Genomic DNA, 235751 nt, shown 5'->3' on the forward strand with positions numbered 1-235751 from the left:
AATCTTTATTGTGCACCTGGACAGTGGCATTTAAAGGTTTGGAACAGCTGCAATAAAGGACTTGCACAACAGAAAATGGCTGCATGGATCACATCTTACTTAAGTCATGTAATTTAGCCAGCAATGACTGATGTCAAACACGTGACGTACACTTCTTCTTTTTTGATCATGCAGCTTTGGCCTCCCCGTATGGTTCTAACAAATTTATGTCGGTGGCCTTATTATAGTAGCTACAATGTGCTGAATTCTAAATGAATTTCTTGGGGACCACACAGTGATATAAACATGTTAAGAAGGCATTTAAAAGACTTTAAATGACTCGAGTGCTTTGGTTGAAAATTGTACTTAAGTTAGCTTTTACTTTAGGTTCAAATGTTTTTGAAAGGCTAACTGACTCCACTTTTACTCCAATCGTTTTTTTCACTCATACATTTTCTATTCCTGCTTTCATAAAAACAGCAATATCAGAAACTATAAGAAGGAAACATTACTGTACTTTCTTCTCTTCCAGCTTTTTTAGTAAAAGACAGTCACATACGTATATTTAAACAGGTGCAAATTTGATGAGGCGCCTTAAAACCCGCTCATTGTTGCATGCACAGTCCCTCACATGTTTCCCATTTTCTCTCACTATCAATGGACATCAATCCAAGACGCTGACTTTTTGGATGAGGCCCCGTGTCACACCCAGTCCACGCAAATGCAGCATGCTCAAACTCATCTTTGAACTAAAATGTTTTTTACTTTGCAGCTTCTGGGGAAACATACAAAACCTATCTTGGGATATAAAAGCATATGCGGTTGACATGACAAACAAGTAGCAATGAAAGGAGACTGGATTGTTTTAAATTCATGTTGGAATCATGGCCATGCAGCAGTGGAATGCCAAATGAAGGCTTTTAAATAAAAGCCTGGATGAAAAGTACACTTAAGTGTTTATTACTGCACAGTTTACACGCAACCTTGTACAGTGTACATTAACTGTTCAGAGTCCTTGAAACACCTCTGGTTCATTTGTCACACCCATGATTTTTTTTTGGGGTGGAAGTGACTACGTCTCTGCTGCAGCACAACAGGGAGTGGCACAACGACACGCACATTCATGTGCACTTGCCTTAATATTTTGTTGCACCACCAGCAATCACAAGACTGTAGATGTTGTTCTAAATCCAGTGTGACGGACAGAAGCTACTGTGCGCGAATTGGTGTGAATGCTGAGCTAAAAGCTGCAGAGTGAGTTTAGATAAGCCACACTTCTAGTTTCTTTACTCCTTGGACTGCAGCTGTGTTGTAAATAAACATTGCAAATCTGCAGGACTTTGACCAACAGGAGGTTCTGTGAGTGAGTGAGTCAGTGAGAACATTGAATTAAGTGTGGAATCATACACCAACACAACTGGCAACTCTACAAAGCTGCTAACACCAAAACACATTTTTACAGCATGTTCAGAAAACAACATATGGTATGAAGGACATGCTTCGCTCTATTTTGACATACAAATATTTTCCCATTATTTCTATGTGGTTACTGTTTCTGGTTTTAATATCTGAATGTATGAAGTGTATCAGAAAAGTTCCATAGTATGTCTCACCAAATATTCAAACTACAAACAAGTTTTCCCCTTTGAAGTAGGCCCCCTGGAGTCACACTCCCAGAATTCTCTGCCTCGACTTTGTGCATTCATGGAGGGGATCCCTTCGCAGCTCCATCATCATCATCAGACTCAACTACTTCACATTACATAAAGGTCATTTTTCCATATGACAATTCCATGTTGCATTTGTGTTGCAGCACACGAAAAGTATGGTTTGTTGTCATGTGCCTCTCTCGTGTGTTCTACTAATGCACTTGTTTGCTCAGCTCCGCGCATGTTTTTCACTGCTGAGGCGTGGCCTTTTGAAAAATTATTTCAGCTCAGAGCTATTGTGGCTTCCAGATGGACAACTTTTGTGAAACGTGTTTTCGTTTGTGTAACATGATTTGCGACATTTAAGATTTCCGTGCTCACAGAACTAGTCATGAGTAACCACCGTCTTACATCTTTGCTGCAAAGGGTGACGGGGTGTTTACTGTTTCAAAAGAATTTGTGTTTAAAATGATGAGTCAAATCTAAGCGAGTCTTTATTGAGCCCCACCCATTGAAATCATTCAACAGTGGGACTTAGATGATCTTATCAGCAGATAAACACCGTCAAATAAATCCAATTTATTGTGCAATCAGGGATTTTGTGTATTATAATTGAGGACGATTTCTTAACATTTTTCACACCGGCGACACATTTTAATCAACCAAATCCCTGCCTACCATTATTTCAAGGCAGGTCACTTGAGCTCAATACTAGGATATGTGCAAATGAGTGTTTTTCCTGCATGGTTGTAGGTGTGCCGGCCATCCTGATGGAGAGTAAATAACTTGGCTCAGACATGCTGTGAGTCACTCACGCTCATGGCCACAATGAAAACAGGATAGCTCAGACAGCAAAGGAGAGAACATTTAGATCTCAGATCGGGGCGCGACTGTTTGCGCGCACACACCGGCTTGAGCATTTATCTGACAGAACCATAAAGATGAAGAGAAGTCCAAGCATACCATTGCAGAATGTGGACAGTGCACATCAAGCTGATAATTCAATTGATAGCTGTTGTTAAACTGTTCAATCGAGCATGAAAGCCAGCAGTCATGTAGATTGCCAAGTTTAGACTCATATTGAACTCCAAATTGTGACCTTGAGAACAACCTTCTCTTTGTGCACTCAACTATTAAAGCATAATATCTGATGAACAATTTGTCACTGGTTTTGTTCTCGCCTCAAAGATTCAGCCGAGTTCTGAAAGTATCAGTGATAATGTCTTTCTTGTCTTTTAAGGCTCGAGGTAAGTGGGTTTGCATCGCAGTTTGCGAGTCAAATTTGCTTTTTGCACCTCATCAAAACACAAGCGACAAGCTTCAGCATGCTAGCTAGTGTGACTAATCTTTGCAGTTTTGCTTCTAAGGCAGTAATCACGGCCTCCATGGTGCCTGGCATTAATCTGCCAAAAAATGCTCCTCAAAATTACTAATATGCTACTTAAATGAAGTAATCGATTAACAAAACTACTCCTCAAAGAAAAAAAACCTGGATTGAATTGAATTGTACTGGGAGCATAAAACAAACATCAAATTGTCAACATTACAACTATACTAACACTGTATACCAAAAAGAAAAGATGTGAACTAGTATAGAAGAAGAAAAAATAAGATTCAGTGTAAACATCTGACTTGGATGAACGAGAGGATAACCCTTTAATGAAGAACAATGAGTCATGTGAACACTTATGGAGAGTTACCAATGCTGTGAAATCACAGCGAACAGCTGAGGTGCACGAGGCAAAAAGCCTGGAGCATGAGCTTCAAGAGAGGGAGAAAAAGTATGTAAATATGTAAATACTTAACCATTTATTGGCCCACCCAGTGTTTATGGGTTATGACCTAGCTACCCTAAATGAAAGAAGTTGGTAATTAATAAAATAATATTTTGTGTTTCTGCAATCATCAACATAGCCAGAGGCGTAGCCAAGCCGGGGCGAGCCGGGGCGGCGCCCCGGTTAGGACTCCCTGCGCCCCGGTTGAAAAAAATCGAGCTTTTTCGATTCTTCATTTTCATGCCTTTGTTTTCTTTGGGTCTTGCGCGAATGTGCTTGCGCTATTCTATGTGCGCGATGTTATCCATTCACCGTTTGCCTCCCGGACCCGGATGTTATTTTAGCGATCAGCGAACGGCGTGGGTGATGTTCGATTTTTTTTCCTGTGGGCGCACATGCTACAAATTCCTGGCTACACCTCTGAACATAGCAGTATGTGGTAGATTTTGAAAGGAAAATCTTTTTTGGAAATATAATCATCAAAGATAGCTGTGAATTTTCCAATTTTCTATTTTCCCCAGAAAATGGATCACATTTTATTCCTGAGATGCTAAATTGTAGTAATTTACATGCATTCCTGAACATGTTTTTTGAAATGCTTGAATGTATTATAGAATCCAGTTTAAACTTAACTTACATTCCTGAATATTTTTTTAAGTGTTTGAATGTACTGTTTAAAAAAAAAAGATATATTCCGTAACTCCTGTTCAAAGTAATAAAAGATCAAGAGCTCAATGAAACTGGAACGTTAAAGCCCTTATGCTAAAGAAATAAGGGTGGGTGGTCTAACATGCAATCAAATTCATTTGCTATCGTATTTGTCCTAATTTGCCCCCTGGATGAATGAGAATCTTCACAAGCATTTGTCTTCATGATGTTTGCGGGAGAGCTGGTTAGTTGCCAGCCAAACACAGGGCTGGTCTAAAAACAATAATGATTGACTTGTAATTTCGACTGGTAACATATAGTCTGCATTTGTCACAACATAAATGTTTACCTGATCAAATTATTGCACTTCAACAAGGCAAGCTTGTGATTAACACAAACAACATTTGCATTGCAAACTCTCCTTAGCTGCGTTGAAATGCAATTAAGTCTTGAAAGAATCGCTTTTGCACCCTAGAATACTTCGCAAAAGTGGTCATTCACTCTGCAAATTTAATCGAGTGCAACAACAACAGCGCTTTAAGATGTTCATGAACAATACAACATTGTCGGTGTGATGACAAAAGGACACCAACATAACCAATGGTGCGACTGTGGCCTGAGTGAATCAACATCATGTATGTGCAATAAATGAGATGTCGCAAAATGATTTTTTTTACAGTACGACACTACTATTACATAGCTTTTTTACAATTAAAACTTTACAGCCTTATATGCATTATATTCTCAAAAGGCCCGTAACAGTCCAGCTCACATAAATTGACCATAATATACGCTACCGTTCAAATGTTTGGGATCACTTTGAAATGTCCTTATTTTTAAAATAAAATAGCTATTTTAGTTCAATATTAATGTGGTAAATGACCATTCTAGTTGCAAACCTCTGTTTTTTAATGCAATAGGTATTTAAAAGCCCATTTCTAGCAAATTGTGTTCTAATGGTCCATTGTATTTGCTAATTGTGTTAGAAGGTTAATGGATGATTAAAAAAGCCTTGTGCAATTATGTTAGTTTTCATGGAAAACACTAAATTATCTGGGTGATCTCAAACTTTTCAACAGCAGTGTACTTAATAATTGTAGCCCAAATATGAAAACCGACCCACATTGTGTGTGTTTATAGCATTAATTGAACAAATTCATTCGGCACCAATAATTAATTTCTCCTGATTTTTGCAAAATAGTAAAATAAAAGTGAAACAAAGGCATTGTATTCTCATGGCCATTCACCAGAACAGAAAACATTAATTACATTTCTCAAAACAATCTTTGTTTTGTGGTATGTATTGTAAGATGTTTACACACTTGTGATTTTGTGCTACTTTGCCCCAAAGCGCAATGACTCAGCCGACGGAGCAAACACATTGGGTCTCCTGAAAACCTACAAAAAGCTAAGATCACAACCTACATGATTACAACTCGGCCCAAATTAGTTGTAGTTGATGGCAACAACGTGCAAAACTTGAATTGTAAATTGTTATAACTCCTTTTTCGGACTGGGACCGGTTATGTCAGGTACATCTCCATAGTAACGTATCACTGTTATGTATCTGTCATGTATCTTCCTGGAAATCCCCGCACACAAACACACACGCACAGAGATGATTCACAAAGTTGGTCCTTGGGCATTGAAAAGAATGCGAGGAAAAGGAGAAACACTGAATTGTGGTTTCAACAGCCAGTTATGACTCATAAACACGAGGGAAGAACAGGGAGGGGGTGAAAAGATTATTCTGGGATGGCTGCTATAGCAACAAAATAAGCAAGGGGGCAGGTACTAGTCGGGCTGTTACCATAGCAATGGCCTTTGTGTGTATGGATAAATATCACATGCTACAAAGCAGTTTGTAATAAGGAACTTTGGTTCCGCCTTGTACTTTTCTTTCTTTGAAATGACACACCGACACACTCCTCCCTTTGCAAGTTGAGCCTTGCTTCTGCCACCACATCGATTGCACAGTAATGAAGTTACTGAGGAACCTCCTTCACTATTCAGCGTTGAGACAGTAATGTATCTCCACAGATACACACAGTTATGAAGCGTTCACAACTAATTAACCCACACTGTCTTGATTCCTGGCCGAATGATTGGGACGTTTGTGAGAGTTTGCTTCACCCTGAAGAACACCTCCCATCTGTTGCAGACTCCTTCCCGAGCTGTGCATTCCACTCATAACTGTAAATGTTTCAACACCCCAATTCTTTTTCCTCTGGGTGGAATGAAACCACCAGCAAGTCCAAACATGTGAAGTGAAGCGTTTACAGTACATGTGAGGGTCGTAGTATGTACTGTACTATTTCCTCAAAAGCATACGTCTAGGCCTCAACGTGCCACTACAAAAGAAGCGAACACACTGCGGCCCATTCAATTTATTGTAAGTGGTATGCTTTATACTTGTGTTGAATGACAATTGACAACCATACTTCTCTCTACTTGTCCTCATGAGGGTAACGGGTAGCCTATTCCAGCTGACTTTGGGAGAAAAGGCGTGGTCCATACACAGGACTGATCATGAGTCAATCTCATGCCAGAACTTATAACCAGCGGCCAAGTTGAAGACTGAACTTTCAGTACACGCCCAAGCCACAAAGTGTCTGGGAAGATATTGTTTACCGAGGCATATGTTCTCAGTGTTGTTCTACTACACTCTTAGTAGCAAAACTTTATGATCATTGCCTGCATCGATACTTGGCAATATTGTGGTCATCAGAGAGTGCCTTCATTTGACTTTTCTGTGACAGTGGAAGTCATCATGCTCCACCTTCAGATTCGAGTAATATGAGCTGGAGGCGACTCTGGGGTTTCACATCCAGGAAAGCAGGGGCTGCCAGTTTTCCCTCCGCCGTACCTCTGCCTTTCTTCCTTCCCATCATGCACTCTCACATTGCAAGGCAACACAAACTGCCCGAGAAATAAACGCCTCGTTTTGTTACGTAACGCCGTCTGCTTTGGTAACGATACTGTGTCATTTTGTATTTCGCTGCTCTCGCGGGGCTTTGTTTTTTTCGCCCCTTGGCAGAATTCTCTCTGACCTCCCTCATTGCATTCCGGTATTGAATGGCTACACTGCATTTAAGTGCCACGAAGAAATGTGTAACTGTGAGCACACAAAGGAGGAGAAAGGCCCCGCTAAACAATCTGGCGCTCACTTTTCTGCCTAGGATACTGTTACACAACCCTAGATATGCATTCCTATCCAGTTTTTTTCTAGTTGCCTTTGCTTTACCATTAAAATATCTGCGGGTCCACGTCAAGGAGTAAAGCCCTCAAATGTTGAGTAAGGATCCATTTTCCTGCCTTAATTGCCCCTGAAGTTGAGTGTGTTTGTGTGCTTAGCGGGATCTTTAAGCCCAACCCCAAACTCGAGTGTGAGGAAGCCTCTATAAAAACTCAGAGGGTGGCTCTGTGCATGTGTGGCAGTCAAGAGCTGTTTTTGTCCACTTGGAGACATTCCTACGCCAACTGACTTCTCTGGGCCATAAAGGCTACGGCAGAGCCCTTTTAAACATGTCAGAAGGGGAAGGCCTTGTCTATTTAAGGGCAACAGCCATAGCTTCGTTTTTTTTTTTTAAAGAAGAAAATGTTGTGCATTCCTTGTCTAATTATATGTCTCTCATCTCTGAACAAAATAGGATGAAGCAAAAAAAAAAAAACAGCTTCAATGCAGGCAGCATCTGCAATGTATTGACATTCTGAGGCTGGGGTAGATTGTATCCACAGTAGGAGAAGACATTCGAGTACCAAACCCTAGAACTGTGAAGAAGTAGGCCATCTTACTGGCACTGTTTTTGTTGTTGTTTGTTTTTCACCTTTTATTTTTTTGTACTTTCAAGGTGTTAATCAAAACAGATTGGAAATGATGTGGCAATGAGCCAGCAAATGACCATTAGAGACAAGGGAACAACTGAGGAAGCTACAGAGTACAGGCGTCAAACTTCAAGACCCATAGATCGGCCCTTTCAGTGCAAGTGGTCCGTGACTATGAAAGCCTGCCACAATTTTTTGTTGCCTTCCATTCAAAACTAGTAATATACCATAAAAGCCATACTAAGAATCAGGGGCAATCCTTGCAGTAATTAGGGTTCTCTCGAAAAACCTATTAGGAGAACAAGCGGTATAATATCCTTGCACTCTTGCCACATGCGTAGTCTGCAGTGCAGCTCAACTTCTCACTTTATGATGTCATGGCTACGTATGTTAGAAAAACAACACTCAATTTTAGCAGCATTTAAACCGACTCTCCCTGGCCATTCAGATACATAGAGCCAAAGCAAAGAAAAATTAAGGTGGGTTCATCACAGTGGTGTTACAAGTATGGCACATGGGCAAAAATTATGGCCTGCTAACTCCTGCAGAAGCTTCGCTTTGCAGATGTTATCATTCACATATTGTTTTAGATGTGCTTAGTAAATGGTTTAGTGAGATGCACTAGCTAATTCAATGCTAATAATTGGGGAAATAGGTTTCTAATTGCTTATGCTATTGCTTACTTAACTCATATAGAGTGTGTTTTAGTTTAAATTAGGTGCACTTTTAATGCCAAGTTACTGGGTGATAATAGGCAGATAATTTACACTAACTTTAAATTTTGCATTTAAGGTGTCATTGACAGCTAATATATTGTAATTCTTGGTTTGTAAGATTTCTAGATGGATGTGGAAATTCCTATGAACGATTTCTTCGGCTGATGCTACAGGAGTCTAGCAATCAGAATGACTAGACTAAAAAACAGCTTTTACCCACACACTATTAGACACATGAACAAATTAGATCACAATCTACAGATGTGAACCACATGCTAATAATTTTTGTAATTTATGTTGTTAAATTTTCATTTCAAAAGTATTTTCCTATTAACACTAAGGATAAGCCATTAGTTCTGCTTTTTCCTCTCTTACTGTACTGAATGTGAATCAAACCATGACTTTACAAACAAGTACATGGAGATTTCTTGTGTACAGTTACACTCTTAGCAAATATACATTTGTGGTTTCACCGATTTAACTGGCCCCCCTGAGGGCAACCAGAATGTAACTGTGATTTGAACTGCAATGAAATTACTATGTTTGACATCCCTGATAGAGGACGAAGAGACGATGGATTCAACTGCTTTGATAGTTTGCAAGTGCTACTATACAGTACATGTTGTTCCTTCTTTTCCCAGTGTTTTATAATTTTACATCCCAACGGGCCTCAGAGGTTAGAGGTCAGAATTGGTGACACGGTGACGCACTGGTTAGCACATCCGCCTCACAGTTCAGAGTTTGCATATTCTCCCCGTGCCTGCGTGGGGTTTTTTCCGGGCACTCCGGTTTCCTCCCACATCCCAAAAACATGCTTAATAGGCCGATTGAGCACCCCAAATTGTTCCTAGTTTGGAGTGCGACTGGTTATTTGTCTCTGTGTGCCCTGCGATTGGCTGGCAACTGGTCCAGGGTGTCCCCCGCCTACTGCCCGATGACTGCTGGGATAGGCTGCAGCACGCCCGCGACCCCCTTGGGGACAAGCAGTATAGAAAATGGATGGATGGATGGGCCTCAGAGTTCCTCTGCTGCAGTGGCACTCTGACCTGAATTGGTCTATAAAGTCGAAACATGCCATAGTTTAAAATGTTACTAGCATGCAAACACAGCAGTCAAGTTCGACTGTTATAAATAGAAATCATAAATCAAATGAAAATCAGTAGATACAGTGTTAAGTGTTCGACTCTTTACGAGAATCGATATCATTATCAACACTGATTAATCATTTGAGAAAAAAAAGTTTTCGATTGTGCATCAAACTGTTAGCCGTACAGATTAATTTGTATCTAATAATCAAGTAGCTCCCTTTTACAGTGAGCTGCTTAATTTGTAAGTAGTAAAAGTCTTCAATTTTTGAATCAATCACAAAATGAGAAACAAAAAGAGCTGTGAATAGTTTCTGGATGCACTATAAATTGTTTTTTAGGATTGTGAAAACTTCATCTTCATTCAACTATAATCCATCCATCCATTATCTGAACCACTTATCCTCACAAGGGTCGCTGCCCCACCAGTCTTTGAGCGGCAGGCGGGGGACACGCCTAACTGGTTGCCAGCAATCACAGGGCACACATAGACGAACAACCATTTGCACTCACACCTTCGGACAGTTTGGAGTGGTCAATCGGCCTACCATGCATGCCTTTGGAATGTGAGAGGAAACCGGAGTAGTACCCAGAGGAGACCCACGCAGGCACGGGGAGAAGTATGCACACACCACACATGAAGGCCGGAGCCGGAATCGAACCCAACCCACACTGTAAGGCGGACGTACTAATCAGTCAACCCATAAGTTGAACCTTGGACAGGTCATTTCTCATTAGGTGCTCTGGTGCGATCAGAGCATTAGACCTGGGGGGTGCTCCTGTAAAAGCAGATGTACAGAACATGACCATGTTCCCACGGGGGAGGAGGGCGACAGCCATCTCAGACCCTGAAGTTCTGAGACAACCCAGCCAGTGTTTGTGCGCCTCCTTCCCCGAGAGCCCCACACTGCAACTGAATTCAGGGAGGAAAACACAGTCGCTCATACAGACAAAATGGGCATAGAGGAAGGAGGAAAAGACAATGGCTATAAAGAGTAAGGGGGAAAGGCTCGCAAAGATAGAAGGGAAAATGTTGCTATTGGCCCAAGACAAGTTTGTTCGTAGCTCACTTTCATTAAGTTTGAAGTGACTAAACATGAGAACCAGGATATTGTGTGGAGCTATTTTCTGTCATTGTGCAGAAAATCTGCCAAAACCCATAAAGACTGTTTACTTGTGTTGATTTCATATTTCCTTGCACGACGGAAAGGCGCTTGTAACAACACCCATTTGCCACCAGTATTGTTGTAGCCACTACAATGCTGTGGGCGAAGTTATTTGCTCAAGTTACAGCGGCCCTCCTCTCTCATCCAATGTGATCCACAGGATGAGTGAGTCATGTGTTCACTGCTGTGGGAACATTTCCATTTTCTCTATTTCCATGACCGTGCAGAGCAAACTAAAATGGCCTCCCTGGTGCATCACTGGAGTGGATTTGCACTTGGTTGGTTGGAAAAAATTACACATCTGAGTCATGTGTAACTCTTCACGTGTCTGCCTCGGTGTTTAGGCTGGGGACTCAATCTGACGGATTTTATTAGTTATATAAAAAACAAATCCTAAATTTGCTTTAATCGCTAGTTAGTCGTTTGTATAGGCAAAGTATTTTAGTGCTCTGTTTCCAAGTTGTATGCAGTCTCACAAGACTACTGATGTTGGGTGTGGTTCAAATTTGAGCTCAACTTTGTTCCTGTCAATAGATCAAGTTACTGTCTAACCATGAGTTCTTATAATTAGTGGTAAAACCTAACATGGAGACGTTAGTTTAAATTAATCCTTTTAACCCCCTTATTTTGTCCAGGGTTGCAGGGAGTATAGGTTCAAACCAGCTCTAAGGCAGCAAAGTATACCTTGGACAGATGACACTTAATTCTTTATTTAGTTCTTCTTAGTGTTCAAGTGTAAACCGACGAGAAACCCAAAGCAAATGGCTGTAGAACATTTCTGTGGTTTTATGCAAATTACAAAACTTGTTTTTGTCTTGATCACGAACAGCCAGTCACATGAGATTTTATAAGTGAGCATTCGTTGCCCCCTACAGGAGGTGCAGTAAATAGCAAGCCTTTTTCTGTAATGTCAATTCTAGAAAGTAACATCTGAAAAAAGATGTATTTCTCAGGACCGTAGCATTAATTGTAACAGGATTGTTCTGGTTACTGTTCTGGTTGTCTGGGAAGATGCTTCACTTCTCATCCGAACAGGCTTCATAACTTCAATCAAATGGGCTAAGGACAAATTCACTAGGTCAGGCTGTCTAGTTTAAAGTCAGACCGCAAATCAAAGTACAATAGCATTGTGGAAAACTTTATTTTGAAGATGACAACAAAACAAGGTTGGAACCACAGACAAATCCAAAACACCATCAGTTTCAGTTGTGTTAGAACCTGACGGCTCAAAGTCTGTATGGTGGGAAGCTTCGCAAGCACAAGCGCAAAGTGCTTTTGTTCAAACTGTGCCGCTGTCCACTCATTTAAAGATTTTGCCCTGGTTGACGACTTTGCCCACATGCTTGAATTCTCCCTCCCATGAGAAGTATTCCTTCACCATGGTCTTGCACTCCTCACTGTTAGGATCCAGCTTGCGCCAGTCATATGATTCATAGTCAATTTGCCAGTCTGGAGATAGCTGGGGGGGGGGGGGGGGGAAACAAAGCAATCTTTTGAATATCAGTAATCTCATATAACAGCATGATTTTGCACTTTCCACTGCAAATAATCCACTGGTTTAAGCTTGAATATTTTGTTCCATTTTCATCTTTTTGTGATCACAGCATGAACCAGCCTTTTTAACTCACTGAACCAGAGATGACTGGGATGAATGTGATCAGCTTACTTTACCCTTGACCGATTAAGACAACATGCCATGGCTGGGCACCGCCTTTACCCAATGACAAGGGATGACATTTGTGGAGTGCCAACAAAATTCACATACCGAGTCTTCTTTTTCTTTCGGCTTTCCCCCTCAGGGGTCGCCACAGCAAACCATCTGTTTCCATCTCACCCTATCCTGTGCATCTTTTTTTCTCACCCCAACTAACTTCATGTCCTCTTTCACTCCATCCATAAATCTCCTCTTTGGTCTTCCTCTTGACCTCCTGCCTGGTGGTTCCATCCTCAGCATCCTTCTACCAATATATTCACTATCCCACCTCTGTACATGTCTGAACCATCCCAGTCTGGCCTCTCTGGCGTCATAGGGAGTTAATCAATGAGGCAACTAAATGGGATTGACGATTGAATGTACCTTTGATAAATTGATTTCCCTAAAGTTAATTCACTTTTTAATGTAATTTTGCAGTTCTACAGGCACTCACAGTGAAAGCCAGGTTTTGGCCTCTGAAGACCCAGATTCCAGAGATGCAGCTGTTGTTGTTGGTACCAAACAAAAGAACACTAGCAAAAGCATTCTTTCTGAGTTTGTCAAGACGCTGGAACATCCCTGAGGAGGACAAAGGGAATAGCATTATTTGATTATGTGGTAGGAACAACTCAAATATGCAAATACATGAAAACGATTTACACAAGAATGATTGAGGTTGTCTTGTGGAAATCTGTTTTACACCATAACCACAGTGTGAGGTAGCCTTATACTCAGTCACTCAGAGATGGGATGATCATGGATAAAACCGTGTCTTCCCCTTTCAGATTAGGGCATTGTGTCATGAAAGAAGACAACCTGCCAAATGTTAGTAGACAACCCAAACGGAGGGGCAAATCACAATCCATACATTTTGGATTACAATAAAAGTACATTTTAAATTAATTACATCAAATATGCATTAGGTCATTGACAAAAACAATACATTTCACTGATTGATGACCTGAACTAATTTTAAGTGTTTCTAAGTTAATGTTATTTTGTTGATATAGTAAAGTGCAACAAATCCAAAAGAATTTTCTAGCTCCCCCTCCTCCCCCAAAAACAATCTGAACTATTCATTCAGAAAATGTACAATCGAGCAGAAAAAGAATACCTTTAAAGATATTTCACTGATGCTCACCTGAGATAAGGTTGCAGCTTTTGAAGACCTCTGCAAGCTCTTCTGAATATTTGTACTCTGCATACCAGATTGAGTACCCCTCTGGATCAAAGTTTTCCCAGAAATGAGGAATGGCTACTGTTAAGGTGTCCTCATTGGAGTACTTTCTTTTGAACTCATCCATGACAAACGCGCTGGAACAAACAAATTATCTTAGTTTAGTTACGTTTAAATATATAGATTATTAAAAACATTTTCCCGTTGAAGTTATGATTTAAAATATGACCACAGCATGAACCAGCCTTTAACTCACTGAACCAGAGATGACTGGGATGAATATGGACTAATGTTTTTTCTTCCCCCATCAGATTAAGATTACGTGTCACAACCAGACACCACCTTGCCCAATGACAGGGGACAACAACTTTTCCAACTATTAACACAGTTTACTACCATTTCAATGTTAGGTAAAGATCAAAGTTGTACTTTAATCTACCTCTTGGGTAGCTCTGCAAAGGGATCCTTGGTTTTGGGCTCTGCAGCCAAAGCAGCATCACAGTCATCCATCTCTTCTGGTTCAGGCTTCTTCTCCTCCTTTTTCTTCTCTTTCTTCTCCTGAGGCTTGGCTGCCTCTTTTCCAGCCTTCTCTTTCTTGGGAGGTGCATCCTTTTTGGGCTGCATCTCAGCAAACCTTTTAGCTACGGGAAGAAAAAAGGAATAAAAAAAAAAAAAAGAGCTAAAATGTTCTGTTTCTAAGACAAAATCATTAGAAAGTGCCAATGCAACTCCTTGGCTTAATTGGGAAACCATGATGAAAGTAAACTAAAACAATAGAAAGGAAGTGTACAATCCCACCACATAGGTGTTATCTGACCTGCCTGAGTGAATATCAGTCATACTTACATTTAGCAACTAGAATAATTTGAACTTTGCACTTCCATGTAGGGGCCTTCATGGGTGAAGAAAACTGCAAAATTTAATGTGTACGCGTTTGATTGTGTTATGAGAATTCGAAGCGTAGTAATTAAAATTATTCCTGACAGGCGTTAAATTCACAGTGTCAACCAATCGCCTCTGAATGTCTGCATTTTAAAAAATGACATCTGGTCACATTTCATAATTTAGTGGTAAGCATCTTAGCATAATTGTTATCCATAAAGGATAATTAACACTAAACTAGTCTTACGTAGAAAAATCAAATATTTCTTTGCTAGTTTGACAAAATTTAGACACTTAAAAGATTTAAATGATTGAAAGCTGGAGAAATGCACAATCAAAATTAACATGTAGCTGAGGTACCGGTACCAGAAGGTGACGCACCATCAAACTGAGCCATTTTTTCACACAGCTTGACCTCTCCTAGGACAGTCTTGAACTGGGGCTGGTTAACACATGTGACAAACCAACGAGTCACATTGGGATAAGGCTGACGGAAAGATGGTTCAAGAACCTACATGGGGGAAAAAAAAAAAAGAGCATTAAATGAAAACTGAACATTCCATTCATGTAGATCAGGGGTGTCCAAACTTTTTGCTAATGGGACGTCGAACGCTTCGCTTGATTTCATTTGTGTGGCGGGCTCTATCTAGTGTTGAAGCTGAGAAGTGCAACAGAGTTGAGCTCAAGCTTCTTGTGCGGGCCATATTCAATTATGTTTTCAGAATTTGCTGCGGGCCAATAAAAACTGGACTGCAGTTGACCCGCGGGCCGTAGTTTGGACACCCCTGATGTAGATCTTTGTCATACAAAATGTGATTTGCTAAGTAATTCTGCTATTTTCTCGTGAGGATAAGCAGTTCAGATAATGGATGGATTGAATACTTAAGTGGCTAACCTGCTTGTAAAGCCACAGCATGGAGCAGGCCACAGTGATGTCAGCAAGGGTGACCCTCTCCCCAACTAGGAAGGTACGAGTATTCAGGTGTTGGTTGAGCACTCCAAGCACCTTCTTCACATCCTCTTTTGCCTGCTCTGTGGCCTGGTTAGAGCCAGAGGGAAAACAATTATGCATATATCCATTTACAATAATTACTAAAAACAGATGAATCAATGCAAATGATTGAGCAGAGATGAAGGTTGCCTTTAAGGAATCAATTGTGACCATAGCATGAACCAGCCTTTGACTCACTGAATCAAGAGACGACTGGGATGAATATGGATTAATTATCTTACCCTATCAGATTAAGACTTTGTGCCATAGAAAGGACACAGCCTTGCCCATTGATAGGGGACTGCCTAAAATGGGGAGGTCAAGAGAGACTCAACTTACATTGTTGTAAGTTTAAAATAGAATTTCACCACCCACCATAGAAAATATGCTGACATTGATTTATCTGGGTCTCTAATTTTGGCAACTGGGAAGAATGCAGGAAAAACGTTCCAATAGCCCAAACACAAAACACTACAAAAAAATCCAAACATGGTTATGTGGGCAGATAATTTAATAGTACTATTTGAACATGCTACACACCTGTTTGTTGAACTGCATAATTCCCAAGGTAGGGAACACCCATGTGCTGGCTGGAGGGACAACCTCTGAGTCAGCAAAGCTCACCCACTGGAGGACCTGAGCTGAAGTTTGGGGTGTGGCACCACGCAGGACATCATTGCCCACTGCATTTGAAGGGAACAATGTTACAGGGGGATGTTGAATAAGGCTACATCACATCAGTAATGCCTTCTTACAACCACTTATTTTTCCATTCTTTGTCCAATCTTAGTGTTCAAATGTGATCACAACATGAAACAGACTTTTTAACTCACTGAACCAGAGATGACTGGGATGAACGTATATGATCAACTCGCTTTACCCCTGAACAATTAAGACAACATGCCATGTCCAGGCACTGCCTTCAGCCAATAACAGGGGGATTACACTTGTAAAAAATAGATGTACAATGGTAGATAACCCACAGTACAGTCCTTACCTTGAAAATTGCGGAGTGGTTTATGGTACACTTTTGTGCGTACAAAAACTTTTTTTCTATCATAATAATAATATATGTTGTATTCTTTTATCTTTTTATTCTATTTATGTTTTTATTTCATGCACTGATCGGTTGGCACTTAAAATTTCGTTGTACATGTGTGACAATGACAATAAAGATCTATTCTATTCAACTCTGCTCGAATTTTGAATATAGTATGTTTTGCATTTTTATTTTATAAAATCATAACTGTGACTGGTCTCAGAAACCATGACTTCTCCATGCGTTGATGCAACTTTAACTCTCTCCCGATTCTGTAAATGTGAGAAGTACTCTCTGTGTTACCAGCTGTGTACAGTAAAATAAAAGGAAGACAAAGGAACAAGCGTCTGATGTCTCATGGGTTTGGGATCACAAAAAGTCCTAACTTGTGACAGCACTTATAGACTAAGCAAATTAAAACATTAACTAATGACTGCCAACATTCACAAGTGATTTTTCTAAACAAGGAGCCCAAAGTAAAAGATGATACATGGGATCATTGTTGCTTTCCCGACTCCTGAACAGCAGTGCTTTTTACCTACGTGCACGGCAGCAAACTGCGCACCCTGCACTTGTCCTCACCGAAGCACATTGCTCAGAGGCACGGGCCCCCGCACTATGAGCGCTCGTTGCCGCTGTGCCAACTCTGGCATGTATATCGACGCCATTTGCCGATCAGTCATTGCGGTTTTGTCTACTTTGACACATGCACGCCTGCTACCTGATCCGCTGTGTAGCGGTATGCTAGCACTGGAGCAGCCACTTAACATGACACCGTGCTAATGGGATTACATTTTTTTTTGTGTGTAATTGGTGCAGGTTTGGTGACATTCTCAAAAGACAATGATGGCACACCTATAAAGAGCTCATATGAAGTTGTTCTATGAATATGGCAATGTAAATAGGAATACTGACAGAATGGCATTTTAAGGTCTTACTTTAGTAATTGCAGCCAATTTAAAATTTAAATGTGGGCGGGTAGTTATGCAGTTTTTAAGATAAAACTCTCCAAAAAACCTCTACACTGTTGCAATGCTGCAGGAACATTTCTAAATAACTAAGCATGTGGGAATGGTGACAACATATAGGCTTCAGCTGCCAAGAGTAAAAGACAGGTCTATATCTCATTTCAAACCTTAAAATCACAAATTATTGAGGGCTTGTATAAACTAAGAGACTCCCGTGAGAACAATTGCTTTAATTGGAAGCTAGGAACACATCAAGATACTCACAGTAATGAGCAATGGCGTTACTCTCAAACAGACAGAAACCATCATCTCCCTGGTAGGCAGGTACCTACAAGCAATTGGTTAAAAGCAAGTTTTTAGACGATATGACTAATTTAGTTACATGTGAATGGCCCAAGTGAGACATCAAACCAGTTTTTGACCTGCACTACACCAATCTCAGAGATTCCAAGGATGATAACCAACCTTGCCCTGGGGGAAGTTGTTGAGGAAGGCAGGAGTGCGGTTCGTCTGCCCGAAGGTAAAGGCAGGGGCACTGCTGGCCACTTTGAGGGCAGCGCCGCTGTACTGGGCAGCAATCTGAGCCTTGAAGGCCCTCCAGTTCTCTGGGTAAGTGTACAGAGTCTGGGAAGATGGGGCACAAGAGAAAGGCATTTCTCATTTGACCTTTTGCAAGTATTCATATATGGTGAACTATAACTCAACTGTACCTTTATGTTTAAGTTAACCGATCACTGTACCTTTATGTTTAAGTTAACCGATCAACGGGGAACTAACCAATTTGTATTACTAAATACACACAATTTCCAATTGTACCATTACTTACACTAAGCCATTATCCGATCTAGTAGGTAAGCAAGGTGGTGTTTATAGATATAAAGTTACATGAAAACAATATTTTAAAAAAACACAAAAAAAACTCTAACGCATTCATTCTCGCGCATTCGGGTGAGATCGGTACTAGCTAGCAATCGCGCAAGAAATCGTATCCCCAAAACAACGCTACGCTCGAACATGGGTCGGCGTTTAAAATTTAATTGAGGAACCGGCAAAACTGTTTTCACGATAAATGCAGCAAACGTGGCACAAGCCTGGGCCAGGAGATAGGAGTCATTACCTGACTGCAACGTCATTATAGCGCATCTGTACAGCGGCCACGAAATTAATTCTCCGTGCCAAATACAGTTTGATATCATAGTGTAAATCATCGAGAACTTAGTCGGCACCCCATGGTGAATTGTAACTATAATGATTACTAAGATTTAAGACAGATTGCGAAGATGAAGTCCACATGAAAGAAAACTCCAGTCACTCGATCTTACTCACCCCTGCCGCCATCTTCAGGACGAGAGAAAGAAAGAACGTAGGCGCACCCCGATGACGTATTTACGCAGCAACAAGACGTACGTGTTAAAGAGACGCCCCACTTTCGAGCGCAAACGAGAAACACAATAAAATAAGAATGCAAATAATAATAATAATAATAAACAATTCATCTGGTATTTGAAAAGTTTTCACCATGCTGTACTAATTTTGGAGGGGAAAGTTTTGACAAATTTGTCTTCATTCACGTTTTGTTTGAAATATTTGTGTTTTATGACATTTTACATGCAGTTTTCTATAAACAGTAGGCCCATGCATACGGAAGATTGACTAACTCTTTACAATATACATAACACAATTCCTCATTTTAAAACATTTTGATTTACTATGCTGGAGAAAGGGAAGGGCCTTTTCTCTTCCATTATGCTGTGCCAGTCCCCAAACCATTGCCCATAGATGGATTGATGATGTTGGTATGGAAGAATTTACACAGGGCAAGCCTGTCAAGAACATTTTAGCAAACCATAACAGAGATTAAGAGCCACCGAACACACAAGTCCATCATCCATGTCCTCTGGCCTCACAAATGCTGCTCTACATAAACAAAAATTCTCAGACTTTTCAACGTCGAAGTGGAAGCGCTAACAGCTAAAGAAAAAAATAAATAGCAACAACTATATCACCTTCCTTTTCTAATATCTGCAAGTGCAATAACAAGGGAGGCTAAATATTTTTTTCAAATAGAGCCAGTTGCTGGAAAACTTAAAATGTTTCAGAATCATAATTTCTAACATGCAGTACTGCCCAGTCAAACTCGCCACAAAACTATATATATAAAAAAAAAAAGTATAACACACTCATTTATATGGTAGTGCATATCATTTCACTCAACAAATATACTCAAGATAATTTAATGAAAACAAGACTGACAGATATAACACAAAATGTTTATTATGTCCCGTGGTTCATTTTACAAACAATAAATCATATAAAAATAGTTGTTGAAAAAAGATATACCTGAAAAAAAAATAAAGTCACAATGATGATAGAAATAGTCATTTTTGTAATTCACTAACATGAGTAAACCTTTCCCGTTAAATGAATACAAAGTAAAAACAAAAAATATTTCAACAAGTGGCTCACATTGCCACTTAAATCGAGACCTAAAAATCAAGTGACTACTCACAACATTGATGGAAACATGAGTGTATCACCAATAACACTATTAAACTATATGAATTACACAAAAAAATATCTGGAAAAAAAATAGGCTTAATCGCCCGTTACAAAGGGAGACTACACTAATAACTAATTTAATCTCCTCCGATGCAGATCAGCTCACAAGACCTACAAAAAAGAACCAAAACACTTGGAATCATTATTTTTCAGGGATCCTTGTTGGTTTTAATGGATCCTATTTTTGAAAATATTTTGCTGCTGACAAACCTATGCTCCATATTTAAGTCCATATATCAGTAATGAAGTGAAAATGATAGTGAATAATATTAGGAGGGTCCTGATCAAAAATTACTCAGATACCAGCCAAAAAATTAAAGCGCATCAAATCGTATCACAAATCTCCCAATATTAGCACTTGTATACAAAATAGTGATGGGGAAAATGAAACTTCAATTTTGTTTCATGAACCAATTGTTGTATTTTTTGACTCCTCGAGATGGCATTCTCTGTTGAACATTCAGCTAAAAGCACAGTGACTTGCCATTGTTAAAGCCTTTTTTAAACCAACAGTGCCATGAAGTAAATTTGAAGCTTCCTTTCCCATTACTAGTATACAAGCAGTCGATTCTATATGGACTTTTTATGTAAAAAAATAAACATACGCTCCTGCTCTTCTATCCAACAATGTCTGTAGGTATCTAGCATGCAGAGCCTGTGAAGGAGCTAACGGAGTAGAATATTCAAGTGTAGCATATTATCATGTGTGAGTATGATTTCACGTAACCCAAATGTTTAGAATAAATGGGTCATACATATAGTTCCTGACTATTGTTCTTTATGTGAATAGTATCACTTGATCAAGTCTCTCCTAACAATTCATACATAAGAATAAAAGCATTCCTGCTAATATCACAGTCCAACCCAGCGGCGCCTGGAAAGCGGACTTTAAACCGATGATGATGATGCTGCTGATATCGCATTGGACAGTAGCCTAGGCTACAATATCGGAATTATCGAAAGTGAAAAACTTGTATTGGGACACCCCTATCGAGGATTTACTTTCAAAGTCAATTGACTGTGTTTGCCCCTAAATTTTGTGCGCCTAAAATTTCAGATTTGGAGCCATTGTGGTCAAGGGTAGTACAGAGCCCTGGTATGCACAATAGTAATTGTATAGCATACTTTATATATTCATTGCAATTCATGGTTTCTAATCAAATCTGACACTCCCCAGACAATGTGAAGTAAGACTCACCGAGATAGTCATCCATTAGCGATCCAATGGCAAACTGAAAAACACACAGTTTTCTCATCAGATTTGTACAAACAAATCAAATAAGGCATGGTGTACATTGCAATTTTTTGGAAAAGAATAAATACGTACAATGTCATTTTTGTCGACTCTTGTTCCTACAATCTTTAACCTGATCTCATCATCTTGCTGGATCACGATATCCTGGAAAACGAACAAAATTGAATATAACATTGAATAGACATGTTATATTGGTACCGCTTTTACAGAAGACACAAGTGGTTTTCTTTGACAACTGGATTTATAATTCCTTGACAAATAATTACTCTTGACCCTGTTCATCCTTGTCACTCAGTAAAAGAATCTTAGCACCTACAACCACCACCTCTGTCTCCTGTTTTATGCTCATTACAACCGTATCCAAAACATGCAACATGTAACACTTTTTTCTTAGATGTTTCAGCGTTTCAAAAAATAATTCCTGTTTTTAATTGGTCATTTTGATATAAATTTCATAAAGCAGCAAGCATTGTTTCTCTTTTTTAACCAAAGGCACAAACTGGAATTTACCTTTTGAAAAAATTGCATCATACTGTCTTACCAATCGCATAATAGTTTTGGTAAACAACATAAACACGCATGCATGCATGAGCCCAAAAAAACCCAAGATAAAAGAATTGTTAACTCAGCTCTGGAAGAAATGTTTTTCTATATAATTTGTATTTTCACTTGATCACAAAATACACCAAATATATTTTACCTCATCAACAGTCTTATAACACGGTGGATTAGAGTTGGGATCAAACTCCATTTCTGAGGGGATGGACTGCAAAAAGATAGATCTGTTAAGAGCGACTGGAACAATGCTTGGTTTGCAAAAGGCAGCAAATGAAATTGAAAGCTGGCTCACGTGTCGAGAGATGAAACATGACATGGGTCCAATTTCTGTGAACAAACCAAGCTGCAAAAGCAGAAAAAAACAGCACACATAACTAAGAAGCAAACTTGAGCATGTGAATGTGAACAAACACAGAACACCATTTCAACGTTTCTTTAACACTTCAGTAAATCGATTCATTAGGGAAAAAAACCCTAACCCTATAAACCCAGGTTCAGGTAGTGACTGAGGGCAATGTGGTGACAACACATCCATTTTCTGACATAAAGCTCATAAAGGGATTGAACACCACATATTAGGGGGTTCTGAACCTCACACCCCAAAACAACCACCGTCCTTGCCAAGGAACCCGGTTATTCAACTTCTCCAAGTTCATAAAACATATGTAGATTGGTTGGACGAACTCCCATACACCACTGAAGACCCTGCCGAGGGTGTAGGCCTGCTCCACGGACGGGACGATGGTGACTGCAAATGCTACAATTTAATGGGCAATGGCATTGAACATATGTACCTGTTGAATGTTCTAGCTTTCCCACTTCTTCTTGGCTGATGCTACAGGAGTCTAGCAATTAGAACGACTAGACTAGAAAACAGCTTTTACCCACACACAATTAGACTCATGAACAAATTAGATCGCAATCTAAAGACGTGTACCTCATGCCAATATTTTTTGTAATTTGGCTCACACTTGAATGTTTAAACCGTGCAATACCTGTAACCCTTGAATAACTGAATTTTGGCACATTACATATATAGGCTCAAGGTGTCCCCCGCCTACTGCCTTAAGTCAACTGGGATAGGCTCCAGCACACCAGCGACCCTCAAGAAGATGAAGCGTTTCAGAAAATCGATGGATCGATGGATTGCTCGGTGTTAAGGTTGCATTTTTACTCTGAACATGACCGACCAAAAAAAAAAACATCTTGAGTCTCACCTTGTTAACCTGTGTCACTACAGCATCCACAACTTCCCCTTTAAATGGCCGGAAGACAATTGCCTTGTATTTTACTGGATACAAAACAAACCCTCTGCCTGGCTGGATCACTCCTGCCCCGATGTTGTCAATGGTAGTGACTGCGATGACAAAACCATACCTGAAAGAGAAGCATACTTAAATAAAGGGTCTTTTGCTAGTGTAATGAGACTTTCGTGGAGGTGAGTTGATTTACACTCTATGTCCCATTTACAACGGTCCTTTTTGTTATTTTTGACTAGTCCAAAAATCAAACAAAAAAAACATCATCTCTGACTGGTAAAATACACTTTGGGCAAGATTTCAAACAAAAGGTGTTTGTGCGAACAAAATGCGCATGCTGTTGGTAGATTGTCATGTGTGACCTAGTGAAAAGTTGCATGTGCCAAAATGGGTGCAAACTAGATTGGGCATGAAAACCAGTATGGAGACTGATCCTGGTTACATATGTACTTCTATCAAAAGGTATCAAAAAGTGTTCTTCTTGCTAAGGGGGGGCGTAATAATTGAGAAGCACTGGCTTAAGCACAGGTTCTGGTACCCCCAAATTTACTATAGTGACTAATTGAAATACAGGGGAAATTTATAAAATACCCGTTCTTAGTCAAAATCTATCGTAATCTGACTGCTTTGAGTTCAGCTACAACAGACTTATTGAAATGCACCCTCTCAGAGATATTAACAATAGGTTTATTTATGTTGCCGTAGTATTCCGTAAAGTAGAACTATACTACTAGAAACTGAGAAATGTTCTTAATATTTAGACGACCTAATACTGACTTACATGCGGGTTGAAGTTTGGGGGTGGCAAAGATTATTGTACCGCACGCGCGCGTGACCCATATTAGACCCCAGCGGGTCAACGCGGTCCGACCCTTTTTACATGTTTCTCTACAGAATGCAGGATAAATACTCACTTCCCGGTGCAAGTGCCCTCCACTTCTGTAAAAAGCTTCTGCTTCACGGTATTTAAAAGATTGGGACCAAAATACCTGGGGTGGAGTAAGATTTCATGCTCCAAAGATATCTGTGAACATAAAAGGGTCTCACAAAATGAGGAAAATGTGACTTTGGCTTGCTGCAGAACATTTTGTCCCAAAGTTTGAAAATAATGCGGGTACATATGGTGTTTAGTATTCAGAGCTATGAAGTACAAAAGGGCACACGAGCCATTCGAAACTGCCGATATAGTATGAAGAGAACAAGACCCATACTTACATGGTAAAACATCTCTTCTTTTGTGTTCAATCTGTTCTCGATGAAAATGTGTTACATAGGTAACCTACTATGGATTTTGAATACCAGTCGGAAAATTGCACACTACTGCTCCCTGTCTTAACTGCGGCGTTAAAACGGTTAAAACGATTTCGCTAATTCCCTCCCCCCACTGCATTTTGCCTTTCAGGTTTGTTTTTTTGGTATGAAATGGTTCAGAACTAACTGGTTTTATGTAACAGCGGGGGACACCGATGAATTGTATGATCAACCATAACAAAAAAGAAGAGTCTTTTTTTTCAGGCGATAATGTTTATTTGCAAGAAAGTAAGAATTAATACGTTAAATGTTGACCACTATTGGTCGGAGGAGAATGCGACAACTGCATAAACCGGAAGAGCCTTCGTAAATGCTAACGTAATTTAGAATTATCTGTCGCAAAAGATCCGGGAAGCGCTATCGGGTACCGTAAAGCTGAGAAGAACGTAAAGCAAAGGAGAAAGATGTAAATCAGACGCACGACAGATGTATTTTTTTATTTATTTAATTTAAACCACAAATATACAAACATGATCAAAATCAACAAGAGAACACAATATGTAAGGCACATAGTAACTAACCAATATCACAACACCAACAGGTAATAAAAAATAAAGACAAAATAAATAATAACAATAATGAAAAAGAAAATTACTGTACAAGAGACGGACAAACACATCAAATAAAATTAAATAAAACGATAAATACAAAATAATATAACCCTAAATTTGATAGGTTAGAGGACACCAAAAATATCAGTGTATGCATTGAGTAAAGCTACTGCAAAAAAATATATATACTCGATCAGTCTTATATAGCAAAATGTCAATAGAAACGATTACTCTTTGTACGTCATGTGAAATTTTTGGATATATATATTTCTTACTGGTTTTTACAATAGAAAAAGCTCTGGTACCTTACGTAAATATCTGCTGACAAATAAAGTAAATGAAATTTCTTTTAATATTATTCACAGGTATCCACCCAAACATTAGATTCCAAAGTTTAGGAAATATATGCCAATGACTGTAGACCAACACATTTTAGAAAGATGTATCCCGATTTATTATTGATTACGTGACTCTGAGTTCACTCTTTACTGGAAAAATATCTGTTTGGTATCTTCAATAACGGTGATTAAAAAACATAACAAGTTTTTATTATAAATGCAATAATCAGTCTTGCAAAATTCCATATCCACAAATCCAAATTCAGTCACTCAAAACCACTTTTTGGAATTGTTGTCACAGAAAGCAAACAATACATAAAAAATATTTTATATTCTAAAAACGAGGACGCAGCTAAGACTTTTGCTTTATGGTCTTTATTTGGTATTTTAGTTTTGAATCCTCCTGACTATTCTTTTCTTTATTTCATGTGTATTAAAAACTTTGTTGTTTATATTTCTAAATGTAACTAGACTTGTTCAATAAAGATTGTTAAAAAAAAAAAGCGTACTATCAGTATCAACACAGTAGTAGAGCAATTGGATTGGTTGACTTTTGAAAAATGTTAGGGACTGAACGAGCTAATGCATCGATCGGCTCTTGCTAAAGTATACACATTTTCAGCGAGCGACAGACTGTAAGTTGCTCTTAAAACGTAGCTGCCTCTTGTATAAATCCAGGATCTAATGGCGAGTATCTTCGTCCGGAGGTTCTTTCTGGTGTCCACTCAACTTGTAAGTTATAGGTCAAACCATTGTTCAACGGTTATTTTCCCTGTGTCTCTTGTAACCTTGCTTTCTTGCGTCTAGAAATACCCGCTGTCGAGTTGTTTGCGTCTGGCCAAGCCAGCGAAGGAGACGGCCGCCGGGGCTAGACTTTTGTCCAGTGATCCTCCAGAGAGAATCGGCCGATATCCAGTTCCTAATAAGAAAGACTTGCCTTATGATATAGTGGAACTTATGGAGGAAGTGGAGTTCAAGGTAGGAAAAATAAAGCGACAAGATACTGGAAAACTGCTACGGGTAAACTTTGCTGTGTGATCGATTGGCGGGTGCTGCTTGCTGATGATGTGGACCGTCCCTTAGAAATTGCCACTCGAAATTGACGAACTATTAAAACTAATCAACTTCATTGCTGTATTCAAAACAAATTGGTACAACTGTCAGTCAAAGGTCTCTTCGCTATTGCTGTATACAAATCAAATATTATCCAGGTCAAACCTCTAGTTTATATACGTATTGTTGTTTTCAAATCATATGTTATACTGGTCCAGTCTCTGTTTTGCTTTGTTTTCAACTTTTTATTCAGACTTCCAATTTATTTGTTACTTTTGTATTCAAATCATGCTATACTGGTCAAATCAAAGTTTTTCTTTTGTTTCTCACTTTTCTCTTCATGGTATATGGTGGTAAATAGGTTGCACTACAGTATACTAATTTAGATTGTGTGTCTGGCAGTGAAACCTCGGTTGTAATCAGGACGGGACTAGATAAGCGAAGTTGCTTCCTCCCGCTTCCCATTTCGACAAGTCATGTCAAACAAATGTGAAATGAATCTGTAATAAGCATATTGTTTATGTGCTTGCCAAAATAAACAAATCAAGGGGGACTGTAACAAACTTGTTTGTTTACAGGGAGGATTCTTACCAAATGTCTTCAAAGTCCTCTCTCACAGACCTGCAGAATTTCGAGCCTTCTTCTCTTACTACAATGAACTCATGAGCAAGGAGACAGGTGTGTCTACCGCTCTTTCTGAAACAACATGGGCATGTATTGTTAAAAGTGGACATAAGAAAATGTACGTTGTCTTGTATACAAATAGTATAACAAATTGTTACAAATGGTCGCTTGCGTGGAACCAAAAAAGATTTACATTTTGTTTTGACCAATATTACACTGATATTCTTTTGGCTTCCAGGTGGACTTACCAAAGCAGATCGTGAGTTAATCGTGGTGGCCACAAGCATCCATAATAAGTGTCTTTACTGCGTGGTTTCCCACAGTGCACTTCATCGCATCTACTCAAAGAACCATACCCTCTCAGACCAGGTAGCACTTGTGACAAACCGACTCATTGCTATTTAAGTATTTAAGCTATTTGACGTTTTCAATTGTTAAGTCAGATTCATTTGTATATTAGAGTATACAAATCAACCTGGACAGATGGATATTGTACTATACTTTATTATGTACAATAAGCAGCAGAGTGAAAGGCAGTTCTAAACATAGTACATACAGTACTTCTCTTTAAATCTTTGTCCAAATTGTTTCTCTTCGGGTTTGTTTGATAAAATGTCTGTTTCATTGTTGAACCGATTTACCTGAAACTCCAATTTTGACATGTTTCACTGTAAAATAACTTTTCTGCTAATATGAGCTGTCAAGAATATCCTCATGAGCTCCCTCTGACTCCTACCTTAGGTTGTAGTCAACTATGAAAACGCAGAGCTGCAACCGCGCGAGCGCGCCATGTTGGACTTTGCGATGGCCGTGTGCCGCGCAGACACCATCACTGACGAGCACTTCAAGTCCTTAGAGAAAGTGGGCTTTGATAGAGAGGACGCCTGGGACATCGCTGCCATCGCGGCCTTCTTCGCCATGTCTAACCGGCTCGCCCACCTCACTGACATGCAGCCAAATAAAGAATTTTACAACATGGGCCGCATACCCCGAGACAAGAGCAAAGACAAGGAGGGCAAAGATACCAAGTGACTTGCCTGACAAGTTTAATTTAGGTGAAGATATATAAATAATATTAATATATAAATTGTTATAATTAGGTAAATTAATTAAGTGTACACTCCATACTTGGCATACAGTGGTGAAATTATCATTTTGGGCTGTCACTGTTTGGGATGAAGAGAAACATTAAACCTTAGATAATCTATTGTCTTAGTTTTTTGTTTCTTTTTTTCGCATTTTGAGGTACATTAAATCAAAGGATTTGGCCTTAGAAAACGCAATCGAAATGAATATGTAGATCTGCGTTGTTAGACAGAAAACTCCAATGAACTAACTGCTCATCATAAAATACAGACGCTTCCTTTTTTATTTACTTCTAGATTGGTGGTCAACACTAGGTGGCACTAGAGCATCATATTGTTGGAGCGATTTAAAGTTTTAGAGTCCCCACCTTTGTCAAAAACGATTTTTCTCCCTGCACTTTATGGAAAATAAATACTTTCAAATACGAGAAGTTGTTTATTTGTATAATGTAATTTGCCAATGTACAGTATACCAAGAAAAATATTACTTTGCTCTTTGCTAATGTATAAAATAATCTGGGAAAGTGTGAAGACATGAAGTCAAAAGTCATTTCCTCAACACTGCTTACACCTGATGGAGATTGATCACATGAAGACAAGATGAACAGCTTTCCGATGGAAGGATTCATTCGTTTCTTTCTGTAGCCTTGTACATCGACTGCTGAATCAATACAATTTGATCTTTGCTTTAAACTATTAGGGGATATTGCACATGCTTCTCCCGTGGCTCATTCGATCAAATATCAAAACAAGTTAAATTTGGGTCTTGATTAGTTCAGACTGGGTAAAAGGTGTGTGAACAAGTACGCATTATTCTCTCTCTACACCAACGATTGCTCCTCAGGCGACTCTTCTGTGAACTCTCACCGGACTGATTCCCCGGGATGGTGACGAGACTGTGTGCAGACAGGTGGTGGAGCGGCTGGTCCACTGGTGCAGCCAAAACCACCTGGAGCTGAACCCGCTCAAGACCGTGGAGATGACAGTGGACTTCAGGAGAGACCCTTCGCCACTTCCACCCCTCACCATCCACAGTAATGCTATTCCCACCACAGACACCTTCAGGTTCCTGGGATCCACAATCTCCCAGGACCTGAAATAGACTGGCCACATAGACTCTGTCCAGAAGAAGGCACAGCAGAGGCTGTACTTTCTGAGACAGCTCAGGAAGTTCAGCCTGCCACAGGAGCTGCTGAAGACCTTCTATACTGCCATCATCCAGTTTATACGCTGCACCTCCATCACTGTCTGGTTTGGATCGGCCACCAAACTCGACAAGCACAGACTGCAATGGACAATCAGGACTGCAGAAAAGATAATCAGGACCAACCTCCCATCTATCCAGGACTTGTACCTGTCCAGGACCAGGAAACGTGCAAGTGACCCTTCTCACCCAGGTCACAGTCTGTTCGGACTTCTCCCCTCCAGACGGCGTTACAGAGCGCTGTACGTCAAAACCAACAGACACAGCTTCTTCCCCCAGGCTGTCGCTCTGATGAACTCGCACCACTCATAGAGTCTCAGAGACATCACTGGGCAATAACATCCTGCCCTTCCACTTAAATGTAATTTGTCACCTGAATGTTGTTAGTCACTTAAAATACAGAGATTGAGATCAACCGGAGTCAAATTCCTTGTTTGGAATGGGCAAATTTGGCCGATTCTGATTCTGATTTAGTCCTTAATATAGTGTTGGTGTTTGGTCACAAGTCCATTCTTAAATTTCACTAAAAATACCATCACAAATATTTTTATTTGCAAGCTACGTATGTAACTGTCAGCAAGTATGTTCTCTATACTGTACTGATATTAAGGGCACCATTATTTTAACTGTTTTTCTCAAGACGTTTTCTAGAAAGAGCAAATGACGACTTTGTGTCATGTTGGGTTACATTCCAGATATCTTCGATTCAAATATTGGGAATACTACACTCTCCGTACTCATAATGTCTATGGAGTACTGCTGGATCTTTCCACAGAAATGCAGCAGCTCTTCCACAAACTCCTGTTTCAGATTAAAGGGTCCCAGATTGATAATCCAAATGCACATTCACTCAGATTACTACTTCCCTGTGGATTACAGGTCATGTGCCTTCTCATATTTGCTCATAGAGAATGGTTTAAGCCTTACTATTTTTGCTTTTGCATCCATGGATGTGTTCTATTTGTGTCTTGTTTTGCATGTTTGTTTTATCCTTCTATGGTAGACTCTGGCCTTATTTGCAGTGTCCCTAAGTACACTGGCATTGAATCTATTGATTTTAGACAAGCAAGGTTGTGTTAACACCCTGATATTGTTTAGGATTTGGCATCATTTCACACAATCGTGACACATTCACAGCCCATTAGTTTGATGTGAAGATTGAGTGAATGACTCAAAACAATCTCAGAAGTTTCCTTGCCCTTGAAGACTGGCAAGAACACATTTTGGCAGACTCAGATGTTTTGCTCGTTTTGCTTGAGCGTGCCATGCATATAAAAATCATTTCACTCTTTTGTGCTATACTTAATTGTGTCTCTGAAATGTACTTATTTAGGTCCAGCATACATCTGAGGCTGCAAACCGATGACAGATATTTGCACTACCTGGTACTTTTTTGTTACCCTTTTTTTCATTCCTCAGTCCCTGGATAAGGTTTATCTCCTTGTAAGTAAAACCTGATTCTTGTTGTCTTGGTTTGACTGAAGCATTCACTGTGTGCCACTGTAATCATTTGTGCAAAACTGATGCGTGCCGAGCTAAGCTGAGCTGAGCCAAAACAACACTGTGCAGAGAAAAAGCGGCATAAGTCCAGCCACCTTCACTAGTGTTCTCTCATTTGGTGATCCGTCACATTCGCATTCAAGATGTACGGCTATACTGGAAGAAGAACCGTATCTTATGATAGCAATAAATATGCCATGATGGAATTTATCAATTAACAGCTCAATGAATTATTGAGATATTCGACACGGCGAAATATTTCAATGAACTGTGCTTGCTAAAGCAGATCTGCAAGCTTCTTCTTAAACTGGTCAAGGGCAGTGTTGCGGAGTGAAGGCCCGCACGACTGATGGTGATTTAATTGACCCAGGACTGACATAACCTAAATGTAATATGTAAATGTAATAAATGTAATTAAAATTAGCTTCAATTTAAAGTATTGGGGGCCCAAAAATAAATTTGTTAATACGCTCTAAATCACCGGTGAAACTCCTAACTTTGGTTAAATCATGCAACCTGTGTTCACGCAACAGTGATCTTTTTTTTTTTTATACAGTAATATTGTAAATTAAAGTGCCAACAGCATAATGCAATCAGTAGAGTCCAATCATAAATTTAATATGGACTGAATTGGCCTCTAAAACAGCATACATGAAATGTGTCAAAATGTATACGTAGCATAAAGGGAATGAGTGGCACAAGTGCAAAAATGCGAGGACTCCTAATTCCAAAGCTATTATGTACTTATCTATAATTCAAGTTAATGGCTCTTCAAAGCACATACTGTTCTTTAGGAGGGGTGCATGATATATGATAGTGCTAAATTTAATGACTTTCCATTTGTGTATCCCAGTCAAGCATAGCAGTGAAAGCCAACATCATTGCAACAAAGTCTGGAAATCTTTAAAAAAAAGTATTGATAATGACAACAAATGCAACCAACTGAATTCAAAGTTTAGCACGTAAATCATCAGACTCGGCCTATAAAAAAAAAAAAACAATAACAACAAAAAAGTAGGGATAAATCAACACAAGATACATGGAAGAGTGGCAAACTATTTGACCTTGCTGACCTGACAGGTGTCTTGGGTGCAGGGCGACGAGAGGAGATCTGAGATCAGCTTGCAGCAGCATTGCTTCTTAACTACCCTCTTGAACCGAGAGGAATGAGTGAAATAGCCGTGGGATAGAGAAAACGTAATTTCGGTCTCTTTGTGTGTTGTGACATGTGGAGAGAATGACAATAAAGCTGACTTTGACTTTGAAAGAATGGGAGGGTGGTTGTAAGAGGAAAGTTGGAACAGTGGGAAACTTGCAATTTTTTGCATCTCATGGCTTGTGTAAGGAATTAAAACCTTTCACTTATATGATTTCACTATTCGTATAGGGACATCAGAGTGGGTTTGTATGGGGAGGTAGTTTTTTATTTCTTTGCCCATTAGATTAAAGATAGATTTTGCCATTGCTCTGTGGTCACTTGCAGTAGGCTTAACTGCAGTATTTTCTTGCATTTTCTTTGGCCAATTCAATAAAAGAATATAAAAGCATTTTTATATCAACCACCTTTTGCTGTTTATCATTCTTTCATAGAGCCCCTTAAGCTCCAGGAGAAAGGAAATCATGGTGTCGTACTGGTTTAAAAAAATCGGAGTAAAAAAGAAACACTTCTACTGTATGTTTCAAGAGCTTTATAGTATTTGAACTGATGACACACAAATCACATGAGCAGTCAATATGGAAATGGAGGGCGGCAGTGATTTAGATTTTTCCCCATTGTTTATCAAACCACGGCTGGGTTTCAATTGCAAATAAACCAAAAAATTAATCCTCTCTTTTTTTGTAGCCACTACATTAGGTACACAAAAGGAATAGCATGTGGTGACTCTAAAATTATAATGTAGTTTTGTTGTTCAATAATTATGATTGAAGCTCAATTGCTTCTTAAGTGTCTGCATTGTTTTGTTTTTACCCCACGAAGTTGACATCAGCTTCACACTGAGCTCAGCAGTCTGAGCATTTGACACAATGTGAACGCACAATCTGTTATCACGCACATCCCCACTGCGCGCAGTCTCCACGAGGGAGTCTGCAGCCTCCCTTACTGCCCTTCCATCCTACTTCGCCGTCGCCCCACACAACGCCTTGTTTCACGAGTGACACTCAAAACAAACAAGTACAAAAGTCAACAACATATGTTGTCACCATATACGTCAGTCGATCGAAGGTGTAAGATTGACAGTCAAAACACATCCTCACCGGGTGTTGGCAATGTTGAGGAAGACCCATCTGTTACGATCCTTCCCTTATGACCATCATCTTACTGTCAAATAATGAAAGGCTGCAGGAGGGAAAAGTTCATAGCAAAACTTCTAATAGATGTTTCCGAGCTGCATCTATGATTACTGTGGTCCTCCCCAATTTTCTCAGTGCTGATTTCTAATTATGTCACATGTACTGGGTCAGGAGGCTTCTATTTAATTCTCAGTTTTTGAGTAATTACAACGTGATGAGATCACATTTCTCATGACTAATGGGTTCAGCTTCACAGCAATAATTGATTAAACTGCAGATTATAAGAAGGTATTCAGTGTGTGTGATGGTTTGGCTTTGATTTCAGGTTCATTTTTTCATTTGCATATTTTTACAATTTCTGGTGTGATTTATTTTCCCAAAGAATACTGTTTCACTTTCTAGCATTTGTTTTGTTAAAATGGGACAAAGCTAATGGTGTATGAGGCCAATATCTAATGGCCCGATGACCGTCCAAATTGTCGTAAAGGGGAAATCAGCAATTTACATTAAAAAGAGAGATAATGATGCATTTGCACCATTTCAAAAGCATTACACACTAAATCTAATGAATATTTGATATGCTGCACAATGTGAACTGTACTAAGGTCCACAAATATATTCTTCATTCAATGGGATACAGAAATTGTTGGAACAATCAGAGCAAACATTTAGTACAAAGACTTTGAAAATTTCATCCTTAAGTCAAATTGCACATGCAACTGTAAAATGGTCTAAAACTATTCTTAATATATTATTATTTCATTTAGGTCACAATTGGGACTGATCAGTCTCTGACTGTGTTTGAAGTAAGCCATATACACTCAGCTTCTTTAAATAGAAAGCCGTACGGTACTGAAGATGGCAGATGAATGCATAACGCTGATACAGCACCGGGCCAAATTATTAAAAGCTTTATCTACAACAATAATTATTCTGGGAGAATGTCTGTTTTACCGACCCTACTAAATGAACCCAGATTGTTCTCAAAGAGAGGGCAGTCCGCCCCCAAGCCCAGCAGGCCAGAATTAAAGAAATGTTCATTCCCAGAAAATTAAATATATTCCAGAATTACAGTCTAGCCCCTGCAGTGTATCAGCAACTGTTGAAAAACTAATTAAAATGGGTAGGGCCTAAACTTTGTAAATTGGGAGCCCGGCTTCTTCTCTTCTGAGCAGACTTTCTGAAAGAGTTTGTTGTGTGCCGATGAGGTTTGCTCATTTATACAGAAGAACATGATTGAGGTCAGAGGTCACTCGTGTGAATGCCTAACAGTCTCTTTTCTAGCTCATCCCAGCGTTTTCCATACCAAAACCTTCCAATTCGTTTTTTCCCACACAGGACAAATACATAAAATGCTCCAGAATGTCATGAAAAGATGATGACTTATGGTTTACTTATTGAAAGGGTAAAAACCCGGTCGGTTATGTGTTACTTTTGTCAATATAGGCTACAGACCTGAACTCACGGAACACAGTGTTCCAGAGCAGGACTGCACAATGAGTACATTTATTCCCACTCTTATGTTCCACATCTGTGTATAAAACACACAGGGACATTAAATCAGGTGGAAACTCCATCCAGTCGGCATTTGCTTCCGAGCTATCAGTGGAAATGTACGCCTCAGTTCCAGTGTTCTATCTGTGTCGGGGGAGGGGGTTGACATGTTTATGGTCAATTAGGTGACCTCAGTGAAAAACATCTTATGGTGAGGTCGATGACAAAGTGCATTACAAAACACTGTAAACATTTATGCTGTGTTTTTGTGTGATGTGATTAGTTGGATCCACTCACATCTGCATTCATTTACTATGAGTAAAAGTGACACCCCAACCAAAACAGTCTCAGCAGAGGCGTAGCCAGGAATTTTTCCAGTAGGGGCGCGCGCCCACAGGAAAAAAAATCAAACATAACCCACGCCGTTCGCTGTTTGCTAAAACAACATCCGGGTCCGGGAGGCAAACGGTGAATGGATAACATCGCCCACATAGAATAGCGCAAGCACATTCGCGCTAGACCGAAAGAAAAAAACGGCATGAAAATGAAGAATCGAAAAAGCTCGATTTTTTCAACCAGGGCGCAGGAAGTCCTAACCGGGGCGCCGCCCTGGCTCGCCCCGGCTTGGCTACGCCTCTGAGTCTCAGACATATTTCTCTACTGTCTCCATGATGATTATTACTCTTAGACTCTAACAAAACTTAAAGGGAGTCTAATATTCCTGGCCTCATGGTTGATCCTTCAATTTAATCGCATTCTTTTTCATTTGAGAATTTAACATAGCAGGTATGCCATGTTGCAACCAATTAGTTGTATATTATCATTGCTTATGATAACTAATCTGTCATTTAACTTTGTTCTTTATTCATAGTTATTCATAGGTGCATTTATTGCACTTTTTGTTGAAAACCTTATACAATGCCTATGTTCAATTAAGATGAATCTGTTACCTTTTTTGATAGTGACACTTTAGAGAAGAAGAAAAATCAGTCATAAATAATCAATTGAATTTAATACACAGTGCCAGTATCCTTGTCTTGATAATACAAAAGATGAGATACATTTTGGCTGGCCATCAGAAAACTGATTTTTATTCCGGAGTCGGGATTAAAAAAAAAAAGCATGCGCCACATTCTTTGTCTATTCTTTATGGCCTTTTTTGTTTCATCGGCTATTTATATTTTGGTCTCACATAATCTGACACAATTTCCGGTTAAAGGTAGTTTTAATACCACCTAAAACAAGCTAACTGTGTGGAAATGACCAGACACAACACTTTTTTTTCATGTGTCATGTAAAATTTGTTGTGAGGTTCTTTTTCCAAACAATCTAAAATGGCCAGTACTGCATGTATTGAAATATGCACATTTGTTTTCTGGATCTAGGAAGAATGGTCTGCCATCGTTGTTTTAGGATAGTGAGCTTGGTATTTGGGTAACCGCTAGAAATGATCATATTTTGCTTTCAGGTCACTCGCAGAAATAAAGTCGGTTTAGGCAAATTTACACAAGAGGCCTATTGATATTTACTCGGTTCCACTTTCATTGATTCTCACCTCAAGGATTTAAAAAGAGACAGACAGAATTTGAAGATTTAATTTGGCTAAGGGTGACATTTTACACTTCAAAGGACATGTAAACGACAATCAGCACAACAAAGATGAAAACTAAATTCACCTGTCATGTACAGCAGGAGCCACTCGACTCTCTTCTATGAACATACACAGAACCTATATTGACATAGAGCTACGATGATGGTACACTATTTTGCAGTTATGTAACGTGATTTAGATTTTTTTTCTTAAATTCTCACTCCTTTACCAATAATCTTTATTTGAGGGAGAAACATCATGAGACTTGGGGCCTTTAGTAATTTTCCTTATTTGACGGAGACACGTCAGAAGACTTACGTTAGAATATTGTATGGAAGCCCAAATACTTTATTCAATTTGAACTTGACTAATTTGCAGAAAAGCAAGCATTGCAACTGCCTCTGTATCCATCTTTATTACAAAGCAACACACCCACACTCTTGCATGGCCAACATGCTATTTTAGTCCCTAATTTTTAAGCAGTTAGTGTTGTGAGGATAGGCTTAAGGTTTATTAAATCCCTCCAAATATTCTATATTCTAGTGCATTACATATCTTACAAATTGTACAAGATTATTGTGAGATAGTAACCGACCGTCCAAGGTCACTATAGCAACTTCGAACTTTATGTAGCTTACCGCTGGAGTTTCCAAGCAAATAGCTAAGGACAAAAACTTAAACTACAATAAAATACATTTGAATGACAAAATTGAATCTGTATTATTGGTCCATTCCAACCAGTTGATATAAAGCATTTTTTTTGCACTAAAGTAACCCCAAGAGAGTTTAATACAGTACAGATTCAGTTGTTTGAAAAAGCACCCCTCCCCTCCCCCCTTGGGCAAAATTATAGGTAATGTTAATGGTGGAAAAGGTGTTAAGATGATAATCAAGATCATAATTTGGCAAGTGAGCTCAAATGGACAACATGTGTGTGTTTGCACATAGAAGTTAGCGGTAGCTGAGACTTAAAACATCTATATTTACATAAGAAAAATACAATAAGAATTATGGCCCACAAAGTGATAAATACTTTTTTTCTCCTGCATCCAGCTATGTGAAGTCCTTGGAGACAGCCTCTATGAAATTGGGTGCTGACATGAGGATGGTGAAGGTACAAATGATGGAGAAGAGCGAGAAGGCCACCAGGCACAGACGGTCCACCACTGCTGCTGCAAACTTCCACTCACTGCTAATGGCCTCAGCCTCATCCTGATTACGGAAGCGCTGGGCTATGTAGGTCACCTCCTCCAAGATGCGCTGAATCTCTGGTGGTGGGATCCTGACTCCCATCCCCGCACCCATTCCCAGAACACTGGGGGGCTCAGCCTCTTCACCAGGGGAGCAGTGAGCATGGCCCCCCAGTGCTACACCAGAGTCGCTGGACGGTGGGCAGTGTGGAGTCTCATTTGGATGGTAGCTGCCAAAGTAGAGGCTCATTGAACCGTTGGAGGTGCCTGAGGTGCATGGTGGGCAGGACGTTTGGGAGAGAGGAATGGAGAGACTTGGAACGGCGCCCATTTCGAGAGAGTTGCTGCTGGAATGGTGCTGGGTAGTATGGCGGTGCTTGTAGCCAGGACGCCTGCGCTCATCGCCAGGTTGCTTCATCCGCAGAAACCAAGCACACCAGTTCAACAGGACCACCCGAACCTAAACATGTACATTGCACTCATGGAAAATTGTGTTTTTGAATTTATTCACTTTGTTTACACAACAACAATCAATTGCTCTCATCTCATCTTTAATGATCAAAGAATAGTAACAATTTGCAAACCTAACCGTAAAAGTAAATTTTCACCAAGCAGGATCCAGTTGGTGTGAGTAAAAATCATGCGGCTCAATAAAACTTAAATCAATTTGCCAAACAATTATTGAGACAGATTTTTATGTAAACTATCAATAGAACACTTTGACGAGGTCAGATTTATTCGGAAAACAAATTCTTGCTACGTAGCGTAACAAGCTGTCCAAAAATAAGGCCTAATACAAGTCCACTCGAACATTAAACAAAAAATGATATCTGCCTAATGAGGAGAGTTCACAGGGGGAAAAAAATCTAGCACTTACCCACTTGGGCATCTTGCCTCCCTGAGGGTCATGGTGATGGAATTGCAGGACGATCACAGTCACCACCACTGACATTCCAACTATCATCATGGTGCTGGCAAAGTATTGAGCTGGAAGACACAACAAACGTGAGCATACTTTCTGGGGATTCAAATCTCATGGTAAAAGACCTATCTTACATTTCAGGGTGCTGTTGAAAATAGTTAATAGCCACATTTAATCATTTTAATTAAGAGGGCAGTTAGACTTGTCCTTCAGCCATTTAAAGCAAATATTATGCTTGGTTGGGTAGGCATTTAGCTATTTAGACTGTATCGTTAACGTAATACCTCTCAGACAGTGTCACTTACATTGGAGAAAACAATATTTATAGCAGTAATATAATTAAATCTGTGGGTTGTGGATTAGTGAGGCCTACACTACTAAATGTCCAACATACCTGGTTGCTTTAACGGATATTCTGATTCAAATAGTGAAATGCATTTACCTTTCGTGTTATAGACTAACCTGTAATCAAATATTACCATTAAGTCCTGTCATTCCCAATGGAAGGCTTCCAACTTCTTAACCAAACATTCTGCTAATACTCCTGTATTGACTTTTATTTGATTGTGCAAGTCTTCCTAAAATTGAGGTTGACGAGTGCCCCCGAATTACTCAATCTGGGTAGGAATCACAGAGCGCACTTAGTCAGCTCAAGGTCTACTTTAATATGTCTGAGTTGTGTGTATGGATCAATTAATTTGTTTAACGCACACATCAACATCAAAGATGATTGTCTCTTCCCTCTTCTTTTTCATCCTCCATTTAGCCTTGATTTCTTCTTCCACCTTCTTGTTTTAAGTTTCTTGTCTTAGTGTTGCTAACAGTATATTCACTTGGGCCACACAATTTTACCAAAGAACTTCTCTGGAGAGCTGTGGGAATGATGTTTGGACAGCTTCAGTGTCTGCCAACTGAACAATTCTTCTCCAGGTGACCATATCTAGAGGTCAGTCAGCATTGAATAACACATTTATCGCAATGCATGTGTTAATACTGCTGGCAGAAACACTCCAAGGCTTGTGGTTAATAATGTCAAAGCTATGACTGACAGAATCAATAGTCACTTTGCTTTGATGGGCGGAGCCATATTGCAACAGCGTGTACGTGCATATAAATAGCTCAACAACATGATTCCACTGTGTCAGGTTGTTTTCCTGTGGGTGGTTCTGTGTATATAACACATAGAGTCACACATAAATAGAACCTACCGATGAGGGGAACTGAGTCAGAGGTGGCCGGCATGATCTCAGCTACCAGAAGCATGAAAACAGTTAGCGAAAGCAGCACGGTGATTCCTTGCAAAAAAAATACAGAGACAAGGCATAAGGAGCATACCATAAGGAAAATGATTAGTGTGAGGTAAACAACTGATGCGTGAAATTATTCTTGAAATTACGTATGGTCATAGTCGGTTATCTTCTCAAAACCACAGTAATTTGTCAGGTGGAATGCTCAAGGAAGCTTAACCCTCCAGAAATCTGTCAAATTCATGGTAACTGGTGACTTGCTCATCCACATGTGGCAATCCTTCAAAAACCACGGATGGAAGTCCCCTCAGAAATTCAATTATTCCAAGCGGTTTTACACGCATGTATTTATGACTCGATACATGATTTATGAGAATGTTTGCATACACATATGAACACACAGTATTGCATGCTTCGTGGTTAAATGTAGCTTGGAAATATTCAATGCGGTCAGCATTTCTTCTTGGAAAAAAAAGGGCATTTTGACCCAACTTGTTCAGTTAAATGAATAACCAAAATTTGGGTTGTCCCCCATATTATATTATTATTTTTACCCAACTATTTTTAGGTGAAGTCCTGATTGAGCATTTCCAAAAGATTTAGATGTTCAAGGATGGAGCGAGGTTCCTTCACAAGAAACTGACAAGGTTTCACACTCAACCCGCCATGGGTAGGCAACTCCGGTCCTTGAGGGCTGGTGTACTGCCTACCCATGCACTACTCCATCAGTAACCCTGAATTATTTGATTTTTTTTTCATCAACTACAATTATTAAATCTAGGTTTGACTCGAAATATTTTCGAGACAACCCACACGATGGAACATCAATGTCACTCTCACTTGACAAAATGTGGACAGAAATTCCAAAAGGCACAGTTCTAAATCGAGAGTCTTCCCAGAAACAACAAGGTTACATCTACAAAGCCATGGCCAACTCCCAAATTCTTAATTGTTCACATCTATGTACCATCTCACCTAGAGAGATCTTTTCTCCTGAGTCAGCAGGCAGCAGGAAGACCAAAAGAGCCAAGCCAGAAATGAGCACGCAGGGAATGAGCAAATTGAGGCCGTAATAAAGCGTTCTGCGGCGCATGGTGACTGTGAAGGTCACATCAGGGTAGGGCTCCTTGCAACAGTCGTAGTATAGTTCATTCCGCTTGACTGGGACACCTGAGGGACACAGGGAGAACCAAGTGCAAAAAACATTAACACAATCATCCCATCTGTCCGTCTAAACAGCCATATGGGTGAAAGAAGGATGAATGGAGAGATGGGTCACACAATTAAAGAAATGTATCACATTGCATGCAACAGCCTTGGTTTTGTCAATTATTAGCCATGGCACGAATAGTGAAACATTAGAATGAAGAGAAGCAAATTCTCATCATAGTAACCTATTAATCGGTAAGGGATGGTTCTATTTCCTCTCACGTACTACATGCCTGTCAAGCTAGCAAAATATAAAGCAACTTACCCACAAGATCCCACTCGCCATTGGGTATGTAGGTGGATGTGTCCACATCCAGCATCTGAAGATCCAGCAGCCAGCCATTGTGTGTCCAGGAGCCAAACTTCAAGTCACACTTCTGGACATCAAAGGGGAACCAGCGCACGTCAATGTAGCAAGTGCTCTTCAAGATGCCGGGTGGGATGTACTGGCAGTAACCCGAAGCATTCACTAGAACATTGGTGTGGAAAGTGGCATCGAAGCGGTCATCCGCACTGGGAGGAGAGTAACAAGTGAGAATTATCTGTACTATGGAGACTCCATGAATACATCAAAAGCTAAAATAGCTTAAAGTGTTGTGTTTGCAAGGTTTAAGTAAGAGGGTGAACGAGCTGGTAGCAGGTGTGGTAGTGATCAGCAGGAGCGGGCAACAACAGGACGGGAGGGGCAGGAGCAGAGAAAGAGAACTGTCCAAGGTTCTGATCAGTGCCAGGCGTGGCTGAGAACAATTGACGGAAGGAAAATCACTGGTTGGATGGCAGGTGGAATGGGCACGTGACAACATCTGCCTTGCCTTCCCTTTGAATGCCTCAATGCACAGCTGACAATTTTTTTCTCAGAACTATCAACACCGTTAAGGCTCAGACCCACTGTCAGCTCTACATGTGAATTAAAAGCACACGCAGTGCATCCACACTCAAATCCCAAACTTGAGAGATAATTTGTTGGATCCGACTTGAGCTTCATTCACAAGCCCAGACAAAGGAAAGCATGAACTGCATCTCGGCACAAAACCTGAAAGGACCCCCTTTTATTTGACCCCGCCTCTAGTCAAAATGAGTCATATAATTGTGTTGTGATTTACTCTTCTTCCGTGTGTGCCACTATCAGCTGGAGGTAGTAAACAGAGGCAAAACCACGTCATGAATTATTCAAGCTTTTATTATTGAAAGATTTATTTAAACCGAAAGTGTTCCCATCCTTGTAATCCAGGGAACGTGGTGTGTGTAGGAGAGCGCGCATACTTGTGGTTGACCGTATCTCCTTTTGACAACATGTAATTGAACTAAATACCTTGAATTGCTGTTAGGCGTGAAGGGGAGAGTGAATGCTGACTTATCTGGAGTTTAGTTAGTGCCTGGATACCACGTTGTACCTTTGTTGATACCAATGTTAGTTGTTTACTTCACTTTAGTGCTTGGCAGCGTTTTTTTTCTGAGGGGGGCATTTTTCAATGTTTTTGAAATGACTGAACTGAGATGAGTTTGCCCAAGTTCATGATTTCACAGTTGAGAAATAAAATCGTTAGTCAGGAAATCCTGACATCTGGGCTCAGTGGTTAATGAGATGCCAAGAAGCCCACAGGCAAATAGAAGGCTACAGTACAGTGATTCCCTACTTTCAAGTGTGACATATTTATTGTAACAAGAGCGCGTATACGGCAAATGAAGCGGGCTAAATAGATTATATCACATCATCATCTTCCTCAAGTCATCCACTGTAAGAAATGTGGAAACATACAGCCCGGGATCATTTTGCTGAAATAATGTTGCATTACACAACTGTTGCTGCACGTTGTTTATTTTGTATTAATATGCCAACCGATGTAATCTCACATGAGCTTTCGTGTGTTATTGTATTGTTAATTGTCAATATATAACCAATATATGCATGGGAAAAACAACAACAATAACAATGGACTGTACGTATTATTTCCGCATTTGGGGTACGGAGGCTAGACTAACATAGCGATAGCACCAAACTCTTTCAAATATACTCACAATCTGCTGAAATTGTGTCAAGTTACCATAAATGACATGGATTTCAACATTTACTGTATCTACCTAATTTGAGCTGGCCGTACTTTAAGTAACGGATTGATCGTGAGTCAAGTGAAACCACAAAGGAGGTCATATACAGTAGTTGATGTACTAAATTCCCACAAGGGCCATCTTGTGTGGCAAAAGCAAGAAACACAGATGAGGAATCCGTTTATGGCCAGTTAATTGCCATGTGGTAGGAGGGTCCAGTTATGTTGAGCAACATAATTGAGGGTAAACAGCAAAAAAAAAAAAGTGCAGAATGTTGAACAACTATGTCAAGCATAGCCATCAGTTTGCATCCAAAACCATCACAGAGTCAGATAAAAATACACTGTTCATTTGTTTATATCCTGATTTGGTTGAGAGTGAATAGCCGGCTCATTGATCTAAAAAAAGTATCATAATAGTAATATAATGGCTGGAATAATTTCAGATCAGATGTGTTACAGTTAACTGGCTGATTTTTTAGTACAGCTCTCTGGCTCATCACACTGCACACCTGAACTTGACTGAATGGCCATATCACCAGTTAGGATGTCAGTATTTGCATTCCATATTATAGCTGAAACTGTACTTGTTTATATCTCCTAAGGAGAAAACAAATCAAAGGCTAAAGCAAAACAAATATTTTCTCTCCACAGTCATGATGGTTAATTGCCCAAAACAAAATTGTATTGTCCTTGACAGAGATAATAAGTTCATTTGCAAATAAAATTGGCTCATTGAGCAAACCTACTGTAAGATGATTACAACTGTCTAAACTAAGGATAATAACTAAAAAAAAATCGTAAATATATAAGAGAGTAAAAAGTTGATAAATCTGCAAGAAAACAAAATGGGAGAAATTTGTGAATATAGTGACTGCTTGACAAAATCGAATTCTGTGGAGGGTATGATTTATAAACAACAGGTAGAAGAGTTCAGATGATAAAATAAAGAAGAAAATTGAATAGAGTGAATACCGGTAATGACAAAAAGATGAGTCATGAAAGAAAAATGCCAAATGCGAGGAGCAGTGGTGAAAAAAGATGGATGAATGAGAGAATGAGCCAGGAAAGGGAGGTTCCGGGTAAAGGGTTGAGATGGGGAAAGAGAGCAGCAGGATTAGGATGGTTAATCCGGCAGGTCTAAAAGCTGACCTTTAAATATTTGGGTTAATACACCCAAACCTTTGTTCTGTCCTTGTGCTCCCTTTGACATAAGTGAAATAGAACTGGTATTTAACTACACAGTAGCAACAGTTTTGTTAAACTAAAATGAAGTGATCTCATCCCTAAACTACATGTGTGTTATTTAATCAGCATTTCAGGGATATTAATGTTAAAGCAACACTTGTCCGGATGTTTAATATACACTCCCAGACATTTGAGTCGGCAATCATTTATTTTCTCTGCTGCGTAAGTAGTTTTTCTCACATAGTCTCACACTCTCATCCGAGACAATTGGATTTTTAATATATCAACCCATTGCTCTGCTTTTTCTCCAGAGAGAGAAAAATTCGGCACTTTATTTTTTATTACTACCCTTGTCCAGAATGAGACCAATAATAATCATGCTCTTAATAAGAGATTATTTGGCACCTATTTCTATTTCTATGTCGGGATTAAGAAGAGCACATAGTAAAATAGTGCCGGATGAGAAGGATTAGACTGTAATTGGAAAAAAAAATATTTTTAAAAGCCCATTTTTGTGACAGAAAAACTACACGATACTCACATTCGCATTAATGTGGGGGGAAAAAAACCCTCCCTCCGGATTAGAAAACACTTGGTAACGATAATAATTTGCATCATCTATTTGTTTTGCTTCAATCCCCTTGATTTAAAACAAGATAAAGCTGCAGTATGCGAGAACAAGGAAGAGCAATTGAAGACAATTTGAACAAGACATTAAGATAATTACAAAGTCAGCCTATTAGCGCGGAAAAGAATCTATTTAGGATTACAGGTCTTAATGAATGTCTCAGAGGGATTTGGACAAACATGTCCTTACATTAATCTTCAGTACTGTGGTTGTGTCTAAGCAAAGATTCACGTCAGTTCCAGTCATCCTTGCCCCCCCCCCCTTCAAAAAAGCCCATTTTATCACTTAGTTTTGTCAATATTTATCTCCTTCGTGCTTCTATTTATTGCCATATATTATAATGCTTTATAATCAGTGGTGTTTGCAATATGATTATGTAATGTCCATGAAAAAAATCAGCAATGATGTACAGTTCAAATAAACCTGCATTTGCCTTCCTGCATATGAACAAGTGCATACATGATGCTAGTGCATGTAAATGAGCCTGCTGGAAGAAGGAAGAAATCTGACCTGTTGTAAAGAAGGATGTCAGGAGTCCAGATCTGGTCTGAAGGGAATCGAAGGTTCTGGACACCAGGGTAGTTTTCTGGGTTCCAGCTCAGGTAGATATCAGTCCAGTACTGAGAGACAGAGAGATATTCTACATCTATATGACATTTATTTGCACGGTTGTCGTAATGCTTACATAGGCGAATGAAAACGGTCATAACTTTCTAGGGGTGTGTTTCCACAATCTTTCATTCAGGGAAAGATGCTGATGGTGCACAATCTTGTGAGGGCCAGTAAAAATTCAAAATAAAATTTTCATGCACGTATGCTTTTCTTTCAGAGGTGATTTTATGCTTGGCAGCTTTAATTTTATGGCCTGAAACTGTAACTTTTGCTATTGCAGGTTCTGACCAGCCAGTCGGCGTATATTAGGGTTGAGCACTGTATAACTCACGAAGGCTCATTTGTATTGGAAACAAGTGTTCACCATAGACAGCCAAGACCCTTGCAAATGTATGATGCTCCACCATACGGACACAAATTGAAGTATCAGTGATGTTATTCTGGATGAATGGACATAATAAATCCCATAGACATTTTGTACAAATCTTTGCAGTGACTCACCAGCTGCAGCCAGGCGTTGGTCATCAACACTTGGTTCTTTTCATCCTGACACCAGAGAGAGAACATCATGAAAATACATTTTTTACACAAATGTGATGCAACATCTTGAGGAATGTAATTCTTTCAAATTGTGTTTATTGTGCATTTATTTATTTATTTATTTATTTATTTATTTATTTATTTATTTATTTATTTATTTATTTATTTATTTATTTATTTATTTATTTATTTATTTATTTATTTATTTATTTATTTATTTATTTATCTATTTATTTGTTTGTTTGTTTGTTTGTTTGTTTGTGCAGTTTGTGCAGTTTGTGCAGTTTGCTTAACTTGCAAGTTTCAATTGAATGCATTATTGCTAACATCCTTTTCATTTGGCTAAGTTATCCACAGAGAAATACAACTGAATAACAATTCAATGTTATAGTACCAAATGAGTTTACAGTTTTATGTGTCTTGGTTTATAGATGCTTTTAGATTACACCGGTGGGACAAAACTTTTGCATTTTTACGACATTCTAGGTGAGACTGTTTTCATTTGTAAATATATTAATTATACATTTGTGAACATTTTAAAGTCTTCAGTTAGTCTATAATGTATATTTTTAGGACGGTGGAAGGAAGCGGTCAGAATTAGAAAAATAGAACAAAATTAGGAGAATATGTCAACTACGCTAAGGAGAGCTTGAGCCGAGATAGCTACTATATTACCATGCTGCCCAAGAAGCAATGCAGTTTTGTATATTTTATGTACTGCAGGGAGTGTAATTGTCAATGTCCCGAACACTGCATGCAGACATTTTCATGTTGCAATATTGAGAATCTGATCTGCATGCACTGTAAGGAAAACACAAAAGTTCACCACGGGTTTGAAAACAGAATTTCAGGAAGTGAAATATTTATTTTTCTTTTTATATTTTTTCGTGTTGCATCGGCTAATCCACCACATATATATTTTGACCTTTTCCTTCCAGGTTGTATCTGTATCTGCAATACGTCTTGGAAGTCAGCTTCTGAGGATGTGGATATTGCGACTTCAAATAATGATGTAATTTATATCTTCCTTCATGAGATGAGCACACAGACCTTTGAAGCCCTAAATGACTGCCCCTCAGAAATATTTCTCATCCAATTAAGCCCTCTTGAAGACGCTCCATCTTGGTTCTCCGGGTCTTGCTGTTTCATGAATTTTGGTCTAATTTTCCATCTCTCTTGTACTCATTGACTCTTTTCAGTTTAGTAGCACATGGGTGACATGAACTACCTCTGCTCATTGGTCGAACAAATGTGACATTTCTGTGTGACTCGAAGTTTTGAAGATACAGTTTATGGATAGAAACCACAAAAATAAACATGTTTATCTAACTATGCTGTTGCTATGCCTTAGTTCTGAACACTGCAGCATTGTCTTGCTGCCCTACTAAATCTTGTCTCAAAGCCACAGTTATTTCTCTACCTCCTTATTCTTGGCCATTGTTGTTGTTTCTTAGTGTGTCATGAACTGAATAATGTCTGGCTTTCACAATTCTTCTAGCTACTTTTTTGTATTAAAAGCTGAACACTCCAAGCAAAGGAAAATAGAGCAGACTCATGCACATCTGCAGTAGAAAATCAATTTAGCTGTCAATTTTGCTTTTTTTGAGGAACAAATGCAAAAAAAATAGTCTATCCACTTTGCTGAAGATAATGCCGAGCCACGTAACCAATGTAATTTCCTTAGAGTGAAAGAAAAGAGGCCCTGCAGGCATAAGCACAAGAACTGCCGTTTCTGTCCATTTTGACAAAGAAGAATAAACAGAACCTTTTTTCTTCTTCTGTAAGAAGATGGGAATTGCAAATCAAAACTTAACCTTGCAGAGTAATTCAATGCACCGTTGGTCAAGGTCACTGTTGTGGCTATCCAGGATCGTTTCTAGGCTGTCTCATTTAGACTAGCAACTACTTTTAAGAACTTTGAATTAGAGCAAAAAATTAATGGAGGTTAAGAGATTATTGCTATACGAACATATTTGTGTGTGTAGGGAGGGGGATTTCGGGAAAATGTCTTTCCCTGAGTCAAACCGTTCATGTAACATGAATTTATGATTATGTACATCGCTGGCGTCGGACGGAATTCTTGTATCTCCAGAATCAACACTTTTTAGAAGACCCCAAAAGTGGCATCTTTATCCAACCGTTAACACTGCATCGTGTACAAGAGCAAGCCATTTTCAACAATTTAGATTGACCGATACATTTTAGAAGTAACACATCTGAACTGACCAAAAGTATTGATTTTTGAAAGTATAGTATATGAAATTCATCAAAATGTGACATGAGGTTTTGGCCTGACACCAGCGACATTCAAGGTGTATGTATATGCTGTTGATGCTTTATGATCCACTCCATTTTTTTTTTCCACATCATACAAGAGAGCAAAGCTTGATATTCACACAATGCAATATTGCGTTTGATTTGATTGTTACAGACTTTCACTGTAAATGAGTAATTTAGAGGGAATTTATGAAGAGAAATTCAACATTCAATGCCACATCTTTCATGGCATATACCTGGCAAATAGGTTCTAACATGTACTGTTCATGCTCCTCACCACATCTATTATTTGCAGAAGAGTGAAGCCCAGCTCCACCAGGATGGCAGCTGAGTCATTGACCACTGGTCTCTCCAGTCGGTTGTAGTTAGCAAGCAACTCCTTGTAAAGTCTCCTCTGGTACTCTCCTTGCAGAGATCCTGGGGACCAACAGGAGCAAAGTTACACAAGGTAGCTAATTTCCGTAATACAGCAAAGCTTAACAGCGCCACTTAGACAGCTGCACAAAACAGTTCAGCTCGGCTTTCCATGCCGGCAACCATCCCAATTGCAATTGTAGTCAGCTGGATGGCAGAAAGAGCAAGTCAATCCTAGCTTTGTGAAGAGTAAAAGGAGCGCGCATGTCTTCAGCCTGGCATGGTGCTGATCGGGCCATTAATGCCCAAATGGGAAGCGTTGTGGCAAGTTAGTGTTCGAGGTCAGGCAAAATAGAGCAAGCTACCAGAGTCTAGTCAGCACATAATATAAATCGGGATTTAGGAAAATATCTTAAATTACAAATCAAGGTCAAATCTAGATTGCATGGGACCTTTTGTGTGGCACAAATTATTAAAAAGGATGCTGAAACTATTAATTGATGCAAAAAGACTTAAGTAAAGCCATAAATTTGCTTATTTTTGTACAATGTATTCAGAGACCAAATAATAAGCATGTGTTTTGTCACGGTGTGAACTGAAGTTTAAAGAAACATAAAAAAATAATAATAGTAAAGCAGTCATTAGTCGGGGGTATTAGTGATCTTGCTGCTGCCTGACTGAAATTGTGCTGGTGAGGAAGAAAGTATTCAGTATTCAATGCCCAAACAAGCCATGTGCGGCTCACGCCAGGCACAAAGAAAAGCACCCCAGTTTATTCATTTTTAATAAATATCTCAGTAATGAATTTTCTTTTTAGTTTGAATTTGATGCCTAAAACATGTTAAAAAATATATGTAACAGGAGCCACAAATGATGGGGACAATTGAGGAATGCTTAAAAACATTCCAGAGGTTAACAGGTTGGAAACAGGTGAGTGTCATGATTGGGTATAAAAGGAGCATCCCTGGAAAGGTTCACAGATGCACCAACTTCTCCAACTGCCTCGTCCTCATTGGCAAACTTCACGTCATTTGCAAGTGGAGATATTCTAGTTCCTTGAAAATGTACTTTGTGCGCACTAATCTCTTGCATCTTCATGCCATGTCGGTCTCACTCTGCACCGATTTTAAAGGGAACTAGTTGAGTTGCTGCATTGGATGGCAAACAGGTCGGCTGCATTCCTTCCCACATTGCACAACAGCACAAGTAACTTTTTGCCTAGCCTTCTAGGAGAAAAAAAATACATTTCCACTGATTCAAACAGTTTGACTGCACGAGATTTGCGCTGGGCATGAATATAGGGCACTAAATGTCCATGACCTCCGATCCCTCAGGCGGTGCTGTATCAAAAAACCTGTAACATTGAATAAAGGATTTTGCTGCATGTTGTCAGGAACACTTAAAAAAGAAAATTCCAGTGTGATGTAAATGACCCTGAATTGGACCCAGAAGCAGACAGGGCACAGAAGTGGCAAAGTAGAATGATTTATGTACACACTCGAAATTAGCCAATAGGCAGTGAAAGGCACAAAGTAACAACAAAGAACGCGTTACTGGCAGAGCGCACAACGAGTGGTATGGAAGTAGACTTGTTCTGGCAACGTGTGACTGAGCAACCAGAGTAAATATGAAAGGCAAAAGGCCAGGCCCAACCTATCAAAAAATAAATGACCCAAAGTTAACACAGTTTGTCACTTAATGCAAGTTAATACTCGACCGCTCTAAGCAAAGGTGATATGTATATGAACCTTCTCAGATGGACAAAGTGGAGAAGTAGGCTGCACCGTTGTTCGGCAAGTCCACGTCTCTAATTGCTTTTGAAATCAAAGATGTCATAACCTCCAGGTCAAAGAGGAAAAAGGACTATCCCGAATGTTTTCAAATTCAAAAGCCTCTTTGCATCTGTATGGGGATATGTTTGTGCCCATGACATGTGTACTTTGCACCATTCATGCTGAAAGCTACATGAAGGTTTTTGGAACAATGTATGCTGAGATCCAAGCAGTGTCTTTTTAAGGGACATTCCATCTTATTTCAGTAAGACAAGCCACATTCTGCATGTGTTTCAACAACGTGGGTTTGTAGTAAAAGGGTGCGGGTACTACATTAACTGGCCTGTCTGCAGTCTAGACCTAAAATGTAAAATGAAATGAAAATGTGTGGTGCATTATGAATCTCAAAGTATGACCTTAGAGACCAAGGACTGTTGAGGTACATTCAGAGAGAAAAGCAAAGAATTCCACTTTTAGATCTTCAACAATTAGTGTCCTCTGTTCTCAAGTCTTTAAAATGAAAAGTGATAAATGAACTTAGTTGGAACATATTGCAGACATCTAATTTAAAAACTAATGAATATTTGCCCCCCCCCCCCCCCCCCAATCTTGATGGAATCAGGGTTTTGTTTCTGTCAATCAGCAAAAAAGCTTCACTCATCCAGAATGCATGATAGCGATAGGCTGTAGGGAATATTGAATTATATAATATCTAAAAATACCAATTCTGTGAGAAACATACACTCACTAGCAGCCGCAACTTCAAGCCACCCAGCAAAGCTACACAACATTTCATTAGAAATTAACACCTGAGGTTGTACAACTTTAACGTTCTAAAAAATATATAGTCACTCAAAGCTCCAAATGATCTTTCAGCTCTTTGGTAAAAAATCGTTTTAAATCTACGCAAAGCATCCTCTCAAAATTAGGACTGGTGGTGTACCACTGCCATTTTAGATCAGCTTCCCTAAATTATATACTCAAAACATCTCTTGTTTAGTTTAAACAGAATGAGTATTCATTTAAACAAATGGTCATCTTGTCACATTTGAAAGGAAACAACAAAGTCTAAGATAGAGATGCATCAACTCGATCTTAATGGCAATGACACTGCACTCATTCATACGTAGAATATAGGCTGAATGTTTAGAACATAGAATCCTAAAACGGTCTTTAATGCTCCATACAGGTTGAGGAGTGTGTACTGGAATTGGATCAGAATACTGCGCGTAAAATTAGTTCTGATTTAATAAGCAGCGCAAGAGCACCTCTGGGCACTAAAGCAAGCCCAAGGGTATCAGCACCACGGCAGGGGCTGTGAGGCAGAGGCGCTTTTAACTTTGTAGCACCGTACAAAAATGCACATTTCTCATGCTCCTTCAGTACAATGGTTTCACTGACCTTGTTTGACTTTATGACAAAGGTGATATGGAACACATGAAATTGTGAGAATTTCAGGGAAACCTCAGTTCTACATACAGATCTATTACATAAGTGCCAAACATTCAGCCTAATCAACAGTTACGGTTGTTTTTATTTTTTTAGAATGGTGCAGAAATTTTCAGCGGCCAACAGTGTACTATAATGTAATTTTTTAAGCCCTTCTGTTTTGCTAAACATCTATGGGGACGGCATTCATCATTACGGTGGCATGCAGATTTATTTTTTATTTTTTTGCTACTTGGTGTAAAAAGTTTGAGAAGCTCTCGGCTGAATGATATGATTCCACATTTATTCAAAAAGAGTCCATATACACGACCATACTAGTAAATAGAATAACTAAATACATTCAAATACAGTCTTTAAGTGCACTATGACTTTAAATGGCATTTTATTGTGCTGCCCTGTTGTTTAAATGCAGCAGGTAACCACCCATAGTGCACAGCGTTGGAATCATAAGAGTTTTAAATGTCACATGAAAATTTAAAAAGGAAAAGTCAGAAGCTTGTTCTTATCTTCCCTAATCTGTACATCGGTTTTTGTCCCAACCTGATGCTTTATACATCACCAGTGTTGCTCATGAAGCTCTAATTTATGCAACCTCATTTTTAGTATATTTTGTTTGAGCATCCTCTCGTTTGATCTCATTCTCTCCTCTCACAGTCTTTCTGGCTGCCCTGAATCCACTTGCTTTTTTTGTGTGTAATAAATTAAGACATTCCGTAGCCAATTGAGTTTTGGATTGAAATGAACGACGAGCCAAGAAAAACACGATTGGCACCATTTCCAATTAGTTTGCGTCACCTAAAAATGAATGCAAGGAATTTAGTAGGATCTCTTTTTATGCAATGTCTGTTTCTCCTGCATGTTTGTTTGGGGGTAATCAGGCCATAATTCTCTACTGCTGTCAAACAGCTCGGCGATAACGTTTGACTTTGAGACATGCTCATTGGAGCTGGTCTACCCAAAAACAGACCGCCACAGGGACCCATTCTCCCTTTCTCAGGCTCACACACACTCATATCTCATGAACACACACTGAAAGACAAAGACACAGGAATGTCTGATGTTTTTGTGTCTGCGCTTAGTGGCGCTAAACCCTCTCAGGCTTTAGCGTCTTACACACATTTATTCGCTGACTGTAAATTAGTGTCTGTAAATTCCAAGCGTATTTTACAATAATGCAATGCAATATTGTGTGGAAAAATATATACTTGGAAATATGTTTTAAAAGCAACATTACTGGTCCAACACTGTTCTTGAATTGCTGTATCTTTTAGTAAAGACATAAGTGTAAAATTGAAATCTTTGCCTCTCTACCACTTACTTAGTCATTATCACACCTCTATTTAGTCCATTCAGGCTTTGCTGCATCTAAATTTGCCTATATCTGCATAAATAAACCAAAGCTTGGAATTCATAAGGGTCACATGAATCATGATGAATAAACACAGTGGTAAACAATCGGCACAAAAAAAGAGAAAAAGTCATCCAATTACATTAAATCAACTTTGATTAAAGACACTGACACTTGGTTGCATAGGAGACATACAAATACTAAACGGATTTGATCGGATCAACACAAAACATGCCGCATTTGAAAAACATAAAAGAACATCGATCCTTTAGTGTTTTGGGCCAGCTTTCAAGACCTGCAGGGGGGACGGGTTCTGCACAATGAAAGCGCTGTCAGCCCACCCCTCCTTCGGGGGCTGCTGGTGAGTCAACCAAATGACAACTCTGCACATCTCAAGCTACTTTGGTGCAAATATGTGTTGGCTTGTGTGCAAGTGTGCATAAAAAGTAACGCAAATATTTCAATCCTGTGTGAAAAGGGGCTGAAAAATAAATTCCCAAAGCAACCTTTGTTGTTTAATTCAAAATGGTGACACACTTTTGTTTGAGAAAGAAAAGAAACTGCACTTGAATACTTCGACCAAATAATGTAGAATACACTCACTGAGACCTTTATTAAGAACACTGATGCAAAAATAAAGTCAAGATAAGAAGATCGGAGGAGTTCTGCAATGAAGCTCTGCAGGTGTTCAGAATTTGCCATCTAAAACTCTAAAAGTCATCTTGTTTGTTATCCAAGAGGAGAGGTGATAGTTGGGCACAAGTTGAATGAAAAAACAGTGAACATTTTTTGGCAGGTTAGAGTACCTGAAAGCAGCATCCTGTGAAGCTGCCGCCAGATTAATACCTTCCAGAGTTGAAGTTGCCTACATTTAAATTTACAACTGCAACTGTGTATACAACGATTTCAAATGCAATGAATAAATTTGTCCTAGTTACAAAAACAAAAACAATCATTTAAGGACTTTAAAGAGAACTTTGTGCATTCAAACATGAAAAGAGCAAACTGTGACAAGCAGAACATATGGACAAGTGTCCTAATAGCAATCTCCAGATAGATTGAATCATATAGGGGAGTTTTATAATCTATGGTAAGGGATCACAGCCCTAAAACCACTCGATGTTTAATCCTAATCCGGAAGCAAAGACCTCCAATGTGTCTTCAACTTTCATGCTTTAACGCGCTCTGTTAAAACTGATGCTAGTGCTATCCTAACATGATACTGTAGGTGTCCAGCCTCGTCCAACAGTATTTCGGATCATTTATAAGGTGATTTAGTGACTCAATAAAAGCAGTAGAGCATTAACTTCACTTGTGAAATGTTTGACATTTCAGACTCTGGAAGATGAAGGTCACAAGAAGTTTCCATTGCTTTGAGGTTCAAGAACAAGATAATGTGTCAATTTAAGTATCATCATTGACTAAAGAGTGTCACATAAACCACTGTATGCCATGGGTATCAAACTGAACAGGGCATTCAATGTGCTAAGCTATATGTAGGCCATTATTAAATAGCAAAGAGGCTCGGGAAGAGTCACTTATTGCTGACTAGGGGAGCATATTAGTCTGCAGTACGGAATAAAAAACAGTAAAAGAGACACCAAGAGAGAGAAGAGACATTGAATGGAAATGATAATATTACGGCATCTGGGCATTTGGGTTTACGAGCATCTGAAGCTTCATGAGGGTCAAGAATAAAAGATCAATCCAAAAAGTTGTTGGATGCGAGTAAGCCCGATACCAAGCATAGGGCTGGTGGTCGTTTGAATCATATTCCCAAACTGAATACGAATGTTGTTTTGATGAGTCTGACTTTGAAAGTTACTTCAACATCTATGTACAACTTGTGTTCAAAGAGTAGCAAAACCTCACCGGTGAATAAGGATAAGAATTGAAAAACCTCTCTCTGAGGGTTGCCTTGTTTGCCTGATGATTCCTCTTGTCAATTGAGTGATGGTGTCATAAGAAAGAAGAGGATTCTGCTTTGGCACTTTTCCAACATGGTGTCAAGGCAGAAGCACTCCAAAGCTTGCCTATATTTCATGTATAAAAGATAACACTTGGACTATTTGGAGCACTTGCAAAACATTAGTTTCATCAAATGAGTGGGGATGTAATTGTATGATTATAATGTACAATGTACAGAAAAGATGAGTTTATATTGTTTGATTCATCGGTAGTCACATTGAATGCCGCTAAAAGAAAATGATTATGTCTGTGTATGTTCTTCTGTGGATTTTTAGCTTGATTTTTTAAATCTTTTTATTCTATTTATTTTTTATTCATGCACTGATCGGTTGGCACTTTTTAAATTTCGTTGTACATGCGTGACAATGACAATAAAGATCTATTCTATTCTATTCTATTCTATTCTATTCTATTCTATTCTATTCTATTCTATTCTATTCTATTCTATTCTATTCTATTCTATTCTATTCTATTCTATTCTATTCTATTCTATTCTATTCTATGAGTGCGTGTGGGTCACTTTTCTATTGCATCATCCTTGTGCCTGTCTCCACGAATGACCAATCAATTTCGGCTCAAATCAACTGCAACACTACTGTAACAGTTTGATTTAGCGTGCATTGATTACTCATGCCTGGTGCTGTAATGACATGCTAAAGAGGCAACCAGTTATCAGACAAGAGTGAATAGTCCACCATGCTTCCAGCATTCTGTCTGACTTTCTGTTTTAATTGTCAGCTTAATGAAACACCAACCAACCGCTTTCAGTCCAATAATAATCTTTCCTAAGGTAATGACATGTCCACTACCAACTGTCGTATCAGCCATGTACAAATACCGACAAGATTTACAAAAACAGTGGTTGATTATTGAGGTTTTTGCTGTAGAAGCTTCTGCACATGATATTGCTTTTAAAGCTCTATTTACTATTTACCACCTTTAGCATCAAGTGGAGATGGAGAAGAGCATTGAATACGTTCTTAAAGCTGCCTCGTCTAAAAATCTTTTATCTAAAGATAAATTCATTAGTTAATGCTTTTTGGATGGATGGATGGATGGATGCATGGATGGATGGATGGATGGATGGATGGATGGATGGATGGATGGATGGATGGATGGATGGATGGATGGATGGATGGATGGATGGATGGATGGATGGATGGATGGATGGATGGATGGATGGATGGATGGATGGATGGATGGATGGATGGATGGATGTGCAAGTGGGAAGTAGGCTATAGTGTCATTGGTAGCAATAGTTGTATCGAATAATTATTATGACTGACACTCTGATGAAGGAGGAAGTACAAGCCGAAACATGTCAGGTAATGCAACCTAAAATAATTTGTTTGAGATAAAAGAACCAGGAAGGTTATTATGCACCCTGTATGTGGAGTGTATGAAAGTTTTATTTAAGCCCAAATTGTAGACTGTAGATCAATTGTAGACTATACAGCATATTATGTTAATATCCATATTTTTAATTGTACATATATCTAGGTATAACTTAATAGCATTTGTCCAGAATTGTTCATCAAATATTTTCTTAAGCATTTCAATTTAAATGTATCTTGCACTTCAAGTGCAGGGATCATTATTGCTCAACTTTCAAAACTTGAAGAATACTCTTGGATTCCATGAATAACCATCACAAGTGTCGAATCGCCTTCATCTTCAATCCCCCCCCACACACACACACTTGTTCCAACCTGTGCCCTTACTGAACAGACCTTGTGTGCGTGCACTGTAAATAATTTGTTTGTGACATACATACCTTTGAAGAGGAGGGCTGTCCACATGTAAAATCCAACCGAACACGCAGCCCAAAACTTACAGCACCGCATCCTGGCAGGTTGGCACCGGCCCTTGCTACGGGCTCTCTGCTGCTGATGCTCTTTGTCGTTTGGAGGGTGGCGGGAACAAGATACAGGAGAGAGGCGGGGTAAAGGGAGAAGAGGAGAAGAGTGAGCAAGAGAGGAAGGGAGGGGGCACCGTGCTCGCTATTGACAATCCCGAACAAGTGAAGATTAGCGCATTCATGAGACTTTACGATATTGCACAATGGAGGGCGCTTGTGGTGGTCAAGGTGTGATTTAAACTTATTTTGCCAGAAAATTAACATTAGGACTCATCCAAATAACATGATACAGCTTTTAATCGTGTAGGTCAGAAATAAAGAAATAATAAAAGAAAACCTGGATAAACTGAAATAATTAGGATTTTGGTAAAAAATTAGCCAACCTGCAAATTTACTTGGTGAGAAATCTGGTCGTTTTTCAAGAGCAGATATATAAATAAGCAAATATACTGTAGTATATGGCTCCACAACTGTGCACACCTCATAAATGGAATGTGGGTGTATTCAAAATAAACCAATAACCTTTAAACTCGTGTTAAATGAAATTCAGCAGAAAATACGGATGTGGAGAAATGGGGGTATGGATGCCCTAACACATGCTCCTTTTCCCTTTAAAGTTTTTTAAATGCATTTTTTTGTTTTTTTGTTTACCATATGCTTAGTCTTTGGCCTTGTGACTGCAGGTCATATGACCTCCGCATATGTTTTTTCCACGTCTTCCCCCCGTTCTTCATATAGCAAATATTTATCAGCATTTCAAAGAATGTTTGAGCCTTGTAAAAAATAAATAAATAAATAAACAAATAAATAATCCCCAGTGAATTTGAGTGGGTGTAAATTTTACGAGGATTTTTGCTATTCGTAGGCCGGCCTGGTCCCTCCGTGTTGCAAAATAAAATATCCAATCTGGCCTGGCACCTAGGGAGTCCAAGCATATTTCAGGACAGTGCCCCCAAAAGCCCCCCTGTCCCACTCTTGCTACTCTACTAGTGCTAATACTGTACCATGAAAATGTTGATAGTTTTATTTAATTAGCCTGTGTTACATTCTTCAGGTGTACTCATTGATATCAGATAATTGTCACATAACATTTGCTCATGTTCACACTTCCAACATTTCTACCAAATATTGGTTGTTTTTATCATTATTGTAGGCCAGTGTGGCTCAGAAGCAGATGAGCTCTGGAGACAATTCCCAGCAGAACTAGAATCCAAGAAGCAATGAGGTGGAAAAATTCTTAAAATGTTATTATCGACTCACTCTCTTTCACGCGGTTTTACTGTAGTTCATTCAAAAAGTAGTGCTGCCATTGCATTCATGTCTCAAGACACTCTTTTGGAAGATTATCGTGTATTTAGATTATATTTGTTATAGAATTTAATCCATGCTTGAATGTGCTCGGACAGCCATAGAGGACACAGAGCTCATTACTGGACTAAAAGATAATTTTTTACATTTTCCAAGACCAAATATATATCACGTGGTATAAGTCAATTTTAAGGTGTTCTCCTGAAGGTAAAATTGATGTACAAACAGAGTGTACATTAAAATGTATTTTTAAAGACAAAAAACAGCTGGAAAATAAAAATGGTTTGCCCACTTGCCTTATCACAGTATGTATAAAAGTTCACTGTGATTGTATCTTTTTAATGCTAACAAATGCTTAAGTGACAGGTGATTAATGTGACGGATGTATGACATCATTGTTTGAATATCTGTAATGGGCGGAAATCAAAAGTCAATAGTGTGCAATAGCTGCATGTTGTACACTAGAGCTGGAGAGTAAGTGGTGAGCTGATGATCTGATTTCCTGTTTAGAAGGAAGCAGACTCAAAAAACTGGGTCAAACTTACATAGTGACAAACTAACAGGTCTTGGTGCTTGATCTAATCTAGATTGTGCTGTTAAAAAATTGCCAGATTGGTTTACTCCATGAAAGAGTTTGATTCCCAATTTCCATTGTCATCGCACATACCAATGCACAGGATTCACACTATAATTTTTTAATGGACATAAATTTTGTTCACGAATTGAATACAATGCAACGGTAGTTCCATTTTAGTGAGTAACAGGATTTGTATTTAAGAGAGTATTATGCTCCATATAAATTTGTCCTTCCCAAGTGTGAAAACAGTTTACTTGCACTAAATATATTCAGCGACCCCCCCCCCCCCCCCATCTTTTGGCCTGAGGGTTGAACATGCACACACAAGCCTGCATTATGGAATAAACTCTATCCCAAAAAGCTCCCCAGTTTGAGCTCCAACAGTTGAGCCAGCAAGACAATAAACAGCACCAGTAAAGTATTTAAAAATTCAAACATGCATGTCGATAGACAACAGAAAGATCATTAGTTCATCATGTTAATGTCAACCTGCATAATGGTGTGTTACTTTTACAATAGAACAATAGTCTTCCTGTGGGTGTGTGCCAGGAGAGAGACAGTAAAGAGGTAAGTGTAGAAAATAGTGCAAAGAGCGGAGGGAGATGTTAATTCTCTTATCTTTAATACATGAGCAGTGTTCCACTAATGGACTTAAATGTTGTGGCGTTGCTTTTTCACTCTTTTATCTTGGCTCTGCATCTCCTTGTGTGTGTGCAATTTTCTTTTATAGTTCTCTCTTTTGTTAGCTTCTTTTCTACTCTGTGGTCACAGCAAAGACCCTGGTGGAGAATTGGAATGTTTGGACACAAATGGAATTCTCACAAAAACTTGCATTTTTTTCCATGAGTAGAAGTGGATCAGCTAATGATGTTTGGGTGTCTTGTAGTTTGCTGTATTTAAGTGCATCCATCTGATGTCATGCGGTCGGACTCAATGACTAGCTGGATAATGTACTCCAAGTATTAATCTCACTATGGTACAGTGCAGCTCTACAGAAGTGGTTCATTAGTTAAAGGGCCATTCATGAATGTAGTCAGAACCCCACCCAGTGGAAGAACCGTTATTGTACTGACACGCACAGGCAAATGCACACACACTTCCAAAGAGATAGCAGAAGTAGAGAATATATTTTTTAAAATAAATCTTTATTTAACGACGCAGTTTACATTGACAATATATTTACAGATCACATCAATAAATGCCAGGGTTCCTAAATAAAAATTAAGAAACATTGACAATATTGAGATGGGACCATAACTTCAAAGTTTTAACAGCTTTGTTAGAAAACGGTAGTCAGAGAGAGTACACGGTACAAGATAATGGGGCATAACTTACACATTTATAAAGAAAATAAAGCTCAGAGATGTATTCTTGAAACTACCACTGAGTGTACTGCTTTTGCTGCATGGCTTCCTCTTAAATCTCAAATCTTGCTTGGAATTATTCATGTTTCATACATTTTAAGCTTAACCCCAAGAAAATGAGCTCAGTAAAATGTAGAATTGTTTGTAAGTCTGTGTATGCATGTATTTTTGGTATATTGTTTTTCTTTCAAAGCAAGACTTTGCTTTTCCTTAATTGGTATTGTACATAAATTGTACATTGATGACTGCTTAATACAGTCGTTGTCTTTATTATAAATCTCAGAGCTTAACTTGTTCCCAAAGTGAAGCAGCAGTGTGTGTGTGATTGTGTGTTTTGGACAGTTACCTTCTAAGTCTTGTTTGTTTGACTTAACGCATTCCTCTCAGCTTCTTGCTGAAAGAAACTCTTGTTCTCTTCCACATTCATTTGTGGGGTTCTCAGTTTGAAGCTGAGATCAGCACTCACTCTGCAGGTAAATTTGGAGCATTTTCTTCTCAGGATATATAATGTACTGTATTTTATTTTACTCTTTAAATAGTTTTGTGTTGAAACCTAAAATACTGTTTTCTTTTTCTTTTTATAGACATGAAGTTTGTATTGCTTTTTGCTCTTTTCACTGGTGGTAAGTACAATATTTAACATAATTATTATATCATCATCAAGTCATAGGTCACTCAAATATTCATATGTATTTATTATAACTCATTACAAATTACTGATTGTGCAGGTGAGCCTGATCTTGTGGTTAGTAATGTAAAAATGTAGTGAAGAAATTTACTCTGATTGGCTGTACAATATGCTTTTAGCATATTTAAACACTGAAGGGTAGTTTGTTTACTATATATTTTTTTCCAACTCCATTAATTCATCATTCTTCAGCCCAGAAAGCGTTTTTTGTCGAGAGTCCTTTGCACTGTTCAAGCTATCTTCTGTCATCATTTTGTATTTAGGGGTTCTGGCGGCCCCATTTCTGAGAGATGAGGAAGCAAAGCGCTTCATCCGACTGAAAAGACAGTCGGGATACTGGGACCCCCACAATTCTCAGAACCAGTGGGGTTACACCATCCAGGAGCAGGTGACGTGGTCGTCACTAGTTTTGGACAAACGGCACATATTTGCTGAAAAACACACTTGTTTCCTTCATAAATGAATGTGTTGCTTTGGCACCCTTTGTGACTTCTCATTGCTAAGGAACTATGCTGAAGTGACTTGTGGAGCTTCAAGTAGTGTGAAATGGTCAAAAAATATCTTTGATTTTGCATGAATTTCCTTGACATTGGTTTTGTCTCTCAGGCTAACGAGTACTGGACAGCCCTTCGAACAGATGCCCAGTTCTACATGGATATGGGTCACCTGATGTTTGACCAGTCTGTGGCGGAGTAAGTGACAAAGTATTCTAATGTCGAGCCCATGACCATGGCAGAATAATGACAGTTAGGAAGAGAGTGATGACATTTACGGAACGCAAGCTTGGGATCCTGACTGAGGAGGTGCGAACGAGACTGTCAGAAAGCTCTTGTCAATCGTCACCAAAATTCACATGCACATGTCTAAGCATGCCCACATGAATCTCTGACATTGTCAGAATGATTTCTGCACTATTTTGGAGTTTATGGACATGACTGTTTCCCTCCTTAAGGGCCTACGGCGAGGAAGGCCTTATAATGCCAATAAAATCCAAAATACAAAGGCAATGTTTTGATATTTTCTGAAGTTAAAGTAGGCATAAGTGGAGATGTGCATGTTGAATTTTTACAATGATTGCCATTGTTTTCTGACATTTACCAACATTGAGTATTTTTTTGTTGTCCGGGCAAGAAAAAAGCAACTTCTCCTAAATATTCGCTCACGATCACGCCTGGCAGGACGATTTCCTTTCCGTGTACAATCGCTACTGTCATGATCAGGTTTCAGCTGAGGAGCGCCAAGTTTATGCCAGCAGCATTGTATTCAAACTGCAATTAGCATTGTTGTTTTGTGAATTGGACATTTTTGGACATTATTACACAGCCCACACATTCTGCCTATCAACAAGCAACTATACAAATGTGCAATGTTGATACGGACATGGTATGGTAAGGACTACTGACGTTAGTTCTTCTGCTTGCTTTCCTAGCTACTAAGTGGACGGTGTAGCACAGTTTTTTAACATATAAAAATACCACTCAATGCATCATTTGTACTTGTTTTTTATTTACATCACGTGGGGCTGAGCTGACTTTATAATCAATAATGTCATGATAATAGTAATGTCATAAATAACACGTTTCCATTGATGTTGCAGTGAGAACCACAGACTGTACATGGAGATGTTGCGCAATACGAGAGCTCACTTGGACAGCCAGACCGGAGGACGCAAATAGAGAAGACGAAGACAAATGATATGAGGGTTGACATGATAGACATGATTATAATGTGGCTAATGCAAAGGGAATGTTCCATGTTTGTACTGTAAAACTGCTCTGTACCTATGTTTTTAATGCAAATAAAAGATTAAAAAGTAGCAATTTAACGCATTTTGTTTATGGTAATAATTTGACCGTTCTGTCTACCCAACAATATCACAAGAAACAAATCATATGAGCCAGAGATGATAGAACATCATATAGAACTTTGTTGGTTGAGACACACTTTGATATTGCATTTCAAACAGAAAAACTGAAATACAAACAGTTCTTATTGTGTAGAAGAGGTAGAATTCTGTAAATTTTGTGAAATGGATGACTGAAGAGTATTACAGTTGCAACAAATATTAGTAACAAAAAGAACAATACATTTCAAGTCACATTCTTCTTTTTATTACGATGAGGATGATGATGATGATGATTATCAACTATAGAAATAGTGGCAATTTAGGATATTCAGGACTATCAGAATCAAAAGTTGTTTCATATTTCTGACCACTAGGAGGTACTGTCATCTACTGACAACCTTGCATTTCCGTTCTTGCATGTGCTCCAATTTCATGCACGCATCAGCATCACGTTGAGGTTTTGCTGGATTGATTAAAACACAATGTATTGGAAGACCTATAGATGAATACAACTAAGTCATTTTCCTACCACTTAGTCAACCCTCAACCCTCAACACTTTACTATAGTCAGTGGTAGCTAGAATATACTTGTGATCACTGAGTGCAAATTAACATTTCAAGCCAAGGTGAACATTTGTCTATACAGTACTTATTTTGACCTAGGTTTGCTACTTTTTGTCGCATATATTGGAAGAAGAAAAGGGGTTTGAGTAAGTTGATATATGACAAAACAATTCAAATCTGTCAAAACAACATATTGAAGAAACAGATGTTTTAGACACGGAGAGCTATGTGGAAGAGATTTGCGTGATAAGTGTAAGAATTATCACAAGTATAACAGATCCCCTGTAATAAAATGATTACTGAGTTATTGGCTCAAAAATCAAGTGATCTATGCTACAGCTGTGAGCTCGAAGTTGGATCCTCACTTGGAATTGGTGGTGGGATTTTGAAGAACATGTACAGAGCTGGAGTGAAGATGCAGACGGTGCCAAGTATGGAAACAGTCAGGAATGCCCACAGGAAGATCCTGTCTAGCACCTGGGCCACAAACTTCCAGTCTTGAACCACCTGGAAGAAAAGGGGATGTGAGTATAACAATTAAAATTCCCCACATACTGATAGCGTATTTAAAAGGACACCCATTCACACAGACCTGTAATGAGGGAGGGGGACTCAAAATGACCAGTCGCAATTTACCTTTGTGCGGAAACATTAAGTGATTGTGCACCAACTGCTTGGATAAGACTCTTTTGATTACCTTCTGTATAAATGAGTCTTGAACATTTTACGGGTGTATAGTTGTGCTGTTGTTATACTCCACTGGTAGCAGTACATTGCAGTAAATGCACACTTAGCTAGAAACCTATAAAACTCATCAAAGCCTTCTCTGGCAGTTAGTGAGAATTGAACCCAGCCTCCCATAGCAAAAGTCTGTGCCCCCCCCCCAGTTTTAAATTGACTGGCAATAAAGCACTTGCAGCACACTTTGGTGTGCCACGGAACTCTGGTTGAGAATCACTGCTTTGGACTAGCGGTGAAAAACTGCCACAGGACTTCTGGTAAGGCAGCTTGAGAGAGAAAAACAAAAAAAATCTATTTTTAGAAACCTGATGAAGGCCAAATGGATAGATTTTGAGTTCCTATGTTGAGAGTAATTAGTAGAAATGAGTTATGTTCTGGAGAGTGGCATGTTCACTTTTCAACACAAACCCTTTCAACCATTAGGAGGTCATCTTACCTCTCGAATGAAGTGTTCCTTGCGAATATGTCTGCTGATGTAGCGCACTGAGTAGATGGCCTTCTCTAGCATGGTGGCCCAAGCCTCATCTTCCTTTCCGTCTGAAGCACTCTGTCCTCCGCTCGCCCTTTGGCCTGCTCTCCGAGCGCCAGATCGTGGCTTCACCTCGGGACTTTCAGGAGCCAGCTCCGGGTAATGGTACCGGTCGATGTGACCTCGCATGCACAGCAACCTGGGCAGCTTTTGAAGAAAGAGGTTGCGAACCCACGGCGACATGGGGTGGTAGGTGGCCGACGAGCGGTGGTGTACGTTGATGACGAACACGGTGACTATGATGGAGAGCGTCACAAAGATCATGATAAAGAGCAAATACTCGCCGATAAGCGGGATGACTTTGGAAGACGAAGGGATGATCTCCTCGATGACGAGGAGGAAGACAGTGAGCGACACAAGAACAGAGGTAGAGAGCGACAGCTTCTCCCCTTCGTCGGACGGAAGGTAGAAGACCAGCACAGTCAAGAAAGACAACCCCAGACAAGGGATGATGAGGAAGAGAGTGTAGAATAACGGCAACCTCTTCAGGATGAAGGAGTAGGTGAGGAAGGGGTAGGAATACAGGCCATCCTTCCTGTTTCCTTTTGCACCCGTGGCGTTGAGGATCTCCCATTCGCCGTTATCAAAAAAGTCCTTCCGGTCCACGTGGTTGTCAATCAAAACGAGGTCGACCATGTTGCCGTCGTAGGTCCAAGAGCCGAACTTCATGGTGCAGTTCTGGCGGTCAAAAGGGAAAAAGGTGACGTCCATGGTGCAGGCCGACTTGTAACTGGCAGGCGGTGTCCAAGTGATGACCCCGTTGTACTTGACAATGGCTTTGGTCATCAGCGAGCCCTCAAACCGTCCGTCAGCACTAAGGAAAAAGCACAGTCGCAGAATGTCTATCTTTTGGGGATTGTTTAAATAAATAAATATATAAGTAATTCCTATAAAACATGGTCATGTAGGATAGTCAATGAACTCTAGAATGTTGCTGTTACACAGTCTAAAGGTTTTTGGGACAATATGTCATGGCTGCACAGCCATAATGGTCCCAATTTCTTTTTATTGTTAGTGTTGGTTTTCTAGTTTTCCTTTTCAATATTAATTGATCGTCTCTGATCATGCAGTGGTTCTCAAACCTCTTTACTGTTAGAGAGGTTCCTAATGCAATTAGTGGTACACTTTTAAAATCAATGCTTTAAGACCTAGGTTTTTCTTCTTTTTTAGCACATTTTTTATTTGCCTTCTTGCAACCTTGATGAAAAATGATGAAAATGTCGGTTCTTACTTTTCGTACAGGACAATGTCAGGGAGCCAAATGTTTTCAGATGGAACTCGAATGGAAGTAATGCCTCCATATTTATCTGGATTCCAACGCAGCTTGTAATCAAGCCACTGCTGCTCAACAAAAAAACAACACACACACACCAATTGATTCATTAACTGTAAGCATCAAAATGAAGGTTAGGTCGTTATTACCAGGAGTTACACCCAGTGGCTTTATGCAGAATTTTATTGTCATAGAGAAACTTTGATTGTTGTGTCTTTTTATGGAATATGTAATGGAAGATAAGTCTATCCATTTTCAAAAGCGAATTTCCTTATTAGGATTAAGCTATGAAACTTTTTCCACATATGCAGTGAAATGTGTGTATATTATCGTCTTTTTCAACAAAAATAAACAGTGCAGTAATACAAACGTTGACTGCTACTTACCTGCCAAAGCCAAACGTTAGTCGTCATCAGCTGGTTCTTCTCATCCTAATCATAATAGCACAAATAAAAGAGTAACATGAAAAATGTATCACATGCTCAAAAATAACCAATGGTTAATATAATTACAACAGTTAATTGAGTTGATGGTATTTGTGTGATGTATTCGTTTCATCCACTATAAGCTGAATGACAGTGACAAACATTTGGAGTCATGGTGTGTGTCATAGTCATTTAGACAATTATACTAATCATTCACCTCATTGGTTATACTTGCATAGATGTACGTATTAGATACAACAGATAAGATGTAAAAATATCTGCCATTGCAAAGATTACGCTATGTTCAGTTTGTATTAACACTGTCAGGAAGATGTACAGATATGTAACAAATATCAACTATATTGTGTCACGTCCGTGCCAGAGCACGCTCGGCCGGCAACTTCCCTCAGCCACACCCCTTCATCACCGTAATGTCTGTCACCTGCTTTCTCTTGTTACCTTATGTATTTAAGCCCTGCCCGGGTGTTTCTCGCTGTTGGTGTCTACTGTTGTCTTCCATGCATGTCCCCGCCCAGTGTTCCTGGCGTCTGGTTTCCCTCTGGTCTGGCTCACGGTCAGAATTATATCCTTGTCCAAGTGGACTTCTGTCGGTCGCCCTGTCTGTCTGTTGGCTGGCCGTGAGTCTTTGTCCCGTATGTGTCTTCGGTTTCCCACCTGACTCCCTTCCCCTTCAATAAACCCTGCTCCAAGCTGCATTTGGCCGCCCTGGCTCAACTTATTTCCTGACATATTGTTGTGTTTTTTAAGTCTAAGTGGTGCAGAATAAACTGCATCATATTGAGAGGTGGAGATTATTTCCCTTTTAGGGACAGAATTTGGAATTAGCTTTCATTAGATTGTGCAGATGCACCTGATGAAATTGAAATTAAATGTACAGTCATATGTTGAGGCCTCTAATGTTGTGATGTCTTGGCATATCATTTTAACGAATCTCCTTTTTTTCCCCAGACATTTGAAAAGGACATAAAAACCTGAGGACCTAAATGAAGGAGGACAAGAACATTGATCATAGGCCTCTTTACAATGAGATGGAGGGACGAGACTAGAAAAAGATGTGAAGAAAATAGATGACTTAAAAGATGTAGAGGTCTGCAGGTGAGAGTATTTCCTATGAGCCCTGACCCCAGCTGTCACCCTTAGTTGGATGCTGTGGCCATCACACTGAGCAGAGGTGAAGCAAGATCTAATAATGAGCTTTGCAGCAGACAAATAGGCAGCGCACAACACATTGTCGCAGCACTCTCCCCTCTTTAGTTGAAAATTCAAAAGGACCACCTGGCTGTAGCGACTGAAACAGTTTTTTCTCTCACCCAAGAAGGGACTGAATTCAGCTCATGTGGCAGGTGGAAGCTAAAACGGTAGCGATGAATATTTCACGCTGGGGAGCGTGGTTCATCCATTAGCATTCTCAGTCTTCCTCCCTTTGAACAAACCAAAGCATCTCATCCTATCAGCAGCAGCACTGAAATATTGAACAAGCACTCCAGTCAGAAATGGAATGCTTGTGGATATACAAAGTGTTGAGGAATAATAATAATAATAATAATAATAATAATAATAATAATAATAATAATAATAATAATAATAATAATAATAATAATAATAATAATAATAATAATAACTTATTATTATTATAAGTATTATTATTTATTATTAATATTAATGTCATGTGCCACCTGCCAGCCAACCAGTGATTTTCCTTCAATTGTTCTCAGCCACGTCTGGCACTGATCAGAACCTTGGACAGTTCCCTTTCTCTGCTCCTGCCCCTCCCGTCCTGTTATGCAGTGACCAGCATTGCTTGCCCTCACCTGCTGCTCATTACCACACCTGCTCCCAGGTACGTGTGGTTTGCTACCTGTCTGTTTGATACCTGTATGCTACCTGTCAGTTGCCTGGGGTATATCAACAACATAGTTTTTTTTCCTGTGGCTTTGTTTTGTGCTAACTCCCAAAAAGAGAGCAGCCGAAACAAGGGGTGTTGGGAGAGAAAGTGCGTGACAAAAAAGACCAGAAATTACACATTTGGCTCACACTGAGAGCACACGACTCAAGTGTCACCATACGCATCTTCATTTGTGAAGTTAAGGTTGAATGTTTTATTGCTTTTACAATATTATTGTGGCTGCGGCAGAGCCCAGTGAGCTAATATTTAATTATTACTTTGGGGCCAACGTGTGCCATATTGTTGAGAATGAACTATGGTGAAGCATATCCTGTACATGCATCTATTTACAGCCTGGATTGTCACCAATCATGGCTATCAGGGCTATTCCTTGTTCAACATAAGTGACAGCATAAACAATAAACCAGAATATAAATATCCATAAATGCTAAACCAGAATATAAATATCCAGTAAAAAAGATGACTGCAGTCCATTAGTGTGTGAGTGAGTCTTGCCCTGTACTCTCCCTGTCACAAAATTCAGACTTTATAAAGATGACAACTCTCAATATGATGAAGTGACGTTTTACACCACAAAATGATGTAATACAAAAAAGGCAAACCTTTTCAAGCAGCTCTTGGATTTCATGGCATTGTGCATGCGTACCGAATGAAGTGTAATTGGTAAGCAAATTTATGTTAGCAATTGTTAAGTGTAAGTTATGAAGCAGAAGCACTGTTGTATTCGCTCTCACCACATCGACCAGCTGGGAGATCTTGAGTCCGAAGCGGACTCTGATGGTATCGTTGGCGTGTTGAATGGGTCTCACCCAACGCTGGTAACCTTGGAAGAGATTCTTCAGCAGGGTGTCCTCCATCTCCGCCAAGGATACAAACTCATTTGATGCTCAAATGAAAAGAAGAGGGTGAGAGTGAAACATAACATCCAACAACCCTAAGTCTGGTACTGCATTTGATGCTGTATGTTGTTTCTTTCAGAATTCAAAGGTATAATTCTGTTGTTTACAAGTTGAGCTGTCATCACTATAATGTAGTACATAAAAACAAGATAGTACAGTCATTCATACAAGACGAAATGTATCATTTGCCTCTTTTTGTCTCACCTCTCTGATGTTTTCTTACCAAGTCCTACAGCTTAAAATTTACTTTAAGTTTAAAAAGGTATTAAAAGGATACCTCATCAGCAATTAGATATGAAATTACCCTGAAAAACAATCCAGTTTATTAGGTACACATGCACAATCTAACAAATGTACATAAAGTATACATATACTTACTGACACTAAGTATTTATTTACGAACAAATATGTATATTATTGTGGTTGTATTTTGCAGTGTATCAAAGTGCACTGCCTCAATCTATTTTATATATATTCAGTATTTTTACAAAAGGTGCAGGATACCGTTCCGACCACAATGAGAAACATATTGGTAAATTAGCCTTTTGAAAACTGGAAAATTTACATTAGGTATTTTATTATTATTAGCAGTAGTAGTAGTGTTATATTTGAAATTTTGCCAAAATCTAGTCTCGTTCTTGTGGATTCGATCTCGTGAGACTTCTCGTCTCGTGGGATTTGTGTCTTGCCTCATCCCTACGAACTAATCAGGAGCAATTGTGATTGGCTTGGTTTATTGGTTTATTGAACATACAAACATTACATTATGGGAAATCTTTCAAATGTATGGGAAAGAAAAAAAATAAATTATTGTAGATCTAAGTTAACATGTTCAAGAGAGTGGGTGGAATAGTGATCGTGAGTAGTCTGTAATTTCTTGCATATCAAATTAGAAGTACAATTTGGGGCCAAAGTTCTTTTTTTGCAGAAATTAGATTCATCATGTTCTAGTGACAAGTCATAATAATTGTTGTAACAAATATGAAAAAATAACTGAAATTGCTTGCATAATATGAAAGTAATTGGGGCACCTCGAAAAAGGTTTGTATTTGCTGATACTTACAAGTCATAATAATTACGTAACAAATATGACAAATAACTGAATTTGCTTGCATAATATGCAAATAATTGAGGCACCACGAAAAAGGTTTATATTTGCAGATAGTTGCAAACAAAAACAAATGTCTCAACTCACTTCAACACCAAGATGACACCATGTGTGGGGCAAAGCAAGAGTGTATTTTTCTTTGGCATGAAACAGCTGATAAAGTAAAAGTAATATAAATTTTGACATACTAGTTAAAGTCTGGCACTTCATTTGAAGTACTATTCTACTAGTGAAGCACAGGATGTTGGATGTGCACACATCTGCACCCAACTGTAGTACGTAGTGTGCACATGTCAGATTGTGTAGTATTGCGTGACTAGTAACCTTTGCGATGCCAAACTTGACATTTGTGCAGAAATGTCCTAATGGTGGAAAGCACCAGTGGTATAATAAATACATTAAAAAAAAAAAAAAAAACGTTATGAGTAAGACACATTCGTTCTACTAGTGCGCTCAGCCTAATCGTTATATTGCGTTGAATTGTCTGACTGGTAAGACAAAGAGCGTACCGAACCAGCATTTAATATGCTGGATATCAGGGATATCAAGTCCACGAAAGAATGCTCAAACGACTTTGCATGCATGCGTGCATACGCATCAGTTCATTCTTACCACTGATGGTGGCGAGGGCGAGCGGGCAAGATGCAGCCGAGAGGACAAAGAGGAGCACCAACTTCATCATGTCCTGTGCGCTTCTGCAGATTCTTTTTGCTAACGTCTGACAGTCCGGGGACACGCCGAGGCTTCCATCAAGACGAGGCGTGCAAGCTCCGGTGCTCTCAGCGATACGGCGTGCACGCGCAGACTCAGGGATGGAGCGTCAAAGGGTGAAGAAGGAGGTGGGATGGAGGAAGAGGACGAGGGGTGGAGTCACAGGGAAAAAAAACGTGGAGCATTTGTTTCGATTATTTTCACAACAAACATAAATACAACACACCGTGGTGTAATAGTTCACGTATAAACCTTTTTTATGGAATCACCCTTTTTTTAAATGAGTCATCTATTTTTAGAGCGTGTCCAAATAGTTCTGCTGTACTTACATTTAGGATTTTAGGATATAAAACGCTCAAGTGCAAAAGCTTTCAGTTTTGAAATTTATATCCTAACATTTCAATTGACTGAGATGTAATGTAACACCTCATGTTAAAGATGAGGGAAACTCCAACGCTCCTGAAATTACGAGTGACTGATGCTTCATTTTAGGATGGACTTCCATGTACACCCACTGGAGGGCAATAATATAGGAAAAAGATTCAAGCATGTTGTCAAAGAGCATCCATTGAACATGCATAACGCATCATACTGATATTCCCAGGTGGAGAAGTGAGAATGCAGCTACCTAGAGATTTGAAATGCATTACATAGGGGGAAAACATTTAGGAATTGGAGTCATTCAATTAGTTCCTTTCACAGGATAGGTGTGGGTGTTCCATTGAAGTGTGAAAATACTCATGGGAACATCACCAGAACAAGTACCTATGAGCACTGTGCAGCCAAATGTTGACTAGGTCCAAATGACAGCTTTACTGTATCAAACTGCCCATTAGAAATGACTGATTAGAAAAATGAGAGATTAACTTATTTTCAAACAATTTGTGATGCCTTCATAATCCAACATGGTTTATATCACAAGACAGTAATTGTCCAGAAATTATACTATCCGCTATTTGTATGCATTTTTGTTACAAAGACACCCATGTGACTTGTGACTGATGGCCATGGGTTCTCCCAGATGATACTACTTTTGATAGTGTTGCATGTGCTGAGAATCTTGTAGGAAGAGTGTGAAAACGTCAAGCTGAAGTGTTAAATAAACAGTCGATGGTTCAGAAATTGGCTTAATGAATTACGTATAACACATTTTCATTTTCTATGTTGCTTATCCTGTTCAGACTCAATGGGGGCTGTAAAAGATAAGAGACCAATGCAAGATTTACAAATAAAGCTTAAAGAAAATAAGATCATTTCAAAACCAAGGGTTGTTTTGGACTAGATTTTCTTGCTGTGCTTGGGTCACACTCATATAGACAGTAGATCATGGGCACTCAAATCCTAGTCTCAAAGGGCCGCCAAAACCTTTTTCAATCAGTTAAAATCTATTTTTTAAGGTGAAACAGGTCACACGCAATCGTGCTGTAGTAGGCAAAATAAAATGTTCTTCTCATTCAGAACAACAATGTCATTTCCATTTGATGGGCCGAACAAACACGGGAGCGACTGAGTAGAAGAATTCAAGACAAAAGAAACATATACTATTATAGTTTCTGCTAAATGATCAAATCATTTATTTAAAGAAAAAAGTGCATCTTTCTTTCCTACTAAACATCTCTTTAACTTTCGAGTGAGTTCAAAAGTTCAAAAGCCACGCTTGTTTTTGAAAAGACAAACTGCTGTTTTGTTCAATTATATCGCAAAGCAGCATCAGATACGATAAAAAGATACAAATCTGCAACCCCTGCAGGTGAAATGACCGAAACCATTTTGGTGCACAACATACAAAGTACAATGCATCAAGCACAAAGAACATGTTTGCTATTTTGGATCTTCATCTCCTCCTTCTGTCCTCATCGTGGGCTACAGTGATGAGAGGCTGGTTATCACAATGAAATTATCCTGATTTTCTGCTCCACTTGGAGCCAGGGGGACGAGCAGCTGCTGCCTCCCAGATCGTCCCGTCCGCCTCCCCTCTAATCATTTGGAAACAAAATTTCTTGTGGGCTGGAAACCTGCCGGTTCCTTCCATGACAACTCAGGACAGCTGGGTTTGGAGAAGCATGTGTGATTGTACTGCGGTGGGGTTTTGTTACATGCACGACCCCAGAAACCAAAAGGAACTACTTTTGTTATGTGTGTATTGCTGTGGACTGGATAATTGTGTCCTCTGTTGTTGCATAAATTCATTGTGCATAATTTGGCTGGGTGCAACAATATTTGTTAAAGCAGAGGAAGCAGCTGTGTCTCGCCTGCGCCTGTGGGTTTTATCTTATAATATGTTTGTTATTGTAAGCCTTAAAAAACTGGTGATAAAAGCAGCACAAGAACACAAGTATAAGTATAAAGTCACTGGTCCCACACATGCTCATCTGTTAGTCAACAGAGGTTGCCACCAGCACTTTAAATGATGAGTTGATAAACTTTAAAGCTTTCATTTAAATGAGTGGCACCTTGACTATTGTCAAGCGCTGAGTGAAGAATGTATCACTGAATTCATTAAATGAATCCGCTTTTCTCACAATTACTAAATTGAAAGACAATCGAATGGATGAATATGCAATACTAGTGAACCTCATATATCAATTCAATTTTGTTCTCATGTATTAATTTATTAGGAATGATTCAAGTGGGAGGCAAAAAAAGACGTTTGCAAAGTGTTTTCAATATGTGTTTGTAAGTGTGTGCATGGATTATGAGTGTGTGTGTATATGTGTGCGCATGTGTGCATGCTGCAAATCAGGTGGCAGAATGAACTCTGGCACATCAAACATGTTGTCATCAGATGTGACTCAACTGTGCTTCTTGTGTCTCATCTGTACTCGTGCATCATGCATGAATGTCTGTTGACGGTATGTGCGTGCGTGTAGTATAGGTTCATAAAAGTGCAGGGCCAAGAAGCAGGGGCCAAGAATTGCAATAAGTACTGCCTTGAGAGATACAAGTGACATAACTTGATTTGTTTTTATATACAAAGTCGTTGTTGAAGCAAATCATTACATTGATTTACGAGTAAAAGTTTGAGATACGAGCGCTGAACTCAAATCAACTCATTTCAGAAAAAGATACACTTAGAACAGTTCTGCAAAAAAGGCAACAGACGTTATAATTTTATCTCTATGTCTCTCTCTCTCTCTCTCTGTCTCTCTCTTTATTTGTATATACATATATATATATATACACACACAAACACAGAGCCATCCATCCATTATTTGCTATGCTTGTCCCCATACATATGTACGGTATATTTTATACATGAACACACGTACACATACTGACCTGTGTGTTTGATGTCGCCATTGTATCAAACATACATGTGATGTCATTTACAGTGTAGTCAACACTACAGGGCACGCTGGGATGTGTGAGGTGTGGGTAGTGTATCTCAGTGCAACTTGACAGTGAAATTTGTCTCTCTTTCCCATTTAGAGTCAAAGAGTTGTTGTATAACCAACCGCCCAGCGCCTCTGGACAAGAGCGACAGATAATGAGGCGCCTTCTGTCACGTCACATATGCAACACATCACGTGCGCATCGAGCTGCAGTGACAGCATCAAGAGGACCTCGACTTTTGGCTGACAATATCTCATTGTGTCTTCAGCTTTTAGCGGACATAATGTACTGCAGGGTTAGGGTAGGCAGCCTATAATGCACCTTTCAACATTCATTATTCATCATGCACTGAAAGAAGTTTAGATTTATTGATGCTTTAAAAAAAATGACAATCAGCACAATACGAGAGGAAACCACTAAAACAAGCACTCAGTGGATGCTGTGTTAAAGTGTATGTAATGATATAAAATGATCAGTCCTTTTGGCTACTATACCGCGTATCCTATTTAGGATTGTGGGTAGCTGGATATTATCCCATCTGGTTTTGGTAAAATGGTAGGTTACACCATGAACCCGTCACCAATCACACAAAAAGTAATGAAATTGGGAATATATTGCTTAATTACAAAAACTGTTCTGCCAAAAGAACAGGAATTTTGATCTGGTAAACATATTCAACCTACAGCTACATCCATTCATGAAAGTCTCATTACCAAGATGAAACCTTCCATGAAAATCAGGCATCATCTCCCACAAAACCATCTCAAGAAGTAATGTTCAGAGATTATTGGGAGATTAGGAGAGCAAGTACTAATGCTTTCACAGGTCAAAGTGCATCTGCATGTCGAATAACAATAATAATATTTTATTAAATAGGCTTTTTTTCATCAATTTCCATTACATATTGATGAATGGGTGGACCACTATATTGCACAAAACATTTTTAGTAACCAAAAATGTGTCAATTTCTTTCATGTTACCAAGGTGATACTGAATGGAACCCAACCTATGAAACTGAGGAGAATGACACTAGCTACATCCGCCGTCTTGTTTCCACAATTTGCACTCAAGAAGCTGATTATTTCTGCGTAACCTGTGTCTTGTCCATGTTTTGAGCTAACTGTTGATGATTCCTTTGTTATTTAAGTCAAAGGCCCGTATAGCTCTTAACAGTAAAGGTTTCTCACAAAGCTTCTAGCCTTAGAGGATCAATTTCCCACACAAGAATGCAATATGGCTCAACTGCTCTGAGCCTGGCAGTGCGGGATATGCCATTGGACACATTTGCCCACATGCATTTTTGGGAGCTTTTGTCATGGGCCAATGAAACCAAGGTTGAAGTTGCATGGGACCGTAATTCCAGAAGGTATGTTTGGCAGAATAACAACACCAAAAGAGCCTCACAGCAAAAGTGAAGCACGGTGGGGGCAGCATCATGGTCATTGGCTGTTCTTCCTCAGCTGGAACTGGGCCCTTCCTCAAGGTGGAAGGAAATATTAACAGTTTCAAATAAGAGCCAACACTTGCACAATACTTTAAGCCTTCTGCGAGAAAGCAAAATAAACTTTACTTCAATTCTCACACTCCAATAATAATCAAATCAAATTAATGGTGAAAATAAGTTTTGAAATTACTATGTGTTTAGAATTAAGCTGTTAGCGGTATCAGGGGATGGAAGTTTGTATTTGGATGAACTACAAAATATTAATCGTTATCATAATCACATCTTTTGCAGCTGAACAAGAACTATCTGATATTAGTGTTACCTGCATGAAAAGATTTAATTTGGGTAACGCAGTATTATTACTTGAAGCAAAATAATGTCCTACTAATAAAACAAAACAGCTACACAGATGACTCGCTCCATTTGTAAAGATCATAATCTGAATTGTGCGTGACCTTTCAGTCTGAAACCCAAGAAAGCGCCAGAAGCATTTTGTGTTGTTAAACCAAAATACTCTTAATTTCTTCGACAATGTTCGTGTATCCGTCTATAAATATGCATCCGGTATCTCTGCACTTGTGTGTTTGCCTGTGTGTGTGTGCATTCACCCCCCCCCCCCCCCCCTCTAAGAATGAATTATTTAGAGAAGAGTCTCCTCAACTTATCCACGGTCGAGCGGCCTCTGGCACGTACGGTTCTGCTCACAGCGGCACAAGAGACCCTAATTCGGCATCGTCTGCCGCTGTCCTACCCGACAGCGCCACACAATCTTTCCTGCATGCTCAAATCCACAGCTGATGTCCCCTTGCTGTGCCCTCACCTTTGCGCAACTTTTCCACCGGAAAGATCTGGTCTTTTGGCATATAATGTATCTTCAGTTAAAATAAAATAACACACACAATTTCATGTTCTCAAAAACATTGGATTTAAAACATTGTGGATAGCTGCTATCTCGGAGCCGCATAGAAGAACCATGTAAAATATTCATCCATATGGCTGGCTTAATAATGTATTATCCCTCAATTTAGCACCCAGAGCTTTGCTGGGCTCAGCTTTGCTGCAACTGCCACCAAGCACAAGAAGTCCAGTTTCCCAAGCTTTGAAAATATCGCAATTTCACACTTACAAATTCCGATTAATGCGGTGGAGCAGCTTGTAGAAGGCCGCCTTCTCCAACCTGCAGCTTGTCTGTGTCCTTCACATCATACAGGGAAGGTGAAAAATCATTGCGGATTTGTTCAGGTGATTAGAATGTTCAGTCGCTCTGTCATGATTACGATTTTAGGTTAGGTGTTTTTTACAGGTTGTTTATTTCCAGGATTATGCAAAAGCTTTTTTTGTGGCAGAGTGCAGGAGCCATGAGGCATTTTGGTATAAATATGACAAGTGTGGATCCAGGAATATTTTACTGATTATGGGGCATTTTTGTTAAAAGAAAAAAAAAAAACTGACAAAAACACATGAAAGCTTACCCTATAGTGCTGATCCAAATTATGATTGTCTCACTATATCAGAAGGCTGTCATCTATGAGTTCCTATCTATCTCCCCATGTTTCTGAAGGGCATCTCAGAAGCATACACAATGTCCCAATATAGTCAGGATCACCTCACACAGTGGCAGCTGATACCGATGCGGCCACCTCCTCTATGAGCCAGACTAAGACTGATGTGATAGTGCTTCATCTCTGTATTTTTAACTTGACTCTGTCCTCTCTCTACAAGTAATCCCCAAGCACCCAAGTTCTGCCTCACGTCCACACAAACATATGGGGAAGCTCACACTTTCCATTTCTCACTTTGCAGGTGTCGTGCAGTCTTCCCCCACCTCTGTTGAGCACACACATTCTGGGCGCACACACATAGAGAAACATGCCGCACGCAAGGGGGGATTAAATGTGACTGGTCGAATTGCTGAGAGCCACCGGCTGGGCCCATTTGAAACCAGGCTGGGATCAGACGAGGGGAAATTTGCGACCACCAAGAACCTGCCATTTGTGTGCTTGTCAGTGCTGACAGGCACATTCAGGCTGAGCTGTGACCGCCGATAGATGGAGGGAAAGAAGGAAAAGAAAACAGAATGTGCTGTGCTGTACTTTTGCCATGGAGAGAACAGAAGTTCACTTCTCTAAAAACACATCAACTTTTCTGAAGTGGGCAAACGCAACATCATTATGCAGAATTTGTAGCAACAGCTATGCATAGTGAGTACGGTAAATACGTACAGCAATTGGGTTTAAATACTTAGGTAGAAAATAAACCTAAAGAACCTTACCCAAACAGGTGACAGAAATCTTCATCCAATTTGGTGCCAACATGTATCACTGACACATCATTATTGTCACATATTACTCCATGGTGTTAAATGTGTTTAAATCCACAGTGGTGTGATTTAGATACATATAAAATTATTATATATTGGCAAAGAGATGCAAATGCAAGTGTGGACTCACAAAGAATAAGAGTGGCCCAACTTTATGTGAAACACAGAGCAAATACTACATCACGTAAAAATATTAGGAATTTGTTAAACAAAATCATGATTCGAATTTTCAAAATGCAACTTTTTCACTTGTTTTACAGTAAATACATCACATCAAACTATTAGGAATTTCTTAAAGAAATTCATGATTAGAATTTTCAATAAGCAATAGTCGTACTTAATTCAGGCGACGTAAGTTCTACCACTCGGGTATTATATTCATGACAAATTAAAATGTGGAAAAGACTGTGAATAATCAAAAAGTGTAATAAATTAAATATAAAACAGTTTTAACACTGACTTAGCAGCGAAACAAGACTTATTCCATACGCTTTCACTTGAGTGCAGTTTAGTATAATTTTCTCTCGTTACTTAGTTCCCCGAGTTTATGCTATGTGATGCTTGAAAAACTAAATGGGGTCGATACAGTGTTTTCAAGGAGAGATTCCTGATATTACTGTGTATTTTCCTTTACTCCCTTCTTTAATCTCTTTTTACATAGAGCTCCAAAAAACTGACAGAAAATTACCACCAGGTTTCATTTCCATTGTTTCTACACACAAGCTGTATAGTCTGTAGTAAATGTCTCTCTGGGAATATTTCTACTCATTGTGACAAAGAGGCAAACAATTATCGTCATTTTCATGTCTCCTGTTCAGTCCATGCATTTCCCACCTCATCCGAGAAACATTTCTACAAGAATACATTTTGAAAAAGAAAGAAACAACAGGCGGTGTTTCACATGATCCAGATGTCAGAAAGAAGTACAGTAGCTAGTAAATATGAATGATCATGCTGTCAATTACTGAAAAGTAGATTGTCTCTCTATATTGCTAACTATAAATAGGACATCACTCTGTCTTCTATTCTGGTGCTCTGAGGAAAATTTGTGCTCTACTCAATTTTTATTTGATGTGCACTGTTTTGGGGAAAAAAACATTTTGACCTTATACATGTGTAAATATACACCTAAATCGAACTGTGTTTGATCGAGGTGGAGGTTTTCGCAGTGGCCATCTTAAATATCATAAAAAACACATTACAAATACTAGTTGGTTTTTTTTGAAGGAGAGGCTGAAATGGCATTCCCATTCATTTCAATGGTAAAAGATGAGTTACGAAATGAATGTTATGACATACGAGTATAATTAATTGAACTTGAATGTCAAAGTATCACGGTAGATGAGATTAAATATCTTAAAAGGTCTTGGAGCTCTGGAATAGATGAATAACAACTTTTAAGATGGAAATGTCATATTGGCGGTCAAATCCCACACAACAATTATGACCACAATGATTAAACACTACTGTCTCATAATAGCTGAGAGAACATTTTGAAATAAAATAAATGGAAAAAGAGGATACAAGGTGGCAGTAGTGGCATTTAAGGACAAAATAGTAGCGCAGGAGAGCAGATGTTATTTTCTCACCAACACTTATAGGGTAGTACACAAGATGGCTTGCGTGCACGTCAGTGGGGTGAGGCACAGGGTGATTTCTGGGTAGGTCAAGTGTAGGGATGTGCAGTTGATGGCGAAAAGTGATGACTGACGATTGCCGGGGAGGAACAAGAGAAGGGAAAGACGACAGTCCAACGTGTGACTTGAAAGACCTGCAGGAAAGATTTTTCCCACAGTGGTGACCGGTGAGTGACTTTCATTTAAAAAAGCTGATGAGCGGCTGGAGAAAGAGCCCCAGTGTTCCCAGAACACACACCATCACAAATACCCACAGGAAGATCCTGTCAATGACCATGGCAACGTACTTCCAATCGTCTTCCACCTAGTGAAGACAGACACAGGAGATGCAGTTTATTATGTTGCATACATACTCATACAGCAATAGAAATCATATTAAATCAATCAAATCAATTATATATGATAATAATATACCCGATTAAAATAAGCCCTGCATATTCACGCTTCACCATTCACCTGTTTGACACACCTATTCACAATGTGCTGAGGCCCAAGCCATATTTTATATAAATGTACTACTTTGGTGCAGTCCTGTGGCAACTTGTCGTACGGGAAGTACGGTGAAGAAGTTTCATATAGTCTGGCCATAGCCTTGTCTAATAGAAAAAAGAGCTTTGCGGCAACTGCAGGCAACTAAGAACTTTTTTGGAGCAGGTGTGAATGACTCTCAGTGCTCCTCCCGTGACCAGTGATTGGCAAATTAATTTCCGGTTAACATCATGCTCCATTCACAACTGCACCAAAATGAATGGATAGAAAATCTCTGGCACTTAACTGCCAGAAAAACAATAAATATTAATGAATCTGAAGCTTTCAGAAATGTCTCCTAAATATCTTCTTGTGCTGAGTAACAATAACAATCCTACAATCCAAACAATATTCTGTGTATCCACTGCACTCCAACTGCATTACGAAGAAAGTTGTAGGAGATGATTTCGCAAATAGAGTGGCTCAATCCTGTGAAAAAGCTACTGAGTAATGTTAATTTGAGACATCCACCATCTTATCTTTAAAGCAGGCCTCACATGATATTGACTCATTTTTCTAGCAGTTAAAACACTTTCTATCAGTTCATTTTTCTATGCAGCAGGAAGTTAACTGATTGTCTGATCAATGGTGAGATTGGAAGGACGTCACTGACTTGGAACACCTAGTCCATAGGTCGGCAACCCATGGCTCCGGAGCCACATGTGGCTCTTTCATCCTTCTGTTGTGGCTCCCTGTGACTTTGGAAAATAATGAGTATTTTATAAAAATTAAATTTTATTTTAGTTTGTTCATTTTAAAATATAATTCTGAATTAGAAGATTATGGTAAACTTGTAACATTAAAATTAAACGTTTTTAATATTTTTACCGTCCAAATTATGCGTCACATCCGTCGATATGCAACATTCGAATTGCTGGCGTCCCTCACGTCTGGCAGCTGGCGTTTTTCCAGCACACTACCAGCGTGATAACTATATATTAAGTGAAGTAGTCGTTTTTTTTAATTCAGGAGGACAAGTGGCTGCACACTCCAGTACACGCAATGGGACAGAAGCAGACTGCGCATTTGTTTGGTTTGCATTGTTCGTTCAGTGCTGGTGGATAATATTTGGATAAATTTGGATTTTTATCTCATAAATAAGAGGACAGGTGACTGCAATGCAATAGTTTTTTGTACATAGCATAATATATACATGCATAATATATATAATGATGTCTAAATGGATTGTGGCTCCGGGTGCTCTGTTTTCATTGGGGGGGCGGTCCCTAATGGCTCTTTGAGTAAAAAAGGTTGCCGACCCCTGACCTAGTCAATCAAACAAAGACACGTTTGATGGATACGAACACCATGATAAAAATATGTGTAACATGTAAATTGTATACCCTGGACCAGAATAATTAGAACCAAATGTGGCTCGCCTTCGAGTATTTGGATTTCTTATTTTAAAAAGGTCAACTTCTTCATGACAGTAAAGAATGTTGAAATATCACCTAACACATCAAATCATTTTGATGGCAATAGTTTGACCATGCCAGGCATTATTTCCACCTCTACCACAGTGCTGTAAAAAAATTGCCTTGCACCAGCTATAATAGCAGAGGTAGATATGCTTTTCCCCCTCCTATGAAACTGGGACAACACATGTGGACCAAATAAAGGTCAAGCTATTGAGGTGGCTGCACGTGTAAGCGTACAGTTTGGTTTAGCACTCGAGCTATAGTGTGTGTGTTTGCTTCTGGTCTACTCTTCTGCTTTTGGTTTACTCTTTGATCATTCAGGTGTGTACAATCGGATCAAGGCTGATGTGGCCATAATGCTATTGTGCCCAGAGAGGCGCCTGCGTGGCTATTCTACACAGCCAGATTGCAACGTTACAAAGAAAAGATGGCACAACAAACATATCAGGCCCATCCAGAGTGTGAGGATGAGATAGGAGAAGCCATTCCAACAGGAAGCTTTATTCTCCTTTTATAGCCCCATGCTAACACTCTCAGGATAGAGACACATCCAATTTTGTTCTTTGACTTAGAAGCAACATTTCAGGAGCTGAATCATTGGGGGTTTGATTCAGTGTGATTCTTTCTGGTTCTCTTATGCTGTATGTATGAAATACAGACAAGGTCTCATGCAATGGAATGGACTAGGGGTGCAACATCAAAATGTTCTTGCTGATCACTGATCTTAAAAATGCCTCACTTGTCAATTCATTTTTAACAACAGCTAACATCCTCAATGGTCCAAATAAAATCAGGACTCACAATTTCATGATTTGATTGCCAATATAAAAACTGTAAGAATAAATAACACAGATTGAGCACTGTACCTCTTTGGCTTTGTTGCGAATCCTCATGTTCTCGGCGATGTACTTCACGCTCTCAATGGCCTGCTTGACCTCAGGCGAAATGACTGAGAACGCTACAACAGCATTCACTTGAGAGGGGGAGTTCAAGGCCCTTGGCAGTTTGGGCAGCTCTGACTCTGGGGGTCTTTGGGTCTGAGGGCCCTGAGATGAGGGGGCCACCTTAGGAGGAGGGACAGGTGTCGGAACCTCCTTGCCTCTGTAGGGGCATCTTCTGTTCATATCCCGCTTATTGTCGCGGTTCATCTCACCATACTCGATACAGTTCATGGAACCGCCTACTGAGGAAGCCCCTCCTCCACTTGCCGCACCATCCAGCGGTGGGCACGCCACGCCCCCTGTGATGCCTCCAATGCTCACACTTCCTGATCCGCTTCCGACGCTGTTCTTTCTCTTTTTGTTCCCTCCGCCGCTCCCTCCTCCGCCCGTCCCCGCTGTGATGCTGGCAGTAGACGAGCCGCCTTGGTCAATTGGTCGCCTCATCAACATGACCCTCGGCAGCACCCCGAGGAACACTGACCTTACCCACTCGGGCATTGTGTGAGTCATGGGAGTGCGGTAGTGAACGTTCAGCACAAATACGGTGATCACGATGCTGAGCGTGACAAAAATCATGGTGAAGAGGAGGTATTCGCCGATCAGAGGGATGACGAGTGACGTGGAGGGGATGGTCTCCGTAATGACCAGCAGGAACACGGTGAGAGAGAGCAGGACAGAAATGCACAGGGTAACCTTCTCGCCGCAGTCGGAAGGGAGGTAGAAAACCAGCACGGTGAGGAACGAGATGAGAAGGCAGGGGATGATAAGGTTGATGGTGTAAAAGAGCGGCAGGCGGCGGATGTAGAAAGAGTAGGTGATGTCTGGGTAGATCTCCTCGCAGCAGTTATACTTGATGTCGTGTTTATAACCAGGTGCGTCAATGATCTCCCATTCTCCGCTTTCCCAGAAGTCTTTGAGGTTTACCTAAGTCATTGCAAATTTGAATTAAACACAAGTCACGAGTTTGTCTTGCAGTGGATAATACGTTACACAAGATGACCAATTTGACATAGGTAATACCATTTTGGGATCTTCATACCTTTGAGCCAATAAGCACCAAGTCAATCTTGGCCTTGTCATACGTCCATGAGCCAAATTTCATGGAGCAGTTCTGGTAGTCAAAAGGGAAGTAGGTGATGTCCATGGGGCAAGAGGATTTAAAAATAGCCGGAGGAACCCAAGTAATGGTGCCATCAAACTTCAACAGAGCCTTGGTTTTATCCTCCACCAGAAAATCCCCCACAGCACTACAAGAGAGAATACCCAAGAAACTCAAATGTTATTTCACGTAAAGGTCTTCACAACATTCAACCGAAAAGCCATGTGTTTATCAAAGTGCTTTGGTAAAATAATCCACATCATCAGACAGAATAAACAGCAATAACTAAGGGTGTCATGTGATCTAATCTGTTCCGCGGTCCAAAAATGGAAAATGAAATACACAAATCCCGAGTCTCATTTTGGAGCCTAAATTGAGATATCATTCAACCATAAGTAAGCCTTTAAAATCATTTCAGTATGATGCCATTCCCATTCGTGCATAAGTCAACAATGTACGTGTAAATAAATGCAGTGAACTTTCTGTCGTCAATTTGTTCTCCCTTCAGGCAAATAGCGTACTAAATAGGCATATTGTCATGACAAAAGATGATCAAAACATTGAGCGAGTGTTCAATCAATCTTACTTGTTGTATAAAACAATGTCAGGCCTCCATATCTTATTGGATGGAACTCGAATGAACTCAATTCCATCATACTCAACCGGTACCCATCTTAGTTTGTAGTCATTCCAAACCTAGGCAGCGGAAAACATAACAATAAACCAGAGAAAACTTTTGTCACATGATAAGTTCAACAATCGGAAAAAACATTAGGGGTGACCCATGAACGCAACTCACATGTCTGAGCCACAGGTTTGTTTCCATTATTTGATTCACCTCATCCTGCCAAGAACACATTTGTTACATAGCCTCAATAAAACATACTTTTGCTTTTTATTCTGAGAATATTTTTTAAGGTTATCTTACCACTTTGACCAGTTGAGACATAGACACCTCGAACTCCACAGTGACCGGATCAGACACATTCTCCACTGGACGGATGAACTGGTTGTACCTTCGGAATAACCTCCGAAATAAACGGTCCTCTGCTTTGGACGCAAAACAGCCTGATGGAAGAAATTTATAGACAAACAACTTTGGTAAAATGGGAATACAGGATGTGGTTTGATGAACATTCGTTAAATACAATCACATTGTTTTCCAATAAACGTGACAGTCTGTCTCTGTAAATGCACTTCACCTTTAGAAAGAGAGCTGAGCAGATGATGATGGAAATTGCATGTGAGTCTGTTTGTGTGCATGCACACATTAAATTACTGGTCTGACATCCGAATTTGCAAGAGTCGACGGAAAAGGACTACAGTGTCGAAAGTTGTCTTGGCAATGGGGGATTGCAAATACCCTTGAAGCTAACCCCTGCAGAATCTTCATGACTTCATGCCATAAGGAATTGTCCAATACAATTTGTTGGTAAGTTTTACGCACAAGAAGCATAGACAAAACAACTGTTGGACTTTTTAGTCAAATACAAACTCGACCATTGTCAGATTGAAGTGAAGGTCACATTGTGGAAAAGTGCCAGGAGTAACACTGCTGCATGGGATGGCATACAGAGCCGCTCACGCCTGTCCGAGCAGAAAATGTTGCCTCGCTTGGGACAGTGAACACTCACACCACCAGCACTCTGCGCCAGAGTCCTAACAAAGCTCTGAAGCCTCCACATAGTATATCCAAACATGAGTCATCAAAATTGCAGTTATCAGCATCCATATGCATCCATATTAACCCCAACGTGATTCATGATGGAGACTATGGAAGATTTCTGAGGTCAGCATTGCAATCATTTCTTCCACACAAAACTCAACCAAGCTCGCTTTGCCTGACCTTGCATTGTGCAATGGGAGACAGCCATGCCGCAACAGAAAATGACCTTGCTTCAGTTAAAAACTACACAAACATACGGTAGGCAACTAAAAAATTATCGAGTACACGTTAGTTCAAGGTCGATGCTTCCGCCAAGGCTTTTAAGCTGAGAAATGATGCACACACAATTCAACGCCACTACACCAACCTGTACTTCCTTTTCTGCACTAACCACGAGATATATGGAGGTCAATGTGCTTCACTTAAAGGACAACTGGAGCACAACACCCATGTACACGCAAAAAGCTACACTGCTATTCACAGAAGAATTAATAAAACATGCTGCTTTCAAATGATATTTTCTTGCAGGGCTTCAAAAGCACTATGTGAGATGTTTTTAAACCCTTATTCATATCTGTATTTGTATCATCTTTAAACCCCTTATGGATTTTCCCTGTTAACCAACAATGCTATAAATAGCTATTGATAAAAAAAGCACATGCACATGAAGATTAGTCTACTGAGGCCTGCACTGTCTAAACTTTAGACAACTTCTTTATGACATTAAACTCTGAAAGTCATAAGGAAGTTGTGTACCTTTATTGCCCTGGGGAATACACGTGATGACAGAATGTAGACATCCTACATCAAAGGCTGCATTGTTGTGTGCGCATCTGGCTTTTGGCTTGTGTTTCTCCACTCTTCTGACCTGTCCAGGGAAATAACGGCGCTGACTTATTTGAAAGGTTACCTTACTGACGCGTCAATCTGGAGTGCAGCACAAAAAATGAAGGTGTAAGACAGAGGGGAAGCTGAGAAAACAAGTATTTCAAATCAACATTGTACAAGAATGTCACAGCCTTGTGGGGGGGTATGGGGAGGGCGTAAACCTCCTTCACCAGGGACATGTGATCAGGGGAGGGAGGGGAGGCAAAGCCTTACCTGCATCATACCCAATTAGAAAAAAAATGAACACAATGATAAATGAAATGATGTATTTCAATTTTGGTTTTCTGGTCTGCACTTTGTACTGATTGTCCTTTTTACTCGAATGATGTCCATGATTTCCAAATTGCTGTTGAACTGTTGAAATGCGCACAGTATATATGTGAGACGTGTGAAATGTAGCAGCAAGCAACCTCACCTCGGCTCTGATTGCACAATCCCACAACAATTGAGAAGGAGAGGAGACTTGTTTTGTCAAGTGCCCGTTTCTGTCTTTTCCATCCCCAATACAGTGGAACCCAGACGGTCAACCGCCTCGGAACTCTTACTTTGCCACACATAGGCAGACTTTACACACCAGAATCTATCATGATTGTTTTGACTGCCCACCCAACCCTAACCCCAAAGTCAATAACACACAAGACCAGGATGAAGAACAGTTTTCCATTGTTTTACTCAATAAATGTCGCTATTTTTTTTTATGGTGTGTTATTAATTAACATTTGATTTGACCTAAAAGACATGGGAGATTTTTTTTTCTATTTCTGAATTGGCACATAGTAAAATGGCTTTGCAAAAGTTTCCTGAGGTCACTCCACAGGCGAGCTGAGGCTTCCGGAGTAATGAAACAGTCACCCTCCTGAGACGTGCAATCTCAATGCCTGGTACCCGCTTTTAAGCATTCGGTGCACCCACAACCTTGCCTAAGCCTCTAATTGGGTGTGGGCAAAGCAGAGCAATTATAATCAGTCAATTAATTGGACCTTGTGTTCACTGTTGAAAAATAAGTTAAGCTATATTTTTTTTTTTACGCTGGAACTTTAATTCTCATTACTCCCTCTGCCACAAAGTATATGAGTAGTGATAAAACAATGTAAAAGAAGTTAATTATAACCTTGGCCTCTGTTAAGTGGGTGTCCAAATGTGACATCAAAGAACACAGCGGCATAGGCTTTTAGAAGGAGAGGTTGGCTTTGTGCAAAGCCAAGAGTGCATTCACGAAGGCACATGTGACAGCAACACAGTTGGTGGTAAAACATTCATGACTTTAGATGTTTTATGAAGATTTCATAACAGCTCAATGTGATGCACCGTGACTGAGCTCCAGATAAGATCAAGAACATTTTAAATGACCTAGAGGAGGATTTAAGGGGGGGGTGGCTTATATGACGGAAATACTGTGATTCCCACTTGGTCTAAAGACTGACGTATATTGAATTTTGTGCCATTGCAAACCCTCATTTAGTGTGTTTGGGAAATTGGCAGACCACATTGCGACAGACTGGACAGAGCGAGGGTGTTTTATTTACCTGCTCCGGGAGCAGCTGACAATTTGGTACACTAGACCTAACACCAGCTCAAAGCAGGCGTAAGCAGTGGCGCAGGTGGTCTAGTGCGATTTCGATGAGTTCGATCAAGATGCAGGCAGACAGATTCTGCGCTCCGCTGCAGACTGGTGGATGTCATCGTATTTCATTCATAAATATGTCAAAAGCACCCAGCAAACCCTCTGAATCATTATAAAGATCAATTCAATGAATGCATTGTTATTATCATCCTTATTATACTATAAAACAAGCCCGCTGGGCAGCGGCACAGCGTTGCAGGGGTTGGCGTCCACACATGGGCAGGAACGATCAGAGTGGAAGGTTGTCTGCAGGAGGGAATTTCTGTGGTTCAAATCACTTGATAGGTTTTTTTCTCCATCCCTCTAAAATTGCCCATCTGTGTGAAAGTGAACGGTTGTTAGTCTATACGTTTTCTTTGACTGGCTAGCAACAAGTCTCCTGCTTAACTCGCCCAAAGCCAATATAGTCCAGATAGGCTTCAACTCATTCCTAATTTGTAATTTGTGCTATAGAAAATATTTACGTGGATGAGAGCTCTTAAATGTGTACGGTTTCTTCTCATCCCCTTGAGAAACCTGCTTATATTGCTCAAGCTTAGACTGAACAATTGCAGACATTTTTGGTCATCAAAATGTGATCACGTGACGAAAATGTTACGGTCTTTGTTCTTGGACGAATGAAAATGAGTTGAGCAGTCACACGTGTTCGGCCTCAAATAGCCACAATGATTGACAATTAGCCGGTGTGACTCCATATCTCACGGCTCCAGGAACACAAGGAGCCAAAGCCAATGGGAGGTTCTTTGATCAGGCATGTGCTTAACAGGATGAGGATGGAAAAGAGTGCTGGACACTCTGAAGAAACTAATTACCTTCCAATAATACATGGTTAACGGTGTGTGTGTGTGTGTGCGCGCGCGTGTGCGTGTGTGTGTGTGTGTGTAACCGTGCATGCGTGAACTATGAATAGGTTTTGAGGCTTTTTGATGTCCTGCTTGTGATACGTTAGACAACAAAAATAAAGTAAAAGAGCTTCAAGCCACTCATCTCAACACATGGTCCAAAGCCCTTTGCATGGGGTCTCCTATGTGTTCCCGTGTGTGCGTTTTATCTGTATTTATTTTTTGTGAAACACACATTCTCTCACCTTTGCCTCAAACAGCATGTGATATTTTTGTTTCAGTGATGAATGAAATCCAGTGTTCTCTTGATCGCGCACTTTAATTTCTGGAGATGTGGCAGTCAATGTCTGATTCACTGCGAATGTTAATTTATCATACAATGACATGTCTCCAAACCAAAACATGTTTGGGACTAGGAAAGAAATGTATCTTTGTTTGTTTGTCTCTGTTAAGTCTGAACCAGACATTACAGTAATTGGCAGGAAAATCATCGATTCATCGATCCATCCATCCATCCGTCCATCCATTATCTGTACCGCTTTAGGATTTATATTTTATTGCTCTTTCTGAAGTAAAATAAATTCCAGAAAACTAATTTCTATACACCAGTGATGACCAGACGCAGTCCTTGCGGTGAGCTGTATTGCATATTTTAGATGTTTCTCTTCTCCAACATACCTAATTCAAGTAATCATCTCATCATCGGGTTTCTTCAGAGCTGATCATTTGAATCGATTATGTTCGAGGAGGAAAACATCTGAAACAAGCAGCCATCGACGACCAGAGTTGGACATTGAGTAAGACTTTATATTTTGTATCATATATACAGTACATATGGTATATTTACAAACGAAAAGAAGCAAAGTACTTGTTAGCTCTCTATCTGGCATACATCAACATGGCAACCAAGGCACTTAAGTGATGTGAAGTCATACAATTAATAAGGTCATATCAGTTAAGAGACCAATACATGGCACAGAAAAACTCATTATGTCAATTTTTATGTACATTTCTTGTGTTTCATCTGCAGTGAACACAAAGTGAATGATGCGTTGGATGAGCTGAGCAGAGGGAGAGCTAAGAAGCCTCCCAGGTAAAATATGAGGCAAGTAGAGTGGGGGAAGGAGATGGAGACAGTTGGATCAGTACAGAAACACATCAAATATGAGGGTCAAAACATCCAAGGCCATCAACCGTGCATGATTAATACCCTTGCCATCAGAAACAAACAATTATGAACATTTTCGTCTGGAAAATGGATGCAGCTTTTGCGGACATCCGCAATTACCAATCATCAATCTATTGTGACCTTTTGGCCCTTTTGCATTTGTACAAGACACAGCAGGGCAGGCTATCATTTTTTAATTGGTCGTCTACTGTTATTAAAAGCCCACAGGGAAGAATTTAATGGGTTGAGACCTTGTATTTTTCAGTGAACCCAAAGAACACGTTTTTTGGCATGTGGGAGTAAGTACTTAGAGAACATTCACACAAGCAGGATATGCCAATTTAGCAAGGGAAAGCTTGGATTCTCCTCCCCCAACCCTTAGAGCTGTGATGCAAATGTGCTAACCACTTACAAGTCAATTTTCAATATGTCCCCTTCAATCACAGTCTGTGGCAAGACCCCACCAGTTAAGCACTTGTTGTATTATTGTGCTAGTTACGACGAACAATGGAACCAAAACGAAAATTGGTACGTTATCTCGCATCAGCGATCACGGTATGAGAATCGAATTATCTGCTGTCTTGGGACGAGAATGCGTTGCACTTGCAGCTGCAGCTAATGTAGTAAGCACTGCTAATGTCTTCTCGTCTCTGCAGTGTGGCCAAAACAGAGGAGGCGATTACACACAACATTAGCGAATCAGCAGTGTTCACATGGGCGTTACCTGACACTATAAGTGGCTGCTAAATGTAATCAGTTTAGCAGATGTACACTACAAAATAGAAAATAAAATCAAGCGAATGTTGTCTAATCCTTCATTTCAGAAACGAGGACAAAAATACCTAAGACAAGGAACGGTGCAGTAGAAGTTGAAAGAAACTTATATTTGCTCTTGTGCTAAGTCTAAAGTATTGCTTTGCCTTCATGTTGGGGCATCTCGGTGCCAAGGAACTATGTTGAAATTAATTGAGGAGCTTCATTTAGACAAAGTAGTGCTTTGCTGCTAACTAGTGGCATCTTAGAGCCAACAAACTATATGATGAACCGAGATGAGTGTGTGTGTGTGCGTGTGTGTGCGTGTGTGCGTGTGTGCGTGTGCGTGTGTGTGTGTGTGTGTGTGTGTGCGTGTGTGCGTGCGTGCGTGCGTGCGCGTGCGTGCGTGTGTTCGTTGTGTGAGGTATAATGTATTTACCTCAATTCATAGGCGGTAGGGTGAGGCTTCTGCTTAGGCCTGCTGTTGTAATTCTGAATGTGTGTATGGGAGTGGGTGGGGAAGGGAATGTGGGGTCTCAGTGGCAATAACGATATAGCAATCGGGCTAAGCAGATCCTGCTGCCCCCGCATTGGCCTTAGGCAACGTGCAACCACACGCATTCTCACTGAATGCCTGTTAGACTTCTATGCAACTTTATTACATCTGGGAGGGAAACCAGAGAGATGCTTGCTAGCATCAAACTCACAAGAGCATTTAAGTCTGCCGCAAGAGCAAACACACTTGGAGACGCTGTGATTCAAGAGGACATCCCTTTGCAAACACATCCAAGCAACACTGGCTTTGTGTCAACAAAGTTACTCAAAGGGAGAAAGCAAAAGTGATTTTACATTTAGGGAACATAACACTCTAATGGCGTCTTTTCTGTTTCCGGTCCTTCCCTCTGGAATGACCTCCCCTTAAATGTTGGGGCAAGCCCCCTCTTTGTTCCATTTTTAAAACTTGTCTGAAGTCATGGCAAACTCTTGTGTTTTAATCAATGAATGTGTAGATATGACTGCATGTTGGTGTACTTTATTAACTGAAATATAAGAAAATTGATTTTCTAGCTAACAGGGACTTTTGGACCTGTTTACCACAACACTGTTAATTGCAGGGTCATCGTAAACATTTAAAAACAAGTGCCAAACCTCAGAAACGCACCTCCCTGCCGAAAAATTAATTCTAATGAAGGCATAGGATAACAGCATGTGCCATAGAGAGAAGCAATTAGTATGGGGTTGGGACTTATTGGATTAGTTGACTTATTTATCAATTATGTGGCGCTGACTTTATGTGTTATTAAGCAATTTATGTTTACCCAATTCCTCATTTTGGATTCATAGTCATTTCACAACACAAACTGGCTCCACAGCAGACGAAGCATCTGTAAAGATGAAATGCACCGACTTTAATATTGTCAGTCTTTTGTTTGCCGTGTGCTATCTAATATTGCCGAGTACAGTGTACATTTTACCGCGGCACCATTGAGAGCGTCCTCTCCAGCTGTATTGCTGTTTGGGGTGGCGGCTGCACTGACTACAACTTGAAGGCCCTGCAGCGCATAGTGAACACGGCTGGTAAGATTATTGGTGCTTCGCTCCCCTCCTTGAAGGACATTTACACCTCCCATCTCACCCGCAAGGCGACCACGATTGTGAGTGATGTGAGTCACCCCGCTCACTCTTTGTTCGAGCTTCTGCCCTCTGGGAAGAGGTACAGAAGCCTGCGCTCCCGCACCACCAGACTCTCAAACAGCTTCATACTCCAGGCTGTCAGGATCCTGAACCCGCTTCCCCGTTCTGCGTAGCGTCCTGTACTTTTACTGTCTGTATGCACACTGGCTTTTATTCGTTGTGTTATCTATTTATTTATTATTTATTGTTACTCTTATTATTTATTGTTTGTGCCTTCTTGTTTTTTATATTGCGTTGTTTACTTGTATGTCTATCGTGTAATATGTTTTGTCACCGTGGGATAGGGAAAACGTAATTTCGATCTCTTTGTGTGTCTCGGCATGTGAAGATGTTGACAATAAAGCAGACTTTGACTTTGACAGTGTGACTAATTTTCTCCTTTTTTTCCAAATGAAAAAAAAGGTAATCACACCTTTCTGTTGTGTTATTTTTATTTTAATATTAATAGTCAGCTGAACATATCTTTTTTTATGTATACCCAAGGTAAATAGCGATAAAGGGTCAGGCCCATAACCTATCACAGATCTGTTTCATGCCAGCTTGGCTGGACATCCCTCTAAACTGCTGCATCAGGCAAACTGCCTTGGGCCGCTAAAACATATTATGCAATTCAGCTGATTTCAATCACTAAATCCCAAACCTTAAGACACTGTCTCATTTTCAAAATTTACTGATGTGCACCACAACCCATCCACAGGCCGACTCTTTTTTGAATGTCATAAGGGCGTCATATTAGCTCTTTGTCTATGCCGCACACCTGCAAGCCACTAGTCAGATTATTCTTCGGAAATAGCTTGATGCGACTGACTGCAGCTTCAGCGCTTCATCTCTTGTGTTGACATATTGGCCGATCATGGATGGCAGGAGACAATATCCTCTGCAGCACACAATTCAGACCCCCCAGTGCGAGTTCCTGCATGGGTGTTTTCAGGCTGTGATCTGTACACACAATCCAGTTCAGAACGATCCAAGCCCATAAAGGATTGAGCAAAGAAGAAGGAAGACTCCTGTTGTTGTTTTTTGTGTTGTTGTTTTATTCAGGTTTAAACCCAAATAACCAACTAACTGTGTCTATTACAAGTACTCATTGTCCAGTTTCCTGACATTTTTCCAATTTTGGTTAGCTGGTTGTGTCAAAACTCTCTGGATGAAGCAGAGCTAAGAGAGAAGTCGATCTATGTGCATGCGTCAAGTTAAAGGCTGTGTGACTCAACGGCGTGCACACAATGACTACGCTGTGACAATGTGAAGCACTCAGCACTGCTTCTGGGGGATGGGGCATATTTATTTCTGCACTTAGGGCTTTGAAAGTGAAAAGTTTAAAAATATTTGAACAGAACAAAACGTTTTTAAGAATCAAAGCACTTCTTATCCCTGCGCTCCACTTTTCTCTTGGGAAAGACTTCAGATCTTTTGGGAGCAATGTTTAAACGCAGAGGTACATATTTAGCATGAGCAGCGATTACTAACACATGCGGTAGCTGTTGTCACACCCTGCAGTTTGAGTGACAGGCTGAAAAAGTGTTGTTGAAGCAGTCCAAATACCAAGATTAATATTATTTCAATTTAAGGACAATATTATATGTCATCTGGAAAGATGCTCATTATGCTCACTAGAGAAGACCATCTCCTGGAAAATTTGTTTCACTTTATACTGTGAAATAAATTCCGGGAATTCAAATAACACTGCCGAAATGCTAGAATGGCCCTCTGGAGAGCCACTTAAGGACCCCATGATAAAACTACCGGTAGCTATTTACATTTAAAACACAGAACACAGAAAACTAATGAAACCACAAATAATGGAAATCATTAGGTGCTGGACCACCCAAGTCGGTGTTTTAAACCCACACAAAATAAAGCACATGTCATTTAATTAATGATGTGAATGTAATAAATCTAAATAAATTCTTATTTCCCATACAACATAAAAAATATTTGTTTTGAAAAAAAATCTTCTCCTGCACGTACTGTTTAAAATTATTAGCCAAGATAGCAAATGAAACAAGCTGAACGGAGTATAAAGACAACAAATAGAAGATGGCCTTGCAAAGGCGATATTGCAAACAATATGTCAACTTTGAAATATCAAGTATTTATTACATTTATAATCTGAGTAGCAGAGAGAGAGAGAGAGAGAGAGAGAGAGAGAGAGAGAGAGAGAGAGAGAGAGAGAGAGAGAGAGAGAGAGAGAGAGAGAGAGAGAGAGAGAGAGAGAGAGAGAGAGAGAGAGAGAGAGAGAGAGAGAGAGAGAGAGGAGAGAGAGAGAGAGAGAGAGAGAGAGAGAGAGAGAGAGAGAGAGAGAGAGATACTCATCCCGGTACTGGTGGCAGTTGGAGACCCTGATTTCCTTGCAGCACTTTCTGAACATTCCAATTTTTGATTTGTCTGTCATCATTGACGCTGCTCACATAGCTGCAGGGTATTTGGAGAGTGCTAGGATGGATTGTGATGCAGCCATCTATCTTTCACTCTTCTTTAACAGGATGCATGCATTCTGGTTGGTAAATGAAAACTATGAACATATTTGAGCAATACAAAGCAAATCCCACTACTCTTTTTGAGAATTAGCCATTAAACGCCAGCCTCTATAAAATAAACCAAAACATAAGAAGCCAGTTTAACGCAATGAATGCTGTCAAGTGACACAACAATGCTTTCAGGTTGAAGGCTGTGTCCAGCAATGACCTCTGGCCTGTGCGTTTGCAAGAGACCCACAACCCTGCAGATTGCATCAACCTCAACTGTGTTTGTATTAACTGCATTAGCTCCAAGGGTTGACATATGGCTATGATTATGTATCCATATTTTTTCACTGGCCACAACATTAGGGATAGTTGCATCCGGATGAGAGCACACACAAACCCTGTACAACTGCCAGAGAGATAGGAAATACAGTGAGTGTTGTGTTTTCCAGTAAATTGTAACAAAGGTTGCAAGGGGGTGGAACATTTCTGGCAACTTTCCAGTAAATTTCTTTGGGGATTCAAGATTTTTTTTTATTTTGTAAAAATTCCAAATTGAGAAAAATATGTGTGAATTTAAATGATTACCGACTAAATATTGAGCATAATTAAATGGAAAGGTACCATTATCAAAGGATAAATATAAACATTTTGTTGTGTAGCAGACAACCATGCAAAATGAAGTGCTCTCCTTGCCCACATGCGAGGGCATTACAGTACCTCAGTTACTAAAAGTTTTTCGCTTCACTCAAGCGTTGGCGTAGTAACAAAAAAGCGACGGTTCGGGGCAATCACAAATCAATATATTTGGCCATACTTGTGTGAAATGTGGCTGTTTTTCTCAGTACCGTATATACGATAGCAACAGCAGACTTTCAATGTTCTGCATTCCTGGTTTACGATCAAAATAGATTGTTAATTCCAATGGAAAGTTTCCTACTTGGAACTCTCCTGGATTTTGTAACCCTGATTACAATTGCACTACATCACAGTGAGGTGTTTCTCATACTTTTTGCAGCCAGCTCTCACCACACTGATACCACATTATAAAAATGTTAAAGAATATATTTATCCTCAAGTTCTAAAAGGTATTTCCTCATCTCCGTAATTATGAGTAGCATCCTGTTCCCAACACCACTACATCTTAATCTTGACTCCAGAAACATGCGTATTTGGTTGGACTCGTGCACACTGATGCGCTTTTAATGAACCCAAATAAAAATTATTCCATCCACGATTGTTTACGGATGAAGTAGTGTCGTGCGTGTAATTTGCTACTTCCTGGGTTTGTTTTAGCTTTGTGAGTGCTGCGCTATTCAGTGCGCTTACCTTGCGCCGTAAGGAGGACCAGCAGGAGAACGACGCTTGTTTTCCCGGGAAGAATCATGGATGCATCGGGCAATCTGGGATGTTTTTCGAGATTTAAAATAAAAACGTGATGGCGGTGAGACGAGGCGTCCTGTCAGTGATGTGTTTCAGTCAGTCACGCTTCAGATTAATTAAATAAGCATTTTTCTTTTACGCGCGTGAAGGAGAGGTTTGGATAAGCGGTGCGCTTCGCCGGACAACTTCGGCGCCTCCCCTTCACCCTCACTCTCTCCCTCCTTGGATCTCTCTCTCTCTCTCTTTCTCTCTCTCAGACAAATCAAAAATTGGAATGTTCAGAAAGTGCTGCAAGGAAATCAGGGTCTCCAACTGCCACCAGTACCGGGATGAGTCTCTCTCTCTCTCTCTCTCTCTCTCTCTCTCTCTCTCTCTCTCTCTCTCTCTCTCTCTCTCTCTCTCTCTCTCTCTCTCTCTCTCTCACCCATCGTGACTCAGAGGTGATAAGTTTGCAACCATGGTATCCAAGTAACGCCCGAGGACGCGCACGGGTTTGTGAAAATGCTCAAGGCATTACGCAGTTTGGATGGCGTGCGTCTGTTTTGGGGGGTTCTGCGCGAAATATTTTGCGTTTGCGTGCGCGAAAAACTATAGTGTGCACTTGATTTCCATCAAACTTTGTGAGACGTCGAGAAAGATAAGCAACCCACAGCTCACACTTTAGTGACAGAATCCAATTAAAGTGTTCGTGGGGACATTTCGGGACTGTTTTAGTTCACGTTGTTAAGCCTTTCCTCATTGTTTTGGTTGATGGTTTGCAACCAATTTGCAAAGCGAATCACCACCATCTACAGGACTGGAGCGAAACCATCTTAATTATTTTTCATTCATCAAATTTTCAGACTCCTTAGTTTGACCTGAAGTGGCTGATGGTGTAGGTACACTCGTCCGACTTGTGTGTGGGCATCGTGGGATCGATGCCCGCTCAATGGTGCGTAATGGGTGTGACAACCAGTCGGTTGTTTGGATGTATATTTGCCTTGCAACCAGCTGGTGAAAAGGTCAGTGTGTATTCTGTCTCTCACCCAATGTTAGATGGGATAGGCTCCAACGCACCCCGTGATCCTGAACAGGATAAGTCATTTTGAAAATGAATGGAGTTTCACATGCCATAAAGTGGTCAAGCTCTAACTAATGCACCGAATTGCCTTATATGTAAGGATAATGAGCATACATTAAGATGGACTTGAAGCCAGATATTCAAGACTATTTGAATCAGTGCTCAAAGGTCTGCCATAATTGTCCTCATTTGGGTTGTACGAGCTTATTCCAGTATGATTTGGGGTATAGCTCATACAGTAACATGACAAAAAAAAATCAAAAGTTTAATAAAATACATCCTAGTTGCCAGAGATGATTATTATTAAATTTAAAATGTGTGCATATGTTTTGGGAGCCAGTATGATTTGGGGTATATTTCTCATACAGTAACATGATGAAAACATTTCAAAAGTTTAATACAATATATCCTAGTTGCCAGAGATGCTGATGATTATTATATTTAAAATGTGTGCATATGTTTTGTGAGTCAAAGTTGGATTACTGACCAACCAGAGGACAGAAAAATGCTTATAAAATAGTAGTAGTAGTAGTAGGAGTAGGAATAGGAGTAGTAGTAGTAGTAGTAGTAGTAGTAGTAGTAATAGTAGTAGTAGTAGTAGTAGTAATTATTACTTGTAATATTAACAATAACTATTATCTATTACTATTATCATTATTATCATTATTATTATTATTATCAGTATTATTATTATTACGGTGTGATATGAGAAGTAATAAAATTCAGGTTTTAAATGTAGGCCTTTGCGTCAGCCTTGCAAGCCTGTACTATACATATGCATTCAAATGGTTGGGGTCTATGAGTACGAAAATTATTATACCATTATAACTTTCTGGTTTTCTTGTGCATAACTTTTGTTAGTATTTCCCTCAAACATAAAGCTATATTTTACGGAACTGCACTATTAGAGAGAGTGCTCCGACCTCCACACACCAACAGCTAAACTGGAAATGACCCATTTAGCCACTTAATTGATTTTATGCAAACAGCAATGCTTGGGTAGCTTAAAGCATTAGCAGCGCTGTAATAGTAGAGCGGTGTGGGCAGTCCATCCCAATCAAATAATGGGAAGCTATAATTGCATAGGGGCACTATGCAGACTTGCAATGAATGCATGGCTAAATTATTGTGTCTCCTGACTCAAGAAGTACGTATTTGCTTTGTTAATGGCTGACATAGAAATCGCTTAGAAAGTCGCCTTTCTCTACACATACATATATTGAGCAGAATCTAGAATTGTATATTTTATGCTCACAATGTATGAATAAAAATATTATAGGCTGACCATGGACATAATGCATAGCGGTTCCATGTAATACATCCCATGTGCGGCAATGTGTGGTTGTACTGCTGTATCTGGGTGATAACAGTGATTTTGTGTTCAGGCCACTTTATTAGTACACCTGCATTATAGAGCTGCAGCAAAGACTCACAGTTAAAAAAAATACATAAAATAAATCACTGTTTTTATTGATAGTGGAATGAGCATTGTACTCCTCCCTGAAAATTAACGATAACATTTGTTGCTGAAAACTGAGTTTTTATTGATAGTGGAATGAGCATTGGACTCCTCCTGGAAAATTAACGATAACATTTGGCGCTGAAAGCTGAATCCTTATCAGAATGTTTGTTAACAACATGGCTGTCATTTCAACGCATGAAAAGTCTCCCCGCATTATACTGTAACATATATTTTGCAAAACTACTCAGCGTGCACAATATTAAACATACTGTTAAATGAATGCAGTACATCCATGAAAATATGTGACAACCCCGCCATGCTTGCACAGTAGACTGGAAGACAAAACAGCAAGTGACAAGGATTTATTTTTCATAACATTCACTGGCAGTTATTATGTACTACTCTGGGTAACCCTGAGGTGAAAGCCCACATGTTGTATTCACTAACAATGTACGAATATACACACAAGGTGCACTTCTATTAAGTTTGACACAGCTTTTCCTGCTCCATCATGTCACACAAACGTAAGCATCACACTAGTACCATATGACAACTGAATCAGTGGTTCTAATGCAATGTAAGCTGCTGGTCCGCTGCAGCTATGTGGCAGCAGGAAGGAGCCTCGCACGTTTGCAGCTAGAAGGTCAGCAGACAAGAATCGGACGAGCAGTGGAACTGCTCAGTCCTCAATTTTAAGCTCAATTAGTTTTGTCGTAGGAAAGGCAAAGCCAGTCAAGGTTGTTGTCTCGGATCCGGGGATTGGAGGCTGCGCTGATTACAGCTAGAGGCCTCCCGGCTGAACCAAAAGAGGGTAAAAGCAGGAAGGTACAAGAGTGAACATGATGGATGTCATCTCGTGCAATTGCAGGCAAACAGTCGAGCCTTTTAAGGCATTTTGCACGTTATCCTCAGTGTAAAGCTGTCGCTTGTCATTTAATCCACACTGCCTTCAAATGTGATGGGATGGGAAACATTTTATGCCTGACAATACCAACCATTAAGTCAAAAATCACTTTAGAAGAATATAATGATGCAGATAAAGGCCGGTTGGGATTAGGCAGATAAATGATGATGATGATGATGATGATGATGATGATGATGATGATGATGATGATGATGATGATGATAATGATGATGATGATAATGATGATGATGATTAAAATGACTGTTATTTACAATACAAAATAAAAATGAACGACGATGAAGTCTTCGGGCGTCAGTCTTTTCATGCTGTTGAACGTGGACAATTTTGCACGTCCAAAGAAATATTGTCAATTTTTAGCAAAGTTCTAAAGTCTTGATCCTCCCCCTACGCCCACCCTTTTACAGTAACAATCAATGACTAGCCAATAATGCTGAGTCTGATATAAGTGGGGTGTGAAAGTAAGCTGCTGCACATGTTAACACATCCTGATCTTCAAATGTGACGAGCTGAAAGGAGCAAAGCCTCAACAATGCAGAAAATAGTCTGTGTTTTTGGTCCTTGTCTTTGTCATTGAGTGGTCACCACAAGACAGGAGAGATAAAGAGCAACACGCAAATAATGGAACATCTCAGAGGAAGCAGAAAGACCTTGAGGCCCCAATGGAGGCAACAGAAAGGGCAAGTGGTTATATGTATCACTGAAGAGTCAGATAGGAGTATGTCCTCACCATTTGCTTCAACATGATACTCACTGTGCCTACAATTATATTTTTAATTTTCTCATTCATGCTGACCCTCCCCAGGACTCCACTATTATTTTTGTTGACATACCTGTATGAATATTACCTGTTTTTTAGGAATCATGTCATGCAGTACCTGTTATTTGACCATCTCAATTCGCAAAACGGAATACTATAGCTGGTGTAGCTAATCTTGGGAGTGCCCCAGTTAATGTGTTTTTCCAGTTACAAACTTGGACTTTTTTTTTTTGCTTGGCAAGCTTGAGTGATGTATGTGTGTATGTAGAGGTAGAGGGGGGGGGGGGTGAGAGTTGTACTTTCAGTAAATCAACTTAGTTAATGGACAAATGCAAACATTCACAGGGACCATGCACCTTTCACTGAACTGACTACGTGGTGAATGGTCAACCAGTGCTGGATTCAGTTTACTAGGCTATGCCTCAAAGGCATAGCACAGCCATCTTATTTCTTGTTATTCTATTGTTTTATGTTTTACAATACGTAATAAAACATGTACTACAGTATTATCATCAAGAGCTGAGTAGGTAAATTGGAACATGTATGCCTCTTTCATTCCGTGTGAGGGACTTGACTTATATATATATATATATATATAAAACATACTCATAATATGTATCAAACATAATCATGTTTAACATGATTAATGTTTGTTGTTTGTATATTTATTTATTCATATATATATATATATATATATATAATATTTATATGTAAATAAATAAATAAATAAACAAACAACAAACATTAATCATGTTAAACATGTCAAACATAATTAAACCTAAGATCATGCCCGTGAACCCTGCCCCCGTGTCAAGTAAAAAAGTCTCACGGCATCGGGGACTACTACGGCTACTCCTCCGCCCAGTGACAGTGCTGTACAGTGGGTGGACGGGGTTGTCCTTGATGGACAGCGGCCTGGCCAACACCCGCTACTCTGCCACAGACGTCAGACAAGGCAGCTCTGTGCCCATAACAGACCCCGGCTTCCTCACCGGTTTGTCCAGGCGGGAGGCATCCCTCTTCTTGATGCTGCAAAGAAGAGGGTACTTGCCACAACAGATTGATAAAACATCCGAAGCATCACATTGCAGACATTGAAGGTGCCAACCGCCTGTACAGCCAACATTGTCCTTTTCTGCACAGGCATTGTCCTTTTCTGCACAACATTTTTTAAGAAAGCCTCAGCATTTTCTTGTCTTGTCCTGTCAGTCACCCTGTGGCCCTCAACCTCATCCAGCCTCCAGGGAAGCCCTCTTTCTTTCCCTCTGCTTGCTGCTTCCTCTTCTTCCTTCTCCCATCACATCCCAGGGTTCAGTAACACCACTGCCTCATTTAATCCATCTATCCAGTGCTGACTAACTGCTGTCTGTGCAGCCATTCGGTGGCCTCCTGCAGCCACTAGTGGTGGACACTTATTCCTGCTTGAATGGCTCGGCTCTTAATTAAGTCATGTTTGCTCCCACGGGCTTTCAGAAGGACATCTTTAGTCATATTTCCCTTGTGATGACATGTCGGAATTTGACACTTTTCAATAAAAAATAAAGATTCGTAAAATATAGATCCATATTGTTTATATTCAGACCAACACTTACTGTATAACAAATACTTTATTAAACTGCCAAATTTGTCATTTTAACTAATATACAAATTGCAACATTAGCTCTATATAATAAATGGATGGAAACACGTATAAAGTCTTTACATACTGTAAATGCAAATACTATACTGGAGTGAGTAGACAGACAGGCAGATGGGCAGATACTAACAGTGTTCTGTTCTTGTACTACTTGCACCAATTAAGCACAGAGTGATCATTTTGCCACCTCTGCTTTTTGGTTTGTCTGGCGTTCTGATATACAAGCGAAAGCTGCATTGACTCCAACAACCACTAGCAAGCAGCATTGAGAACTTAAGCCCCCAAGGGAAAACAACTTGAGGGAAAATGCATTGCTTCATCCGATACATTATAGAGTTACCTCTGAGGCCATATTTGAACCCCACCACCTTTGTCTGCTATGTGAACTCAACAGCCGAGCCTGCAGTGTGGATGAGCCCCTGACGTAATTGCGTGCCAGCCACACATTCGCTAATGCAGTTACGTAGCGCATGAATATCGGCCAGAGTGCCACAATGGCAGGGATAAATCATAACGGTCCTGTGGCAGATGATAGACAAGATGGACGGCATCGGGGGACTACAGGAAACACATCAAACTGCAGACACTCGCCAGGTTGCATCACAGTGGCAGAATATACCCATGCATGAATGTACTGTATGTACGCATGTCATATTTATATTTAACTGCTGACACTCACCAGACAGCTCGGGAGATGCACACATGTGAACGAACGTATGCGTGCATATACTCCGTGTATTTGCTGAGTGGGGTCCTAAGATGAAAGATGAGATGTGTTGACAAATTGTATAGGATGTATACACATACAGTACATGTACTGTAAGCATTGCGGTACTTATTGATTAATTCAAGACATGAAGAGGTCCTTAATGTTGACTGCAAGGAGTACAGGCATCCATATTTATGACTAGGCTTCAATATCTCTCCCTTTCTCAACTAGAACTAAACCAATGCCCTCTTTTCTGTCATTTTATTATTATTATTATTATTATTATTATTATCTTTACAAGGATTAGAGTGTGTTTGACACTAATTCACATCAAAGACCCCCAAGTGTGCTTACAGTATAGCTCTTGTAAAGGAAAAGACAAAAATTCCTCATTGATACACATGCTCACCAAAATATATTTTGAACACCATGAGGCAGTTGTCACTCCCAATCTTCATTCAGAAGCTGCTTTAATGAAAATGCAGGCAAACGTCAAGAGTCTTATTTATGTGTCATGCACAGAGAAATGTGCAAGTACAACTTTGCGCTATAATTGCTGAATTCGACTCCAGTTCCACGGCTGTCACTACATTTGTGGGATTATGTCGCTGTTTGCCACACATTTGTATGTGTATTTGTGTGTGTGCCTTCACATTACTGCTCTTGTGGGGCCATCACTGACACGGATTAGCATCAGCACAAGGAATTGTGTAAACGTGACGTGATCAGTGGTGGAGTGACGCCAATAAATATCCAGATTTGTATGTTGCCTTCAGGCCCCATTTTGGGCTTGCCGTCACAGTTTTAGAAATCATTTTCTATCTGATAAAAAGAGCGAAAGAACACAAGATTTTCCAGTCTTATAATTGCGTGCATGTGTGTGTTGTCAGCATTGCACTGACTTGAGTTAACAGAAAGTGAAGTTATGCAGCCTACTGTTACAAAATTGTCAAAGGAGCACATGATGCAAATACTGAAAGAGGTTGTAAAATGTCAGCATGTTAAGAGAATTTACCACTGAACAACACTGTTCAACTCACAAAACAACCGTTGAGGCACTGGGCACACGAGTAGGGATGGAACATCTTAGAGAAGTAAGGCAGCATAAGTATTGTGATCTGTGGAGAACACCCAACGACAAGAGTCAGTGAGTGACATCTCTGCCATCCTCCACAGCACAGAGGTGAAAGTATAACAATCCACTGTTCAAAGACGAGTTCAAGAGAAGAAATACATGGGCCATATTACAAAATGCAAATCACTCATTCGCATAAAGAATCAGAAGGCCAGATTGGATTTTGCAATGAACTACAGAGATGAGACTGATGAGATCAAGATTAATCTCTAGCAAAGTGATGGAAAGGCCAAATTATGGAGAATGAAAAGTTCTGCTTGTGATGCAAAACACACAAGGTCATCTGTGAAGTATGGTGGAGGTAATCTCTTGGTTTGGCTTGGCTTTGCATGGCTGCTTCTGGAGCAGGTCTTTATTGATGATGTAACTCATGATGGCAGCAGCAGAAGGAATTCTGAAGTCTACAAAACAATTTTATCTGCCAATTTACAGAAAAAATATATCCAAACTAATCGGGAAAAGCTTCATCTTGCCGCAGAACAATGAATGACCCAAACACATTGCCAATACAACAAAGGGTAAATCAGGGTAAAAATGGAATGTCTTGAACTGGCCAAGTGAATCAATGGACCTTCACCCAAGAGCATGCATTTCATCTACTGAAGAGGAGACTGAAGGGAGAAACCCCCAGAAACAAACACAAACTCAAAGAGGCTACAGTAAAGGCCTGGAAATGAATTTCAAATAAAACATGCGACAGTCTGATCAAGTCGATGGGCTGCAGGCTTAATGCAGTTATTGTAAGAAAGGATTATGCCATCCAATATTGAACATCATTCACTTGTAGCGAATTTAATAATGTCTGCAGTTTTGCACTCTTCAAACAAAATGGACTGCTGTTCCAAGGCTGTATGTTGTTCCTCATTGCCTACATGTTCCAGATAAAAAGCAAACTGTAGCATTTTTAACTTCCTGGAGCTACTATGTGGAGGATTAATATTATCATTCTTTCAACGTCAGAAGTTTTCTTTCATAATATACCAGACAATATTCTTTTGGTACATCGGACCTATCTCTTGTGTCAGAAGCCATTCAAAATCAACCAAATTAATTCTGAGATACCTGATAATACTGCGATTGGCTGGATATGGTCTTTCCCAAAGTCAGCTGGAATGGGCTCCAGTTCATCTGTGACCCTGATAAAAACATGTAGTATTTAAAATGGATGGATGGCTAGCAGATAAACGTACAAGGCAGTTTGATGAAGATCGATAGAGAATTGCGATCAGTGGACAAGAAACCTTTGTGCAACTACAATAAGCCATTAGCAGAGTTAAATGGTGTGATGCCTCTTTTTATATTGCTGAGTCAAGTCATGCAGAAGCAAATGAACAATTAATGTTTCAGCACATCAGCGCGTTGCTTCCACTCTGCTTTATTGATCTAGTTACTGACATCAACTCAGTTTCCTTACATCCATCCACAAGACAGACAAAATGACTTCAAATGAAACCAGCACAAGATGCAGCACACGTTTGTTTTTTTACTCACATTAGCCTCAGCAACAGATGTAATGACAGTAACTTACACTTCTTTGTAGAAATAACTTGAATGCATCTCAGAGAACAGACAAGAATTCTAGACAGGAAAAGCAAACGAGGGAGGTGAAGCTGTTTGGCTTCTTTGTTTCTGTCAGTATAGAATGTTATTGCTGTAATTTCCTCGGTGATGGTCGTAAAAAAATATTATTTTTTAGAACCATTTAGAAGAAAAAATGAGAAGCTTAAGATCATCAGTTTTGCAAGCAGTCCCTCGGCTTGGTGTGCACCAGTCTGGTTCCACAAACTAGCTTGTGTGTATCTGAGAGTGAAACAAATTGCTCTTCCAATGGTTGTGCGACTCAGTAATATTACAGCATGTGTGCTACTGGGAGAGAACGCATGGAGGTGATCTTCTTCTGTGAGGCTCATTGGTAGTTCCCTTACTGGCACGATGTGTGTGTTTTTAATGTCTTTATCTGTTTTTTGTCTTTGGGCTCTTGGGAAAGGAAACTAGGGTTTTGTTTCATGCATGTGGAGCAAGGAGAGTAGAAAATAATTCACAAAAGAGTCAGAACAAGATCTTGAGCCACTCATGGTTAGGTTTGATCCGATTCACAGTAAGAGTTATTAACATGCTATCTGGGTATACGAGGTGATATCCAGTGCACAGGTTGAGGCAAAACTTGTGATGCACTTATGATGAAACTTTAGTTACTGCTGGAATATTTTGTCTGCTTTTTTGCTCATAACTGATCTTACTGGTGCCATGCTGGAAACAGATTGTTGGGAGTAGAAATATATATATATTTTTTTGCAAGTGAAGAACATTGTGAACACCATTTAACACAACTTTTGATTTGTATAGATCATCAACCTTCGCCATAATTTGTATTCATCTCCACTAATGGATTGGCAAAGTCAAAATAGTTGCTAACATCTTGGGACACAACAAGAAAATGTACAATACACTGTAATAGTACATGGACTATAGGCTTTGGACATGCTTTTTCTCCTTTGAATCCCTCTTTAGCTTGAATTATTAATCTTGACAGGATATTCCAGACTGTGAGTTTAGGGAAGCTACTTTTAAATTTCAGCATGATTGCGTCCCACTGCATAAAGCAAGGTCCCTTAATGGAAGCTTGAATAAGTTTAATGCTCAAGAGCCTGACCTAAATGCGATTAAACAACGTTAGGGTGAACAAGGACAAAGAGCGTCAATTTAAATTATCATGAGAATCAATGGGTTAACCAAGGAAGATCAATTGGACCCAACATTGTTAACATATAATAACCCGTCAGGGAGCTTCACTATTAGTGACCTTGCTCAAACAAAGGAAAGCAACAAAAGCAGCAATTTCTTCTTCAGAATGAATCTCAGTTCTCCTGCTTGTTCAGAAGATGGCAGGACAAGCACAAGTCAAAAAGACTAGGGAGTGAGTTCAGAAGCAGAACAGGTGCTCGAGGAAGAGGGGGTGCATCAGAACGTCAGGTGATGAAAACATTGATCTGGCGCTTTGAAGAGAAGCGTAGTAGGAATTAAGGTTGTTTTTTGTTTCTTTTTGTTAGTTTTGTTTCCCAGAGTTTGGGTGTCATTGCTCAGTTCTGGTCCATGTCTTCAATAATAGGTGTGTTGTAACTTTGGAACAGAGGCTGCATGAAGAGGCCCACGGTTCCTACCACACATACACACACAAAAATCCAAAGGAAAAGTCGGTCGATCACCATCGCAACATACTTCCAATCCTCAATGATCTGTAAGAAGACAGAAGTGAGTGTTAAAAAAATATATCATTGATGCATTTACAGTATGCCAAGTATCTAACTTGATTTAATGTAAGTCTATTTTTAGAAGCAAATGGAGACCGCCTTACAGCCGATCGTGCATATGTGTGCCCGACAGGGTCCTCCCTGCAATTATGACCTGTCAGGATAGTGCTTTTAAACATTTTTAAGATGATAATGATGCTAATTTGTGAATTGAATTGATTTCCACCAAGGATTATGCGCACATCACACACTCATTGAGGCATTCCTTCAAAAGCCTACCCCTTCATCATCATCCTCACTCTTCATCTTGTCCGCAATGTAGCGCACACCATCCACGGCATCCTCCACATCGATGTTGCTTTTCAGTGTCGTCCTCTTCCTGAATTCTGTGTTGTCGGCAAAGTCGCTGAACGTCCAGCCGTAGCGCTTGGCCGACTCCTCGTTGACGTAGAAGGATGACGAGCAGTCAGCCAGTCCCAGAGAACCTGTCCCCGCGTCCGCCCCTGCTTTCTTCTCCGAGTACGACCGCTGTTGGTGTTTTTTCCGGAACGTCTCGCGTATGTTGGATCTGCCAGGTCTCCGCATAAAAAGGTAGGAGGGAAGTTGGTACATGAAGACGCGTTTGACCCAAGGAGGCATGGTGTGCGTACTAGGGGAGCGATGGTGCACGTTGAGCACACAAACACTGGTGACGATGGAAAAGGTGACCAGCACCATGGCAAACATCAGGTACTTCCCAATCAGAGGCACCGCTAAAGATGTGGGTGGCACAATCTTTGAGATAAGGAGTAAAAACACAGTGAGGGCCAGGAGCACTGAGATGCACAGCGTCATCTTCTCACCACAGTCTGACGGCAGGTAGAAGACCAGGATGGCCAAAGATGTGATCAGGATACAAGGGATGATCAGGTTGATGGTGTAGAAGAGAGGTTTTCTCTTAATGATGAAGTCGTAAGTGATGTCCAGGTACCTGACGTCATCGGGGTCTTCGTTCTTGCGTCCCGGCAACGACACAATATCCCATTCGCCGCTGGGTTTAAAATCGTCGCGGCTGGCAAAGTCACTCAGGAGGATGAGGTCGATCTCAGTGTGGTCGTACGTCCACGAGCGAAACTTGAGGGTGCAGTTCTGCTGGTCGAACGGAAAGTCGCGGACCTCAATCTTGCAGGCCGACTTGTAGATGGCGGGAGGGAGCCAAGCCACCTCACCGTTGTTGGAGACCACCGCGTTGGAGTAGAAGGAGACTTCGTAGGTGCCGTCAGCACTGAGGGACGGACAGGGAAACATTAAGAGGAAGAACACAAAAAAATCTATGAAAAAAACGTCCCTACAATCCAGCCTGAATGGATTATGACATCACCTCCTACATTATTTTTGATAGTGTCTCTACTGAAACTAGTGAAGGTCTTGTTCTACAATGCATGAGGGTTGGAAGGTGATCAACTTGCATTGACGAGCGGTGCACCTGAGATCTGATTTTAAGGTTTGATTAATCACTCGTAAAATATTTCACAGCTCAGCGCCTTCCTATCTTGCTGACTTAGTGGTGCTATCCAGAGCCTTACACACACACACACACACAACATGGTGCTCTTTTGACTCTGGGAGCGAAACAGAAGTCATAAAGCAAAAAAAGCAAAAGTAGGTTCTGGTTCCTTTTGGACCTCCAGTACTTTGGACTGCAAATTAGAGCGGATATCTCTAGAAACGTTTAAATTGAGGACTTCATTCTACACTCTTGCATTTGGTTCTAACCACCACACCTAGTATACAGTAGTCTCTCACCCCATTACACTACCAGACATTTTGATTTTTGCCTGTCTAACAGTTTCCATGAGTGTTTTTGTGAATATTCGACAGTTGCTCATTTTAAAACAGGTCCAAGTTCAGCGTTTCAGAATATTGTTATCATCCTTAGGGGAAAAGTTCTCTATCAGCAGCATTTCAACAATCTCCCCTACACCTGCCTCTAATGCGCTGAGAAGTTCCTTTCGAATTGGTCTGACCAAAGCTACAGGTATTGCATTATACATACATAGACCATCAATTATGAAGTAGGTCAGGAATCCAGTGTCACATTCACTTCCCATTGGTAGAAGACAAGGGCAGTTCAGCCAAGGAGAGCACTGAAAATGAGGACCTTCTCCTTCATTCTGTGACCTCTACCCCCATCATCTTCTATCATTTGGACCAATTTTGCCTGTTGTGCAGTCTTAACGTTGACCAGCAATCTGTCTTCATGAAAGTTTCATGGCTACCAGGAGAGCATAGACAGTGGTGCGCCACTGCTGACCACAACACACGAGGCATATCCATCCACACAACCAGATAACCTCCACCCATCTCATATTTACATATCCATGCACACAACCAGGTAACTTGCACCCATCTCATATTTACAGTTGATTGATTTATCATCATTTTTATCAACATTTCCAGGAGGCATCATGGTACGGTTTTTAGCACCGCTGATACTAATGTGTGGCGGTGTTGATTCACAAGCTTGTCCACCTAGACACGGCAATTGGATTTCGTCACTTGGTGTGGGGTCACCCTAATTGCTTTACAAAGCCCTTGATTGATGTTTATGTTGTCTCCCCTGGGCTCCTCTCATTTGTGATCCGATTCTTTACAGGATGTTTGGTACTGCAGAGCTCCTCCCACCACATATTGGTACAACTGCCTCTCACTCACTCACCCTGTCCTGCTCTTTGCTACTCATTGCATCACCTTACCACAGGGTTTAGCGCTACCTTCCCAGTCCTCATACACAGTATTGGATCAATGTCAGGATAATGTGATTTTGTTATTGTCGTCAATTTCACAATCAGTCATTACAATGCAGCAGAAAAATAACATTTTGAGATCAAGTAGCCAACCTTTTGCACACATAGCAGCACATAAGTCTCAAAGTGTTTCCCATCATTTTGTAGCACATTTTTTTATCAACTGTACGTGATATCGGCATGACCCACACACTGTTCTGCTAACTACAGTGTGTGCAATAAGTGACACTAAAATGACACCAAATAAATTCCTTTGTACATTTCTACAACAAAGTTATTTCAGAAAGAGTCATTTTGATCATTTATATTCTATCATCATGATCATTTTGAATTTATTTTGGACAAATTGTTACCACAGAAAATGTGAAGGTGTTCTAAATAAAATTGTTATTTTTCTTTGCATCAGAAATATCCCAACTATACCCTCATTAAAATCCGTTATGATATTACAAACAAGTATTGATTACAACAACCAGTATATAGAATGACTGTAGTCCGTATACCACAATGGCATGCAGGTCTGTCAGAAAAAAAACTGTACTTAACAAAAGTTTAAAAAAAAAAAAAATGAAAAAGTGTTTAATGTTGAAACAAAGACATTTATCTTGTGTGTCTAGCTCTGTGTCTGTTGGGGTTTTTTTGCAAATAGTTGTAACCCTACTTGTTGTAGAGGACAATGTCTGGCAGCCAAATGTGTTGTGTCGGGAGGCGGATTTTCTTGATGCCATCGTACTCATTGGGGTCCCACATTAATCTGTAGTCGTTCCACACCTGGTGATTGTTTGGGGGAGAAAAAACACACTAAGAAAACAAACATCTCAGGTATTTTCATTATCAGTAAAATATTTATCCCACTGGGTCATTCATGGATGCTTATTCTGATGCATGATGATTCTGTCCACATCCTTTTTTTTTATATTGTATTCTCTATATGTGCATGTACAGAGCCTAACTTTAGAAAAGAGACCAAGACAAACCTGGGTTAGCCAACAATTGGTAGTCATGATCTGTTCCCGCTCATTCTGAAACACACATTATTGTCATCATCATCATGATTATCACATATAGGACTGGCACGGCTGATCTTCCTCACCACATTGATGAGCTGGGCAAGAGACACTTGGATGTAAATGGTGACTTGCTGGCTGTTGTTGACGGCTGGTCTGATCAGTTTGTTGTAGCGGTCTGCCGACAACAGGTGACCCACAAGACGTTCCTCCACCTCTGCACACAAAGCAACTGGCAAGCACACACACATACACACAAGTCTGGGTTACCGTATTTTCCGGACTATAAGGCGCACCTAAAAACCTAAAATTTTCTCAAAGGCCGACAGTGCGCCTTATAGTCCGGTGCGCCTTATTTATGGACCAAATTCCTAAATTTAAACTGGCCCGAAGCATTGTGGCGTAAAATCAATCATAAGTGGCCCGCTGAAGACTATGAATCATGAATCAAAGACTATGGGTTATTATTTTGTGATTATAAAGTAATTTGTTGCATCTGAAGGTGAAATAGAAAAGATACAATGGAGAATGATTTGATTTGGATTCAAAATCTGACATGATGCATTAATGGTGCGCCTTATAGCCCGGTGCGCCTTATATAAGGACAAAGTTTTAAAATGGGCCATTCATTGAAGGTGCGCCTTATAGTCCGGTGCACCTTATAGTCCGGAAAATACGGTATTTGGGACTGCTTTACATTCAACATACTGTACGTTCACAGGCAGTTGGATTCATACTGACGCTAGCGTCGCCATTGAAGACATATCGAGTGTGATTCCAATACAAGAGCTTGAGTACCTAAAACGAACGACTTGGAATAACCTGGAAATCACTACGTTTGTGACTGAGGAGTTTTGATTACCACATCAACTTTGTTTATCCGGAGGATATGCAATACCAGCATGAAGGTAGCTGGTCCCATCACATAGTCAGGATTTCAGTAAAGTTTCGTTAGATAAAACAAACTAACTTGATTCTTATCCAAAACAGAAAGAAGTCGTTTTGTTCATATTAGAAATAAAGACTCAGAAATGTGTAGACTTGCTGTAAATCTCAGTCTTTCATATCAACAAGATCAACAAATATGTCCAGAAACTAAATAAAACTGAAAACAAAACTCAATAAACTCATATTTACCACAAATACAAAATAGAAGGGATGATTACTGTATATTATTTGTGTTCATTGCAAAAATGTAACTGTTTGCAACAACAAATTGCTGCTCCATGCAAAGGCACGGGTGGGATGTAAAACATCTGTCACAAACCTAAAAAGCCATGAATAAACATACTATACGCTACATTATTACAAAGAATGGAATGACACAATACATGTCTCTAAGTGCTAGTTTTGTGTTGCACACCACTTACCCAGATATGACAGCATGTTTGAAATGGTTTACAACCATTTAGGAGAGCAATGCTTCAATGTGGCTCAATGGTTTCATTCAGACAAGATAATTTGATCTGATACAACTGACACACTAAACATGTCTGCATCCAAACATCCTTATTTCAATTAGTTGGTTTTTTTTCTACCTCAGCAGACAATACCTACTCTACATATACATTGTAAAGCCCAATGTTCTCATCGTAATATATTGGAAATCACAATAAACACTCCTCAATAGGAGAATCTCCCGATGTGCCAAATAAAATAAATATTCAAATGCATGCGGAGCTGCGCACTATTTTGCGCTGTGCAGATCCTCCCATCAACTAAAGTGTGTCCCTTACACACCTTCACTCTGGATGGAGCAACCCCTGGAATGAGATGTGAGTGCATTTGCAAATGGTCGTTTGTCTCTGTGTGCCTTGCGATTGGCCGAGAACCAGTTCAGGGTGTCCCCCGCCTACTGCCCGATGACTGCTGGTAGCAATATGTGAGGCGCAGATGCATTATGCCTAACACTCAAATTAGAAACATTTTGGTTTTATAATATCAATTAACTATTTTTTACATTTAAAAGTGTTATTTACCTACATTACCTGCATAGGTAATATCAGTGATTGTGTCTTTTTATACTTGGAAGTAAATCCAACTACTAAATTCTTGGAAAAGCATGCTCAAGCATCCTAACTAATTTTATTCCATAAAGCCAAAATATCCTCCGGCTGTTACGCAATCCTATTCTATTGGACGCCATGCCAAAAATGTCAAACCACAGAGTGCAGCTGCCTCTAAATAAACATTCCACTTCTCTGGTTTTGACTTCCCTAATTTCATCATCTCAGCTGAGTGCTTATCGGGACGATGCATTCATATCAGGCTAACGTGGGTCGTCGAGGGGCCTGGCGTTGCATAATGTGTGTGTCTGAAGTGATTAGCTATGCTGACTAGTTACCCGGGGCCACATGTAAACACATGCGGTTTGATCCTGCCGCCACGCACAGGTAGATGTCTGTGCTCCCCTCTGATAGGAATGCGATATGTCACATCTGAGGTGTTACGCATGACATTTTTGGGCTGAAACAAAAACAGGTTGAAGTAACACAAACACAAACAGTTGTTGGAAAGGTGAAAATCCATCTAGGATGTCCCACACATGACATCGTGGGAAAAACATTTGAATGTGGCCGAAAGAACTTCATTTGTAGCCACCACAATGATATAATGTACACAAAATACTAAATTGAGGGTTTAATATCACTCTAATGAACAACTCGGATGTCTTTGTAAGCAAATGTGGTGCATTTTTCCCAAGAAATCAATTGTAAAATCAATATCCTGTGATGCCAATTTTTTCAGAATGCCTAAAATTAAATTGACTACATCTGATGGGGAAGGTGCATCCTATCGCTGATCTAACTGTCTGATATTGAGTTAAGGCTGTTTTGTGGACAGAAATTAGTAGTTTGTGGCCAAAAACTAGCATGTCTTTCTCACATTGGACCTCCTTCGGGGACACAAATTAGTATTTTGTGGCCATAAGTTAGTCTTTTTGTGTGCATATTAAATTTATAGCATGGACAAATTAGTACTTTATTATTTTGTGCGCATGTTACACCAAGTGGAAAAAAATTCATTTTTTGTGCAAATAATATTCAATTCATTGACACATATCAGTATTTTGTGGTCACAAATTATTATTTCATGCACACATTATACCTATTTTGACTATTTGTGGCTACAAATGGATTTTTTTGTAGTCACAAATTACTATTTTTTTGTGCCACCCTTGAAATGTTTTTTCCTGGGGTCATATTCTTGGCCTCTATATGATTCTGATGATGCAAGCAGGACATTCTGATCCTACTGAGTCTTCTCACAATGTTCAAATCCAAAAGGAAACCGATTTCAAGAGATTTCTTGACCGTGATTAAAAGACACAACTCAAAAGTATACTTGATATTCAAAGTATTCTTCCTGGTATGTGTTGACCTATTTAAGATTACCAGTGTAGATGGAAAGGATCACACAACAAGAAACGTACTAACACTTACACACGCCCAAGGCAACAGTTGGTGAAGCGATGTTTAAATGTCGTGCTGCAAGGTCTCACCAATTTGGTGCTCGGGCAAAATAGCATGCTGCTCGATTGAATGGCTAATAAAATAATTGTGTGTGCGTGTGTGATTTTAAAAATCAAGTACTGTCTATAGATATATCATATCTATGTTTGTTTATTAGACTTTGTACATACAATATGCTGATCAGCAGTGCTCCTAATGTGCAGCTCGAACGAGAAACATCCAGATTTAACACAAACACACACAAACGCACACAAACACACAAGCACACACAAGCACACACAAGCACACACAGGCACACACAAGCGCACACACAGGCACACACAAGCGCACACAAGCGGACACAGTCACCGCCGGGCTGTTTTCATCCATGTAATCAACACAGAACACAGTCTGACTGGGTCACAGAGCTTCCGTGACAGTTGCTTGTTTCAAACAAGCTGCCAGAGTTTTGTACATTACAAACTTCTGAGCCCCTTTCCTTTCCGTATGTATAAGTAGAGCAGTGGTTCTTAACCTGGGTTCGATCGAACCCGAGGGGTTCGGTGAGTCGGTCTCAGGGGTTCGACAGAGACTCCACCGAGGAGGTCCGAACAAACCTGATTTATTGTGTAAATTCCGATTTGCCAGTATGTAATTTGTTGTGAGTTCATGCATTGTGTTGGTTTTGTTCGTTGAACAAGGTGATATTCATGCACAGCTCATTTTGTACACTGGTCTATGTCTTGAATTTAAAAAATAATAATAGTTCACTAACGAGGGGTTCGGTGAATGTGCATATGAAACTGGCGGGGTTCGGTATCTCCAACAAGGTTAAGAACCACTGACGGAGAGTGCTTCGCCACAATTACAGTTGTTGTGAACATCATTCCCAGAATTTTCTAAAAGTGTAATGTTACATGTACATCTGTGTCATTTGCAAGACTAATGGCTACATGTACACAATCTAATGGGATTCAATATATTATTGCTGCAAAAAATGTCTGCCTTTGCAAAATTAATTAACTTTTTGATTGACTTTGACAAATATATTAATTTAACAATGATTCTTATTTATGTTTTCAACTGTGTATAGCTGACAACTGTGAAAAATATTACAAATGTCAAAACATTTGATGACTTCATACTATTTCAGTCTATTTTTCTTGTGGTTATTTTGTGTTATTAGGGCCTTTGTGACAGCCTGGTTTGCTATTCATAAATCATGTTTGCTTGACAGGACAGTAGAAACTGCGGGGGCAAAACAGCGCAAAGTAAATGTAGATGAGGCAAGAGGTCAATGGTTGTATTTACAGCCAAAAGGGACAAAAGCATTTGCCTAAAACAATAAAAATATGTTGCTTAATATAACTTGATGATCTTTCTTAAGTTGTAGCATGAATTACTAGCTATGCTTTCATTTGAAATGACAAAAACAATATGAATACTGATAACCTTAGCTGGCTCTAACATCTTGTATTTGTATTCCAAATAAAATCAATACATATGTTTTTCTCAAACAGCCGTGGCTTAGGCTTAGAGTGGGTCGTTCAGTAACTGGAGGGTTGGTGGTTCGAATCCTGCTCTGTCTAGGTCATATGTACCGTCCTGTCCTTGGGTAAGACACTTAATATCAGTGTTTCTCAATCATTTTCTGTGATGGCCCCCCTAGGGAGAAGCAAACATTTCGCATTTCAACCAGTTGGTGTCGGTAATGTGCATTGAAGCTGGTGCCACCTCGCCGTAAAACAAAACGAAGAAGAAAATGACGTGACTTCCCGTTCACCAACTAGTCCTGACTTTCCCGTTTGCGAACGAATTAATGGGTGAACTGCCTTCCCGTGCATCAACGGATCAGTCAGTGAACGTGTTGCGTCTCCCTCCTGGTGTGAACTATGTAAGCCAGAATGTAGATTTACGATTTGCCAAGGAAAGAAAGAAAGAATCGTTCACCGAATCGTTCGCTATACTTTATTTATTATTTTATTTTTTTACCTCGTGTAGTGTACCTATTGTAGTGTCCATGAGGTGTACCTAATCACAGGCCACTTCATTAGGGAAAAAGCTTAAGTGAAAGTGAAAAGTGCCACACCCGCCCTCACCCCCACCTCCTGATTGGCTGTTTGATCTGTGACGTCATTCGGACACTCCATTAGGTACACCGCCATTTTCAGGTGTACCTAATCACAGGCCACTTCATTAGGGAAATATCATGGTCAAAGGTCACAGGTGTCAACCTCTAGTCCTTGGGGCCGCACTCCAACATGTTTTCCATGATTCCCTCGTTAAGTGCACCTGCGTGAAAAGTATGTATCCACTGTAAAACGTGGAGTGTCCAGAAAAGCGCTATATACGTAAATCTGATTTAGTATTAATATTGTAATTATTATTCCAAATAAAATGAGTCATTCCAAACTGTGGTTTATCTGCCTCACACTTGAGAGAAAAACAAAGTATTCACTACAAATGTAAGTCAACTCAAGGATGACACTCTGCTGTTGATCCAAATAGCTTTTGAACTTTAGAATTGTAGATGTGCCTGTCGTGCTCTGTTAACATGCAAACGTCTAAGTAGTTTAGAAAGCCGTTCGCATATGGTTCATTTCATATTCATAAGCTCACTGTACTTAATTTAGCGTGTTTTGTCTGGCTACAGATGAATCAGCCAAGTCCCAATGACCATGCATAAAATGAAGTCTGTCAGTGTCTTATAAGTAGTTTCTGCGTCATTACTGTAGAGGGAGCACAGAAGAAACCATCCTTCCTGTTCAGTGATGTCAGAGAGTGAGTTGAAGCCTATCAAAGCTGACTTTGGGGCCAGAGACAGGCGAATGGTCGCCTGTAAATCACTGCATAATACAGACAGACAACTGTTCGTGCTCACATTCACACGGTCAGTGAACCTTTGAACTGAACCCATGCAACTAATTCAAAGCTTCATGCAATTTTAAAGCATAATTTTGCAAATATTTAGGTTCAATGATGTCATTCAACAATAGTTTGCCTACCCAATCAGAGACTCTCATGGCTTTGTCACACTGCATGATAGCGGCTATTATTTTAAAGGCATCAGAGTTACTGTGCAATTTGTCATATCTGTGGAAAAAATATATATTATCCACGCCTTCATCTCATCCCGGCTTGACTACTGCAATTCCCTTCTCACCGGAATCACTGCTCACTCACTCCATAGACTTCAACTAGTCCAAAACTCTGCTGCCCGCCTCCTTACCCACACCCGGTCCCGTGAACACATCACTCCTGTTCTCCACTCTCTTCACTGGCTCCCCATTAAGGAGCGTATCATTTTCAAGATACTCCTCCTCACCTTCAAAGCCCTTCACCACCTGGCTCCCACTATCCGAGCTCCTTGTCCCCTACTGCCCCAACCGTCCCCTCCGATCCTCCAATACTTCACGTCTGACAGTCCCAAAATCTAAACTAAAATCCTTCGGTGACAGAGTCTTCTCCTGCACATCACCCCGACTCTGGAACTCTCTCCCTCAGGACTCACCCACACTCCCCATATTTAAGTCCCGTCTAAAAACTTACCTCTTCTCCCAAGCTCATGACCTCCCCTACCCATAACTGGTTTCCTCTTCTTAATTTTATCCGATTGTTTCTTCCCCGTCCCCGTCCCCTCATGTATGTCTTTGCCTTGTTCCCTGTAAGCGTCTTTGGGTTTTTGAAAAGTGCTATACAAATTTAATGAATTATTATTATTATTATTATTATTATTATATTAAACATATGGTTGAATGAGAGCTGCCATTTGTCAAGAGGAAAAACACACTTCACATTTGATTTCACTGGTTTGCTTTCCCACTGGCCTCGGGTATCTTGGAGTTGTCGCGTTTGACAGGGCAGCAAACCCAAGTTTGACAGCTGCATGGCCGGATTCCCTGTCAACGTCATCCAGGCCAAATATCAGCAGAGGAATATGTGCGTGGTTAAGCATTCAGCCTGAACCAGTTGTGCAAACACTTGTGATCTGACATCAGCAAGATACACGTCTCCTGACCTCTCAAAGTGTGTGAGTTGGCAGCTTTGGATGACAGAATCACAAGGTTTTGTATTTGCGGCCACACTGAAGGCTGTCACAATTGTGACGCCTGCAACGGGATGTCTGGACAACTGCAAAGAAGAGGTGGTCTGCCAGAAAGCTGAGGTACATTGTACTAGACACATCATTCCACATTACACTATAACAGATATCTGAGTGAGGAGGACAAGTGCTGAGAGTTTGCGCATCATGATAGTCGATGACGTTTAAAATCTCCAACAGGGATTAGGGGCAGTAAATCTGGTCCCCAGGATGGCAGAAGTCTCATGGACTTAATTCCACTTAGAACACCATCTTTGCCAGCTCCTCCCTCTCGTAGGCACTTTTGAACAATGCATACCAGAACATCAGACATTCCAAGAGCGGCTATTAAGCTTCTTAAATTGTTGACATCTCATTTCATAGTGAGTGTTTGAAATGTCTGTTCTACTGTACCATATTACAGTAATTGTAGTTGTGTCACTCAGCCCCATTTGCACAGTTGATCCTTTTTATTCTACTTCTCATTTTTTATTCTTATGGAAAAATGTACAAAAGTAAAGACAGTCGCTGTGTCTCAAATGTACGTACCGTATTTTTCGGACTATAAGGCGCACCTAAAAACCAAATATTTTCTCAAAAGCCGACAGTGCGCGTTATATATGGACCAAATTCCTAAATTTAAACTGGCCCGAAGCATTGTGTCATGAAATCAATCATAAGTGGCCTGCTGAAGACTATGAATCATGAATCAAAAAGACTATGGATCATTATTTTGTGATTAGAAAGTAATTTGTTGCGTCTGAAATTGAAATAGAAAAGATAAATTGGAGAATGATTTGATTTGGATTCAAAATCTGACATGATGCATTCATGGTGCGCCTTATAGTCCGGTTCACCTTATATAAGGACAAAGCTTTAAAATGGGCCATTCATTGACGGTGCGCCTTATAGTCCGGTGCGCCTTATAGTCCGGAAAATACGGTATATATTGTTTCAATTTTTTTTTGTGTGAAAGTACTAGACTTGACTCCAAATGTTGCGCAAAAATTACTCGAGTGTTTTGACAGCCAATGAAGATGATTCTGATACAGCTACTGTCCACACATTGTGTGCTCCTTGACTGCATTAATTAGTGATTGGGACATGCACAGGGTCGGGGAAATTTTGGGGAGAATTCCAGCAGGTCTCAACACACATGTATGCAGAGAGATACACACACAAACACATACACGCACACACTCACGAGTGTCTGCCTTGCTGCACTCTCCAATCCTCAATAATTTATTTCCTCTAAAAATAAGAATGCCATCATCTCACATGCGCTATGACGGCAACGCAATCAAAGAATCTTCACCAAGACATTTGCAGCAAATTTGTGTTAAACTGAAGTTGATCAGGTTTTAAAAAAGACAAAGAGGGTGATGCCGTTCCACATTTTGCTTCCTATAGGGTTACTTTTAAGGTATAGTGTTGTAGTGATGTTAAATATTCAGTAAGTGGCCATCGGAGGTGGCCTATCTGAGGTCAAAATGTTGAGATCCGCCCCTCTTTGGTTGAGAGAGCTCTATTCTGAATTTTTTATATCCCTCCCAAACATGAGTTTCATTTTCGTTTTTTTCATTACGAAGAAGAAAATCTCATTCCACCCTTGTCCAACTGAGGACCATAGTCTTGGATTTGGAGGTGCTAGTTTTCACCCCAACCGCTTATTGTATATGCCGGTTTTATGATCTCTTCAAAATTTCAAAAACTTTTTTCCAACTTTTTGAAGTGATCCATAACCCACAAACTCAGATAGAAAAGACAATTATTTTTAAGAGGGGAATTCAAAATAACAACTTAAATAATATTGTTGCACAATTCTTTTAACTGAGATGTTGCTGTGTTCAAAATAAACCTTAAGCACATTCAAACAAAAATGGGAGCAACCAAACCTACCAACATTTCAAGCGTCTCTGATTAACCCCAAATAAATTTAAACATGATATTCTAATATGCTTTTCTTGACTTTTTTCCCTTGACTGACTGGGATTTGGAACTCTTCAGTATTCCCTCCACCGAAAGAATAACACCCCAATTTCATGATGCAGCCACCATCTTGCTTCTCTGATGGCATGGTGGTATTTTCCTGGTTTGGCATGCACAAACTTGGCTAATAAAGCTGATTCTCATTCTGATTTTGGTGATAAGCAGTCTTATTATTGCACTCTCTGGTACCTTTTAGAAGTATGGCTGAAAAGTTCAGATTTGGTTCTATTGAACTATAACAAACACAGGGGAAATTGTGCTTAAGTTGCTTATTTTTATTTACCCTCTCAGAAAGATTCAAACAGAACTGTGCAGGTTATAGGTCAGTTTAATGTTTTATTATGATCACATTTCCATCCAATCTCTGAACCACTTATCCTCTGTTCTGTTGGGTGAGAGTCAGGGTAGACCCCGAACAACATGATTCATCATGGTCTGATTTTTGTTTTTTAAATAAAATAAAATTACATTTGAACAATATGTATGTGGACTTTCTACATGCACTAGACGTCATTGTTTTTGTAAAGATTACAATTTATTCTTCTTTACGAAGTTTGACTATCCTTTTCAACATTTTCCTCTAAAAAATATGATCTTGTTATAATGGTTTTTTTTCTTGATGTTGGGAATTATTTTATTTATTTGGTATTTAAACGGTAATCATATTTAATTGGACCCTGGACCCCAAACATTTGAGAAGAAGTGGAGCTTTGCAGCCTCCTCCTGCCTCAACTTTTCAACACTTAGCGTGCATCAGCAAGAGGAGATGTGGCAACAACATACAAATAGGTGCCAACATAGTGAATCATCTTTGTCAGCTCTTGCCAGAGAGCTCATTTGTAACATGTCAAGCAACAGCTATTGGCCCGAGAACAACACTGGGATGAAACGAACATAGTTCTGTCCATCCACAAATGTGGTATCACCAAGGGGCCACACAGAGTGAGGGCTTCCATGCACTTAACTTGGAGTTTTATATGTAGTATATATACAATCCATGATTATACCTATTTGTCAAACTGTGAAATTTATCCACCATAATTGTACAACCTAATAAGATCAAATACAAGGGCGGTCCAAATTTCTCCCTAGATAATTTTCAGAATTTTCTGTCCATGTCTTTTGATCCAGCACTTTATTGGTATTTGATTTTAGTTATTTGATATGTTTTATTCTATTATTTTAATGCATTATATATTTGTTTTCTTTATGGTACTTTATTGCTCACGTGTACCTAATGTCCTAATGTAGTGGCCAACAAAATTCCTCTTATAGAAAGTAACACTTTAGGGAAAAAAATTGTGCAATGCCTCTCTTACAACCCTTGACCTTAGTTGCTTCGTTATTTCAATCTACAGAGATAAAGAAGATTAAGCTTCCCCGAAAGAGTCGACGCGGTGCCGCGCATGTGACGATTTGGCTCAGGAACAGCCAAAACATGTTTGATCCTCTTTGATTGACACCTCAAAGTACAAGCCCCTCGTTCCCGATTTGGAAGGATTTGGAAAAAGTAGATTAAACTACTCACTTTTTGACACGGTGACAACCAGGAGAAGCAGGGCAGCTTTCGCCAGCACCGCCATCGTCCAGAGGCTGAGAAAACACGCGTAAACTTGCAGATGACGCTATTTTTTGTGCTCCTCTTCCACTGTCGACTTGGAATGTAACAATAATGGATTATAAAGGGCGTCGGTGCGTTGGATCCCGCTGAGGGAAAGCGTCTATCTGATGCTCGGAGGCATGGAGAGCTCCACTGACCGTTGCCTGGGCGCAGTCAGATTGCAGGAGCGCACCGATTGTGCGCAGCGGCACCCGGCTAGAAAGAGGACCGTGTCCCCCTTGTTTTACGTCCTCTTGGTCGATGCAAGCGGGTAGACGAGTGGAGTCATGTGCGGCCATGCAGGAGCAAACAGCAGTGTCACAATCGTGCAATCTGTCATGCCTCCGATAAAAGATTCAGACTTCCCGGTGTTCACATGGCTCTGCAACCCGCCCGGGGAGCTCCGAAGCCGGGCTCCGCTTGCATGCCAACTCGGTCAAAATGGACAGATCTGTGAGAAGATATTAGATGTTCTCGTCGAGGTGAACATTTAAAAACCAACCCGCTCTAGTGAAAAGAAGAATCATGGGAATGATTCATTAAGTTAATTAAATGTTTCTTGATAGAGCGCTGGACCCTAAACAAATTTGTATTTGTTTGTGTTTCTGACCAAGTTAAATAAATTAAAAAATGACTTATGGGCCTTATCAGCAGTGAGAAGGTTGGTGTCAAGAAGACTGTGCCATCGTCAGGTACAAGAAGCAAACAATTCCTTATAGGTTTCACATGGCTCGGAAACAGAAACACGTGATAATAGAGCCTCCCCATGCCAATGAGGTCAGACACGATGGCCACTTTATAACATAACAAGCATGTGCTCAAGAAGTGATATGAAATCTGCAGAAGGTCGGAAATTAAGAAACATTAGCCATTGATAAGACAGAAAGGGTAAAAATAAAGAAATAAATACATAAAGACCTTGAAACCACTGTTGAAGACTGTAAGGTGATTTCAGAGATTTTTTTTCGAAATATATTACACCTATTTGCTGATCATTGCCAAAAACGTGCAGAAACTCTGAAGAACTACTGAGTTGTGGAGGTATAGTATAACAATAATCTGTTATTCATCATTTCTGCTTTCCAGATTTGGGGGGGGTGCAGCCAAAAGATTGCCCAAGTGATTCAATGAGGCGTTCAGCATGAGTCACTGCTCCCTCACTATATTTAGTAGTCACGTAGTTGGATGGTCAGGACGACTCGCACGTTCTCCACCACATAATTTTTACCAGTACATATGTGCAGGTAACAAGCCAACTACACCCCATCACTCCATCGTTAATGCAGAGTTGCTGGTGGGCGGACATAGTTTGGCCTAAAACAAAATAATCCTGTTTATGTACGTATATTGGCACAACACAAGTAGCTAATACATGCCAAGCTACAGCAGAAGCGAAGAGGAAGAAAAGTGTGAGTAGATGAATCAGCCATGATGGCCATCACTTTTTATTGCACATGATGATGCAGTCGCAGCTGGTGGGTCAGAGGTCTGATCGCTCATTTTGGAGGGGTGTGAGAATCTCTGCATGAGTAGAAAGGCTCAAGGCGTCCTCACTCTGCACATGTCTTAGCCTCCATTGAAAGGACCCTGTGGTGGAGAGGGAGGATATCTGGACTCTACATACGATGCATACATACATATGAATGTGCATCTCTCAAAGTGTAGACCCAGAAGAAAAATCTGGGGTCAAACTGTTTTAACTTGGGCCACTTTCGGCCTAATTATATTCTCATGTAATGTTTCAATTCATATGGGATTTATTTTAATAGCATTATTGATGGTGGACTTTTCTGACTACACTTGGCCACATCATTAGTTACACTTTCAACCTAAGGAGGGCAAATACAAGAGCGGCATGAAAATCAGAGTTGTCAAAAGTACTCGCTCTGAATGTGAGGTTACTCGTCAACAGACGGGCTCATGACAAACTGAAGTTTGTTTACATTCAACCGGTCCGACAATCATCTCTATATTATATATTATTATATTTATGTAAGTAGGGGCTGTAGTAGGGGCAAGGACTCCACATCCCTGCTGCTTCCAGCTGTACAGTCAGCCGGAAAAGGGGGAAAAAATGCTACTCTGCCCACCAATGCAGACATGCGTCTCTTGGAATGACTGTAAGACTGGTAGCCTGTCAAGATAAGTCATTGCTCTGATGCAGTGAACAGAATCTGAATGATGTGGCAATATTTGCATATTTTCCCTTGTTTTGCATACTCCATAGACTTACTCCTCATGTTTTCTTTCATTTTTATTTGGACTATGAGTGTGACCTTTGTATCCATTCATTCCACTCCTGTGGCCATGCCCTATTTTGTAAAATGATGTTCCAATGGAGAAATCTGCTTAACTAAAAAAAAAACATCATATACAAAAGTACATATAAGGGTTTTTTTTTTTTGTGAAGGCCTCACAGGATGCCACTGTCTCCATGGCAGCCCTCTATGGAGCTTCTCAGATAATCTTCACTTCAGGGAGAAAAGCACAAAGAACAGTGAAAACATAATCCAAAGCCAGCAGCAATCTGACAGGGTTGGAAAGCAAACACGTGTAATGGGGAGGAAATCTGACATTTGCACCATAAACTGTGTTTCCATGTCACATCCGACGTGTACCGTGGTGAAAAGGCTTGCTCAAACCCCAAAGCCAAATTCACATGCAGTGCATTGTTTAAACTGAGGATGGCGTCACACAAACGTTGACCAAGACAGTACACGTTTTAACAGTTTATCAAAAAAAGGTTGGTTTGGGAGTGAGAACCTCTTTGAATTCTAAGCTCCTGTAACAGGTCATGTTGACAGGTTTAACAAATATGACCCCAAAAAATATTTTTTACAGCAATGGCTGTTGATATAGTGATGCATAGCATGCTTGAATTGTGCTGGAGAAACATTGTGGGATTTCTTTTAATAACAATAACAAAATATCTGTTGCAGCAAAAGCTGTTGTTGCAAAAGTGCTTTATAAATAAAGTATTGTAATATAATTGATTTGTAATGCAATAATATGAAAAAAAATTCCCTTTTCTCAAAAACATTGATTTAAGATTAAACTTCTATTTACTGTGTTCAACAAATGTTTACTGTTTTTTAATCACGTGAACGCTTCTAGAGAAATTTCGTGCTGACCCGGAATCTCCTCGCTTTTTTATCTAGCACATCAAGTTTTCATAACAATAATAATGATGATGATTGTAATGCGAGTAATAACAATAATATGATTAGTAATATGGTCATATATTTAGTAAATTTTATGGACTAAGCCTAAACATGGAACCATTCTAGCAATGAATTGCAACGCAGGGTAGAAGATGTGATGTGCAAAGTGTTATAGGTCAAACTTCACTTAAAATCTGTGCTACAAGAAAGTAAAGGCATTTTAATCAGTATCAAAAATAATTTTCATTCATTAAAATTAAATTAGAATATACTGTGAGTTCATGGGGAATGGTATGTTCGATACTATATATACTACAAAAGCCCTTTTTTCCCTTGTTAGCTCCCTGGACTGTGAATGGATGTAGCAGACTATGGAAAAATCTGGAGGCTTGTGTTGTCCACATCATGCATGTCCCTGTATCGTTAGGATTGTATGTCTCAAAGTGTGTATTTCATAAACAAGTCAAGATCGCCTTCTCCTCTTTGGATTAAAGTCCTCACCTAATGTTACCTCCTTGCTTCGATACCTATCCCATCCTACTCCATTGCTCATTACTGTCTGTTGGTCTGTCTGTCTGTCTGTCTGTCTGTTTCAATCATGTATTTGGGTCCGTCCCAGTCGGTGTATGATGCCATGGTAGTGATGGATTATGACAGCCGTGACAAGGGAAATCCCCTTCAAATGTGTTTCTCTCTCACATTATTTATATATATATATATATATATATATATATATATATATATATATATATATATATATATATATATATATATATATATATATACATACATATACATATATATATATATATATATATACATACATATATATACACACATATATACATACATATATATATACATACATATATACATACATATATATACATACATATATATACATACATATATATATACATACATAGTTGTACTAGGTTCATCTTGTTTTTTTCTTTTTCAATTACTTCTCTGGTTCTTCTATATCAAATATATCACGTGTATATATATACATATATACACATATATATACATACATATATATACATACATATATACGTGTATATACATACATATATATACATACATACATATACATACATACATATACATACATACATATACATACATACATATACATATGCGGGATGTGTGGCGTGGCCTGAGGACTATGTCTGGTTCTGGACGGAGAGCGTGTGGCAGCATTAACGGGGATCAACGCTGGGCGGATGAGCTTAACCAGCACTTCAACCGTTTTGGCCTGTCCCCACTCCCTCTCACCCCCCTGCCCGCTGCCCCCCCCAGCCTCCCATTGCCTGGATACCTGGATCCACCCCCCCGCCTGCCTCATGGACAATCAACCCACTCCCCCCTGCTTCATGGCCACTTAACACCCTCCCGCCCACCACATGGACAATCACCCATCTCCCCCAATGACTCACCACGGCCTTCAACCTCATCTCAGCCCCCTCCCCTCTCCTTCACTCCTGCTCAGGTGAGGAGAGAGCTGGGGAGGCTGAAACAGAGGAAGGCCCCGGGTCCGGATGGCATCTCCCCCAGGCTGCTACGGACATGTGCTGATGATCTCTGCCATGTTCTATGCCACCTCCTCAACCTGAGCCTCAGCCTGGCGAAGGTGCCTAGCGTATGGAAGACATCCTCCATCGTCCCAGTTCCCAAAACACCGCACGCCAAGGAACCGGCCCACTTCAGACCCGTCGCCCTCACTTCCCACATCATGAAGGTGATGGAACGCCTGGTCCTCAGCCACCTCCGCTCCGTGGTGAGCCCCACTCTGGATCCGCTGCAGTTTGCCTACAAGATCGGCATTGGGGTGGAAGACGCCGTCATCTACCTGCTGCAGCGGACGCTCACCCACCTGGAGTCCGCCGGCAGCGCTGTGAGGGTCATGTTCTTTGACTTCTCCAGTGCCTTCAACACCATCTCGCCGGCCCTGCTACGAGTGAAGCTGCTAGACACTGGAGTGGACCATCACCTCACTGACTGGACCATTGACTACCTCACTAACCGGCCCCAGTACGTGCAACTGCGTGGCTGCCGATCAGAGGTGGTAGTCTGCAGCACTGGAGCACCTCAGGGCACAGTCCTGTCCCCATTTCTTTTCACACTCTACACCTCGGACTTCACGCATAACACTGACATCTGCCATCTCCAGAAGTTCTCCGATGACTCAACCATAGTTGGCTGTATGTCTAAGGGGGGCGAGCTGGAGTACCTGTCGGCCATCAGCGCCTTTGTGGACTGGTGTGAGCACAATCACCTGTGCTTGAACACCAGTAAGACGAAGGAGCTGGTGATTGACTTTAGGAGAGGAGCACCTCCCCACTCACCGGTGAACATCCAGGGTCAGGACATTGAGGTCGTGGACAGTTTCAGGTACCTGGGTGTTCACCTCAACAATAAACTGAACTGGACGGATCACATGAACGCCGTCTACAAGAAGGGACAGAGCCGCCTCCATCTCCTGAGGAGACTCAGCTCCTTTGGAGTGAGCAGGCCTCTGCTAAAAACCTTCTATGACTCAGTGGTAGCCTCTGCTATCCTCTACGCTGTGGTCTGTTGGGCTCCGAGCAGCACAGAGAGGGATAGGAAGAGGCTCAACAAACTGGTTAAGAGGGCCAGCTCTGTGGTGGGCTGCCCTCTAGACACTGTTGAGGAGGTGGGCGAGAGGAGGGTGCTAGCCAGGCTAGCATCCATCAGGAACAACCCCTCTCACCCACTGCATCTGACCTTGGAGAACTTGAGCAGCTCCTTCAGTCAGAGACTCAGACTCCCCCCGTGTAAGAAGGAACGCTACCGCAGCTCCTTCATCCCCACCGCAATCAGGCTGTACAATGACAACCTGTAAACACATCCTTCTGTGCAATACTTTCCCCATAACGTGCAATTCTTCCAATGTGCAATATCCTCTGCCACACAATGCCTAGATCTATTTCACTTCCATAACCTGTGCACTATTTATTTTATTTCTTTTATTAGCATTACTAAACTCATACACTTCATACACTTTACGACACTTTACCACTACATTTTTATCTTCTTCTTTTTGTAAATATTCATAGCTTATATTTTTAGTTTTACTACAATTGTTGTTATTTTTCCATATTTTTCTTTTTATATTTTTCTTTTTATATTGTATTCTATTTTTTTGTGCCGGAGGACTACGGTCCAGAAGTCTCTTTTTTGCACCTTTTCCCCCTACTTGTACCTTCCTGTAAATCGGGCTGTTGTTACATGCAGTTTCTCACACGTGAGATTAATAAAGTTCCTCTTATCTTATACATACATATACATACATACATATACATACATACATATACATACATACATATACATACATACATATACATACATACATATACATACATATACATACATATATATATACATATATATATACATATATATATACATATATATATACATATATATATACATATATATATACATATATATATACATACATACACATATACATACACACATACACACACATACACACACACACACATACATATATATACATATATATACATATACACATATACACACAGACGCACACACACACAAACACACACGCACACACACACACACACACACATATATACATATATATATACATATATACTCACACACACGCACACATATATATATATACATACATATACATACATAGATATACACATATATATATATATACATACATACATATATATTAAAAGGTGAGTTCTCTATAAAGTGTAAATAAGAACGCTCGAAATGCGGCAGATCTTGTCAGATGGTCGTACAGAGAAACGTCAACACCATCTTGTGGCAGCTTCACGGGAGCACACCACTAAGACAAACATATCACCTTTCTTTGGGAAGGGCGCCAATGAAGAGAAATATATAAAATTTAATTTAATTGAATGGACACATGATGAAGAAAGCAAGACTGCTCAAGTAAGTAAATTGTCAGTGTCAAAAATCTGCAAAACGGGGACAATGGCAGCCTCGGGCCCTAAATTTCCTTCATACAAAAGGTTCGATCCTTGATATAACAGTCCTAAATAAAACGGAAAGGGATGGGGGGTAAAAAAACAAACCAAAACAAAAGCCAAGTTTAAAAACTTCTTATCAAGCCTTTTATTTGGTATACAGATATTATACAGTATACATATTTATATAGTGAGATATATCTATATAACATGTGCCACTGCAAAGTCACAAACATTCAAACAAAGAAAAAAGGGGAAAAATGCATAATATGTGCTTACTTTTAGTGCTGTGAAGCTCTTGTAATAAGTGGAGACAAGAATGAGGTAAAATGCCAGGCAGAACAGTCACTCATTATGGTCAATATAACCACTAATTCATGAGGACCATCAAAAAAAACAAAAAAAAAACAATGATTAAATAGTGGCACCATGGACCCTTGAAGTCAAACTAAATAAAAAGGAATTTCTTCATACACATTGTTATATTATACATAAAGACCCACAGTGCAGGAACATACAAATGGAATATTACCAATCACTCATGAGAAGTTGTCCTGTCTTTACTCTGACACATACATTCGGCACACATGCAGACCTGCACGTTCATGCTCAAATGTCCACAAAAATCTCACACACAATCCTCTTTTAGAGGCTTGCTAAATAAAGCTGACCAAAATACACGTGAACTCTTATGGTGCACACATCAACACAGAGTAATTAAGTAGGAAGGTTGTGCCGTTCAAAAAGAAATAAGAACAAACATTGGGCACACACAACTTAAATAGAAATAATGAAGGAAACTGTGTCTGTCTGTGCATATACAATCATGTACATGTATGTAACAGATGAGAAAGAGGCAGAGCAGGCAGTGCTGAAAATGTCTCATTTGTATTGTAGCATGTGTCATGTGATCACTCAGAATCTCTCTGGACCTCGGAGGCGTCAGCCCTGCAAATGGGACACGTCCGGTTGGCCTGTAGAACAAGATGACCATATTCAAAATTATTGCCACCTAAAGGACTGCAAATTGATCTCCAGTGGTATTAGTTATTCCCACAGAGAGAATATATGCTTGCGAGTATTGTTGTAGGCTCTGTTTGTATATATCGCTGCTCCTTGTGCCAAAGTATCAGATGTTGTAAAATTGATAAATACTGTAACATCTATGTCAATTCCCTTCACGTAGTTCATGGGGTTTTGTTTCTTTTAGCGTTAATGTAGCGGACTTTGCTTAGATGAAAATATATGATTAGGTTGAATATTTTGATGTTGATGTTTAATTCCCTTTTCTTATGTGTCAGTTGTCCAGAAAAGAAACTTACCCTCAGCCATTTATCGACACACTTGCCGTGGAATTCGTGGCTGCAGGGCAGAACTCGGAGCAGTTGGCGGGACTCAAAATCACTCATACACACCACACACCTGTGTGATGACAACAAATTTGGTGCGCTAAATAGAGTTTGAAAGAGCTCCTAAAGGATTATATCTATGGAAATGTTTTGAATCTGTGGTGCCAAACCATAGAACAAAAATTATTTTTGTGATGATCATATACTAAAAGAAGTTACATTCAATGATTTATTAAAGAGGTGTGATGCATTGGCGGCTGCATTTACAGTGTTTGTTCAGATTGATGGTTATTTGGGTTGAAGCGATAGGAAGGAAGCTGCTCAATGTCTCCCTTGGTAAGTCCTCTGAGTTTGGCCTCCCCAAGACGCTCGGCAAGATTGAGGAGAGCCTGCAACAGAAAATTAGTCTTCGGGGTTCAATACGAAGTTTTTCTTTGGATTTCTTTTTTTAACCACCTTATCGACAAACCTCATAATTTTCCACTTCTCCATCATCGACATCCAACTCAAGACTGATTGCAGGGCCAGTTGGCTGGACAGGGAGCATTGATCTACAGAGAGAACATTTTGAACTGTTAACTACATTTATTATCATCTTTTTTAAAATGGCCCTCACAACACAATAATGTGTGTGCTTTCTCAGAAAGGGAAGCTGTTCTTTTAAGTGAAAAAGGAGATCAACTCACAGGAAGTAAGGCAGGAGGCTGGGGTGATAAGGCGAAGGCGGCAGCGGCTGTTGCGAGCGGTACCTTCGGCCCGCGAGGCGACGGGGGATTAAGTTTGGGTAGGACTGGGAGACAATTGGCATATGCCCGTCAGCTTAATGTTGTTCCATTCAACAGCAAACTTTAACTGGTCTTAGGACTCACCACTCCAAAGAACTCCTGGGGCATGGGCTCATGGGAGAGGAAATGGAGCTGTGTGGAGTGTGGGGTGAGGGCTGGATGGGTGCCAGGAGGGTAGTGAAGTCCTGCACCCAAAGACAGATGCTCTCCCAACAGCTCCACGTCATTTTCTATCCTCTGTAAAGGCTAGAGGAGGTAAATGGGGTGAAAAAAAAACAAAAAAAACAAGTGTTAATATTACACTGTATGGATTAATATCACATACAAGCTGAGACTGATGAGGCTTGCTCGTGTTAGTTTCCATTATTGGTACTTAGATTATCATCATTGGGACCAAAGAAGCTTGGAGTACCTGAAATACTAGATATTCGCTTCAAAATGCCATCTTCTAAAATGAATGTCAAATGCATGTGGTTTAAGTAAAAAAGCATTGTCACAAACTACCACCAGAATGTTCTCATGAGTTCCATCACACAGTCACATATAAGCATAAAAAAATGTATAACCAACTTTTCTTCCGGACTTTCTTCATGGGTTGCAAAGGTCAAACATGGAGAGATTATCAAAATTTTATAGCCCCAAACTGTTCTTTGCTACTTACTGAACGGGCCTGCTGTGTCGTGTAGGGTCCAAACTGTCCAGGCTGCGGCAGGTGAGGTGGATGGTGGGAAAGGTGCGTGGGAGGATGAGGGAGGTGAGGAGGTGGGGGGAGGAGAAAGGCTTGGTCACCGGATAGCAGGGGAGGGAACGGGTAGGGCATGGGTAGGTGCTGCACAGAGCAAGTCTGCAGGACCTGACAAGAATTATGAGATGTCAGAATATAAATGACAGTATGTGGGTAAAACTAGCCAAGCAAAGGCCTAGATGTAGACTGTACTGTGAAAGTATAGGTTATGTAGCTGCGATACAGGGGAAAAACTCACAGGAGGAGCGACACTGCAGACGGGATAGTGCTGTCCACTGAAGACGACCGAGCATGCTGGGATTTGCTGCGGGGCTGAACGAGGCGGTAGACCAGGCGGAGGCCCCGGGGGGGACACGGGATATGTTACCGGAGCTGAACCCTGAACATGGAGGAAAAAGGATTGCAACCATTGTTCAGTCTGACAGCCATTAAAGCAGTCATTTAGACTCACCTGTTCCTGAAGGTCCAACACCCCGCTACTCTGTGGCTGCGATGGGTGTGGGTGCGCCGCAGGGTGCAGCAGTCGAGGAGACAAGTTTGAGGACGGATGAAGGGGTCTCGGGGAGGGGTTTGGGGGGTGGTAAACTTGGCGCTCTTCCATGCCGGACCCGGGCCCTCTATGGGGCTGCTGGCCATAGGGCAGGTACCCCTGAGGGTGGGCTGAGTGACGGTAGTTCTCGTCTTGGTGGCCAGAGGACAGCCCATGGTGGGAGTGCAGGTGGTGATGATGGTGGTGGTGGTGGTGAGGGTGATTGTTGGGGTGGTGATGGCTGTTGTTGTTGTAATGGTGGTGGTGGTTGTGTGTGTGGTGATGACGTGTCAGGCGGTCTCTGCGGCCACGAGGGCGTCGCATTGGCGGGCTGAGAAGAAAGAAGAGTTTGCGGTATAAGCTTCTTTGTTGCCTTTGATAAATATGAAGCACTAAATCAACCAATAGATGTGGATTTTACTAGTGTATTGACTCTTTAATATAGGGTGCGCAAACTTTGATGACTTGGTTTTCCCTATGACATAATTTAAATCTATGCAGCCGCTAAGAAAAAAAAAAAGAAATGCCAGCGTGTGAGCGTACACTTACCTTCTTCGATTGCGGACAGGTGTGTGACATCTCTCTGGTGCATAGTGGGCATGCGGCCTGCGACTGGGGGTGAGCTCCCAGGGACGAATGGGGGAGGAAGGGGTAGAGGAAGGCGCGGAGCTTAGATCTAAAATGGACTGCTGAGAAAGACGCTGTCTTTTTGGGCTAGGGCAATCTTCCATCTGAAAACAGTGGACCAAAAAAGTGCAGTGGTTGTCCAGGAAAATGCCGAAATTATTCAAACAAGTCTAAATGTAAAACAATTTGTTAAAAAAAAAACAAAAAAACATTTCGTGGCTTACTTTGTCTCGATCCTCATTGAACACATTATCTGGATGAAAGTGTAGCACTCCTCCTGCAGGCAAAAGAGAAGCAAAGAATGGGGCAATATAATTAGATAAGATGATGCTGAGAAAAACATCACAAGACGCTTGTTGAGCCAGCGCGACAAACTGGCCGCCTCAATCTGATTTTCCTGTGCAGGATCACAAAGATTATAAAACAGTGAATCGGTCTGTTACCCCACGTATAAACGGGCGTCAGGCATGGACGTAAATCAATCAGTGTTGTGCTTCTTTGGTCTGACAGGCTTTTTCGATAGTGGCTTGAAACAAAGCAGAGGAAGCTCTGTGGAAAAAGCTGCTCTGGATCTTTCATTGCCTCTGTCGTAGTACCAAAAACATCTGCCACTGTATGGCGCTTCTCTCCCAATCTTTGGATGGCGACATGCTGCTATGGTTGTTATCTTTATTAATTGTCAAACCAATGCACAATGTGCCACAACAAAGAGACGCTAACTCTTAACCCACTCTGAAACAGCTGTGGGGTTTACTTGATAGACTGGAGTTAATTTACAAAGAAAAAGCTTGAAATATATCTTTAAATATAATTGCTGCTGGGAAGTACAGAGAGATCTAATTTGGATGGACACCAAATGGCGGCAAAAAAAAAAAAAGTCCATGGATAGCTGGCCTCCTGAATAAATCAAGTAATTAAGATTCATGAATTATTCACCGACAAATTATCCCGACGAGCCCAGAGGTCATAGGTTCAGCAGTTTGCTTGATTTATTTTGGGCACGTCTATAAGGACAACCACACGTTTGGCGGTGGGAAAGGAGAGCTTTTGAGCCGGCCTGCCACACAAGTGCAAAAACACTCAAATTCAATGTAAGTGTTCTAAAAAGCAAAAAATTTACAAAGTAATTGTGAATCCACTGGACAAACCTGTAATGCAGTAAATGCTGGAGAAGTGCCATTGTGGCCAAAACGACACTCTGCTCCTCCATCAACGATTGGTTCGTTGTAATTCCCAAACTGACCACATTAGCAAGCACATTTTCCACTTTCTCCATTCCTGTTTTCAGCAGTAGCTGAATATATTTGTTTTTGATAAATGTGTTTTTGTTGTTGTTTGAGAGTTCAAAAGCATGATTTTTCTTTTTAAAACAATGCATTACAATCAAATCAAAACTTTGCCAAATCCTGTTAACTAAACTTGCAGCAAAGAAACTTCTTGGGTTCGGCTAAATAACCAACAAACAGCGAAGAAATGTGATGAATATGTTCTGAATAAAAACAATATATGGCTAGCCGCTTATCTGACAGGCCACATGTGCAATCTGGAAGTAGCACATACACACATTTTTATGCAGCATGAAAAGACGTCCTTCAGATGACAAGACTTTGGCTTAAGCGGGGCTGGAAAAAAAATATTTCATCACCAAAAGGGGTAGGGGAGAAGAAATCTCCCCCTCCTCTCCATTCCATGTCTCCCTCAGAAACAACAGATCTGAAAGCACACCCAAAGTCTTTGTTGTCCTTTGCAGGGCCACTCAGGGGCCATGTGATGTCTGCGATAGTGATGGCTCAAAGACGCCCCGCTAGCGACTCTGAAGAACAGATGCAAAGACGGCTGACTGAGCAGCAACATGCCGTCGTCATAGCTTTCTCCATCGACTTCTAGACCTTGCTGGGTCCTTCTCCCGCATGCATTTTGGAGAGAACTAGATCTTTAAAGCCTTGGAGAGAAAACAAGCTTATTTCCTCATAATAATGGCGCTGTTGAAGCAGAACACAATTGATTCCAATTTATATGTATTATTTTATTACTAAACTTTTCCTTAAACCAGTGCACAGTATAGACCTTTTGCTGAAAGTAGTGCTGTGCTGGGCATAAAGGTAAGGCGATTTATAAATTGAATGTACAGATTTAGGCAACATTGTTAATGACAACCTACACAGATTAAGACTGAAAATATATGCTTGCAGAAACTGTGCAGAATTGACAACATTCTGCGATTAAATAATTTGGGACAACACAGTAATGTTCATAGGATATGTGTGCAGTGGACAAGCGTTAAAAAAATGAGACCCATGACCAAAGGGCCTTTTGTTTGATTGCCGCAGCCAGTATTACTATATTTTCATCGGTTTCAAGCTGCAATGAGACAACAAAGCGGTCCTAATTTGAAGTCTTAACTAACAACGGTTGCTTCTTAAACATTGTCTTGCAATGCATGTTAGTGAAGTGCAAACAAGCAGACAAAACAGGACTCTATGAAGCCTGCAGCAGCAAATGTGAAATAGGGACAGTCGGAATGGCGCACGCCGATGCTATTAAATGACATGTCACGCCTCTGACTGTGGAACATTGGCTCACCATCTAAGATTCCACGCTGAAGGGGAGCATGAGGACGGTTTTGTTTGGATCAGTGTAGCTGCCACTAAACAGTTTAATGAGGGTGGTTAGTTTTAGGAGGGATACATTCAAGGGGCCTACAGATTATTATGGGTGAACCGCTCACACACTCAATATCAATTCTTCATGTTAATTTTTGCAAAATTATGCTCATGCCTAATGCGGCAGGAAAACAAGGTTTGTAGATAGTTGTCAGGCTAAGGACTACATGCACCATAAAGGTCAAAGTTTAGCACCCGTTTTTACACAGATACACTCACTGGCCACATACATGAGAAACACAGGAACAAGTCATTTGAGACCGGCTTCATAACTCAAAAGACATATCTTAAATTATATTTCGAGCCCTACCCTCCAAACCCTAAAGAATTGTCATGTTTTTTTAGTATTTTATTCAGGAGCACGTCATAAAGTTTTATTTCTAAAGACAAAGTCAGGATATAGTTAAATAGAATGTAAAGAATGAAACAGTTTTGGCAAAATTTTTACCTGCAATTGACTTTACTTTGCTTATGGGCAAGAGCCTTGACAGACATACTGCCACACTTGGAGCCAGTCACTCTTTAGTAGTACATGGCTATTTGTTAATTTATCAATGCCAGCCACATATAGTAACAGGAAAAACAAAGAAATGCTCTTCCACTGACTAGGTGATTGATGATGAATAATTAACCTGTATATCCACTTTGTGAAAGGTTTTGCAAAGTTGGGCGCAATTATATATTTTTTCCAATGTGGAATTTGTGCCCTGGCTCAATAAAGCTTGAGAAACACTGGCTTAAAGGGCTATTGAGACTTGCACAAAATGTTTAACTTATCATCCGAGGAAACAAATGTATCATGTTAGATGTGGTGCAATCCTACAACATGCAAATTAGTGCTAAGATAATGAACAAACATGTCAAATAAAATCAATATGATTGTTGTAAGAGCATAGGTTGTAATGTAGAACCACCGCACGCACTGTATCTCACAGAGCTGTTGAGGTGAGTGCAAACAGTGGACAAACGTCCATTATAACACACAAAGGGTTTTTGTTCGAACCACATCTTGTCGATGAAGCCCAGAGGATGCTTGGTAATAGCCGTCCTCACCCCTATCAAAGACGAATGTAATGGTGTTTCAAACAGGCCCACGCCACTTACCGTTTCCAGGGTGCCGGTGAGCTCCGTGACGCTGCGCCCCTGCGGGCAGGTAAGTGCCCGGTTGCTGCTGCTGCTGCTGCTGGTGGTTCTCCGGATAGCCGCCGCGGCCGACGTGATGCGGTGCCCAACCGGCGTTGCTTTGCTGCGGGAAGCTCATTCCTCCTCCTCCTTCGGCGTTCATCATGCTCCCATTACCGAGCGCGTTACCGCCGCCGTTACCTCCAGCGGGGTTGCTCACGGCAAAATGATAGAAGCCAGACCGAGACCGTGAGCGTGTCCTCGGGGGGTCCATGGTTGGCTGGAGCGGACGAGGAGGGCGGCGACGGTGGTGATAGAAAAGTAGGCGAGAGACTCAAAAGAGGAATGGAACCTCCCTAGTCAGACAGCTTTTCCCAGTCTTGCTTGAAAGCTATTTAGCGCGGAAGATGGTCTTAATCGGAAAGTGCTACTAAAATGGGGGATTTTAACCGTAAATCTTGCACTTCAACATCCAAAACTAATGAATACAAACACAAAATGGACCAAACAAAAATACACTTTCTAATGTCTTCTTTTTTTCGTCCCAAAAGATTAGCACTGACGCCGACTGTGACTACTAAAAATTACACACAAAGTCAACTCATTTGGTTTGTTACCAACTAACTCGTGTCCGATATAAACTGGACTTCTAGTGCATATATCAGCGATCTTTACAGGTCGAGTTAAAGCCCTCACTGAATCAACATGGCTAAGCTGCAGCGGGTTAGCAACAAACATTAGAACCAACGAGAGCAAACTGTCGCACTATTGTCGCATTAACTTTTAGGTTTTGAATTAGACGATCCGATCAACCTACCCGATCGCGGTGCCGTTCCACCCCTTTGCGATGGCAAACTATACTGGCGCGTTCATTAGCATAATGTCGGTTCCCCTAAGCTAGCACAAGCTAACAGGAAGCGGGCTGCGATGGGGAAAACAAGTCCAACCGTGGCGACGTTAAGTGGACACAAAACGCCGTGTTATGTCGACGTAAGGCCGACAAACGGTGCTTCTGGGTGGGCCGCGCTCGTCCAAGGGCACCGAAATGGGGGAAATATGAACGTTTTGTCGGGCTAATTAATTCCCCTTCTTGGGTTCGCTATCAAATGTTTTCTCCGGTCAGCAGGGAGTGTAGAGGAGATCAATCAATGGGAGTTTTATACTATGTTCAGTTCCTCTCAATCGATCCCTGAAACATTACAGCACGTATACTTGCCTCGTTTTGGGATTAATTGACTGCACATTAAAGTTAGTTTATTAAAGTGTGCATGGAAATACAATAGATGCGCCAAAGTGGTACAATGGTTGAGTTCTAATATAACCTTGTTTGCAGCTTCGATTACTAATGCCTGGCACTCTTGCAGGCACTTGCCCAGCTCATTAATAATTCAGCAGTTTCAAGCCAGAAATACTACGGTAGTAACTGTACTGGTAAAACGTGATGGGTTCCGTGTTGCCATTTCGAGCATGAAAAATACAAATAAAAAAATTGTGGCACGCAAAACCCATTGCCAATAGACTACTGATGATTCCAGTGACAGCCTATTTTTATTGGGACCCCCCCCCCCCCTTCAAAACGTATGCTTCACTGGCATCACATTTCAGTAACAATGTAACATATCAATGTAACAAAGACATCTGCAAAAAATATTGATACAATAAAACAACCAGAATATTAGCCTACTGTAAAGGCCTATAATATTGGTGACCTTACTCATAAGCGTAGATATACAAATTGGAGCGTCAGATGCTTTCTTCCATACTAAAGTGAATACAATAACACTGTAGCAAGCACTCTATTTTCACTCTTTTACAAGTAACATTGTTTCCAGCAGCATGTTTCATTTTACATGGGTTTTATGGTACCCAGGGAAATGTTTATCATACTGTTTTTAGTCCTTTAGTTTTAGCCATTACTACCTGATAAGTAAATTATTTCAACACTTGTACTGTATTTGCTAAGCATATAATCAACATTTAGCAAAGTCCCCTACTAATTCACTACTAATTTCACTCTCAATTCAATTTTCTACTCTAGCACTGCTGTCAGTACTATTGGCTGTTGTCGAACATAATATTTGGTGTTGCTGTGAAAAAGGTTGGAAGTTTTGATTTAAAATAACGCTCATTTTCATCTCGGCTTTTCCTCTCCACTCCACCGGGACAACTACGCTTCATTTTCCTCACAGTTGCGCCAACATGTTTGCTTTTTTTCTGATTCAAGTCTGCACATGAGCAGTAAGAACATGGAAAACCCCAGAGCATGAGAAGAGGAGCAGCAACAACAATTATATTGGATTAACAATTATGACGTGTTTTATAAGGCTATAAGAAAAATAATTGCTTTAAATTCAAGAGAATATAACGTTTATCGATTTCATGATATGTTTTGGGAGCCCATGAAAATTATGGGGCCTTAGGTAATTGGCTGTGTTAGGTAAGTATGCCCGTTTATACCAATAATTTAAAATGCAGTTGATACTGGATTCGATTTTAATATGCATGCATTTTATAAGTCTGGGTGTGAAATCTCACAGGTACATATACCTGCCATGAAAAACAAACACTTGTTCAATAGTTAACCTGCCTTATATTTGAAGGCTTTGCATGGAATCTGATAATGTTGCATACGTGATAAGAGTTTTGATAGTATATTGGGGGTGTTAAACTGTATTGACAAATGACTACTTCCTCATTGGTAAATCACCACATGCTTCCTCATTCTCGCTAGTATGACCCCACGATAAATGAGAGAAAAGGAGAGTGACTAAGCTCGAGTCCATCATCATTATTGTCTGGAGCAGCACAAGGTAAACACAGAGACTAAGCTATACGGAGGCTTTAAAGACTTTCTGGACTCCAGTTAGGCCAATTTGGATTAAATCAGGAATTTGGAAACTCAGAGGACCCATAAGGCTCGAAATCATGTCTGTGTCCTCCAGAGAGGTCCACAAGCGGAGGGCCCACATCACAGCTCTGCCTCTCTACTACACAGGGCACCTGAGCAAGAAACACTCCTACGAGACGGTGAGGGCAAATGATAAGAACTGATTTGGGAAAAGGAATGTAGCGTGAAGCTCAGCCATCCTAATGTCATTATCATCTTCAGGATTTCAAGAAGAACTTCGCAGAGCTGCGTGGAGACACCTTGTTTCTGTACAAAGACGATAAGCAGGATACAGTGAGGCCACCTCTTGCATTTGCTTCATTTATGATTGGCTAAAATCATCATTCAACAAGCATAACTAGAGAGATTTAAATACGAATACACTGTGCTGAATAATAATGATAGCAACTAGAGTGGAAGGTAGGCTGGAATTACTCTCTATCCAGTATCCACTGTATCATAGCTGTAAAAAATTCTAATTAATTGTAGTGGCAAATAAATCTTTTTTTTTTAGGAGCTGTGGGAATTGGTGAAAACAAATGCTTTTAAAACCGATTAGGGGAAAAATGATACAGATTTTGGGTCCAGTGAAAGGAACAAATCCTGTTATTCATAAATATTAAGTAGACACCTATTTGTTTGCTTTACTGGGCCACGTAAAATTATGTGGCAATCTGTATCTGACACAAAGTGATTTGGTTGTCGTCATTCTGTAAAATACACATGTGAAAACGGCATAATAGTATTATAATGTATTATTTAGTCGGTATTTGTTAGAGAAGAGTCACCCGCTGACATATAACTGGTACGTTGTATTTGTGCGACAGCAATTAACTGTGCCCTCTAGTAGTCTTTCAACACCATGTTCATAACTACACAATCCATTGTATATAAAAATGAGACTTTAGTGATTATTGATTTGGCAATATGTAGAGAATCCCCAGTCATAATACAAGAATTGACCGGCATTACGTGTAATTATATATAATTAGACGTAACGCCGGTCAATTAACATTACTTCATGATGTCCTTCCTCTGTCAGTATACAGAGAAGCTGAATCTGCTGCAGCTGAGGTCCATGAAGTTAGCATCCCCATATCAGAGGAAGATACCCACCATCTTCATCATCATCATGCATACAGAGGAGGTCCACTTGAAGGTATTGGTATCCAGTCCAAAAACCAGGCCGTAATGCAATAACTACAATTTATTTGAGGGGAGTGATGGTCTCTTTTTTTTTGGTATGTGTGTGGGGGTGCAGATGGACAACCCTGACATAGGAGAAGAGTGGCGGGCTTATATCATGACTATGGTCAAAGTGAGTAAAACACACGCACGTACGCACGTACGCACGTACGCAAACACACTCTAATAACAGGTAAGCATTTGAATAACTCAGCAAGCCATACACAATTTATGAAAACAATTGGGCATTTTTGAAAAGCCCTAGAGAAACAAGTTGCTGTATTGTATATTATTAATGGACATGGTACAATATGTAATCAAACCACTGTTCATAATTTCACATTATGGGCACTTAGTTAGGATACAGTGGCTACGTAGTGTGGATGGACAGATGGACATCCGTCCATAAAAAGCCAAAAAGACACACAAAAAAAAGAGAAAGAAACAAAGAAATACACGGTGGGAATTTTGGAGTTCTTTTTTATTGACATATTCAGGGTCGGCATGCAAGGGACAAACCCACAGTATACCCAACCAGGAAGGATTCTTACATCAGGTCAACAATTAACTAACCCATTTAAACACAAACTTGCTTTGAGCGATGGACTTTCTTTCCGTGATACCTAAAAAAACCAAAAAAAAAAACAGCACAGACCAGCATGGTTTCATTGCATTTGTTTTTCAACAAGACCAACAGCAAAAGCAAAACATCACAGCCACGATTAGAACAGCTTAACCCTTCATTCACTGATAAACCCGCTTTAGGAACCAAGCCTCATCCACCCAGCTGGGTCAGCAACTCAGCATGTTGATGGGGCCCTCTCAGGAGCTGGTGATCGTTGATGACCCACTGGTTTTGCTGGTGTCACCAGGACAAATACATGTTGGCCCTGCTGGGTGGCTGTGGCTTAGTTGGTAGCATTGTAGAGTGACTAAACGTTCGTCCATCTATCCAGTTAGATGTAAAAGTAATTCTATGTTACGCTGTAGAAAGAGATTCCCAGCCAGCTGCAACTCCTGCCCGGCCAAAGGTTGCTGCTTGAAGATGCTCTGGCTCAGGAGAAGATAAGAATTTCCCAAGTGGAGAAACCCCCGCTTCCTCCTCGACCTGCTCACCTTCTTGGGGCCTCCGTGCCCCCACAGAAGGACACGCGTCCAGAGATGTTACCGTGAGTATGATTTGTTTATTTCTATTGTTTTTTATTTTTTTATCCAGCCATTAAATCTATTCTCCGATTTTTTTCAGGTGTTTCTTCAATGTAACCCGACAGGAAGCTGAGAATATGTTGAGGCAGAACCCGGAGTTTGGAGACATCATCCTCCGGCCATCCGCCATGGCCAACAACTATGCCCTCACCCTCAGACATGTCACAGCCAAGTACATCACTGAATATTATTAATAATTACTTTATTGTCTGAGACGATATCCGAAAATAGCTTAGTGTATTCTAAGGGTCCGCTAAGAGTATCATAATAGACGGAGAAAATGTTTTATTAAAGTATTTGAGGCACTATATTTGTAAGGGACAACATATATAAACATATATAAGTACCGTGTATAAAAATGCTCTGAAGTTTAGTTTCTTATCGTTTTAGTGAACAATTTTGAATGTGCATTGCAGTCATGATAACTTGTTTTGTTTTAGGGGGCCTGTCATGAAGAACTATAGGCTGATCTACACCAAGTCTGGATTTATCATCCAATTAGAAACAGCAGTATGTTTTTCCAGCTCTCATAGCATTATACTTCTTAACGCAACCACAGCTTGAGTGAGTTTAGCAAATATGAAAACTCATCAAGCACTTTATTAGGTACATTCACACAGACTTGCATCAAAGATTTCTGATCAATTCTACCTTTACACAGAGATAATCAAATTCAAATATGAAAGATCACATTTGTTTTGTGACTACACAGCAACCACCAAGAGCAGTAATATTTTTTTCCCCGTCATAGAAAAGGTCATCAAAATATCAGAAACAGCTCTGAGAATGCAATCACTGTAAACTTCACCCACAATAACCGGATTACAAGAACGTTGTTATATTCTGACATTGTCGACACAGCATTGTGGTCAATGATATTTTTGATGTGCATCACACAGTCAGTTTCCTTTCAGGTGACAGTCTCCTCCCTGCAGGAGGTATTGGAATATTTTCTAGAGAAGACAGAATACAAGCTTCATCCTTACACACCGGGGGGTATCTACGAAACTCGCATCGGTGAGTACTGCATGAGATTGGTGACCGTCTTGAGATATTGGAATGACTGAAATCCTTTGACATAAATGTGCTAATATAATATTCGCAAATGTGTTTCACTTGTATATATGAGTGTGCAAATTACATACAGGAGAAAAATGTCTATCACTAGTGAATGTGAACAATAAAGAAAAACAGGAGCAAAAAAAAAAACCAACGATTTGAGATATGTGAGAGCGTACGAAAATAAAAATTCTGCAGCATTTCAGTAACGTGTGAGAGGTCATCTTTAATTGTCACATACTTACAGCGGTAATGCATCCTGAGTGCGTCACTCCCTCAACACAGACAAATGTACACAAGGAACAAGTGGCGCCAGCGATGCTGATGTGTTCAGAGAACAAGCCTGGGGAAGGGGAATATGTGGTCCCAATTGAGCACAACTTGAATAAAGGTGCAATAAAAATGTGCCAAAGTGTTAACATAAATGTGTTGTGTTAAAATGAACTGAAAGTTTGCATTGCTTTCAAATAGTTCAGCTGGATGAAGATTGTGGCAGAACTACACGAAGAGCGAGAGCACCAAGTATACCCTCACTGGCACTCACTTGCCATTTATCATGCAAAGTGGATACGTTTGGTATTTGTGATATTTAGGGTATTGTTTCAGTTTTTGTGACTGTATTCTTTTCTTGAGAATATTTTGCATTGTTTAAGGACTACCGAAGGACACCGTCAATGAAATCTCCCTTTATTACCACAGCTATTTTGTGGGTTTATGAGATTGTAAACATAATAATTCACTGCCATGTTAACAAAAGGAGTTTTGTACAGTATGTCGCTTCATCCAGATGACACAGGCTAACTCTTTAACATTTAGCAGCCTACAGTTTGTGTATTTGGCATTGGTCAGAATACATATCAGTAATGGTGACAGATTCCTATGTGCAAATGAGTAAATAAACCATTCCCAAGATGATTTTTTATTTTTTAATATTTCATTTTTCCACACAAACATGAGCAAGTCAACAAATGTTTCAAAGGTTCTCTTTGTATATGCTGTTTTATTATGGTTTTTTTTCATCAGTACCATGGATCATTATACTGTAGGTTTAAAGAATTAAGACCATTCATCGTTCTTTAAAGACAGCAAGACTCAGCAAAATATAGAATTATAATTTAAAAAAAAAAAACTCCCTTTCTTTTCCTTTGACATTGTTGTCAATCAGAGTATTAATTTGCACATTGTGGGCCCTATTTAGCTAAACTGCGGCCCATGCGCTCGGTTCGGTGTAAAAATGGGCGTAACTTCATTTTCATGCCAATGAAAGTCTTGTCTAGCGTATTTGGGGCTGTGCTGCGCTCATCTGGGTGTGCTGACGGATAAAGCAGCTTCGCCGCTGACTCACCTGCTAATTTTGTGACAAAGTAGTCTGCGCTTAGCTTAAAAAGTAGATGCATCTTCATTTTTGTTCAAGGGTAATGGTTTAGTTCGGCGCATTTGTGAATTTGGTAGACGCACCATGCCTCTCTGGATGTTTCCGCCTCACCCACCAGCGCAGCTTCTAATTCGGTAAAAAAAGGTAGAGATAAATTCAATCTAAATTCGAGCCTAAAAAAGGCAGGTCTGCTTGTTACTGCAATGTCAGGCACGGCAGACTCGGATTTGCACTTCGACCGTGCTAATTTTGATGCAATAAGGGACATGGCAGGATTTGCAGTGAAAAGTCTACTTCCGTCCCACAACAGCACACAAAGGCACAAAAGGCCCTCGGTACACCCAATTCTACCAGCGTAAGGTCTAGCGAAATACCAAAAGAAAGAAAACTCCACCCATGTGCAGTTAGACTGCGCTCTGCGCTAGACTTGCGCCCGGAACGTAAACAGGGCCCTTTTGTGTCACTCACTCTTGTTCACACTTTTTAGGGACTGTGATCAGGTAAAGGAATAAATAATACATCTGTAATAACTTACTATCTCTGGGTTTAAAAATAAAACCAGAATAAATTAGGAGTTTGCGTCCCCAAATGAAGACCTGCCTCTGCATTAAAATGATACTACTTTTCGGTGAGTGATAGTTGCAGGATCCTCTCGAGCTCCTCTTCTTCTTCTTTACGCTTCCTGAGAAATGAAAACAAATCATCCTACTCAATAAAAGGATGTGGATTTGATAATGGTCTACCATGACATCTAAATGGGGACAGGTTAAGGTGTTGATCACAATTCTAGATTTAGATTACGGTAATTCCCAGTTGTTTGAGAGGGACAGGAACAGAACCCTGCTTCAAATAGCGAAAATAACAAAGGTTTTAGAACTGCAGAGAGTGGACATCTTAGTCCCTCAAGCAAGATCTGCACTCCAGCATACAATGAAAAATTGAGACCTGGGGGGGGAGTGAACTTAACTCAGTTCACCGCTGTTTAGCAGATAGTAAACAATTATTATAAAAGAATTCAAGCTTTCAGCTGAAGTTTCTACAAAAAGATAATTACGTGTTTTGTAGTTAAAAATACCACATAACTTTGTTTTAGCAATGTGTTGATATCTCTATCTAAAAGCTGATAAACGAAGACCCTCACCTGTCTATCTCCTCTTGCTCACGGCACGACAGCTCCATGGCAATGCGCAACTGCTCATCGAAGCTGCTCGCTCCACCAAAGGGTCCCGATAACGGCGGCTCGGTCGCTGTATTGTAAGAGAGAGGGTAATCGGGGGCGGGGTTCAATGGGGAGTCTGTCGGAGGCTGGCTGGGGTCCTCCGCATCATCTACTCCTTCTCTGCTAGCCAACGAGATGGACAAAGACTCTTGAATGGCCCTGTCCAAAAACATAGGAATAGTAAGGAAAGATAGAAAGGTATCACTGCTGGGCCTCAGTAGAGGATGACTGGGAGTAGTCGCTGCCCCCCGAGTGGGTTGAAAGGAAGCGCTAATCACAGACTTCTATTCACAGATGCCTAATTATCTTACTTAATTACACGTGAGAGCCTTTCTTCTACCAAATCAGGCCGATACCATCATGACTTTGAAGGATGGACTTCCACGTTGGATAGCCTGACAAAATGTCAGCTCACCTCTCCAGCTGAGTATCTTCCTCATAAAGGGGTGACTGAGGTCCTGGACGACTGTTGGTCAGAGCCTCCCAGATGGTTACCTTAAAAAAAAAAAAAAATCACATCAGTCTATATTGGTACCTCTACCTACGAACTTAATTGGTTCTGCAATCGGGTTTGTAAGTAGAAACGTTTGTAAGGAGAAGCAACGTACTCCCTGAATAGTGCTCACGTACTCGTCATTACTTTCTGGTGCAATTAATGAGTTTTCCAACTGTGTGAGTGGTCATTAAACGCACCTCGTGCAGAACGCAAGTGAGAAATACAAGAAAAGACAAGGAACCTAGCTTCGCTGGAGCGTCGGTTCGCAAGTCGAAAATCGGTTCGTAAGTAGATGCCAAATAATCACGAGGCTCCAGTTCGTACCTTGAAAAGTTTGTAAGTATAGGCGTTCGTAAGTAGAGCTACCACTGTATTCTAAGCTTTCCAGTTAACTATAGGCAACTATATTAAACTCATTAATTTTGAATACTATTAAAGCCATAACTGATTCCAATGATTGTTCACACTATCAAAATTGTTGTACTCGTTTACGTGATACGATGGCGCGATGAAAAGGAAAGAGCCGAGTGATTGAGGTTGTGTTCTAACCTGGTCGCGCTCCGTGCCAGCGTCCAAAAGGCTCTGCTGGATGGCGAATTGCAGCAGGTTGTCATCCTCGTCTCTCATTGGCTCGCTGCGCCCTGGTCCGAGGGTTGTGTAGTCTGCCGGGGGCTCAAACACCGAGGGGTCCACCTCGCAGTGGAAGGGAGCGGCCGACTGCCCTGTGATGACGGTTTACAACAAATTAGAGTTGACTACCACATGTGACTATCATTGCTAATAACTTGCTAAATATAGTTTCAATGTAATTTTGTAAAGATGGCAGGACTACATGACAAAAGATGTGATAGGCTGACAACCGGTTCAGGGTGTCCCGCGCCTACTGTCTGATGACTGCTGGGATAGGCTCCAGGCTTGTGTGTCTGCGTTACGCAGATCAAAATTGTGTGAATTCATAGTTACCTGCTTCTTCTGAGCTCTCCGGTTTGTGAACCGTCACTGAGCTCACAGGCTCGTCACAGCCGCACAAGTTACTGAACGTCACTCTGGCATTCAGCACGTGAAACAGCGGAATCTCTGAAGAGCAGAGGCAATTCAATCAGAAAAGCAAATGAGGTAAATGATGACCAGCTTTATAATGTGACTTTGCTCTCACCTATTTTGACTGGAAAACCTGGAGGCAAGCGTAAGGTGATGAAGTCACGCAGCTTAGCAAAGTGAGCATTGGAAATGGCCATGAGGTCAATGATGGGCGTCACCTGTTCGGCCAACGACAGCGGGTGGGTCTCACTCAACCACAGATTTGCCTTGAACCTGGAGACAACCAAGGCAGAACAAATGTTGAGGTCTATCATGCTTGCTCTTATCTTTTTTATAATGGTTCAGTCAGTACCTCTGCACTTTGCTGGTGAGCTCGATGGGACGTCCAATGTCCCTGCCATTGAGGTTGAACTCTGGATTGAAGTATTCTTCAGCCGTGATGGCTGTGGGATTATGTGGACTGGCGCACTGGGACACATTACTCTATATAAACACGAGAGAGACGCTGATATGTGAACTTAGTCGACAGACAAGTACTGTCTCATCACAGAAAGGTGCCACATTGTCGGCGTGCTTTTGTTAGTTCTATATAACAATACAAAATGATTCCATCTTAATACAAGACACTTGTCAAGAGGTGGTACAATTTTACATGTCCACTATAATAGAGAGAGCGAGAGAAAATAAGTTTCTTCATTCCCTCTCAGGGACTAATAAAGTGTTATTCTCGTCAAAGAGGCGGCATGGAGTGTAGGTGGGACCAATTGATTCAGTGGTGCTTACCCCATTGTGAGCGGTGTGCTGTTCAGCTATTCCCAGGAAGGACTGCAGAGGAGTTTTGGAGCCTGAATGGGACATATTGAAAAAAAGCATATTGCATAAAGTCAAAGGGGGCATATAATGCGTGTTCCATTTTAAGGTTCTGTGGATGGAGATTGTATTTTTGGTCTGTCATGAAATTGCTCTATGACCTCACCTTTGCTCCGGGATTTATCCTGGTCTGATAAATGCTCTGTTCTTGACTGAGTTACCAGCTCCACATTAGTTGCACTGTAAACCTGAGTATCATCACCATGTGTTATTTCTAAATAAAAATAATATCTTAAGTACACCAGAGAGTCTAACCTAACACAGTATATTGATTGTGTACAGTTGAACACAAACAACACAAAATGGGTTCATTAGGTCGTATTTTCAAAATTACATTACAGTGTACGGATTACAAAAAGAAATACTGCTCTGAGTTCTCTATCAAATAATGAAGTCCTAAGTCTCACCTTGGCGTCATATCCACTGACCATTTCACTCTTCTCAGAACGCCAGCCCCATATGCCAGACTTGTTCCTAAAAAGAAAATGCACATGTGGGTCAAAACCTTCCCATTTTATGTATGCCTCGGTTTAAAAACAATTCGAGTTGTGCGAAAAATATTCAGTTGAAAACTATTTATATATATATTCAATATATACATATATACAAACGGTTTCAGATGGATCTATGTGTGGTCTATCTATGCTTGCAGAACCTATTGGTAATGTTCATAATGCATTGCTGTACACTAAAAAGTAGTTGTATCCCTCCGTAGCTTAACACAAATATGAGTTGTATGTAGGTATCCAATCACAAATGATAGCTGTCTAATAGAAGATCAAAAATCATTTTATTTTGGTCAGACAGTACTATCGACTGTATGTCGTTTCATCATTTGACTTGAGGTAGGGTTTTATTTTTGACAGAGCAAGCACCTTACCGCTCAAAGGCAATGTTGCGCGTGTTGAGGTGCGTGGAGACGATGGGCGATGTGAGTCTCTGCGCGGTGTTCTCTTGCGATGGCTGCATGGCGGCCAGCAGGGACGGCGCATCGCGTGGAGACAAGACGAGCGGCTCCGTGTACACCACCTGCTTCTCATGGTCCACCTCCATGACTACCGCCCCATTGTCTACAGAAGAGGACGGATGGCAGTGAAGCACAAAAGGCTTAGTCGGACAAGATTTTGGTTGCGGTCAAACTTTTCCATACAAACCTCCACCCTTAAAAATGTAGCTCCGTCGTCCTTTCAGCCAGGTCATGTGTTCAAAACCCAGGAGGGTTGTGTCTACGCGGAGACACGAGCCTCTCTTCCACACCCGATACACGTCACTGGGGCAGACCTTGGACACCAAAGGCACTGAGGGGGAGAATTGGTAGAAGTTATATTTGAACAAAGACAGGAAGTGTGATATAAACAATGCCCCTGGAATTTATTATTTCTATCTCCATTATTTCCTAAGGGGAAACAATCCAACTGAATCAAAAGCTTCTCATGCTCAAACTTTGAGATTCCACAAATAGTGCGGGCCAGCGGGCTTCATTAGTACCGAAAAGAATGATGAATAAAAACAGTCACCCCAACTGGTAAACTCCCACTTCATCTCCACATAGAAGTCACGCGCCTGCAACAGATAAAGACAAAAACAGAAAGACTTGGTGATTACCACATTTTATTGAGCCACTGCGTGTATTTCATATCAGAAAAAAATCTCAAGGCATACAAAAATGTCACTTAAAAGTAGACATACAAGTAAAATGCAACTTAATGTTCAGGCATCAAAACAGAAATTGCAGCTCCAATGAGATGAAGCTCTTATTGGTTCTCTTTTTGTTACCTGTCTAAGTTTACTCAGAAGCTCCGGGATTCCGGCCAGCCGCTCAGTCGCCCGCTTGAAGTCTCTGTATTGAAGCACCAGTTGAACCAGCTCAGGATCTCCAGTGCTCACAGCCTCCTGCAAAACTGAACCCCAAACACATGACTCGTCATCTGCGATGCTTTGTTGCACTCTGCCAGCCCTCAAGAAGCAAACGGGCAGCCACAACAGAGCACCCACTTGTCCAGCCTTGTGCATTGCAGTGTGTTGGGTCTGCTGTGTATCTGAGCAGCACTTTGGTGGACTCCAAGTGGCCCAGGGACACAGCGAGCTCCAGTGGGGTGCGCCCCCTCGGATCCACTCGTTCCAAATCCTGCTGCGGTAGCGCACACACACGCAACAAGCAGCTTCAGCGCAATGCAGTGCGACACGGAAGGGAAAAAGAAAAACAAACCTACCTCTGCTTTTTGCATCGCCTGGTCGAGCTCCTGATACTGATTGTTCCACACCAGGAAATGCAATGGAAACTCTTCTTGGGCCATCTTTGTCCCTCGATCGACCGTCCAATTAACAATTGGGGGGGGGGGGGGGGGGGGGGTAAAGTTGCGATGGGACTTAACGACTTCTGGGGGCTAACTAGTCGGTTAGTTAACAAGCTAGCCCTAGCAAAACAGCAGCAAAATACAGTACATAACCCAAAGACAAAAGGGCCGGGGGGGTGGAGCTTCACTGGTAAAACCTGTCGCAAATCAAATATATCCGCGTTGGTGCCGCGAGGAAGTCAATGAAACTGTCGAGTGTGTTTTTTTAAATTAGTGGGCTGAGTTGTCAACTCAGCCCACTAATTGGATGAAACGGTGAGTAACTGAGGCTAGTGAGCTAGGCTAACGTGGATAACTGGCGCTCAGCATAACTGTGTCTTGCTCCACCTTTCCATCATGAAGGAAAACCACTTAAGGCACCTTACATCCATGTGCGTTCGGTATCTTCCCTTAAGTGAGTGGAATCCGGTCGACGTAAAAGCTTGCCACCCACATCTCTGATGTATTCGCAGTACTTTCTTCAAATATTCGGCCTTTCTTCGAGTTGGACATGCACAACTCCTCCGGTGTCGGTGACAGCCGCTGACGGCTACGCTTAGCACTTGTCCAATTGAAATCCAAGCGCATCACCTGTAAAGTCTGCGGAATGTGCGTGATGACATTTTTTTTCTTAAACAAAAAAGGACGCCTGATGCTAGTTTATTTATCCGTACCAGGCGGTCGTGGCTCTTCCTGGTTGAGGAGGGTGGAGCCGCCCATCAGCTGACAGGCTGCAGGTCACTCCGTTATCTTCAACTGTGGTTCCCAACCTTTTTGGCACACTATGAGTACCTGCTCACTCATACATGGTGATGATTCTACAAAAACAGAACGTAAAACGACTTCAAAAAACAACTCCATAATTTTAACATTAAATTCTTGGCCATTCACTCTCCTCTTGCAACAAATGAAACGATAAAATGAGAATCAAAGTTAAGAGCGCCCCTCCATAAAACTGGAGGTTTTTTTTTTTTTGGACTTCGTCCCGTTTAAAAAGGATTTTGAACCCTAAATGTCATGAACCAAACACTTAAGAATAATAATCAGATCTACAATAGCAGCTTTATTTTCATTTCATTTGAGACTTAATGCGTCACTTGTGCTGACTGTGGTTGAGCTGTTGTGGTTTTGTTGCTGCTGTGCCACAGGTTATTGATCTTGTAAATAAATTGTTAAATGTCTTGACATACCCCTGGTTGGGAAAGAGTGATTTACAATAATTTTGTCATTTTCACATATTACATGTGTGTGTGTGTGGGGTGGGGGGGAACTCAGTACTCACTGAGAATCATTGTTTTTATTTTTCTTGAAAAATACATAAACGAAGTAAAAAAAAATCTGAAAATAATTATAATGCTACAAGGATCCCCGTTTTGAACACCTAATAGAGGGAAAACATTTACACAAAAGTATATATATATATATATTCATTTGCAGACATGAGGCTACAAAAGCAGTCTCTGCCAGGAGTTTGTATCAGGTTAGTTACTTGTTGGGTGCAACGAAACAGACAATTCTGTCCCCATTTATGCCGCCCTCCCTCAAATGAACAAGTTATACATTTCTACAATGAACTGTGTCTTGATATTCTGTGAGAAAACTTAATTCCAGAAAAATATATCAGAGGTGGGAAGAAAAGGTATACATACCTACATTTCTCTAAACAATCTCTGTACAAAAAACAAAGTGTTTGGAAATAATAGCACCTGATGTCTAATGGTGGTCGAAAATCCACCACTGATGTGACACCTGCTCCTTGGCTTGTTATTGGAAACTGCCCCCCACCCCCTGACCGCTCACGGGGTAGGGTCTAGTTGCCGTATTGATTAGACTCATAATTCTCTTGTTCATGCATACTTGCCAAATAAACAAATTTACAACTTAGAGATTCTATTTCAGAGTTTGGCTTTAGTTTAAACGAATATCAAGCAACAGTTGCTGTGCATGAAGCAAAAAGGTGTCACCAAAATGGAAGCAAAAAGTGACAGACCCAACCAAAAGAAGCTGAAATGTAAAGGGGATATGTAGTCTAAAACCGCTAACCATGACCTATTTTCTCACCGCCGCTCAAGCGGTAAGACAAAACCAAAAATAAGGACTCCTGAGTCTCTTTAGGTACATTGTCCTTTTCCTCAACAGCAGACGAGGGAGTAAGCACTCTTGGTGAGGTCACTCCTGCATTGCTGTGGTACATGTGTACTTGAATGTCCTCGCTCTGCTGCGACACTTAAAACCGAGCTTTAGGATATCCTTTGGATCAGTTTTTCATCTGACAGGCAGTAGAGCGTATTGACTGATAGCTCTGAGATAAAGGACTCGCACGCTTTGCGGGAGACGCCTTTACAGCCTCGCAAGTCGAGTAGTGATATGCAAGACAGGCGGCGGAGATACGTCAAACACGTATCTGTGAGTTTACTGCTCCCTGAAACACAAACAGATGCACAAGTCATCAGTACAACTGGGGGAATAAGACCATGTATCGGTGTTCTGCATTCTAAAACATCCGTCCGTCTCTTACCTCCTAAGTTGAGCTCTGTTAGTGTGTTCCGGGTGGACGAACCCACCGCAGTCAGCAGGTTGATGGAGTGGTCTGTGAGGTTGTTGCAGTGAGAAAGGTCCAGTTTGGTCAAGTGGGGCATGTGGCGGATCACCAGGCGCAGGGTAGAGTCACTAATGTCCAAGCCGGCAAGTCGCAAACACTGCATGGTCCTCAACTGACTGCGGTTGTCACAACCTAGAACGTCACCAGAAAGCAAATTCACTGGTTGGAATGCTTCATAGTCACAAAACATCTTGCAAGCAAAGCAAATATAATGTCACTTATAGAGGCTGAATATGAATATGCTAACATCACTATGACATAGTACTCATTTGTCTTTCAGGGACATGCCCTTGTGAGCGCTCTCAGTCGCCGTGACTCCAGCCCCAGTGTTAGCATCATCTGCATGCTCCTTGCAAGTGGTTTCCTTTTTTTAGTTGGGTATTTGACTCCTATCCCGCTCAATAAATGGCTGAGAGTGTAGTGGCGACTGTCGCTCACATTTCTCAGCAGCATGTCTGAAACTTGTTCTAAATCCATTTTTTTACTCTCAACACAGTCAAAGCATTAAAAATGAGGGGAGGGTCGACAAACAAAAAAGAATATTAATAAGCTGGTCTACTCAAAGGTCAAGATACTATTCTATTAAAGACAAACAAAAAAAAAACACCTGGGGGAGTGACCAAGTCTCTGATCTGAGCATCTTTAACCGCATCTGCATACCGCACGTCCAGAGTGCGGAGGAGAGGACAAGCAGAGGAACAAAGTGCTGAAATGGACGTCCAGGAACAACCTGCCAACATCAGATCCTTCAGCCCTGAAAAACAAGACTGCCGATTTAATTTTCCTTTATCGTGCAACAAGAACACATGGAGATGATCATTAGACATTAAACACTCATTCTGATTGATTTTAGTATCAGAGCCATCAGAGAGGTCAGAAGTAGATATTAACGCACTGATGACACTGATTCCTTCCACTTTTTGGCTGCTGTCTGAATGCCATGTTGCTACATGAGCCTGTAACTGTTGAATGGTTTATATCAAAGAGATCACCTGGAAGGCGGCCAACAAGCCAACCGAGTTGTTTTTTCGAGATGTTGGTCCAGGAAAGATCTAGTGAAGCAGGCTGTCTCTTTATGATTCCCGTCAGGGCTTGAGGTGTGATGGTGCGTTTGATGCTCAGGTCAATCTGCGCCCAAAGTCGCTTGTCAAGGCACCTGCACATGAGCGGACATAATGGAGTATGACTACATTAGCAACAGGCATAAGTGAAATCAAATGTCAAACACTTACCATTTGTACCAGTTCCTGCAGACCGCCATACACACACAAAGATCTGCTCGACTTAAGTAGCGGAAGACGGAGACCCACACTTCCCTCTCGCAGTCTGGCCTACTACCACCACCTGCCCTGTCAGCTTCACTACCTCCATCTTGCAAGGCAGACAAAGGGATGCGATGGTGCAGAAGCTCAGAGGAGCAAGAGGAGGAGGCACCATTGCTCAGCTTAGCCGCACTGCTCTGCTTTTTTCGTTTGACGATTTCGTGTCCCTCTGTTTGGTGGGATGTACGTGCGTGGCCACCGCGATTGATTGCTGGCACTTGACTGCTGGGATGTTTATTAGGGTTTCTGATAGGTGGCCTGATGAGGGTTTTGTTGGGGTTGTGTTTTGCCACAGGGGCAAGTTGAGGTGTGATTGCCTCTAGTTTGGGAACAATTGCTGAAGGTTCCTGCTTGTCATTGGTGGGCCTTTGGAGTGTCACTTTAATAAACGAGCCATTGGCGCCCTGCTCCATCTCATCGCCATCATCCTCTCCACCGTTTTGGTTGGTGTCTCGCCGATCTTCCTCTTCTTGATCTTTGGCTGCTTGTCCTCCTGAACTTGACAGTGGCTGGTTCTCTTTATTGCCTGCTTGCTTGCCATTTTGCACTCGCTCCCCTTCTTCGTCATCGTCAGAGCTGCTGCTGTTAGTGCTGCTGCTGCTGCTACTGTCTTCACTCTCCACTTCCAGCCCCTGATGGTACCTACTGCCTGTCATTCCTCTTCCTGCTCCTCCTCCACGCAGCCTCACCCCTCTCCCCCGCCCTCTGCAAGCCTCTACCTTAGGTTCAATGGCCAGACTGGGAATAGACTGTAGCTGGAGGGACCCAGTCCCTCTGGACGAGCTTCCGTGAGGGTAGGAGGTGCCCCGACCTCTTCCCTGAGATAGTGCATTTGCTGGAGAGCGCAGGCGCGACTGTAACCTGGCACGCTCCATTACTTGTTTTTGCTACAAATGAGAGGGAATACTTTTTCAACACACATCATGGCTTTACAAAAACATTTCTTGCAGAAGTATGTGTTCAACTTACTGCAAGAATTTTGCTGCGCTCTAGTTTTATCTGCAATTTAAAAGAAAAAAGACAGCATTACTCTCACATTACATGGCACAATAATCAAATTTAAATGCAGCAATTGTTAAGCTATAACGATTGCTTACCCTTTTCTTGAGTCGCAGCTCCAGTAGACTTGCTCTTTTGCGGCTCCGTCGATGCTGCAGTAGCAATTTCTGAGAGGGTGGCGGGGCTGTGGGCCGAGCAGTGGGTCGTGATGTGGCTTTGCCCCGTCGGCCCCGTACGCCAATACCTTCCCGATAGGCAAGTTTTGATGGAGGCAAGGACGTTGAACTCTCTGATTCTTCACTTTCCCCCTCACTGGAAGACTGCTATTTCAAGAAAAGAAAAAAATCGTATCATTGTAAAAAAAAATATGTGGGTTATTGGTTAGAGAAGAGAAGAAGGAAAATAAAGTACATACATCCGACTCGGAGCCTTTGCTGTTATAACACCGAGGACATTCCCAAAGGCTTGGCAAATCTGTATTAATTTTACCCTCACCAGGATCCTAACAAAATAAAGACATTGAGAGATGTAAGCAGCAAAAAAAAAAAAAAAAAAAAAAAAAACAGTTTCTATGTGATTCACTTTTTTTTTTTTTTTTAAAACAAGCTCACCTTCATGCAACGCCGATGGGTTATCCGCGAACAAACAGAGCACTCCATGAGCGTGTGAGTGCTTGGGTGAGATTCCTCTGCTTCCCCTTCTTCACAAATTGCGCATCTGGCTGTATTTGGCAAAGCAGGCTAGAGAGACAAGAAATGTTTGGTTTCAGCGCATGCACATTTTGACTCCAGACAACAACAACAAATTAAAATTTTATTTTTATTTCAATTAAAAAAAAATCCCAGGCCCCTCATAGAGAAACTTACCATGAGACACTGTCTCATGACGCAGCCCTTCTTCATTCTTCCAGGTCCGCCAAACTTCCTCATGTCAAGACAGAACTGGCAGTCACCACACTCTTTCCTGCTGCACCCGGCGCAAGTCTTGCACCGCACTCGCCGGCGCCTCAAAGCAGAAATGCGCGATCGTTTATGGCCCAACGATTTGTGGAGCGGAGGAGCCAAGCGGGAACGGTAAAGCGGTGCTGGTGGAGGTTCTGGTGGTTGGTACCATGATGGCTATATAAAAGAAAGCCAAAGAACTGAGTAATTGAAATTGGTTAAAAAAAAAAGTTTAACATTGCAATGGCACATTATGCATTTAAGTTGCTTGTGCATCATATTGCCTGGACGGTATTGAGATTATTTTGTATAACTCAGTAATCAATACATTCTACTCACTCTTTTGGGCCACTTGACAATGGGTTCTCCAGTGTAGGACAGCTTGGGGATATCCATAGCATGCTCTTTCAGAACAGCCTACACATGAACAAGAGGGGACAAACAATAAATCTCCTCTGGTTGTGTATTATCGTTATCAAGGACCTTGGTTGAATACCAACCCTCATGTCTTCTAATAATGCTTCAGGATTCCCAATTCCAGAAGGGACACATTTTTTGCTCGCAGGCAATTCCTCCAGCTTCCCCACAAGGTTCCACAGCCCCTCAAGCTCAAAGGGTGTCATAATATGCCGCGGTCTGATGACTGGATTGTTTTCTTCCGTTAGGACTTCTTCGTCTTCGGATTCCTTCAACTTTATCTCGACATCACCGTCAATGCCATTGGAGGCACCGTTACCTGTGTTGTTATCAATCCCAAGGTCTGCTCGCGTCAGGCCTGTAAAGAGACAGTTCTGCCTTTAAGGAACAAATTGAGATGGTTGCAGAGCAGCAAGGTTAAATGTTTCTGTAAGGAGTCCTAACCTATGCCGAGCGAGTATTTTTGGAACTCAGGGGTGAGGTGGGAAATGTTTGTCAGGCAGTAGAGGTACCTCTCCAGGACATACCAGCACATCTCGTAGTAAAATGGATAGCGAAACTTGGCTGGGACCTAAAAGGAACACACCAAATTTATTAAGAAAAATATCTATCATGCAACAAGTGGAAAGCCCAACCAGGATTAAAAACCAAAAATAGACCTGCACTGATACCAAAAGAATGATGACCTAAGAGGTACAGATCACGTTGCTCACCCGAGTACGATCTTCAATGCTGTAGATGTTGAGCTGCATGGGAATATTGAAGCTGTGAAGGAAATTGCCCCCAAACACCAGGGTGTCCTCAGGTGTGTACACAGCATGGATCCACCCTGCAATGATGGTGATTAGCATTTTTACACTGCAATACGGAGTCAGTGCATTTATTGGTGACAGACCTGAGGGAATCATGAAGGTGTTGCCCTGCTTGAGCTCTATCCTCTGGCAGTCGTGACACTTGTCTCCCAAGAAGATATCTCCCTGCTTTCCTGACAAAACCCAGTTCTCATACATCTCCAGATTCTGGGGGCTGGGTGGAATCAACCAGAACACCTGCAAGAGACACAGGTGAGGGAGGGTGAGGGTTTCAGAACAAGCCAGTGTAAAGCACTGCCTTGGCATGGCAAAAAGACATGCAGTAATTTGGAAGGGATATCAAATATCTTTCAAATCCACCATTATACCATTTATCCCACTGATAAATCCAAAATATAATTCAGATAATAAAATAATAATAAGTTGTGGTCACAGCATCTTGTGTATGAATGTAGTTCTTTCTTTTGTTACACTTTATTCAATGGAGCAATTGAAAGAGCATTAGCAACAGCAGCTATTTTACAATCCTTGGGAGAATATTTCAAGACGTTCTGATTAGCGGTGACGGGCTGTTTTAAATTAGCCTTGTGTTGTGGATGTGTCATTGCAGTGGGCACATTGCACATCATCTTCTTCTCTTAAAAGTCTGCAATAACCGTAGTTTGTGTCAAAAATGATCCATGCCAAGCTTTGAGGCAGAGATTTTCTTTCGACTTTGTTTGTGATAGAGTTATTTGATTAACTGTTTCAGCTGTAGGCACTAACCTTTCCTCCTCGGAGTATGTGATACCAGACTGAAGTGCCGCCAAAGTCGATATGGAAATCTGTGAAGCAGCCCTGCACACTCATTAGACAGTACCTATGACAGGCGAGAAAGGGATAAAAATGCTTGTCAAAAAATAAATTAAAAAAAATAAAAATAAACAAGGTGCAAACTTTGCTAATGTTGTAAGACTAAATCCAAGCTACTGTGTGTTTTGTTCTGATGTCTTGGATCAACTTACTTCTGTACTTTGGGATAGTGCATGTCAACGATGGCGTTGGTAGAGTCCCTCTGTCTCTCCTTGAGATGGCGAGGCCACATGTTGTCCACCCAGTCAATCAGGTCCACCTGAAACAACCAAGCATTAGTATGAAACAACATTGTCTCTGTAAGTGTGCGTCCCGTATGCACTTTTAAAACCATGTGGCAGAAAAGCTGGTGTCTTCTTACTGAAGCCGGTCTTTGGACCAGATTCTCCAATCTGGTGTGGCTAAACTCCAAGCTGATAACATTATAAAGTTTCTCTCTTTCAGATGGCGGCGTCTCGTAGTAGCGCCGCCACTGTGCCATTGACATCTCGATTCCCTTCTGGGTGTTCACATCCATCACATCAACGATGCGCCGACTGCCTGTGATAAAATAAACGGGACTTCTGTTTAGTACAAAGACAAGTCAGATTGGGTGTATTGTATATTTTAAACTCTATATTCAGCGGAAAATATTTCGTGACGGCGAATGCTTACCAACAAACACCTTCACATCACTCACGCTAAAATCAGAGTCTGGCATTCTGCAAGCGTAAATGAAGCACTTTTTAATCCACATGGAAATGATTAACATTTGCTAAAATGTGACATCATGAGGAAACTAACTGTATTCCAAGGCCTTCATCTTTCTCAAAGATGATGGGATCCCTCAAACCTTCTCGTTGGATGTATTCAAACGTAAAATCTTTAGAACAATATAAGCAAACAACATCCCAGTTTGGCATGAAAATCATAATTGTATAAAATAATGGCATTTTACCTGCTAAATGTTTTAAATAGCGCTAATGCAAATAATCTTTTCGACTCAAATTTATCTAAAGATGTAAACATTATGAGCTCACCTTTCCCTTCCATATGTTTGACCAATTCAGAGCCAAACCTGCTACACTGTAATTTTTCATCCAGGTCGAACATACGTCTCCCTTCGATTTCATCGTCAGAGATTCCGTCATCCTGGTACCGCCGCCGTGTGCCAGTACGCTGGTGACAAAAAAGGTATGACTTAGCATCTAAATCGCATAAAACACACATGTTGAATAAATGCTTTTCCAATTTCAAAAACATAATTGTGTAGATGATCAATATTGGACAAAATAATTGGAACTATGATTTTTACCCAAAATCGAGCAGCATTATGATTTTTACCCAAAATTGAGCAGCCCTACGCTTTGCAAGTAGACATGGGAAGCTTCTTGATTAGTTTGTCCCCATGTTACAAGACCAAGACTGTGATGTAATGTTGTGTTTATTATTATGCCATAAAAGGTACTTAACGCTCTAGGTTACTATTTTTGGCTGGTCAATAAAATAAAAACTAGAGTGTTTAAATAAATAATAATAATGATAACTGACAGAAATTACATGCTACATTTAAAATACAAACTATGGTTAGAACAAATATGTTTTGGGGTTCATCTTTGTTAATTTAATACACAAGCTTTCAAAATCTGTGGAGTATTTAGATAGTTATTTTATTTGATCAGTTGATGGTTGTTCATCTGCTATGTGGAAGTTCAAACTCGATTTTAGGTAGATCTGATTGGCAGACATTGTGCAGTTCTTCCAAATTTGGTGATCGCCTGTGATGTCAATTTGCCAATCGATCATCCTCAAAATAAGACATTAAAGCAAACAATCTTGTTCACTCCAGGGAAGTTTTACACTGCCATGGTTAATCATTATTTTTGGTGTATTGAATGTTTGGCAGCGTTTTGGGGAGAATTTTTAGGGTTGAATCGTTTTTTTCCCCTACATTTCAATATTTACCTTAACGTTAATTTGGGGCATTTGTGGGCGAATGGCAGGGAATTGACAGTAAATAAGTTTTAACTAGATTGGATTTAACTGATCAGCTCCAAAAATCTGATCTTGCAGAGCCTAGTTATGCCATTTTTAAATAATTGTTTATTTTGAAAGTCATTTTTAATTACACAATGCATAGAATGACCTTTTATCAACCTTGTACCAAACAATTCTCAGAAAATAATGCTAGAAACGAAAGTTTAAATGTGGTGAAACAAAGCTAAGAACACACTAAAACTCATTTTGATAAATGAAATGAAAACTGACACTAATGAAAAAGGCCAAATTAGTGACCCCAGAATTCCTGCATTTATTATTGCTTGTTTAACCTTCATATTGACACTATGAAAATACTTTGTCGTTAGGACAAAGATCGGCATACAAGTTGGTAGCCTTAAACCTATTTCCTCATGAAGCATGAGTGCACCAGAACTGGTGTTGATATTTGGACAGAGAGAAAAATATAAAAATATGACTTTTTGTGATGTTGCCAGAAACAGAAGGATAAATTGCATTAGAACACCATTCTAGTTCATGAGGGTCCCAAACAATACAGCACGACAAAAGAGAAGGGGTTAATCTTCCACACATTGCCCCTCCTCAAATGCCCCCCTCCTTGCCATTCTCCACATGCAACACTGTTTGGCTAGACAGATGGATCAGGCTCCGAAAAAAACGCTATCAGATATCCCCACCCCCACTCAGTTCTTTATGTAAGTCAACTGTATTGCTATTAAATCAAATTGTGGGCTTCAAAGCTGTACACAAATAAAAGTGTGTTATAAATTCTAAAATGGCACAATAAAATGGTACATGTTTAATTGGTACATTATTTCAGTGTTTGCTATATTTAATCAGGTTACACTCCGACACGTTAAAAAAACATGTCGGAAATAAAGTGTTAATAGTGAAGAGCGATATCAATAACGCTGATGTAGATGCTTGGATTTAAAATCTCCCAAATGGGGTCCCTGCACCCAAATGACAATCTACTCCAATATAATCTGGAATCAGAAAAGAATCGGATAGTCCAGGGTGTGAAGCAGATCACAGCAACACCGTCAAGTCAAGACAATGAACTTGACCCTCTCTTGAACCTAGAGTCGTTTAGACACGTTCATTGCTCCAGTTTTACGACCCACGCCAAACTAAACAACAACAGACCACCGCCGCAGTGTCATGTGGCCCAACACACGAAACAAATGACATTAATCCCATTTTAAACGCAATCCTAAACTTGTTAATAACCATCACGAATTGCAATCAGCTGCTTTTGGCGACACAAGACAAGAGTCAGGAAGACGCACTTTACTTACCAGGCGTTTGCTGTATCGTGTATGGGTATCCTCCATAGTCTCTAAATGACAGGAAAGGTCTCATGAGAAGCGTGAAGGCAGAAAATAATTAACTACAAATCCCGTGTTCTGCAATGTTTTTGCGCTGTTTCGACACTTGGGTTCTTCTCGGTGGGGAAGCTAGCTACACATCAAAGCTAGCTTTAGGCAGCCCTGTTGTTTAAGCCAGGAAGCTAAGGCGAGCATCTCGTCTAAAAGAATTATTCAAAAATAAATCGCGTCCATTAATATAGGCCAGTGTCGACTAAAGGTGGGTATTTAAAGAAGGAAATTCCAGTGTTTAAGTGGTGGTAATTACACGGCGCTACTTCTGTCTTTGAGAGTGATCGCAAGCTACCTAGCCGACGTTAGCATCAGCAGTTGTGAGCGTTCCAAGGATTTTACCTCTACGTTGAAACACCGTTAAATCGCAGCAGCCTGGGTGACGCTTCACACGATGAGCAAGAAAGGCTTCTCCGATAAGTTTGCCCACATGTTGCGAGGCCGAAACACTGGTGTATTGTTGTGTTTATTAATATGCCATAAAGTTAGACGGATTCGACGATACGAGCCGCCATTTTCAGCTGGTCAAACAACACACATACGCACGAACCTAGCATGGAAAGGAAAAAAAAACAGCTTTACCACACCCCCTACTTACCACAGTGTTTCCATAAATTTGCGTAGAAGCCCTCTCATTGGACATAGCCTGTGCTATTTAAGTAAGATTAGAATACGTTAACATACAAGCGTGTTTGATTTGTTCATCGGTTTGCGCCGTTTAGCAGCGCGGCGTCAATAATTTTTTACTACGTATGTATTTTTATTAAATCAGAAGCAAGTAAATTTCACCAGAGTAATGTAGATTTTTTTTTTTTGCGCTGATTCCAAATCTGCCCTCTTTTATCCTCTATCACAGTAGCTTTCCATATAAAATAATAATGATAATAAAATAATAATATGCATCCATCATTTATCTGAACTGAGGGTCGCGGGCATTCCGGAGCCTGTCCCAGCTGACTTCGGGCAGTAGGTGGAGTACACCCTGAACTGCCCAGCCAGGTAGGTTTTCATAAAAATAAAAAAAATAATTAAAAAAGCAATTAAAGATAATAATTATAATAATTAATCATAACAACAATGGGTACACTTTGAACTGGTAGGCAGCCAGGTAGATTTTCATAAAAAAATCAATTTGGAGTAGTCAATAGGCCGATCATGAATGTCTTTGGAACGTGGGAGGAACCACGCAGGCACGGGGAGAACATGCAAACTCCTCACAAGAAAGTTGTAACCGGAATCAAACCTACAACCTCTGCACTGTGAGGCGGACATGATAACTAGTGCTTCACTGTGCCGCCCTCACTTGAGAATATACTATTTCATTACAGGGGTCATTTTAAATGCCCCAAATTACGTCATATATTTGTATAGTTTCAAAGTCACGAAGGCCAACAAAGGAAACAAAACAAAACAATAAAATAAAACATCCACGACGTGGCCGCAGAGGGATAGCACCCCGTTTAGATGGGTTCGTGTTGGCCCAAATCGAGCGCACCATTCACTAAGCTCCGCCCTTTTATCCTGACAGCCGGGCGATGTTCTCTTCTTGCATGTTGTTGGAACGTTGAGAAAGACAAGGAAGGCTAAGTATTTATGTAATACTGACAGAGTGATGCAACGCCACATCGATTTGGGCCAGGAAAACCAAGAGAATAACCTTTCAAAATTCTTGTGATATATTAAAAACAAAAAGTCCGCCGAAGCAAGGACACGTACACCAGCTGGTACAACGCACAGCTATCGTTTATTACGTAACACGCTTTTCTGGGTTGACAGGCAGCCAGGGAGTGACAACACACACACACAAAAAAACACGCATTTTGAGAGCCCACGTGCACGCACAACATAGTCACACACAAATCATTACAAACAAATCTTAAAATATTTCTACCTGAGTTGTCATTTGCACGCTTGTACTAATCTGCCTTTTAAACCCCACAAAGGACGATTTAAACTTCAACACAATTTTGGAATGCTCAACAGTTTTTTTATATTGCCACCAGAAGATGGTGTGGTGCAGCGTGCCAAAAACATGCTGGCAAAAACAGATTCATACATCAATAAAACAATTAAAAACCAAACAATATATTTAGAGGGAAGTACGGAAGATCACATGACTTAGTCACTTAATTCAATCGAGGTGAGTATACGTTTGTTTTTACCTGATGAAATCCTCTTTGAAGCAAACATCACACAAGGCAAAGACGTTTCATCATCAGACTACGTTTCTTAAATCATTAATGTTGATGAATGATACCTTTTACGAGAAGAAGCTGTAGAGATAGGAGAACACCACGATTCCAATGATGGCACAGCACAATGTTATCATCATCTTTTTCTGTAGACATGGGACATCAAATAATTATTCAAGCATTGTGAACTCGAAATGCATGGGGCACATAAAGTAGGGATGAGGGGGGAAAGCGAAAGGAAAGAAGTGTGTGCATGTGTGTGCATAGAAAAACTCAATTACCACAATGTGGAAACAAGAACTTACCTTTGTTGACATTTCCATAGCCTTTGAAAGGTCATTCAAACTGTATTTACTAAGCAAGGAATTACAAGGAAACACCAACTCAACCACACAAACAGAAAACATCTTTAATTTGCATTGAAATAATTGACTTGTGAACTTAAAACTGCATACAATTAAATAATGTTGTTCCCTTGTTACAGGTGGGTGGCTTCAAACAAACAAACAAACAAACAAACAAAAACAAACAGGCACCAGGCTGCAGTCCACATGGAAATATGCGTGTTTTTCAATGGCAGTGGCTCCTGCACACACTGTGCAACTCATGGATTGCAGTCACTGAACACAACAAACAGAAATTCTATCTGCGAGACTCAGAAATAAGAGCTCTTGAAATTGGATTATTTTTGCAAATGGGGAAAAAATGGTTGCAATCTGAAATCAAATGCTCACAATGAAATTTAAGACGACCGTTATTTCATTCAAGTGTATTGCCTCATAGCACCTTCACTGTAGAATATGGGATGAGCAAAATTTTGACTGTATTTCTGAAAACAATATCGTGACCTTTGGAGTAAGTATGTTGGAAGAAACAATTTGGGTTTTCTGTCATTATTTGACTCACTAATTTGAATTTTAAAAAAAAGCACGTTGGTAAAAGAAGCCACCAGCCAGGCTACAGCTTTGAATGGTGCCCTTAGTGTAGGTGCAACTTTATTAGCAACATATCAACAAGTATAAAATCAAACAGTTTGGGTACCATTGTTACTTGTGGTACTACCCGAGGCCTTTTTTTTTTTTTTTTTTTTTTTAGCCCTCGTTCATTAAAAATGTTGTATGGAATGCTTTGCTCATCGCCTGCAAAGAAGAGCGATAACTTCACACATGTTCAGGACTCGAGGTTGGCAACAAACAGCAGTAACTTGAAGATGCATAATAATGTAATATTTACAACCAAGCTCAATTATAGCAACAAGGTGAAAGTGCCAAAATGCCCATGAACCTTACAATTCCCAGTTCATTGTGAAATGTGTCAAAGGCTCAGGTGGGAGGGTCAGGTCCTTAACCTGTTGGGCATTATGGCACTACTTGAACGATGAAATGAAAAAAAAAAGACACTGGTGGAGCTGCATTGTGGCCCCACCAGTGCTTTGCCTAACATCAGGTTCAGTCTTGTGTCTGGCAGAACAAAGTGTCTTTGGCTTAAAAGATTTACAAAATCATCGTATATGACAGGCCGTCCCTCCAGATGTTCGACCAGATAAGGAATGAGAAGTACATGAGGTACAGCGCTAGAAAAGTATTTTCTTTGGTTTGCACGTGGGTGATGGATGGAGTGAAGATGATCATGGTGACCAAGATCCCCGCTATAGAGTCTGTGAGAGGATGATGGCGAGGAAGATGACAAGGAGCACCGCACAGATGACACCGATAATGATCATCTTCTACAAAGAGGGAGGACAAGAATTAGCATGGGGTCAAAGTCTCCACTGGCATAGGAGGAGAAAGACAGCCGCCACGAGCACCGCTTTTTGTTTGCTCCAACCAAGTGAGAGAAAACACCCGCACGCACTACGGCAAACTTTAAGTCACCTTACACACAAAGCCTTAGCAGGAGAACAAACTCATGCAAACCCTTTTCAAGACGGCCTCCACCCTTTGTGAGAGGTTATTTGTTCCCGAGTTACTCACCTTTAGCAATCGTCTTACTCAAACATCTTGTCAGCTGCGCGTCAGGCCCACTGACAATCCAATTATGAGAGCTAGCACGGCCACCAAGACCAGAACAATCAGCACTATGTACACCAATCTCTGTTGGGAAGTACAGATGGGACCCTTCAAGAGAACTTTCTACTATCCAGTCAGCCAGCACAACTTATTTTTCTGTCACTGTCCATGTGTGTATCCCTAAGAGTCGATGGGTGTGTTGCCCACTTGAAGAATTAAACAAAAACGTATTTTGGAGCGACTACTGGGAAGTTCGAATTCAGTCGCCGATAAATATCTGATCTTACTAAACAGAACAGAAAAGAGCAACTCATTTTCAAAGAAGAAAAAAAGGACTTTTACTGTTGCACTCCATTTTGATCTTATTCACCAGTTTTTCTCCCACACGTATTTAATTTACCTACGACGCATGTTGAATGAAAACTTTACCAAATAATTTATTTTGTTGTAATTGGAGGAAATACAGCATTAATGACTAGACACAAACGCAAAGCATCAACAATAATTGGTGTGCTCATAAAATAGAGTCAACAGAAGGAAGTGGGTCAGTTCCATAAGATTAACAGAGTTTGTCACTCTGCTTTCTTACAGAACTACACAGACCCATCAGAGCTTGCAAGAGACATCAAATACATTTCACTTGTCATCCAAGTCACCATTCAAATAACAAATTTTCACTGAAGCAATGAACTCATTTTCTCACCAATGCTGCCTTACCTTGACTGTTCAAAAGAAACTTTTGAAACACACAAGCTAACAAACAAAGAGTGGAAGAACCAAAAGTGTAGAAAACAGTATGTTTGTGTATGTATGTGTTGTTGATAAGTGTGGTTTGGTTTTGCTGTGGTTGTTGGGGGGGTTGCGGGATCACGGGATCACAAAGGAAGAGACATGATTATACTGAGGCTCTGGGGTTGGGTACCAATTTCCCAAAAGCATGCTTTACAGGAATTTATCTTATTTGCACTTTTCTTGTTGTGGATGTTTTCGTAGGTGACACTTATGAACAGGTATAAAATGGACTGACGTGTACTCGCAGTTCGTTTGACTGTGGGAATTTGGTGCGGGTTATTTGTTTAGTACAATTCCCCTGATGAATTTCAATGGTCATGAATTTTATGCATATCTTCACTATTGCCGGACCAGCCAGTTCTCTATCCCTCGCGAATAGCAGTCATGACTGCATTTAGTTTATACTACAAAGCAATGCATATAATTAAGGATCCATTACCACATTAAACTTTGATTGTTACTAGTAAATTGTACCAGTGCAATGTGTTGCTGGACATGCGGCTCGGAGTTGAGTGAGTCAATCTTTTTGTTTCGATTATCCTGACCACTACTACTTTCGCCCATCACAACTATAGTTAAAAGTATTGGAAACAGCTTGTAATGGAATTATACACCGCAACAAAAACTGAATGAGTCTCTCACAGAATCAATTAAAATCTAACATTATAATCATTGTTAAGGCAGGATTTTTTATATAGCTCTTGCATTCGATCTCACAGGGATGCACTGAGGTGAATGTTTTATCATCACAGTATTCATTTTGTCTCAATTCAAATAACACAGAGTACTTTCCTAAATGCTTGACCGCATTGGCAACTCAAGCCTTATTGTTACGCTGTACCACGTGGCCACTTTCATTTCCTCATCATTATCACTCGACTACAGAAAACGTTCGGGTATCGCCATGACACAGTTGGACAAAAGAAATTGACAAAAAATTATTTCCATGCTTTTGGGAAACAGAACCACTGATTTTCACGGTGGTAACTCACGCGCCGGGCCTCTTGCTGAAATTTTGCAGCTTTCTTAGTGTCCGCAACTGCTCGCTCCACAAAACCCACCGATTGGTCCATGTTGCTCTCAATCCTGTCAATCATCCCCCCCTTTCGTGGTGCCCAGAGCAATTATGGATTAATTCATGCATAATTAACACACAACGTAACAGGGGGCATGTTGAGATGAATGGATTGTAACCACGATGAGTGGCTTGGCCTGTGTGTATGTGTATGGGTCACAAAAAGCAAGCAGTCAGAGAAATGAGGAAAAACAAAAACCAGAAGGGGAAACTGATTATCAGTTGGCTGGACAACATTACCTTGCGTGCTTTACTCTGGTACCTTAGAGCCTTTTTGGTCTGCTCTTTAGCAACCATGATGTGGTCCACTGACTTGGAAACATTCTGCTCTATGTTGTCTACTATGTCACCCTGAAAAAACACAAGTGGGTTTACTTAGGTGACGTTCAAATTACAAGCGAAACAAATAGAATGGTGCCTTAAGATACAAGCTATAGTCAATGTTCCTAACCTAAAAACCCATCTCAAAAGAAATGAATGGAAAGGACATTACTCCCCTCCAGCCTGCACTTTCCACAATATTGCAGTTTATAAAAACATAATAATGCCAAAAGAATAAACGAGCTTTAGCCAAACTGTTGCTCCACCAGGGGCAGTCATATGACAATAAATGGAGGCTTTCAAATTTCAGCAGGTCACACTAATATTAGTCAATCCCTGCAGAAGATAAGGACTATACACATGTGAATATTGTTAGATTAGAGATACATGTTGTAATATCTGTGTAAATATCCTGCTCCACCATTTGCATTCATGCTTGTTATCAATACACAATTTAGGGTTAGTTTGATGATAAACCTCAACTGGAAGTGGAAATCCCGTCTAGGGTTTTATTGGGCTAATCAGTCTATTGTATTTTTTGTCAAATTGTGTAAAATAAGAATTAAATTCCCCACCACCAGACAGCGCTGATATTTCAAATTTATTAAATTGAGTCACTTATAGTATCTCTTGAGAGATTAAATAAATAAATATGCATTAAAAATCAAGTCAAATTTCTTTAATCACAAAAACGTTTCAAAGGGCTTCACATGGCCACAGTTGACCATTACTTTCAACATCCCCCGATCTTAACCTCCAGAAAGGCAAGGGAAAATATTATAGTACAGGTTTGTGTTTTTAACGATTAAATGTACATGTACCCGTGTTAACGTGAGAGAAATAAAATAGTTTGTAAAGAAACAGTGCAACTAGAAACATATACCTCTTGCCTCTTACCTCAATAGAGACTTTCCCTCAGAAAGCATGATGCAAGGAAATATAAGCAATTATACCATTTGTGTAATTTATATATAAAAGAAACATGGCTTCAAATAATTATGAGAGTTAGTCTGATGCTTTGAGTCATAAAATGCTTTTGTGTTGACCCATAATTGATGAGTGATGAGATGGAGGTGGCATAAGACAGTAACCGGAAAAGTGAAAATTTCATGGCGCTGGAAAAGACAGAGGGAAGACAGACAGTCAATGATCAACACTAGCAGGGAGCACATGAAGAGCAGAAATGCTCTGAATGCAGTCAGGATGCACACAGATTAGACGGAAAGAAATCAAGGAATGCAAAATGTCAAGTACTCAAAAAATGAAGGTGACAGAATTTTTTTATGAAAGGGAGACATGATGGATGGGCGTACCTGGCTCTCCACCAGCATGGCGATGTCTACAAACATGTCGTGCAGCTCCTTGATGCTACTTTCCAGACGAACAATGTCTTTGTGGCGGGCTTCTATCTCACTCAAAGCTTGTTTGGAAATCCCAGAGTCAACAATCTGCAGTCAGTGCAAACATTTTAAGCATATCATGTTTTCTACCCATATTGAGATCACTACTTGCATAAGGCCAGGGGGCAACGTTGAGCATTTATTAGCAACAAAGCGAAACATTAACCAGTTGTTTTGTATTTTATTGAGACACTGAGAGCTGGGATTGAGGACTTAACGAGTAAGGCAAAGTGCAACATAAGAACATCACACTCACCCCTGCAGTAAACACCGCAGCATTGCCGCTCTCCAACATCTCCTCAAGTTCTTCATCCGTTGTCGCCTTCCCGGCTGGACAAAACACCAAATGAAATCATATGACAGTCCCACTTTTGCTCGGACTCTTTATAGACAGGCGTCACTCACTGATCTCCAACTGTCTCTGAATACGTCCTTTACTCCTCTCCCTGAAGTCCACCTGAGCTTCATTATACTTAGTCATAACCTCCACAAACTTCCTAGACAACACTGCATGCTGGAAAAGAATAACATAAAATGAATGAGAGGAAAAAAAGCAATTTGATCGTCCAAGATCTAACAAATGATGATTCTAACCTGTGATTTACGTATCCGCACGTCTGCTGACACCCTCTCCTGTTCTTCTGACTCCAGATTCCTCTCAATGGCTGCAGAGAAATTCATATTCTAGTCGCATATTTTTTAAGTGTGACTTCAAAGCATCAAAAGGTAGCATCAATTAAAAATGAATGCAGTTAGGATGATGTATGGCAGGCACGTCAAATTAATTTTTGTCACAGGCCGCATTAGTCATAGTTTCCTTCGGAGGGTCATTATGACTGTCAAAGCCTTATATCGTATACAGTATAGGTTACACAACAAACTGATGAATAATTTGCTTTAAAATCAGAGAGTAAAAACTTAAAATATTTTAGTATTCACACATGAAGTCTATGCACGATTTGTCTTCGCGGGCCACATAAAAGCCCCTTGAGTTTGACACCTATGAACTAAGTCACAACCTCAGTCATATGAATGTGTGTGTACGAGTGTATTGAAGGGTTCAGGCTTACTCTTGAGTTTGTTTCGAGCGTTGTTTGCCATTTTCTTGATGTCGTTGGTGATAGCCTCCAAGTCATCTTGTGTTTCTGAAAAAAAAACATGTTTGTCCCAAATAAACATCGACTTAAGTAAAAAATGTTTTATATTTAAAACAAGCGGCTTTTTAATACAACCTACTTTTATTCTGCTAGTATTGAATAAACAAATGTGTACCTGCACCATCTAATAAAATCTGATACAAAAGCTGTATGAAAAAAGAATTAGACTTCATAAAGAGAAATAATCTCCTTTGTAATTGATGTGTTAAACTAACAATGTGTTTCATCGACAAAGTAGTTTGTACTGCAAATCTGGATACTGCTGAGAATTTTTTTAACCTAAATGAGCAGGGCATAAAAGCAAATATACAGACTGAACTGCAACAATGTTAATCTGAAAACTACAGCATTTAATTTTGAAGGAGCCGCTCTATCCGCTCTCAACTCCTATTATATCCTGGATGTGTAGAAAGACCATTGAGTGAATCTGTTTAAAGTGACAAGATCATTGAAAACCTACAACGTGCATAAGTAAGGAAGATAGGCAAATAAAATGCCATTAACACAAAACAGTGCGGTTGAGATGTCTTACTTTGATCTGATGTTGGAGCAGAGAGAATAACAGAGAACAGCTTTTTCACCTCAGCCACATTCTCGTCAATTTTGTCGATGCTGTTCCTGATGTCCTCAATCTGAAACATACAAGGCAAGTTAGCTGTATGCTAATGTCTGAATGCGCTAATTTGCAGGGACATTTTAATTGTCAAAAAGACACCTGGGTGAAGAAGTCATCCATAAAGGCCGCATTGTCCATTGCAATCTCCACTTCATCGTCATCCTGATTGCATGTCTGAATTGGCAAAAGCAGATAGAGCAAGTGTCAGCATTTCAAGCAGTTGTTCCATAAAATTAAATCAGCTCCCTTTCCATGTTTTTCTAATAAAAGGTGATAAAAACATTTGTTCTAATTTTATTCATGGGTATTGGACTTTAATCACCAAACCACCAAATTACACTGTGCGGTGTAATGAACACATGACTTGTCGCACATCGAATACCTCATGCCTGACACTCTCTTCCCCTTGTTGCCATAAAATAAAGTATGTGACATTTGTCAGACGCTAACGCGGAGCACAACATTCGTCTCCGTAGAAAGAAAGTGGATCCTTGCTTAGTTTCGCTGCCAAGTCAATAATAGCTTAGATTTAGCGTGTAGATCACTTTGGTGGAGAAACCCCGCGTGACAGTCAAGAAAAACATTTGAAGGACCCAAAATGCTTGCGATTGAAATTTCACACTTGTGGCTAAGCATTCCAAAGACCCAATTATTTGCATACAAGCAATTACAAACGGAATTATACAGAAGAAACCCATTTGATTTGTTTTTATGTGTGTACATTTTCAGAATTGCACATGGGAGTGTTCTTGTTTTCTTTGTTAAAGTCTCAAAGCAGTCACAGTCTTTCCTTTAGCAGATAACAATCCAGCCGCCTAAGTCAAACACCCAGCGCTCTTAGAGACATCCTGCTGAACAAACTAACTTGAGGCCAAAGTAGCCGCAAACAAATTCAGTGTACACAGAAAGGCTTGTAAAATAGTTTAGAAAATAGGAAGTTGGAAAATGTATTTCCTACTGGGGAGTGTGATGCATGAGAAACCAGAACAGCTGTTTTAAAACAATACAGTGCAATAATAGAAATGACAGAGCCTTACAAGAAGGTATTTTTCCTCATATTAACAACAATTAGTTTATCTTAACAAAGAGCGTAAGGCAGACACAAACAAACTATGACAAAAAATGTTGGTTTGTTTTGGGAGGTTGGGGAAATGTTTTACAAGGATAAGGATGTCCACATGTCAGGAAAACATCTGACAGTGATAAGGATGCCTCTCCAAATAACATGTCAGTTTGTCAAAGTTGATGCAAGACTACATCACTCACTCAAAAGTAAACAACATGGTCATATTATTTTCATACAAGCCAGGGTCTGGTGTCACGCTCCCGAGCTGCATAAGTGCCTTTTGCAGCCATTGATGGCTATGCCAAAGGCCCGCTGGCAGAGGAAGGGAGAAAAAGAAAGAAGAGAAAAAAAAAAAAAAAAGAAGAAAAAAAAATCCCACTGCAACTATCACGCTTGCCTGCTCTTTATTTTTCAAATACATTTCCCACAATATTGATGCCACTTTACACTCACAATTGCTCCTTGGTGATGTGTTGATAATTGTTCTGCATAAAAAGATTTTTTAAAATTGAGTGAACAAAGTAGCCAATGACAACTTTCAAGGGCAATTTCAGATGATGATAGAACTTTATTTATCCCACAGCGGGGAAATTTACTTAAGTGCCAAATTTCAAAAAAGGATAAATAACAGACAAAGACTGATATGGTTTTTTTTAGGGCGGATACCGATTATAAGGGGTTGAGGACATCAATAACCAATGTTTTAAGTGGATATTCATTCGCAGTAAAAAACATTTTTTGGCATAATTTATTTTTGTAATACACACCCAATGCTTGAACTCATTTAAATGCCAAAAGGGCACCTGTTTTTTGAAACATCAAATTTACAGCTTATTTCTGTCTTTCTTTTTTTAAACAAATGACACCTTTATTTTAAAATTGGACTAAAAAAGATGCAAAAATTCAAAAACAAAATAATAGAGTTCCAAGGGTCCGCAGCACTTTTTATCAAATTTAATGAAAATTTTAACAAATAAATAGCTCCCGGAAGTTTTATGAAGTAAATATAATTTAAATGTTAATTTTTTTACTCAACCTTGCTTAAAGTTAAAAAAATGAAGTGCAGGATCTCTTATAAAGTTACTGAAAGTGAAGTGAAAATATCTAAATTAAGACACAACATTACTTATGCTTAATGTACGTACATCTGAAAATAAAGTACAATAGCTACAGGAGGAACTATTAATATCTGACCCAGTTTTGAACTGATGACTTGATGTCTGTTGGATTAATAAAAAATCCTGATGGTGATAATGGGCAGAATGACAAATATTGGCCCAGACAATTTGGAAGGAGTTGCCTCCTCATTAGCAGCAGATACGCACCAGTCCGATCCTGATCACACCAAACATTTTGCACGCTTAAAAAAAGTCACAAGGTCAGTAAACACAGATGGCGCAGCACTCTGCACAAACAGCTCTCTGCATAGTGAAAGTGGCAGGGATGGGTTTCAATTCAAGTGCTGAAGACGCACACGGGCTTCGCCAAGAAGCTAAATTATGTACAGGGATGCATGTATATTAGAGATGCTGACGTTGCGGAGTAGATTATGCTTTACTAGATCACATAAATTAAATTCATGAATCATTCACCTGGAATCACACTGACGATGCTAAAAGATTGGAGGGAGACTTCAAGTGGAACATTTAACAGTTTCTGTCATGCCTTGATTATTTTTGTCTGGAAACACCTATCTATCAAAGTAGTTCTTTTTTATGGGGGGAGTATTTGAGACTTGTTTTATTAAGTAAAGGCTTGTAAACTGAAGCCCCCTGTCATCAGTTGTTTACAATTTTACACCTTTCACATTCAACACAAATTCTAAATTTGGATTTCAAATTTATTCTTTGGATATTCGACTTTGGCCCCGCTGTGGCGGCGGTGGACACATTAAGACAAGGTGACGCGTTTCTTTTCCTAATGCTTCAGCAAGTCAAGCCAGAGTATGAGGAGAACATTCTTTGGCTTGAACGAGCTTCATAAGAGCAAACACTAACTTCCTTCCATTACCATTTACTCAGCAAAATCAAGTCAGGAAGCACAGTACACAGCAAGAGACAAGTCAGTGGTAAATAGGACTCAATTTAGACAAGCATAAAAACTCCACCCACACATCAGTATTCCATAATTCCTTCTTTTTCTACTCTGCTTGTCTTTATTAGGGCCATAGCTGAGCTGATGCCGATCACTGACGGCCGGTATGAGCACACACTTCTATTACAATCCGATCCATTTCTTTATCTTGCCCAAAACTTGTTAAAGGTGCTAAACTGTTGGACTATGGCTCCATAAATCATGAAGAGCTCAAGAGTCACAGTGAGACAGGGAGGTCACAGCACACATCAGGGGCAACAATGCACAAAACACACAATGGCACGGTGACACAAGCAAACATATCACAGATTGGTAGGTGAGGTGTAAATGTTGCAAAAAAATATGATGACAAGATTTGAAATGTCTACATTACTGAAGGTACAACAGTGTTGGGTCAAACAGTTTGTCGACTCCGTTTCACTTTTATAAACTGTCCAGGCAATTTAAGTCACGTCTTGTATTAACTTTATTGACAAATGCAAAGGCGTAGTCTGTCATTGTTCCCCGTAGAGAGCTTTGACAACGAAACTGCTTTAATGCCGAGTCGTGGACAAGTAGAAAAAGAAGGAAGTTCAAAACAGGTAAATGTCAAGTGACCTCAGAAAGCAGATCTCTTGAGTGATATGCAGCCAGAAAGTAAACATATTAAGATAAGGGACATTGCAGGAACATTGCACAGGTAATAGAACCACGAGTTGACTTCATTAGATGGAAAAAGAGATACAGTAATTCAAATAGCTATTTGTGCTCCAATAAGGTCAAATCTATTAACTTCCCAGCTTGCTTCAGCTGCTATTTGTTCTTCATTTCCCTGAAAAACAGGCCAGCTGTGGGAGACACTGAAGCCTGGGGTGATACCACAGTTGAATAACTTCAAACACAACAAATATTTGGCCAGGACTTGGCTGTAGCTATGGTAACATATCCCGAATTGGTACATGATACGATAACATTTGGCCTCGATTCATCATCTGATTTTGTCACCAATATTTCCATTCATTCAATGCTATATAAAAAAAAAAGGCTGTAAGGAGTATCCACGTTTGGCATGTAACCATTAACCATATTCTCTCCTGGCAGGTGCTGTAACACTGATAGAAGTCTCTCTTTCCTGAATTGCCCGGCAAGCAGTACATCAGGACATAAGTGACCTATTTTCCAAATGGCTGTAAAAGCATTAACTGTGAGGCCAAATACACACAGCATTTTACGTATATTTAATTTGATTACTCACTAAATGTAATCAGATACGAACACGGAAGATGATTAAGGGATATACTATATAGATCACGTATCATACAAATTAATGACAAGCAAATTAGTCCTTCTTCACACATGACGCCGTTACTTTCAAGATGAACATGTTAAATCATTTTTTAAACTTAAAACACCCATTTGTGATAACAATAATCAAAGGTTTATGAGTAGGTTAGTAATAAAGGTTCACATAGAAAAAGAAACGTTGCAATCTCCAGACTCACCGCTTTCAGTTGTTCCAATCGGTCCTTCATATTTCAGAGTGTTCAATAAACGCCTCGAAAGAAAGTAATTGGACCTAAATAGTTTGAGAAAGCTCGCCTTGGTCTCACTTCGACTCAGACAGCTGACGAAGCTAGCTGTCCGACATGAAACCCACCGCCAGTGGCCTTGAAGGCGAAATGTAAACCCCTCAAAAGTCTTGTTAGGGTGGTTGGACCAGAGTACTTTTTTTCTGAGAATCGGAGTCCTCTCTTCGTTTTCCCATACAATATGGCTGCTGGATTCGGAGCCAGTGTTTTCTCCTGTCTAAATCTCCTCGCTCAGGGGATTAAAACAACAGTTGTGTGGCGCCGTATAATCTGTCTCTCCGCTTGCCTCCGCCGGTAATCATTCTAAAACGCACTTTTCAGACCCGGGCATGCGCACACAAATGCCCGAGCACAAGGATGAAGCCACGCCCACAGCCACCTGCGCTGCCGATGCATTCAGGTGTTGTGGGACGAGTCAATGTGCTCCCGAGACAACTTGCACTATTTCAGAAAACACGATGGATTTAACGATTTTTTTCATCATTGGGTATCCAGAGAATTAAGAAATATTTGGATGACCAGAACTGGCTTCAAATGGTTACAATTAGATCATTTGATCGGACTGACGTACAGTAAAAGATGTATCCAGATGATGCGTGATGGAAAATAAGTACCACAGCCCAATATAATTTGCGTGGACATGCAAACTGCATTTCTAAATCCAGATCAGTGTTGCGGGTATATTGGTGTCACAGTAAGCACAAGATTGTTACGTAAGAGAAACAAGGAATACTATGCAAACAGATGGACTATGTATGACTGACCCCTGGTGGTCTTATGAATGAAAATTTTATTGTAGTGATTTTTTTTTTTCCATTGCAGACAAGGGGCCAAATAGGCTAGACAACGTTTGTGAGCCAGGCTGACAATAACAAGGAGGAACCTCCGCACGTTCGGTCTTCTGTCTTTATTTACCATAATGTGTATTTCAATATAAAAACTGACAATCATGGGCTTCCTTCATACATCGAAATCCTAAGGCATGGGAAGGCAACTCTTTCCTCAAGCGCCAGTGTCCTGCATGTTTTCTGTCCCTCTGTTGCAACACACGCGATTCAAATGATCAGGATTGTTACCAGCTTCTGCAGACCTTAATTATCTGACCATTTGAATCAGTAACAGGGAGACATGAAAATCATGCAGGACACCAGCCCTCAGTGACTAGAGTTAACTACCCATGTCTTATGGTGCCTATAATGGCCCGACAATAATAATAATATATCTCAACATGTCTTGAGAACATCTTTATTCAAACTTTCCTCCCTTAGTGCTTACAACACACCGTTCAACAGCATTGCAAGCTGGCTAAGTGTAATGGATGGTGCTCAACAAAGAGAAGCATGTCATGCTAATTACACTAAGGAGGGTGTCTATACAATGAAACAATGACCATTTTACCACCAGATCCTTTCAAAACTGAGTTTTAAAACAAAATAAAACAGGAAACAAACACCCCCCCAAAAGAGGAGGGAAAACATCAGAGGGTTTTAACAGTTATGGGGGTAGATTTCCAACAAGTTGACCCACAGAGGGGAGGGAGAAGACGGGAGACAGCGGAACATGTTAGAGGTCGTCGTCTTCCTCTGGGAGTGCCGTTTGTGCGGCAACCTGGACAAACAACAATTAGATGAAGCTAATACTTTCTGAGGATTACAGTAGAAATCATCCATCCGCATTTTACTCACACTAAGCTCCTCCTCATACTTGGCAGCCATGGCTGGGTCCATTGCAACTTCAGGGGGAGCGAGAGCGGGCATTTCTACAAACTCCATGTTGGGATCCCCAGCTAATTTCTTTGCCAGCCACAGGAAAGGCTTCTCGAAATTATAGTTACTCTTGGCAGAAATGTCGTAGTACTGTAAAGACAGCAGTCAAAATGTCACATTCAGGATTGATGTGATTTACATACGCTAGCTTTGTTTGAGAGCATTACCTGCAGGTTCTTCTTGCGGTGAAAGACGATACTTTTGGCTTTGACTTTCCTGTCTTTGATGTCGACCTTGTTACCGCAGAGCACAATGGGAATGTTTTCACACACGCGCACCAGATCACGATGCCAGTTGGGCACATTCTTGTAGGTGACTCGTGAAGTGACATCAAACATGATGATGGCACACTGGGCTGTGAAAGAACAGTTTGTTTGCATGAAAAGTTTTTATTTAGATTCATTTTAATGCCACATGGAGTACGACAGTCACCTTGAATATAGTAGCCATCTCTCAGGCCTCCAAACTTCTCTTGCCCAGCTGTGTCCCACACATTAAACCTGATGGCGCCTCTATTTGTGTGAAAAGTCAGTGGGTGCACCTCCACTCCCAGAGTAGCTGCGCATACAAGAGAACAGTAAATACGTCATGACGATCAGCAAGTGGAAGTTTAGGGCTTGGTTGATTGCATTTTAAATGGGTAAATATGAAGTGTTGTTAAAAAAAAAATCCAAAATGGCAGTTTTTTCATTATTCAATTTTCAGCTAAGATCAAAGCAGGCCACAGGACAGTTTGATTTTAATATTCAATTTGCTGGGTTCTGTAATGGGCATTGGGGTAAAGGTATGTTGGCTTGTTTGCCAACACAATCAGTTTAGACCACGATCCTTATGAGACGGACAATTATGGTTCATTTTAGAGCATTTTTATTGAGGAGACACCACCAAACCTAAATTAGAAAATTTGTACATGGACTAATTACGTAGCTCCTGCCATCTAGTGGAAGAGAATTTAATTTTAGAGCATTTTTATTGAGGCAAGCCACACCACCAAACCTAAATTAGAAGATTTGTACATGGACTAATTATGTAGCTCCTGCCATCTAGTGGAAGAGCATTTAATTGTCAGTCACCCAACACCACTGGAACAGATCAATTATTTGTAATAAATATTCGGTGTGTACTGCAGCATGTTACTTGCTTCATGTAGAGGCAGTGTTTGTGTCAGTAAAAATTCTGCTTGTTTACTTTCAAACTTAGCTTGTTGCAAACACGCGTGACTTCAATCATATCTGTACCAGCGGTGATGGGAGATTTCAAACCTCTCCCCATGAAGGAATTGACAATAAAGCTGACTCTGACTCTGATCTATAGCCACTTCAAAAAAACAATGTAAATAAGAACGAAGAGTTTGTTGATTGTGACTGCATTTTTCTTGTTTCCTGTCATGATTCGGCAACTGTGCTACCTTGGGAATTAGTTACTTCAGCGGTAAAAAAACAACAACATTTTAATACCACCAATATTTCTATTTTTTCAAGCATGGTGTAATGATATGAGGAACTGTATGTTATTTGTCTCAGTTGAGTGTGATGGTCACCTAACTGCGATTAAATACTTTATTTTCTTAGGTTGCTTAATTAAAAACAAAGAAGTCACTCTTATTAACATTGCTGAACTGAAAAGAATGAATGATACACGGATTTAAATAGACTATATCCCCCTTAATACAGTCGATGGGTTTTTTCGCAATAGCACTCACCAACATATTTCTTTTCAAACTCTCCTGTAAGATGTCTCTTCACAAAAGTTGTTTTACCGGTGCCTCCATCACCCACCAGCACAAGCTATCAAAGAGATAAAAGCCATTAGTTAGAAGTGGATTTAAATCTCATATCCTCCCCCAAAAAATGTTTTGCAATACTGCAGAAATCCATCCATCCATTTCACCGACCTTAAAAGTAGCCGCTGCACTATCATCCAGGGACATGTCTGCGAAATCTGGAGACACAAAGCGGGATTACAACCTAGAACGTATGTGTACGTCATCCTCGACTTCATGCTGTATCACCAAGGAAGAGCGGTGTTGCGCCAACAATGGACTTGAGCCAAATACGATTTTTTTTAAACTGAACTAAAATGAAACAAAAAAATGTTTTCTTCTTTTTTTTTTAAAGTAGCTAGTTTTGTTTAACGCCGCCCGTTCACTACACAGCGCCCAGTTCTAGTATGTTCCATGGTAGCCTAGCTCAACGTGCAACATACGTACTCAAATGAGATGCTACACTACGATAACATGTTGGGAAAAATAAACACAACCGAGAGGCTTGTAGATGAACACGGACGTAGTTTTACCGTGAACCATTCAAATGAGCAAGGACACTTTTGCTTAACAATCCAAGAGGAGGAAACTAACACGTCTCAGGCCGTAGCAGATCTTAGACGAGAAACAGCTCACACCGCAAAATCTAGCGAGGATGACTAAATCGTAATGTGGATATTTTTGATATATTCAAGAAGTCGAAGCGAACAAACCAGCATTAAATCCGCAAAATCATTTTGCTAGCTAGCTAGCTAGCACGCAGGATGGGCGCCATTCTTTCTTTACGCCATGCTAACATGCTAACCCGGCTACCAGTTACACAAACGGCCAACTAAAAAAATTCCATTACCGACACTGAAGGCCGCGAGACAACCCCACAGACCTTAAAAGCACATATTTATACTTAACCGAGTGTTAATATATATAAATGGATTATTGTTAAGATTTTGAACGTGGAGAGGCCCACGAGGGATGAGAAAGCAGACTTACCAGTGGTATTTCGTACCAAGGAAAGAGCAAATGGCTGCGTGCGGCGGGAGATTCGGCGTGGTCTATGAGTCAGTTTCCGCCCTTATCACGTGACCAACACAGCGGCAAACTCTCCCTGCGAAGGCAGCAACCATAGTTGTTGTGACGTCACCCCGTTTTATCCCCCTCGTCTATGACTTCACAATTGAGAATACGTCGTTTCATGTGACGTGTGAACGTATCTGTTGTAATGATTGAGGAGAAAAACGGGGAAACGTTTGTGGGACCCTTCAGCTTATTCCAAAGCATACGCATCTTTTTTTTTTTTTTTTTATATTTCCGAAGAGCCGTCAAAGTGCGCTTAAAACCTGAAATAAAATGCTGGATCTTAGATTTATCTCATTTCTTGATATGTAGAATATGCAGGGATGGCGTTATACCAGGATTGGTGGTGCCAAAGCTTTGTCAGAAATCTGTTTAGCCAGAGTTAAGATCCCAGTATTTTGGGAATAAGAACAGTGCCCAAGATATCTTGAATAAAATAAATAAATAAATAAAGTAAATGTTGAAGTTGGAATAGATTGTAGAAGTCATGAAACGTGAAAGGAGGAAACATATCTCCGAAATATTTTGGTGTATAGTAATTTGTGTCAACTCTCCAGGATTCACAAATTTACAGCAGCCACCATAAAATAAAAAAAGAATAAAACGGAAGCATCATAAAATTGTGAACACCCGTTTATCTACTTTTTATTTACTAATAACTGATTCCACAGCCTACAGAGTGTACATATTATAAATACTTGGTCTTGATAACGTAATCACACTTTTTTAATATATATCATTTCGGCCCATAAATTGAAGAAAAACTCAATTGTGACATTTTCAGACTTCAGTTAAGCACTAATAAGAAAACAGAAAAATAAATACTGTAGTGAAATTTTGGAAAAACGACTTTATTTCAAGATTTTAATTGCATCAAGAAAAATACAAACAGAACGCTGCCTCAAAGTCTTGACTGTAAAACAAATATAATATTTTTTTAATCTATGTGGGTGGAAGCGTGTGGAGACACTATAGCTCGACTTAAGTCCTTGTTTGTGAGAAAAATTATGATGAAACTCTGAACTCTGATGCACTGGAGGATAAACGATATTTTCAAGGTGGACACATACGGACACTTTGGCCTGGCAACTCTCCCGAGCAGTCTATCTGTAGAGGTAGTCTGCTTGGATGTTAGCTGCAATCTCAGCCTCCCATTTGTCTCCATTGTTAAGCAGTTTCTCCTTGTTGTACAGAAGCTCCTCATGGGTTTCAGTTGAAAATTCAAAGTTCGGACCCTGGAGGAAGAACAGAACCGCCACAATTCTTAAATTGCTTGCCACCTCTGAACTTGAGGAATTAAAAAATAGCATGCTGATATTGCTCACTTGTTGCTCCAGTGCGTTTCACTCATACTCATGTAGTAAAATGTATTCATTGCATTACTTTCTTTAATGCACCACCGTCTACCGAAACTGAGCATTTTAGACTCAACTTTCAAATTAAAGCTAGCCAGATTGTGCAAGTGTACCTAATCATATTTCCAAAAAAGCCCTGAAGCTCCCACCTCAACAATGGCATCCACAGGGCAGGCTTCCTGGCAGAAGCCACAGTAGATGCACTTGGTCATATCAATGTCATAGCGCGTGGTCCTCCTGCTGCCGTCAGCTCGAGTCTCAGCCTCAATGGTGATGGCCTTGTTTGAAAAGAAACCATGAATGAATCACTGATGTCAGACTCAAAAGAAAGAGACGCAAAATGGTATTCTCGTGTTCACCTGAGCGGGGCAGATGGCCTCGCAGAGCTTGCAAGCAATGCAGCGCTCCTCCCCGCTGGGGTAGCGACGGAGGGCGTGCTCTCCACGGAAGCGAGGTGAGAGGGGACCCTTCTCAAAGGGATAGTTGATGGTTGCCGGTTCACGGAAGAGGTAACTCATGGTCATACCCAATCCTGAGGGAAGGAGGGGTGCCCAACAATGTCAGTGTATTTTACCATCACCTTTTGGCGGATTGTGATATAACAATGGGGTTATCTCACACAATACCCCCACATTGTTTTTTGGCCAGGACTTGGAAGTTAGGTAGGTAAAAGCAAGCCATAGCCATACTGCATGTTATCATGTCAAAGCGGCTGAGCAAAACTTCGGCGTTAGCAGTGTTCGTTCGTTCATTCATTCATTCATTCATTCATTCATTCATTCATTCATTCATTCATTCATTCATTCATTCATTCATTTGATTGGGGGCGTAATCACACTAGCACAAGACCTCTGAAGAGTTCGGTCCACAGGAGAGTCGTTGCAGCACGGTCAGTGATGGACTTGAGGTCTGTCTGCGGCTCCACAGCATTTACATACTCTGTAATTGGAGGGAGACATTTAAAGGCATGTATCGAATGCAGATGCAATATATGAATCAGTTGATTGAAGGACTCACTGAAGCCACTACGTTGCACACCAACGCTGAAGGGACGTACACTAGTGCACCCAAACGAGCCTGCAAACATACACATTTTTTTCGGAGTTCAATTAATTATGTCCTTGTTTTTTTTACATATTTGGAACAGGCAGTACCTGTCTTGGAGTAGCAGTAGAGAAGGCGCTGACCCAGTGAGGCAGACATCTGAAAGGCGGTTTTAAATAAGACTTAAGCAGCGTTTGGAATCATTCACTCACTCCCTACTCATTATATTGGGATTTTTATACAGTGGACTGTAAAGTTCACTCATTTGTCATTTAAAAAATATTTTTAGCACTACACTGGCACACCGTTAATTATGTCATTTCTGTGTTACACTTATAATTTACCAACTCAACATGAATAGAAAATCTTTTAGCTGTATTTGCACAGTACATCATGGGATACATTTCTTTTCTCATTACCATTGCCATCTACTATTCCTTAAGATGCATTGAGGGATACATTAAGGACATTATAAAGAGAATGTGGTAAACTCAATATATAAGACACAATGTAGTGGATAGGTAGTGCTTCCAAACACAGATTTAAATCCTTAATTGTAATCCAAACATAGGAAACTAACTCCCAGAATTGCTGTCACAAAGGATATCTTTCAAAGCCAAAATACGACTATTCCTATTCAATTTTAAGCAGACGATCAACCATCTTTAGATAATACGTGAGAAGCAAAAGTTGTGGCAGGACAATTTATAGCTGCTTTGCAATGAAAACCTGCCTGCTCACAATGCCCTGAATATCAGTTTTAAAATTGACATTTTGACATTGAGATTGCCAAAACAACCGCGCTGCAGAAGATCCCGGAGGAACTCTTTAAGGTGTGCATGAAAGCAGCAGTGTAGATTGGACAGTAGAAAGACTCCAGGGGAGATTAGGTTCACTAGGGAATACATTTGTGACGTCAATCCTGGAACATTTCTGACAGAACTCGTTGTAGCAGCGCCACTTGTAGGCAATCCCAGATTCTACGACAGAATTGTGCCACATTCAAGGGACATGGGAATAATAGGAAACTAAACGTGTGAGAAGCGTTCGCGTACAAGAGCTTTAGCTACGACAGTGGACTAGGAACTGTTGACGTTAAATACGTACCCGTTCATCAACGCACTTAATAATTTAGCGGACTGAGTAAATGTTTTTACCACACTAGGGCATCGAGGTATGTTGCAAAATGTCGCATTGGTGACATTACATATATGAACACACTTGCAAGTTAGCTAATCGTCCGCACACTGACCTCAACTTCGTAGACTACAAGATGATAACAGTTTCATAAATATGATACAGATTAATTGGCACGGCTTCAGTTTTGACATTTAATAGCATTAGAAGTATTCGGCGATTTGTAATTTTACAGGTTAAGCTCATTTAGCCAAATAGAGGACACGCTCAGAGCACTGGACCTCCCTATTTGTTCTTGTAACTCAAAAGGGTGGCCATCAGTCACTCTAGAGTTGATTATGTTGACGTCTGGATGAACAAGCGCTATGTCATATGTTATTAACGATGACCTTTGAAGAGTCTTACCTCTGCTGTGTGTCGATCGCCGACCGGAAAACGCCGCTAACTGTCATGCGCAGTGAATGCAAAAATGCGTTCATGGCCCTCGGTTATTTGTGTTTCATCTAGGATTTGCAATAAAAATAAATGTCAATAAATCATAATACTGCAAGGAAATCTGGTCTTTTCCAAGGTTGGATTATGTTAAAGAGGAAAATATATGCAAAAAAATCATTTTATAAAGTGTGTGTGGGGGGGTGCATTGTTACTCACACTGATGTCATGATGAATGTGTCATCTTCCAGCAAAAAATATGCCCCTGATGAGTTTATTTTCCATAAAAACCCACGTGGTTTAGTTACAGAGAAGTAGATTTGAGGCAAGACCCTGCCCTGCGTCAGCAACAGTGGGAGATGGCAGCAGAGAGAAGAGGAAGTTGTTAATTTTCCACCGCCACAGAATCTCAGTCATCTTCAGTTCAGTGACTTTCAGTGATGAAGCAGGGCGGACATGCCTGAAGGTAATTAATTCCTTTTAAATGTATGTTGAACGACTCTTATGTTTAGTTCCAAGGTGGGAAGTGTTCTAAGACTACATGCTTAAGGTTGAACCTTTTTTTTTTTAATGTATTTTTCAAAGCTTGAAATAAGTTTCATCATCTCTCATCTCGTCTTCCAATGAAATGCTGAGGACATCGAGTCGTGGAGGTCTGAATATGTCCAGTGATGAGGAAAGTTCTGGATCTGATGCGGGGTCAGAGTTCAGTCCTAAACTTCAGACAGACCGCTTTGGCTTCATAGTGTTGAATGGATCTGAAACCAGGTAAGCAGTTCCTCCTTTGCGATTGTTGGTAGCCTCACTTCTGATTGCCTGTTCATGTTCATTAAGCAGATATTGATTAGTTATGATTTTTTGTTTTCAAACAACGACATCAAAGGCATGCAATCTAGTAGTTAGCACGTCATCTCCCTCACAGTTCCCTCAAATCTCAGGCGGATGTTCTCCGTGTGTTTGGGTGGGTTCTCTTCAGGTACCCTGGTTTCCACCAAAATTCCAAAAACGTGATAGTTAGGTCAACAACTCAGTAAAAACTGTAATATTCTTGAGTTACTAGGTTTATTTTCCATGTCATTCCAAATCTGCCAAAAATGGTTAGGCCTACTCAAATTCTGGTACAAGACCGGTGCAAGTGTCATCAAGCTGTCTACCATCTAGTGTTGGATATTTCTACTTAAAACTATATAGTGGGAGATAGGGCCCAGGTTCAAATGTAATTCACGGCTATTCTAATTGCAGTGGGGGAAAAATATATTACTGTACAAGTTATTAAACCCTCAAACTTGTTGAATAAGTGGTACACTGCCAGTAAACATGACCATGGGTGTTAGTTCGCAAAATACTCCACAAAAAACATTGGTAAACCTCCAATATGCATTTTACATTAAAACACGATGATAAAAATGTTTATAATAACTATTGTTTTTTTGTTTTTTAAATCAAGGTGCCATTCAGTGTGGTCACCAGCTGCACATCCTTGCATGGTCTATAGGCTCTATGGACTTTGAAATTCACATTGTGCTCTTTAGTAAAAACATCATTATCAGCAAAGTGTATTTTTCCCCCTCGTTTTTTTGGGGCACATAACTAGCACAAGCTTTTAACAATAAATATGCGTTTCATGGAAGTAAGAAAGTTAAAAGTCACCCAAGCTGACGCACAACTGAAGTTGAACGCAGTCTAAGTGATATGTAGGTATTTGTTTTCATACTCAGAGTCGTGACTGACAACACCCTAACCTGTAACCATGGAGCCATCGCACTGCCGCCGTGTGGTTTTCCTGTTTCCTGTCCTACTTCTGGAGGGCTCAGCACTGAAATCAAGTCCTGCGAGCAGCAACACTGCACGACCGTTTTATTACAATACTTAGTTTGATGCTATGAGCAGAATGTCTTGGGACATTGGAACATATTTGAGAGCTTATACTGTACAGCTGGAAATTGTCCAATGTCACCGAAATGGGCCAGGAAGTTATTTATTTAGAAAGGTTTCACCTTTTTTCATCTATCTATGCCACTGACATATAGTGACAGTCCGCTCAATGCTCTTCTACCTGATGACAAATATCAGTTTTTCTTTCTTGTATGCCTTGGCTCAGTTTTTCTTTACTATTTTGTGATTATATGTTGACGTGAATAACATGATGGCATTTTATGATGTTTCAGAGGGAAGTGAAATGTCATTTGCTTGTTTGTCATCAGGATTGTGGGTCCACATCCTCAATTAGTCAGGCAGAGGGAAGCCAAGTGGATCAACATCATAGACCAATGGCGGAGCATCTTGATGAAGAAGACTAACATGGTGTGTAGTTTGATTCAATGCTCCAAATTAAGATGTAATGGCTGTCATACTGGTAGACACACATGACTTTTCCACAGATCAAAGTGCAGTGTCAAAAAGGCATCCCAACTTCTCTTCGAGCAAAGTGTTGGCCTTTGCTGTGCGGCGCCACCAATAGGATGAACCAAAACAAACAACTTTTCCAGGTATAAAACAAAACATGACCGTGTCAGTCAAACATACAACTAAAAGTTCAAGAGGCATGCAGCAATGAGCGATTCTCAATGTGAATCCTCAAAATGATTATGTATTACGTTTAAAAACCCAATCTAGTTTCAATTCAATGAACATCTCTCACTGACTTATCTTTTAGTTGATCACGCTATTCATTTACTTTGGCCTTTTTCTCTGTGTCAGTCTCTGGACTCACAAGTCGCTCTGCAGAAGTGGGTGGACATAATCAACAGGGATCTGGACCGACAGTTTCCGTTCCACGAGATGTTCCGCTCCAAGGACGGACATGGGTACGGGACCTTTCCTCTGACGCTGTTATACAGAGAAGGCCGTTAAAGGCAACTTTATCAGATTGTAATGGTGTTTCATGTGCATTTAGGCAGCAAGGTTTGTTCCAGGTGTTAAAAGCATACACTCAGTACCAACCAGGGGAAGGTTACTGCCAAGCACAAGGGCCAGTGGCCGCTGTTCTCCTGATGAACATGCCTGCAGAGGTAGTTGCAATTATAATTGTCTAATTAGCACATACGGTAAAATGTCAAATGCGATTTTGATGTCACCTTATGAAAGCTACTCTTGGCAGGAGGCCTTTTGGTGTCTGGTCCAGATTAGTGAGCACTACCTACCTGGGTACTACAGTCCTCTATTGGTGAGTAGGCCCTGTTTCTCAACCTGTAGTGACCCAAGGAACATATGCTCAATTAATGATGTGTGTTGACACTGGGAAATAATTCTCTATAAACATTGCTGGCTCAAACAGAGGAAGAAAGATACATTATTTAAAGTAACTAAATAATAATTGTTAGACCAGTTAGGACATAAATATGAACTTCACGTGTGGTGCAGGAGGGAGTCTTGTTCGATGCAACCGTGCTGACCTGGGTTTTGAAAAAGACGTGTCCATCGGCATACAAACATCTGCGGCGCCACGAGGTGGAGCCCCTCATGTTTGCCACAGATTGGTTGATGTGTTTGTTCACCCGCCATCTACCCTTCAACGCTCTCCTCCGAGTGTGGGACCTGTTTTTCTGCAATGGTAAACTCCTGATTCACACTGACAAAACATGAAAAAAGTGCTGTGCCTCAAAATTTACCTGCAAAATTTCACGCAATACAATAACGCACAAGTCCGGAAGACCTGAGAGGATAATGCTCAGTTTTGCTCAACACTCTTGGAGGAATGATCCTTTAAAGGAGACATGTGGACAATTGACTTATTAATGACTTTTATAAAAGTAACAGGGGTCTCTGGACCAATTTTTAATACAGTGAACCCCTGATGTTTGCTAAAAGGTTTATAATTGCCGATAATTGCCATAAGCCCACGACAAAATATTACAAAAAGTTCCTCAATTCACTTCAGCATATTCCATGGCACCAGGATGCCAGAAGATGGTGACAAAGCTCCACTTTTTTTGCTTTAGTAAATTGTGAAATAAACGGCAATTGCCTTATAACAGGATTTGGTTGTAAAATAAAAGCACTTGAGATGATTTTCTGTGTGTGTGTGTGTGTGTGTGTGTGTCCCGTCACACCCATTTTGTGCTGCCAGGCGTGAGAGTGCTGCTGCAGGTGGCGGTGGTGCTGGTGCGTCGTGTGCTGGGACGAGCCGAACAGAGAAAGCAGTGCCAGGACCAGATGGAGACTCTGCAGAGGCTGAGGGACGTCAGGTGTGAGGTCGAAAAAGAGGACGACGCATTCATAGCAGAGGTAAGGCATGAGACATTGACAGGATCTTTAGGCAGGATGGCAGAGAATCTTTTTTATATTGGGACATTTCCGTTTCAATTTTTGTGATGTTCTCCAAGGGACACCCTAAATTCATGAAAAAAAGAATAAGGGCCGGTCGATTAATCAATTTGATCAGTTAATTAAAATTGTTGCAGCTTCCATAATTCCTGGTTTACCTGCATGTCACACTAACAGCATAGCTACAAACAGAGAAATTAGTTTACAAAAGTACAGTCAATGTTACCAAGTTAACAACTTTATGAGCCCTTTAACAATTACTTATAACTAGTGACTGCATTTCTTGCAAACAGGCAATGTGAGCACAATTATTTTCATTTAACATACTATGTTTACATTATCGTTCAAACGTTTGGGGTCACTTAGAAGTGTCCTTATTTTTTTAAATAAAATTTCTATTTTTTCAATGAGATAACGTTAAACAAGTAAGAAATACACTCTATACATTGTTAATGTGGTAAATTATTATTCTAGCTCCAAACGTCTGTTTTTTTCATGCAATAGTTACATACTAGGTGTATAAATGCCCATTTCCAGCAACCATCCCTCCAGTGTTCTAATTGTCCATTGAGTTTGCTACTTGTGTTAGAAGGCTAATGGATGATTAGAAAACCCTTGTGCAATTATGTTAGTTTTCATGGAAAACACTAAATTGTCTGGATGACCCCAAACTTTTGAACGGTAGTGTATATAGGTTTAAACACACATAAACACGGTTATCTATGAATCATAAATAGTTTTACTCTCACAAATCAGATAAATATATGTTGATATTGCAGGTGTGTGCCGTGCCACTTTCCTCCAGTGATTTGGAGAAACACACAGAGAAGGAGCTGGCAAAGTGGAAAAAAGACAGACCCTCATCGACCTTTGACCCTCGAGGTCGCTGCCATGGATACCGTATGGCGTGGGAGAGGGCTCAACTGAACCAGGCGGAGGTGGACAGGAGGGCAAGAGAGACGGGAAACCTCTCTGTGCCTCTTGCCCGCTCGGCCTCCCACCTGTCGCTGTCCCCTTCGCTTCTTCACAAGAAGTGGAGCAGCGGGAGGAACGTCAGAGTACAGAGGGTCGGGGGAGGAGTTCCAAGGTATCACTCAATGGGAGCAAATGATTGGAGAAGTGACAATGAGTTGAATTTGGAGATGCGACTAGAGCATAAAGCAAAACAAAGACAAAACTCTGATGAAAAGAAGAAAGTGGCAAGTGCGATGACAGAAATGACCCAATGTACAAACGGACAAAATCGTCCTTTGCCCGTTGAACACACCTCTTGCAAGGACCCAAAGAAAGACCACATACACATGCGCGGAGACTGTGTAGATGAAAGAAGAAACCAGATTGCGACAAAACCTAGAGCGGAGGTAACTTTAAACATGAATGCCACAAAATCAGAGTCAGGCATGAACAATGTGGCTAAGACAGACACAGTTGATGAAATAGCAACGTCTGAGCTCCAAACATGTCCAGAATTGGATCAGGACAAGTTTATTCAAGCTGTCAACAGGCATGTTGTCATGGTGATTGAAAGGAGCTTGTCACAGGAAGAAAACCACCAAAGGACTGAATCGTTAACAGAAATCAACCTGGAAGCGCAGACAGAGAGACAAACTGACGTCCTGGCACAAACCCAAAGGGATGAGGTCGGGAAACACGCAACCATGCAGCAGCAATTAGATGACGTTCAAAATCGTGCCGAGTTTTGCCCCACAAATACTACCTGTGTGACCTCGCTTCAATGCAGCCATCAGATAGAAAGAACAAGTGAAGCATGTTCTCCTTGTTGTCAGACAGAAAGCAACAACACAAATGAACCAAAAGAATCACATAAGGAAATAATTCCCTGCCTGAAACAAGACTCTGTGAACGGGGCACCCCACTTTTCTGGTGACATTTGCATCCGTAAGTCCTCCGGCTCCCGTGGCTCAAAATTAACGCGACACCTGTCAAAAGATCTCTTCACTGACCCCGCTCAAAGCGTAGATGCCAAACCTCCGGAACACAGTGCTCATGAGAGCAAACCTCCTGAGCCGGCTAAACATTTCAGTCTTTTCCGCAGGCAGCCCAAAAAGTACGCAGAGGAGGGCAGAGCTAAAATCCAAATCCCCACCATCTTGATCCAGGATTTTAGTGATGGTATAGAAATACTGGTTGAGGAGGAGGACGAGGAGCAAGTGAACTCCAGGGAGAGGAGGAGGTGGTGGCAGCGTAAGCAAGCACAGAAGGAGAAAAAGGATGAAAAGTTGAGGAAAAACAAAGAGAAGAAAGAGGTAAAGAAAGCAAACCAAAAAGAGAGGAGAACACCACAAACGAGAGGAAAAGGTTTTCAGGTGCAAAGAGAGACAATGAAATGTTCCCCTTCTCATGCTGAAGCGTACTTTTAGTATATCCTCTGCTTCTTGTTCAAATTGGGTTAATGAGTTCAAATGCTTAGCTACTGTAAATGAACAGAATCCTGTTTTCTTTCTTTTGTTTGGTTTATTTTGAGGAAAATATTTTCATCTTTGCAAAAGAAACTCAAAAGTCCTTCATGTCTAGTTTCAACATGATTGCCAGTTCACAATGTAACCCTATAATAATAACAATAAAAAAATAAGTTTATATTTTACACGGGCAGGTGCTCTCCACAACGTTATCTCAGGCTATCACTTAAGAAATGGAAAACGAACAAAGAATTTTTTCAACCCAGAGTCAGCCTAGTTACGTGTCGTCCTCACTGTCACTGGCGAGCACTTCCTGGTTGCTCAGTCGCTGAGTGCTCAGTCGCTGAGTGCTCATCTGAGACGACAGCGGAAGCACCGATCCAAACAACAAGGAACAGAACTGTGACAGTACACAACAGGAAAAGAGAAACTGTCAGAAATTCATCAGACTTTTCTCAAGAGCATTTTATTTCTCTAGTCAATGTTATATTCTAACTAAAGTGGTGCCTTGGGATATAGTGAACAACTCTTAAAAAAAGAGGCCTTTAAAGGGAATTTTGCAAGACTTGTCTATACATTAAAATGTTCTCCGTGATCTCAATCGGCGATTCGATAATGCAATATGAGTTAAGCAGAAAAAGCCACATGTTAAGATCCGTCTCAGGCGGTGACCCCAGTGGCCAAGGCACGCAAACTTGATGGAAGCATGCAATTATTTCAATAGTATATGATTTTATAAAGTACAAAATTATAATGTTATTTTTCTAACTTGAAAAAAAAACACACGACTTGTTTTTTTGGTGGGGATTCTGGAATTGATTCAAGGTATTTCCAAATGAAAATGATTACGAATTTTGAGTTACGACTGTGGTCACGGAACAAATTAAAATCTCTAGGGACCCATTGTACGTGTTTATATGGAGAGTGGAGAAATGAACTTTTTACGTGGAGAAACGAACCTTCTTATTTGGTGGTTCATATATTTCTGCCGTTTCCTCTTCCTCCTCTTGTTCACTGTGCAGCCCTGTCCTGTGATGGGCTCCCATCTGCCGCTTTGAACTTGTGGAGTCCGCTGTGGATGGACCTGCCACCATACTGGTATCCATGGCGATGAGGTAGGAGTCCATGTCGTCGTTCATGCAGTCGTCAGGAGGAGGCACACTGGAGGAAAGATGATGAGAATGAAGAAATTAGACTTTTTTTAAGTTTGGTTGCTGTCTGTTACCTTTTTGTTTCGTTTCTGGTATTTTCTGAAAGCGTGGCCAGCACAAAGTTTCCTTCCAGGACGCTGTCTGATACCGAGAGCACAAGAGGGCTGAAACATACCCACACAAAGACACAGGCACGTATCAATAAACGACAGTGATGTCCATTCAGTTATCGTCGCTTCTTGAGTGAACATGCATGCATGCATACCTGCCCGGCTCATCGAAGTACATGGAAATAGGGAAACCTGTATTCTCAGCAAAAAATAGCAAACCCTGCCAGAGAGATGACGTCAATTAACTCTGCTCTCCTATTTTTTCCAAATGAGACTCAGTTAAAAAATCTCTTTAGTTCTCCTCTCACCCGTAGTTCTTTTAGGCAGAAGGTTATGCTGATGTGAGCTTGGGCAGCAAAATGTTCAAACTCGTCGGAGGCCAGACACAGTTCGGTAAGCATGGCCTTGGACTGTGCTGAGAGAGAGAAGGAAAAAAAACTCAACGTGAAAGCGAAGACAGACGAATCAATTTTGACATCATTTTAAGAACGATTGCGACAATCAATATAACGTGAGAAAACAAAACTCGGGAATCACCTAATTCCTCATCCACATGATTTCTGAGCCACATTCGCTCATCGCTGACAGAAAGAGTCACTTCTTCCAGTGATGGTGAGAAATGTGCAACTGTGTCCAGAAGCAACCTCAGAAAGACAAGGCAACACTTGATGAATTTCATTTTGTATAGTTTCTCTATTGCTTTCAGATGTTTATGTGCCAATTACAGTTTCTTCATGCTGATCAAAAATAAGAGTCGATTAATTTAATAATCTATTAGCTGTTGATTAATAGATTCATCTCTATTATCTAGTATTGGTAGCTGGTATCAGTCAGTACTCAAACGTAAAGTATTTTCAGTATGTAAAGTGGTATCGGTGCCTCGCTATGAAACAACAAACCTTGGAATGGCTCGAAGTACATTTCTGCAGCTGTCCTTATCAAATACTGCTTGTAGGCTCTCACTGTCCTGGAATGACAGGTTGTAAGTCTTCAAGAGGCCTGCCGATAGCAAAACAGTGATGGTATGCAAATTAACGGGGGCTGAAATCTCAGAATGAAATGATGAAATTAATTGTTTCACTCATGCAAGCGTAATGTCAGCCAACGGGGAGGAGGAGGTGACGTGACCGCACCGTATTTGCAATGCAGTGTAAAGATGAGGCGATCCTTTTGCTCATCCAGATGGATGTGACACTTTTCCACCGTTTTTTCCAGAGATGCCATCGATCTGAATACTGCCTGCACGCTCTGGATATTTGCATATGGCAAACACACAGAGACACGTGTGGGCACACATACACAACAGATGCACATATACACGAGAAGACATTCAGAACTATGGACTGCGACATTATCACGGAACTTTCATTTCCTAACACACCTTTATTAACATCCTGCAGCGGAAGGCATGGCCATTGGGGACAATGTACCTGCACAAAAACAAAAGGAGAGGGAGGGACACTTGGTGTCAAAATGTCCCACGCATGGACACACGCACACTGTCTACCCATGGTCTGCACCTGCTGAAGAAGAGAGGCGATAACAGGAAGCAACCATAAGCCGACCGAGAAGAGTTCACAGACCGCAGAGCGAGCTAGAACAGTAAGAGAAAGAGAACAGCAGCACTCATAATATGGAAAGTGTCTCGCTGCGAGAAGTTGAATCATTTGGCAAAATTTACCCCATTATCTTTCTGAGGCTCGACGTAGAGCTCCTCTCCAATTCTGGACAAGGAGTGGATGGCTTTGGCCAATACTGGACGGCATATGCACAGAGAATATAGTTAGAGCTTGCAAAAAATAATAACAGCAAGGCATGAAATGAATGTAAGCGTTTACCTTTCACGTTTCCACTCGTCACAACGCAGTCCATTTCTATAAGAACAGTCCTTTTACTAGCAACTAAACAAGCAATCTCCCTACTAGGGAGGAACAGCAGAGATTTGCGCAGCTGGAGAATATATTCCGTATGCCCTAGTCATAGTATGTTTTGAGAGATACTTAGTTTTGTTAATCTAGAAATAACCGGACTGGAACAATCACACTGTGCATCTGTTGTTTACGCCGCCACAAATCACTTCCGCCCTGTGGACCAATCCGAATAACAGACTATCAAATAGAGGCGTGTTTTTACCATACGCATGCGCATCAAACCTCATGAAATAAATAGCCATCTGTCAATTTGAACATAAACTATTTCGGATTTTTTTTTTCCAACTAAACATTGAATAATATCCAGTTAACATCATTTGTCATTTTCTAGTTTGATTTCTCGCCACATATACTTGTGTAATATACTAAAAACTTATGTGACACCTCCCCTCAAAAACAAGCAAAAATCCGCTTTACTTCTACAAAATTGAAACAAAGCATAACGTAACTGTATTAACAATTTTAAATAATGATGATATTTTCAAGATGCTTAGTGCAAACTTCTTTTTTTCTGTTATGAATGGCAAACTTAATGTCATTTTAAAGTCAATCATTCACTAAGGTTTCCACAAGTTCACTATAAACTCTACACGAATAATCAACTCCACCAGGAAGCTATTTATATTTTTTTGTTCCTCAAAGCAGCACACACCACTGTGTGACATTTTATTATTACTATTACTATTAATATATAAAACACCCAAGGCAAATAGGTGCTCTCGAGATGCTCTCTCCACCACACAGCTGAAAGCATGGATAAAACTATAAAAATAAAATAAAGTGAGAGAGCATGAGGGTTGTTGTCAAGAGCCAATCATCTCACCTCACCGGTCTTTCTTGTTAGTCAGCTTTGGCGTTCCACCAAGCACCAGGAACGTGCTGCGTCTCCTCCCATCACTGGGTGCGTGCGACTGCTTGAGTGGAGAGGAGCCCCTGGACCCTGTGCAGAAAGACAAACGTGACAAATCTTGGGACACCAGAGCTTGACTCAGCTGCTATATCGACAAAAATGACTAAGAATCAGGGGCAAAAAATATGCACAGGTTGAGATAGAGTATGATAAGAAGCTCTCACTTGTGGAACGGTGGATTTATTATGCTTGCTGAAGAAGTCTGAGAAAAAGGTAAAGAACTCATGGAAACCGACTGGAATGAGTCCAAAATGGATAACAACCATTCAGAAATTCTTTTAAACAACATTTACTCTGTTTTCAACCACTTTTCTGAATGAACTGTGTAATGGGTGTGTTTTGTTTCATGTCCTCTATGAACGCTTCGAGACTTAATGTCTTACAATTTTTTAATTAGATGTCTCAGTTGAGCAATCCACCAAACAGTCAGGCGTTACTGCAGTCCATGTTGGAGAGACTGAAACTCCAGCCTGGAAGAGAAAGGCATGCACAAGAACATCCGGGTGAACTGCTCGCCCCTGCCCCCACATGGGCGACAGATGGAGTGGGATCGATCCAAAACCGCAAGAAACAAAGTGATGCCCTTACAAATGGCTTTGTGTTTGGTGACCCTGAAAAAAGATTTGAGGTATCTTCTGTGGAAAGTACTCTTAGCCCCAAAGCTGAAGAGAGACTTCACGGCTTTGAACAATACAAAAGTCACCTTCTCTTCCCGCCCCAAAGAGACAAGAGCCACACGGGTGTCGATAAGGTGTCGAAGAACATCACGTTGTCTCAGATCTCCAATTTGTCAACAGGACAACACTTGTCGACAAACGCTCTACCTTCCTCGGAAAGAACGGACACCGGGGTGCAACAGGACAACATATTTAGAAATAAAGAGCCAGACCGTGGATTTCAACACATTGTCCATGACTGGTCATGGGGAAGCACTGATTTTACTGTGGACAATCAAGGGAATAAACCATTTCATGCTGTAAATGGAGGATTTGGCGATTTGTCTAAATGGAGAGACATGCATACGATTCCTCATAAAGGTAGCAGCATGACCAAGAGAAACCAACGATCATCAGAAAACAAAGCAAGGAGATGGACTCGGAAACTCAAGGAGAGATGGCTGGAAAGGCCTGGCAAAAAAGGGAAAGAGGAGTCCGAGGAGGATGAGATGAGCACGGTGAGTTATAGATAGTTAATTCATTTCCACTCACGAGTCTAAAATGCTCTTTATGATCCCCAGAGTTCAACACAAAGCCATCTTATCAGCACATTAAATCAAGACACAGAAAGGAACTTCCCATCGGCAGGAAGCGGTGAAAACCCCACCGCGCCATCAGAGGATGACGCGATTGATGCATTTGTCAGGTAATTAATCTGCAGTACTGTACTTGAATTGATTGCAGCAGTCTGTCAAACACTAGCTGAAAGTTCTTTCGGATCCTGAACCTCTAAAGCGAAATATGTACGCTGTTTGTGAAATGTTTTCATATTATCACTGTGATTATATCGTCGGGCTATTTTCTTCCGTCGTTGTGTTTGATGTGTATCACACTCTAGTCACTTACAAGCTCCTAAAACAACGGGAACAATCCAGTTGAGATTGATTCAATGCCAGGATGAATTACAACATTCACAGGCGTACCCAAGTAATTGCGCAACAATCAATTGATAATGAGTGAAATGAAAATGCTCGGTATGTGTTGTTTTTGCATTGTTTTGTAACACTTTCATTGACCAGACTTATCATTTACGTTTGTAGGAAAGCGCCCATTGTCTTGCATTTGCAACTTCAAGTTTGATTTTCTTTTCCTTCAGATCAAGCGACGACTTTCAGTTTGCCTTCAGCTCAGGCAGCTTGCTGGAGGAGATTGTCTCGGGCCAAGAGTGGGCCAAGTTCCTTAATGCTGACTTGTCGGTCTCCTCAACTGACCAGGGAACAGCGGAGAAGACGCTGAGTAGCCTGGATGTCACACCTAAACAAAATCATAATGGTCCGTCAGTTTTTGCTAGCCACCAGTCGGGAGGGTTGAACAGGCAGAGGAGGTTCAGCAGTAGTAACTTGCCAGTTCCCGTCAGAGCGAATTCCCCGGAGACACCTACGCAGAACAGCACAGTGGACAGTGAAACTGATCCATCAGAGCCAATGGAACAAGGTCAAACCCAAACGCAACAGAAGGGCCTCCCACGAGCAAGAACTTCCACTGTTGAGGTTAGATACCACTGAAGTGTTAATGGTGCAGTCCAACAAGAATGAATGATATAGCAACAAAGTGTTTGTCAAGCTTTATTGAGCCGCGGCACATTCTTTACATTGTACCCTCTACCATGTTGTGGGCCAGCATTTCATTGTTCTGCTTGTCACTACACAGATAGACAGATAAGCATAAAGGTATTCTGTAGTAAATCAGGTTCAGAAAAATGACATGTATCTGCATAATTTCTCAGGACACTCCTAATAAGTTCTCACATTGGTTGGGAATCACTGCATTGCCGAACAAATGTAAGAATAAATAATATTTTGCATCCTATACGCTTATCTTCCAGCGTGCAGACATTCTAGATGACTCGCCGCCGACCAACCGAGTCAACCGGAAGCGACAATATCAATCAGCGGAGATGAGCCCCAGACGAGAGGAACAACAAGGACTGGAAGGTCAGAACTGAAATCATATATAGGAGTAAGGATATGATGGATGTAAGTTATGGGTGGGAACTGTAGTCTTTCTTTTGTTGCAGAGAAGTTGCCAAACAGCCATGAGATGGGCGATGCAGAGGTGCATGACACCCCACCCTTCTTGAGCCCAAACAGATCTTCCGCATCTCCTGCTCCCTCCCATTTTCCTCCTTGTGGTCCCGTGCCCCGCGGAGTCCTCAGACACACCAATTCAGATTTCTCTTCGGAAAGAAAAAGGGTAAGGAATTCGGAGGTGGAGTACCCCACAGCGAATCTCGCTATTTGTCACTAAACAAAACAAAATTATTCAATTATTAAAACTCTATGCACATCCACAATAGCATTACGAAATGTATGGTGACACTATTAAAAGAAATTAAGGCTCATGGTAAATGTTGTGTGGAGGCATTTATTGTGTGCTCTAGCAGTAGGCCATATTCAGGTTCTGGTTTCATTTTGTTGCTCTTATGTACTATGTGACAGAATGCACTGACAAATAAGTGGTTTCAAACTTTTTTTTTTCAACTGGATACCTCTTCCTCTGCTTCAGAGACGAGTGGAGCCCAACCGGCGAGTTCATTTTGCAGAGACAGTTCAGGTGATTCCACCGCTTGATGTGAATGTGGATATCTGTGACTCAGAGGACGAATACGGAACAGAACTGGGATCAGAAGAAGTGGACGATGAGGAGCATGCAGCAGCAGAGGAAAAGAAGGAGGAGCCGACACGTCGACCTGCTCTTCCTGCATGGATACGGGCCCTGAAGAAAAGGAACAGTGGCAAGAAACACAGATAGCCATGCAGTGAAACCTGTCTTGTACTCGTTTATTTAAACTACACGTTGACACACCTATTTATGGGATCTAATAAAATACTATGCAGTGTGTATAGATTTGAACAGAAACAAAAAGGTATTATCTGAACAATGTTTATTATTATGGTTGTTTGCAGTGGCAGAGAATTGCATCCATCGATCTATTTGCATACCTCTACATCTTAGTTGTACTAAGTTCATTTTGTTTTTACTTGTTAATCACTTGTTTGAGATAAAAGAACCAGTGAAGTGATCTCTACATCTTTCTAGCTTCCTAAATGATCCCGTGCAATTCCACACCACTGCAATTCACACCGGCATTGATAAACATTATTCAATTAAATACCATTAAAAGTGCACTCCTAAATTGTTTTTGTAATACAATACAGTACATATATTTGAAAATAATTGCTGACAACATGCAAAGAGAACTACGTATGTAGTACTGAACTGTGGAGCTATTGCTACAGTTAGCCTACTTTTTATTACTCGGCCCAGTTGCCTATAACCCAAAATACATCTTCTCTTGATGACATAATTAACAGAAAATTTTATTGTCGTTATTTAAACCCACAAGTGCGAAGGTGATGCAGCGAACGAGCCTGCCACCCGTTTGATGGAAGTCCCTGAAGCTTGTTAACTCTTGAGCCTCTCATCGTGGCTTGAAAAGCCGGTAAGATCGATTCCAGTCATCCATTAAACAGAACATATAATTGCACTCTTCTATCTAAAGACATATTTCACATCACAGGGACCTCTCCGTCAGCGTCAATCAAAATTAGCTTTGTAAAGACAGAATTTTTTATACAGATCCTTGTCTCATGTCATTATATTGTGCAGATGGTCATAATGTCGTGATTGGTCGATGTATAAATCACACTCACCACTTCATTGTGTTTACTTCCACAATCTAACAATGTCATGGCCTTTCTGAAACTAATGCACAGTTTGGATTGATAGTGCCAGTATTAATGAGCAATATTTGTAGTTGCATACATACTAAGAGACATTTCTAATATTTAGTAACACAAAAGCGGGCAATATATAATTTAATTGTCCCTCAAGTGTCTTGCAGTGGGTCACAACAGGTACCAAGTGACTGGTTTGTGTAATTTTATTTGCCTACCAATACTGGAAGCACTATGACTTGCCTTAATGGTTCTCCAGGATGCCTCCACCAAAGTGGCGCTTATTTCAAAACTTACGTGACCTATATGCCGCAGCCATGCGGCTTTGTCCATATTACAAAGTTGTTCACCAAAATCTCAAAACTCAAGCATCTTTTATAATCTAAAAGGACTCGTTATTCCACCTGAACTTGTTGTTTGCCCGATATCAGTTTTTTTCTTTTGGATGAGGAGTCATTGTTATTTTAGTGGACAAGTTAAAGCTCCAATAAGCTTTGAGAGTGTTGCATCATTATGACAGTGGCAGCCCATGTTACAATATGTTGAAGGTAATTTCTAATGGAGATAATGAAAGTATTGTTTCTTGTAATTTTATTTCTTTATTAAAAGTATTTTTTGCTCAGCTTTTTTTTGGGTTAGTCTTCACTCTTACCATTCACAAGCTATGCACTCATTAGGTTACTTGGTAATTGAAAGATTGAAGTACTCTGACTTCTATCTATCTTTTTAAGTAAGGATGTAGCAGATTTTAGCTGAAGTGGCCAGCACGCTGAGGAAATGTTTAAGGCAAAAGAAAAAAATCTCGAAAAATCTCAAAGTTGTTATAAGCGAAGACAACTTTCTGGAAACGAAACATACACTTATGATTTACCTTCACAGGCCACGTAAAAGGATGTTGTGAGCCAGACCTGGCCCCCGGGCCTGGAGTTTGACACCTGCGATTTAAACCATTATTTTAAGTGGGTGTCATTTTGTGCCCTGTGATTACGTCACAACCAGTTCAGGGTGCACCCCTTTTCTTGCCCAAATGTCAGCTGCCATAGGCTTGACTCCAGCTTACCCGCTTGCAAGTTGTGCAACGCTAATGAGTAAAGGCGGGATACAAAAAAGTACAGACGGACGGACAAGGAGCAGCAAGTAGTCATTGTCTTGAGTGAAAGATGCTTCTTTCCCAAAGACAGCAAAGTACAACTATTGGGTACATTTGCATCGTTGGTTTTGATTGTTAATCATGATTTTTATTATCAATCTATAATCTTTTAAAAATGAGGCCCTACAAACTCAAGTTCTTTTACCTCACAATAAGATGTTTTATCCATTTTCATATGCTAATTGGATATTATATGCATATTAAAACGTAGCTCCTTGCCCTTTAAAAGACTACGACCAGCTACAATCCAAGCTCCACTACGGAAACCTAAGCTCGAAATAACCAAGATTGTTTACATTTGTATTCATGCCTTTCCGATTGGTTTCAGTGACAATGAGAAAGCATTCAGTGAGTTAGAGTACTTAATGGTACTGTCATTTCCTTTATATGCATGATATTGAATGCTGTGATCAGAAGAGTGCATCAAACCTTGTGGCTAACAGCTGTCAATTCTTCAGAGGCCTCCTCCCTTCACAGTCACTGTCTTGGCTCAATCCCAATCAGAGCCATAGAGAGCATCTTAGTTGATCTAATAGCCACGGTGAAAGGAGCCCGTCTCCATTTCAACATTTTCCGTGTGTTTATAACACACAATCATGTTAGTACTATCTGAAATGAAGTTGTGGATGTGACAAATAAACAGAAATTCCTTGTGATAATGCAATTTTCTACTCAGCAAAGTAGGGAAATTCACATGAGTCCATTAGGGCCCATGATTGACCAGAGAGCGACTAATAATGGTCCATTTGGAAATCTCAAGTCTCAAGTTGGCACGCTCATGCACGCACAGGCACACACACATACAAGCACAGTTCAAAGAAGTGGAGGGAGCTCATTCTTGTGTATATCTGTCACAATGTCCAAACAACGATGAGGACAAAGACACGCAATATTTATTTTGTGCCACGAAAAGAGGAATTACTGCAAGTATGTTTTATGCCTTGCTTCTTATAATGACTCATTTAAGCAAAGCAAACAAGAGATAGCTGTCATAGCATGGAGTTTGCTTGGGTTCATAACCAAAAGGGCGAAAAATCGGTTATGCTGATATACAGGTGCTACTGGAAAAGCACTTCATGTTACTGCAATACTTTACAATAAATTATGTGCGTGTGATTTTAGTTTTGTTACCTGTGCTGTACGGCTTGCATTTGTTTTGGGTTTGCTTGCGTGACGTTTACAAGTCGGAGGGCACTGACGTTAAGGTCAGTCGACAGCAGAGGGCGGTCAATTGTCAAATTGCCTGCTTGCCCTCTGAGATGGATGAAAAACGGGTGGATTCATCTGCTAAAGTTTTCTTCCACCAACACAATCAGAATACCGTGCTTAGAATAGTGGGGGCATATTATTGCAATGTTTTTTCAAATTTGAGTTCTCTTTTAACTTAGAATAACTCTGTAGCTTATCTTTGTTTTTCCAACACTGAATCTCAGCGCTTCAGTGAGTTGAAGTTTTGTCGTACAATTTTGGTTTGGTTCATCTAGTGTGTTAGAAAATTGGATGGCTCATTGACGTTGTGTATAAGTTTGTTCTTCTGCGTGAGTTAACAATTAAAAACATGATTTAACGATTAATTAATGTTTCCCCTCTGCGTTTCATTACTAGAAACACCTCCAACCAAAAGGGCAAAATCCTGCGGGCGTTGGTCTTGCATGTTTACTTCTTGATTTGCTTATCATAGATACTCCGTAAAGTGCAGTCCGTCTTTACACAATTCCTTAAGCTTATTGAACAAAATCTGCAGGATCCACAGTCACGAAAAGGCTTAATGATTGGTGGGAACAGCAAGAGGTTCGGTTGTGTCAAACGGGCTGATCAGCAGCGGCCAGAGAATGGGCTCCAGAGTCGCAGGAGCGTTTCATAACTTCTTTGATGGACATTTGGCTGCTGGGGCTCGGAGCGAGGGATGCTTCCATCTGAGCCTCTATCTGAGCCTCCGACACCTAAAGACGTAGGTGGAAAGAAAGTTACAAAACGCAGATGTCAGGCGATTGTGAGCTCAATGTCATGCTTGCTTTTACCTCTTCAAACTTCTTGGCCTTGTATTGCTTTGCTCCTTTGAGGAAGTTCAGCAGGATGAGGTCACAAAGAACTGTACCCTGCCAAAAACAGAAACTCAAGTGAAGATAATGGCAACACTGAATAAAAAACATGATCATTTTCATGATTTGGAAACTTACAAGTCCAATGGAAGTGAAGGCAGCGACCAAGTTGATTAATGTTGGGACCGTGTCAAACTTTCCCGCCTAAAACCAGAAAATAAGGAAATCAAAGTCTCGGCAAAATTGTGTCTATCGTTTCTAGGACTGCTGAGGGGCACACAAATAATCTCGGGGAGGATAATCAGGTAAGTAGTGCACTTTTCTTCTGTCAACGTTACTTCAACAAAGTACTTGCATACAGTTCCGGTGCACAGTGCTACTTCAAACCACGGTGATCAACTGACTCACTTTGCCGGTGACCATGACATCAAAGCGGATGGCGAAAGCTTTGTGCAATGTCCGATATTCAGTACCGTTCAGCGTCTTAAAATATTTGGCAAACCTACATAAAGAGAAACGTCAGAAAAGGGAATGAAACGGAGCGGGATGAGCGAATGAGCAACCTACCGGAAGTTGAAACCTTTGGAGATGGCGTTTTTGACAAAAGGAGCATCCAGTCGGGTAAAGGAATACTTGGGCACGCAATAATCAATGTCCAGATCGAGATTACACTTCCACTCAATATTTATTCCAATTTCACCACCCTGGAAAAGTTAATGAAATCATGAGAGGCAGAGAAGTTAGACGCAACACAAGATAAATCCTGCGGGTAATACACGACATATGGCATAAAACATCATAAAGCAGTTTCCTTAAACGTGGAGGAAAATAATTTTTAGAAAGCTATCCCAGGGAGAGCATGCAAACTCCACACAGGAAGGCCGGAGTCCAGATTCAAACCCCAAATGCAATGTGCATATGCTAACCACATTTTCACTGAGCTTAATTTGACCCCAGAAAAATCAAAGAATGAATCTGAGGAAGACCTCTGTCGCCAGGCTGGTCACATTCTGTCCAGTGTATTCCAGAATGTCCCCCACAACAAAGATGGGGCAGAAGGGGTTGGTGTCGGGGTTGTATTTACACCTCTTTATCTCACCAGACTTCATGTTGGATGGAAAATTTCCTCTGGGGGAGAAATGCTCCAGTCGGTTACGATGTAAAAAGTCATATACTGTGCGACAAACGAATGCAACCTACCTGGTGATGTTGAAGAGAGGGAAACGGATGCTGTTCTTGATGAAGATCGTGAAGTCTTTCACGTCCTCCATTGCTTCACTGCAGAACCATGAGGACACAAGGAGGATGAGAAGAGAGCAAAGCGCACAGTCTAGCTAGCACATTCGAGAGATATGTCTCACATTTTAATCTTGTCATTCTCCACGGGACACCATCCCTCCACCTCACACTGACCTTTGGACTTGTTATCGTTGTGAAGACAAAAACCAGTAATCTTCCCTGGCGCATCAGAGGGGGGAATTGAGGGATTCGTGAAGTGAGACGACAGAAGCCTATGTTCAAATCTTGCTAGTGCTTTTAAAACTACAACAAAAAACTTTAAAAGATCAAACCAAAACCGTTTTATTTGTGCAAGAATTTGAGGCTGGAACAATTTCATGTCCCAAAATTTCCCAAGGGAAATCTGTCTTGAAATTAGAACATCTTTGAAAGCCAACTGGGATCACAGAACCGGTTGGGCTTGATTTTGGAGGTTCTGCTGTCATCATTTCCACAAAAAGAAAATGTCTTTTACCGTTTGTAAGGACGGAATCGATATGCTGCTCACAGTCGTCGTCTGTGTCACAGCTGTAGCTATTCCCAATCTGAAACATGGAAAGAAGCATGATGACATTATGAAAACCTGAATGAGAAGAAGCTTTGGAACCAGCTCTAAAAATTAATCCAAGAAAATTTCACTTGCATCTCTGATGATAACATTTAGTACAGGTTTGCTGATCATGTTTTAGGCAGAACAAAGATGCTTTCATGACCGTTCAAATCTATGCTGCACAATCGTCTATTTCACTTCTCCACTAGAAAGTTCTCCTTTGCCAATGGTATGCTTCAGTGACGGTATTATTTTTGACTTGAGAGGTTCCCCTAAAAATTTGTTGACCAGTGTTTTTATATAAATCACACTCATGAGACATAACCTGGAGAACAATGCCGTGAGTAGACAGAATAAAAAAAAAGGGACTATTGTGTTACGTGATACACTCGATTCCCTGTTTGGGTTCATCGCACAACTTGTGGCTCCCAAAGAGTGCGAAATATAAAACACTCCAATGGTAAAACAAATTATTGCCTCACCTCTCCACATTTTCCTTGGAACTGATTCTCCGTGATGATAAGTTTAGTCATGATGCAGAACACAGCTGCACCCTGCACACACACGCACACACACACACCAATGAGAATACTTGATGAGGTAACAAACATTTTGCCTTTGCAAAAAAGTCAAACTCGTCATACCTGTTGGGGGAAGACGTAGTCGGCCACATCCATGGTGCGGTTTTGATGGTAGCCGAAGCCCTTCACTTTAGTCATGACGGATGACTCTATGCCGGTATCGGACACCTGGTAGGCTTTCTCGTGGATAAACACCCAGCTGCATGGAGTGTTTAAAATCAATGTTTCAACGCTACCACTACTATAACTACACCACTGATGTCACAAACTTTGACTGATTAAAATTTGTTGACTTAATCCAATCATCCGCCTATCTAGCGCATGTATACTCCTCATAAAATTTGCAGGTGAGCTAGATCCTATCCCAGCAAATTTTGGGAACTCCAGTTTCTTCCCACATTCCCAAAAAACAACCGAAAGAAAATTGGTACAAAATGTCAATTAATGAGAGCTGTCTTCTGTGCTTTCCAATGTGGCCAAAGAAATCTTGCATATATTTGCAGTCAAAGAAGTATTTAGAAATATGTAGTATGATAACACTTTGGTAATTGGCAAAAGTTGAATCAAGGTAACGAGACAATTCTTGTCTGATCATTTTTTCTTTGTTTCCAAAAACATTTTAAACTTAAGCAATTATGTCATAGTTGTCAAGTAAAAAGAAATGCTATTGTCACAGTTTGCACTACCGTCGCAATGCAAATATTATTTTTAAACATGAAAGGTCATATTTTCTGCGAACGTGCTGGTCCGAGTGACCTGCCCCCAATCACTCACCCAATGAAGTAAGCGATGATGAAGATCTGCACGACTCTGTTGATGATGCCCACAGACCAGCTCTTGACCACCACAGATTTGGTGGTCTCGTAGGTGAAAAAGTCCGTAACCCAGCCCCACACCATGATGGTCTTGCTGGAAACCAACCCTCACTTCTCAATGGAAAATTTCTGTGGAAAAGATCAGGGAACTGGCTCGCTACAAACGGACTTCTCGTTCAAGACTAACCTGGGCTCAGCTGAAGATGTGGCTGATGGTTGTCCCACTTCTTCTGCTACTCCATCGCTGGACCTCCCCTTCCTCTGTGCAAATGAGGGAATGAAAGTATCCCTCCCTCTTTGTCCTCATTCTCATTTTCCATTTACCACAAACCCCCAATGCCAGTGTATGCATTTGCACAACAGACAACAGACTTTGTTCAATAGGTTTCACATAATAATAATAATAGAGTGCCCTTTCTTGTGGGCAGCCTAGGGTGCACTTGTGCCACCATCATGTTGTCCGAGAAAGATTTTAAAATAAACCACATGGTTTACATGGTTGAATTATTTTGGCAAAGGAAAGGTTTTTCACAGAATTTTAAATTGTAAATAGGAACAAGCCTTTTGTGTACATCTTTTTAATACAAATCATATATAATAATAAAATATAAAAATATAAAATAATATTGGAGCAGTCAAAATGACTGCTATGGTCATTCTAGTAGTTGCAGAATTCTGGGAGACCGAGTGTTAAACATCACATAAAGTACAAATCAAATAAATTGGATTCCAAGCCCTCATTCTAAATGCATTGTAATACATTTCAAAGTGTAGCATAATTGCCAATAACAGCGACATACGATAGGACCACTTCTCAATACATTTGGCAGCATTAATGCTTGAGATAATGCGGTCACGCAATGACAGTGTGTGTGTGTTCAATTGGAGTGTCATTTCTTAAGTGGATCCATTATGTTTGTGGTCAGTTCATTGTAATGTGATCCATGACCAAATACATGTTCATACTTGGCCATTCGTGGGTGGCCGAGATCCCAAATGTAGACCATTAGACTTCCTGTTGTAGATCGAGTGGAACCTAATTCGTTCGTTTTTAGCCCGGATGAAAACGAAGGTGGTATGTCTTCTTTGGTAATGAGGAAAGCCATTGTGGTGGTGCAACTTCTGACTGCCTACGAGATGAGCATGCCTACACATTGATCGTACCCCTTGATGGAAAGAAATGCTGTGGTCTGAACATCAGAGTGAAACATTCAACGTAAGGGGAATTAGGGCCATAATTGCCAATTTTGAACTGAAATGATTTGTAATGGTACATGATTTATTATTTTATTTTACTGAATGTTATCAAAGTCCAAAGAATTTCATCCGTTCAAGCGAAAATATGTTCTGATTGCATTTGTCCTCCATGGAGCAGATTGGTATCTTGGTGTTGCATTTTTTAAAAATGCTTTAATTTTAGAAAACAATCACATTTTCTGCCTATTTTCTAACACTTCGGCCCAAACCAGAAAGTGAATCATAATTAGTGTTTTCTGCACTGTCAATCTGTAATGTCCTCTTTTTGAATTGAAGAAAAAACCCCAGCAATCAAAACATTATTTTTGAAAGACTGAACCAGCCACATGTGCTGCCCAGCCTTACAATCTCTCAAATATTTACTGACTTCTTTCTTCTGAAATGAGCCATAAAAGTGGAGGACAACGGAAGTGACAATGTGACAACATTCTGCTAAACGGATGATGACCAGGAGGAGGCCACTCAGGGATCAGCCAACAGGAAGTGCAGGGAGAACTCATCACGGAAATTGGAGTCAGAGTGGTGGGAGGCCAACCACACACGCAGGGAGTGTTTGCATCTTAAAAACCAAGCTCTTGAACCTCGGGGAAAAAAAGCTGCCTTTTAACAAACCTCCATATACTTAGGCATCATCAGCTTCCCGTTTGAAACCAAATGTCTCCACTACCACCGGTGTCACCGGCCGACTTCCCGCCGGTAGAGCACACTCGCAAACCGCCTGCCTGGTTAATTTGGCCTGATGCACAACGCCACAGTGCAATGAATCCCGCGGGAGTTCTTCAAAGGGGTGGACCTACAGTAAGAGCTCTTTGTAATGGGGGAGAGAGAGAGAGCATGTCAAGATGTCGATTACCCAGATGCATTGTTAGTGCGGTGTATGGAGGAAGGCGAGCGGGAATTCCAAATGTGGCAGAAAAGCCCGAACGGTGTTCACTTTGGAAAGAATGCAAAACAACTGCCATGCATCCATTGTACTTGTCCTTATCAGGGTCCCGGCTGGTTGGAGCCTATCTTGAGGAAGTACAGGAAAAAACATGCAAACTCCTCAAAAATGCCAAGGAGTGCCACCTGACCAAATGATATAGTGCATAAAGATTCTGAGCTCAAATGACGGCATTTTATTCTATCCAGAACCAGGACATTGCTTGCATTGTTTTTTCGTTGGTGTAGAAGCCATCATAATGAGAATTGGCTTGAATATTTTGTTCGTCGTATCTAGCCCTATTAGATTAAAAACTAAACACTCACTCTCTGGCAAATTGTATTTGAAAGGGAACGTGGGTTGACTTAATGCTTCAAGAGACAATGTTTACCTTTTAATGTTGTAACATCGATATCAAAGAGGACGTCAATTACGCAATACTGTATAGTGTTTATAGTACGAGCCCACACAATATTACCGAGATCAATTTAGGCTCACAGAACACGCGTGTTGGTGACTGATTGGTAAATGAAAGAGATTAGCTGTCATTCCCTGCCATGTGTTTCATTGATTTGAAGTGAATTACAAGCAAACATAAAACTACAATTAATCTGTAGAAATTTGATGCTGGAAGCAAATATGCACCTAAAGAACATGAGTTTTTGATTTTTTATTAAAAATTAGCTTTATTCAATCCTAGAAACATGACAATGGAATCTGAACTAATAACTGCACTATTAAGCGCTACAAAACTACAGTAAGTATACACATGGAACACCAAAAGGAGAAAAAAACCCCCATAATCAACAAAATATGTCAAGACTAAGCTTTGAGGAAAGATGTCAGTGATGGAGAGTTGGTGATATTGTGCTAAATTTAAAGCAAAACTTACAATTTTGGTGATTTGTTTTGTTTTCAGTCCGATTGAGAGAACTCAACATGAAGAGTGTAAATGCCTGGTCCTTGAGTGAGATATATTGTATGTCAGTGTATGTGTGTGTGTGTGTGTGTGTGTGTATGTGTTTAGTCGGACACTTCCTCCGAGCTTGCAGGTGTGGATGCAGCCTCCTCATCTTCCTCTTCTGATTCCTGGTTCAAAAACAAATGTTAAGTTAGAAAATTTGTTTTATATTAATGGCCAAGAAGTGTCCATGCATCCAAAGCGCTTTATCCTTACAAGGGTTGCGGGTGTTTTCATTGCTCAGACCATTTTTCGTGATCAAAATATTAGATGAGTTTGTAGTTTGGCACAAAAAAAAAATATTCTTCCAAAAAGCTGCTCATTGCCAGTCCCAGTTAAAGTTTGCCCTCAAACTAACAGAAAAGAATTACTACATATTTAAAACCATTACTTTACTGCTGTTTGCTAGCGTAATGTTAGCCCACATTGCAAAATTCAATAGACAACAGCAATATAAAAATATTCCCAGGCAATTATTCTTAATCCTGTGTGGGGGAAACCACCCCCACAATATTACTGTAATCTAAGAGAGTAACGTATTGGTAAACCTCTTTTGCTTTTGTCTGTGTGACTGTACTTTCCCATGCTGGCTAAGGTGTGCACACCAGAAGGGCTGGAATGCCTGACTGGCTTTGTGATTCATTGCAATAGGAAAAGATTTGACGTTTGGAGTTCCAAGGTTGGTCACCGTATGAATTGAACAGGTAAATCGAAGCACAAATGCACTTAATTGAGTGGCGGAACGAGTTAAGTTTGTGAAGCGAAGCGCCGCACAGTGTGACTGGGCAAGTTGACGTTTGCTTTACTGGATTTTGTTTAGGCTTCATGGACGGATTACTCAGAAGCGATTTGGAACTTGAGACGATGAAGATGTTGCGCAGTGATTTGTTTTTGACCACAGAGATTGGCTGAAGTGAAAAAGCCACAGATGAAGTGGATAACATAATGCATGTCGTCATCGCCGCTCATACGCACCTCCTTCTGCTTCTTCTTCTTCTTCTTCCTGGACTTGCTCTTATGGTCCGAGTCGGACGAGCTCTCGCTGGTCTCAATGAACTCTTTGCTCTTGAAGCTCTCGTTGCCGCCACTGCGCTCCCTCTCCTTGTCTCCTCCAGAGGACTTGGACTTCTTGTCCTCCCTTTTGCCTCCAGACTTCTTGGCCTCCCTGAAAGGAGAGGCGGGGGGTCAGATGAGGAAACATTAGAGAGGGTAGCCTGACCGTACGTATTAAGTTGTGAGGTTATGAGTCTTACCTCTTAGAAATGGAAGAGTCTCCTCCACCGCTTTCCTTGTACTCCTTCTTTGCGATGTCGTATTGCCTCCTGGCTTCTCCTGCCTTGGTTTCCCACTCCTGAAGAAAGGATAACATTGGCGCAGACCACGACAGAATGTGATGTTAAGCAGAATGAGGTGGCAGCTATTGAATATTTTTGAACAATTCTATGAGGGATAGGAATTGGTTTTGCATTGTTAAACACATTGCCAAACACATGAGGAGCACGCATCCTCACGTTCTACGATCATATCTGTGACTGAGCGCGAATGGCGTTAAAAAGTGCCTGAGGAGGTGAGTGACGTGCAAGAAAAATCGTGTCTATCAGGATTATACAGTACCCACAAGAGTGTTTTGCTTTATATTTCAAGGGGTTATTTTGTGAGTAAGACTTTTCAAGCCTGAGCGAGAAAATGATTTTGTTTTATGCTTTTAACAAACTAAACCAAATCACAGCGCAGTCAGCAGCGTATCCGTGGTCCTCCTCATCCCTCACCTCTTTCTCGTCTTTGCCCAGCTGCCTCCACAATTCACCAGCCTTCTTGGAGATCTCTGTGACAGAGATTCCGGGGTTGTCCGATTTGATTTTCTCACGGCTGGATTTGAGCCACAGCATGTAGGCACTCATTGGCCGCTTGGGGCCACCTTTGTCTTTCTGCTTCCTCTGTGGTGGTTTGAAAAAGAAAAAAAATCATGAAACTGCTGTTCAAAAGGGACAGCGCCATCACATTTTGCGGGATTCCAACTTCTTGCTTCTCACCTCTTTGCGTGGCTTTCTTTCCTTTTTCTCCCTCACCATTTTGGGCTTTTCAACTTTTTGCTTCTTCTTTGGACTGTTATCTTCACTACCGTCGCCTTCGTCACTGCTGTCGCTAGCCGACGCCTTGCTGTCGTACCTGACGGCAGAGGGGAGAAATGTTATGCCTTCACGGTGAAAAGAGCAAAAAGTGTTTCCAGGAGTCGTCGTTTTCCTTACTCCTCTGCAATGTCGTCATCCTCCTCACCAGGGTTGAAAGACTCATCTAAAGAAAGATAAGGGAAAGAAAAGTCTAACTTAATATTCGAAACACAGTGTCAATGTCCGTGTCATAAAGTGGCCGGCGGGAATATTTATTGACTTTTGCTCAAAACAATCGATAAAATGTTAGAATGCACACACAAATAAATCATTACAATCTAATTAATTAAATGACAGTGAGTGTGCCTCTTAAGGTAGCCAGAAATAACATATCAGGCAAGAGTTAACAAGTAGAACTGCCTCTCACCAAGCCTGTGAACAAATTTGCTGCTCCTGCTCTAAACATGTACTCGTCAACTCACCGCTGCCGCTGTCGGAATCATCGCTGTCATTGCCCTCCTCTCTGATTTTGCCCTCAGCCTTCATGCGCTCCAAGTAGGCGTCGTGTTTGTCCTCGTCCGAGTCGCTGTACTCGTCGATGTTACCCTTCATTCCCTGGAAATAAAGTACCTAGTTAGAAAACAAATGCTTTAAAAGAGCCTGCCTACACAAGCCGCCAACCCCATGGAAGCGCTGACAGTAGAAGTTCAAAAGAGATCAGAGTTTTCATTAAAAGAGTTCAATTCAGTCACGATAGCATTCTTCAGCAAAAAAAAGCCCTGATTGATTTTCCAGCCAGCATTGTTTGTGCATAAAAACTTTCAATGTGTGTGTTTTGGGGCTGTCTCCAACCACAGTTGTATTTGTGTTATTGCCACACCAACCCAACCAACCCCAGGCCACAAATCTGGACAATGCAAACCCCCACCCACACAGTTAGTTATATGCCACGCGCCCGCACCTGTCCAATGTTAGCCAAGAATCATTCGTTGGAATTCTCCCAATCCAAAAGAAATGTTTGCAACACACCCAACCACAATGTAAATTAACAACACGGGGCTGGCTTTCGGGCAGCACGCCATGCAAGCATTTATCACGCCAACCACGGGACGGACATACGCACCTTCTTCTACACGAGCACAAGTACAAGGAGAAGGGAGGGCGACAAGTGTCATTAAGTGGGATTATGATTGACATAAGGGTGTCTTGTATGAGATAGGGCGACTGTGTTACCTCTTTGAAACCTCTGTTCTTGATGTTGAGCTTCTTGGCGTTGACAAAGTCAAACAGCTTGCCGTACTCTTCCCTGGAGGGGGAGATGGAAGATGTTAGCCAATATGAGGACAGTGAATGAAAGAAAAACGTAAGGAATATCAGGAAATGAGGGTTCTCAATGACAGTGCTCTCACCATGTTGAGGATATTTGATTTTAAGGTGATTTTTTTTTAAAATGCACTCTTTACTTTCACAAGGGTGCTTGAATTGAACTTTTGGATGTACGTACATGTCTACACATTCAATGTCTGAGTATTATAATGGAGTGCATTTTGGGGTCATCCTGAAATTTCAACCAAAAGCCCAGTATCTCCGACTTCTGGTGAGTACGTTGTTTAATTCAAGATGTGGTCTACTCTTGACCGGTGAAATTACTCAGTATGAACAACACGATGGCGTCACCTCTCAATGTTGCTGAAGGTGTACTGGTTTCCCTGCTTGGTCTCAATCTCAAAATCAAAGGAACGAGTCGTGGTGGTGCCTCTGGCGAAGTTGACGCAGGAGATCTCCTCGAAGCGCAGGTGTACGGGGGGCTTGTGAACGTAGATGAAGCCCCTTTCCAAGGGATAGAGGAGACCCGAGGTTGCCTTGTAGGAGCAAGTGATGCACTGAGCACCAGAGTGGCTGGGCAGGTAGTGGCAGAGGTAAGATTATTTCCGTGGGGGTCATAAAAAACAAACAAAAAAACATTAAAAAGAAATGATTTGGCATTATGAGGCATTCGGAGCATACCCTTGAAAGTTCCCGGGCACTGTGATCTTTCTGTTGACCAGGGCCTTCATCACCCTGCTGACCAGCTCATATAGAGACCCTGACATGTTCTTGCTCAGTTTGCCCTCAAAGCGGCGCTCCACGTCATCCCTGATGAAAAGAAAAAAAATATACTGTCAACCAGTAGAACTTTGCTTCCCCTCAGTGGGGAAAAACTATTTAGAACGGCTGTGTGAACAGCAAGCCAAAAAGGGTATCATGAGGACACATTTTATTGACTTACTGGAAACACAACTGCACAATTGAATGACCTGCAGTGTTAATCGTGCATTATGGTAATTGCAGTTTCCGGAGATACAATGCAGTTCCTGTACATCAAGTGTCTCTCGAGTATACTTGCAGCACATAAACTCACTCGCTCATGGTAAGTGAGAGGCTGATGTTTTCCTCTTTGGAGAATAGCAGAATCAGGAAGTGGTATCGTGTCTGGCCCTGCTTGATGGGAGGATCCAGACTAATCTACACCAAAAGACAAGAGGTGGGAAGGGAAGATACATCATGTTCACACAAAAAAAAAGCTATGTAAAAATACAAAGTAGACAACATCTCACCTCTAAAAGAATTTGAAAGCAAAAAAGTCCACATACCACAAAGAACATCTGCCTCTGGTCCTTGTGTGGCAGCAGGAATAGACGAAGGACGGTGGTGTAGGGAATCTTGTAGTCAAACGTCTTACCATGGAGGTGAAGGAAGGTTGGGTAGATGCGAATGTCATATCTGGCCACATACACATACCGTGTTTAATAGAGCTGAGAAGCGCCAAGGGTGGAAAGTGTTGATTTTTGAAACTGACAGATGGAGGAATCATGTCATTTGTAGATTCAAGAACAGAGCTGGCTTTACTTTGCCCACCACTGATCTGAATGATGCTTTGGGCTTGTGGGTGATGTTACCTTCCTCTGGGTGTAAGACACTGCAGCTCTTTGAAAATACACACAGCATCTCCCGTGGCCTGGATCACATCCGCCTTTGTTAAGACATTCTGGGCAAAGGCCTGAAAAGAGGAAAACATTCGCTTTCAGCGCAGGGGCGAAATGGCTTCAACGAGGAAGCGGCAGGGGAAACGCCCTCTCACCTCCACAGGGTCCTGCCGCTCGTCCGCCTGACCGGGCGGGACGTAGAAGCGGACCTCCATGAGCGAGACCTCGGCGTCGTCGTTCTGGTGGAATTCCAAGGTGACTTCATTCTTGCCCGTGGCGCACTGTGACACGTTGGCTAGAGGGACCTCGAAGGCTGTCGTGTCATTCACATCAAACGATAACAACGGCCCTGCAGTGGAAGATTTGATGGAACTGATTTTCTTGAGAAAATAATTTTTCGGTGTGCACATACACGCAAATTGAACCCAATTCAATTCCGACTCTGACCCGTAATTGAATAATGATTGCTGATTGGGGTGTTGTGTTTTTACCAGAAAACTTGGCCGTTCCCCAGTTCCACCCCTTCACACTCATGTCCTTCTCTGTTAGCTCCATGTTGTAGTTTGCTTTGAAGAACTCTGAGATCTTCTCAAAGTCCTGATGCAGGGAGACAAACACAAAGAATTTGTAGTTAGGAAAACCCTGACGTGATGCATGGGTCAAAGCTTAGCAAAACATTTCCTCACCAATGAGAAAAAAAGTGCACAAGGGCTCGGGGGGCTAATTAAATTGACGATATTAAAACCACGCCTATTGTTCGGGCCTCCCAGGACCACAGGAGGTGAACATAATCCATCTAACTACTTTGTCCTCCTCCTCTCAACATTGCCGCTGACAGACAGAGTTTATTTAGATTGCGGGCTCGCTTACAACCACACAACACACACACATCCAGGCACTGTCCTCGTCACATGTGGAAGTGATTGTGGCACGCACGGAAGAACAGAATGAGACTCTGTGGGGAAGGGAGTTTACACACCTGGATATCTGCCTGTCTGCGTTCTTGATACTGCTAATTAGAGTACGCATAATCAGTGTGTGTATATATACACGTGTGTGTGTGCGTGTGTGTGTGTGTGTGTGTGAGGCTCCTCATCAGTCCTTTTGTGACGTTGTTTAAAAAAAAGGAGCACGTTTTGGTGGCGGGTGTTTCACGCTGAGCTCAATGTGGACCGTTTTCTTCCATTGTACGCCACCATGTCGTCACTGTAGTTGTTGTCTTAATAAACGCAAGTCTTACAACAAACACCACACAGCTCAGTCCAGAGTAGCCGTGGTGTCAACTGATTCTATTCTGCTCTCCAAACAAACAAACTACATTCACTCACTGGTGCAGGTTAGTTAGGTTAATTAATAATCGTAAAAAGATTAGATAGGACTCCCGTAATTTGGAACATCTACCAGAAGTGTACTCCTTACATTTACCGTAATTTTCGGACTATAAGTCGCTCCGGAGTATAAATCGCACCAGCCATAAAATGCCCAAAAAAGTGAAAAAAAACATAAAAGTCACAACGGAGTATAAGTCGCATTTTGGGGGGCAATTTATTCGACAAAATCCAACACCAAGAACAGTCATGAACGAGCAACAACAGGCTGAACAATAGCTATGCTAACGTGACATAAACACAAACTAAGAGCTGAGAACGGCCCTGACGTAAAATTCAGAGTTATTCAAAAAACTATTCCATAAATAACACGTTAATAAAACCATCTGTCTCACTCCAATTCATTAAATCCATCAATCGTCCTTTGTCAACAATGCGTGCGCGCCGCTTCCACGGAAGTCAGTTGAAATTCAAATTACAGTAATCCCTTGCTACATCGCGGTTTCACTTTTTTTGGGGGGGGGAAATTTTTTGAAAAAAAAACATAAATCGCTCATTATAAGTCGCTCCCCCACCCAAACTATGAAAAGAAACGTGACCTATAGTCAGAAAATTACGGTATATATGAATCCTTGGGTTTGTATATAAAGCACCATTCCGATGATGTTACAACACTGTGCAATATGTCAATACAGTAAGAGTGAAAGTAATTTCAGTGCCTTGGTTATGTTATGTTGGAAAAAAAATATTATTTAAAGGCGAGCTTGGTCCACAACAAAGCTGCTCGCAGGCACACGTTCAACATCTCGCCAAGGTTACCGTGTCTACACAGCCAGAGGGGCTAAACCTGCAGTCATTGACCAATTACCGACACTGTCTGAGGGATACTAAACAATGACATCACGCTCCGGTGCTTGGCGACGTGAGGATTTATCTCCGAAAAGTCGTCTGATTAACCCCAGGAGACGCTGCTCACACCACCTCGGCTTATACCAGAGCCTTCTTTCCACTCATTTCCTGGCATCCTGACAATCTCTGTGCACGCACGGCAGCGAGCGAGAGGGAAAAGAAAAACACACAGGAAGATTTAAAAAAAAAAAAAAAAAAAAACTTTTCCTCCACAGCAGTCTTAGCCAAATTGTTTCAGTGAACTGATATAAACACTGACTTACATGAGCCCATGATTACACTGTTTATGCAGCACATGTGCGAATGCTGCGCTCGCTCATTAATCCTATTAGGGCCTGACACACACACACACGCGCACTTTTCAACAACTCGTTCACATGGGGGCAGCACAGCGGCGCTTTGGTTAGCGCTGCTGCCTCGTAACTAGAATTCTAGGTCGGATTCTCATAGCTGAGGTTTCTTTTTTTATTATTATTATCATTATGAGCTGTTGATGGCTTTTTTTTTCTCTTTACATTGTCCTGCCAGTCAACATTTCTCTCCTGATTTCTGTCGTCATGATACCAAAATGACTGATGCTATGCCCCCCCCCAAAAAACTGTTGAAATTGTTAGTGTGTGGAGCTTCAGACTGAATAAAGTATGCCACAGTCTACCAAGGTGTTACATTTTCAACAAATACTGCCCGTATTTTCCAGGAGTGACTAATAAACAGCTTAAAAAGCAAGCAGCCTTGGCTTTCTGAGGAGAACTATTCACTAACTGCAGAAATGTGTAGAAGTAGCACTGGTACTAAGTTGGTACTTGGTAATAGGGCCGGAGGATTTCAGGAAAAGATTCAAAGGCAATTTTTCTGATTTGTCTGACAGATATTGCAATTTTGCTTCACATTTTTTAAATTAGATTTTTTCTTTTATCCAACTTCAGCTTCACACATTCATCAATCAAACTTCATTGCTATTAGTCTAATCATGAAAGAACACTGTGTGAGGGAGACAGTCAAGTTTTGTAAATGAGGCGAGGCTTTTGTATCGGTATATTATGCAACCCGTTACGAGCAACCCTCAGATATGCCGGCGCTTGAGGGAATGGGAAGGGGGGTGTAAGAAAAGTAGCAGCTGCCAATGCACTTATCTTTTTATCGAATGGGAGGAATAGCGAAACAAACAAACAAATACAAATTGAAAGCTTTCACACAGACCACAGAGAAGTCACTATCAGTGAACTAACCGTGTGGTAAACAGCCAACCTGGCTGCGGGCTCTTGACTTGGCCACACCTATTTAGACAAATGTATTACGATGCGAGCCTGACTTTCAGCGTAATTACACTGGTTAACCAGTTTATGGCTTAGAAAAAAGAGAAGAAGTCACAATAGTTTATTTTTCATTAAAATTCTAACAAAAAAAATGCGGGTGGTTTTCTGCAGGCAGGAACAGATTAATAAGATTACAACTCATTTCAATGAAAGAAACTAGTTTGCTATTCAAGTGACATCAGTTATGATGAATTCAACTCTTGAGTCAAGGTACCGCTGGACTCTATGTTGCACATAGGTGTAAATGTCTGCCTGCCTGTTTGTATGTGTCATAGACTGACTGACCTCCCCAGAACCCTCAAACCCTCAGGGAGCTATGAAATTAATAGATGGCCATTAACCCAAGATCTTTTCAGAGAATATATATCATACCCAAACGGCAATATAATTAGCTTTTAAGTAAGGGTGCTCCAAACGATTGGCCACCAATTGCGATTGGCCGATTTTTACAGAAGCGTGTGATCAGTGATCAATCATTTTAAATGACCTATGATGGCATATTGTATTTATAGAGAAATCTATACTATAATTGTGTTTCTTTTCAATAACATGAGTCAGTGAAGCAATTTGTAAAGGATTATTTTAATTTAACTTTCACCATCGATGCTCACCTGATTGAAATAAGATGTCACTATTTCACACTCAACCTTAAGTCACAGTTTGTTTAAAAAAATGAGAAAAAAAACAGTGATTGTTAAATATGACACATTTAACTGCTAGTAACACATTGGGATTGAAGTCCTTGAGTGGTTAGATATGACAGTCTTGACGAGTTGTATGTTAATCTGAGCAAAGTAAGGTAATGTTTATTCCAACATTTCACTATAGGCTTCCAGAGAGAGGAAACTACGTCAAGCATGAACACAAAACTGCCAGATCACTCCTCGAAATGTGGACGCAGAGCTCATGGAACTGATGTGCACGTGTAATACACTCACCGTGTCCCTGAAGCCGTCATATTTGTAGGCGTGTCCTGCGCTGGTGCTCAGCTTGATTCCGTGACCTAAACACACGCGTCGCCATTGCGCCAGGCTAAGTTCACTTGCCGGGATGCTGTCCACCCTTCCCGTCTTGCTGCTCTTGTACACCACATTTTGCTTGCTGAAGCGCAGCCGGCCGTCATTCTGCAGAGAAAGAAAAAAGCACAGGCTATTGTAAAAAACATAAGTATTAACTAGTGTTTACCTGGTTTTGGAAGACTTGTTCAAACTTAAGCGTGCAGAAAATGTACAGTTTGGACATGTTTGGATAAGAAATCACAATACAAGACATACATGTTAGTGAGGTAAACATTTAACAATATGCATTGCCAGCATGTCTCATACAAATCAGGTATCTTTTATGGTCACATAGAATATTGTCCATTCCCAAGAGAATTTTTGATAGGGCACATACCCAGGAGCCTTTGGCTTCCTGGTAGATGTCGTTGAACTCCAGCGTGTCTGCCATCTCGACTACAGGCTGATGCTCTGCAGATACACAAATGCAATATAAATGAACTTTCTTTTCATGTGCACGGTTAATTACGTTATGTATATAAGAGCAGGAAGTAGTAAGGAGGCAAATCGTGTTATGTGCACACACACAGAAGGAATGATTCTGTCAACTTGCAATGTTGCTCAAGTATCCAAATCTCAACCACTGCTTCATCCTACTTCATGAATAGTTTCACGTCAGCACTGTTTCCAAACATCACCTAGTGTTCCATTGGATAAAGTACGCGGAACACGTTGAAGTTATCGCTACGTTTTGTAATGTCGCTCGCTGTCTGAGCTAACTTGAATTGCACGAGGTGCGCTTCTTTTATGATAATGCATTGCGTTGCAGTCAGAAAGACTGCAGCCATTATGGAAGTTAAAGCACAAACGGGATCAAGCACCGCCCCGTTTAGATACCACACGCCTCAAAACGAGCGCTGCGAGCGAGCAATGCCAGTGTAAAGAAACAAAGTGATGGCATGCTGAATTAAATTGCGAATGGAAAGGGAAGAAAGGGACAGATAAAACAAGCCTCGTTACTTACAGATATCAGAGGCTTGCCTACAGTTAACCATTAACACAGTGGGAAAACTTTAAAGCCCTACTGTCAATATGAAGAGGTCCGCCTGTTTCCCGCGTGTAGCACGGGCGCTAACCCTACGTCACAGGAAGCACTTTACGATGTTCGCTACTACTTCCGGTATTGCGATGAAAGGCACTGTCTAAAATCTAAATATATCTATTAAATTATGATTCAAACGCCATTTTTTTACAGTGAATTTCCAAATTCGGCCAATTACTTTGTTAACGTAAATTATTATTATTATTTTTTTAGATGCTCTATGGCCCAGTGATGCAGTGATTCCTTTCTACCTTTAGATGTCGCTGAACCCATCTAATGTAAATAGACTGCCACGTTCAAGTGGAAGACGCCCAAATAAAATTGGAAGCACGTTTTATTTAAAGGAAATCATGAAATTATAATGATGATCAAGATTTGAAGTCGTTTGAGAGATATAACGATATGTGCAGATCCAAGCATCAATTACAACTTGGGGGATGAAATAAAATATATTTTAGTGAGTGATTCCCCTAAATATACTGCTAATATTTGTGCCATTCATAAATTAAATACAGGAAAGAAATTCAAACACCACATAAAAAATGCAAACGGACACCTAGAAAAACCAAGGCAGAGTTGACACGTTCAACAACTTCCATGCAGCTCCAATAGTGCTTATTATATAATTTAATTCTCGTTATGTCAAAGAACTGCATCTTCCCAAGTTGTTTCCTTCCCATATTTACATAAACTCTCTGACACATTTAGTATGTTGCTTTTTGGGAGGTCTGCATGGTGGCTGGCTTGTTTTCCAGCATGATTATAATCAGTGCACATAGTTTGTCCATCTACGTTCTGCAATACAAACCGACCGGCGCTTGAGCACTCTTTGGGAATATATATCCTTGAGTTAACTGCATGGGATGGGAGTATTTGAGGCCTCGTCGGGGACACAGTTTGCAGTTCATTGAGAATTCAAGACGAATCAGACCTATACGATCGAAATCACTCCTGTATGACAGTTGTTAAAATCATTATAACTGTTATATATATATATATATATATATATATATATATATATATATATAAATGAAGAAACAAGACAAAAAGAGGACATTTTGACTTTAAAAAAATAATCGAATCAATTTATTCCTGCATTGTGGTGTTGCAGCATTTAAAAAATAGATTTAATGTACTTATTTCAACAGTTTTTTGAGCTGCGAGCTGCTCATCAATTATCTAATTCCACTTAACTGGTGTGAAAGGTATTATTCATACAAATAATTTGGTCATCTGTCAATGTCTATTTTTTGTCACATTTTGTTTAGTGGTTTTCTTTGAGAAGATATATGTGCTTTGGATCGATGGGAAAACATTGTGGTAGAATAATTATGCATTGTCATTTATTTTCTCCTGCTGTTTGTGCATGTATTTCATAATGTCTTTTTTTTTTTAATGTGCCTTTTAATGATAGATTGATGTCATTTCGTTTTTTTGCCAGTTCAGAAGCTAAGGCTATATTATGGCCAATACAGACAGAAAAAGAAAATTGATAGATTGATAGAGGCAGACAAGAATGAACTTGAATTCGCAACTCGAACACTTTGCAACCATTTTATTGGATTAATACTACTAAATATTTGAAAACAGATTGGGGGGAAAAAAAGGATGCTGAAGCGCGGAGACATCAAACGTCCACAAGTCAGCGTGCGTGAAGGCTGATGACGCGTGCGTGCATGAAGACCGAGATGAGTTGAGACAAGTCCCGTGGTTCCGGGGCGAGCAGTGATGCGTCAAGCCGGTGAATCAGCCGTCGGGATAAAAAGAAGAAAGGGAAAAAAAATCGGGATTCAGTAATGAAAAGGGGGAGGAAAGGAGGAGAACAAGGAGGAGGGAAGAGAAGGAGGATACAAAAAGCCTTCGTCGCCCCGGAGAGTGTCACACGGATCACAGAAGTCCGAGCATATGCTCCATCCTGACGCGCCTCTACTTCGGAGCATTTTACGATCTGCTTTGGACCTCCACCGTTCGAAACCTTTGCTTCAGAGAAAAAAACAAAGCTAGAGAACATCTTCAAGGGCTCCTCAGCTGATTGATGAACTTCTGAGTACTGCATGGAAATAAAGGATTTGGAGAAAGGAAAATGACATATTGCACAGGTAAGTAGGCCTACGGAACTGAAACCATTCTGCTATTTATTTGGATTTTCTGCTTATTTTACACCTGTCTTCTCTACATTAAGAACTCCTATTTTATATTAAAAGGTATAAAGGTGTTCATTTTGCTGCATTCTAACATAATTGCCAAAGTCGTTTTTGAACACATTTCAAAAACAAGAAAAAATCAACAACAACTAAACCTACAACAAATTCAACACAGTTGCTTCCATAAAATTTTTGGGTTTAACATGAACTGGATGACTTAGAATATAACTGACATAACTGATATTTATTATTGTGAAAGTGACAAAAGAAATTATGATAGTTATGGACATCTGTGATTTATCCCCCCCCCCCCCCCATTTTTCTGACCATTATCCCAATTTAACTACTCACCAGAAATGACTCAAAATTCAAAAGACAGAAAATAAAAAAATAAAATTTAATTAACATATTCTCAACGTGTTGAAACAGTAAATTCTATATTGAAATGGATACATTTCAAGAAATGAAATAAAATACCAACACGCCTGATTCTTAGCCATAGTCTTTATTTTACGCAGAACAAGGAGAACGTGTGTTTCCAGTGCTTGTGAATAATCATTAAAATGATACATAGTTAAACAAACCCAAAGGTTTAGGGGTCACAGCAGGCTTTAAGCGCTTGTCTCGTTAGCTGTCACTGATATGTGAAAGTTCATGATTCATGTTAGTCACACACGCCACTCACACATACACACGCACACGCAAACACACGCACACGCACACACACGCACACGCACACACACATATTTTCAATCCCTTTTACAAAGAAGTCTGTCTTCTGGCGATTAAACAAACAATACAGGCATAAACACAAAATGTATTATTGTGATGGTTGAGTGGATGACTGTGAGTAAACACACACACAGTCACATACACACTCACACAGACTCTCAATCACACACACACACTCACCACAAACACACACACACAAACGCGATGCTATTTGATTGGCCTGCACGATATCAAGCAGTAACGGAAGGGTTAATTCCAAGCAGACTCCCCACTGAAACAAGTCCACAGCACCCACAGGGGAAGCGAGAGCAGCGGGAAGAAAGGGGGATCATATAAAATGAGTCGGTCACGCTTTGAACAGTTACACATGCTGTTTACATTTTTGCCAAATTAACATGGCCCCTCGGCGTAGAAACAAAACTTACCGCAGCCCCCCTTTCAGATCCTCTCCTCCTCCCTCTGTCTGTCCTGCAACACGACTGCAAGTCAACATACAGTATCCTACAAATGTTAAGTAGCTGTCACATGCACAAGTGGATCATTTGGATCTATTTAAGGAATTTATTGCAGAAGAATTTTAGCTGACAAGAGCTCAACTACATTCTCAATTTGATAGCCGTATGACACATTAAACTGCCTTTAACGCAATTGGTAATAAAAGCGTCAAAGGAAAACATTCTTGCAGATTATGTTCTCAGTTAATAGATTCATTGTTTCCTTTAGAATGCTTCAAAAGGGCACAAACAGGAAAAAAACTACTAACTTTTCCCAGTTGCGTGTCTTCCAAAACATTGTAGTTACATTATTAAAACAACATGAAAAGGAATTATCTTTGAATACCAAAGTTAAAACTTGAAGATTTAAAATGTCTTTAATTACTTACGAAGTCGTTTTTACATATTTTTACAAACAAAGGGGTGGGGTGGGGGTTGAACTATTATTGTACTATTGTAAATATGAATTAACCTCGGAGGGGCTATGACAAGTCCAAAAACATGTATTCCACAAATCCGCTTGATAAAATATACTTGGCGGCTACATCATTTCCCCCACTAAAATATAAAGCTTTATATAATATGGTATAAAAAAGTTTCCCCACCCGTGATCTAAAGTAGGGGGGGAGTTGATGGGGGGCTCTGAAAAAGAGGAAGCAAGCAATGAAAGATGAGGATGGAAGCAACAAGTGGAGCCAATTAGTGAAAGGAAAACAGAGTGAAGGCAATTAGGCCGAAGCCTTAGCCAAGTTTCACTTTTCACTGAGATTTGGGAAGAAAATCCGGAGCGGGGAAAGGCAGAAATTGACAGGCTGTGTGAATAAAAGTGACTATCAAAGTAGATTAGGGGCGATGTAGTCAAAAGTGGAAAACAACACAGATGCTCATGTTTGACAGGCTGGTAGTGAATCCGGTGTGGGAGAGTGGACCTGTGAAATGTATGTGACAACACACTGGTTTGGTTATACGGATTCTTCAGCCTGCGTGTGCGCTGCCTTGGATGCATATGTGTGTGTCTACGCTTGCTCGTTTGTGTGTGTTGAGTTAGTGAAGGAATGCGCGTTTGATTGGCTACAGGCTGTTCATAAATCTGGTCTCTAACTGTACACACACTCACACACATGCACATACACACACACCGCACTGACCCCGACTCCCAACTGACACCCGCACTAACCCTTCCAATGGCTTCACATGTGATGTTAAATTAGCCTTTAAAACAACAACAACAACCACCACAACAACAACAACAACAACAACGGCTTGTGTCAACAACAAGTGTCACGGCTTGCCCTCAGACAAGCTCAGGTATTATTGCAACCATGGCAACTAACCTATGCCATATCAAATTTGACCGCAAGTCCTCATGGGATTGGTCGGAATCAACTTTGTATTTTGACGTTATAGATACAAATATAGTGCAAAGTCTGACAAAGCAGTGAGGTTGTTTTCTCACAGGTATGCTTTTATGTTACGGTTTCAGATGAAGTGTGACTGCCAAGGTTAAACACAGAGCAAACTCACATGTGTCGTGAACTTGAGATATCGTTCTCCTGTCTGCGTTTGAATCAAACCGCAATACGTTTAAAAAAATATCTTTTTGCATCTGGTTTTATCTGCTGGAAAAAAAGATCACATGCCACTTTATCAATAAAAATGTTATGTAGATACTTTTTTCTTATGCATTTTAATTATATCAATTTAAATACGTATATTTTTTGGGACAATTGACTGTGTGCTATCGGAGCGCCTGAATTAGCTCTCTTGGGATCATTGAAGTATTTTGTTTGATTGTTCATTGCTTTACAGGATAGTCCCTTGAGATGCATCATCCCATTTTCACGGCCGTCCTTTAAACACATACAAATAATAACAATATACAAAGTAACAATTAAAACAGAAAACAATAAAAATATACAAAATAAATATTTAAGATGAATCCACAACTTGATGCAAAACTTAAAAACAAACACGTTAAATTTTCCCACTTCTTTATTTTTAATACTCGCTATGCTAATAGTCATTACCAGGAGGCTTCCGTCTCAGTTTAATTATTTTATGTATGCCAGAAAGATCAAAGTCAAAGTCAAAGTCAGCTTTATTGTCAATCTCTCCACGTCACAACACACAAAGAGACCGAAATTACGTTTTTCTCTATCCCACGGTGACGAGACACATAACACGATAGACATACAAGTACGCGACACAATATAAAAACAAGAAGGCAAAAATTCAAACAATCAATAGTAAGAGTGATGAATAAATAATAAATAAACAGATAACACAATAAATAAGAGGAGCAAAACGGAGCCAGCAAGCATAGCGCAAAAGTAAAAAACATCATAAACAAAAAGGCACAAACAATAAATAATAAGAGTAATAATAAATAATAAATAAACAGATAACACAACAAATAAGAGCCAGTGTGCATACAGACAGTACAGACAGTAAAAGTACAAGACGCTACGCAGAACGGGGGAGCGAGTTCAGGATCCTAACAGCCTGGAGTACGAAGCTGTTTGAGAGTCTGGTGGTGCGGGAGCGCAGGCTTCTGTACCTCTTCCCAGAGGGCAGAAGCTCGAACAAAGAGTGAGCGGGGTTAGGGTTAGGGTTAGGGTTAGGGTTAGCTGTGGAGCCTTCTCTGTGAGATTACGGAAGAAGGTCTAACCCTGACTTCCAGGTATTCAAAGATAATTCCTTTTCATGTTGTTTTAATAATGTAACTACAATGTTTTGGACTTCCAGGTTTCCTTCTCTTATCCTCTTGGCCGTCCACCTGCAAGGGGGCGACTCTGCCTTGCCTGTGTGATAATGTGACCTTACAGTCTTAAATGAAGTGCATGTGCAAATAGTGTCATAGAGAAGGGAAGGCCAGTGAAAGCAAGAGAAGGGTCACAGCAAGTTATCGGTATTGCTCAAGCATTCTAATCACGTGTGCCAAATTCTAATACGCACTCGCAGATTCAATAATGCTCCCTTAAGGTTTTATATTATTTTATGTGACTTTTGTCCCCAAAAAATCCGATACAAGATATATGCCTTGGCTCAATAAAATTTGAGAACTTAAAATAAATATTAAAATACCCCCAGAAGATATGTACATGTAAATGTAAAAATAAAGAAATGAACTGAGGAATTATAATAGTACTTAACAGCAATATCAACGCTATTTACTGTATTACCTTTCGGTGGAGGCTTGACATAATCTGGTCCTATTGTGGAAAAGAAAAAGTCTTTTTTCAGAAAAGATGAGAGAAAATCACAGCTTTCAATAAGGAGCAACACATTTCAGTTTGAAATGGATCTGAACATGTGTGCTTCAATGGGGGTGGTTCAAATGAGAGCAAAGATGATAAAAGTCAAAAGATAATCCATGATGATGCGCGCTCGCATTAGTCGGTTTGATTGTTTGTCTCAGCATTTGCACGATCGCGACTTCAAACGCGGCATCTCTTTCACTAATGGTTTCTTTCACTTGGATAATAGAACACAAAAAAATCTGGAAAAAATGATTTAATGTCTGCCATCAGTGAGGGAATCAATGTTTACTCACGCTGGGTCAAAAACTAGCGGGTTACCATGTTGTCCTTTTACACAGAACTCAGTGAAATAAGATCATCTTGAAAAATCTGAAAGACTTTATTGCCCATTATGTTTCTGTTTGTGTGTTTTTGCACATTTTGTCCAGCAACAAAGTCGGTTTAACTCATACCATGCCAGTTTACTTGTGCTTTATATTTAATACAGAGTGGTGATTCAATACGGATGAGCTGCCTCGTAATCCTTAGAGGGCTTTTAGTATTTTTCCTTGTCTCCCTGACTTTAGGTTCCTGCCAACTCCCATCCTGCATTCCGTAAAATGGGGAAAGTCTCGAGTTTTTAATCTTTAACTCGAAAAAATGTGTGAAAATGCCACTCAGCAACAAGGCGGACGTGCAAACCCGCAGCCGTTTGGGCGTTTTGCATTCTTTGATAACATTCCTCTCAGTTAAACTGTAATTCTTTTTGTTTTTATGTTTAGATTGACATGCAGTAAATTTCAACTGAGAGTGGGAATAAACTGCTTGTGGCCTCATGAAGAATTATTTACTATCCGCTAAACTGCCGTTTGTTGTTGAGCGACTTTAAGATGAGCGCTTGTATATCAAATTCAAAGACAAAATCTACTGAACGATCGACAGCCTTTGTTTCGGAAAAAACAGTGAGACGGGTCACTAGTACCTCAAGGCACCATTGTACATTTTGCAAAAGTACTTGTTTTACAAAATAAAACATTTATTTACGGACAATTTTTATGAAATTTTATCATGCAATACATTTTAATTGGATCATGATCATTTTTAATTTTCCGATATTTAAGCACATTCTTAAGGTTCAGAATGTGCAAGTCCAATATTGCAGTGGGATGAAATCTCACTATTAGGCTTATCACTTGAGACGAACGTAGTGTTGACTACTTTTTTTTTTTTTATATGATGAAAGACCACCACGATAGGCAGGTAATGTTCGGACAATGCGGGGACGCGCTTGTGTTGCCCCACAGAGAATGTTCAGGTTCCAACCACACGCTGAAAAGAAGGTGCTTCTACTCCGCACCAGGTACATGCATGCAGCTTCAAGCCTGCGGCACTCACCTTGAAGTCTGGCCTAGTGCCAGCTCTAATGAAGTCACTCATTATAACATTACATAACAACAACATGGAGGTGGGTTTCACGATATGCTAGTCACGCTGCTCCTACAAAAAACGTTTAGGCACGATGGAGGAGGATGCCTCCGAAAATAAAAAAATATCAGAATGTCAATTCACCAAGACCATCATGGAACGTTTTTGGCATTTTGTGTATTTTTCTCTGTGTGGGAACAGTTTTTCCACTGTGAAAATAATTTTTGTTCAATTTTGTTCCCTCGTGATGGGATGCCATTTTTGTTCAATTTTGTTCCCTCGTGATGGGGTGCCATTAGATGTTCCACAGGAGGAAGCGCTGCATGACCTGATTGTCTTCTAATGTTCACATGTGGCACAAAGATGCTTATTGGTCCTGGCAGGTAATAGGCTTCTTTGGGATGAACGGGTTCTTTTGGCTGATGGGGTTTGTTCTCAGTGTCTTATTTGAAGGTGTGTGTGTTTGTGTGTGCGCGTGTGTGTGTGTGCAAGCATGCATTTGTGCATGTGTGCGTGTGCATGTGTGTGGGAGCGGCCCAGGACTACGGAAGAGTTTTTCAAAATACTTCAAAAATACTTCATGGAAACGCTTTGATGTGGGCGACCGGAGGTTCGACGAGTCGTGTTACAAGTCATCAGCCCTAATTAGAAATGTTCCCACGTGCAGTTGTTCGTCAGACAAATTACAAGACATCCATTGCTCAGTTTGTTTAAAGCAGACCAGACCTGCTGCTAATGACCAGAATTAAAATATAAATTAAATTTGGTTTATATAAAATTGTATATACTGTATGTAGTATAAAGTTTTGTACAGAATCACATACGGGGGACTATTTGTTGAATGTTGCATTGAATAGGATTCTCATCAGTAAGATGTCTCAAAAGAGTAAAAGTAAAAAAAAAAAGAATTTTTTGAGCCAATTATTTAGATATCAATTTTGCTCACTCGCAAATGAAGTTAGACACACTATACGTTAGTGTCTCTTGTATATATTGGATTGGATGTTTGAAACATCACTCCAAAAAATTAGACATTAACTTTCAGTCATATATTCTTGCCAGATTGTTCCCCACAATTACTTTGTCAGCTAACCATAAATATATCATAGATCAAATTAATGACAAAACAATTATGTGGTGGAAACTGTTTGACATTAAAATGGGCTCCCCATACTGTATAATTAAGTGACACGGTGAATATTGTTAAATGAATACCCCTCTGTCAATGAAATCTGAACAATAGAATAGAATCGAATCGAATAGAATAGAATAGAAAACTGCAATAAAAAAAGCCTGAACTTGGCTGTTGTATAATTTTCATGTGAGTTTCTATGGTTTTTGTTGTCGGGCACAAGAGAACATTTTTGTTGATAGAATCGTAACTGGCATAATTGTATTTTTGTCAATACAATCTTTCATAAATAGGATTTTAGAAAACTCACTTTACTTTACTTGAGTCTTCTTTTCCCACCTAATGCACAAAGAAACAAACTTTTTTGCCTTTTTAGCATTCGCATTCGGTCTGAATGTATGGATTACACACGCAAGACAAAGCGGGAACAGAATCCCCTATCTTTGACAGACTTCCATGTTATTGTGCCAAAACGGTCCGAGAATTTAGTCGTCACTGATCCAGGGTAGCGACAATTACAAGAAAAAATTAAAACCCACTTCCTCAGTCCGTCCTTTTTTTTTAACTTTCTTCATCCTTCACCCGCAAAATGGGAATTTGGTCAGAACAGACAAATGGATTTTTCCATCCCTGGGACGGAATTTTTCAGGGCACTTCAAGTTGCTCTTTAATCTTGCATTGTTCATTGTTGACTTGTTCCATGACAGGGGCATGAAGGCTTGGAGGGTAAAAAGAAAAGGGCCAACATGGGGACTATAGGTGGCTAATCAGATAAAATTGTCTACTGACGACATAAGCAAGGAACCGTAACTGGGCGAAACAAAAAAGGACGAGTAGGGTGACGCAAATGAGAGGCCCGAGGTGTGTCAGTCATACAAAAACTGGCAGTCGCTAAAATCGTTGTGCAATCCATAATTCACACCTGTTAAACAGCGGCATGTTTCGACCATAATTACACACATGAATCACCGCCTGCTGTCTGGATGTCATGCGGTGTGAGACAGGCAGTTTGCAAAAGAGAATATGTTCGTGTGTGCGTGTGTGCGTGAGTGAAACCAGAAAATGAGAGGCCGTCGAACATGCAGTCCCTTCTTGCTGAAAACCACCTTTCAGCTCCAATCTTCTTTGTTTGAAACTCGAGTTGAAAGCACTGAACACACACACACACACGAATTACATTACACAGCAGTACCTTGACTGACACGTTTAATTTGTTCTTGAGACCAAGCTCATCACTCAATTTACTCATCCATTACTGATGTAATCAAAGATAGTTTTCCCATTAAAATTAATTATTAAATGCCTTTCATCCATCGTGCCCCACCCAAAAAGAAAATTAGCACTGGAGTATATAAAAAGGCTCCAAAACATAATCAAATCAATGGGTGTCATAATTACTGTAGATAGTATTCAGTCAGTTTTTAATTGTCGTCCCATAAAAAAACAAAAAACAAAAAAAAAACAGTGGCTCTCCTTTCCAACATGCCCTCGCATATCTTAACTATATGTTAACCTCCCCAAATGTGCTGCAAACTACAAATGACCTCCAAAAATATGACTAATGCAAAAACATTTGGTTGAAACCCTTTTTTTAAACATACAAGTGTGCGTGCGTTTGTATGAGAACATGGACGTCACTCATCTGACCATCCCTCCCTATTAAGTGAGGTTTTATTTGAAGCCAGTGTAAACCTCTGATAGCCAGAGAGCCCAAAATAAGAGTGGAAGCGGAAAAAGCTTTATTGGCAGTGTTAGATGAGTGTGCTGGCAGTGTGTAAACAGACAAGGCCATCGCCATAGAGACAAAGAAGTACACTGGAATATTGTAAGAGAAAAAAAATAAAAAATATGACGGAGCAGCAACTTAAGTTTGGAACTCATCGCCGGGTGTCATTTCTCGGGCTATGTTGTGATTATGAAAACCTCTTAAAGCGATTAAAAGTATTACAGCTGGAACACTTTGACTAATATTTGTGTGTGTTGCCTTTGCAGTTCATCAAATCCACCTTGTGTTCTTATTGGCTGCTGCCACAGTCGCCACCGTGAGTTCTTCCCACAGCCTGGCCAGTGAGAGAAGTTCAATAGAGAGCACGTACGAGCTCACCAAATTTCTGGAATATCAACTCAAGGAAATCAAAGATGTCTACGTGAGTTTTTCTTTTTCTTTTTTTTATTTCATCGTGTTTGTTTGTTATGTGCTGCCTGCAGTCACTCATAATGATCCAACCCTCTTTGTAAATCTATTCTTTTAATTTATCAATTTTTAGCATTATGGAGGTAAAACTACAAAAGCATAATAATTTAAATAGCTCAACACAATTCAGATTCCCATTTTGTAACTGTTATTTATATATTGCTCATTTTCAGTGTGTGTCAATATTCCTTCATATATGCTCAAATGTAAAATCCCCCTCCTCAATTTCTATGCTAATGTTGTCGATGTTGAAATAGCATAGTGCCTCTCTTTCAACTGTAATTTCGACAAAGTTTGTAATATAGTATAGGCATGTAGAAGCCTAACATCAAATGAGGTTTTATTTTGATGTAATCCAGGATACACAGTTATATTTAAGAAGAAAAGTCTCAGTCAACATGTACACACGCAGTCAAATATGATCAAATGAAGTTGTAATTTACCCCCTGAATCCATAGGAAATTCTGGATTGAGCTGATCCTGGTCAGGGTCTATTTTGGGAACACGCATAGGAAGAACTGCAACACAGATAATCACATTTCATCTTTTTACCACATGAGTACTGCAGAGCAATGTTACTTCTGGAGAATTACTCGTGGGAATTATTTGAGTTGAAAAGAGTTTTATTGATCTAGAATACCATTGTGCCATTTCTGTGTCAGTTTATATTATTTCTAATAGTTAACTTTAGGCAGATATGTCAAGGTTGGGTTAGTGTTGTTTCAAACATTTACTCTGCACATATGTGTTTCTCAGACAATGGAAGCATTTTGTTTTTGCCGACCCTCCCGTGGGTCTTCATCAGAACATGCCTGCACATCTGTTTGGTTCTGCTTAATGTGCTTGACAAGGTCCGAAATTCTTAAAATTCAACTTGTTTGTGTGTCGCCCCATAGTTGACATACCTCGGCCCCCCGTTCAATGATAAAGACTTTTCGCCGCCGAGGCCCAATAGCACGGCTCTTTCCTTGCCCAGCGCCGCCACCCGCCTGGAGTTGTGGCAAGGCCTGGAGAACCAAGCCCGTCTGGCTCAGAACCAGAGGGCCTACTCAGTCCTGTTGGCGGCTGTGAGGGAGCTGGCCCGCTCCACCCTCTGCCCCTCCCTCAAGACTTCCCTGCTGCACTTCTGCACAGGCCTGGACGGCCTGTTGGGCTCCATATCGGCGCTGATGAACACTCTGGGCTATGCCCTTCCTGAAAAGAAGTTTGGTGAGCTTCAGAGGAGGACAGGGGGAGACCGCCCGGCACCTCTGACCAGCAGCAGCTCATACAGGTCCAGAACCAGGATGAGGATAGGGAGACGGGGCCGAGGGGAGAGAGAGGGCGGCCTCAGTGTGGATGTGAAGCAAGGGAAAGCGAGGAGGCGGCAGGAGGCGGCCGACGGAGGAAGGAGCGGTGAATCGAGGCAGAAGGCAAGAGGAGAGAAGAGGAGAGGGAGGAGGGAAGAACCGACCGTCTGGAAGTGGGACTGGGAAGAAGAGCATCCAGTGGTAGACACAAGAAGATGGGGGAGGAGCTTGTTGAGCGTTGGCGAGGAGGCAGAGAGGCAGTCCGGTTCCGCCGTCGTCAAGCCGGCCGGCGAGGGATACAGCTACAACTTGGATTTCCTTCACACGGACACGCTCAGGAAGGAGGACGGCGCCACTGTGGATGGAGAGAAGAGCTTCATCGTGGACTTCTCCTCATCGCATCATCGACGCCGTCCTCGCTCCCTCCTCCCTCCCACGCTGCATCCCCCTCCATCCACCTTCTCCCTTCTCTACCAGCTGGGGCCAGGCGAGGAGCACGCGCTCGTCCCCACGCCCTCAACGCTGTCTTTACACGGAGGCCCCTCGCTCCTCTCTGCCTCCTCGTCATCGTCGGCTGTGCTCCTCTCTGTGCGGCCGTCCATGAGCGACTTTGCCAGGAAGGTGGAAGGCTTTTGGATACTGCGCGAGCTGCAGAGCTGGTTGTGGCGTTCAGCGAAGGACTTTAACCGCCTTAAGAGGAGACTGAGAGGCTGAGAAGATGCAGCAAGACACATCCAACTCACACAATGTGCAGTGTTAACCTTGACAGTATTTGCACTAGGGGCTGGGCATCGACCCCATTTTCGACTATCGGTGAAATTAGCAATCAATGAATAGATTCTTTATTTTATTTTGTTAATTTTGTTTTATTATTCTTATTAATGTGGGCTGCGCAATGCTCAAGTTGTTAGCACATTGGCCTCGGTTCTGAGATTGAGCGGCTCCGGTCTGCCTTTGCCTCTTCTCACATTGCAATATGTTTATTGAAGCCTCCTATTTAGGTATGAATGGCTGTCTTGTCCCTGTGCCTTGCAATTGACTGGCAAAAAGTCCAGGGTGTGACACACACACACACACACGGACTCACGCGTGTACGCACACACACACATACACTTAAGAGTCAGCTGAGTGACAGTGCAGCCATTGAGCAAAAACAGATTCAGTGACACAACTGGTGTGAATCAGCAAACATTCATCAGAAATGTTATGAATGGAGAGTAGACAAAAGGAGTTTGGCGGAAGAGGAGGAGGAGGAGGAGGAAACCGCCGGAGGGGTGAACAAGTCGCAGACGAAGGGGCACGAGAGGAGAGCAAAATGAGATGAGTCAGTGGACAAGCGCTGGAAAGAATAGCCAGAGGGGGAATGTAATGCTGAGTAAGCACAAGTCAGCTGGTCAGTTACAGTAACCTTACAAGAGCGCTTTACACTTCAGTCAGACAGTGGTGGTTGCACACATGCACACATGCACACACACATAGCAATATTCAGAGAACAGGTTCTACCTAGGACCGAACACAGTGAAAAACATACCACCAAGTTATTTCTTGGATCATTTTACACTTATCAAATGAGAAGTTTTTATTGGCTGTTAACATTTAGGGCTTAGCAAACACAAGTGATCCAGAAAACTGAAACACTAAAACATGATGCAGCCTGATGGAGGTTATACCTAATATGTGAGCAGGAGAAACTCGATGCTCCACCATAAATCTTTACCGCAGGTATCTTTGATGCGGTTCTTGATAACCTCTTCTCAGCCATAAATCTTCTCTGACTGTATCTGCACAAGAGAGTGTTGTGCATGTGAATTGCTTTGGACCTCCTCAGTGCTTGCATAGAGGACAGTTTACAAGAGGAGCAGGATGCACTCTCATCTACTGGAAATAAAAAGGACAGAAGTTGGGTTTTGAAGACAGAAGGCAGAAGGCATGGCTTGATCCAAAACGGACATCCATAGACTTTGCCCTCAAGAGCTGGCATGGAAACACTCTCTTAGTATGTGTATGTTTGCAACTCACATGTGAAAGTGATTATTTATGGCTTTTTAAAAAACTTATGTTTCTTCATTTTTTGCCCCCCTCCAAAGAATTTATGAATTTTACAATGGGCCTTTAAAATGTGGTTGAAGGTTGAGATAAAAGTCTTGGGCCATCGCTAGATTTACTAATGCTATCATAATCAGAACAATTATTTTTCAGTCTTATTATTAGGTTACAATCAGAAATGACTGAAAAAAAAAGTAAAGTGTACGCCACTAATGTAATGGACAACGAGAACTTTTCTTTCATGAAATAAGCATGAATAAGAAAATTCATTTCAAAAAAGCAATGTAAATGACTATAAACTTAATTGGGTTGACTCTAAGTTCCATTTCCCACTATTGTGTTGTATGTCAAAATCACTGCTGCATATTATAACACTAGTGGTGGCCTAAGACATTTTAACAGTACATTATTGTATTTATTAAAAAAAAAAAAGATGTTTATTTATTTTGATCCTGTGTGGAAAATACTGTATCGAAAACTCGAAAGAAAGAATAAATACTAGCTTTTGTATACAATGGGCTGCTATTGGTCATTGGGGAACCAATTGTACATTTGTTTTCAGGTGATGGGGAGTTGAGCTGTTGTGTAGAAATAAAAATCTTCAGGTTCTCCCACCCCGCCCCTGCCCAAAAAAAGGCAGAGAAAGGCAACACTTTTTTATTTGTCTACTGAGGTGAAAATTCTTTCCTCATTCTTTTCCTCTTTCATCTCCCACCACATCATTGCTCCTCCCTCCACACAATCTCACGAAGCTCCTCTTCCTGCTAAACATCTCCCTGTCTAGTGACAACAGGGATTGACATCAGTGCAGGTACAAACACACTCCTCATAATCCCACTGTCATCCCACACAAATTTTGTTCAGAC

At 40.6% G+C, this 235751-nt stretch overlaps 21 protein-coding genes across 43 annotated transcripts; 6 read left to right on the forward strand and 15 right to left on the reverse strand.

Moving 5' to 3' along the window:
• Nucleotides 1-11960: 11960 nt before the first annotated feature.
• eef1g (eukaryotic translation elongation factor 1 gamma) lies at nucleotides 11961-18978 on the reverse strand. 4 transcript variants are annotated; one of them, XM_061274160.1, is made up of 10 exons: nucleotides 18920-18978; nucleotides 18059-18217; nucleotides 17858-17921; nucleotides 16127-16269; nucleotides 15491-15634; nucleotides 14977-15106; nucleotides 14153-14354; nucleotides 13678-13850; nucleotides 12991-13115; nucleotides 11961-12302 (listed from the first exon to the last, which is right to left on the reverse strand). In XM_061274160.1, the coding sequence occupies exons 1-10, from the start codon at nucleotides 18929-18931 to the stop codon at nucleotides 12144-12146; spliced, it is 1311 nt and encodes a 436-aa protein (XP_061130144.1). In that variant the 5' UTR covers nucleotides 18932-18978; the 3' UTR covers nucleotides 11961-12143. The 4 variants fall into 4 exon arrangements, 3 of the variants coding, with proteins under 3 accessions (XP_061130144.1, XP_061130135.1, XP_061130154.1); XM_061274151.1 differs by having other exon boundaries at nucleotides 14962-15106; XR_009713881.1 differs by lacking the exon at nucleotides 11961-12302 and adding an exon at nucleotides 13197-13314 and having other exon boundaries at nucleotides 13016-13115; nucleotides 14962-15106.
• Nucleotides 18979-19849: 871 nt separating this feature from the next.
• polr2g (RNA polymerase II subunit G) lies at nucleotides 19850-24709 on the reverse strand. Its single transcript, XM_061274196.1, has 8 exons — nucleotides 24440-24709; nucleotides 24139-24248; nucleotides 23183-23342; nucleotides 22258-22308; nucleotides 22108-22173; nucleotides 21480-21551; nucleotides 21351-21384; nucleotides 19850-20263 (listed from the first exon to the last, which is right to left on the reverse strand). Exons 1-8 carry the CDS (start codon nucleotides 24449-24451, stop codon nucleotides 20250-20252), a joined length of 519 nt encoding a protein of 172 aa, XP_061130180.1. The 5' UTR covers nucleotides 24452-24709; the 3' UTR covers nucleotides 19850-20249.
• A 1205-nt stretch (nucleotides 24710-25914) lies between these two features.
• Nucleotides 25915-28617, forward strand: si:ch211-175m2.5 (uncharacterized protein LOC568697 homolog). Its single transcript, XM_061274185.1, has 5 exons — nucleotides 25915-26156; nucleotides 26232-26402; nucleotides 27056-27155; nucleotides 27340-27470; nucleotides 27843-28617. The coding sequence occupies exons 1-5, from the start codon at nucleotides 26109-26111 to the stop codon at nucleotides 28131-28133; spliced, it is 741 nt and encodes a 246-aa protein (XP_061130169.1). The 5' UTR covers nucleotides 25915-26108; the 3' UTR covers nucleotides 28134-28617.
• A 7667-nt stretch (nucleotides 28618-36284) lies between these two features.
• On the reverse strand, nucleotides 36285-56818 carry LOC133142568 (neuronal acetylcholine receptor subunit alpha-7-like). The gene is made up of 9 exons (XM_061274821.1): nucleotides 56794-56818; nucleotides 48406-48545; nucleotides 45813-45857; nucleotides 45210-45319; nucleotides 41101-41348; nucleotides 40602-40796; nucleotides 39588-39674; nucleotides 38335-38444; nucleotides 36285-37917 (listed from the first exon to the last, which is right to left on the reverse strand). The coding sequence occupies exons 1-9, from the start codon at nucleotides 56816-56818 to the stop codon at nucleotides 37321-37323; spliced, it is 1557 nt and encodes a 518-aa protein (XP_061130805.1). The 3' UTR covers nucleotides 36285-37320.
• A 3738-nt stretch (nucleotides 56819-60556) lies between these two features.
• Nucleotides 60557-62630, forward strand: LOC133161994 (uncharacterized protein C3orf85-like). The gene is made up of 5 exons (XM_061290778.1): nucleotides 60557-60599; nucleotides 60711-60749; nucleotides 61078-61202; nucleotides 61421-61506; nucleotides 62412-62630. The coding sequence occupies exons 2-5, from the start codon at nucleotides 60713-60715 to the stop codon at nucleotides 62488-62490; spliced, it is 327 nt and encodes a 108-aa protein (XP_061146762.1). The 5' UTR covers nucleotides 60557-60599; nucleotides 60711-60712; the 3' UTR covers nucleotides 62491-62630.
• LOC133161982 (neuronal acetylcholine receptor subunit non-alpha-2-like) lies at nucleotides 62592-70921 on the reverse strand. Of its 2 annotated transcripts, XM_061290766.1 has the most exons (6): nucleotides 70739-70921; nucleotides 68854-69005; nucleotides 66154-66198; nucleotides 65726-65835; nucleotides 64402-65308; nucleotides 62592-63731 (listed from the first exon to the last, which is right to left on the reverse strand). In XM_061290766.1, exons 1-6 carry the CDS (start codon nucleotides 70806-70808, stop codon nucleotides 63558-63560), a joined length of 1458 nt encoding a protein of 485 aa, XP_061146750.1. In that variant the 5' UTR covers nucleotides 70809-70921; the 3' UTR covers nucleotides 62592-63557. The 2 variants fall into 2 exon arrangements, with proteins under 2 accessions (XP_061146750.1, XP_061146742.1); XM_061290758.1 differs by lacking the exon at nucleotides 70739-70921 and having other exon boundaries at nucleotides 68854-69180.
• Nucleotides 70922-78270: 7349 nt separating this feature from the next.
• Nucleotides 78271-96202, reverse strand: LOC133162999 (neuronal acetylcholine receptor subunit alpha-3-like). The gene is made up of 7 exons (XM_061292493.1): nucleotides 95988-96202; nucleotides 84486-84625; nucleotides 84357-84401; nucleotides 84144-84253; nucleotides 83498-83705; nucleotides 82384-83382; nucleotides 78271-79875 (listed from the first exon to the last, which is right to left on the reverse strand). The coding sequence occupies exons 1-7, from the start codon at nucleotides 96043-96045 to the stop codon at nucleotides 79750-79752; spliced, it is 1686 nt and encodes a 561-aa protein (XP_061148477.1). The 5' UTR covers nucleotides 96046-96202; the 3' UTR covers nucleotides 78271-79749.
• Nucleotides 96203-105092: 8890 nt separating this feature from the next.
• On the reverse strand, nucleotides 105093-122548 carry LOC133161762 (neuronal acetylcholine receptor subunit beta-2-like). The gene is made up of 6 exons (XM_061290375.1): nucleotides 121820-122548; nucleotides 110856-111001; nucleotides 110740-110784; nucleotides 110424-110533; nucleotides 107256-108240; nucleotides 105093-106961 (listed from the first exon to the last, which is right to left on the reverse strand). Exons 1-6 carry the CDS (start codon nucleotides 121872-121874, stop codon nucleotides 106806-106808), a joined length of 1497 nt encoding a protein of 498 aa, XP_061146359.1. The 5' UTR covers nucleotides 121875-122548; the 3' UTR covers nucleotides 105093-106805.
• Nucleotides 122549-129167: 6619 nt separating this feature from the next.
• LOC133157596 (E3 ubiquitin-protein ligase RNF38-like) lies at nucleotides 129168-138013 on the reverse strand. The gene is made up of 13 exons (XM_061284270.1): nucleotides 137685-138013; nucleotides 136850-137147; nucleotides 133307-133359; nucleotides 133005-133186; nucleotides 132378-132786; nucleotides 132165-132305; nucleotides 131843-132034; nucleotides 131266-131427; nucleotides 131083-131186; nucleotides 130866-130947; nucleotides 130664-130785; nucleotides 130370-130469; nucleotides 129168-130021 (listed from the first exon to the last, which is right to left on the reverse strand). The coding sequence occupies exons 2-13, from the start codon at nucleotides 137139-137141 to the stop codon at nucleotides 129959-129961; spliced, it is 1902 nt and encodes a 633-aa protein (XP_061140254.1). The 5' UTR covers nucleotides 137142-137147; nucleotides 137685-138013; the 3' UTR covers nucleotides 129168-129958.
• An 800-nt stretch (nucleotides 138014-138813) lies between these two features.
• Nucleotides 138814-144119, forward strand: LOC133151325 (signal-transducing adaptor protein 1-like). Of its 7 annotated transcripts, XM_061274302.1 has the most exons (12): nucleotides 138819-139304; nucleotides 139599-139677; nucleotides 139810-139894; nucleotides 139977-140048; nucleotides 140797-140913; nucleotides 141016-141072; nucleotides 141930-142108; nucleotides 142186-142317; nucleotides 142586-142655; nucleotides 143060-143162; nucleotides 143452-143595; nucleotides 143676-144119. In XM_061274302.1, exons 5-12 carry the CDS (start codon nucleotides 140833-140835, stop codon nucleotides 143795-143797), a joined length of 888 nt encoding a protein of 295 aa, XP_061130286.1. In that variant the 5' UTR covers nucleotides 138819-139304; nucleotides 139599-139677; nucleotides 139810-139894; nucleotides 139977-140048; nucleotides 140797-140832; the 3' UTR covers nucleotides 143798-144119. The 7 variants fall into 7 exon arrangements, with proteins under 7 accessions (XP_061130277.1, XP_061130267.1, XP_061130262.1 ...); XM_061274262.1 differs by having other exon boundaries at nucleotides 138818-139304; nucleotides 139599-139894; XM_061274293.1 differs by having other exon boundaries at nucleotides 138814-139894; nucleotides 143490-143595; nucleotides 143681-144119.
• Nucleotides 144117-151264, reverse strand: ankrd13d (ankyrin repeat domain 13 family, member D). Of its 2 annotated transcripts, none has more exons than XM_061274240.1 (16): nucleotides 150419-151264; nucleotides 150201-150333; nucleotides 149982-150106; nucleotides 149723-149768; nucleotides 149360-149503; nucleotides 149086-149275; nucleotides 148613-148679; nucleotides 148312-148393; nucleotides 148119-148180; nucleotides 147688-147818; nucleotides 147451-147608; nucleotides 147258-147371; nucleotides 146844-147016; nucleotides 146214-146293; nucleotides 145721-145957; nucleotides 144117-145261 (listed from the first exon to the last, which is right to left on the reverse strand). In XM_061274240.1, the coding sequence occupies exons 1-16, from the start codon at nucleotides 150500-150502 to the stop codon at nucleotides 145198-145200; spliced, it is 1890 nt and encodes a 629-aa protein (XP_061130224.1). In that variant the 5' UTR covers nucleotides 150503-151264; the 3' UTR covers nucleotides 144117-145197. The 2 variants fall into 2 exon arrangements, with proteins under 2 accessions (XP_061130224.1, XP_061130215.1); XM_061274231.1 differs by having other exon boundaries at nucleotides 150201-150336.
• A 559-nt stretch (nucleotides 151265-151823) lies between these two features.
• kdm2ab (lysine (K)-specific demethylase 2Ab) lies at nucleotides 151824-162420 on the reverse strand. 2 transcript variants are annotated; one of them, XM_061274219.1, is made up of 23 exons: nucleotides 162206-162420; nucleotides 161783-161823; nucleotides 159506-159644; nucleotides 159270-159348; nucleotides 159141-159187; nucleotides 158848-159026; nucleotides 158639-158745; nucleotides 158400-158493; nucleotides 157718-157871; nucleotides 157536-157651; nucleotides 157267-157393; nucleotides 156906-157180; nucleotides 156745-156822; nucleotides 156331-156582; nucleotides 156076-156204; nucleotides 155880-155966; nucleotides 155563-155784; nucleotides 155435-155464; nucleotides 154376-155352; nucleotides 154136-154299; nucleotides 153751-153897; nucleotides 153060-153275; nucleotides 151824-152963 (listed from the first exon to the last, which is right to left on the reverse strand). In XM_061274219.1, the coding sequence occupies exons 2-23, from the start codon at nucleotides 161816-161818 to the stop codon at nucleotides 152782-152784; spliced, it is 3837 nt and encodes a 1278-aa protein (XP_061130203.1). In that variant the 5' UTR covers nucleotides 161819-161823; nucleotides 162206-162420; the 3' UTR covers nucleotides 151824-152781. The 2 variants fall into 2 exon arrangements, with proteins under 2 accessions (XP_061130203.1, XP_061130194.1); XM_061274210.1 differs by having other exon boundaries at nucleotides 155563-155787; nucleotides 162206-162419.
• Nucleotides 162421-163660: 1240 nt separating this feature from the next.
• stx3b (syntaxin 3b) lies at nucleotides 163661-176502 on the reverse strand. Of its 5 annotated transcripts, none has more exons than XM_061284623.1 (11): nucleotides 176067-176502; nucleotides 171525-171599; nucleotides 171342-171441; nucleotides 170723-170797; nucleotides 170247-170317; nucleotides 170058-170166; nucleotides 169909-169982; nucleotides 169566-169700; nucleotides 168172-168282; nucleotides 167849-167959; nucleotides 163661-164201 (listed from the first exon to the last, which is right to left on the reverse strand). In XM_061284623.1, the coding sequence occupies exons 1-11, from the start codon at nucleotides 176094-176096 to the stop codon at nucleotides 164124-164126; spliced, it is 969 nt and encodes a 322-aa protein (XP_061140607.1). In that variant the 5' UTR covers nucleotides 176097-176502; the 3' UTR covers nucleotides 163661-164123. The 5 variants fall into 5 exon arrangements, with proteins under 5 accessions (XP_061140607.1, XP_061140582.1, XP_061140589.1 ...); XM_061284598.1 differs by lacking the exons at nucleotides 163661-164201; nucleotides 167849-167959 and adding exons at nucleotides 164440-165781; nucleotides 166029-166148 and having other exon boundaries at nucleotides 176067-176499; XM_061284605.1 differs by lacking the exons at nucleotides 163661-164201; nucleotides 167849-167959 and adding an exon at nucleotides 164440-165781 and having other exon boundaries at nucleotides 176067-176499.
• Nucleotides 176503-177384: 882 nt separating this feature from the next.
• ran (RAN, member RAS oncogene family) lies at nucleotides 177385-180783 on the reverse strand. Its single transcript, XM_061284366.1, has 7 exons — nucleotides 180672-180783; nucleotides 179814-179860; nucleotides 179622-179706; nucleotides 178352-178477; nucleotides 178087-178274; nucleotides 177839-178009; nucleotides 177385-177761 (listed from the first exon to the last, which is right to left on the reverse strand). The coding sequence occupies exons 2-7, from the start codon at nucleotides 179847-179849 to the stop codon at nucleotides 177717-177719; spliced, it is 651 nt and encodes a 216-aa protein (XP_061140350.1). The 5' UTR covers nucleotides 179850-179860; nucleotides 180672-180783; the 3' UTR covers nucleotides 177385-177716.
• An 802-nt stretch (nucleotides 180784-181585) lies between these two features.
• On the reverse strand, nucleotides 181586-184800 carry ndufs8b (NADH:ubiquinone oxidoreductase core subunit S8b). The gene is made up of 7 exons (XM_061270376.1): nucleotides 184697-184800; nucleotides 183265-183313; nucleotides 183128-183187; nucleotides 182960-183049; nucleotides 182470-182642; nucleotides 182260-182388; nucleotides 181586-181990 (listed from the first exon to the last, which is right to left on the reverse strand). Exons 2-7 carry the CDS (start codon nucleotides 183311-183313, stop codon nucleotides 181859-181861), a joined length of 633 nt encoding a protein of 210 aa, XP_061126360.1. The 5' UTR covers nucleotides 184697-184800; the 3' UTR covers nucleotides 181586-181858.
• Nucleotides 184801-185028: 228 nt separating this feature from the next.
• tbc1d10c (TBC1 domain family, member 10C) lies at nucleotides 185029-191594 on the forward strand. Of its 4 annotated transcripts, none has more exons than XM_061269671.1 (11): nucleotides 185029-185189; nucleotides 185309-185491; nucleotides 186442-186569; nucleotides 186928-187027; nucleotides 187105-187212; nucleotides 187424-187530; nucleotides 187620-187734; nucleotides 187824-187889; nucleotides 188087-188276; nucleotides 188793-188950; nucleotides 189769-191594. In XM_061269671.1, the coding sequence occupies exons 4-11, from the start codon at nucleotides 187010-187012 to the stop codon at nucleotides 191368-191370; spliced, it is 2364 nt and encodes a 787-aa protein (XP_061125655.1). In that variant the 5' UTR covers nucleotides 185029-185189; nucleotides 185309-185491; nucleotides 186442-186569; nucleotides 186928-187009; the 3' UTR covers nucleotides 191371-191594. The 4 variants fall into 4 exon arrangements, with proteins under 4 accessions (XP_061125655.1, XP_061125427.1, XP_061125566.1 ...); XM_061269443.1 differs by having other exon boundaries at nucleotides 186442-186549; XM_061269582.1 differs by having other exon boundaries at nucleotides 186422-187027.
• rad9a (RAD9 checkpoint clamp component A) lies at nucleotides 191445-194761 on the reverse strand. 2 transcript variants are annotated; one of them, XM_061270165.1, is made up of 12 exons: nucleotides 194509-194761; nucleotides 194352-194425; nucleotides 194191-194264; nucleotides 194052-194100; nucleotides 193804-193918; nucleotides 193570-193669; nucleotides 193208-193314; nucleotides 192979-193085; nucleotides 192826-192890; nucleotides 192635-192724; nucleotides 192369-192570; nucleotides 191445-191809 (listed from the first exon to the last, which is right to left on the reverse strand). In XM_061270165.1, the coding sequence occupies exons 1-12, from the start codon at nucleotides 194540-194542 to the stop codon at nucleotides 191687-191689; spliced, it is 1140 nt and encodes a 379-aa protein (XP_061126149.1). In that variant the 5' UTR covers nucleotides 194543-194761; the 3' UTR covers nucleotides 191445-191686. The 2 variants fall into 2 exon arrangements, with proteins under 2 accessions (XP_061126149.1, XP_061126231.1); XM_061270247.1 differs by lacking the exon at nucleotides 194191-194264 and having other exon boundaries at nucleotides 194509-194760.
• A 702-nt stretch (nucleotides 194762-195463) lies between these two features.
• On the forward strand, nucleotides 195464-200526 carry zgc:113229 (uncharacterized protein LOC550612 homolog). The gene is made up of 7 exons (XM_061269802.1): nucleotides 195464-195724; nucleotides 195909-196685; nucleotides 196749-196873; nucleotides 197324-197717; nucleotides 198053-198161; nucleotides 198245-198420; nucleotides 198733-200526. Exons 2-7 carry the CDS (start codon nucleotides 195909-195911, stop codon nucleotides 198976-198978), a joined length of 1827 nt encoding a protein of 608 aa, XP_061125786.1. The 5' UTR covers nucleotides 195464-195724; the 3' UTR covers nucleotides 198979-200526.
• A 794-nt stretch (nucleotides 200527-201320) lies between these two features.
• On the reverse strand, nucleotides 201321-206639 carry p2rx3a (purinergic receptor P2X, ligand-gated ion channel, 3a). 2 transcript variants are annotated; one of them, XM_061270033.1, is made up of 13 exons: nucleotides 206508-206639; nucleotides 206280-206449; nucleotides 205569-205704; nucleotides 205407-205478; nucleotides 204850-204919; nucleotides 204458-204554; nucleotides 204297-204374; nucleotides 204083-204224; nucleotides 203664-203800; nucleotides 203505-203598; nucleotides 203235-203300; nucleotides 203076-203153; nucleotides 201321-202997 (listed from the first exon to the last, which is right to left on the reverse strand). In XM_061270033.1, exons 2-13 carry the CDS (start codon nucleotides 206402-206404, stop codon nucleotides 202857-202859), a joined length of 1236 nt encoding a protein of 411 aa, XP_061126017.1. In that variant the 5' UTR covers nucleotides 206405-206449; nucleotides 206508-206639; the 3' UTR covers nucleotides 201321-202856. The 2 variants fall into 2 exon arrangements, with proteins under 2 accessions (XP_061126017.1, XP_061125925.1); XM_061269941.1 differs by having other exon boundaries at nucleotides 206280-206563.
• Nucleotides 206640-209154: 2515 nt separating this feature from the next.
• On the reverse strand, nucleotides 209155-220249 carry ssrp1a (structure specific recognition protein 1a). Of its 2 annotated transcripts, none has more exons than XM_061286325.1 (18): nucleotides 220174-220249; nucleotides 219486-219559; nucleotides 219029-219214; nucleotides 215029-215134; nucleotides 214693-214886; nucleotides 214511-214611; nucleotides 214205-214334; nucleotides 213973-214076; nucleotides 213579-213707; nucleotides 213249-213470; nucleotides 212805-212877; nucleotides 212054-212186; nucleotides 211710-211755; nucleotides 211494-211629; nucleotides 211230-211397; nucleotides 210714-210811; nucleotides 210436-210625; nucleotides 209155-209588 (listed from the first exon to the last, which is right to left on the reverse strand). In XM_061286325.1, exons 2-18 carry the CDS (start codon nucleotides 219537-219539, stop codon nucleotides 209523-209525), a joined length of 2136 nt encoding a protein of 711 aa, XP_061142309.1. In that variant the 5' UTR covers nucleotides 219540-219559; nucleotides 220174-220249; the 3' UTR covers nucleotides 209155-209522. The 2 variants fall into 2 exon arrangements, with proteins under 2 accessions (XP_061142309.1, XP_061142302.1); XM_061286318.1 differs by having other exon boundaries at nucleotides 220113-220249.
• Nucleotides 220250-221869: 1620 nt separating this feature from the next.
• On the forward strand, nucleotides 221870-235400 carry clcf1 (cardiotrophin-like cytokine factor 1). The gene is made up of 3 exons (XM_061284368.1): nucleotides 221870-222289; nucleotides 231349-231503; nucleotides 232447-235400. The coding sequence occupies exons 1-3, from the start codon at nucleotides 222274-222276 to the stop codon at nucleotides 233551-233553; spliced, it is 1278 nt and encodes a 425-aa protein (XP_061140352.1). The 5' UTR covers nucleotides 221870-222273; the 3' UTR covers nucleotides 233554-235400.
• Nucleotides 235401-235751: the final 351 nt, after the last annotated feature.

Source organism: Syngnathus typhle, linkage group LG1, assembly GCF_033458585.1.
Source record: "Syngnathus typhle isolate RoL2023-S1 ecotype Sweden linkage group LG1, RoL_Styp_1.0, whole genome shotgun sequence".
In the NCBI taxonomy this organism is placed as follows: domain Eukaryota; kingdom Metazoa; phylum Chordata; class Actinopteri; order Syngnathiformes; family Syngnathidae; genus Syngnathus; species Syngnathus typhle.

Excerpts from the sequence above, each read along its gene's own strand:
- eef1g (XM_061274151.1), bottom strand. Across the intron at positions 17,922-18,058 it reads ACAACTTCCCCCAGGGCAAG|GTACCTGCCTACCAGGGAGA; the intron begins GTTGGTTATCAT and ends AATTGCTTGTAG. Across the intron at positions 12,303-12,990 it reads GCCAAAACCTGGCTTTCACT|CTATCTCCAGACTGGCAAAT; the intron begins GTGAGTGCCTGT and ends CCCCCCCCCCAG.
- polr2g (XM_061274196.1), bottom strand. Across the intron at positions 22,174-22,257 it reads CATGTTTCATCTCTCGACAC|TCCATCCCCTCAGAAATGGA; the intron begins GTGAGCCAGCTT and ends ATCTTTTTGCAG. Across the intron at positions 21,552-22,107 it reads GTTATAAGACTGTTGATGAG|GATATCGTGATCCAGCAAGA; the intron begins GTAAAATATATT and ends TTCGTTTTCCAG.
- si:ch211-175m2.5 (XM_061274185.1), top strand. The coding sequence starts at position 26,109 with ATGGCGAGTATCTTCGTCCGGAGGTTCTTTCTGGTGTCCACTCAACTT. Across the intron at positions 26,403-27,055 it reads TGGAGGAAGTGGAGTTCAAG|GGAGGATTCTTACCAAATGT; the intron begins GTAGGAAAAATA and ends GTTTGTTTACAG. Across the intron at positions 27,471-27,842 it reads ACCATACCCTCTCAGACCAG|GTTGTAGTCAACTATGAAAA; the intron begins GTAGCACTTGTG and ends CTCCTACCTTAG.
- LOC133142568 (XM_061274821.1), bottom strand. The coding sequence starts at position 56,818 with ATGTGGACAGCCCTCCTCTTCAAAG. Across the intron at positions 48,546-56,793 it reads GACAGCCCTCCTCTTCAAAG|GATCTCTGCAAGGAGAGTAC; the intron begins GTATGTATGTCA and ends GTTGGTCCCCAG. Across the intron at positions 40,797-41,100 it reads TGGCGAGTGGGATCTTGTGG|GTGTCCCAGTCAAGCGGAAT; the intron begins GTAAGTTGCTTT and ends TGTGTCCCTCAG.
- LOC133161994 (XM_061290778.1), top strand. The coding sequence starts at position 60,713 with ATGAAGTTTGTATTGCTTTTTGCTCTTTTCACTGGTG. Across the intron at positions 60,750-61,077 it reads TTTTGCTCTTTTCACTGGTG|GGGTTCTGGCGGCCCCATTT; the intron begins GTAAGTACAATA and ends TTTTGTATTTAG. Across the intron at positions 61,203-61,420 it reads GTTACACCATCCAGGAGCAG|GCTAACGAGTACTGGACAGC; the intron begins GTGACGTGGTCG and ends TTTGTCTCTCAG.
- LOC133161982 (XM_061290766.1), bottom strand. The coding sequence starts at position 70,808 with ATGATGAAGTTGGTGCTCCTCTTTGTCCTCTCGGCTGCATCTTGCCCG. Across the intron at positions 65,309-65,725 it reads GACATTGTCCTGTACGAAAA|TGCTGACGGACGGTTTGAGG; the intron begins GTAAGAACCGAC and ends CTTTTTCCTTAG. Across the intron at positions 63,732-64,401 it reads AGGAACACTTCATTCGAGAG|GTGGTTCAAGACTGGAAGTT; the intron begins GTAAGATGACCT and ends CTTTTCTTCCAG.
- LOC133162999 (XM_061292493.1), bottom strand. The coding sequence starts at position 96,045 with ATGATTCTTCCCGGGAAAACAAGCGTCGTTCTCCTGCTGGTCCTCCTT. Across the intron at positions 83,706-84,143 it reads GACATTGTTTTATACAACAA|TGCTGTGGGGGATTTTCTGG; the intron begins GTAAGATTGATT and ends TCTCTCTTGTAG. Across the intron at positions 83,383-83,497 it reads TGGTGCTTATTGGCTCAAAG|GTAAACCTCAAAGACTTCTG; the intron begins GTATGAAGATCC and ends GCAATGACTTAG.
- LOC133161762 (XM_061290375.1), bottom strand. The coding sequence starts at position 121,874 with ATGGCGGTGCTGGCGAAAGCTGCCCTGCTTCTCCTGGTTGTCACCGTG. Across the intron at positions 111,002-121,819 it reads GGTTGTCACCGTGTCAAAAA|TTGCTTTGTGTGCAGAGGTG; the intron begins GTGAGTAGTTTA and ends TGTGCTTGCCAG. Across the intron at positions 106,962-107,255 it reads GTGAGGATGATGATGAAGGG|ATCATTGAGGATTGGAAGTA; the intron begins GTAGGCTTTTGA and ends GTCTTCTTACAG.
- LOC133157596 (XM_061284270.1), bottom strand. The coding sequence starts at position 137,141 with ATGGACCCCCCGAGGACACGCTCACGGTCTCGGTCTGGCTTCTATCAT. Across the intron at positions 133,360-136,849 it reads TCACCGGCACCCTGGAAACG|GAGGAGTGCTACACTTTCAT; the intron begins GTAAGTGGCGTG and ends TTTTGCCTGCAG. Across the intron at positions 130,470-130,663 it reads CATCAATCTGAACAAACACT|GTGTGTGGTGTGTATGAGTG; the intron begins GTAAATGCAGCC and ends GTCATCACACAG.
- LOC133151325 (XM_061274252.1), top strand. The coding sequence starts at position 139,793 with ATGTCTGTGTCCTCCAGAGAGGTCCACAAGCGGAGGGCCCACATCACA. Across the intron at positions 139,895-139,976 it reads AGAAACACTCCTACGAGACG|GATTTCAAGAAGAACTTCGC; the intron begins GTGAGGGCAAAT and ends TATCATCTTCAG. Across the intron at positions 142,656-143,059 it reads TCATCCAATTAGAAACAGCA|GTGACAGTCTCCTCCCTGCA; the intron begins GTATGTTTTTCC and ends GTTTCCTTTCAG.
- ankrd13d (XM_061274231.1), bottom strand. The coding sequence starts at position 150,502 with ATGGCCCAAGAAGAGTTTCCATTGCATTTCCTGGTGTGGAACAATCAG. Across the intron at positions 150,337-150,418 it reads AGGCGATGCAAAAAGCAGAG|CAGGATTTGGAACGAGTGGA; the intron begins GTAGGTTTGTTT and ends GCGCTACCGCAG. Across the intron at positions 148,680-149,085 it reads CGCAACATTGCCTTTGAGCG|GAACAAGTCTGGCATATGGG; the intron begins GTAAGGTGCTTG and ends TTTTCTTTTTAG.
- kdm2ab (XM_061274210.1), bottom strand. The coding sequence starts at position 161,818 with ATGGAGGATACCCATACACGATACAGCAAACGCCTG. Across the intron at positions 159,349-159,505 it reads CAAACATATGGAAGGGAAAG|ATTTTACGTTTGAATACATC; the intron begins GTGAGCTCATAA and ends ATTGTTCTAAAG. Across the intron at positions 155,967-156,075 it reads CCCATCGGCGTTGCATGAAG|GATCCTGGTGAGGGTAAAAT; the intron begins GTGAGCTTGTTT and ends TTATTTTGTTAG.
- stx3b (XM_061284623.1), bottom strand. The coding sequence starts at position 176,096 with ATGAAGGACCGATTGGAACAACTGAAAGCG. Across the intron at positions 169,983-170,057 it reads TCAGAGACAGTTGGAGATCA|CCGGGAAGGCGACAACGGAT; the intron begins GTGAGTGACGCC and ends TGTTTTGTCCAG. Across the intron at positions 164,202-167,848 it reads TTCAGCAAGAGGCCCGGCGC|AAAAAGATGATGATAACATT; the intron begins GTGAGTTACCAC and ends CCATGTCTACAG.
- ran (XM_061284366.1), bottom strand. The coding sequence starts at position 179,849 with ATGTCCCTGGATGATAGTGCAGCGGCTACTTTTAAG. Across the intron at positions 179,707-179,813 it reads GTGCAGCGGCTACTTTTAAG|CTTGTGCTGGTGGGTGATGG; the intron begins GTCGGTGAAATG and ends TCTCTTTGATAG. Across the intron at positions 178,275-178,351 it reads AGATGGCTACTATATTCAAG|CCCAGTGTGCCATCATCATG; the intron begins GTGACTGTCGTA and ends GTTCTTTCACAG.
- ndufs8b (XM_061270376.1), bottom strand. The coding sequence starts at position 183,313 with ATGTCTGCCTCACTGGGTCAGCGCCTTCTCTACTGCTACTCCAAGACA. Across the intron at positions 182,643-182,959 it reads GTGGACCGAACTCTTCAGAG|GATTGGGTATGACCATGAGT; the intron begins GTCTTGTGCTAG and ends TCCTTCCCTCAG. Across the intron at positions 182,389-182,469 it reads AGGCCATCTGCCCCGCTCAG|GCCATCACCATTGAGGCTGA; the intron begins GTGAACACGAGA and ends TTTTCAAACAAG.
- tbc1d10c (XM_061269443.1), top strand. The coding sequence starts at position 185,352 with ATGCTGAGGACATCGAGTCGTGGAGGTCTGAATATGTCCAGTGATGAG. Across the intron at positions 187,028-187,104 it reads TGATGAAGAAGACTAACATG|ATCAAAGTGCAGTGTCAAAA; the intron begins GTGTGTAGTTTG and ends ACTTTTCCACAG. Across the intron at positions 187,890-188,086 it reads GGTACTACAGTCCTCTATTG|GAGGGAGTCTTGTTCGATGC; the intron begins GTGAGTAGGCCC and ends CGTGTGGTGCAG.
- rad9a (XM_061270165.1), bottom strand. The coding sequence starts at position 194,542 with ATGGACTGCGTTGTGACGAGTGGAAACGTGAAAG. Across the intron at positions 194,101-194,190 it reads TCGCCTCTCTTCTTCAGCAG|GTACATTGTCCCCAATGGCC; the intron begins GTGCAGACCATG and ends GTTTTTGTGCAG. Across the intron at positions 191,810-192,368 it reads ATGAACCACCAAATAAGAAG|TTCTGTTCCTTGTTGTTTGG; the intron begins GTTCGTTTCTCC and ends GTACTGTCACAG.
- zgc:113229 (XM_061269802.1), top strand. The coding sequence starts at position 195,909 with ATGTCTCAGTTGAGCAATCCACCAAACAGTCAGGCGTTACTGCAGTCC. Across the intron at positions 196,874-197,323 it reads GCGATTGATGCATTTGTCAG|ATCAAGCGACGACTTTCAGT; the intron begins GTAATTAATCTG and ends CTTTTCCTTCAG. Across the intron at positions 197,718-198,052 it reads CAAGAACTTCCACTGTTGAG|CGTGCAGACATTCTAGATGA; the intron begins GTTAGATACCAC and ends CTTATCTTCCAG.
- p2rx3a (XM_061270033.1), bottom strand. The coding sequence starts at position 206,404 with ATGGTGTGGGGCTGGGTTACGGACTTTTTCACCTACGAGACCACCAAA. Across the intron at positions 203,599-203,663 it reads TCCAAAGGTTTCAACTTCCG|GTTTGCCAAATATTTTAAGA; the intron begins GTAGGTTGCTCA and ends CTCTTTATGTAG. Across the intron at positions 202,998-203,075 it reads AGGCCAAGAAGTTTGAAGAG|GTGTCGGAGGCTCAGATAGA; the intron begins GTAAAAGCAAGC and ends CTACGTCTTTAG.
- ssrp1a (XM_061286325.1), bottom strand. The coding sequence starts at position 219,539 with ATGGCAGACACGCTGGAGTTCAACGACATCTACCAGGAAGCCAAAGGC. Across the intron at positions 215,135-219,028 it reads ATGACGGCTTCAGGGACACG|GACTTTGAGAAGATCTCAGA; the intron begins GTGAGTGTATTA and ends TCCCTGCATCAG. Across the intron at positions 213,471-213,578 it reads GTGCCCGGGAACTTTCAAGG|CCACTCTGGTGCTCAGTGCA; the intron begins GTATGCTCCGAA and ends CTACCTGCCCAG.
- clcf1 (XM_061284368.1), top strand. Across the intron at positions 231,504-232,446 it reads AGGAAATCAAAGATGTCTAC|TTGACATACCTCGGCCCCCC; the intron begins GTGAGTTTTTCT and ends GTCGCCCCATAG.